The 244,901-nt window shown below is 37.8% G+C and overlaps 1 protein-coding gene across 7 annotated transcripts; it reads right to left on the bottom strand.

Moving 5' to 3' along the window:
• Positions 1-19,530: 19,530 nt before the first annotated feature.
• Positions 19,531-197,854, bottom strand: ZMYM4 (zinc finger MYM-type containing 4; the record flags this gene model as incomplete). 7 transcript variants are annotated; one of them, XM_079696801.1, is made up of 31 exons in its annotated part: positions 19,531-19,750; positions 20,619-20,748; positions 30,172-30,420; positions 31,898-32,009; positions 34,825-34,976; positions 37,197-37,292; positions 37,474-37,642; positions 49,626-49,720; positions 50,382-50,561; positions 50,964-51,017; positions 53,902-54,073; positions 54,781-54,899; positions 57,374-57,518; positions 58,898-58,935; positions 59,268-59,408; positions 59,965-60,115; positions 60,902-61,074; positions 61,874-62,024; positions 62,198-62,473; positions 62,904-63,019; positions 63,504-63,654; positions 67,191-67,403; positions 67,515-67,689; positions 71,528-71,783; positions 72,016-72,092; positions 73,235-73,296; positions 78,953-79,123; positions 79,472-79,533; positions 81,234-81,758; positions 120,813-120,858; positions 197,807-197,854. In XM_079696801.1, 31 exons carry the CDS (start codon positions 197,852-197,854, stop codon positions 19,543-19,545), a joined length of 4,713 nt encoding a protein of 1,570 aa, XP_079552927.1. In that variant the 3' UTR covers positions 19,531-19,542. The 7 variants fall into 7 exon arrangements, with proteins under 7 accessions (XP_079552927.1, XP_079552928.1, XP_079552929.1 ...); XM_079696802.1 differs by lacking the exon at positions 73,235-73,296 and adding an exon at positions 74,654-74,713 and having other exon boundaries at positions 72,016-72,100; positions 197,816-197,854; XM_079696803.1 differs by lacking the exon at positions 73,235-73,296 and adding an exon at positions 74,654-74,704 and having other exon boundaries at positions 72,016-72,100; positions 197,816-197,854.
• Between the last annotated feature and the right edge of the window lie 47,047 nt (positions 197,855-244,901).

The raw sequence follows: 244,901 nt of genomic DNA, 5'->3' as shown, positions 1-244,901 counted from the left end.
AACCTAGCTAAACACTCCTCCACCCTCAAAGGCCTCCATCTTTCATTTTCTAGAATGGCCAGAGGGAAGGCCAATAGAGGGCATCCTTGCTTTTTTTTTTTTTTTTTGCGGTACGTGAGCCTCTCACTGTTGTGGCCTCTCCCGTTGCAGAGCACAGGCTCTGGATGCGCAGGCTCAGCAGCCATGGCTCACGGGCCCAGCCGCTCCGCGGCACGTGGGATCCTCCCAGACCGGGGCACGAACCCGTGTCCCCTGCATCGGCAGGTGGACTCCCAACCACTGCGCCACCAGGGAAGCCCATCCTTGCATTTCTTGAAGCCCACAGGTACTATGTGTGGAGAGAAGACTTAGTCACCAGGAAGCAACACTCAAAGAAAACCCCTCGGGCTGAAAGGCTGCAGCACTGGCCTGCCTTCTGAGGGAGCAAAGGTGGGGGAGACTCTGAATCTTGTTCTTCCAGCTTCCCTTTGGCCTATCTGATCAGTGAAAGGAGCCGGCACAGGTGGTCACACACACTGAGAGTTGTTCTCTGAAAACAAACAGGTATGGAAAGAAGGTGCGTGTAGTCAGGAGCCATGAGCCCCTGGGAAGGAGGGTTTGAGGAGCATGGATCAGGCCCTTGACTCCTTTGTGGAATTTGTGTTGAGGTTTAAAGGCCCCTATTTAGTCTCTGGTCAAACCCAGGCCACCAGGCTTCCCTGGTGGTGCAGTGGTTAAGAATCTGCCTGCCAATGCCGGGGACACGGGTTCGAGCCCCAATCCGGGAAGATCCCACATGCCGCGGAACAACTAAGCCCGTGAGCCACAACTACTGAAGCCTGTGCACCTAGAGCCCGTGAGCCACAACAAGAGAAGCCACCGCAATGAGAAGCCTGCGCGCCGCAACGAAGAGTAGCCCCCGCTCACCACAACTAGAGAAAGCCCACACGTAGCAACGAAGACCCAACGCAGCCAAAATAAATAAATAAATTTAAAAACCCAAAAAACCCAGGCCACCATTATGACCCCTTTCACCTACGTAACCCTCCAGTTTGTGGTTGGTGCTGGTGGTACCTACTTAATATCCAGGATTTCCAGTGCCAGGGCTGGGGCTGTCCACTCTCGTGCCTCCCCACAAAGGCCCAGGTGGGGTGTGTGCCTTTGTGTCCAAGTGCTGCCGAACAGGTAAACTCCCCCACCCCAGGGGCCTGAGTTGCTGGGGTTTGACATTGGAGGGTATTGATCAGGCTTTTTTGGTCACAAGGAAGAAAACTGAAGTTACCTTTCATGGGAAGGCCAGCCTTCTGTCCAGTTCTCAGTGCAGATACAAAACGCTGGCTGGCAGGTTATTGCCGTACCCTAGTCTCACCTTCTGAGCTACGCTCTAGGTCCCGGTCCCCACTTCTAACTAATCACGTTCTTGTGTATCGACATCAGTGGTTCTCACACTGGCTGCACATTAGAATCACCTGTGCAACTTTTAAAACATACTGATGCCTGGAACCCACACCCCATAGGTTACTGTGATTTAACTGATCTTTTATTAATTCCTCAGAATATTTGTGCACCCATACCATACCCTTGACAAGGGGGAAAACGGCCCTTAGCAGCTCAGTTCCAAAAGACTTGCAAACCAGCTGGATTTGGAGACAAAGAGGGTAAGTACCCAGACACCCAGTTCCTCTTAACCACCTCAGGGAGAAGCCCTTGAAGTTGGGTGTGGCCGAGATCAGCTGCTTGCCAAACCAGAGTCCTTTTCTGGTACACAACACACTTCATCTCCAGCCTTCTGCACAATATGGGCAGAAGAGAGGTGTTCCATCTTCAGCCCTGACCCATTAGAAACTTCTGTGTCACGCCCCCCTCCACCTGCTGGCCAGATGCAGAGGAGCACTCAGGGGACTCTGAGGCCATGGGAGAGACATGCATGGTGGAGGGAGCCCAGTTCCTAAACCACCATCTAGAAGAGAGCTGCTCTACCAGAATGGCCGTTGGATTGTGATGAGACAAATGAACTTTATTGTACTAGCCAATGCATTTTTTTAAAAAAGTAGGGGGCTTCCCTGGCGGTCCAGTGGTTAAGACTCTGCACTCCCAACGCAAGGGGCGTGGGTTCGATCCCTGGTCAGGGAACTAAGATCCCACATGACGTGCGGCGCGGCCAAAAAACAAAAAAACTAATGGCTGGTGTTAAGATTGTGGGCCCAGGCTCTCCTTTAAAGGACAGGCCTCCCTGGGCCCAAGTAAGCTAGCAGGGTTGACAAAGATGCCTCCGCCCAGGGCTCTGTGACAGCCACGTGGGCTGCAGGAGGGGCAGCTGGAGAACTAAGGCATCCCACAGTCTTGGCCATACAGTTCTAGGCCACATGCCCTTTGTTTTCTGAAGAGCAGACAGTAATAACTCAGATCCTCCCTTAGGATAAGGGCATACATGCTTAGGGATCCTCAGGGGTCTGATTACCTGTAGCGTGTGGTTTGGGAATTTGAGGGCTTGGAGAGGAATAATCAGCAGCAATCTGAAACTTAAACTAGATCTGTGTGTGTGGGAACTTCCAATCTGTTGACAGGTGATATCTCAATTGTTACTATATCTTGTAGCCCAGAAAACTGAAGATTTTCAAACAAACACCCATTTCTATGATTAAAAATAATAATAATAATAATAAAATTAGAAAAGCTTAAAGGAAGAGCCAGGACAAATCCAGTGCAAAAAGTGTTTAATTCAAACTTTGTGCTGTGAACGACTACAGCATTTTAGTATTCAACTGGAAATATGGCTACGTGGAGGAAAGTAATTGTTGTAATCTGCAGGTAACCACACACACCCTGAGTCTCTGAAGGAGTCCAGTGCCCTTAAGAAAAACAATGTCCGTATACACTTGGAGTCAGACCTCGGCTCCCAGTTTGAACTGTAGAGCCCAAAATGGGGAATTGAATCATGGGAATATCTGAGTCACATGCTTTTTCTTGGCATTTATTAGTTGGCTAAATAAATTGAAGCAGATAAAGTGCCATCCCCTTAGAGCAGTTTAAGCTTTCCCCCAGGCAATGCCCTCCACCCTTCAAGTAGACTAGATTCAAGTAGGCTGCCTCCTAGCAGCCTAGAATCTCTCTCCTCTAAAACCCGGGGCTACATCTGGGGCTACAGTGACTCATGTGCCTGTACACTCTATACAGCACTCAACCTCCTGCCTCCTACTTGCTTACAAGTTCATGAGGCTGTGGAGCCACCTTGTGTTTTATAACACTCTTCTGATTCTGATGGGTTACATGGAGACAAAACATGTCTCAAACACCTGTGCCTCAGACGAGGGCTCCTGTCATGCTGCCCATAATCTGCACATGCTCATCAGTGATTGATGCCAACAACAGGCAGCTCTGGAGAAAGCACAGACACCACTCTATCCCTACCTTTGCTCAAAAATCCCAAGCTATCTCTATCAAAAGCATGAAGTGCTTTTAAACATGGTACTCTTTGGATCTATTAAATGCCATATTGTTTTTTTGTTTTGTTTATTTATTTATTTATTTTTGGCTGTGTTGGGTCTTTGTTGCCGCCTGCAGGCTTTCTTTAGTTGCGGTGAGCAGGGACTACTCTTCGTTGCAGTGCATGGGCTTCTCATTGCAGTGGCTTCTCTTGTTGTGGAGCACGGGCTTTAGGCACGTGGGCTGCAGTAGTTGTGACATGTGGGCTCAGTAGTTGTGGCTCGCGGGTTCTAGAGCACAGGCTCAGTAGTTGTGGCACACGGGCTTAGTTGGTCCGTGGCATGTGGGATCTTCCCGGACTGGGGCTCAAACCCGTGTCCCCTGCATTGGCAGGTGGATTCTTAACCACTGAGCCACCAGGGAAGCCTCAAAATGCCATATTCTTGTTTGGAAAAGCAGTGTCAACTTCAGCATTCCAAAAGTGCCCATGTCATCTTACGGTGGCTGGCATGCACTTGAAAGCATGCCCAGGATGAACACAGAGCCTAGCACAGGCTGACCAAGCCAGGGATGCAGAAGACATGGCTTCTCAAAACACGCCAGCTGAAGAGGGAAGAGGATCTGGTCACCGCTGAGCTGACACTCCAAGGGAACCTGGCCGAATAAGCTCCCAAGTAATGCTACTTGAGGGGGAGAATAAAAAGACGGAATTAAAACACTAAACAATGAATGCCATTTAAGATAGAGGTAGGGTGGTAATTGAAATGAAAGTAATCTAAGGTCCTTTCATAGAAGGACAGTAAAAATGCTGATTAGAGTTGAAGTCAGGTGTTCATGTTATAAATATTGAGTAAGCCACTAAAAATTCAGAACTAGAATATCTAAACCAGAAGAGGAAAGAAAAAATTAAAATACTTCAGTCAGCCAAACGGAAAGCAGGAATAGAGGTAAAACTGCAGCATTAAAAATTTGATCACTTAATAGGCAGAAGTTGTCAGATTGGATATTAAAACCACCACCACTACCACCTCCAAACAGAAGTTAACAGATGGGATATACCTGTAAAACTATATTCACAAGAGACACCTAAAATATAGCATACAGAGATTGAAAATAAAAGGACAGCAAAGATATACTGGGGGTTTTGGTTCCTATTAAGACAATGAAGTAGCATAGGCTACTGGCTCCCTTCCTCAAAAATTAACCCTAGGAAAACAATACACCTTAGGAAATAGCATAAATCTGAGGAGCCACCACCAAAAACCAAGCCGACAAGAAATCTCCCCCAAACCTGTTAAGAACCCCTAGGACACTGAAGGTCATCAGAAACTGTAAGGGCAGGTAGGACATCAGTGTGTTGTTTACTCTTGCTGAACATGAGACACACAGCCAAGTCTCTGGTGTCAGAGGGACACTACCGAGTCAGCCCAAAAGCTCTGCTGGGGTGAAAAGAGGGGGTGGGCTAGGCAGCTGCTCTTGGGATTAAAACCTTTCCCCCCTCCAAAGCCCCGGGGCTGGTAGATGACAATTAGGAATTGCTGCTTCTTCCTAAGGCTCTGAAAGTAAATCTTTGAGCAGTTACTGGTAGAGTGGCTGACAGTGACTGTGAGGTACCCAGAGGCCATTACCTTCACCTTCTTAATTGAAAGGGACAGCATAGAGCGTGGCCTTGACCTTTCACCAATAAATGCTACCAGACAGAAGAGCTAATGCTCTGGAGGGACATGAGCTCACAGGCCAAAATAACCAGAATACAACCCCTGGTCCCCAAAGACAGCAAACTAAACATATACTCGCTAACCAAGAATTGAAAATAAAGCAAAATAAAAATACAGGAAAATATTAGCAATATGAAGCAGGAACAAGAACCAAGTGAAAATATTAAGTATGAAAAATATAATGGATGGGATAGAGGGACAGATACAGGTCAAAACCAATTAGTTGGAGCATCATCTCAAGGTCTTTACCAAAACGAAGCAGGAAATGGTCAGAAGACACACACACACACACACACACACACACACACACACACACACAGCAGTCCAGCAGTAGAGTAGAAGTGCCAACATCTGACTAAATGGGAGTCCGAAAAGACGAGAAAAAAGGAAATATTTGAAGAAATAATGAGAATAGGTTGATCAGAATTAAAGAAAGATGAAGGAACTCATGGATGATTAAGGAAAACATACAACCAGAAACACTGCAGTAAGAGATTTAAGACCACCTAAGAAAATGAAAAATTCTGAAAGCTCCCAGGGAGAAATAGCAGATCAATTACAAAGGAGCAAGAATCAGATTGACATCAGGTTTCCTAACAGTATCCTTAGAAGAAAGAAGACGAATCACGTTTTCAAAATGCTGAAGGAAAAGAATTTTGAACTCAAAGTTCATATCAAAACAAACCCATTTAAACATGAAAGTAGAATAAAAAATATTCTCAGGGATACAAAGCTTCAGAATTTTTTCACAATAGATCCACCTAAAATATACTTAGAAGTGGTTAAATATGAAAAATAAATTTAGACATGGGAAGACATATAGGAAGTAAGGGTGAGCAAATAAATACTTTGGCAAAGTTTGTACAGATGGTCCCCAACTTACGATGGTTTAAGATTTTTCAACTTCATGATGGTGTGAAAGTGATACAGATTCAGTAGAAACCATCTTTTGAATTTTAATCGTTTCCTGAGCTAGCAGTATGTGGAAGGACACCTTCTCGTGATGCTGGGCAGTGGCAGTGGCCACAGCTCCCAGTCAGCCACACAATCACAAGGGTAAAAAACCGACACAACTATTTTGTATCCATACAACCCATCTGTTTTTCACTTTCAGTACAATATTCAATAAATTACATGAGATATTCAACACTTTATTATAGAATAGGCTTTGTGTAAGATGGTATTGCCCAATTAATGTTAATGCAGGCTAATTTAAGTGTTCTGGGCACCTTTAAGGTAGGCTAGTCTAAGCTATGATGTTCAGGTTACGTGTGTTAAATGCATTTTAAAAAATTAATTTATTGGCTGCGTTGGGTCCTCATTGCTGCAAGCGGGCTTTCTCTAGTTGAGGTGAGGGGGGGCTACTCTTTGTTGCGGTGCGTGGGCTTCTCATTGTGGTGGCTTCTCTTGTTGTGGAGCACGGGCTCTAGGCACATAGGCTTCAGTTGTAGCACACAGGCTCAGTAGTTGTGGCTCGCAGGCTCTAGAGTGCAGGCTCAGTAGTTGTGGTGCACAGGCTTAGTTGCTCCGTGGCATGTGGGATCTTCCCAGACCAGGGCTCGAACCCGTGTCCCCTGCATTGGCAGGCGGATTCCTAACCACTGCGCAACCAGGGAAGTCCCATTAAACGCATTTTTAACTTACAGTATTTTCAACTTATGATGGGTTTATTGGGACATAACACCATCGTAAGTTGAGGAAGATCTGTAGTCTGAAACAGCTAGAAGGAAAGGAGAGGAAGTGGGGAGGAGAGAAGAGGAAGGGGGAAGAGAAGAGAGGAAGGGGAAGGAAAGGAAAACGATGAAGTATATTAACAATCCAGAGCCAAAATTCTAAAAAATATCAACATGGTAGGGTTGGGAAGACCAAAATCTTACTAGGAAGAAGATTTAGATGACAGTTAAAGAAACCAATAGGGGTAAACAAGCATGTTTAGTATTAACATCAATAAAAAAGTAGAATGTATTACTTTTAAACAGGTAGAAGAAAATTTTCCATTGCTACTCAGTGGAAAGCAAGGGGGAAAAAAGTACACTAAGTAGAAATTGTGAAATAACAGCAGAAATATGGTTTAACAGCAGTGGTTAAAATGAATGTAAACATCTTAAACTTAACTAAGACAGACTCACCCCTTCTTTTCCATCTTCACTTGCCCGCCCTGAATGGACATTAGTGTTTGAGGAAGTAAATGCATGTAAAGGGAGTAACTGGTGGGCCTGGAGCCCACGGAAGCCCACTGGTGAAGGGGAAGGGGGGGGTGCACAGTGAAGCAGACCAGCAACAGGGCAAGTGAGACAGTGGGTGACTGGAATAGGAGACTGATTATGTTGTGCAAATACATTAACTGATTGAGAAAATAAATATATATATTGAGGATAATGGGAGACAGATTTCTCAGTGTTTAAGAACGGATTTATGAACATGGAAAGGGAGAAGGCTTTCTCCCGAGGTATTGAACTCAAATTGGAAGAAATGGTATGAACTCACAGGTTCATATATATGACAGACAGATAGATGATAGATAGATTGATAGATAGATGATAGATAGGCAGATAGATGGTAGAGTTGTATATAGTTATATAAACGTGTACATATTTGCTTATGGACTGAGTCTATCCACTGACAGGGCATAGGAACAATTTTATCTTAGTAGCAACAAGCATAATATTGCTCAGGCATTAGGGCTTCATGGCTGAGTCTAAGACTGGGGAAGGGAAAGTACAAAATAATGCTGGAACATCTGGTTTTGAGTAACTAAATGCTGAAAAAATAATGGGGACATGTCAGAAGGATGAAGAAGCTAGCCAGAAGGGGCTTCCATTAATTAAATCTAGGGCAATTTGAGTATCAAAATAAATGGGTATTGAATTATAACCTAATAAATGAAATAGGAATCTATGACTCTATACTGATATACATAAATGTATAAAAAATTTAAAAGACCCAATATGAATTCTTTTTGAAAAAAACAGCAATTTAGGGCAAAAATGTTGGAAAAAAAAGAATAAATGGGAAAGAAAAAAGAGGAAAAACAGTAATCAGAGATGGAAAAGAGAAGACTGACAAAACCAAATGATGGTTCTTTAAAAGGATTTTTAAGATAGATAAGATGGGGGGCTTCTCTGGTGGCGCAGTGGTTGAGAGTCTGCCTGCCGATGCAGGGGACACAGGTTCGTGCCCCGGTCCGGGAGGATCCCACATGACGCGGAGCGGCTGGGCCTGTGAGCCATGGCTGCTGAGCCTGAGTGTCTGGAGCCTGTGCTCCGCAGTGGGAGAGGCCACAACAGTGACAGGCCTGCGTACCGCAAAAAAAAAAAAAAAAAAAAAGATAAGACTGATCAAAAAGCAATAACACACAAGGGAATCCCCATAAAGTTATCAGCTGATTTCTCAGCAGAAACTCTGCAGGCTAGAAGGGAGTGGCACGATATATTTAAAGTGATGAAATGGAAAAACCTACAACCAAGAATACTCTACCCAGCAAGGCTTGCATTCAGATTCGATGGAGAAATCAGAAGCTGTATAGACAAGCAAAAGCTAAGAGAATTCAGCACAACCAAACCAGCTTTACAACAAATGCTAAAGGAACTTCTCTAGGCAGGAAAGAGACCAGCAACTTAAAACAGCCTTCTATATATATAGACTGCTATATCAAAACCTCATGGGAACAGCAAACCAAAAATCTACAAGAGATACACACACACAAAAGAAAAAGCAACCCAAACACAACAACACCAAAGATGATAGTCATTCAAATCACAAAGGAAACAAAAGAGGAAGGGAAGAAAAAAGACCTACAAAAACAAATTGAAAACAAGAAAATGTCAATGGGAACATACATATTGATAATTACCTTAAATGTAAATGGATTAAATGCTCCAACCAAAAGACACAGACTGGCTGAATAGATACAAAAACAAGACCCACATATATGCTGTCTACAAGAGACCCACATATAGACTGAAAGTGAGGGAATGGAAAAAGGTATTCCATGCAAATGGAAACCAAAAGAAAGCTGGAGTAGCAATACTCAGACAAAATAGATTAAAATACTGTTACAAGAGACAAGGAAGGACACGACATAATGATCAAGGGATCAATCCAAGAAGATATAACAATTGTAAATATATATGCACCCAACAAAGGAGCACCTCAATATATAAGCCAAACAAACACTAACAGCCACAAGAGGGGAAATTGACAGTAACACAATAATAGTGGGGGACTTTAACACCCCACTTATACCAGTGGACAGATCATATGGACAAAATCAGGAAACACAGGCCTTAAATGACACATTAGACCGATGGACTTAATTAATATTTACAGAACATTCGATCTGAGAGCAGAAGAATACACTTTCTTCTCAAATGCACATTGGAACATTCTCCAGGATACATCACATATGGGGCCACAAATCAAGCCTTGGTAAATTTAAGAAAATTGAAATCATATCAAGCATCTTTTCCAACCACAATGCTATGAGATTAGAAACAAATTACAGGGGAAAAAAACCTGTAAAAAACACAAACACATGGAGACTAAACAATATGTTATTAAACAACCAATGGATCATCGAAGAAATCAAAGAGGAAATAAAAAAATACCAAGAGACAAATGACAATGAAAACACGATCAAAAACCTGTGGGGGGACTTCCCTGGGGGGTCCAGTGGCTTAACACTCTGCGCTCCCAACTCAGGGGGCCTGGGTTCGATCCCTGCTCAGGGAACTAGATCCTGAATGCTGCAACTAAAGATCTCACATGCCACAACTGAAACATCCCGCATGCCACAACTTAAAAAAAAGAAAAAGGAAAAAAAAAGATCCTGCATGCAGCAACAAACATCCCGCACACAGCGACGAAGACCCTGCGTGCTACAACTAAGATCCAGCACAGCCAAATAAATATTAAAAAAAAAAAAAAGTATGGGACGCAGCAAAAGCAGTTCTAAGAGGGAAGTTTATAGCAATACAATCTTCAAGAAACAAGAAAAGTCTCAAGCAACCTAACCTTACACCTAAAGCAATTAGAGAAAGAAGAAAAAAAAGCCTCAAAGTTAGTAGAAGGAAAGAAATCATAAAGATCAGAGCAGAAATAAATAGAGATGAAGATAACAATAGAAAAGATCGATGAAACGAAAAGCTAGTTCTTTAAAAAGATAAACAAAATTGATAAACTTTTAGCCAGAATCATCAAGAAAAAAGAGAGAGGGCTCAAATCAATAAAATCAGAACTGAAAAAGGAGAAGTTATAACTGACACCACAGAAATATAAAGGATGATAAGAGACTACTATAAGCAACTATATACCAATATAATGGACAACCTAGAAGAAATGGACAAATTCTTAGAAAGGTACAATCTTCCAAGACTGAACCAGGAAGAAATAGAAAATATGAACAGACCCATAACGAGTATTGAAATTGAAACTGTAATTTAAAAAACTTCCAACAAACCAAAGTCCAGGAGCAGATGGCTTCGCAGGCGAATTCTATCAAACATTTAGAGAAGCGTTAACACCCATCCTTCTCAAACTCTTCAAAAAATTGCAGAGGAAGAAACACTCCCAAGCTCATTCTATGAGGCCACCATCACCTGGATACCAAAACCAGACAGACACCACAAAAAAGAAAGTTACAGGCCAATATAACTGATGAACATAAATGCAAAAATACTCAACAAAATACAAGCAACACAAATCCAACAACACATTAAAAGATCATACACCCTGTGATCAAGTGGGATTTATCCCAGGAATGCAAGGATTCTTCAATATATGCAAATCAAACAACTTGATACACCATGTTAACAAATTAAAAAATAAAAACCATATGATCATCTCAAGAGATGCAGAAAAAGCTTTTGACAAAATTCAACACTGATTTATGAAAAAATTCTCCAGAAACTGGGCATAGAGGGAACCTACCTCAACATAATAAAGGCCATATATGACAAACCATTCTCAATGGTGAAAAACTGAAAGCATTTCCTCTAAGATCAGGAACAAGACAAAGATGTCCCACTCAGCACTCTTATTCAACATAGTTTTGGAAGTCCTAGCCATGGCAATCAGAGAAGAAAAAGAAATATAAGGAATCCAAATTGGTAAAGAAGAAGTAAAACTGTCAATGTTTGCAGATGACATGATACTGTACATAGAAAATCCTAAAGATGCCACCAGAAAACTACTGGAGCTCACAATGAATTTGGTAAAGCTGCAGGATACAAAATTAATGCACAGAAATCTCCTGCATTCCTATATACTAACAACAAAAGATCAGAAAGAGAAATTAAGGAAACAATCCTATTTACCATCGCAACAAAAAGATTAAAATACCTAGGAATAAACCTACCTCAGGAGGCAAAACACCTATACTCAGAAAACTCTAAAATGCTGATGAAATCAAAGATGACACAAACAGATGGAGCAATATACCATTTTCTTGGATTGGAAGAAACAATATTATCAAAATGACTATAATACACAAAGCAATCTACAGATTCAATGCAATTGCTATCAAATTACCAACAGCATTTTTCATAGAATTAGAACAAAAACCTTTACAATTTATATGGAAACATAGAAGACCCCAAATAGCCAAAGCAATTTTGAGAAACAGAGCTGGAGGAATCAGGCTCCCTGACTTCAGACTATACTACAAAGCTACAGTAATCAAAATAGTATGAAACTGGCACAAAATCAGAAATATAGATCAGTGGAACAGGATAGAAAGTCCAGAGATAAACCCACATAGCTATGGTCAACTAATCCATGACAAAGGAGGCAAGGATATACCACTGTTCAGTAAGTGGTGCTGGGAAAACTGGACAGCTACATGTAAAAGAATGAAATTAGAATACTCCCTAACACCATACACTGAAATAAACACAAAATGGGTCAAAGACCTAAATGTAAGGCCGGACACTATAAAACTCTTAGAGGGGGCTTCCCTGGTGGCGCAGTGGTTGAGAGTCCGCCTGCCGATGCAGGGGACACAGGTTCGTGCCCCGGTCCGGGAGGATCCCACATGACGCAGAGCGGCTGGGCCTGTGAGCCATGGCCGCTGAGCCTCCGCGTCCGGAGCCTGTGCTCTGCAACGGGAGAGGCCACAACAGTGAGAGGCCTGCGTACCGCAAAAAAGAAAAAAAAAAAAAAAAACCTCTTAGAGGAAAACATAGGCAGAACACTCTCTGACAAAGCAAGATCTTTTCTGATCCACCTCCTAGAGTAATGAAAATAAAAACAAAAATAAACAAATGGGGCCTAATGAAACGTAAAAGCTTTTGCACAGGAAAGGAAACCATAAACAAGACAAAAAGACAACCCACAGAATGGGAAAAAACATTTGCCATAAAGGTACTGACAAGGGATTAATCTCCAAAATATACAAAGAGCTCATGCAGCTCAATAACAAAAAGACAAACAACCCAATCAAAAAATGGGCAGAAGATCTAAATAGACATTTCTCCAAAGAAGACATACAGATGGTTAAAAAGCAAAGGAAAAGATGCTCAACATCACTAATTATTAGAGAAATGCAAATCAAAACTACAGTGAGGTATCACCTCACACTGGTCAGAGTGGGCATCATAAAATAATCTACAAACAATAAATGCTGGAGAGGGTGTGAAGAAAAGGGAACCCTTTTACACTGTTGGTGGGAATGTAAATTGGTACAGCCACTATGGAGGTTCCTTAAAAAACTAAAAATAGAGCTAACATATGATCCAGCAATCCCACTCCTGGGCATATACCTAGAGAAAACTGTAATTTGAAAAATACATGCACCCCAGTGTTCACTGCAGCACTATTTACAATAGCCAGGACATGAAAGCAACCTAGATGTCCACCGACAGATGAATGGATAAAGAAGATGTGGTACATATATATGATGGAATATTACTCAGCCATAAAAAAGAATGAAATAATGCCATCTGCAGCAACATGGATGGACCTGGAGATTGTTATACTGAGTGAAATAAGTCAGACAAAGACAAATACCATATGATATCGCTTATCTACGAAATCTTTAAAAATGGTACAAATGAACTTCTTTACAAAACAGAAAGAGAGCCACAGATGTAGAAACAATCTTATGGTTACCGGGGGGGAAGGGGGGGAGGGATAAATTGGGAGATTGGGATGGACATATACACACTGCTGTATATAAAATAGATAATAAGGACCTACCGTATAGCACAGGGAACTCTACTCAGTACTCTGTGATGACCTATATGGGAAAGAATCTAAAACAGAGTGGATATATGTATATGTTTAACTGATTCACTTTGCTGTACAGCAGAAACTAACAGAACATTGTAAATCAACTACACTCCAATAAAAATTTAAAAAGAAGAAAAAAGAAAAAAGACTGATCAGGAAAAAGAAAATGCAAACAAAACAGAAGAACAAAAAATACAGAATGGAATAAGGAATTATGAACCATATGCTAATAAACCTGAACATACAGATGAAACTGAGAAAATTACAGAGAAACATAAAAAATCCAAATTCACATCAAAAACTTAAATAAACCAATGAGCATTACATAAACCAAAATGGCAAAGACATGCCCTTAGAGCAATTTTGAAAAATAAACTGAATTAAAAGTTTTATAGTTTGACTACACTTTCAGGAATATAAGTTTTATATAAATTGTTCCACAAAATGGAAAAAGAATAAAATTTGCTTACTTCTTTTTCTAACAATGATTCCAAAATCAGATGAGAATTCAAGGGAAGAAAATTTTTCACTTTTGATTATAGATGTAAAAACAAAACAAAAACTAAGTAAGGTATTAGCAAGCCAAATCTAACAGTATATATATATATATATATATATATATATAACAAAGGTGTATCCAAGGGATGCAAGAACCATTCAATATACTTCACAACATTAACAAAGACAGAAAAGTAAGATGACTATATATAAAAATCCAAAAAAAAAAAGAGCATTTGGTAAGTTTAACACATTTATAATTTAAAGAAAAACTGATGGCAAACTAGGAAGGTAATATCCTTAACTTGATAAAAATGATATATCTAATCCAATAGTATATATATATATATATATATATATATATATATATATATATATATATATATATATATATATATTTAAAAATCACGATTAATTAGTATTTCATCAAGGAATGCAGGGATGGTTCAATATTGGAAAAATCCATCAAGGTATTCTGGCAAATGAATAAGGATAAAAATTATATGGACACACACACAAAAAAGACCACTTAATAACATTAATCATTTATTTCATGAGAGGAAAGGGGAAATTTCTTAGTAAAAACTATCAACCTTCTTTAACTCAATGTTTAAAATTGCTCTACAGAATGGATATACACAGTTCTACACTTATTCTTGCAATATGTAAGGGTTTTTATGTCCCTACATCACCACCACCACTTGGCATTATCCATTCTTCTAATTTTGGCCAGTCTTAAGGATGTAAAGTGACAGCTCTTTTATAAAATCCCATGATCATATATTTGTTACCCTTTTGGGCTCCTCATCTATGAACTATCATTCTTTGTTCAGTTTTCTTTACAATTCAGCAGTTTTTTGTATATTCGAGGTATAAATCCTTTGGTGGTTTTACACAAGCATCTTCTCTGAGCTTGTCATCTGTCATCCTTTATTGACAGATATGATTAATCACTAAATACTTTATAGCTTGCATAGCTACTGTGAATAGTATCTTTTCCTTTTAATTACATTATCTAATTGGCTATTGCTCTTGTGGGAAAATGCCTGAAGTTTTTATAAACTTATTTTATAGTTAGCAGCCTTAAGCTTATTTTTAATGGTATGTTGTTTCTTTTGGCTTAATTTTTATTTTTGGCCTTGTGGCATGGCTTGTGGGCTCTTAAGTTCCCTGATCAGGGATCGAACCTGGGCCCACAGCAGTGAAAGCATGGAGTCCTAACCACTGGACTGCCAGGGAATTCTCTCTCTTGGTTTTTTACAGATGTTCCTGAACATCTGAAAATAATGACTTAAATACAATGAGTTTTACTTCTCACTTGCCAATATTGATAAGCTGTTTCTTTTTCTTTCCTTATAGTCTGGATCAGAACTTCCAGTTCTATATTAAGCAGTAGCATGATACTGGGCATAGTAGGTCTATTAGTTAGGATACTGGTTTGGCTACTTTAGTAGAGGCCAAATAACAATGGCTTCAGTAAGATGGAAGGTTTCTTTCTTTTTTATGTGAAGGTCTGAGGTAGTAGGCAGTTCAGGAGGTAAGTGGCTACTCCATGAGATTAATGTGCTTAAGATACGTTGCCCTTCCCCACATAGACAAAACTGGTTTGCCATGACCACTGACTATGTTTACATTCTGGTGCATGGAAAAGAGGAAATTAGAAGAGGAGGGTGGGCTCTTTCCTTTTAAGGATGTGGCCTGGTTGTTATTTATTTCTGCTTCCATCCCACTGGTCAAAACCTAGTCACTTGTTTACACCTAGCTGCAAGATACCCTGGAAAATGCAGTCTCTTACCAGGAAGCTACGGGGGTTCTGTAATGAGGAAGAATGAAGATGTATACTGTACAGCTGTCTTCTTCCTATGTGATGGTATATAACCATTACCAGTAAAAGAAATTTCACAGATTAAGAGTTTCTCCAATTAAAAAAAAAAGATAGGGCTTCCTTGGTGGCACAGTGGTTGAGAGTCCGCCTGCTGATGCAGGGGACACGGGTTCGTGCCCTGGTCCGGGAAGATCCCACATGCCGCAGAGCGGCTGGGCCCGTGAGCCATGGCCACTGAGCCTGCACGTCCGGAGCCTGTGCTCCGCAACAGGAGAGGCCACAACAGTGAGAGGTCCGCGTACCGCAAAAAAAAAAAACAAACAAAAAAAAACTATATCACATGCTCTTCTTGTATCCATTATAGATATACCATGTATTACTTCTTACCTTCTTCAATGCAGTGAAGTGTATCAATGGATTTTTGTAATGTTGATTACAATTCATATGCATATAAGCACGAGTGAAGAACTTATGATTTAGTGTATATAGTATTTAGTTTTTCTAAATATTTGATTCAAAAATATAGAACTGATGATGTCAGGTATTATGTTTTGCAAAATCTGAAGCACTGAACTTAGTGAAAATTCAGGCTGTAGTGGGGGAATTATCCCTTATTTAAAATTTTACTATATGCCTAGAATTTTCATATAAGTAAAAAATAGCTGACATTTGAAAACCTACCATGTGCCAGGGACAAGTTATAGATAGTTATTATTATTCTCACTTCATGAGAAAACTGAAGCACAGAGACGTTAGGTAACTTACCTAAAGCTATACAAACAGTAAGTAGAAAGACTAGGCTCTGAAGCTTCCAATCTTCCCACTCTGTAACAATGCCTCTCAATGATTAGTTTTTCAATGATGATAATAAATTACGATGATGACAGACAAGAGGAGTTGGGGATATTATTGCTTAATTCTTTCCTAAAATTTCAACTCAGAACCATAAGGAACTTCTCTATTTGCATGGTAAATTAAAATTTGAAATTACTAGAAAAACTGGGATTCATTTACAGAATTTCATTTTACTTAAAACTTTTTGGGAAAGTCCTACTATACAAAATTAGGAATGCCACAGGGCAGGTAGATAGAAACAATCTGTGGAATTTGAAGGTATATTTGCACAATACCAATATAGCTCTAGAGTCTAAGGAAAATGCCACTTAGTCTCACATTCCCAAATTAAATATGTATTTATACTTAAGAATGGATATATTCTTTATTTTAATTTCATGATTTCAAAATGATTCAAGTTGAATGAGGCAAGCTTTGTGAATCTCAAAAAAAAAAAGTCTGCCTGAAATGAAATATATACATGATACTTGATACTTCTAGCTTTCAGGGCTTTGAATATAGTTAACAGATTAAAAATCAGAACAAGTCTTTGACGGGAAAAAAAATTTGAAACGATTTTGCAGTGACCAGTATGTTTTCTGGACTGAGTAAAAATCAAACAATTTTCTGAAAAGTGCTCTCTTTCTTTGTAATATGCCATCTGTTGGGTCATACCAATAGGGTCAAACAGGAAAAAATATTTAAAATTCTTTCAAGACGTAACAAAAAGGAATAATTCACCCATCAAATACAAATATACTGTTTTATTCTAAGGGAATATTTCTGTGGTTTCTGCAAGGTGAAAACCAAGTGTTTAAAAAACAAAAAAGAACAGAATAGATAATTTAATGTTTTCTCTTGTTTGATATTTTTTCTCCCCTGGGGGTGGAAAATGTAATTTAACATAATTTTAATAAAATTTAAAAAAGCAAATAACCAGACACACATATCAATGGCTATGCTTATGAGGAATGACCAATAATTAATATTTTCTTTTACGAATTAATTCAGGATCTGGACAACTCTGTGGACTAACATGCAATTGACATCCTGGTACAGCCATTTACCTGGATATTGGCTGTTCTCAATTAAAAGATACAGATTTTTTTTTCTCTCTAGTGTTTTATAATAGTTTATCTACTATGCCATATATTTGTTTTTCTACAGAAGGGGAAATATTAGTGTTTATATAAACCATAAAATTTGTATACCGGGGACTATTACACCTGATGTTTCTGGATAGTTTATTGGCAGACTTATCAGACAATCCAACTGTTTTTCCTCCATATCAAACAAGGTCTGGAAGTAAGAAGTTTTCCAGTCAGAAATGACAAACACAGATGGAATTAATCATACAGAACTGGGGCAGATTTACTTCTTTCACATAGTTCTTGGTAACAAAAACAAAATTTGTTACAGGCAGAGGGACAGAACCATAAGTACACAATGTCAAAAGGCCTACTTTTAAATTTTTATTGTAGTTAAAGAGTTTATTTATTGAAAAAAAAACCAAAAAACAAAAACAACCTGTCACCCCCATCTGAAAAATGGGACATATTGTAAAGTCTTTCAAGGTTAAAGTTTCTAAGAGGCTTTTTAGACTTCTCTCATTTCTATTAAAGGGTCAAATTAACCTCAGCTAATGAAATTCTGTGATTGGCCAATATCATAAACACTTTGATTCAAAATTTTGTGGGGAAGAAACAGAATGGAGATGAAGAAGAAGGATCCATATGCCAAACACACCCAGGACTTGCAATCCTCATAGAACTACTAAAACAGCTAGAGTCTGGAATAATGCTATAAGAAGACCTGCTTGTGGATATGAAAGACAGTCAGTGTCTTTGTATCCTAACCCCAAAATCCTATTTTCAAGTTTCTTAGGGCAACAAGCTCATCTTCCAAATGCTTTATATAGGAATATACTAGGACCTCTTCTACCATAATTCTGATAGCTAAGTAACACTGTGTCTTTGTGGAATCACCCACAGGCTTGCCAGAGTAAGGAGAGAGACTCTTCTTTTTGAAATGACAAGGGCCTCCAGAAACTGGTGCAAAAAACAAAATGATAGGAATTATCTGGGAAACAGGAAGATAAAACAATGGGAGAAAAGCTGCCATTTGGGGATAAAATGAAAACAAAAGGAAAACCCCCATTTTTGTGTACCACAGCTCATGCTGTGAGACAGCAGCAATAAAGGCTGACACCCAGAGAAGTGGGCATTTTAGTGGGTTTTCTACAAACATTTCAAGACACTTGGGGTCTAATGGGCTCCACAGATCTTCTGTGTGCATAATCATTTTGCAGAGTTTCAGCCCCTTGAACTTAATTTACCCACATCCAGACCCACAGCTGAGAAGGCTAGACCCAGAAAGTGAAAGGGACACATTACTGCATGAACAGCAGTGAAGGCCTTTCCCCCTGATTTGAGGGACCCCACGGCAAAAGCACCAGAGGCTTCTATCCTTCACAGAATTGGCTTGGCAGTGAAAATCAAAATCAAGACCACTTCACTCTCTACCTTTTAAAAAAAGTTGAGTATGTTTATTGGGTCTTCAAGTCTGGGTCCCACAGTCCTCATCTGATGCCACTCTTAGCTCTGTACTGATTTCTCCCCTGACTTTTACATAGGGCTTGCCCAAGTAGCCTACTGCAGCCAAGGTTTCACTCCAAAGCTACCTCTCTAAGGTCTAAGGTTACTATGGTAGAGTTTTATACAACAGTTTTCCTTAAAAATATTCCACAATTTGTTATTCCCAAACAAAATAAGATTATGCACCACTCAGAGAAATTGGTTAGTCATTCTGAAGATGTCTAAGAACTATATCACTGCCAAAGAACAACATTTCTTAGTTCATATTCTTTCCTTCAATTTTCATTTGTACATCCACACTGTGGTTCACGAGTCGTCTGTTTTCCATTATCTTATAATCAAGTCAAGAGGACTTGGACTTATAGATCGTTTTCCAAAGCTGGATGCATTCACAGTTTGGTGCATACCAACGTGTATGAAAATAGGAACCCCCACTTCCACTTTAATCTGATAATTCAACATCAGAGTCTTCTGATTTGGCTTTGGCAAGTTCTTCGTGTACCTCCCTCACCATGAGAATACGTGTTAACATGGTGTCCAGGGTCCCAGGGTCTATTGGAAACGTGGAGTACCACATGGGGCTATTTGGAACACAGGAGCGCTCAGGTTGAAGGTAAAACACATCATTCCTCTGCTTCACACTTTCAGAACTATCCACAGGAAAAAAAAAGAAAAAGAAAGAAAATTGGGATCAGAGAGTACAGGAAATATGTAACTACTCTTTAAATGTAACAGCTCTCAACTTTTCCATACTGTGACTAATAAACAATGCACCCACAGAGATAAATACGTTTATAGGCATTTATGCTCCAGGAGCAACCTGTAACTGTATTTTTTCTCCCACACTCAAGAATCACACTGGATTGAAAGTGAGTATAATGTTAATACATGACAAAGTGTAAAATCTTTCAAACTTTAGTACTTAAAACATTACCAGGAGTAACAAATAATTCAACTCACATGTGACACTATGGCTGAGAACCACATATCCTCAGTGCCCAATATCCTGGAATGAATCCCAAGAGCACTCAATACACATTAGCAAAGAACAAACCCAGTGATTATATTTCTTTGAGAAAAAAATGCTTTAGCGTGGATCTTACAACTCTTTAAAGTCATAAAGTTTCTGCAAGGAAAACACCACTCAAAAAATTTCAATTCTTTAAAAATAAATTGTTTTCCTATTTATAGAGGTAGTACTACAACTTTTCCCCTTCTTTTCTATATAAATAAATAAATTCACAGCAGTTTAGATATCACATAAAGTTGAGTGACAGTTGTAAAGATCAAACAATGGCAGTGATTCTTGCTGTACAAGAGATTTTTGGGAAAAAAATTTACCGAGGTAAAGCAATTTGTTTCTTGGTTCAAAATCCAGGCAGATATGAGAATGGGGAAAAAATAAAACTATAAGTAAATCCTTGTTTAGAGTTACAGACCAACTACATTTCTGAAATCTATAGTATTTTAACTATTTTTTGCAGTGTGTTATATCTAGTTCAGAGGAAAATCACTTACCATTTGGACAGGTAAAACTCATAAAGTCGGACTGGGCATCTTAGTGGGTTGTCAGTATTTTCTGCCATCTCCACACCCACTGGAACCTCATCATCTTCGCTTCGTTTCCTCTTGCCAACAGTTAGTTTATCTTGAGACAGGAAATTATAATCAAAGTATTAGAAAAGTCTTTCTTCAAGTCTTAAGACACCCAATGAATGAGCTTTGCTTCTAGTCACTCACTCCCTCTCCCTTCCTTTCACTTACTCACTGGTTCAACATTTATTGAGGACCTATGGAGGCACCAGATTAGTGCTGGGTTAATCAAACAAAGTCCCTGTCCTGTAAAATTTATGTTTCCCTTCTCACCAAAGTGGAGGCAGCATGACAAAAAGCATTGATGCTTGAGAGTACGTCTCAATTCTGAGCCTGACTTTAAGAGATTTTATTAGGCACAGGGTTGTTAAGCCACAGCAAAATAAAGAGAAAAAAGGGTTCCATATGTTCTTCTATAGTAGAGATCAAGACAGAAGTTGATCTCTTTCTGTGAAAATATTTCTCCTGTGGGGCACCCATGTCCACTGGGCATTTGTTTAAGTTTCTTTCATTTGCATAGTATTATGAGAAATGAAATCTTTGTTGGGAAAAGAAATTCTCAGTAAGTTGACCATTTGATAAGGAAAGAGCAAACCCTTTTTCACCAACAGAATTTTGCAGAGGCCAAGGGTTATCAGAAAGAAGCCAGGGTGAGACTTCCCTGGCAGTCCAGTTGTTAAGACTCTGCGCGTTCCAATGCAGGTGGTGCGGGTTTGATCCCTGGTTGAGGAGCTAAGATCCCACGTGCCTTGCAGCAAAAACCCCACCAAAACAAAACAGAAGCAATATTGTAACAAATTCAATAAAGACTTTAAAAATGGTCCACATCAAAAAAAAAATCTTAAAAAAAATAAAAAGGGGGGTTTGTGCCCCAGTCTGGGAAGATTCCACATGCCGCAGAGCGGCTGGGCCCGTGAGCCATGGCCACTGAGCCTGCGCGTCTGGAGCCTGTGCTCCACAACGGGAGAGGCCACAACAGTGAGAGGCTCGGGTACTGAAAAAAAAAAAAAAAAAAGAAAGAAGCCAGGGTGAAGACATGGAAGGTAGGCTGTTTCTTTCCCACTTTCTCCATTCAATTTTCAAGAGAGCATTAGGTGGATCTGAAAACCTGAGGAAAAAGGCTTTCTTCTTTTTTTCTTATAGATACTTTTAACAACTGATCCAGAACCTTCCCCAGCTTCCTGTATTAGTTATGACTTAAACAAAAGTCATCCAGTTTTCCATTTAGAGACTACCTAAATAATTTGCTAGCTGCTCATTCAGAAAAAGAAGCTAAATTTATTACCAATCTGGTAAAGCACCTAATCAGAAAACAGGGAAATGTTGCCTCCTTGCCTCTGTCTCCCTGAATTAACATCAATTAAGAGCATAAAGTGGGCTATATATGAACACAATAAAGGAAAGAGGACATGGACACATGGTGAAAAAGCAAGATAATCTTAGTATTTTCTAAAGTAAAGGAGCAACTGAGAAAAAAGTTAACACAATGATGAACATCACAATTATTCTTTATAGATTTTAGTTTCAGTAATTTAAAATTCTCACATTGAAAACATATACTCCACTCTTTTCCCAAGGAAGTAACAGCTTGATTTGGGGAATTTTAGAACTTACAATTTTCTTCAAAATTAATAAATGTAATTTCTACTTCCATAATAACAACATTAATTTTTTAAACATTAAAAACAAACTGTTACTTAATAGGCTGTTTCTGGAATGCAAGACCATAAACCTTCTAATAAAAAAGTCACTGCTGATATTATTCTACTGTGTATGAAGGCAATATACTCTAGGTCAGGTTTAAGTTCCTTCATATTTTGACGTTAACTAAGATGGAGCACTCTGGTCAAAAAAAAAAAAGTTTTAGAAACAGTAGATTTAAAAGTTAAGCAAGTTCCTTTTAACTAGAAATTGACCTATCTGTTGCCTCTAAATCAGTGATTCCCAACCTTGGCTTTATATTTAAATTCCCTGCCACATTTTAAAATGCAGATTATCTGGGCTATAGACCAATTAAATCAGAATTTCTAATTTAAAAGCCAATAAAACAGGACTTCCCTGTCGGTCCAATGGTTAAGACTCTGTGCTTCCACTGCAGGGGGCACAGGTTTGATCCCTGGTCTGGGAACTAAGATCCTACAAGCCACGCAGCACAGCAAGAAAAAAAAAACCCAATAGAAGTGATTCCTCTAATTTTGAGTTGAGCCTTTAACCTGGCCCTGACAATAAAGAAAAGCATTTAAATGTTAAATGCTTCACTAGACACTCTTCCATGTCTAGAATTTGCAATTACCCTTCTGTAATGTGTCTATTTAATATTAATAAGACTTCAAATAGCAATCTTACAAGAGGGGGACAAGATGGCAGAGTAGGAAGATCCTGGGCTCATCTCCTTCCATGAACACAACAAAATTACAACTACACATAGAGGAACTATCCCTGAGAAAGACCTGAAGACTGGCAGAAAAGATTTTCCACAACTAAGGATGAAAAGAAAATCCTCATTAAGATGGGTAGGAGGGGTGGAGATGGTATCTGGCCAGGATCCATACCTCTGGCGCAGGGATCCACAAGCAGGGAGGAGATCACAACTGTAGAGGTCCTTCTGAGGAGCAAAGGGTCCAAACCCCACTGAGCTCCCCAGCCTCGGGGGAACCATCACCAGAAAGACAAACCCCCATAACAACTGGCTTTGAAAACCAGTGGGACTTATGTCCAGAGGGCTGTAAGAAACAAACTCCACTCTAAAGGGCACATGCAAAAACGCTCTTGCTCCAAGTCCCATTGCAGAGGCAGTGGTTTGAAAAATACCTGGGTCATACGTAAAGGAGATTCATTGACTGATTTTATGGTGTGTGTAGGAGAGTCAGGGATCTTTTGTAATTTTCTCTGGTTATGTAGCCACTGGGCAACACCAGGATTTTTTGTTCACCTTCTACACCTAGCTGGTACAGTGCTGGTGGGCACCATTTATGACTCTCCACATCTCACCCCAGGTCCACCTGTAGATCCACCCCAGTTGGCACTCCTCCAAAGCAACTCCCTACGCTATCATACTCAGCAGATGGCTTCAGCAAGCACTAGAGCCCAAAGCATCCCACCATTCTGCCACTCCCAGCAGGCTCCCTCAGCTGGTACTGGGAGCCCCTCCAAAAGCAGCTCCCACCCTAGGAGATGGCCCCGCACACCAGAGTACCTGCAAGTCACAGCTGGGCATTATAGCCAGCTGTGTCAGGGGCCAGCCCTGCACACTAGCACACCCGCAGCCATCATGGCCCAGCCACAACAGCGGGGTGCATGCAGCCTTGTGCTACTGGACCTCATAGGATACCTTTTACATAAAGCCATGCTTTTAAAAATGGGAGATGTAGCTGATCTATCTAGTACATAGAAACAAACACAGAGAGCTAGGAAAACTGAGGAGACAAAGGAATTGTTCCAAAGGAAAGAACAAGACAAAAACCTCAAAAAAAAAAAAAAAAAAAAAAGAACTAAACAAAACAAAGATAGACAATCTACCAGATAAAGAGTTCAAAATAATGGTCATAAAGATATTAACCGAATTCAGGAGAAGAATGGAAGACCACTGTGAGACCTTCAACGAAGAGATAAAGAAAATAAAAAAGAACCAATCAGAGATAAAGAATACAATGACTGAAATGAAAAAGTCCACTAGAGGGAATCAACAGCAGATTAGATGAAGCAGAAGAATGCATCAGTGACCTGGAAGAAAGAGTGGTAGAAATCACCCCACTGGAACAGCAAAAGGAAAAAAAAACTGAGCATAGCTTACCTCTGGGGACAACATCAAGCATACTAACATTTGCATTACAAGGACTCCAGAAGGAGGAGAGAAAAAGAAACAGAAAACTTATTTGAAGAAAAAAATGACTGAAAACTTGACTAACCTGGAGAAGTCATCCAATTTCAGGAAACAGAGAGTCCCAAACAAGATGAACCCAAAGAAACCCACACCAAGACACATTATAATTAAAATGTCAAAAGTTAAAGATAGAGAATATTTAAAGCAGCAAGAGAAAAACAATTAGTTACATATAGGGGAGCCTGCATAAGACCATCAGCTGGCTTTTCAGCAGAAACTTTACAGGCCAGAAGGGAATGGCATGAGATGTTCAAAATGCTGAAAGGAAAAAATTTACAACCAAGACTACTCTATCTGTCAAGATTATCATTCAGAATTAAAGGAGAAATAAAGTTTCCCAGAGAAGCAGAAACTAAAAGAGTTTATCATTACTAAACTGACCTTACAATAAACGTTCAAGGGACTTCTTTAAACATAAGAAAAGGCCATAACTAGAAATATGAAAATTATGGAAGAAAAAAAATCTCAATGTAAAGGCAAACATATAGTAAAGGTAGTGAATCAACCACCTATGTACCTAGTATGAAGATTAAAAAAGTAGTAAGATCATATAATCTATAATTATTAAAGAATATACAAAATTTTTAAAAAGTAAAGTATGTCAAAAACATAAAAGGTGAGGGGGGAGTAAAAATGTAGTACTTTTAGAATGCACTCAAACTTAAGCAACCATCAACTTAAAATAGACTGCTGTATACATAAGTTGTTATATAACAGCCTTATGATAACAACAAACCAAAACCCAATAATAGATATACACACGAGGGCTTCCCTGGTGGCGCAGTGGTTGAGAATCTGCCTGCCGATGCAGGGGACACGGGTTCGTGCCCCAGTCCGGGAGGATCCCACATGCCACGGAGCAGCTGGGCCCGTGAGCCATGGCCACTGAGCCTGCGCGTCTGGAGCCTGTGCTCCACAACGGGAGAGGACACAACAGTGAGAGGCCCGCGTACCGCAAAAAAAAAAAAGATATACACACGAGAAAGAAAAAAGAATACAAACATAACATTAAAAAGCCATCAAATCGCAAGGGAATAGAGCAAGAGAAAAAGAAACAGACAAGAACAATACAACCAACCAGAAAACAATGAACAAAATGGTAATAAGTACATACCTATCAGTAATTACTTTACATGTAAATAGACTAAATGCTGCAATCTAAAGACACAGGGTGGCTGACTGGATACCAAAGTAAGATCCATATATATGCTGCTGCCTACCAGAGACTCACTTCAGATCTAAAGAAAACACACAGACTAAAAGCAAGGGGATAGAAAAAGATATTCCATGCAAATGGAAACGAAAAGACAGCTGGGGTGGCAATACTCATATGAGACGAAACAGGCTTTAAAACAAAGAGTCAAAGAAGGACACTGCATAATGATAAAGGGATCAGTCCAACAATAAGAAGAAACACTTGTATATATGTATGCATCCTACACAGGAGCACCTAAATATATAAAGCAAATATTAAGAGACATAAAAGGAGAAAGTGACAGTAACACACTAACAGTAGGGGACTTTAACACTCCACTTACATCAATGAACAGATCATCCAAACACAAAATAAATAAGGAAACATTGGCCTTAAATGACACATTTGACCAGATGGACTTAATAAATAGTACATTCCACCCCAAAATAGCATAACATTCTTTTCAAGCACACATGGAACATTCTCCAGGATAGACCACATGTTAGGCTACAAATCTCAATAAGTTTAAGAAAACTGAAATCATATTAAGCACCTTTCCTAACCACAACTGTACCAGACTAGAAATCAACTAAAAGAAAACCACTGGCAAAAACAAATATGTGGAGTCTAAATAACACGCTACTAAACAACCAATGGATCACTGAAGAAATCAAAGAGGAAATCAAAACATACTTTGAGACAAAATCTGTGGGATGCAGCAAAAACAGTTCTAAGAGAGAAATTAATAGCAATATAGGTCTACCTTAGGAAACAAGAAAAATCTCAAATAATCTAACCTTACACCTAAAGGAACTAGAAAAAGAACAACCAAAACCCGAAATTAGCAGAAGGAAGGAAATGATAAAGATCAAAATGAAAATAAATGAAACAGAGACTAAAAAAAAAAAAGAAAAGGGCCTGTCCTTTGAAGAGATAAACAAAATTGACAAACCTTTAGCCAGATTCATCAAGAAAAAAAAAGAGAGGGCCCAAATAAATAAAATGAAAAATGAAACAGAAGTTAGAATTGACACCACAGAAATACAACAGATCATAAGAGATTACTATGAACAACTATACGCCAACAGATTGGACAACCGAGAGGAAATGGATAAATTCCTAGAAACATACTATCTTTCAAGACTAAATCAGGCAAGAAATAGAAAACATGAACAGACCAATTACCAATAATGAAACTGAATCAGTAATCATAAAACTCCCAACAAACAAAAGTCTGGAACCAGATGGCTTTACAGATGAATTCTACCAAACATTTAAAGAAGAGGTAATACCTATCTGTCTCAAGCTATTCCAAAACATAGAAGAGAAAGGAACTCTTCCAAACTCATTCTACAAGGCCAGCATGATACCAAAACCAGACAAAGACACCAAAGAAATAAAATTACAGGCCAATATCACTGATAAACACAAATGCAAAAATCCTCAACAAGATATCAGCAAACTGAATTCAACAATACATTAAAAGGATCGTATACCATGAGCAAGTGGGATTTATCCCAGGGATGCAAGGATAGATCAATATTCACAAATCAACATGATATACCACATTAAGAAAATGAAGGATACAAAGCACAAGATCATCTCAATAGATGCAGAAAAAGCTTTTGAAAAAATTCAACATCCATTTCTGATAAAAACTCTCAACAAAGTGGCTACAGAGGGAATATACCGCAACATAATAAATGTCATGTATGACAAACTCACAGCTAACATCATACTCAATGGTGAAAAGCTGAAACTATTTCCTCTAAGATTGGGAATAAGACAAGGATGTCCACTCTTGCCACTTTCATTCAACATAGTATTAGAAGTCCTAGCCATGGCAATCAGATAAGAAGAGGAAATTTTAAAAATCCAAACTGGAAAGGATGAAGTAAAACCACCACCATCTGCAGATGACATGATACTGTATACAGAATATTCTAAAGACACTACCAAAAAACTATCAGAATAAATAAATTCAGTAAATACATTTTACAGGATACAAAATATGCAGAAATCTCTTGCATTTCTATACACTCATGATGATCTATCAGAAAGAGAAATTAAGAAAATAATTCCATTTACAATTGCATCAAAAATAATAAAATACCTAGGAATAAATTTAACCAAAGAGGTGAAAGACCTGTACTCTAAAAACTGTAAAGGGCTTCCCTGGTGGCGCAGTGGTTGAGAGTCCGCCTGCCGATGCAGGGGACGCGGGTTCGTGCCCCGATCCCGGAAGATCCCACATGCCGCGGAGCGGCTGGGCCCGCGAGCCATGGCCGTGGAGCCTGTGTGTCCGGAGCCTGTGCTCCGCAATGGGAGAGGCCACGGCAGTGAGAGGCCCGCGTACAGCAAAAAAAAAACAAAAAAAAAACTGTAAGACACTGATGAAAGAAATCAAAGACAACACAAATAAATGGAAAGATACACCATGCTCATGGATTGAAAGAATTAATAGTGTTAAAATGTCCATCCTAAAATAACTTACAGATTCAATGCAATGCTATCAAAATACCAGTGGCATTTTTCACAAAAATAGAGCAGATACTCCTAAAATTTATATGGAATCACAGAAGACCCCAAATAGCCAAAGCTATCTTGAGTAAGAAGAACAAAGCTGGAGGTTCACACTCCCTGACTTCAAACTACAGTTGACCCTTAAACAACACAAGTTTGAACAATGTGGATCCACTTATACATGGATTTTTTTCAATAATTAGATACTACAGTACTATACAATCATGGCTGTTTGAATCTGCAGATGTGAAACTGTGGATAAGGAGGGCTGACTGTAAAATTATATGCGGATTTTGGACTGTGAGTAGGGTTGGTGGCCCAACCTACGTATTGTTTAAGGGTCAACTGCATACCACAAAGCCATAGTAATCAAAACAGTATGACAGTGGCACAAAAACAAACACACAGATCAATGGAACAGAATAGCTTGCCCAGACATAAACCCATGCTTATATGGCCAATTAACATATGACAAAGGAAGCAAGAACATACAATGGGGAAAGGACAGACTCTTCAATAAATGGAGTTGAGAAAACTGGACAGCTACATGGAAAAGAATGAAACTGGACCACTTTTTTCACATCATATACAAAATTAAACTCAAAACGGATTAAAGACTTAAACGTTAAGAACTGAAACCATAAAAGTCCTAGAAGAAAACACAGGCAGGAAACTTTGACATCAGTTTTAATAATATTTGTTTGGATCTGTCTCCTCAGGTAAAGACAACCAAAGCAAAAAAAAACCAAATGGGACCATATCAAACTAAAAAGATTTTGCATAGCAAAGGAAACCCTTAACAAAATGAAAAGGCAACCTACTGAATGGGAGAGGATATTTGCAAATTATATATCTGGAAAGGGGTTAATATCCAAAATGTATAAAGAACTCAGAGAACTCAATATCCAAAAAACAAACAAACAAAAGATGCAATTAAAAAATGGGCAGAGGATCTGAATAGCCATTCCCAAAAGGAACATACAGATTGCCAACAGACACACGGAAAGATGCTCCATATCACTAATCATCAGGGAAATACAAGTCAAAACCACAATGAGACAATGCCTCACACTTGTCAGAATGACTGCAATGAAAGGGACAAGAGACATCAAGTGTTGGCGAGGATGTGTAAAAAGGGGAACACTCATGTACTGTTGGTGGGAATGTAAACTGGTGCAGCCACTGTAAAAAACAGTATGGAGCTTCCTCAAAAATTAAACATAGAACTACCATATGATCCAGCAATTCCGCTTCTTGGTATTTTTTACCCAAAGAAAACAAAAACACTAATTTAAAAAGATATGTATGCACCCCTATGTCCACTGCAGCATTATTGATAATAGCCAAAATATGGAAGTATCCATCAAAAGAATGGATTAATTCACTCAGCTATAAAAAAGAATGAAATCTTGCCATTTGTGACAACATAGAGGGTGTTATGCTAAGTGAAATAAGTCAGTGAGAAAAAGAAAAATACTGTATGATTTCACCTATATGTAGAATATAAAGAATAAAACAAATGAACAAACAAAACAGAAACAGACTCACAGCTACAGAGAATAAATTGGTGGTTGCCAGAGGGAAGAGGGGTGGGGGATGGGCAAAACAGGTGAAGGGGATTAAGAGGAACAAACTTCCAGTTATAAGATAAGGCACAAGGAGGTAACATACAGCATAAGGAATATGGCCAATAATACTGGAATAACTTTGTACGGAGACAGATAGTTACTAGACTTATCATGGTGATCATTTCATAATGTATTTAAATGTCAAGTCTCTATGTTGCACACCTGGAACTAACATAATATTGTACATCAACTATACTTCAATTAAAAAAAAGAATGAAAGAAAGAAATCTTAAAAACTGCACCACACACCTGGTTCTGTCTCCTGCTTTTGTGAAGGTGGGAAGAACCTCAGATATGTCATCTTGGTACTGTACTTCAGAGTCCTGGTCCGTCTCATCACATGGGCAAAGGAAAGCTTCAAGTGCTCAGTAACATTCTTTAGTTGAAAGTATTTGGTATTGAAGAAAAGGAGGGTGTTCAAGAGGACGATTGGTGAGTAAGCGCCCAGTTGTTTGCACTCCCACAAATGCTCTTCTTCAATGCGAGAGAACATGTAACCTAAACAGAAGAAAGGGGAAAAAGAAACAGTACTAAGCTCCTGCTAAATGGGACTAAGTAATTTCTCTAATCCTCAGACAGGAAGATACTAAGGAAAAGACTGTTCCTCTCTTCCTCCCTCTTCCTCATACAGAAAAATAGAAAAAGCACTGTAAAGAAAAGGGCAGATGATTCCACTGAAGCAGACATTGTGAGCACTCCCCTGAAACAGTTTTAATCTATTGTTATTTTAGACCAGGGGTTGGTAAACTTTTTCTGTGAAGAGCCAGATGGTAAACATATTATAAGCACTGTGGGCCATGAGGGATTTGAAAACAACTTTGTTGTTGTAAAAGATAAGGAAGTGTAGACAATACATAAACAAATAGGTGTGGCTATTTGTAAAATTTATTTATAGAAACAAATTTGAATTTCATTCAATTTTCACATGCCACAAAATATTTTTCATTCGTTTCCCAACTATTTAGAAATGTAAAAAATATTTTTAGCTCATGTACTATACAGAAACAGGCAGCAGGCCTGATCTGGCCCATGAACTGCAGTTTGCAGACTCCTGTTTGAGATCATTCTATTTACTGTTAACTGGTTCAGTTTTATTTGTCTAATATCTTTAGAGGGCAGATAGCTCCCTCTCTCCCTTCTATCTCTTCTTATTTTAAATTTATATTAAGAACAATTCCTTCACGATAACTTATCTGGATTTTTCTTGAAAAGCAGAGGTCAGAAAAATTAAAATAAGTATACTTTTAAATGCACCTTCCTCATGATACCCCTTAAACACAGGTCTTTCCTAACGTTCTCTCCCCAATCCTCTTTGTTGCTGCTTCTGCATTCTATTCCTGGAAGACTATCCATGAACACAGATTTATTACTTGCAAATCTATGTCTCTAGCCCCCTCTTTGAATGCTAAATGCATCATGCCACCACATTGCTCATAATGCTTCAAAGGTGCCCTGTAGCCCAACAGAAAGGGCACACATTTCTGGGCATCACATTCAACCTCTCCATTCATAGCCAAGGAGCATGAGACCAGGAGTGAATTAGGGACTTGTCCAAAGACATATGGTCACAGACAATTCAAGGATGAAGACTTAACTCTCTTTAACAACCAGTTCAGGGTACTTTTTATAAACTACTGAAAAAGGTCCACTGCTAACAGAGTCTAAAAGTAGCATATGTGCCAGCTACTGATACCATGTACAACTTTACCAAAACTACCAGATCAAAAATGGTTTCTAAAAAGTAAATGTAACCTTCAGTTGTTTCTTATATTCAATAGTTAGTATCTATTCATGTACTGTATGGAAGGTATAGTTTTACTAAAATAATTGATAATAAACCAAAGACTTTCTCCTCAAAAGTCCAAATATGTTATAAATGAAGACAAATATAAAATGAACAATTTATAAAAAGAATCACAAAACAAGCAATTTAAGAAGGCGTATCATGAAAAGAATCAAAATATAATCATCCTACCATTAGGAAGTATTGTAGGTTCCCATATTTTCAAGAGTTTGGTAAGTTCAATCATAAATCTGGAATAGGGCTCAGTAAAAATGTTATCTATTCTACCATTTTCAAACAGGTACTACAAGAGAAAAAAATGGAAACATATACGTTGATACAAAAAAACCCACAAGTTTTTAAAAATAATATTTTTAGGAATATAGTTTACCCTTAGTTTTTGTCCTTATAATACTGTGAACCATTTTAAGGATACAGTTAAAACACCAGAATTTAAGCTAAAGATCCTTTTCACATGAATTAACATTATCTTGGGCACTGAGCTTGTAAACTAAAGTTTTCTATTTCCTTTTAAAAACATGAATGGTATAAAATATTTATAATAAGTTAAGTACCTTTTAGTTAGTTAATAAAACTGATATACTAAAAATTGGTCCTAATTCAAATTTCTCAAATCATTTTTCTAATTCTCAGTGTCTGAGGTGTGCTCTTAGCAGTTTCTGTTTGTTTTTTAGCCTAGTTATAAGATGACTTCCTGCAAATAATATAGTTATCTAGTGTCAGATAACCTGAGGCTATCCAAAATTTAAAACTATTTATTTGGAAGCTTCTAACCACAGCTCTCAACTAACTCTCTGCCTCACAATCCAGCCTTCAAAAAGTTCAAGTCTAATTATACGACTTAAAAGTATGCTAATTATAACCATCAAGAATCATATCACATGGCCTTCCCTGGTGGCACAGTGGTTAAGAATCCACCTGCCAATGCAGGGGACATGGGTTCAAGCCCTGGTCCGGGAAGATCCCACATGCTGCGGAGCAACTAAGCCCGTGTGCCGCAACTACTGAGCCTGTGAGTCACAACTACTGAGTCCATGTGCCTAAAGCCTGTGCTCCGCAACGAGAAGCCACCACAATGAGAAGCCCATGCACCGCAATGAAGACTAGTCCCCACTCACCACAACTAGAGAAAGCCCGCACACAGCAACAAAAAAAAGACCCAATGCAACCCCCCCCCCAAAAAAAAGAATCACATCACAGAATGGGAAACACGCAACAGCTTGAGTAAATTACTGTTAAATATTTTGACGGTGCAGGTCAGGTCAGATTCAACCACTTCAGAGAAATACAATGAACAGAACAAGAGAATAACACAAAGTAGCATAATTATATGCTAAAAATCTTTCAGTGTTTTTTTTTTGTGTGTGTGTGGTACACGGGTCTCTCACGGTTGTGGCCTCTCCCGTTGCGGAGCACAGGCTCCGGACGTGCAGGCTCAGTGGCCATGGCTCACGGGCCCAGCCGCTCCGTGGCATGTGGGATCTTCCCAGACCGGGGCATGAACCCGTGTCCCCTGCATCGGCAGGCGGACTCTCAACCACTGTGCCACCAGGGAAGCCCCTAGTGTTTTTAAGATCGGGTATTTTAAACTTATTTATCTATGGCTATCTTGGTTTCCTGCTTTTTGATCTATGTATGACTTGTAGTAAATTTTTATTTCCACTTAAATTTATTCCGGCTAATAAAAATTACACACCATTTCAACATGCATTTTTATAGGCCTCTTCAAAGGCAATTTATGATCGTATTGCCAGATTACAGTTTTGTTGTTGAAAAGTATTCTTCATTTTCTTCTTTATTTTAATAAAGTTATTTTCACAACTTAAAAATATTATATCCTCATTATGGAAAGAGTTTAAAATACAGAAAAGGTGGAAGAAAGATACACTCAAACTCACTACACAAACGCAACTACTGTTAACAGTCAGGAGTTATTTCAATCTTAAAAAAAATTTCCTTTATGAATACACAGAATTGAGTTTTGTACATTTACTCAAATATGAGTACCTATAAAATACATGGGTTTAAAAAAAATCACTTCCCCCTTAGATCAGAAACAAGATAAAAATGCCACTTCTACTGAACATTGTACAGGAAAATCCTAGCCAGAGTAATCAGGCGAGAAAGAGAAATAAAAAGTACTGAAATAGGAAAGGAAGAAGGAAAACCATCTCTATATGCAGTGACATAAACCTATATATAGAAAATTCTAAAGAGTCTATAAAAAAAACTAGTTATTAGAGCTAGTAAATGAACTTAGTAAAGCTGCAGAGTAATAAGCAACACAAAATCAGTTGTAATAAACTATCCAAAGAGAAAATTAAGAAAATTCCATTTACGACAGCATCAGATAGAATAAAATACTTAAGAATAAATTTAACAAAAGAGGTATGTGATTTACACACTTAAAACTACATAAAACTGCTGAAATTAAAGAACACCTAGGAAAAACATCTTGTACTCATGGATCTAAAGACAAAATTGTTCAAACAGCAATATTCCCCAAAGCAATCTATAGATTCAATACAATCCTATCAAAATCCCAATGGTTTAGTTTTTATTTTTTGAAGAAATGGAAAAGTTGATCCTAAAATTGATATGAAATTGCAAGGAACCTCGATAGCCAAAAGAATCTTGAGGAATCACATTTCCCAATTTCAAAACTTACTACAAACCTACAGTAATCAAAATAGTGAGTACTGCCATAAGAATAGCCATAAACCAATGTATTAAAAACTGAGAGTCCAAAATAAACACATGCATATTTAGTCAAACGATTTTTGACAAGGATGTCTCCTGTTACCTATGTCAAATCACCTATGTCACTTCTTTTGTGAACTGCTATTTATGCCTTTTTTGTGCATTTACCAATAAAATGCACCAACCTCAATTTCTCTTATTCTAACAGTCTCAGTTTAACTTATAAAAGGCTTATATGACCAAGACTTTTAAATCAGGGTCAGTAGTTCATTAAGAAGAGAGTATACGAGCAATATCAAACAAACAATATACACTATAATTTTTCACCTTAATTCACAAGTTCTATCAGAATTATTAAAAATGCAATAGATTTCGTAACAATTAACTGAATTTCATACCTGCTGAATTCCAAGGCACAAGTATAAGATACTGTCTGGATCATACTTTTCACCATTTGGTCTCCGCACTTCTTGAATAAACTGGCATAAGCCTAAACTCAACTCAGCAAAAGTGCAGGACAGAATATCTTCCTTCAGCTTGATAGAGCGGACTGTGGAAAGGTAGAAAACATCTGAAATACTAACTTATAGAAAAATAATAACATTACTCAATTCACTGAATAAACACTGATTACACTGCCCCAGGTATTGTGGTGTACACTGGTGAATACATGGATTAAAGACAGATCCTGATCTCAAGGCTTTTTTAGGTAAAGAAATAAAGACAATGAAGTATATATGACGTAATAGGGTGCTATGACAGGGGTTTTATCTAAATAAAATTCTATGAAAAAAATAAGGGCCATCTAATAGACAGGGAAGGGTCATGTTAGATTCTGGGGGATGTGAAAGGCGGAGAAGAATTAAACAAGTGGATAAAGAATTCCAATTTGAGGATATAAAAAGATTTCCCGAAGTATACTCCACAAAATACTAATCATGTGAGAGCTCAAGAAAACTGGGTTTCTAAGATCTGATAAATTTGGAAAACAGCAGTATGTTATACCTGCCTCTAAAGAATTCACAATGTTTTTTTAACATATTAAAGGCTCTGGAGATATCTGCAAAAAAGAATGCTGTTTAACTTTCTTTAAAGTCATATTTATTTGAATAAGGAACACTTCAAATAACATATAACTTCATGCCCTTGAAAATGCCAGAAAATATAGTATGTGCTCAGCCACAAAAGTGAAAAGGTTCAGGGGACTCAGGTGAACAGCAGAAAAGAAAAGAGGGCAGATGGGGGCAGATCATGGTAAGCCTCATATATTACATTAAGAGTTTGAAGACAACTAAGAACTGAATTAGTTTTAGGCAGGAGAGTTATCTAATTTGACTTGTAGAGATCTTACTTCAACAGACTGGTCCACACTGTGGGATGAGTTGAAACACTCTTTCTAGTTATTGCTTTTCTGCATTTAGAAAACACTGCATGTCTCCAAAGATACACTTGAGCTCCCCTGAGTTGGTTTTGCAAATTGAAATAGGTGATTCATGAGGGCAAGGACCATGTCTTATCTTTTCACCTGAGTGCCTACAACCATGCCTGATACATAACAGGTATATTCAGTAAGTATTTTTTTGGATGAATGAGTAGCTGAAATGAGTAGGCATCCCCTGTGGCTATTGCATTTAGGCTTGGTGGTCTAATACAATATTACTTCTCCATTTTCACTACCCCTCCTTTTTTCTTTCTTTTTTAAATTTTTATTTTTTTAAATTGAAGTACAGTTGACTTACATATCCACTGTTTCGTTTGTTTATTTTTTGGCCACGCTGTGCAGCATGCAGGATCTTAGTTCCCCAATAGGGGACTGAACCTGTGCCCCCTGCTTTGGGAGAACGGAGTCTTAACTACTGGACCACCAAGGAAGTCCCTACCCTTCCTTCTTTCTTAAAAATGTTGTGGCTCAAACTGGAAGGTGAAAGGCATAGTAAACCCCCATAACAGGAGTATATTTATATCACTTTGGAGCAGAGAGATTATACTTGATCTGTGGGAACTCAATGAGTCAGTCACAGACCACAGCAGCAACTAACTGCTCCAATAATGAGGGTAGACTGAGGCAAAGCCAAGAGTGCATGCAATCACCCAGGTATTAGAGAGAAGGTATAGCTGGAAAGGGACAAAAAAATCTAGTTACAAGGACATACTCATTCATTCCTGCCCCATCTCATCCCACAAAGATTGTATAAGTATCTTATATACAACACAGATAATAAAAAGGCAAAATACAAACTGAAAACAAAGTTTAGAATAGAACAACCAGGGAAAAAAGAAAGCTAATGATTAGGGTTCTAAAATTATACAGTGTTGCTCTGTTTGAACTGTTTATTGGGTTCCAAAGTTCTTGGCACCAAAAATGAAACCTGCAAACATGGTCAATCATATACAGCTCCTTGATAGGAAAAATTCCTACAGTAACAGCAAGGCTTTTCCAGGTATTCTTCTTAACAACAACAACAACAACAAAGTGTTACACTGGGTTCCACACTGGTTATTCTACAAATATAGGGCTCAAGAAGACAGATTTGAGTTACTTGCATAGTGTTAGAAAAAGAAACAAAATTCCTTATATTTGCATAAGAAACTCATGATCAGAAGATACAACCTTACCTTTATAACAAGCTCTTTAAAATTGGGAGTAGATATTAATTTCTCTTTTTAAACATAAACTTCAAATTTTAAATAATTTTAAATATTCCATTTACAAATTTAAAATCAACAATAATATTACAAGCAATTCAGATCACAAGGAGAGAAGTTTTACCTCTACAGCCTGGCTCTGAAGATTCTTGAGAGAGTGCATGGTCTTGAGCACTTCCTAAAGGGTCAGAACACGGGCTAGATGAGGCATGTTCAACTCCTGACAAAGAAAGAAAAATTAATGAGAATAAATAAAGATGGGGAAAAAAATTAAGTAAAGCCAAAATCAAAGTTTTATGGGATTTCTGACCTACTATTTATCCCTTTTGAGTAGAGTTATAACTTTATCTGTATTCCTCCCACCCCCTAAATCGAGACACAAATTCATGCCATGTATTTACCACATTTCAGATCCCCCTGCTCTTCCTTGGCATTTTTCCACTGAACCCAGTTCTTCCAGGCATTTACCCCATACATGTATTTCAGCGTCATCCCAGACACTGAGCACCCTTGAAAGGCTCCTTGAATAAGACTCCTGGGCTCCACAGACACTATAGACTTCTTCCGTCCCTGTAAGAATTCCAAAAATTTACAGAATATAAAATTTAGTTTCAGAGCTTTAACAATCGGGATTCTCAAAGACAGAATGGGCATAAATTTACAGAAAATGCAATTTAGTATTAGATCCCAAAGATTCAGAGTTCTTAGAGCTAGAAAGAGCTTTAGAAGTCATCTAATCCAATCCATATGAGAAAAGAAAAAAAGAGAAAATGGAAGTGTAGAAGGTAATATTTTAATAATCACTAACATTTGAATATTTACTATGTTCTGGATGCTGGACCCACCCAATGAGGTATGAATAATAGTTATTACCACTCAGGTCTATTTAATGGAACGTACGAATAGATGGCTCTAAAAGAAGCCTTAATAAATTCTCTAACTACAATGGAATTCAGCCAGAAATCGGTAATGAAATAATGTTAGAAAAATCCTTAAAACTTAGAAATTAAAAAACACATGTTAAGAAACCACAAATACAATTAGAGAATATTTTGAACTTAAGTAAAAATGAAAACAAAACGTATCAAACTTTATGTAATAGTGCTAAAGCAGTGCTTATAAGGGCATTTACAGTATTAAAATGCTTCTATGAGAAGTGAAGGAAGTCTAAAATCAATAATCTAGCCTCTCTGTTAAGAAACTAGAAGAAAGGCTTCATTAAAACCCAAAGTAAGGAAATAATCAAAATAAGAGCAAAAATCAAAATAAATAAATAAATAAAGGAAAAATCAATAAAATGAAGAGCTGGTACTTTTAGAAGGTTAAAAAAACCTGATAATTCTCTAGCTAGAATGATCAGGGATAAAAGAAAAAAGACACAAATTATCAACACCTGACCCCACACATATAAAAAGAATAATAAGAGAAAACTGTGAACATCATTATGACAATAAACTAGACAGCTTAGATAAATTGAACAAATTTCTTGAAAGACACAAACTAACAAAGCTTGCTCTAGAAGAAATAGATAACCTAAGTAGCTAGAGAAATTCAATTCATATTTTAAAACTTTCCCATAAGAAATAATCCAGACCCAGATGGCTTCACTGTTGAAGTCTACCCAAGAATTAAAGTAATTATATAAACTGTATTTCAGAAAATAGAAGAGGAGGAACACTAACTCACTTACGTTACTATTATCCTGACAGCAAGACCAGATAAAGTCATCACTAGAAAACAGATCAATAGCTCTTTTAAACTGAGACACTTAAAACCTTAACAAATATTAGCAAACTGAATCCAGCAACATATAGAAGAATAAAAACATCAAAAGAAAGTAGTGCTCATCCCATAAATGAAAGGTTAGTTTATAATTTAAAAAATTAATGTATTTCACCACTTTAAAAGACTCAGAAAAGAAAAACCAGATGATCATCTCAAGAGATCACCTGACAAAGTTCAAAACACAATCAAAAACACTCTGAGCAATTAGAAATAGAAGAGAACTTCCTGAACTTGTAGAGGTCATCTATGAGAAACATATAGGTAACATCATACTCAATATTGTAAGGCTGAATACTTCCCTAAAATTGGGAAGAGGCATGAAGGTCTGCACTCATTACTTATATTAAACATTGTACTAAAGATCCTTGTTAATGCAAAAAATCAAAAAAAGAAAAAAAGTGCACTAAGATTGTAAAGGAAAAAGTGAAACTGCCTTCACTTACAGATAATATGATTGTGTAGGCAGAAAATCCTAAGGATTTCAGTTGAGCAAAATCACCATATATAAAATCAAGATACAAAACCATCTCTATTTCTATGTCAATGAAGAACACTAGAAAAGGAAATTTTAAAATAATGCTATTCACAACAGGATCAAAAATATATTAAAATACTTATTAGATAAATCTGACAAAGTATAAGACTTGTAAAATGAAAAATACAAAACACTGTTGGGAGAAATTAAGATAACCTGAATAAAGGTGAAAGATACCATCTTTATGGATTGGATGGCTCAAAGTTGCTAGGATGTCAATTCTCTGCAAATTGATCCATGGATTAAGAACAGCCCCAATCAAAATTTCAGCAGACTTTTTTGTAAAAATTGACAAGCTGATTCTAAAATGTATATGGAAATTCAAACAAAACCTTTGAAAAAGATGAACAAAGATGGAAGACCTACACTCCTATTTCAAGACTCACTGTAAAGCTACATTAATCAAGCCAGTTGGTACTGGTATAAAAATAGACATGTATATCAATGGAACAGAATAGTTTCAGAAACAGACCAAGACATATATGGTCAGTTGACTTTAACAAAAGTGCCAATGTAACCGAAGGGGAAAAGACAGCATTTACAAAAGTGGTACTGGAACAACTGTATATCCATCCATACACACAAAAAAATGAAATGTGACGCCTTAACTTATACGTAAAAATTATCTCAAAATGGATCACAGAAAACATAAAAGAAAATTATAAAACTAGGAGAAAATGTAAGAGAAAATCTTAATTACCATAGTGAAGTTAAGCAAACATTTTTAGATGGGATAATAAAAAGCACAAATTATAAAAGAATAAAAACTGATAAAGTGGACTTCTCAAAAGTAAAAAGTTCTGTCCTGGTGTGGGTGACCAAGATGGCAGAGTAGGAGGACCCTGAGCTCCCCACCTCCCATGGGCACACCAAAATTATTACTATGTACAGAGCAACTTTCCATAAAAATGACCTGAAGACTAGCAGAAAAGATCTTCTACAACTAAAGATATAAAGGAACTACAAGATGGGTAGAAAGGGGCAAAGACATGGTTATAATCAAGACCCACACCACCAGGTTAAGTGACACACAAATGGGAAGATAATCACAATTGCAGATGTTCTCCCCAAGAAGTGAGAGGTCTGAGCCCCATATAGGGCTCCCCAGTCCAGGGCTCCTGCACTGGGAAGATAAACCTCCAGAACACTTGGTTTTGAAGGCCAGCGGGGCTTGTTTTCAGGAGAGCCAGAGGGCTGTAGGAAACAAGAAACTCCCACTCTCAAAGGGTACACACAAAATCTCACATGATCTGAGACCCAGGGCAAAAGCAGTAATTTGAAAGGAGCCTGGGTCAGACCCACCTGATTTTAGAGAGCCTCCCAGAGAGTCAAGAGGAAACTGGGACTCACCCTGGGGACATAGATGCTGGCGGTAGCCATTTTGGGGAGCTCACTCTACAATGAGAACACTGCTGCTAGCAAGCACCATTTTGGACTCCTCCCACTAAGTTAAATGAGAACTGGAACCAGCCTGCCCACCAGCCAGTTGCCACCAATCCTGGGACGCTTCAGGCCAAGAAGCTAGCCAGGTGGGGACACAGCCCCAAACACCAGCAAGTTTGCTGCCTTAGGCTCCCATGAGCCCCCAGCCACCCTGAACAAGGCTCTGCCCACCAGTGGGTAGGCACTAGTCCCAGGACCTCCTGGGCCCTGGCCTTTCCCACCAGCAGGCTGACACCAACTCTAGGATCATCAGGGCCCCACAGCCAGAGATCCTCAGGAGCAGGCTCTTCCCACCAGTGGACCAACACTAGCCCCACGATACCATGGGACCCAGACCAATATATCCACAAGCCAATACCAGCTTCAGGAACCAGGTCCCCCAGCCAGAGACCCTGGGACCCAGCTCTGCGCACCAATGGAACAGAACTAGTCCCAGGATACAGCCTCACCCACCAGTGGTTGGCACCAGCCCTGGGATCCCATGAGCCCTGGCCCTGCCCACTAGAGAGCAGACACTAGCCCCTGGGTATACCACAGCCCTATAGCCACCTGTGTCAGGACCCAGCCTGTAACCCAGTGGGTCAAAACCAGGCCGAGAACACCCACCCTCCACCCAGTCCCACCCACCAGCAGGACAGCACTAGCCTGGGAACTCCTCAGGGCTCTGCAGCCAGCTGCCTCATGACCTGGCCCTGCCCACCAGTGGGCCAGCACCAGGACCAGAACTCCCCGGGCTGCAGCCAACCACACCAGAGCCAGAGGCCTCTGCATTAGGCAGGGCCTGGCAATCAACCAGTCTGGGACTTTCTGGTCCCAGCATGCCCACAGTAGTCAGCCATGCTGACCACACTCACCAGCACGCCCACAGTAGTCAGCTTGTCATAACGGCCCATGCAGTGCATATACAGGGCACCCCTAGAGCATACAGCTCTGGTGACTAGAGGGGAGTCTGCTGCCCAGCCCCATAGAATGTCTCTTACATAAGGTCACTTATCTAAGATTGGTAAATGGAACCAACCTATGAAATACATAGAAATAAAAACAAAGAACTAGGCAAGATAAAGCAACAGAGGAATATGTTCCAAAGGGAAGCATTCTACCCAATAAGACTGCAAGGTAATGACTGTAAAGATGCTCAGAGAACTCAGGAGAAGAATGAACACAGTGAGACGTTAGAAGTTTCTAACAAAGAGTTAGAAAATACAATGAACAAGCAAACAGAGCCAAAAAATACAATAATTGAAATAAAAGGAATTAACAGTAGGTTAGCTGATACAGAGGAACAGATCAGCAAACTGGAAGACAGTGTAGTCAAAATCACTCAAACTGAAGAGAAAAAAGAAAAAGAATTTTAAAAAATGAGGACAGTTCAAGAGAACTCTGAGACAACTTCAAGTGTACTAACATTTGCATTGTAGAGGTCCTGGAGGAAGGGAGCACGGACGGAGCAGAGGACGTATTTGAAGACATAATAGCTGAAAACGACCCTAATCTGGGAAAGGAACCAGACATCCAAGTCCAAGAAGTACAGAAAGTCCCAAACAGACTCAATCCAAAGACTTCCGCTCAAAGACACATTATAATTAAAATAGCAAACATTAAGGATAAAGAGAGAATTTAAAAGCATCAAAAGAAAAGCAACTAGTTACGTTAAAGGAAAATCCCATAAGACTATCAGCTGACTTTTCAGCAGAAATTCTGCAGACCAGAAGGGACTGGCACCATATATGTAAAGTGATGAAAGGGAAAAAACCTACAACGAAGAATACTATACCAGCAAGCCTTTCATTCAGATTTGATAGAGAGATTAAGAGTTTTTTACAGACAAGCAAAGTTAAAATAATTCAGTACAACAAAACCAGGTTTATAAGAAATGTTAAAGGGAATTCTCTAAGCAGAAAAGAAAAAGTAACAACTAGAAAAATGAAAATTAAAAAAGGAAAAATTTCACTGGTAAAGACAAACATACAGTAAAGACAGTAGATCAGTACTATCTACTACAAAGATAAAGACAAAAGTAGTAAAATTATCTATATCCATAATAAGTAGTAATGAATACACAAACCAAAAAACGTAAAATATGATGTCAGAAACATTAAATGTGGGGAGAGTAAAAATTCAGGGTTGGTAAAATGTATTCAAAATTAAGAGATCAGCACTTAAAATAATCATGTATAAACATAAATAGACTGGTATACATAAACCTCATGGTAACAACAAACCAAAAATCAGTAATAGATATACACACAAAAAAGAGAAAGGAACCCCAAAATAACACTAAAGATAGTCATCAAATCACAGGCGATGAGAGCAAAACAATGAGGAACAAAAAAGAGCTACAAAAACAACCACAAAGCAATTAACAAAATGGCAATAAGTACATACCTATCAATAATTACTTTACATGTAAATGGACTAAATGCTCCAATAAAAAGACACAGGGTGGGGGCTTCTCTGGTGGCGCAGTGGTTGAGAGGCCGCCTGCCGATGCAGGGGACACGGGTTCGTGCCCCGGTTCGGGAAGATCCCACATGCCGCAGAGCAGCTGGTCCCATGAGCCATGGCCGCTGGGCCTGCGCGTCCGGAGCCTGTGCTCCGCAACGGGAGAGGCCACAACAGTGAGAGGCCCACGTACCACAAAACAAACAAACAAACAAACAAAAAGACACAGGGTGGCTAAATGGATACAAAAACAAGACCCATAGTGCTGCCTAAAAGAGACTCACATCAAATCTAAAGGCACACAAAGACTGAATGTGAGAGGATAGGAAAGGTGCACCTAAATACATAAAGCAAACATTGACAGATATAAAGGGAGAAATGGACAGTAACACAACAAGAGTACGGGACTTTAAAACCTCGCTTACATCAATGGACAGAGATAAATAAAGAAAATAAGTAAGGAAACACTGGCCATAAATGACACATTACAAGAGATGGATTTAATAGCTATATACAGAATAAACACACACACATGTTTGTGTGTGTGTGTGTGTGTGTATATATATATATATATATATATATATATGTAATATTTCACCCCAAAGCAGCAGAATACACATTCTTTTCAAGTTCACATGGAACATTCTCTATATCACTTGCTAGGCCACAAAACAAGTCTCAGTAAATTTAAGAAAAGTAAAATCATATCAAGCATCTTTTCCAACCACAATGCTATGAGACTAGAAACCAAATACACGAAAAAACTGTAAAAAAAACCACACAGCACAGAAGACTAAACAATATGTTACTAAACAACCAATGGGTCACCAAAGAAATTAAAGAGGAAATCAAGATATACCTGGAGACCAATGAAAATGAAGACAATTATCCAAAATCTATGGGATACAGCAAAAGCAGTTCTAAGAGGTAAGTTTATAGTGACAAGCCTACTTAAGGAAACAAGAAAAATCTCAAATAAACAACCTAACCTTATACCCTAAGGGAAATAGAAAAAGAAAACCGAAAGTTGGTAAAGGAAAGAAATCATAAAGATCAGAGCAAAAATAAATTAGAGACTAAAAAGCAACAGAAAAGATCAATGAAACCAAGAGCTGATCTTTTTAAAAGATAAGCAAAGTGGATAAACCTTCAGCCGGACTCATCAAGGAAAAAGGAAAGGTACAAATAAATTTTTTTTAAAAATGAGAAGAGAGAAGTTACAACAAACAACACAGAAATGTAAAGGATCCTAAGAGATTACTATGAACAATTATACACCAAAAGAACCACCTAGAAGAAATGGACAAATTTTAGAAATGTACACTCTCCTAAGACTGACTCAGAAATACATAGAAAATATGAACAGACCAATTACTAGTAATGAAATTGAATCAGTAATCATAAAACTCCCAACAAACAAAAGTCTAGGACCAGATAGCTTCACAGATGAAGTTGACCAAACATTTAGAGAAGAGTTAATACCTATCCTTCTCAAACTATTACAAAAAATAGCAGAGAAAGCAACACTTACGAATTCATTCTACAAGGCCAGTATCACTCTGATACCAAAAGCAGATGACTATAAAAGAAGACAATTACAGGCCAATATCATTGATGAACATACATACAAAAATCCTCAACAAAATATCAGCATACCAAATTCAACAATACATTACAAGGATCACACACCATGAGCAAGTGGGATTTATCCCAGGGATGCAAAGAATAATTTGGTATTTGCAAACCAATGTGATACATCACATTAACAAACTGAAGAATAAAAGTCATATGATCATCTCAATAGATGCAAAAAAAGCCTTTGACAAAATTCAACATTCATTTATGATAAAAATTCTCCACAAAATGGCTACAGTGGGAACATACCCCAATGTAATAAAGGCCATATATGACAGACCCACAGCTAACATCATATCGAATGATGAAAAACTGAAACAATTTCCTCTAAGATCAGGAATAAGACAAGGATGCCCATTCTGCCACTTTTATTCAACATGGTATTGGAAGTCCCAGCCACAGCAATCAGAGAAGAAAAAGAAATAAAAGGAATCCAAATTGGAAAGGAAGAAAACTGTCACTGTTTGCAGATAACACCATACTATACATAGGAAATCCTAAAGACACCACCAAAAAGTTATGAGAACTCACCAATAAATTCAGTTAAGTTGCATGATATGAAATATACAAAATCTGTTGCATTTCTATACACTAACAACAAACTGTCAGAGAAATTTTAAAAACAATCCTGTTTACAATCACATTAAAAAGAATAAAATACCTAGGAATAAATCTAACAAAGGAGGTAAAAGACCCGACTCAGAAAACTATAAGACACTGATGAAGGAAACTGAAGATTAAACAAACAAATGGAAAAATATACCATTCTCGTGAATTAGAAGAATATTGTCAAAATAACCATACTATCCAAGGCAAACTACAGATTCAATGCAATAAAATCAAAACACCAATGGCATTTTTCACAGAACTAGAACAAATCATTCTAAAATTCATTAGGAAACATAAAACACCCAGAATAGCCAAAACAACCTTGAGAAAGGAGGACAAAGCTAGAGGTATCATACTCCCTGATTTCAAACTATGCTAAAAACTACAGTAATCAAAACAGTATGGTAGTGGCACAAAAACATACACACAGATCAATGGAACAGAATAGATAGCCCAGACAAACCTATGCTTATATGGTCAATTAATCTATGACAAAAGAGGCAAGACTATATTGTACAATGAAGAAAAGACTGACTCTTCAGTAAACAGCATTGGGAAAAGTGGACAGCTACATGGAAAAGAATGAAACTGGACCACTTTTTCATACCATATACAAAATTAAACTGAAAATGGATTAAAGACAAATGTAAGACCTGAAACCATGAAAGTCCTCGAGGAAAACACAGGCAGGAAACTTTGACATCGGTTTTAGTAATATTTTTTGGGTCTGTCCCCTCATGTAAAGACAACCAAAGCAAAAATAAACAAATGGGACCACATCAAACTAAAAAGATTTTGCATAGCAAAAGAAACCCTCAACAAAATGTAAAGGCAACCTACTGAATGGGACAGGATATTTCCAAATTATATATCTGGAAACAGGTTAATATCTAAAATGTATAAATAACTCAATATCCAACAAACAAACAAACACACAAAAAATGGAATTAAAAAATGGGCAGAGGATCTGAAGAGCCATTTTCCCAAAAGGGACATACAGATTGCCAACAGACACACAGAAAGATGCTCCACATCACTAATCACCAGGGAAATGCAAGTCAAAACCACAGTGAAATATCACCGCACACCTGTCAGAATGACTACAATGAAAGGGACAAGAGATATCAAGTGTTGGCAACGATGTGTAAAAAGGGGAACACTCATGCACTGTTGGTGGGAATGTAAATTGGTGCAGCCATTGTGGAAAACAGTATGGCGCTTCCTCAAAAATTAAACATAGAACTACCATTTGATCCAGCAATTCCACTTCTGGGTACTTTTTACCCAAAGAAAACAAAAACACTAATTCAAAAAGATATATATGCACCCCTAAGTCCACTGCAGCATTACTGACAACAGCCAAGATATGGAAACAACCTAAGTGTCCTAGATGAATGAATAAAGATGATGTGGTACACACACACACACACACACACACACAGAGTTACATACAATGGAATTATTACTCAACCACAAAAAAGAATGAAATCTTGCCAATTGTGACAGCAGGGATGGACCTAGAGGGTATTACGGTAAGTGAAACAAATCAGACAGAGAAAGACAAATACTATATGATTTCACTTATATCTGGAATCTAAAAAACAAATGAACAAACATAATAAAACAGAAACAGAATTATAGATACAGAGAATAAACAAGTGGTTCTCACAGGGGAGGGGGTTGGGGGATGAGAGACATAGGTGAGGGAGATTAAGAGGTACAAACTTCCAGTCACGAAGTAAATGAGTCATGGTTATGTTATGAAATGTACAGTGTGGGGAATACAATCACACAATTATAATTATGTAATATTTTTGTATGTTGACATATTGTAACTAGACTTATCCTAGTGAACATTTTGAAATATGTAGAAATGTTGAATCAGTATGTGGTGCTCCAAGAACTAACAAGGTATTGTTGGTCAATTATATTTCAGAAACAAACAAACAAATTCTTAGAAAAAGAGATCAGATTTGTGGCTACCAGAAGCAGGGAGTAGGGGGAGGGAGACTGGATGAAGGTAGTCAAAAGGCGTAAATTTCCAGTTTAAGTAAGTACTGGGGTATAACGTGCAACACGATATATATAATGAACACTGCTCTGTGCTATATATGCAAGTTGTGAAGAGAGTAAATCCTAAGAGTTCTCATAGTAAGAAAAAAATTATTTTAGTTTAATTTTTTATCTATATGAGATGATGAATGTTTACGATCTTACTGTGGTATTCATTTCATGATGTATGTAAGTCAAATCATTATGCTCTACACCTTAAACTTAGTCCTGTTATGTCAATTATATCTCAATAAAACTGGAAGAAAATAAATAAATGAACCATGCAAATAGGGAAATAGTTGTTTTTCACTATTAAGAAAATAAAAATGAAGTCACAGAATAGGAGGAAAAGTCATATTTGACCAAAGAATTATATCCATAATAAAAAACACAACTCAATAAGATGACAACTAACCCAATTAAAAAAAAAAATGTGCAGGGCTTCCCTGGTGGCGCAGTGGTTGAGAGTCCGCCTGCCGATGCAGGGGACACGGGTTCGTGCCCCGGTCCAGGAAGATCCCACATGCCGCGGAGCAGCTGGGCCCATAAGCCATGGCCGCTGAGCCTGCGTGTCTGGAGCCTGTGCTCCGCAACGGGAGAGGCCACAACATTGAGAGGCCCGCGTACCGCAAAAAGAAAAAAGTGCAATAGTTCTGAATACACACTTCATCAAAGATACACAAAGAGCAGATATACATTTGAAAAGATGCCCATATATTAGTCATAAGGAAAATACAAATTAAAGCCATAAATTAATACCACTACACATTTACTAGAATGGCTAAAATTACAAATTGACAATACCAAGTGTTTTAAGTCATGGAGCAGATAGAACTCACAGACTGCTGGTGGGAATTCAAAATAGTACATCAACTTTGGAACACATTTTGGCAGCTTTCTTACAAAGTTAAAAATACACATAAGACCTAGCAATTCCACCACTGGATATTTTTCCCAAAATGAAAACATACATTCTTCACAAAGAGATTTATACTAGAATGTTCACAGCAGCTTTATTTAAAATGCTCAAAACTGGAAATAACCCAAATTTCCACCAGCTTTTAAACAATTATATGAACTGTGGTTTATCCATGAAATGCAATGCTCAGAAATAAAAAGGAATGAACTAGTAATTCATTAAACAATATGGATGAATCTCAAAAACATTATGCTAATTGAAGGAATCCAAACACAGAAGAATACAAATTATATGATTCCATTTATATGAAATTTTAGAAAAGGCAAAGCAGTACGATTTTGCATCAATCTGCAAAGCAGATCAGTGGTTGTCAGGAGCTGGAGATGAAGACTGACTGGCAACGGTAACAAGGCAACTTTTTGGAACAAGAAAAGTGTTACGACTGTGGTGGTAGTTACATACTGAATACATTTATCAAAGCCCATCAAACTGTACACTTAAAATTTATGATTTTTTTTAATTTATGAAGTTTTAAATGTTAACTGTAACTCAATAGAGCTAATTTTAAAAAGGTTATTATTCTTTTAATTTTAGTATTGGAAAGCCCTGTCAACATGAAAAACATTCTTTGTGAACTTCACTATTATAGCTATACTACAAAAAATAGTGAACCGCATTATTATGTTTAAAAAGCTAAATTTAGAGACTTTAAAAAAGAGAATATAGGGCTTCCCTGGTGGCGCAGTGGTTGAGAGTCCGCCTGCCGATGCAGGGGACGCGGGTTCATGCCCCGGTCTGGGAAGATCCCACATGCCGCGGAGCAGCTGGGCCCATGAGCCATGGCCGCTGAGCCTGTGCATCCGGAGCCTGTGCTCCGCAACGGGAGAGGCCACAACAGTGAGAGGCCCGCAAAAGAAAAAAATAATAAAAGAGGAAAGTGTGTAACAATGATTATAAAAAACAAACAGAAAAATCCTTTGATTATAGAAACAAAATAAAAAGTCCCTCCTGAAGAAATATAAAATAAAAGATATGGTTTTTGACTTCAAAAAAACAAAAACAAAAGGACAAAAATACAAGCTTGGAAAACAACAAAGAAAAGAAAATGCTAGAAAAATTAAGCTACTGCTTACTCTTCGTCTGGGCTGGGGGAAGCCATCTCTGTGTCGTCTTCTTGTTCGGGAACGTGCCTGGATTCCCTGTCCTTTATTCAGTGGGTCAAAGGATTCTATGATAACCAAGAGAAAGCATAATGTGAGATAAATCACTCACAGACTTAAATAAACACTTAGGGTGAAGGAGGAAATATCAGGTAATCATCACTATATTCATTATTTTGTTTATGATAAAATATGGACTTTACTTATATACATAAGAAAACAAGGAGATACAGCATGTATAAAAACTTTATTATCTCGCAAAAAAAAAAAAAAAAAGGGGGCTTCCCTGGTGGCGCAGTGGTTGAGAGTCCGCCTGCCAATGCAGGGGACACGGGTTCGTGCGCCGGTCCGGGAAGATCCCACATGCTGCGGAGTGGCTGGGCCCGTGAGCCATGACCGCTGAGCCTGCGCGTCCGGAGCCTGTGCTCCACAACGGGAGAGGCCACAACAGTGAGAAGCCCATGTACCGCAAAATAAAAAAAAAAAAAACTTTATTAACAATCAAGAAAACCCCCTATATGATTACTGTGGGAAACTTAAAAACAACAACAACAACAACAAATTAACCCCTTATAAAGAACAATATGGTATGAATTAATACCTTCAAAGGCAGGGACCATGTGTGCCCTAGATAGTTATCATACATTATAACTGCTTCATTATGCCAATTCAGAGTTGTACCAATCTTCTAATAAAGGACTTTCAACAGACAGGTTACACTGCACAAACCTGATGGAAAATCTGCTTCCAGATCCTGTTCAGTTTCCCCTTTTGAGAACTGCTTCACTTCTAAATCAGCCTCTTGCACAGTATTTGACTTTAAGGCATAATGATTTAATTCTTCCTCCCAGCTATGTGGAGTAGATACTGCCTCTGATTCAAGATCACCACTGTAAGTACTTCCTTGGTCTGAAATATGCAGAAAAACAAACAAGCTCTCAAAATGAGATAAGACGCTTGACATACTCAGAAACCTCTCTGAAACCCTAAATACCAAAAGTCAGGTATGGTTGCTGGACAATTCCACAGGTACACTCAAGAATGAAGTAACTGTTCACCAATATCACAGAACTAGATTTATATTCTTGATACACACTTTAGAGCATTATTTCAATTAGTCCTTAAAATCAATATCTGAGGTAGTTTTTATTAGCCTCTTTACAAATTAGCACAAAATCATAGATGTCTGATGCCCCCTACAAACAGCTAAAATTGCAAATATTACATCCAAGGATGCTAATACTTTATGGGTTTGTATCACTAACAGAGGATAATATTTCTAAGATTCAAAATACATTTACAATTACAAACCTTTTTCAAATATCTTGGTGTCTAGAAAGAGCTCCTGTTCAGAAGTTTGGGATCCTAAAGAAAAAGAAAAGCACATAATAAGTCAATTTATATGTATACAAAAAACAAACTGCATTTCAAATGAAATGAATGCACTAGGGAGGTTCTACGTAAATAGCCTTTATATGCAGAAAAGAATGATTCATTAATAAGAGTCAGGCATTAGTGATAAATACAGTTAAATTACAATTGATAACAGTGGTTACACTTCTAGATAGCAAGCAGTATGAAAGAAGTCATGGCAAGAGAGACCTTTATTTTGGACTCTGTGCTATCTGAAATTCTTTTTTTTTTTTTTTAACCACAACACACACACACACTATTGATTTACTCACAGGTTGACAAATCTGTTTTAAATTGCTTTTTCCTTCCCTAAATAAAATATGCTTTACCATGCAGTGGAAAGCCGACAGACTTAGAATATAAATACATGAGCAATCAGAACATGGAACTAAACAGAACAATGTTCTATCAATTATAAACTACTTTAATTTTTTTTTTTTTTTAAGTTTTTGGGCCACACCATGCAGCATGTGGGATCTTGGTTCCCCGACCAGGAATTGAACGAGTGCCCTCTGCAGTGGAAGTGTGGAATCTTAACCACTGGACCTCCAGGGAAGTCCCTATAAACTACTTTAAAAGTAAAGAGTTTAGGGAATTCCCTGGCATCCAGTGGTTAGGACCTAGAGCTTTCACTGCTGGGGTCCAGGTTCAAACCCTGGTCAGGGAACTAAGATCCCACAAGCTGCACAATGTGGCCAAGAAAAAACAAAAGAAAAAAAACAGGAAGAAGAAAAAAAGTAAAGAGTTTAAAGATTTAAGTATTAAAAAGATTTTTTTAAAAACCAAGGAAAATTGTCTCTTTTCCCTGAAATCAAAGATAAATGAGCCAGATCCTTTCAGTTGGAATTAATTTCTCCCCCCTTTATATTTCTAACCCATTTGATTTTACTTACAACACTATGATGATTAAAACTATCTGTCTTGAAGCTCAGTCTTTAAAGTTTTTCTGTTTGACTCAACTGTAGGCAAAGGCAAAGTCACAATATTTGTACAGAGGAAACATTTGATAAATGCTGACTATTAATGTGAATGGAGAAGCCAACTTAAAATGAGGTTTCTCATCAGGAACTGCTGTAACTTGCAAAATAAGTATCGGAAATTAGAAGATCAAGCATAGGTGCAATACTCTTTTTTTAAAATAAATTTATTTATTTATTTATGGCTGCGCTGGGTCTTTGTTGCTGTACGTGGGCTTTCTCCAGTTGCGGCCAGCGGGAGCTACTCTTTGTTGCAGTGTGCAGGATTCTTGCTGCAGTGGCATCTCTTGCTGCAGAGCGTGGGCTTCAGTAGTTGTGGCTTGCAGGTTCTAGAGCGTAGACTCAGTAGTTGTGGTGCATGGGTTTAGTTGCTCTGCGGCATGTGGGATTTTCGTGGACCAGGGCTCGAACCCATGTCCCCTGCATTGGCAGGCGGATTCTTAACCACTGTGCCACCACGGAAGCCCAAGGGCAATATTCTAAGACTTTAAAATCCACATATAAATGGGTCAGAATTGAGATTATACACCAAAGAGCAAAATGAGACCAGAAACTTTGGGATAATAACAAAAAGCTTTGTACCCATCTCTCAGAGTATATCTGATTTAAAAACGTACTGGCAACACAACAGAAAAGTTGACAGTAGTTTTTTTAAATGCTGTAGTGTTCAGAAAACCAGCTAGAATGTATTACGCAAAATCAGAACCCAATGGCTAGCTTTATAAAAACCATCACCGAGAAAAAAAATTGTCAGGAAAGAGTAATTTCTTGGTTCATCAATTATATATGAAAAGGCCACTGTGGGCTTCCCTGGTGGCACAGTGGTTAAGAATCCGCCTGCCAATGGAGGGGACATGAGTTCGAGCCCTGGTCAGGGAAGATCCCACATGCTGCAAAGCAACTAAGCCCATGCACCACAACTACTGAGCCTGTGTTCTAGAACCCACAAGCCACAACTACTGAAGCCTGTGCACCTAGAGCCTGTGCTCCACAACAAGAGAAGCCACCGCAGTGAGAAGCCCACACACCGCAATGAAGAGCAGCTCTTGCTCACCACGACTAGGGAAAGCCCGCGTGCAGCAATGAAGACCCAATGCAGCCAAAAATAAAATAAATAAATTTAAAAAAAAATAGGCCATTGCAAAAATTCACCTATACATTTCAACTACCTTTAACACCATTTCCTTCATCTCTTCTTGTATCTCTTCTTATATCCAAAAATCGAGGTGGTGCTAATTAAGGCTGGAAACCTTTCTGGAATTTATACTACTGAGTTCTGTTTAAAATCCTTTCTTTGGAGTCAAACCTGGATTCAACTTCTGATTCCATTATTTCCTGATTTCATAACCATGGCAAGCCTATTTTCCAAAAGAGGAATCTAAAGTAAACAGTACCTCACTCATAGGGTTGTTGTGAAGATTAAATGAGGTGATGCACACAGTGCATTTAGGACAATGCCTAGAGTACGGCAAGCACATAAATGTTAACTACTGTTCATTATTCTACACTCATAAAATGGGATTTATCTATAGGTTATTTTGAACCAAATGGTTTTCCACCCTAAAATTCTTTTTACCTTCTACCAACATGCTGATTATTTTACAACAGTAATTTTTATCTGGGGACCATGGCTTTGACTGCAGGGGATAAAACCAGAACATGATCATGAAACATGGATTTATAGGTTATTTTTCTGGGATCATTAAGAACTAGAACCCGTACCAAAACTCAGTTTCTTTCATAAACAGGATAGAGCTCCAGAGTTATCAACAAGTTTAACAAGCCCATAGACTTCATATTTAAAAACAAATAAAATTTATAGGTGTGTTTTTCTTTTTTTACTTTAAAATTATACCAACCTCCCTGAGATAGAGTCTTCTCCTTCTCTTCATCTTCTGCAATCATTTCTGCCATCTCAAGGAGATCAGCTTCAAAAGGATGTGAGGGAAGTTTTTCCTTAATGTCTTCAATACTCTCGGTGACTTTATCTTCATTATCCGTTGAGGACGGAATAAGCATAGGGACAGGCATCTGAAAGACCAAGGACAGACTGAAGAGTTTCTTGGTTGACCATCAAACTATTATTTGTGAGATCATTTAAATATAAAAATTATTAATAAACAAATTCAAGATATTTCTATTGCTAATGATTAAAATAGTCTTGCTAGTTTGTTTTTATAAGACTGCAGCCATTTAAATAGAAATTCAGTAAGTGCTTTTCTGGATACTTAACAAAATGTGTCTCTGAATCATCTAAAAGAATAATTAAGTAATGAATTGTCGTTTTGTTTTTTACTATATTTCTTGCTTAATATTTTCACACAAGTGTTTCTCTTAAGAATTCAGTATTGAGAAAATATATATTTCCAATAAAAAATGAATACATATTTCTTTAACGAAAAGTCAATCCTGTAAATCACAGTATTCCTCTTTTCATTCTTGCTACAATCTAGGATTCTAACATTCACACACTGTTTCTGATCTTTTTCTATGTTAGTGGTCTTTTGTGTTTAAAATGTTTTTAAAAAGCTAAATCATAACCTCCTCTGACAAGGCAGGGTACAAATAGAAGCAGTCCTTTATATATTCCATATTTAAGTAATATAACAGTATGATTAATAGCCAACCAGAGTCAGGTATATTTTACCAACAAGTAAAAGGTTTTTTTATGGAGCTGTCAAATCTTAATTGAGAAAAATGCGTACTAAATTAGCCTTAATCTCTAAATGATTACTCACTGGAACTGGAATTCCAAATGGGACTGGGGCATACTGAGTATAAAGATGAAGAGGTATAGGTACGAACACTGGTACTGGAACTGGCACCACAATAACTTGGGGCTGAGTTGGAGTGTCTTCTAATGGAAGAAAAAAAAACAAAAAACAAAGAGGGTTAGAAACGACATTTTAATTAAAAAAAAATTTTTAGGCATATGAAGACTTATAATTCAAAAGAAGTGTAATTTTAATTAAAAAAATTTTTTTAAAGCATGTGGACATTTACAGTTCAAAAGAAGTATCTATGAGAGACTTCCCTGGTGGCACAGTGGATAAGACTCTGTGCTCCCAATGCAGGGGGCCCAGGTTTGATCCCCGGTCAGGAAACTAGATCCCACATGCATGTTGCAACTAAGACCTGATGCAACCAAATAAATAAAATTAAATTAAAAAAAGAATTATCTATGATACTAGGAATTCACAGAAAGGAGAAATAGCAAGGCTTGAGTATAACAGCACTAAAAAAAGTGGGCAACACAATAATTATCAATGATACGAGGATAAGATGAGTGAAGGATATAATTTGGATGGATGAATGGAACAGTTATCTTCGAAGAAAGGTATAGAAAACTTAACATGAATAAGTAGTGTATGTTAAAGAGGAGACTGAATAGGTAGAAGGGCCAATTTGTGAGGCTATAATACACATTTAAAATCATTAGACAGTGGGAAACTACTACAGATTGGTTAGCACAAAGTAATGTGATAAAAATGGCTTTAAACAGATTAATTTGGCTGCCATCTTCACATGGAATAGAAAGTATACAACGTGGGAGGCAACTACAATATATAGAGCTAAGATGATGAGGGCCTGAACTAGGGTGGTTATGATACCTGCAGGAAAAAAAATAAGTATACACAGCAGAGGTTCTAAGATATTAAAAAAAAAAGGAAACAGAACTTTGGGAACTAACTTAAACATGAGTAGGGAAAAAGTAGGAAGGATGGAAGTAGAAGTCATTCAATTATTTAACAAGTATCTACAGAGTCTTTTCTGTAGGCCAGAAAAATATGTTAGATAACTGTAAAATCATTAATGTAAGAGAAAGGTAATGCTAGTAAAAAGAAGTGAAAAGCTGACAATTTGACTAGGGTTAGAAGTGGGAAATAATATGGGATCAATTTTACCATGGTGCAGTGGACATAAAAAAAAGGTATCTGATTAGAGATGTCTGATAACCAAGCTACATAATGCTAAATTTTCACTATTTTGGAACTGACATGTACACATGGCTATATTTAAAACAGATAACGAGGACCTACTGTAAAAAAATGATAAATTAAAAAAAAAATTTTAATAAATTTTTTATAAAGTCACTGTTGATACCATAAAAATACAGGACTAAGTCATCTATAGCCTTGCTATTCAACATGATCCCTGGATCAGCAGCACTGACATTACCCGGGAACTTAAAAGATGCAAAACCTCAGCACCACTAAATCAGAATCCACTTAGTAACATTCCCAAATAATTCACATGCATATTAATGTTTGAGAAGTACTGGCCTAGAGGATAACCTTCCAGATCTAAGAATCTAGGATTCCTTTCCACTTTAAAAATTCTGGGATTTTCAGATGGCAGCATGCCAGAGACCCATTCTCTAGGGAAACAAGCAAAGCTGGTGAAAACCTAAAAAATAACCATTTAAATTCTTTGGAAATTGTCCTAAAGGCATACAGCAAATGGAGAAATATTTATTCAAGAAAATCTACTAAATACAGTAAGAACAGTAGGCATCTATGACTTTTGATCTACTACCTGCTCCACATCCCTGCCTCAGCCAGCTAAATATGATAGAAACTCGACTCTGGAATGGGTGGGACCAGAAAGAATGGGCTCCTCTTCCTCAGCTCCCATCAAGGGTTACTGTATCTCACCAGGAGGGACAGGCCACCATCATTTCTTATCCCATCAAACTCCAGGTTAAAGAGGTTAATTTCCTAGTGAGTACAGCTACCACCCACAAAAAGAAAACCTACTATAGGAATAGCAGGCCAAGAAAACTAGGGTCTGAACTACCTTCACCCTAGATCACTTGTAGGGCAGAGATTCCATGCTAGGAGAGGCAAGCTGAGAAGATCAGAAGCTCTCACCATGCCCATCATTCAGAAAAGTAGTAGCTCAAAGAGGGTACAGGCAGTTCATAAGAAAAGAAAGCCCTAAAGCTCTCCCCAAAGGAACTGACGTTATTTGAAATAGAGTGTGGAAAAGTTCAAACCTAAGGGTGCTCTGGAAAACAATAGTTCCTCTTAACTAAGACCCTGTTTATTAATTCCAAAGTCTATGCTTACCCCATAATACTACACTATCATGAATAAGGAAATTAAATGAAGCATTCAGAGTATGGTATTACCAACTACCTTCTCTTTGCCATAACTTGTTAAGTTGATGAAAATACCTAACCCACAGGGATATCGTGAGAACTCAATTGGGCAGCGAATATAAGCAAACAAACACAACACCTATGAAATAGAAGGCACTTAATTAATGTAACCAGATCCCAGATTACTTTCCCCTAGGAAAAATTAAATGAAGAAAGCACAAGGAACACACCTGTCTGGCATTCTTTGTTTTGGGTATGTGGTTTGCAAGAAGTGGCCTTGGTCTGCGTGATGGGTTTGCACAATAAAGCTTTATTCTTCAAAAGTCTTGGAGGCTGGGAAGGTGGCAGTTTGAGGGCATCTGTTTGTGTACTTGCCTAGTAAAAAAATAAGTCAGAAACCAAAAGCTTATCATTAATTACAAGAAACATTATAAATATTATATTTCAAAATATAATTTCAAAAGAAATACTATATTGGAATTAGTTGGAAGACACAGAATATAAATATTCAACTAAATATGTAAGGAATATAATATTCCTGAAATATCAATAGCAATAAAGGAATATTTTGATAACTATATATTGACCCTGTTCTGTTTACCAAGAAAAATGCTGTTTGTATTGTGACATACTATTGATCAATAACAATGGTGGTTGAGCTTAAAATGAGAACTGTTGTTTCTTGACTGAGTTAAGTCTTAAAAGAACTAGTTTCAGGCTTCCCTGGTGGTGCAGTGGTTGGGAGTCCGCCTGCCAATGCAGGGGACACGGGTTCGTGCCCCGGTCCGGGAAGATCCCACATGCCGTGGAGCGGCTGGGCCCGTGAGCCATGGCCGCTGAGCCTGCGCGTCCGGAGCCTGTGCTCCGCAACGGGCGAGGACACAACAGTGAGAGGCCCGCGTACCGCAAAAAAAAAAAAAAAAAAATTAGTTTCAAGATAACTAGAAGTAATAGGATCACTTATGATCATTTAAGTAACCTGAAAAAAGATGACATGAAAATTATCCCAGAGACCAGGAAACGCTTTAAAAATGCCACTGTTCTAGTCATAAGTTTTTCTCATTATTTATTTTTTTCTTTTTTTTAAGAGAAAAAGCACAAAAATATTGAGTTTAAAAAAAAAAAAGAATGCTTATTTACAGTGTAATCTGCACTGAGTGGGAAATAAACTATATTTTATAAGTACTTTATTTACAATCTGACTATGTTACAAAATGCCCCCCAAACCTTTTATGCCTGAATTCTGTACAATTTACTTTAATTCTGTACAATTAAAAAATAACAAAAACAAAAACCTTCAGTAACTATTATATAGTTACTATTGTAGAGATACCAAGCATTCAAAGAAATTAAAGTACATAAAAGTACATAAAAGACCTAACTAAATAATCAGAAAATCCTATTCCTGAACTCATGAAATTTGTTTTGTTTTTTTTTTCTTTGCAGTACGCTGGCCTCTCACTGTTGTGGCCTCTCCCGTTGCGGAGCACAGGCTCCAGACGCGCAGGCCCAGTGGCCATGGTTCACGGGCCCAGCTGCTCCACAGCATGTGGGATCTTCCCGGACCGGGGCACGAACCTGCGTCCTCTGCACAGGCAGGCGGACTCTCAACCACTGCGCCACCAGGGAAGCCCCGTGAAATTTGTTTTATATAACAAACAAAAAATAAAGGAGGGCAAATCAGCTTAGACATAGTCATACTGCATAAAAAGGGAAAAGACAGTGGTAATACCAATAAAAATAATAAAACTTACATCCCCAATGATTTTCGCTGTTACTGTTGGAACTGCACCTGATATAAATAAAAACATATAATGTAGGATCTTATTATTTAAACATTAGTATTAAAAGCTGATGTTTGGAAAATAAACACAAAGTTTCATAATAAAAACATGTATTATCTTACTTTAATTCAGGGGAAGAGTAACACCTAAAGTCTAATATGAGAAAAAGAGATCTGGAAACTACAAAAACACTGTTTAATGCCATAGCAGCACATAGTGAGCCACCATTCCTAATATGAATGTGACAAACACATGAAAATGAACACTGACAAAAAAAGGTAGAGAAGCCCTATATTCAACCTCAAAAAGGCTAGATAAATGCTTTCAAATCAAGTCATACCTTGTAAGACACTGTTAGAATTCACTGTGGGCTGAGCAGCAGGAGCACTTGCTAATGATACTACATTAGCTATAACTGGAGTTGAATCTTTTCTTTGAGATGGGGGCCCTGCTGAAGCAGCTGGCACCATGGAAATACTTGCTGATTAAAATAAACAAAAATAAGAAAATCTCATGTAATTTATATGCACATACACAAAACCAACATTTCAAGGAGGTTAAACAATGCTTTTAGGTTAGAGTAAATTCTGTTGGAGCCAAGTGTCACTTCAGGATTAACTGGATTTTTTTGTTTTTTAATTAGTGAACCTTGAAGTATTCCATGTACTTTCTCTTGCGTAACTATGCATGTGGTATATTTAAAAGGCTATGTGATTTAGATTCTATGTTCTTTCTCTCAAATCCTTTTCTAAGAAAGTCAAGATGTATACCTTCAATTATAAAACATTAACTGCTATTCTTTCCCGTAAAGTTCTTACAGAGTTTATTTGACTCAACATGCTCAGGGAAAACTAAAAGAACTCGTTTTTACAGGGCATTAATCTAAGGTGTTAAACAGAAAGAGATCTAAATGTTAATGTCATTTGAATAGAATGAAATTTACGTTTCATGAAATTATTGACAACTATTTAAAGTTCTCAACTTGTAGAACAGCAGTCAGTCCCTGGCACTGACCAAAGACTAAAGTTTAATTTTACCTGCATTATTTTGTGAAGGTGGGTCACACATACTTTGCTGATTACAGAACATCAAGATACAAAGCAGGTTACAGAAATGTTTCATTTCTCCCCGCCATTTCAAGGACTCACTGAGCTTACCCTGTCGCTTACAACCATCACATTTGGCCATCTGAAAAAGAAACAGAAAATAGTAAAGAAGTAAAAAACAAACTGTCTATGGTCTGATGGAATAAAAGCAGGCCACAGGTAACAAGTGAGGAAATTTACTTAGAATTTAGATCACAAAAATGAAGGTTAACTATCCTGGGGAGAGGGGCAATATAGAGGTAGGGGACTAAGAGGTACAAACAATTATGTATAAAATAAATTATAAGGATATATTGTACAACACAGGGAATACAGTCTATATTTTATAATAACTATAAATGAAGTATAACCTTTAAAAAATGTGAATCACTATATTGTACACCTATTAACTTATATAATATCATACCTCAACTATAATTCAGTTTTTTTAAAAATGAAGGTTAACGATCCTAAATTTGGAAATAATTACTTATCTATCAACTATTTTATACAACATTAAAAAAGGTCACATTATAGAGACGCCAATAAATAGTAATTTTAAAATAAGTGAAATGGAAATAGACCGATCTTCCTTAAAGACATCAGAACACAATTCATTTTAGTTAATAAATGAATAAAATTATAATTTTAAATATTTTAATGTTTTAAGACTGATATGTCTTCTACAAGGAAATTAAAAACAAAAGTAATGTAACTTCAGTGACATTAAAGTCTTTTTTAAATCTTATATTAATACTAGAGGAGAACAGGATACATTTAATACTTAAAAGTTTTAAATCATTAATTGCCCTTCACACTATTTGAAAGAAAAAAAGAAGGGAAAAATATGCCCTGACTTGAAAAACCCAGGAATGTTAATTATATTTACCTGATAGAACAGAACTGTATATTTGGACATGCACTCTTCACAACAAAACTCTTCTACTTTCCCCCCTAAATTATTCTGTACCAATTTGGGAGATGTCTGTAAACAATAACTGCACATTTTACAGTGATTTCCCCAGCGTTTTGCCAAGTCATGTTTATAAAGCAATTTGCAACCTAAAAAAATCAGAGAAGATAAAATTAACATTAGGGAGAAATAATAAGTATCTACATCTTTAATTTAAATGTCCTACGACAAAGTCTGCACATTTGGGTTCTCACCAATTAGTAGATCAAGAGATCAATTTAGAGGATTAATACTATCATTTTCTTTTTTTAAACAAAGTAAGACAGCAGAGCAAATATTACAGTGCATCATATATGGTAAAAGTCAGTTTTGTTTCATGAAACTTTTGTTTTATTGGGTATGTGAACATACACTGGGTCACAATGTAAAATGTATGTCCTGTTTGTGTCGTGGTCAAAAGGTTTGAAAGCCACTAGTCTAGGAGGCTAATCCTGCATGGTTTTAGAGTAAAACAAAACATTCTAACCTTATAGTCATCTAAATAAGGAAGACACTGATTCACATATTCAGATCATTTATATTCAGAAACGTAATGGATGTTTAAAACAATAAAAGTATTATCTTAGGATGCTACCAAAATTTAAGCAGTTCCCTTTAGAAATAAATACAAGAACTAAAGGATCCCTATCAACCTAATAACTAACATTAAATGTTTTTCACATCACCACCATTTTTTGCTATACACATTGAGGAGATTTTTCTTCATTTTAACATCTATATAATATGAAGAATTAGATCAGAAAAGAGCGAACCAAGTATAAACAAAACAAAAGGGTTTTGGTGTTATACACAAAGGATAAAATAAACTTACATAGTGACAGCTTAAATCATCAACTACTTTTGAAACAATGAACATGCTCAGTAGGTAAGATAATCTTCTATCTTTACCTTCACTACAGAATGACTTGTCAGCACCTGAGAATCGCACAGTCTCCTTTACAATTTTCTCAATTTTACAATATTCACACATTGCCATTACATTATTTATTTTCTTATATTCATCAGAACAATTTTTGCCACAGAACTGAAACATTTTACCCTGCAAAGAAATAATCATTAAGTACTAATTAAACATTTGGTTTATCTTGTGGAAATCTTTATCCCTCTTATTTTCAAAACAAATAGTGTAATTCTGAAAGGTGAATAGCCAGAAATAAGTTTACAGATAGACCAGTTTATACTCAAACCCTCTATCATGCTCCTATACTCTACCTTATAATCAAGAAGTTCTGGTTTTGTGGCAAAGAGACGGTTACAGTGCTGACACTTGAGTTTTACAACACTTCGTGCAAACCCAACATGTTGGGATTGGGCAGCAAGACGCTGGAGACCAGCTGCAGCAGAGCTACTGATGGAGGTGGGAGAAACAGCAGAGGTGTTACTGCCTCCTGCTGACACTGTTGAACCTGTAGGGATGCTTACAATTACTTGGCCCTGAGACAAGGGCACCACTGAAGAATTCATTCCTGCTGGTTTGTTGAACAAATTCTGAAAGAAGAAACAAACAAAAAGATCAATCTACTCATTTGTTCAAACAAGAAGGTACTGAATACCTACCTATGTCAAGCACAGTTCTAGGCACTTAACATACATTTGTGAAAAGGCAAACATCCCTGCCTTTGAGCAGCTTATAGCTGAATGGGGGGAGTGATATTTATATTAAAAAATGAAATAATTTAATAATATTCTTTAAAAATAATATCCTCCCAATAGATAATCTAGGTAATAATAGTACCATTTAATTTCACAGAAGGCAATTAAATAACATGCCTCCAAAAATAGGATGGACCAAAGAACCCAAGTTTAACAAGACTGAGATAGAAATTTAGGCAATCCAGGCACTTAGCAACCACCTAATAAGTTTACTTTACTATCACAGGCCACTAACTGGAGAAAAGGAAGAGCCCTGAAGCCATACCTGGAAAGCTACCACACAACTGTAGCTGCAGAAGTTGCGAATACTTCCATCTGACATGGCTAGGTGATACTGAGGGATTGCTGAGGTTTTACAACTGTTACACTGAACTTGTACACCTTTGCAAATCAAAATAAAAGCTAATGAGTAATACATACAAATGTACACAAATGTATGAGAAAATAAGTATTATACAATACATGAAAATTCAAGGGCCAAGTCAAGTTGCAGGAACTGAAATTAAACTTAGTTACCTCACATATAGACAAAAACTAACAATGTTAAAAATATTTCTGTTTATTTAAAGTTGTCACAGTCTACACCCTGAAACTAAAAAATAAATGAATCTTGAAATAAATCAGGTGTAGATAAAGAAAATACATTTTAAAAGCCATAAATTCTTCTGGTAAGAAAGAATGCACAAATAGGCAAGCAACTAAGCAATAAAGATAATAGGTGATATTTTACAACACAGATCTGAAGTATTTTAAATTTGTGTTAAAAATCAACTAAATTTGGACAAAAATCTGTGTTATAACAACAAAGTAATAACCATAATTTATTCAACTATTATATTTATAAAGTTTATGAAACCAATATTACCTGCAGATGTAACCATTTTAACTCTGTAAGCAGATAAGCAATTAACAGAACAGAAAAGCTCTGTCTTTCCCAAGCTATTGGTATTTTCAATCATTTCTGCTGAGGATCTCAATGATTTGCAAAGCGCACATGGTGTAATTTTGGCTGATTTCTATTAAGAGAATAAAATAACATTCATTTTTACCAAGTTACAAGTAAAAGCATAATTCTTTGAAATGTTTATACTTAACACTGTTGAAATATTTTAAATTAGTGGCTTCCAAACTTTTATGATTACAATCCTCAGTAAGAAATAAATTTTACAAAGTGACCCAGTAACACATACTTCTGAGGTTTTGTGTTTGTGTATTAAATATGTATGTATATAAAACTGGAAGGTTTTATAAAACAATATATATCATGATAACATGTGATGCACTTTGATATTTTTCCACTCTACTTCATTAAAAAATATGTTGGGCATAACCTAGCAATTAATTTTGGGATCTATTAATTTGTTATAACTATAATTTTAAACACACTATTTTAGCCTTCCCCCAAGATAAGGGTACGGGGTTAAGTACAAAATACTATGTATAAAATAAATAAGCTGCAAGAATATATTGTACAAAACCTCCAAACAAACAAACAAAAAAACCCACTATTTAAAAAATTACACGACAGGGAATTCATGCTCTTACACTATTCAAAGAATTGGAAGAACTTCCCACAAAAGGTGCTATATATAGCAATGAAATGTGAATCCAAGGAAATTAATAAACTTACTAGAAAATTCACACTCAAATATTCTACCACTAATAATAACAAAGCACAGGGACTTCCCTGATGGTCCAGTAGTTAAGACTCCGCGTTTCCACTTCAGGGGGCGTGGGTTCGATCCCTGGTCAGGGAACTAAGATCCCGCATGCCGCGTGGTGCAGCCAAAACAAATAATAACAACAACAACAACAAAGCACACTCTAAGCAATAAAGTGGGAGGAAACTTTGCATATCCCAAATGTCCAAATATAAGCAACGAAAGTCTGTTATCTTAAATTTCCACTCAGTGATTTAGTAGCAAATAATGCTAAATACTATTAACATGTCATACATTCAGGATAACTTATAAGGTATATCCAGCACCCATTAAGAGGATTTCAAGACCTCTATGTCCTCTTCAAGGATAATTCTGTTAGACTTACTATTAAAATAAATACATATTCAAGTGAGCATATTCCTACATTCTGGAATCTCTTCTGTATCTCCAACCCTATTTCTCCTTTCCTCCTCCATTAGGACTGCAAACACAAACTTCATTTATAAGAATTAGGTCAAGGGTTATCTCTGAAACTATCAAGTAGAACTGACCTTGCTTCCACTGTGCCCCTCTACATCCCATAACACTTCTATCATAACATCTCTACACACTTGTATCTCCCCCAAGGGACATGTAACACCTCAAAACAGGAATCACATCTAATGTTTGTTGAATACATTTTATATAAGGAAGAAAAGAAAAGTATTAGAAATGACCATCTACAATGTTCCAGGTTCTATGCTAGGTGCTTTCTCATTCTTACTTCATATAATCCTAAAAACATCCCAGTGACATTGCTAGTATATACCCATTTACAGATAAGAAAATGGACTCAGGGAGTTTAACTGCTTTCCCCAAGGTTAAATTCTATTTGAATAGAAAGTCTGGGAATCAAACCAAGATCTGCTTTACTTCTAAATCCATGTTCTTTCTCTAAACCACAGTACACACTAATATGTGAAAATTTTAATAGGTATTGGTTAAATTAAAAGTAATAAATTTAAAATTAAGATATTTCAAAATACTTCTCTTATGGAATGTATACCATCTTTCAATGGACTGAATCACAGTAACTTTTAGAACGTGATACAATATCAGGAAAACTGTCCTTTGTACAAGAATAAAGCTAATGAAGATACTGGGTTTTTTTCCCCCTTTGAGAACAAAAACAAGGTGTTTCTAAGGAAGAAATAAATAGTAACCAACACTAATCCTTTTTAATGTGCTTGTATATTAACAAGAAATAAATTGAAACACTAGAATGTTTAAAATTACAAAATCATTGCAAAGTTTTAAGAACATTTAAGAGAAATTTCCAAAGCAACATTATTAAATTCACCAATTTTGGCAAACTGTATAAAAATTTACTATTCTAAGAAAAAGAATGATCAGCAAATGCAGTGAAACAGGAAAACATTGTAAAACTGAAAATGTAAAAAGTTCTTACTATTCCTTTGGGTTTACCAATTTTAAAATTGAACTTTTGATCAAAATTTACTAACAAAATATAAATCTAGTATAAATAAAACTGCCAACGTTGCTAATTATTGGAGAAATGCAAATCAAAACCACAATGAGGTACCACCTCACGCCAGTCAGAATGGCCATCATTAAAAAGTCTACAAATAACAAATGCCAGAGAGGGTATGGAGAAAAGGGAACCCTCCTACACTGTTGGTAGGAATGTAAATTGGTGCAACCACTGTGGAAAACAGTATGGAGGTTCCTCAGAAAACTAAAAGTAGAATTACCACATGATACAGCAATCCCACTCCTGGGCACATATCCAAACAAAACTTTAATTCAAAAAGATACATGCACACCTATGTTCACAGCAGCACTATTAACAATAGCCAAGACATGGAAACAACCTAAATGTCCATCAACAGATGAATGGATAAAGAAGATGTGGTACATATATACAATGGAATACTACTCAGCCATAAAAAAGAACAAAATAATACCATTTGCAGCAACATGGATGCCACTAGAGATTATCACACTAAGTGAAGTAAGTCAAAAAGAGAAAGACAAATACCATATGATATCACTTATATGTGGAATCTAAAATCTGACACAAATGAACCTATCTATGAATGAGAAACAGAATGAGGGACATAGAGAATAAATTGGTGATTGCCAAGGGGGATGGGAGTGGGAGAGGGATGGATTGAGAGTTTGGGATTAGCAGAAGCAAAGATTAGAAGGTATACACCAAAATGATGGGACTGGGTAACTCTAGGAGATGCCTAATTTTTTCTTCTTTGTGCTTTTCTGCATTTTCAAAATCTTGTTCAAAAACATTAATCATATTTTAAATAAAATAATCCATACCCTAAAAACATGTATCGATATTTCAAATGCATTAAGAGAAATACAGTCTGCCCTCCGTATCCCTGGGTCCCACATCTGCAGATTTAACCAAATGCAGATCGAAAATATTCCAGGAAAAAAATTCCAGAAAACTCCAAAAAGGAAAAGAATTTGCTGCACACTGGCAACTATTTACATGGCATTTACATTGTATTAGGTATTATAAATAATCCAGAGATGATTTAAAGTATGCAGGAGAATGTGTGTAGGTTATATACAATTACTACACCATTTTATATAAGGGACTTGAGAACTCTCAGATTTTGGTATCCTCAGGGTTCCTGGAACCAATTCCCCATGGATACTGAGGTACAACTGTATATAGTACTTATAAAACTGTATAACAAGAGTTTTTAACACACGTGCATTCGACAAATACTATTTACATGTAAAAAATATTAATTAAGCTAATAACAAGAACTTAATATTTTTGTGACATTTTCATAAATAACTTCTACCAAAAAAATTCAATTCTTCTGAAATGAACAAAGACGTCAGGATTAAATATGGTCATATACCTGCTTATAGGCTGTGACACACGTGGAACTACAAAACTTCTTAGCCTGTCCCTCTATCTGTAGCATGTGGCATTGTCCAGAGCCACTGTAGCAGTAACCCCCACAGTTTTCACAACAGTTCATGGTGAGGTTGTTAGCAGAGCGAAACTTAGAAAAGCAGGCATCACTGCAAAGTTTATGTACCACATTCTGGTAATTAACTTCATGTCGAATCTAGGAATTATAAAGTAATAACTTAGAAACAACAAGCAAAGACCATCAAAAGCTGTCCTTTAAGCACAAATATCAGACTCCTTCCCCCACTAAAGTAAAAAGATAACTTACAACAGCATTCTTCTGACACATGCTGCATTTGGTTGAAATGCTATTCGTATTTATGGTAACAACAGGTTTTCTTTTCAGTTCATATGTTGACAAACATGACTGACTACAAAAATCTTTACTAGTGGTGGTATTTTCAAACTGGGCACTGATCACATCCTTTGGATTTAAAATGTCTCTAAAAATGACAACAAAGATAAAATAAGCCATAGTGTAATTCATTTTTTTCCTTTTTGTCAACTAAAAATATCAAATAAAACAAAGGCAATTAAAAGCATATGGAAAGGGCATTGGTATTTAAATCCGAAAACCTGGGTTTTCTTGAATAAAGTGATAAATCACTTTGATCCTCAACCTCTGTTGTATGAAATGAAACTAATACATGGCTTAGTTCATAGAACTGTTGTGAGGATCAGTACACTATGTTTCAAGATTAAAAAGATATACATCAAACATTTATCATTCACTATCTCTAGTAGGTAGGATTATAGAAGATTTTCATTTTCTTCCTTAGGCTCTCCTATTATGTTCAAAAATACTCTTTAACATTACACTTGAAAATTTTTAAAGCCACTATCTTTTAAAAGTAGGAATACATTTCAAACTACACAGTGCATATTCTAGCATGATTATATAAAACTGAACATTTCCAGATCTAAATAACTCATTTGTAAGCATTAGCAGTAAAAGACAATGAAGATTAAAACCCTAAGGTTTAAGACTCCCTACCACTCCACCCCTTATCCCACTCCCAAATTACTCTTCCTACATAGTAGTTTATCGCTTAAGTACAAACCATTTTAAAAACCAATTTTAAAAACACCTTGATGAAATTCTGTAAACAATGTCTCTCTCCCATGAGTATACACTCACATAATATTTAGTAAATAAACTGTTATATTCACTCTTACATTTTAAACAGATTATGCTAATATAGTACTTTTTAGAAAAGATTTACAAATATCTCCGCTTCAAAAAAAGATAATAGTAAATATAATGGGACTCATCACAAGGAGCACCTGATATTGTACTATGCTGTAATACACAACATCACATCTCATCTTCAATACTTAGTAGCTTGAGAGTGCTCTATTATCTGCATTTTTTTTTTCTGGCCTTTCCAGCTACTTTTTATTGGGTTTTAATCTATTTCATTTATAAGGGTATTTAATGAGCAGTTACCTTGAGCCAGGGACTAGCCCAGCCCTATGTCAAGATATGGTACAAGCCCTCAAGGAGCTCACAGTATACTGGGACAAACAGACAAATGATATATAAAATACCATAAAAGAAGCATTCTTAATATAAAAAAGCGAAATAATTTTGAAAAACGTATTTATATACATAAAATGTACTACAGAAATAGAAATGAAGAAACAATTATTTCAGACAAGATGTGACATGAAAAGCTACCAAAAAGGTGATATTTTAGCTGGACCTTAAATAGATGCTTTCTAGAAGGCTAAGGAGATAAAAGTTGGAGAACAGCGTGGATCAAGGCAATAGAATCATAAAAGTAGCTACTTCTCACTACTCTCAGTATGCTTAACATCCAACTGCATTACATTTTATTGTAACAGATTACATCTTACCAGAATCAGAAGGAGCAATCTCATTTCAGATAGTAAAAATTCAGATGGTACAGACAATCCTGAAATAGTTACCTCTCTTACTGCCATTATATCAAGAAAACTGATCTTTCTAACAGTATTAACAAAAGTACCCTCCAAGTTACCTCTTTTAAAGTGTAGGATTTGAAACTGATTTTTTTTTAAACAAACTGTTAGGTCCCTATTACTAATGAAATCTAAAAATTAAATGATGATTAGCCAAAACATATTCAGAGTTTAGGTTAAATTCAAGATGCTAAGAGATTTGGTTAATAAAAGATTAACAAAAATAAAATTGTTACTCCAAACAGCTACGGAGTTTCTTTCAACCTAAGTGCTGCTGCTATATTTCTAGTGGTCTACAAAAACAGCAGTAGTTATCAGGAAGGAAATCTTTTCTATCTCCACCTATTCAAATTACAGTAAAAATCCTTCTTACAGGGACTGACACAAATTAAACCTGTTTGACTACATGGACTATCTAGAGTGGAAAATGCATGTGCCAGAACTACCCAGCTATGTAACACTGAGCAAATCATTTAACTTCTTTGAATCTAATTTCCTTATATTTAAGGCACAATCCAAATCAATAATTTTATAATCAGATAAACCAGACTATCCCAAACTGTTGTAATGACTGTGTAAATAGGAGAGAAAAAAGGGAAGGAAAGGAAAAGTGGTGAAAAGGAGATGAAAGAGTAGTACAGAAAATGAAATGGAATACAAAGAAAAACAAGACTGATAAATCGTTGAGAACTGAGCAACAAGAGAAAAAGGTATTCTGTAAGAAGAGAAGGGGTGAAAATTAAGAAAGACAGAAAATGAAAAAGAAAAGTTGAGGTGATAGGCAGGCAAGGAGTACCTGAAAGAAGAACAGAAAGGGGCGAATGGAAAAGAACAAGGGATAAAAAAAAAAGATAACAGAATAAGTGAATGAAGAGGTAGAACAGTTAAAAGTCAAAGAACAACAGGTTAAAATTTATGGATAAGACCAAACATTACAAAAGAAGAAAATTTAATCTGAAAAATAATTAAATTACATAAGATCAGACAGAGCTAAGATATGACATGCAGGTAAAAATGATCATCTCCAGATAAAGCGAGGTAAACACCAGAGACCAAAGAGATATATTATAGTAAATTTAGATGAGAAGAACAACATGTATGCACAAGAATTAAAAAACACAGAAAGAGAGCACACATTTTAAAACTTCCATGAGTTTCCTATGGTCATTTTTAATTCACTGTTAAATCTTTGCACTAAGTACCTATGACTATTATTATGAAAGGAGAAATACTGCTGAAATTTTAGAAAGCGTTGATTGCTTAAGAAAGAATTAAATAAAGAAACATAAAAGGAAGTTATTACGTGAAATTATTTCATAGCAAAACAGGAAAAGAAAAAACCTTATAAAATTATAATTTTCTAGTTGATTTGATCTTAGAAATGATGAATATACTGGAATATAGAAATTAGGTTTTATCTATAAGCACTCTTTTTTAAAGCATGTTTCATAATTCAAACAGAAGTCTATTTTTACTGAATTAAACTTGAAACATAAAGGAATGCAAATATAACTTCTAGAACATCTAACCATACTCAAATTTCTTTTAGAAGTTTCTTTCTATACTTTTTCCAACTGACCAGAAGAGGGAGCATCTTTTCCCTTTCTAGACAGAGAAAGGGCAGCATCCATGTGAGGTACTCTAAGTACAAATATTGAAACTAATAAATCATGGTTTGAGTAGCTTAATAATAGAAGCCAAAATATTTCAGAACAAGAGCATTATTCATCTTTTTCTGATTTATTTAAACAGCATCTAATGACCACGTTGCAAAATTAGCCTAAATTAGTTCATATTCCTCAAATATATCAGGATGATTTTATTAGGATCTAAGGTCATAATTTTTTGTTGTTAAACACTGAAATACAACCTCTGAGATACCTGAGATTCTGAGAAAATAAAAATACATACACTGGAATCCAATTAAAGTTAAGATGAAAAGTATTAAATGAATTCCAACTACCTAATAGAAAACATTACATAAACATCAAATATTTGTTGCATTTAAGCATCTATTGCCTACAGTTACAAGATAAAATATTGTGGTCACGTAATACCCCTAAATGGTATAGTTTTTGTTTTCTCAAGCATCTCAACTAACAAGGATAGTAAAGTACATTTCAAAAGCACCTCTTATTATATAAAAGGCACATTACTTAAAGTTAAAAGAAAGCTGAGCACCTAGCGTCCAGAAAGACTAAAAGCAGCAACATGTTCGTAGTAAACAATGTGATATTTCTCAAAAAACACAGAAAGGTAGAAAATTAAACAATACATAAATAAGAACAAAGTATCTTGAAAGAAAGAAAGCAAAGACGATAATTTAGAATTCTGCTATACTTTGAGCAACTTGAACAAGTTTTCTTAGTGGGAGGAGGCGGTGGGCGGGCAGGTGGAACTGTATATCCAGTGAGGCACAGTGTAGAGCAGAATAGCTGAGTAGACCCTTTCCTCTGATAAGCAGTTTGCCCCTTCTGGAGGATTTTTTTACAACCAGAACAGGAAACTCGAACAGCTGTGGCTGGAACTGAAGGAAGCATTTTATTCATGCCAGATGATGCCAGTGAAGGCTGAAAGCCAGTAGTCAACTGTGGAGCTTTAAAAAAAAAAAAAATTAAAAAAAAAAAGTTTTACTTTTTACCATGAATTTTAAGTAGGCATCCTTTCTTTCTCTTCTAGAGCTAGTCTTGAAACCCAACACTAATTATGCAATACACAATTAAAGCCATTCTAAACTGCCTAGTTTACTAATATAAGTAGATACTTCCTCTCACTCATACTGGTCAGAATAAATAAACATGATTCATTCATTCAGTTCTGCTTCTTACCAAGAGGACTGCCACTGACTGAAAACACAGCACTAATTTTCAGTTCCCCTTCTTGAGTTTTTTGCTGTTGGCCATGACTATACTCCTTTTAAAAAGAAAAATAAATAAATATGTAAAGAAAAATAAATACAATGTATCTAAAGAAATCCAGATATTCAAGACATTTTACTATGGCTATATAGGGGTGGAAAATGTTTACTACATTAACATTAATAAGAAATAATAGCAAGCAAACTATAATTACAATAAGGGTATAACATGTTTATACACGTTGAGAGTTGAGGTAAAAAATGACAGTAGCTATCTAGCCTATAGCACTACCAGATATTCACAAATTTTTTTTTAATTCTTAATATTATTACAGTATTTTAAGTTGCTGTTTATCTATTATAAAAGTAATACACACTTACTATACAAAATTTAGACAAGTAGAAATGAGAAAAAAATTCTAATCATATTTCCATTACCCCAAAACAACCACTGTTACTCTTTTGTTATATTTCTTTCCAGTCTTTTCCCCTGCCGTATGTGTTTCTTCACACAGTTGTAATTATACTGAATACAGCATTCTTATAAAATGATTTTTTGGTCACTTAAGTCAACTGAACATTTGCATATTATCAAATATTACTCCAAAATAAATCCTAGTGGCTAAATATCAGTGTTTCTAAGGTTGGAGTCCAAGAATCCCTGAGGTCTGTAAAGGCAGATCAGGCAGTCTGAGAATTCTAAAAAAAATATTTTAAAAGTCTGGGTTTTTATTTCAATAATTTTTTTAGTGAATGTAAGTATACTTTTAGTCATGAATAACCACATATAACTGAGTTATACAACAAGTTTTTAGTGCTGTTGTTAGCTTTTACAATTAGATTATTGCATTGTGAAACCCCTAAGTGGTAGATTTAACTTTTTATTTTAATTCACTGTTTATCACACTGAAACTTGCAAAACCCTGAAAGAAGTCTTATTCTTGGGATTCTCAGGCAACTCCAACATACCCCCTTTTTTTGTGATAAGAGGTGTCTGTACATTACTGGAATTCGAGAAAATACTGATATATATTATTTAATAGACATATCAGATTACATAAGGATGAGACTGGGGTGAGGTGAGGCACTTGCCTCAGGCACAAATTAAGGCACCAAAAATCTCAGTAATATTTTTTAAAATGCCATAATCCATGATAAACAAAATACCAGAACTTTAAATAAGTAAAGACAGGATCAGTATTGCTAATTTTTCCCTTGGCCTCAGTCTCCAATTTGATAGCCCTGTATGGCACTGAAATTACATAACCACAACCCAGTGTTGGTTCACTTGTTTCCACACATTGGCTTTAATCGGTAATGCCATGATGAACATCTCTGTGGATACTCATACACTCATATTTAGGATTATCTCCTAAGGAAAGAATCTTAAAGTGGAATTACTAGGTAAATACGTACATAGTAAAGGTTCTTGATGCACAATGACAGATTGTTTTTTAAAACCTTAATTTTATTTATTCTAGCAATTTGTGATAAAAGCCACTTAAAAGTCTCTTCCCATTCTTGTTTTAATTTCCAATTTTTTAAATATCCATTTACAAAAAAAGCATTATAAGGTAACAAGATTAACCTCCGATAGCATCTGTTATCAGCATTTCCTCAATATGTACTATGAGATAAATTTTACATACTGAAGTTTCCATTTTATGCCAAAAAATTGACGGTTTTTACCTTTGCGATTCCTTCTATTTCTTACAAAGTTCTACTTCCACAATAAAATACTAAGAAAGTTTTCATTGTTTATAATACAGTCCTTTAATCCAGAGGTCAGCAAACTTTATCTGCAAAGGGCCAGATACTAAATATTTTTGACTTTCCAGGCCATGCTATCACAACTACTCAACTCTGCCCTGGTAGAGCAAAAGTACCCATAGATAATATGTAAATGAATGAATGTGGCAATGATCCAATAAAACTATAAAAACAGTATGCAGAAAAACAAAAAGGGCAGGATGGATTTGGCCCACTGCTGAAAGATAATTTGCCAACTCCTGCTTTAATCCATCTGTGATTTATTGATATTTAGTTTGATATATAATGAGCATTTTTCTTTTTCTTTCTTTGAATAGCTGATGAATTCCTTCCACTCACCATTAACGTATCAACTTCCTCTAAAAACATCTCTTTTATGGCAATCTATTCTGCATCACTATCAGGCTGACTACTCTTATGATATCACACTATCCTAATGAAAATAACGGTGAGATGTTTAATCATTTAATAGTTCGCCACATCTCTAATTCTTAGAACATACATGTAACATAATGTGTGTGTGCATGCCTATTTATTTTTCTTCAAAACATAAGAAACCATTGATAGTTTCATAATTGTATCAAAACTGTATCTTAATTTAGGAATAACTAATATCTTATATTAAAAAAAAAGTCTCTGCATTCATTCAAGTTGTTTTATCTGATACAAGCACTTTTTAGTTGTTTTGCTGTAGGAAACAGTATATCTTTTCATCATATTGTCTAACTGGGAAACAAGTGATTTATAGAAATATTGCTCTGTTTTATATAACTAAAATTCAACTAGCTACTCCACTAAACTTTCATGAATTCTATTAATTTTCTAATAAAGAGCCTTACCAGTAAATGATGATAATTTTGTCTCCCCTTTTCCATTATTTCTTCTAATTTCTTTAACATGTATTGGGTCGAAAATCCAACAAGAGTTAAATAATAATGCTGACATCAGTAATTTGTGTTCATTTAGTTATTATTAACAGAAGGTTTCCATCATTTTACTTTTAAATTCAATGACTGTTATTGATCAGAAGTAGATATTTCCTTACCTGATCAAGAGAGTATCTATTATAAGAAATGCATAGTGAATTACATGAAATGTCTTTCGGCATCTGTCTATCTATCTATATATCTAGTCTTATTTGACCTGTTGATGAAGTTACATATATTAAGAGATTTTCTAATATTGATTCATCATAACATTCCTACATTATATAGTATATGAAAGCATATTACAAGTAAAAATTTTTTTTAAATCTCAGAAAACTCCAGAAAAAAAAATCAGTATTCATGGGCATACTTTCATGGTCTTCAGTCAGCTCTCTTTCTCACTGTCTGTGACAGTTATTTCAAACTTCTAATACATTCCTTAAGCCTCAAGTACATATTACTTATATTAATATAGTAAAGTAAAAATATATCTTAAGTACTCTGCTTGTACATCCCACAGTGCCTTCAAGGCATAATCATGTTTAGGTTAGTATCCTCCCAACAATGATTAATTTTACAAATATTTAATAAAAAATCAATGACTAATAACTTGAGAAGTGAAAATCTGATGACCCAAAAGCTTTCAGAAACAGAAAAACAGGTGTCAAAACAAAACCCAAAAATCCTCTACCAATATCTTTACCTTCCCTTTATTTACCATAAAGTATGTATCAGTATCCCAAGACAGTATTTTAGAAATGAAGAACCCAGTTTCTATAACCAAGTTAACCTGACATGGCTAAAGAAACAAGCCCCAACATTTAATTACTGCATTCCATTTTCCAAGACTATATGATTCACTATTGTGACAATTAATTGCTTTCCCATTCTAATCCATTTACTTCAATGAGAGATTACAGATTAGCTCTCCTTTTATTATGAGCAAAAAGAAAAGAAAAAAAAAATCATGATTTTAGTGTGATATTTACTGAATTTCCAGCTTTCAGAAACTATAGAAAAGGAGAGAAGAAAAAATGACGTCTGGCTCTTTAAAGTTTTTATTTTAAAAACTTCTCTAGTCATTTTTTTAAACAACTTTTATTTATAGAAAGTTTGGTAGACTATAATAATAAGGCCTTGTGAAGGCCCCTGATTGGCTCCTTCCTGGCCATATGGCCTTGAGTAACTAACTTATTAACCTCTATGAATCTCAGTTCCCTCACCTAAAAATAGAGTTAATATCATCTACTCTGGCCCTCTTATATTGGAGGATGAAACAACATAGTACACATAAAAGTATCTGTAAGTATTATATACAGAATATAATATAGTAACAGGCAATAGGATTTGAATGAAGAAATGTAACCGGGAGGACAAATGATGCTATGCCAGTAACAGAGGCAGGAGGATGACAACTGGCAAACCCAGAAAATTATAACTGAAGACATAATCAAGAACAATTGGGAAGAAGTAAATATATATATAAACATACATTTCAGTATCTTAGTGATTTATATGGGAAAGTAAAAAAATTAAGACCAAAGTGAACTGTGTAAAAAGGAGAATAAGGAAGTGAGTTGAAAGCAGAGCTACAAGTTAAGCAAAGAGAAAAGCCAAGGGAGGTTTTGACAAGGTGCCGGACGCTAAAGCTATGATCTTATTACACCAAGAGAAAAGTTATTACAAGTAACTGATGGTCAAAAGTAAAGACTGACCACAGCTGTTAAATCTATCAGTATTTTATGAGCATTAGGTTAATAGTACTGTTTCAGAGTCTAAGAGAATAATTTGTTGGAACTCCTTTTTCCAGTCTATGGGAAATGAGTAAGAATGATAAAGCATTAGGCAGTGTTGAACAAGGAATATAGATTTCCAGTGGTCACTGAGGAGAAATACCTAAAAGAACAGGACAGTGAAGGAGGAGGTGGGAGAAGGGGAGAGGAAATCGGAGTGGGGGAGAGGAAGTAGGAGGGAAAGGGAGAGGAGGGGGAGAGAGAAGGTAAGGAAGGGATGGAGAAGAAAGAACCATGTATCCATAGTTTAACATGAGGTCAGGGACTTCTAGAAGAGTTATCAAAGGTATGATCCCACAGGATTGGTGTAGCTGATAACAGAAAGGACTTCTCAGAGAACACCTAGCTTTACCCACTCACATGCTGGAACTGCCTTATTGTGGGGTCCGGGCAAAGAATGCTTCTGGACCTTATGCCTAGGACTTACACAGATTCCTGCTTGGTTTTTAAGAGTCCAGTCAATCAGGTGGTGAGCCCTTAGGGAAGTTCTTCCCCAAAATCATGATGAAACTTCATATACGGCATTTTATAACACATTATTACACTTTGAATAGCGATAAAAATGTAGGTGTTTCTGTGTCCTGACTGTTCCATCCTGTTGGTATTCTCCAGTCACTGGAATCTCTGATTGTTTTCAAGACAGTAATATTGGGTTGGCCAGAAGGTTCATTCAGGTTTTTCCGTAAGACATTACAGAAAAACCTGAACGAACCTTCTGGCCAACCCAATACAAATAACCTTTCCTGATGCCCTCTTCCCACAATGTATTTGGTCTTTGTTATAACTGCCTTTTCAGCTCAAGGAAAGTGTCACTGGGTCATGTACAGGGAGAAAGTGATGTCTCTGGTACCCTGCCAGCATTATGATTTCTTATGGATTTCCCATGTCCAGATTGGGGTACTTAAAAGACAGAAGATCTGCCCTGTATAGACATGGTAGTAGTCTTCTGAAGCATACACTGTCATATGAACCTCCCCTAGGTGTCAGGACACTTCCTTATCTCTAATTCAGATATCCACGACCTCCATTTTGCCTGCTTTTATTAACATGCTTTCATTATTCAGATATTTTCATATTCCTTCTCTACCACCATCTTTGTAGCTACCACACTCACACCCATCCAACTCTACAGCTTTATCATCACTACCCTATACAGCTACCCTCCACTGGGCACCATGGCATTCTCATTTAATTGAAGCATCAATCTGACTCATATAAATCACCTACATCTATAAATCACCTATTCTTCCATTTCCTTACTCTAAAAGAGTGGTTCTCAATAGCAGAGGATTTTGTCCCCCAGGGGACATTTGGCAATATCTGGAGACATGGTACTACTGGTATCTAGTAGGTAGAGGTCAAGGATGCTTCTAAACATCCTACAGTGCACAGGACAGCTCCTCACAACAAAGAATTATCTGGCCCCAAATGTCAATAGTGCCAAGAAACCCTGCTAAGAGACATCTGAGTGAAAATAACTTCTTCCACAGAAGTCTCACATTCTCAACCCCCCTAATATAAAAGAAAGATATGGAAAGGTAAGCTTTCTCCACATCAAATGTCATTTCAAAAAAATAGCTAATTCATGCTATCTTTACTTCTCAGCCTCATACCAGCTGTATAAAACACAGAACACCCTCAAACAACTGCTCTATTGCATATTCATCCCTTGGTCCTTTTCCTACGTTCCAAAATGATTACAGCATCTTTATTCCGTTCCAACCACTGCAATGTCATTAATTGCATGGATAACTTCACTGACTTCAGCATTCACACTTACAGAATCTTTATGACTTTTACCTCCAGAGCAACCTTGAAATAACAGAGCTCTATCCTTACCCTTACTACTCAGATCTCAAAACTGGAATCCTATATCACCCATCAAAGCATCAAAACCTCCTTTATCTTCTACCCACTGATCTAATGAACTGGCTCCTCAATCAATTAATTTTTCCCAAGATTAATTAATCCCATTAATCCCTCCTGAAAAACACTTAAATCCATACATAGCCTATACTTCATTAGCAGCAACTGCAAAAGGCTTACTACCTTATATAAACTCAATCACACCATAAACTCATAAACCACCATAAACTTTCAGCCATGTCTGCTGTATCAATCTCAAATCCTTGAAGACTCACTTTCGCTAATCCTGCACTGAAACTGTAAAATTCACAGAACAGTGGTATTAAGGAATGATGTGGATTAAAAGCCTTAACTACTACTTGGACAAAGTTTCCTATAACTCTGGTTGATTCCTTAGTATTATTCTTATAAGATAATTCAATTGCCTCAACCTTCATTAAGAGTCTCACCCCATCAACAAAACACTTCACTTCTTAATCAAGAACTTCCTTTCTTGAATGAATAATTCATGTGTGGAACAAAAAGAAGGGGGAAAAAAAGGTGAAATGTTTACTTGAGCATTGTCAGGTTCATCTTTAATTTTGTCTAGTAGTCCCTGCTGTGGTGCCATTGCTTTGTCATACTCATCATCCAAAGGTTCTTCTTTAATTCTAATATTTGATGCAAAGGAATTCCCCAGTTCCGAACCAATGGATTCTTTATTGGCAAATGGATAGCTGGAATCCTAAAACACAATATAAAGGATTAATAAATATTCAGATTTTAAAATTATTCCTCTTCAGGTTTAACACCCAAAGAAAAGCTCACTGGAAATGAAGAACTCTACGGACATTCATTAGAGTCCCTATGCTTACAAGTAAATGTGATATATGTCTAAATATCAAATACAAATAAAGAATCTAAGAGCAGAGGCTTCTGAGAACATCTCCAAAGATGTCCTTACGAAAATAATAAAGGAAATTAAAAAAACTAAAATCAGCGCTCTACCTAACACATATAGTTACAGTTTAGAAAATCACATAAAGAAAACTTGCCACAGTTACAGCAATCTACATACACACTGAAAACTTACCCTAAAGTTTGTTTCTGGGGTTTGTGGTAAATGGGTATGTAATGTTTCTTCAACTTGATTAGCTATTGAAAGAAAAACAAAACAAAACAAAACAAACACATGTATATGAATAACAAATCTTACAAAGAGTGACCTAAAAAGCTATCATTTGATAATCAGCTCTCTTTTCCAACGAAGCTGCTCATTAGAGTGAAATGGGTACCAAAAAATACCTAAAAGATAGTTTCACTCAAAACAAACAATCTGGCCCCATCTAACTTTTAGCCTTGCCTCATGCTCTTTCCTTGTTCAAACCTAAATAAAGTGGTTACTTTATTCATTATGTTCTGAAAATTACTTATGTTTGTTCTTCCCCATTTCTGCTTATATTATTCCAAGTCCCCTCTATCCTAATATTTACACAGTCTTCCAGACTCAGCTCAGTTCAAAATTCACCTCTTCTCTATAAAACCTGCCCTTGTCCACTGAGTTAAAAATCATCTCTCTCCTAAGAATACCTGAAACAGTTTCAGTTATTTGATAGAAATTTTATTATACTGCCTTATAACAAACTCTTCTACTACTGTCTATAATTATAAATTGTTTTATGCTTTTCAACTGTTCGTTGACACTTCTGCTACTTGACTTGTCTTGTCCCTTCTGCTATTAGACACTATGTTCCTTGAAGATAAGTACCCTTATAATTTATCCCTCATAGGGATACTGAAAATACATATTGAATAATATATACTGAAAAATACAGTATACCCTTGTACAGTCTTGTACATAATGGATACTTAAATTAATTGTTATTTTTAACAATACTGATTTGTTCTTTCAATCATAGTTTTCCTAGCACTGTCAAAAGAAATATAAGGATTGGTATATTCTACCAAGCTTTCTTTCACACCTATTGAAAACTTATTGAAATATTACTATTTTCACTACACCAGGTTAGGCCCCAAGAACACAAAGATGACTAAGATACAATCTGGCCCTCAATAAACTCCTACACTAGCACGTAAGGCAAAACAAATAGAGCTATAATACCGTGTGATAAGTACTATAAATAATGAGGCATAAACAAAGTGCTATGGAAATATAGATAAGGAAACAAACATTCTTGATGTAGAGAGGTTAGGGATGACCATAGGGTAGAAGAGGTTTATGAGTTAGGTGTTGTTGGATAAGAAGCACTTTTACAGGCATATATACAAAGAGAGAAAATGGCATTCAGGCAAATGGAGTAGCAGGAGGAAAGAGAGGCACAGAAATAAGAAAATGTATATATTCAAGAATGGAACTGAAGCTAAGTATAGGGTACGCTGGGCAAAGAGGCTCAAGAGGAGTCTCAAGAAACTTCTAAAACATAAAATAGAAATGTTATCAAAAAGAAAAACCCTCCCTAATTTGAACTAATTGGTGGGACAGCAGTTTGAATTAGTGCTTACAGCACAAAGAAGTTAAATCCAACTTCAGGTTCCAATGTTCAACCAAAGAAAATGAACAGGTGATTCGAGTATCTTGCCTTCTCATCAAAATATTGCAACCAGGGGAGGGAGAAATGAGGTTTAGAGCTATTTTTCAACCATTTATACCATTACCAATAGTTACTGGGAGAAATTCAGTCACTCTGCAAAGAACAAGGATAAAAGAAAAATGACAAGCTTACAATGAATTTAACTGTTCATACTTTGCTTAGCATCAGAAGTAATAAAAGCTGTATTATTATCAGTACGTTGTTATTTATTGTGTTTTATGGCTCTATTCCAACAATTATTACCTGCTTTATCAAAAAAACTGCTTTTCAACCTTGAATCCAACTCTTTATGGGGTTTATCCAACCGTTTTTCACGTTCAAGATAAGTTAGGTCTCTATTTTTCTCCTTTCCAGAAAAAGTCTCTTTGCTGTTTTCTCTTACTAGACTAAAATCTTTCCGTATTGATTTAAAGACAGAAACCTGATCAAATTGTTTAGGAAAGTCTTTTTTTAATTTATTTTGAATCTGTATTTCATTTTCATTGTCTGATTCATGCTGTGTGACTCTTCTCTCTACTTCCAAGCTATCATCAGTATGAATTGAAGAAACAAGATTGTCCTTTGAACTAAAATCCTGTTCATCCTCATTGTCACTACCAACGACTGGAATTCCTGCAAGATCCCCAGAGTTCAAAAAATAATCATCTTCATCCAGCAATGAATTTTCAGATCCTGTTTGATTCGGCATTCCATAAGACATGCTGTCAAGGGTAGGAGTTAAGTTGTGGTCTATATCTTCAGACATTTCTGTATCCATGATACCACCACCTTAAAAAGTAAAATACTGTTTAGACAAATGATAGTGCTAAAGATGACCATATTTATAAGGTCTGTCTGGCATTTAACCAAATATATATTTTTTCTTTTCAAACAAAATATAGATAATAATACTGTGGTATTCCATTAGCACTTTGATATAGGTGTGACAGATAAAATATCCCTATCTGACAGATAAGGAAATAGGGACGTAAAACTTGAGAAACTATTTCAGGTTAGAAAGAAAGTCAATGAAATATAGAAAAAAAGAGCACCAACTTCAGAATTAGACATATCTGTGTTGGAATCATAGCATGATTAACTGAAAATCTATGTGATCCTGAGAAGTAAACTCTCAGGCTTCTTTATCTGTAAAACAGTGTAATACTCACCTTGGAGGTTAATTTGTGGTGAGGTTTAATGACAGTATGTAAAAAGGGCCTAATAACACAGTGACTGACACATAGAAGGGAATATAAAAGTGATCATTATAGTTATCATAGAGACTACTCTGGGGAGCTGAGATCAGAACCCAGATCTCTGACCTCAGAGTCCTAATTTCTCTGCACTAACTGTAATAAACACTTACAGCACTTAATGTTTATAATGGTAAATATTTAAACATAAAAATAAAATTTATCCAAGCCAGAATATATATTAAAAACTGTTTAGTGTTCAAAACTACATGCTAAAAGTCTCTTCCATTCCAAAATAAAACAAACAAAAAAACCCCAGCCCTGTATTTCTTTTTCCTGACCTAATTCACCTTTCTTTCACAAAGTCCTAGGGAAAAAGTTTACATTGGTTTGTTTCTACTTCATCTCCCAATCATTAATCCTTTGAACTTAATGCAATCTGGTTCCCAACTCGCATCGGAACTTCTCTCATTAATATCATCAATGATTTCCTCATGGTCAAGTCCAATTATTTTTTCAATCCTTATGTGGCATATCCCTCCTAGATAAAATACCTTTGGTTTTTTTGTATTGTTCCCTAATTTTATAATTGTCCTATTAATTTATTTGATACGTCTCTTCCTCTGTTTTATGTGCTCAATATTCCAATTCTCGTCTCATTTTATACACTCAGACTCTTTTATTCACCACTATAGCCTTGACTTTTGCTGTTGACTTCCTAAGCGTTTTAGCTTAGACCTTTCTTCCAAACTTCAGATATCTATATTCAATTAGCTTCTATAGGTTCCCTAGGGACCTTTAACTTAGCACTTCTAAAACCAAATTCATCATGTTCCCGTTCCAAGCATACTTTCTTGTTTTCCCGTCATTTAATTAACAGCATCACCAAGTCAGCAATTTGCTCAAGATAAAAAAGAGAATCACTCCAATTCTCCTTCCCCTTGGACAAATTCTGCAAACTGTATTAATTAATATCTCTCTCAAATCCATCTCCTCCATTTGGTACCATTCCAACACTCCACATCTCTTCCTGTTGACAGTGTACTAACTCAATCCACATGATATCTAGGAGGCAACCATATTCTTACAAATCCTGCCCTGAAACCATATTTAATTGGTCCATGAGCAGACAAACGAGAACTAGTAAAAACACAGAGTGAAGCAAAGACTAAAAATATTAGTGGCACCGACAGCCTTGCTTTTATTTGTTCCTGAAGCCGAGATGAACCCTTTGTGTGGCTGAATCTTCAAATCATTCCCTGGGTTCCATGATCCAGGAAAAATTCCTCTTTTTGTTCAAGCTGATTTGATTTGAGTTGGATTACTTATAATCAAGTCCTAACTGATACAGGGTCCAAACAAAAGCTTTCTTCAAGTTGCTCTCCTCCATAAAGACATCAGAATTATCTTTCTACACCATTAATCATTCTACATTATACCTTCACTTGAAATCCTTCAATAACATCCCACAGCCTAAAGTACTCACTCATTCATTCAGCACATATTTATTAGGAAATCACTCCGTGATAAGTACTATGCTAGATGAAAAAGATAGCTATGATTCCCTCTCCTCAGCGAACCAGAAAAACAGACAAATGGGGGAAATAATAAAATTAGAAAATCATCATTTTCACTTAACTAAGTAATTAATTCAAACAAAGATGCTAAAATCTTAGGAATTTCTACAACTTACTTTCACATAGTATATATATTACAGAGAGAAAAGCAGGGAGGGATGAGAGAACATGCACAAAACTACAGATATTCACTATACTGTTCCTTCAATTGTTCTATTTGAAAGTTTTCATAATAATAGAAGGTTAGGGAGAAAATATAAATATAGAAGCAGGGTGTTATAACACACACATACATATAGTGTGATAAATTTGCCAGACTGTAAGCAACTAAAGGTCACGGTTAGAACCTCTTCTTTACAACAGTTTATCCTTACTACCTGACCACACAGCATATGCTCAGTAACTGTTTCATGCATGAAATATGCACTTTGTGTGATCAACAGTTTAATCTAAGTTCTATAGTATATAAGAAGTCAACCAAAAAGTAATATTGAAAGCAACTTCCAAAATCTCTATGTTTTAATTCAGGATATGGTACTAGGAAAAAAGGTAACCACCTGAAAAAACTGGATCCCTAACTCATACCAAAATAACTTCCAGATGTATTTAAGATTTAGACATAGAAAATAAAACACTAGTATTAAAAAAACCATGGAAGAATTATTTTTAGGGGAAAAACCTCTCTAAGAATGACAAAACCTAGAATAAAAGACTGATTTACTGAATAAAAGAATAAAAGACCAAATGTGACTGTAAAAAAATTCCTAAAGAAAACATAATCCAAACCAAAAGATTAAAGACAAAGTTGTTGAAAACATTTTACTGCACTTTATATCATGAAAGGTCATTTCCCTAATGGATAAAGAATAAGACTCATAGTTCAATAAAGATACCTACAACCAAATACATTTGTAAAAGCAAAGGATCTGAACAAACATTTCACAGGAAAGGAAACACTAAGGTTGAACTTTGCTCATAAGTGAAATGCTAATTAATAATGCAATTAGATAACATGTTCATACAGCAGGCTGATAAAGACAAAAGGTTTTGATAACAGCCTGGCAGCTATGCTATTGGCCAAAGCTGCCAGACTATGACCTGAGGCCAGAAAAGTATACAAAGAAGAGTGTGGCATAGACCATATATGAGCTGAAAAGCCTAAAATATTAATATTTACTATGTGGCCCTTAACAGAAAAAAAGTCTGCCAATCCCTGTAGTAGAATACTATTAGAGGAAGTATAAAATGGTACAGTTGTAAAAAGAGCAACCAGGCAATATTAATGATACTTTAAATACACATACCTCTTGATCCAGCAATTCAACTTCTAAGAATTTATCCTACAGATATTTCTCAAAAGATCTATGAAAAAGAACATGTATAAGCAGCAAAGACTGGAAACAGCCTATCTGTTCTACAGTGAGGCTCAATTAATTACAGTACATATCTATAATGGAATATCATATAGCTGTTAAAAAGAATGAGGCGACTTTATACAAGTTCTCAGGGTCAATCAGTAAAAATATCTGAGTGAGGAAGAATATACATATATATGTTATCCTACCGCTGCTGTATGTTTTATAATTTATGTGTATGTACAACTGTTTATAAATTAAAATACCTTCCACTGATTTTCTGTGACACCAGAATCAGGTGGCTATAAGACAGAAACACTAACTCTTCAAAGCATATCCTTCTGTATCTTGAGTTTTGAAGCACATGCATCTACTGTCTATTGAAAAAAATTTTTTTATCCTTATTTGAGAATGCACTCAAGCTTTTTCAGAGATGGCAATTTCTAATAAAGCATCTAATTTGAATTTGCAATTTTGCTAGTTATCACACAATAAATCTGTAAGCTGCATAAAATCTTATGAGATTAAATTATGTTAGTTATATTAATATATATAATTAACTGGAACAGACTTATACTCATTCTTGTGGCCCAAATAAAAGAAACAGCTTCTATTTCTCAGAGCCTACATCTACAGAAAAAATTCAACACTAAAATTATATTTGGGGGTCACAGAAGATAATGAAACACTTGAAAACAAATTTCTCACAGAAGATTCCTAGATAGTTTTTAGACACTGTGAACAGGCTTGGTATGTTTGAGGGAAAGCAAGGAATATAGGGCTAGAATTGAACAGGCATGAGGAAGAGTGCTTAAAAATGACAAAAGAGAAAAAGCCAGAGGATAGATATATTAGGAATCTGCAAACCACAAAAAAGATCCCAAAGAGGAATTCCATGACTTACGTTTTACAAGGAACACCCCAGCTTCTGCAGGAGTATTTTAAGACTGTTAAATGTTACAGGGAGTGAAGAAGGGAAGGAAGAACACCACATAGGAGGCTAATGCAATAATCCAAGGGAAAACTGGTGGCTAAGACCAGGATAGTAATGGTGGATGTGAGAAAGAGTAGTCAGATTTGGGTATAATTTGAAAGTAGAGGCATTTCTTGGTATATGAGAAGCTGAATATAAAAAGTCAAAAAGAGCACAACAGGGTGCCATTTCTTGAGATGTAAACACTAAGGGAGTAACAGACTGAGAGGGGTAGAATGAATAGTTTGGTTTGGACCCATTGATTTTGAGAACCTTATTAAACCTTCAAATGGAGATATCAAGAAGGCAATTGGATGTATTAAAGAGTTAAAGAGGAGACTCTTGCCAAGAAATGACATATAAATTTGGGAGTCATCAATGAAGTTCATGGGACTAGTTAAGATCACCTAGTGACTGTACTTACTACTGATGGAAGAGAGCTGAGAGTCCTGAGATATTTCAACTTTTAGAAATCTGTAGAAAGGAAGGAATCAGAGAAAGAGGCTAAAATGGAACAGCCAATGAGGTAAGAGGAAAATTAGGTGGGTGATGTTATAGAAGCAAAGTGAAGAAAATATTTCAATAAGAAAGAAGTGGCCAACCATAATGAATGTTGTTGAGATAACACATAAAATGAAGACTGAAGATTGATTATTAATATTGGGAAAGATGAAACAAACTTCTTCCTTGACAAGAGCTATATCAGTGAAAAAATGGGTACACAAAAGCTGGAGTGGGGTGATCCCATAAAGAGACTGAGAGGAGAGAACTGGGGAAACTTAAGTACAAACAACTCTTTAGAGGAGTTTTGATCTAAATTAAAGAAAATGAGCAGAAACTGGACTAAAATCTGGAGTGAAGTTTTTCTGACTTTGTATATTACAGCTTACAGTATACTCATGGGAATGATCCAATAAAGAAGCAATAACTATGGGAATAGAATCTGAAAAAGAGTGGATATATGTGTATGTATAACTGACTCACTTTGCTGTACAGCAGAAACTAACACAACACTGTAAATCAGCTGTTCTCCAATAAAAAAATTAATTTAAAAAAAGAGGGAATAACTAGTAAGTTCAGAGGGAAAATCTTTGTGCTACAGGGCATGTGATCAGTACATAATTTCCCTTTGTGAAAGAATGAAAGGAGCACATGGGTTAAATGCAGGTAGGTTGTTAGATTTTGTAGAAGGAGAATGAAAGTTATTTTAAGCAATTTAAGTACAATATTTGTGTCTGATAATGAAAATAAATTTCATGATGTCAAATCAACTTTTACTCCTTGTCCTCCTTTTGCTCAGTCCTTGCTTTAGTGGCATATTGATATTTATATACTATACCGAAGAATCATTTCATTTTAAGGTACAACCACCAACAAGGAACCCACATAGATGAACATTATGAAAGGGCTGTTAGTTACTTTCATTGCCAATATATTACTCAATTACCTCCATACATGTTTGTTTTAATCAAAGGATAATTTTCAGAACTAAACTAATATCAATTATAATTTTAAGTTCAGAAGTTATGGTTCTTTAACAATTCTCTGACACTGTTTTTCTCTCTTATATAAAGAAACAAAGGATCAAAAGAAAAAAACCCCACAAACTCCAAAGAATGCAAAACAAATAATAAGCATAAAAATGAGGTAATCTTGGTTCACCTTAAATAAAAACTTAAATCTGCATTTTGTTTCTAAGAGATGATTTATTTTCAATAAAATACAATCTCCTAAATAATAAAAGCCTCTTTAAACTATAAGATCAGGAATGCAGTCACCAGTTAGAAGTCCAATAAAGTCAGGAATCTTAAAAATGAAATGTACATGCCTTAAACATTTATTTTTACTTGGAGTATATAAAAAAGCACATTGGCCAATCATTGACCAATAAAGTCAGGAATCTTAAAAATGAAACTTACATGCCTTAAACATTTATTTTTACTTGGAATATATAAAAAAGCACCTTGGCCAATCAATGATGATCAATCAAGACTTTGGAAATGGGTATGCTAATTTGAGTTCTTTCTTGAACAAATCACAGCCATAATGCAATCTTCATGATTGCAACTTTGGTTTCTTTAAAATGGCATGAAGGACTTCCCTGGTGGTCCAGTGGTTAAAGAATCCGCCTTACAATGCAGGGGACACAGGTCTGATCCCTGGTCAGGGAACAAAGATCCCACCTGCCCATGGGGCAACTAAGCCCTCACACCACAACTACTGTGCTCACGCGCCTCAACTAGAGATAGCCTGCATGCCACAAACTACAGAGCCCACACGGTCTGGAACCCACACGCCACAAATACAGAGCCCACACACCCTGGATCCCACATGCCACAACTAGAGAAGAGAAAACCTTCATGCCACAACTAGAGAGAAGTCCACGTGCTGCAATGTGCCACAACTAAGACCCCATGTAGCCAAAGATAAGTTAAATAAATAAATAAATATTTTTTAAAAATGGAATGAGAAAATAAAGACACTTGCCCCTCCACCTTTTTACTGACTTTACCTACTAAGTCTTTCTAAAGCATTAAAATTATTCACAGAAACAGCAATTTACTTTTCAGAGGAAATTTTATTAGTGTCAAAATGGTACAATAAAAATTATTTAATTACAATGACAAGTACTACTTGAATAAACAGGTTTGGGAACAACTGACTCTTGGTAAGCATGCAATCCATCAAGAGCTGAATCAAGCTGTCCTTGGCTGAAACTACTAGATGTTCCTCAATAGCCACTCTAGCTTCTTCCCTTAATGACAGATCCTCATTCTCAATGAGGCACAATTTACAGTAACAAGAAGAATGGTAATTCTTAATTATGATTTTAAGCTGAAAAAGAATCTTAGCTACTAAAAGGCCAATAACCAACAGAAAACTTTTCATGAAAATGGGACAATAAGTGAAACACAACAATCCAGTGTTCTTTCAAATTCCAAGTATCAACCCATTAGTGAGTCAGGGCCATGATTTGTTTTTTTTTAATAGGCTAGAATAGAAAACAAAGAACATAATTCAGAGTGACAACAAGTAATGCTACAAAACACCTGTACACACACACACACACAAGTAGGTCTCAATGTAATATATATTTCTAACAGTGTTTCAAAATTTTAAAAAAACAGTGGTAATGGATGTTAACTAAATGTATTATGATAATCATTTTGCAATATATACATAGAGCAAATCATTGTGTTGTATACCTAAAACTAATACAATGTTATATGTCAATTTTATCTCAATTTTTAAAAATGTCTTAAACAAAACAAAAACAAGCATCCCTAAGATAATTTTGCTTCTGATGCACAACAATGCTTGAGGATCACTGAACTAAACAATGCCTCTCAACAATTACTGGATAACAGAATCTCTTGGTGAGCTTGGAAATGGATTCCTGAGCTTCACTTCTAAAGATTCTGGTTCAGCAGGTCAAGGGTGGCAGCCAAGGATCTGACTTCTAACATACTCTCAGGTGATGCTAATACTGCTGATGCCCTACCACACTTTGAGTAACAGGCTCTAGTTTTTTATGAACCAGGCATAAATAAACTGCAGGTAATAAATCACTGTACTCAGAGGCTGAACAGCGATCTTCAGATTCATCAAGTCCAATCTCTTATCAGATGGCTGAATTTATTCCACAAAACCCCAAGTGGTCAACCATCCCTTTGAATGTTATACCTACAAAGATGAACCACTGAATGCTCTACCACACCAGAGATGAACCATTTATGATAGTTCACAAACAACCCATGTTAAGTACTAATGAAGATGAATTAGTTTTATCAGGGAGTCATAACTAAAGATTACAGCTCTCAGGGGCTTCCCTGGTGGCGCAGTGGTTGAGAGTCCACCTGCCGATGCAGGGGACACAGGTTCATGCCCCGGTCCAGGAAGATCCCACATGCCGCGGAGCGGCTAGGCCCGTGAGCCATGGCCGCTGGGCCTGGGTGTCCGGAGCCTGTGCTCCGCAACAGGAGAGGCCACAACAGTGAGAGGCCCACGTACCACACAAAAAAAAAAAGATTACAGCTCTCTTTTCTTGTTTTCATTTAAATACGTCTTGTTACTGTGGCATACTATTAAGGTATGCCACTGTTCATTCTATACATTCAATGAGGAGAGATGAGACTCATAAGTGAGATTCACAGAACTTACTTTCACTAATTTTTGCTTTTATTTGTTCCAACAGTGGGGAAAAAACAGTTTGAAACCGGTGGAATACTTAGAACAACTTGATTTTATAACTTACTAAAAGGTGATTAACAAATGTGAACACTTGAAACACCTCTAATAGAAATCAGTTACGTTTTACTAATTTCAATAATCCACTTGTACACTATTAAAGCTAAAATATAATTTAACACACATTACAAAAAAAAACACATTAACTATTTCTTTTTTTTTTTTTTTTTTTTTTTTTTTTTTTGCAGTACGCGGGCCTCTGACCGTTGTGGCCTCTCCCGTTGCGGAGCACAGGCTCCGGATGCGCAGGCTCAACGGTCATGGCTCACGGGCCCAGCCGCTCCGCAGCATGTGGGATCTTCCCGGGCCGGGGCACGAACCCGTGTCTCCTGCATCGGCAGGTGGACTCTCAACCACTGTGCCACCAGGGAAGCCCCACATTAACTATTTCTTCATCACTATGAGGACAACTGAAATAAATACAACAGACTTTACTCATTGACATTTACAGTGCTCTGAAAGCAATGATCAAGAAGATCAGAGATATCTATAAATGGATATATTGTGCATGTACCTAAAAATTGTCCAGGGTCTATTAAAACTGAAGTATATCACTACAACAGAATATTGTACATTTTAATGGAATAAAATGTTTATATGTTTTTATAACATTTCAGAAAACATGTTTCTTCTATAAGTAGAAAACAATGACATTTTAACAAAACAAAAGCAAAAGTAATTTATGCTAATAGTTGCAGAAGCACAATGCCACAGAGGTATGGAGAGACAGTTCCAAATGCGTCCCAAACCACAGTTCTACAACATTCCTGCTATTCCTGCTAATTCTAAAACTTCTCTAATATATTTACAGATAAACAAGGATCTGTTCCAGTCCTGAACCTAATTTTTTATCCCTTTTAACCGGGAAAAAATGCAACATTAAAATAATCATTTTTAAGGGCTTTAAAACTGTAGAAACGGGGCTTCCCTGGTGGCGCAGTGGTTGAGAGTCCGCCTGCCAATGCAGGGGACACGGGTTCGTGCCCCGGTCCGGGAAGATCCCACATGCCGCGGAGCGGCTGGGCCCGTGAGCCATGGCCGCTGAGCATGCGCATCCGGAGCCTGTGCTCTGCAACGGGAGAGGCCACAGCAGTGAGAGGCCCGCGTACCACAAAAAAAAAAAAAAACAAAACTGGAGAAACATAGTAACTTGCACTTTTCCCCCTCAATGGCATTAGTAAACTTATAACAATTCCACACTGTTACTCTCATGAACTCATTAAACACAAGATACACCAATTCTACTGGCACGTATTACCTGCGACAATGGTCAACAGAGATTTAAACAAAGAAAGAAAAAGTCCTACTTGAACAATCTTATAGTAGCGGTTGGTAAACTACAACCCTTGACCAAGGGATGGCCCCTGAACTAAAAATAGTTACTACATTTTTGAGAGAGTAGAAGAAAGAAGACAAAAGAGAGGGGAGGGAGAGGGAGGAAGAGGAGGAAGAGAAGAATACACAGGACACCATGTTTTCTGACTACACCCAACAGAGCTTAAATGTTTACTATTTGGCCTTTTTCAGAAAAGATTTCCTGAGCCCTGCCTACAGGAATATTGCTGAGTGTAGTTCACACAGTATAACTGCATCATGCCAGAAAAACATACGAAGCTAAATAGGCATAGGAAAGTCCTTAGGGCAATTATCTCCAGAACTATTTGTGAGCTATATCCAAAATGATTTAGAACAGTGCTTCCCTGGTGGCTCAGTGGTTAAGAATCCGCCTGCCAAGGCAGGGAACACAGGTTCGAGCCCTGGTCCGAGAAGATCCTACATGCCGTGGAGCAACTAAGCCCGTGTACCACAATTACTGAGCCTGTGCTCTAGAGACTGCGAGCCACAACTACTGAACCCGAGTGACACAACTACCGAAGCCCGCATGCCTAGAGCCCAAGCTCCACAAGGAGAAGCCGCTGCATGAGAAGCCCGTGCATTGCAACAAAGAGTAGACCCCACTCGCCGCAACTAGAGAAAAGCCCGCACGCAGCAACAAACACCCAACGCAGACAAAAATAAAACAAAAAAATAAAATTAAAATTTTTTTTTTAATGATTTAGAACAAAGAAATTGTAAATTAGGCACTAGCTACAATTCACTGTCATAAAACTCTACTTCCAGCTGTGGCACAGTACTGATAGAAGAATAATTCTCCTGCTGTGAATAAAAAGCTTAACAGGGCCTGCCTGGTGGCGCGGTGGTTGAGAGTCCGCCTGCCGATGCAGGGGATACGGGTTCGTGTCCCGGTCTGGGAGGATCCCATATGCCGCGGAGCGGCTGGGCCCGTGAGCCATGGCTGCTGAGCCTGCGCATCCGGAGCCTGTGCTCCGCAACGGGAGAGGCCACAACAGTGAGAGGCCCGCATACCACAAAAAAAAAAAAAAAAAAAAAAAAGCTTAACAAAATATATAAAACAAATGTATTCAAAGTATGGACAACAATCAACAAAAGACTGTGATCTCTGAGAAAACGAACTAACAAGGTGACTGTCCTAGGCTTTCTGCCTGGGAACATATAGCAAGTTCCAGTATAGAGAGGGAAAACTCAAGTAGAGAACACCAGTCTCAATAAACTGGGGAGACAACAGACTGAGAAAGCTAAAGGAGCTGGTATTTGCAGGACAGATTACCAAAGAAAAGACAAAGACCCACAGAAAGAGGACTAGAAATTATCTGCCTGAAAGTAAACCACACATGAGACAGTGGGGAAGGTTATGCTTGTGTGATGTAAGGCAACATATGGGAACTCTGTACATTCTGCTCAATTCTTCTGTGAACTTAAAAAATGTTCTAAAAATTAAAGTCTATTTTTACAAAAGAAAAACAGACCTGGTCAAACAACTGGGAGAATCAATGGAGACCTCTGAAAAGTCACATATTAAAAGTAGGGCTGGGGGACTTCCCTGGTGGTCCAGTGGTTAAGACTCCACACTCCCGATGCAGGGGGCCAGGGCTCAGTCCCTGATCAGGGAACTAGATCCCGCATGATGCAACTAAAAGATCCTGCATGCTGCAAATATAACACCCCACAGGCGTCAACGAAGATCCTGTGTGCTACAACTAAGACCCGGTGCAGCCAAAAATATAAATAAATAAATATTTTTTGAAAATGAAATAAAAGTAGGGCTAAACTAATTCTAAAGTAAAGCCAATCCTAGAGCTGCCCTAAAAAGCTTTAAAAACGAGTCTCAAATCCTATGATGCTACGAGAAAACTACTAGAGCTAGTCAATGAATTTGGTAAACTAGCAGGATACAAAATTAATGCACAGAAATCTCTGGCATTCCTATACACTAATGATGAAAAAGCTGAAAGAAAAATTAAGGAAACACTCCCATTTACCACTGCAACAAAAAGAATATAAAATACCTAGGAATAAACCTACCTAAGGAGACAAAAGACCTGTATGCAGAAAACTATAAGACACTAATGAAAGAAATTAAAGATGATACAAACACATGGAGAGATATACCATGTTCCTGGATTAGAAGAATCAAATTGTGAAAATGACTATACTACCCAAAGCAATCTACAGATTCACTGCAATCCCTATCAAACTACCAACGGCATTTTTCACAGAACTAGAACAAAAAATTTCACAATTTGTATGGAAACACAAAAGACCCCAAATAGCCAAAGCAATCTTGAGAAAGAAGAACAGGGTTGGAGGAATCAGGTTCCTGGACTTCAGACTATACTACAAAGCTACAGTAATCAAGACAGTACGGTACTGGCAAAAAAAAAACCAGAAACATAGATCAATGGAACAGGATAGAAAGCCCAGAGATAACCCCATGCACATATGGTCACCTTATTTTTGATAAAGGAGGCAAGAATGTACAATGCAGAAAAGACAGCCTCTTCAATAAGTGGTGCTGGGGAAACTGGACAGCTACATGTAAAAGAATGAAATTAGAACACTCCCTAACACCATACACAAAAGTAAACTCAACATGGATTAAAGACCTAAATGTAAGGACAGACACTATAAAATGCTTAGAGGAAAACATAGGCAGAACACTCTATGACATAAATCACAGCAAGATCCTTTTTGACACACTTCCTAGAAAAATGGAAATAAAAACAAAAATAAATAAATGGGACCTAACAAAACTTAAAAGCTTTTGAACAGTAAAGGAAACTATGAACAAGATGAAAACAATGGAAAAAACCCTAAGAATGGAAGAAAATATCTGCAAATGAAGCAACTGACAAAGGATTAATCTCCAAAATTTACAAGCAGCACAATATCAAAAAGACAAACAACCCAATCCAAAAATGGGCAGAAAACCTAAATAGACATTTCTCCAAAGAAGATATACAGATTGCCAACAAACACATGAAAGGATGCTCAACATCACTAATCACTACAGAAATACAAATCAAAACTACAATGAGGGATCACCTCACACCGGTCAGAATGGCCATCAATAAAAACTCTACAAACAATAAATGATGGAGAGGGTGTGGAGAAAAGGGATACCTCTTGCACCGTTGGTGGGAATGTAAATTGATATAGCCACTAAGGAAAACAGTATGAAGGTTCCTTTAAAGACTAAAAATAGAAATACCATACGGCCCAGCAATCCCATTACTGGGCATATACCTTAAGAAAACCATAATTCAAAAAGAGTCATGTACCACAATGTTCATTGCACCTCTATTTACAATAGCCAGGACATGGAAGCAACCTAAGTGTCCACTGACAGATGAATGGATAAAGAAGATGTGGCACATATATACAATGGAATAATACTCAGCCATAAGAAGAAACGAAATTGAGTTATTTGTAGTGAGGTGGATGGACCTAGAGTCTCTCATACAGAGTGAAGTAAGTCAGAAAGAGAAGAATAAATACTGTATGCTAACACATATATATGGAATCTAAAAAAAAAATGGTTCTGATGAACATGGGGCAGGACAGGAATAAAGATGCACACGTAGAGAATGGACTTGAGGACATGGGAGGGAGGGGAAGCTGGGATGAAGTGAGAGAGTAGCACTGACATATATAAACTACCAGATGTAAAATAGATAGCTAGTGGGAAGCAGCTGCATACCAGAGGGAGGTCAGCTCGCTGCTTTGTGACCACCTAGAGGGATGGGATAGGGAGGGTGGGATGGAGGCACAAGAGGCAGGGTATATGGGGATATATGTATACATATAGCTGATTCACTTTGTTATACAGCAGAAACTAACACAACATTGTAAAGCAATTATACTCCAATAAAGATGTTAAAAAAAAAAAAGTCTCAGAAAGATCAAGCTGATCCAAAACAAACTAACTGCATGTCAGAATGAAAATCAACTCTCCTAAAGGAAAGAGAATATAGAATATAAAATATAATCTGACACTCAGCAATGTAACAGTGTAACCCAGCATCCAATCAAACATTATCGCACATTTGAAAAAGCAAGACATGAGAGCCATAACCAGAAGACAATTCAGCCAATGGAAATGGGGCCGGAAATAATACAAATGATGGAATTAGAATTACCACAAAGGACTTGAAAAGTTATAAAAAAGTATAAAGATTTAATGGAAAACATGAACTTGATGAGAATAAAATTAGAAACCGTATTTTTTAAAAAGAAACTTCTAAACTGAAAAATACAGCTGAAAAGAAAAATCAACTAAATGGGTTAACTGCACATTAGACCATGTAGGAGAAAATAACAGTGAAACAGGAAGAGAGGGCAGTAAAAAATTATACAGAAAGAAGCATAGAGTTTAAGGTTGAAAAATAAGTGTCAGACATGTGATACAATATTAAGCAGGCTAACATATTTAATTGGAGTTGCAGAGATCGGTATTTGAAGAAATAAATACTTTCTAAAGCAGTTGAACCTAAAAGTGCCAGGAAAAAAATCTTGTCAACCTAGAATTCTATAAGAGAAAATAATCTTCAAAAAGGAAGATGAAATAAAAATATTTTTGGATGAAAGCTGAAAGAATATGTTACCAACAGACCTGCATGACAAGAAATGTTAAAGTTCTTTAGCTAGAAGGAAAAAGACACCTGATGGAAACCTGAATCTCAACAAGAGAATGAACACTGGAAACTGACAGAATTAAAAGCAAAAACAGATAACCCCATAGTAATATATGAATGGTTCAACATTTCTCTGCCAGTAATTGAACAGTCAGAAAATCAAGAAAAATAGACAAGACCTGAAAAGATGCTATCAATTAAACCTAAATGACATTATAAAATGTTCACTCCAAAATGGCAGAACACATATTCCTTTCCAATACACGTGGAACTATCACCAACACTGATCACATGATAAATGATGGAAATACTGCATGGTAAAATTATCAAACAATGGACCTCATACAGAATATCTACTTTGATCAAAATGTATTCAATAACAAAAGCACATGTGGAAAACCCCCAAATATTTAGAAATACTTCTTTGAAAAAAAGCCATAGGTCAAAGAAGAAATCACAAGGAAAATTAGAAAATATGAACTGAATGGCAATGAAAACACAACTTACCAAAATTTGAGAAGTGCAGTAAAAGAAGTCCTCAGAGGGAAACTTACGGATTTATACACTTGTATCAAGAAAAATTCTAAAATCTATGACCTAAACGTCTGGCTTCAGAAGCAAGAAAAAGATCAAATTAAGTACAAAGTAGAAGGAAAACTAACGATAAAAGAAAAGTCTATGTAATAGAAAATAAACAGTGAAGAAAAACTAAGGAAACCAAGAGCAAGATCTTTGAAAAGAACAAAAATGATAAACTCCTAGACAAACCAACCATAAAGAGAGAGAAGTACAAAAGGCAAACAAGTACATGAAAAAGATGTTCAACATGGGCTTCCCTGGCAGCGCAGTGGTTGAGAGTCCGCCTGCCAAAGCAGGGGACACGGGTTCGTGCCCCGGTCTGGGAAGATCCCACATGCCGCGGAGCGGCTGGGCCTGTGAGCCATGGCCACTGAGCCTGTGCGTCCGGAGGCTGTGCTCCGCAACGGGAGAGGCCACAGCAGTGAGGCCTGCGTACCAGAAAAGAAAAAAAAAAAAAAAAAAGATGTTCAACATCACTAACCATTTGGGAAATATAAATGAAAATTACAATGAGATATCACCTCACACCCAGTAGGCTGATTACCATCAAAAGGACAAAAATAACCACACTGGTGAGGATGTGGACAAATTGGAACCCTTGTGCACTAGTGGTGTGGATGCAAAATGGTACAGCTGTTATGGAAAACAGTATGGCAGTTCCTCAAAAAGTTGAAAATAGAATTACCATATAATCTGAAAAGAATTAAAAGCAGGGTCTGTAAGAGATATTTATATTTGTACACCATGCTCATTGCAGCATTATTCACAATAGCTTAAAGATGGAAATAATCCAAGTGTCTGTCCACTGATGAATAAACTGATAAAATGTGATATATCCATACAATGGAATATTACTCAGCCTTAAAAAAGGAAAGAAATTCTGACATATGCTTCAACATAGATATACCTCAAGGACATTATGCTAAATGAAATAAGCCAGTCCCATAAAGACAAACACTATGACTCCACTTATATGAGGTACCCAGAGTAGTCAAATTCATACAGACAGACAGTAAAAAGGTGGTTGACACAGCTGCAAGGAGAAACAGGGAGCTGTCTAGTTCAGTTTGGGGGACTTCCCTGGTGATCCAGTGGCTAAGAATACGCGCTCCCAATACAGGGGGCATGGGTTCAATCCCTGGTGAGGGAACTGGATCCCACACAATGCAACGAAGATCCTGCATGCCGTAACTAAGACTGGGCACAGCGAAACAAATAAATAAATGATTTTTTAAAAAAGAAAAGAATTTCAGTCATGCAAGATGAAAAGTTATGGAGGTTGGCTGCACAACAATATGAGTGTAATTAACACTATTGAACTGGACACTTAAAAATGATAAAATGGTAAATTTTAGTTTCTGTGTATTTTACCCTTAAAATATTTTAATGCAAAAATACAAAGAGAGTTGAGGGGGGAGGCAAGGAGACAAAGAGAAGATGACACAAATTACCAATCTCAGGAATAAAAGAGCACTAAAGATTTCATTAGAGAGTAAAAATAAATTAAGAAAAAATTATAAACAACTTTGTATCTCCATATATATGTGTGTGTGTGTGTATGTGTGTCTCTCTCTCTATATATATACATACATATATATACATATGTGTATATATATATACACACACATACATACATACATATAGATTTGCCACACTGTGAAGCTTGCAGGATCTTAGTTCACCAACCAGGGATCAAACCTGGGCCCCCGGCACTGGAAGTACAGAGTCCTAACTACTGGACCCCAGGGAATTACCTACAAACAACTTTACAGAAACAAATTTTAAAACTATGAACTTTATGAGAGTAAATTTAAAATTTATTAACAATTTTATAGAAATGAATTTACAACTTAGAGCTACAATAGCCAGTGCAGTAAGCCAACAGCCACCTGTGACAATTTAAATAAAATTAAAACTGCAGCTCTGCACTCATCACATCTCAAGTACTCAACTGCCACAGGTAGTCAGTGGCTACTGTACTTTAAGAGTGTACATATAAAACATTTCAATTGTCACAGAAAGTTCTACCAGACTGTGCTGTCTTATGAGAAAATGTCTTGAAAGGTGCAAGTTACACACAATAAATAGAAAATATGAACAACATCAAGCCCAGGTGACGTAAACGAAGTAAAATATTTAAGGAAGAATAATACCCATCTTGAATGAACTCTTTCAGCAAATATAAGGGAAAGGAACACTTCCTAACTAATTGTATGAAGCCATTATCACCCTGGAATCAAACCAGAGAAAGACGTGACAACAAAAGAAAACTATATACCAATATCCTTCATAAACATAGGTACATAAAAATCAGCATACTTAAAATATTAGCAAATTGAGATTTAAAAGATATGAAACAAATAATAGATCATGACAAAGTAGGATTTATCCCATGAATGCAAGGTGGGTTTAAGATTCAAAAATCAACTCACCACATTAACACAATAAAGAAAAACATGATCATTTCAGCAGATGAAAATGAACCATTTGACAAAATATTCATTCACTGAAAAAAATCGTTCAGCAAATATAGAGAAGATCCTCGGCCTGAGAAAAGGCATCTACAAAGATAATAATTATCAACTGGAAACTTAAAAAATTTTTTTAAATCATTATAATAGAATAAAAAATAGGAATATTACATTTCAAGTTAGTAAGGAAAGAATGGATTATTATTCACTAACTTTGAAAAGAAAAATTGGCTAGTCCTATGGGGGAAAATTGTCCCTCAATTCATCCACACACACACAAAATCCAGACAAAATATTGAAAACACAAAAAATAAGAAGGCCAAATTTCTTTTTTTTTTAATAAATGTATTTATTTTATTTATTTATTTCTGGCTGCATTTGGTCTTCGTTGCTATGAGAGGGCTTTTCTCTAGTTGTGGAGAACGGGGGCTACTCTTCGTTGCAGTGCGCAGGTTTCTCATTGAGGTGGTTTCTCTTGTTGCAGAGCATGGGCTCCAGGCGTGGGGTCTTCAGCAGATGAGGCTCGCAGGCTCTAGAGTGCAGGCTCATTAGTTGTAGCACACAGGCCTAGTTGCTCCACGGCATGTGAGATCTTCCTGGACCAGGGCTCAAACCTGTGGCCCCTGAATTGACAGGTGGATCTTTAACCACTGTGCCACAAGGCAAGCCCTAAATTTCCCATTATTTTTATTTATTTATTTATTTTAACATCTTTATTGGAGTATAACTGCTTTACAATGGTGTGTTAGTTTCTGCTTTGGAAGAAAGTGAATCAGCTATACATATACATATATCCCCATATCTCCTGCCTCCTGCGTCTCCCTCCCACCCCTCTAGGTGGTCACGAAGCACCGAGCTGATCTCCTTGTGCTATGCGGCTGCTTCCCACTAGCTATTTTACATTTTGTAGTGTATATATGTCCATGCCACTATCTCACTTCGTCCCAGCTTATCCCTCCCCCTCCCTGTGTCATTTTTTTTTTACATTCCATATATATGTATTAGCATACAGTATTTGTTTTTCTCTTTCTGACTTACTTCACTCTGCATGACAGACTCTAGGTCCATCCACCTCACTACAAATAACTCAATTTCATTTCTTTTTATGGCTGAGTAATATTCCATTGCATATATGTGCCACATCTTCTTTATCCATTCGTCTGTCAATGGACACTTAGGTTGCTTACATGTCCTGGCTATTGTAAATAGAGCTGCAATGAACGTTATGGTACATGACTCTTTTTGAATTATGGTTTTCTCAGGGTATATGCCCAGTAGTGGGATTCCTGAGTCATATGGTAGTTCTATTTTTAGTTTTTTAAGGAACCTCCATACTGTTTTCCTTAGTGGCTGTATCAATTTACATTCCCACCAACAGTGCAAGAGGTATCCCTTTTCTCCACACCCTCTCCAGCATTTATTGTTTGTAGAGTTTTTGTTGATGGCCATTCTGACCGGTGTGAGGTGATCCCTCATTTTAGTTTTGATTTGCATTTCTCTAATGATTAGTGATGTTGAGCATCCTTTCATGTGTTTGTCGGCAATCTGTATACCTTCTTTGGAAAATGTCTCTTTAGGTCTTCTGCCCATTTTTGGATTGGGTTTTTTTTTGTTGTTATTGAGGTTCATAAGCTGCTTGTATATTTTGGAGATTAATCCTTTGTCAGTTGCTTCATTTGCAAATATTTTCTCCCATTCTGAGGGTTGTCTTTTGGTCTTGTTTATGGTTTCCTTTGCTGTGCAAAAGCTTTTAAGTTTCATTAGGTCCCATTTGTTTATTTTTGGTTTTATTTCCATTTCTCTAGGAGGTGGGTCAAAAAGGATCTTGCTGTGATTTATTTCACAGAGTGCTCTGCCTATGTTTTCCTCTAAGCATTTTATAGTGTCTGGCCTTACATTCAGGTCTTTAATCCATGTTAAGTTTATTTTTGTGTATGGTGTTAAGGAGTGTTCTAATTTCATTCTTTTACATGTAGCTGTCCAGTTTTCCCAGCACTACTTATTGAAAAGGCTGTCTTTTCTCCATTGTATATTCTTGCCTCCTTTATCAAAAATAAGCTGACCGCGTGTGTGTGGGTTTATCTCTTGGCTTTCTATCCTGTTCCATTGATCTATATTTCTGTTTTTGTGCCAGAACCAAACTGTCTTGATTACTGTAGCTTTGTAGTATAGTCTGAAGTCAGGGAGCTTGATTCCTCCACCTCTGTTTTTCTTTCTCAAGATTGCTTTGGCTATTCAGAGTCCTTTGTGGAAGTGGAAGGACCATATGGAAATAAAAATTATGAAATTTTTTCTTCTAGTTCTGTGAAAAATACCATAGGTAGTTTGATAGGGGTTACACTGAATCTGTAGTTTGCTCTGGGTAGTATCATCATTTTCACAATGTTGATTCTTCCAATACAAGAACATGATGTATCTCTCCCTCTGTTTGTGTCATCTTTGATTTCTTTCATAAGTGTCTTATAGTTTTCTGCATACAGGTCTTTTGTCTCCTTCGGTAGGTTTATTCCTAGGTATTTTATTCTTTTTGTTGCAATGGTAAATGGGACTGTTTCCTTAATTTTTCTTTCAGCTTTTTCATCATTAGTGTATAGGAATGCCAGAGATTTTTGTGCACTAATTTTGTATCCTGCTACTTTACCAAATTCATTGATTAGCTCTAGTAGTTTTCTGGTAGCATCTTTAGGGTTCCCTATGTATAGTATCATGTCACCTGCAAACAGTGACAGCTTTACTTCTTTTCCGATTTGGATTCCTTTTATTTCTTTTTCTTCTCTGACTGCTGTGGCTAAAACTTCCAAAACTATATTGAATAACATTGGTGAGAGTAGGCAACCTTGTCTTGTTCCTGATCTTAGTGGAAATGGTTTCAGTTTTTCACCATTGAGAACGATGTTGGCTGTGGGTTTGTCATATATGGCCTTTATTATGTTGCAGTAAGTTCCCTCTATGCCTGCTTTCTGGAGAGTTTTTATAAATGGGTGTTGAATTTTTTCAAGAGCTTTTTCTTCATCTATTGAGATTAGCATATGGTTTTTCTCCTTCAGTTTGTTAATATGGTGTATCACATTTATTGATTTGCGTATATTGAAGAACCCTTGCATTCCTGGGATAAACCCCACTTTACCATGGTGTATGATCCCCTTTTAATGTGCTGTTGGATTCTGTTTGCTAGTATTTTGTTGAGGATTTTTGCATCTATGTTCATCAGTGATATTGGCCTGTAGTTTTCTTTCTTTGTGACATTTTTGTCTCATTTTGGTATCAGAGTGATGGTGGCCTCATAGAATAAGTTTGGGAGTGTTCCTCCCTCTGCTATATTTTGGAAGAATCTGAGAAGGACAGGTGTTAACTATTCTCTAAATGTTTGATAGAATTTGCCTGTGAAGCCATCTCATCCTGGGCTTCTGTTTGTTGGAAGATTTTTAATCACAGTCTCAATTTCAGTGCCTGTGATTGGTCTGTTTATATTTTCTAGTTCTTCCTGGTTCAGTCTTGGAAGGTTGTGCTTTTCTAAGAATTTGTCCATTTCTTCCAGATTGTCCATTTTATTGGCATATAGGGGCTTGTAGTAATCTCTCATGATACTTTGGATTTCTGCAGTGTCAGCTGTTACTTTCCTTTTTCATTTTTAATTTTACTGATTTGAGTCGTTTCCCTTTTTTTCTTAATGAGTCTGGCTAATGGTTTATCAATTTTGTTTATCATCTCAAAGAACCAGCTTTTAGTTTTACTGATCTTTCCTATTGTTTCCTTCATTTTTCATTTATTTCTGATCTGATCTTTATAATTTCTTTCCTTCTGCTAACTTTGGGATTTTTTTGTTCTTCTTTCTCTAACTGCTTCAGGTGTAAGGTTAGGTTGTTTATTTGAGATGTTTCTTGTTTCTTGAGGTAGGATTGTATTGCTATAAACTTCCCTCTTAGAACTGCTTTTGCTGCATCCCATAGGTTTTGGGTCATTGTGTTTTCATTGTCATTTGTTCCTAGGTATTTTTTGATTTCCTCTTTGATTTCTTCAGTGATCTCTTGGTTATTAAGTAGTGTATTCTTCAGCCTCCATTTGTTTCTATGTTTTACAGATTTTTTCCTGTAATTGATATCTAGTCTTATAGTGTTGTATTTGGAAAAGGTAATTGATATGATTTCAGTTTTCTTAAATTTACCAAGGCTTCATTTGTGACCCAAGATATGATCTATCCTGGAGAATGTTCCATGAGCACTTGAGAAGAAAGTGTATTCTGTTGTTTTTAGATTGAATGTCCTGTAAATATCAATTAAGTCCATCTTGTTTAATGTATCATGTAAAGCTTGTGTTTCCTTATTTATTTTCAGTTTGGATCATCTATCCACTGGTGAAAGTGCTATGTTAAAGTCCCCTACTATGATTGTGTTACTGTTGATTTCCCCCTTCAAGGCTGTTAGTATTTGCCTTATGTATTGAGGTGCTCCTATGTTGGCTGCATAAATATTTACAATTGTTATATCTTCTTCTTGGATTGATCCCTTTATCATTATGTAGTGTCCTTCTTTGTCTCTTGTAACAGTCTTTAAAGTCAATTTTGTATGATATGAGAATTGCTACTCAAGCTTTCTTTTGATTTCCATTTGCATGGAATATCTTTTTCCATCCCCTCATTTTCAGTCTGTATGTGCCCCTAGGTCTGAAGTGGGCCTCTTGTAGACAGCATATATATGGGTCTTGGTTTTGTATCCATTCAGCCAGTCATTGTCTTTTGGTTGGAGCATTTAATCCATTTACATTTAAGGTAATTATCGATATGTATGTTTCTACTACGATTTTCTTAATTGTTTTGGGTTTGTTATGCTAAGTCTTTTCCTTCTCTTGTGTTTCCTGCCTAGAAAAGTTCCTTTAGCATTTGTTGTAAAGCTGGTTTGGTGGTGCTGAATTCTCTTAGGTTTTGCTTGTCTGTAAAAGGTTTTAATTTCTCCATTGAATCTGAACGAGATCCTTGCTGGGTAGAGAAATCTTGGTTCTAGGTTTTTCCCTATCATCACTTTAAATATGTCCTGCCACTCCCTTCTGGCTTGCAGAGTTTCTGCTGAAAGATTAGCTGTTAACCTTATAGGGATTCCCTTGTATGTTATTTGTTGTTTTTCCCTTGCTGCTTTTAATATGTTTTCTTTGTATTTAATTTTTGATAGTTTGATTAATGTCTGTCTTGGCATGTTTCTCCTTGGATTTATCCTGTATAGGACGACTCTGTGCGCTTCCTGGAGTTGATTATTTCCTTTCCTATATTAGGGAAGTTTTCAACTATAATCTCTTCAAATATTTTCTCAGTCCCTTTATTTTTCTCTTCTTCTGGGACCCCTATAATTCGAATGTTGGTGTGTTTAATGTTGTCCCAGAGGTCTCTGAGATTGCCCTCAATTCTTTTCATTCTTTTTCCTTTATTCTGCTCGGCTGTAGTTATTTCCACTATTTTATCTTCCAGGTCACTTATCCGTTGTTCTGCCTCAGTTATTCTGCTATTGATTCCTTCTAGAGAATTTTTAATTTCATTTATTGTGTTGTTCATCATTGTTCGTTTGCTCTTTAGTTCTTCTAGGTCCTTGTTAAACGTTTCTTGTATTTTCTAAATTCTATTTCCAAGATTCTGGATCATCTTTACTATCATTACTCTGAATTCTTTTTCACGTAGACTGCCTATTTCCTCTTCATTTGTTTGGTCTGGTGGGTTTTTACCTTGCTCCTTCATCTGCTGTGTGTATCTCTGACTTCTTATTTTGCTTAACTTACTGTGTTTGGGGTCCCCTTTTCACAGGCTGCAGGTCTGTAGTTCCTATTGTTTTTGTGTCTGCCCCCAGTGGCTAAGGTTGGTTCAGTGGGTTGTGTAGGTTTCCTGGTGGAGGGGACGAGTGCCCATGTTGTGGTGGATAGCTGAATCTTGTCTTTCTGGTGGGCAGGACCACGTCCAGCGGTGTGTATTGGGGTGTCTGTGACCTTATTATGATTTCAGGCAGCCTCTCTGTTAATGGGTAGGGTTGTGTTCCTGTCTTGCTAGTTGTTTGGCATAGGGTGTCCAGCACTCTAGTTTGCTGGTCACTGAGTGGAGCTGGGTCTTAGCATTGAGATGGAGATCTCTAGGAGAGCTTTCGCCATTTGATATTACATGGAGCCAGGAGGTCTCTGGTAGACCAATGTCCTGAACTCGTCTCTCCCACCTCAGACGCACAGGCCTGACACCTGGCTGGAGTACCAAGACCCTGTCAGCGACACGGCTGCTAGTGTTCGAGGGTCTCCTGCAGAGGCGGGGGGTGGCTGTGGCCCACTACGGGGACAAGGATACTGGCAGCAGAGGCTCTGGGAAGTACTCCTTGGCATGAGCCCTCCTGGAATCTGCCATTAGCCCCACCAAAGAGTCTCTAGGCCCTAAGTTTCTTAAATATGTGTAAAATCTATGGACTGAGAACTACAAAAGGTTATTTAGAAATTTAATAATTTAGAAATTATTTACAGATTTAAAGAACTAAATAAATTCAAAAATATGCCATGCTCATGGATATATTTAAGATGTCAATTCTCCTCCAAATTAATCTACAGATTTAATGCAATTCCAATAGAACTCCTAATGGCTTATCTGTATATTGATACATTTACATGTTGATTCTATGTATAAATGCAAAGGACTTGAATAGACAAAGCAATTTTTTTTAAGAACAGAGTTGAATGCCTTGTAGTAACTTGTTTTATAAGTCTGTAACTATTTCAAAGTTAAAGTTAAAATAAAAATGATTTCAGCTGTAAAAAGGAACGAAATGGGATCATTTGTAGACACGTGGATGGACCTGGAGACTGTCATACAGAGTGAAGTAAGTCAGAAAGAAAACGATATTGTATATTAACACATATATGTGGAATCTAGAGCAATGGTACAGATGAACCTGTTTGCAAGGCAGAAATAGAGACACAGACGGAGAGGACAAACGTATGGACATGAAGGGGGGAAAGGAGGGTGGAATGAATTGAAAGACTGGGATTAACATACAATACTAATATGTATAAAATAGATAAATAATGAGAACCTGCTGTATAGCACAAGGAACTCCACTTCACTGTACAGTAGAAACTAATACGACATTGTAAAACAAATATACCCCAATTTTTTTTTTTTTTTGCGGTACGCGGGCCTCTCACTGTTGTGGCCTCTCCCATTGCGGAGCACAGGCTCCAGATGCTCAGGCTCAGCGGCCATGGCTCACGGGCCCAGCCGCTCCGCGGCATGTGGGATCTTCCCAGACCGGGGCATGAACCCATGTCCCCTGCATCGGCAGGCGGACTCTCAACCACTGCACCACCAGGGAAGCCCCCAATTTTTTTTAATTTAAAAATAAATAAATAAAAATGATTTCAAAATACAGTATATTTTTATCTGTAAATTATACTTCAGCAAATTTATTTTTTAAAATTTCATTTACAATAGCACAAGAAATTTTAAATGTACAGGGATAACAAAATATGCATAAGGCCTGTACTTGAAAACTACAAAACACTGCTGAAAGGAAAGAAGAGCTAAATAAATTGAAAGACATATCATATATATGAATTGGAAAACACTAGTATTTAGATAGAAGTTCTCCCCAAACTCATCTATAGATCCAACACAATCCCAATCACAAACCCAGGAAGATTTTTTATAGAAAATGACAAGGTGCTTCTAAGAAATTCCATGAAAATGCAAAAGATCTGGAATAGCAAAAACAACTTTGAAAAAAATTACTTAGAATATCTGATTTAATATAAAAATAAAGTAATTAAGACAGTGAGGTACTGACTTAAGGAAAGGCATACAGATCCTTGGATCAAACTGAGTCCCAAAATAAATTCAAACATACAGATCAACTGATTTTCAACAAAAATACCAAGGTAAATCAATCAGAAAGAACAATCTTTTCAATAAATATTGCTGATACAACTAGATATCCATATGCAAAAATTATTTATTTTGACTCTTAAATAACACTATACAGAAAAACTAACTTGAAATGGATAATAAACCTAGTCATAAAAGCTAAGGCTAGGGACTTCCCTGGTGGTCCAGTGGTAAAGAATCCGCTTTCCAATGCAGGGGATGCGGATTTGATCCTTGGTGAGGGAACTAAGATCCCACATGCCACGGGGCAACTAAGCCCATGTGCCGCAACTACTTAGCTCCCACACCTCAATGAGAGAGCCCGCGTACTGCTAACTACAGAGCCCATGCACCCTGGAGGCTGAGCACCACAACTAGAGAGAGAAAACCCGCACACCACAACAAACAGCCCCCACTGCAACGAAAGATCTCGCATGCCTCAATGAAGACCCCGCGTGCTGCAACTAAGACCTGAAAAAAAAAGAAAGAAAAAGGAAAGAAAAAAAAAAAAAAGAAAGAAAATAAATGAATTTTAAAATAGCAAAGAAAATAAACAAAATAACTAAAAGATAAGGCTAAAACTATTAAGTTTCTAGGAATAAACACATGAACATATTCTTGATCTTGCAATAGGTCTTCTACTCAGAATACAGCCCACAAAAATATAATAATTAAAAAACAGAACTTCATCAAAATTAAAACTTGTGCTTTTCAAAGGACACCACTGAGATAATGAAAAGGTCAGCCACAGAATACATGGATGGATGGATGAATGAATGAGTGGGTAGATGGACAGATATGGAAAGAGCCATATAGATACAGATGGATGGAGATAGAGTTATCCATATCTATTTCTAATGATCTATAAAACAGAAGATTTGTATCCAGAATATGTAAAAAACCCTTACAACTTAATAATAGAAAAGAAAAACTGACAAATTTTTTAAAGGGGCAAAGATCTGAACAGACACTTTACAAAAGAACATTTTAAGAATGCCCAATATGGGCTTCCCTGGAGGCGCAGTTGTTAAGAATCTGCCTGCCAATGGAGGGGACGCAGGTTCAAGCCCCGGCCTGGGAAGATTCCACCTGCCACGTAGCAACTAAGCCCGTGCACCACAACTACTGAGACTGAGCTCTACAGCCCACAAGCCACAACTACTGAAGCCTGCCTGCCTAGAGCCCATATTCTGCAACAAGAGAAGTCACGACAATGAGAAGACCGCACACCGCAACAAAGAGTAGCCCCTGCTCACCGCAACTAGAGAAAGCCCGCACACGGCAACGAAGACCCGACACAGCCAAAAATAAATAAATTTATATATAAAAAAAAGAATGGCCAATACACACACTGAAAAGATATTCAAAATCATTAGTCAGCAGGGAAATGCAAATTAAAACCACAATGAGTTGCTACTATCGTTCCCATTTTTTAAAAAAAAACTGTAATTCAAAAGACAAAGACCACTTAAATGAAATGAACAAATTACTTGAAAAACACAATTTACCAAATCTCACACAAGATTAAATATAAAATATAAATAATCCTGTATCTATCTGAAAACTTGAATTCATAATTTACAAACTCACACCAAGAAATCTCCAAGCCAAGATGGTTTTATTGGTGAATCCTGTAAAACATTTCATAAAGCTATAACTCCAATCGTATACAAAGTCTGTTAGAAAAATCCTTAATGAAATATTAGCAAATTGATCCCAGTAATTTTTAAATACTAATACTCTTCACCCATTCCTCAATGTAAAATGGGAATAATAATTTTTAAAAATGTAATAAAGCCTTAGCAAATGTGACAGAAACCTACAATAATTATCCCTAAATGATAAAATATGAGAACTACTTAACTGGACTCAAAAATTAGTCAAAAGTGACAACAACTACCTTGATTATCACTTACAATAAAATCCTATGAGGTCTGGCAAAAACATTAAATACATAATTTGAGTAGTCATTGGGATAAAGAAATAAAATATTTTTAGTTGATACGGTTTTATGACTGGAAAACTAGACTCAAATTTTAAAAGACTATTAGATTTAATAAGGAAATTAAGTAAAATAATAGACTGTTCTTGTAATAAGAATGTAGAAATGAAAAAAAAAACTCCATTTGCAAAGTTCAAATGATACGAGAAAAGCACAATACATATTACTTGTAAGCAACTATAAAATTTAAGTAAATGGCATAAACCAAAATCTGTATAAGATATAGTCTGCTCCTGAATAGAAAAATATAGTAAACTACTGATTCTTCCTAAAAAGTAACATATAAAGGTATGCATTTTCAATTAGAATTCCAACAGACTATTTTTGGATCTTCAATACAATCACATTAAAATTCAGTGGATGAACAGCCTAAAGAAAAGCTTTAAAATAACAGAAATTAAAACTAAGACATTGGCTTGACATAGCAGATAAATGTCTATACCTCAATGCCAAAAAATATTTCTTATAATAATATATACTAATAAAATCAATGACAGTATAGAATTAAATATTAATATTTACTGTAAAAATTAACATGTAAATATATAAATATAGAATTTAACAGAAATACAGAAAAAGATTCCCTTATATATAGAACCTAAATATACCTCATAGCGCCAATTCAATTCACTGATAAAAATATTAACTACTAAGAGGAAAAGATAAATTTTTTAACATGTCAACACAATCAGCTACTCATCTGAAGAAAGTGGACCCCAATCTTATCCTAAATCCAAAAATAAATATCAAACTAAGACTTAAATGCTAAAATATAATATAACATCTTCTAAGATAATCCTTTATAGATTATAAAATTTTATTGAAAAGCATTAAAGATTTAAATAAATGAAAAGACACACAAAGTTCATAGACAGAATGACTCACTATCATAAACATGCCAATTCTCTCTCAGTTCATCTATAGACTCAAAGACAATCCCATCAAAATTTTGCGCTTATTTGATTTTGTTTTGTTAGCGACTTGGCAAGATACTTCTAAAATGAACAGTAGCAAGAACAGGTGAAACATTCCTGAAGAAAAATTTTCAAGGATGTTGTCAACCATCAGGTTATCAAGACTTATTATAAAAACTAAATTAATTAAAAGAACATGGCACAGAAATAAACAAAACTTCCACTGGAGAAGGTGGAGAAAAAGCCCATAGGTATACACTACAGAGTAGCTTTTCAGGTAACTATGTAAAGGAAATAGTATTTCATAAATGGTGGTGAGACAATTTGTTAGTATTATGGAAAGAAATAAAATTAGTTCCCTAAGTCAAACCATAAAACAGTTAATTCTATGATAAAGTAAAACCAATGAACATTTTAGGAAATAATATGAAAGATCTTTCTGACCTCAACCTAGAAAAGGTTTACCTAAATAAAATTTAAAAAAAAAAGAAAATCAAACCATAAAGGAAAAGACTGATACATTTATTATCATTCAAATAAATTAAAATTAATTTCTGCTTATGCAAAGACTTAAAGATAAGTCATGAGTTAGGAAAATTTATTTTCAATATCTATAACTGACAAGTTTATTCTTCAGGATATTTAGAGAACTACAATGCAGTTAAGAAAAGACCAACAACCCAATAGCAAGTGGGCAACAGATTTTGCAAAAGAGGAATCAGAAATGGCCAAAAAAACATGAAAAAATGTTCAACTAAATTATTAATCAGGAAAATGTAAATTTTTAAAAATGAATTCCATGTTATACCTGCTATAATTACAAAGTTTAAAAGTCTGATAATCTCAAGTGTTGGCCAAATGCATAGTGACCAAAACTCTAAACAATGGTAGAATTATAAATGGATGAAACTAGTGAAAAAAATGAGTTTTGCATTTCTAGTAAGTTGAGAATGTACACATCCAATGCCTGAGCAATCACCTTCCATATACACCCTAGAGCAGGGGTAGGTAAATTGTGTCTGCATGCTAAATCCAGAAGCCACCTGTGTTGTATTTGTATAACCCATGAGCTAAGAACGGTTTTCACATTTTTAAGTGGTTAAAAAAAAAAATCAAAAGAAAGATATTTCTTGACACATGAAAATTACACTAAATTCAAAATTCAGTGCCAATAAACTTTAATTGGAAACAAACACTCTAATCCCTTCTTGTATTGTCTATGACTGCTTTCATGCTAAAAAGTCAGAGCTGAATGCTGTAACAGAGAAAGCATACCTATAAAGCCTAAAATATTTACTATCTGGTCTTTTAAAGAAAAAGTTTGACAATTCCTATCCTAAAGAAATATATTCTAAACTTGTTTTTCACAGACTCACCACAAGAAATAGATTTCACATTGAACTCCATACATGGTACTTTCTTGTATGAATCAGAAAACATGCAAGGATGTTCACAGAGGAAAGATTTGTAATGGAAAAACTAGCAACATCAATTAGTATTGGATTGGCCAAAAGGTTCATTCATCTTTTTCTGTAGGATGGCTCTAGCAGCATTTAGCTGTCTTTAAACTTCATTCAAAACAATTTTGTGACAGCTGTATTGTGACAGCTGTCTTATCAGCAAGTACTTAAAAAAAAAAAAATCAAAATTGGTGAACTTTTGTGTAGCCATTTTAATATTGAAGATGGAAGCAAGAAAGCAACATTTTCGGCATATTATGCTTTATTATTTCAAGAAAGGTAAAAACGCAAGAAAGCAACTTTTTCGGCATATTATGCTTTATTATTTCAAGAAAGGTAAAAACGCAACTGAAATGCAAAAAAAAAAATTTGTGCAGTATATGGAGAAGGTGCTGTGACTGACTGAACATGTCAAAAGTGGTTTGCAAAGTTTCGTGCTGAAGATTCGTTGCTGGACAATGCTCCACAGTCAAGTAGACCAGTTGAAGTTGACAGTGATCAAATCGAGACATTAAGTGAGAACAGTCAAAGCTGTACCACATGGGAGATAGCCAACATACTCAAAATATACAAATCAAGCGTTGAAAATCATTTACACCAGCTTGGTTATGTTAATCGCTTTGATGTTTGGGTTCCACGTAAATCAAGCGAAAAAAACCTTCTTGACTGTATTTCCACGTGCGATTCTCTAAACGTAAGGAAAACATTCGTTTTTAAAACAAATTGTGACAGGCGATGAAAAATGAATAGTGTACAATAATATGGAATGGAAGAGACTGTGGGGCAAGCGAAATGAACCACCACCAACCACACCAAATTCCGGTCTTCATCCAAAGAAGGTGATGTTGTGTATATGGTGGGACTGGAAGGGAGTCCTCTATTATGAGCTCCTTCTGGAAAACCAAACGATTAATTCCAACAAGTACTGTTCCCAATTAGACCAACTGAAAGCAGCATTCGACTAAAAACATCCAGAATTAGTCAACAGAAAATGCATAATCTTCCATCAGGATACTACAAGACTGCATCTTTCTTTGATGACCAGGCAAAAACTATTACAGCTTGGCCGGGAAGTTGTGATTCATCTGCCATATTCGCCAGACATTGCACCTTCGAATTTCCATTTATTTCAGTCTTTTCAAAATTCTCTTAATGGAAAAAATTTCAATTCCCTGGAAGACTGTTAAAAGGCACTTGGAACAGTTCTTTGCTCAAAAAGATAAAAAGTCTTGCAAAGATGGAATTATGCAGTTGCCTGAAAAATGGTAGAAGTGGAACAAAAGGGTGAATATGTTGCTCAATAAAGTTCTTGGTGAAAATGAAAAATGTGCCTTTTATTTTTACTTAAAAACCAAAGGAACACGCTTCCCTGGTGGCGCAGTGGTTGAGAGTCCGCCTGCTGATGCAGGGGACGCGGGTTCGTGCCCCGGTCCAGGAAGATCCCACATGCCACGGAGTGGCTGGGCCCGTGAGCCATGGCTGCTGAGCCTGCGTGTCCGGAGCCTGTGCTCTGCAACGGGAGAGGCCACAACAGTGAGAGGCCCGCGTACCGCAAAAAAAAAAGAAAAAAAAAAACCCAAAGGAACTTTTTGGCCAACCCAATATATATATGCTAAAATGGATTTTGAAATTTTGATATATTTTAAACATAAGACCTAAAAGTATAAAACTCCTAAAAGAAAACAGGGGAAAACCTTCATGACACTGGATTAGGCAATGATTTCTTGGATATGACACCAAAAACACAGGCAACAAAAGCAAAAATAAACAAATGGGACTACTACATCAAATTTTTAAAACTTCTGGATATCAAAAGAAACCACCAACAGTGTGAAAAGGTAACACATGGAATGGAAGCAAGTACTTGCAAATCATACATCTGACGGGGGTAATATCCAGAATATATAAAGAACTCTTACAAATCAACAATAAGAAAAAAAACAAATAACCCAATTCAAAACTGGCAAAAGGACTTGGAAAAAGACATTTCTCCAAGAAGACAAATGGCCAACAAGCATATCGAAAGATGCTCAACATTACTAATCATTAGAGAAATACTAATCAAAACTACAATGAGGTATCACCTCACACCCATTAGGATGGTTACGATCAAAAACACAGAAAGTGACAAGTGTTGACAAGGATGTGGAGAAACTGGAATCCCTGTGTTAGTGCAAATGTAAAACGGTGCCACCGCTCCTGAAAACAGTATGGCAAGTCCTCAAAACAAAATGAAAACAGAATTACCATATGAACAAGCAATCCCATTTCTGGGTATATATCCAAGACAAATGAAAGCAGAATCATGAAGGGATATTTGCTCGCCGTGTTCAGTGCAGCATCATTCACAAAAACCAAGAGGCAGAAGCAATCCAAATGCCCATCAACAGGTGAATGGATAAACAAAATGTGGTACTACCCATACAGCGGAATATTATTCAGCCTTAGAAAGGAAGGACATCCCAATACATGTTACAACATGTATAAATCTTAAGAGGGGAGGGAAATTTTTGTTCAATGGATATAGATATTTCAGTTTTGCAAGATAAAATACTTCTACAGATTTGTTGCATAAAAACGTGAATGTACTTAATATTATGGAACTATACACTTAAAAATGTTTAAGATGGTGAATTTTTACATTATGTGTTTTTTTTTACCACAATTTAAAATGAAGAAATGAAAATTATGGGCTTCCCTGGTGGTGCAGTGGTTGAGAATCTGCCTGCTAATGCAGGGGACACGGGTTTGAACCCTGGTCTGGGAGGATCCCACATGCTGCGGAGCAACTAGGCCCATGAGTCACAACTACTGAGCCTGAGCATCTGGAGCCTGTGCTCCGCAACGAGAGGCCGTGATAGTGAGAGGCCTGCACACTGCGATGAAGAGTGGCCCCCGCTTGCCACAACTAGAGAAAGCCCTCGCACAGAAATGAAGACCCAACACAGCAAAAATTAATTAATTAATTAATAAACTCCTACCCCAACGTCTTCTTTAAAAATATATATATATAAAATGTTTATATAATGAACTACTATACATCAGTGATGAATGAATGAGAGCTAAATGATCAGTACAGACAAATCTCAAGAATATACAATAAGGGACCTCCCTGGTGGCGCAGTGGTTAAGAATCCTCCTGCCAGGCATCCCTGTTGGTGCAGTGGTTAAGAATCCGCCTGCCAATGCAGGGGATGTGGGTTCGAGCCCTGGTCCGGGAAGATCCCACATGGCTCAGAGCAGCTAAACCCGTGCGCCACAACTACTGAGCCCGTGTGCCACAACTACTGAAGCCTAGATGCCTAGAGCCCATGCTCTGCAACAAGAGAAGCCACTGCAATGAGAAGCCCGCGCACCATAACGAAGAGCAGCCCCCACTCGCTACAACTAGAGAAAAACCGCACACAGCAATGAAGACCCAATGCAGCCAAAAATAAATTAATTTTAAGAAAAAGAATATACAATGATAAAACAAAGTGGTAACATATACAGTATGATTTAAAAATAATACAGAGTTCATAAATAAGCAAAACTAAACAATATATTGATCAACAATGAAAATGTGGTTAAAAACTATAAAGAAAAGCAAGGAAAAATGGCAATAAATACATACTTATCAATAATTACTGTAAATGTCACTGGACTAAAAGCTCCAATAAAAAGCACAGAGTGACTGGTTGGATAATAAAACAAGAACGTAAAATATGCTGCCTACAAGAGACCCTCTTTAGGGCAAAAGACATGAATGGATTGAAAGTGAGGGGATGGAAAAAGATATTTCATGCAAATGGAAATGACGAGAAAGTGGGGACAGCAACACTCATATCAGATAAATAGACTTTAACACAAAGGGTATAAAAAAAGGCAAAGGGGCTTCCCTGGTGGCGCAGTGGTTGAGAGTCCGCCTGCCGATGCAGGGGACACGGGTTCGTGCCCCGGTCTGGGAGGATCCCACATGCTGCGGAGCGGCTGGGCCCATGAGCCATGGCTGCTGGGCCTGCGCGTCCGGAGCCTGTGCTCCGCAACGGGAGAGGCCATAGCAGTGAGAAGCCCACGTAATGCAAAAAAAAAAAAAAAAAAAAGGCAAAGAAGGACACTATATAATGATAAAAGGATCAATACAAGAAGAGGATATTACACTCATTAAGATAAATGCACCTAATATAGGAGCACCCAAACACAAAATACTAACAGACAGAAGAGGAGAAACTGACGGGAACACAATAATAGCAGATTTTAGAACCCCACTGACATCAACGGACAGATTTTCCAGACAGAAAACTAATAAGGCAACACAGACTCTAAATGACACAATAGAACAGTTAGACTGAATTGATATCTATAGGACACTATAGCCAAAACAACCAGAACACACATTCTTTTCGAGAGTGCGTGAAACACTCTCTAGGATAGACCACAGTCTGTGGCCCAAAACAAGCCTCAACAAATTTAAAAGGACAGAAATTATTTCAAGCATCTTCTCTGACCACAAAGGCATGAAACTAGAAATCAACCACAGAGAGAAAAACAAGAAAAAAAACGATTACATGGAGACTAAACAACATGCTACTAAAAAACTAATGGGTCAACAATGAAATCAAAGAGGAAATTAAAAAATACCTCGAGATAAATGACAATGAAAACAAAACCATATAAAATCTATGGGATGCAACAAAAGCAGATCTAAGAGGGAAGTTCACAGAGATACAGGCCTTCCTCAAAAAAGAAGAAAAATCTCAAATAAGCAACCTAACCTACCACCTACAATAATTAGAAAAAGAAGAACAAACAAAACTTAATGTCAGAAGAAGGAAGGAAATAATAAAAATCAGAGAGGAAATAGAGATTTTTTTAAAAATCAATAAAACCAAGAGCTGATTTTCTGAAAGGATAAAACAAAATTGACAAATCACTGGCCAGGATCACTAGGAAGAAAAGAGAGAAAAGCCAAATAAACAAAATAAGAAATGAAAGAGGAGAAATAAAAACCAATACAGCAGAAACTCAAAAAATCCTAAGGAATTAGTATGAACAGTTATATGCCAATAAAATATACAACCTAGAAGAAATAGACAAGTTCCTAGAAACATACAGCCTGCCAAAACTGAATCAAGAAGAAACAGATAATTTGAACAGACCAATCACTAGAAGTGAAACAGAATTTATAATAAAAAACAAACAAACAAACAAACGAAACCTTCCCTGCAAACAAAATCCAGGACTGTAAGGCTTCACTGGGTAATTCTACCAAACATACATAGAAGAACTCATACCTATACTTCTACAACTCTTCCAAAGGATTGAAGAGGAGGGTCATGATTGAAGAGGAGGGTCAATGACTCCCGCAGTCATTCTATGAAGCCACCTACACCCTAACACCAAAACCAGACAAAGAAAATACAAGAAGAGAAAATTACAGGCCAATATCTTTGATGAAAACAGGTGCAAAAATCCTCAACAAAATATTAGCAAATGGAATCCAACAACACATAAGAAGGATTATACAACATGATCAACTTGGATTTATTCCAGGGTCACCAGGATAGTTCAACATATGCAAAGCAATCAATGTGATACATCACATCAACAAAAGACAAAAACCAACAGATGCAGAAAAAGCAGTTGATAAAATTCAACATCCATTCATGATAAAAACTCTCACCAAAATGGGTATAGAGGGAACATATCTCAACATAATAAAAGCCATTTATGACAAACCCACAGTCAATACAGCACTCAGTGGTGAAAACCTGAAAGCCTTCCTGCTAAATTCTGGAACAACACAAGGATGCCCAATCTCACCACTTCTATTCAAACATAATATTGGAAGTCCTAGCCACAGAAATCAGACAAGAAAAAGAAAACGTATCCAAATTGGAAGGCAAGAGGTAAAATTGTCATTGTACACAGATGACACAATACTCTATATAGAAAACCCTAAAGACTCCACACAAAAACTATTAGAACTAATAAATGCATTCAGCAAGGTAAAAGGACACAAGCTTAATGTAAAGATATCTGTTGCATTTCTTTACGCTAACAATGAAATCTCAAAAAGAAAGTTTAAAAAAAAATCCCATTTAAAATCGCATCAGGTGACATGATACTGTACATAGAGAATCTTAAAAATGCTACCAAAAAACTAATAGAGCTAATCGATGAATTTCGTAAAGTAGCAGGATACAAAATTAATGCACAGAAATCTCTTTTACCAATTATTCCTTTATTTTTACCAAATAACAATTATAATTCAAAACCTGTGATTCCAGTGAACTAGGGGGCAATTCAGAAATTAACACAACTTTGTAAATCAACTATACTTCAATAAAAAAATGTTTTTTAATCTTTTTTTTTAATATTTATTTTATTTATTTGGCTGCACCAGGTCTTAGTTGCGGCATGCGAAATCTTTGTGGCCACGTGCAGGATCTTTTTTAGTTGCGGCATGTGGGATCTTGAGCTGCGCATGTGAACTCTTAGTTTCGGCATGCGGGATCTAGTTCCCTGACCAGGGATGGAACCCGGACCCCTGCATTGGGAGCGCGGAGTCTAATCACTGGACCACCAGGGAAGTCCCTCTCTATTCTATCTGAACTTCTTTCAAACTTCACATAAACTGGCAATGGTTAAGGGAACATGAATTAGGGTAATGCACCGTGTATCAGTCACTTCCACTATCACCATGTTATCTTGAATAATCCACAGCACAAATCCTCCAAATGATGAACTAGAAGTTGGACAACCCTACTCTCTCTTTTGATTTGCATAAAATATTGAAGGCTTTTTTCTTTTAAATCCCTTTCATTGAAAACACTACATATTTGGAAAGTCAATTCAGCTTTTTCATGTTTAAACCAAATTTCCCAAAGTCCTCACTGATGGAGTTACATTCTATCAGTTTATGTGTCCCAACAATTAGCAGACACTATAGTCTGCTGAAAGTTTCAGAAGGATTGTGCCATAGAAGGGCTGAACTTGATCTATAAAACCAAATACGTGAAGCCACACGTCCTGGTGGTCTTGGGCAATGAACATATGGTAAATCTGGTATTACACAAAACATTTTGATGCACTTGCCTGAGAAACAGTGAATCTTCTTTTTTCTGGACATCGACATCAAGACAAAATGGTAGGCCTCAAATGACCATCTTTGGAATCAAGCACTTCCTGAATATCATCTATGTAGCAGTCTGCCCTTATCTCTCCTGAATAGGTGTCTGTGTTCCTGAATTCCCTTCACAGAGGGAGACCAGTCTCCTCTTCCAAGCTAGTCACTTCTCTGCCTTCAACAGCCCCTTAATTATAAACTACCAAAAAGGGGGCGATAAAGGTAATCTTTACCATACCATTTGCACTTAACATTTGGCATAAAATCCCCTGCTTGTAAACCTCCAGCCTAAAAATGTTTGCAGGGATGAAGCAAAAAAAGCACCAGGCACCAGAAACATAAACCCCAAATGTTGTGTGTACAGACCCATTGTATAGCAGCTTGGTTACTGCCTTAAGATTTCTGCTACCACTTTAAGATTGTTGTTACTGCAACATCTTTAACAAATAAAGCATCAGATTAAAACCATCATTAGAAAGCTATTTGATTAATTTCTATTACTAGTATACAGACTTGAGCAAAGGCATATCCAGAAGCAGGAAATCAAAAATTATTTGCTAAAAGTGAGACATAATGGCTGAGGGATACCTTCTAACAGCCCCATGTTTTACTTTTTGATCCCTGTTCCCCCTGACCACAGATGACTGGTTCAAAGATAAACATCGGATGCAAGCTGGCCCAATCATAATCTTCTTCCTAGGAACTTAAAATCTAAAATGGATAAAAAGGAAGACTAAAAGTCATTGGAGCATAACTGCTTTCTGGCAGTACTAGAGAGAGCAGGCCCACAATCACATTTCACTGAGTTCCCTGGGGAAAACTTGTTCTTTACCTCCTCCCTAAACTCTGTGAAATACCCCAATATACTTCTAAAGTTTTTTTCTGGATAAGCGAGCAAGAGTCTATTTTTCTTGCTTACATGCAACAGAAAGGATATTCAATAACTAAGCCCAATGAGGATCAGGAGAGCTAGTTACTTCTCAACATGTAGTCTGAAAACTGTTATCACTCAAAAAATATAAACAAACTAATTCCAAAGAGAAAGAAGGTACTCACAGATCCTTCTGGTGAAAGTAAACAAAAAACAAAAGAAATGAACATTCTCCTTGATTCAGGAATTCTAGATGATAAAATTTATCCTTCATAAATAACTGCATGAACATTCTTTGATGATTCATCAATTCTACTGTTAGATTCACTAAACTTATTGTGGTAATCATTTCACGATGTATGTAAGTCAAAACATTATGTCAATTATATGTCAATAAAACAGAAGAAAAAGTCTATCCTTAGAATTTATCCTACAAAAACACTTCGGCAAGTAGACAAAGATGTGTATAGAAATGCATACTTAATATTGTCTGTAATAGTAAAAAGTTGAAAATAATATACACACATGTAAAAGAGCAATCTGATTAACTTATAGTACAGCCATACAATAAAATACTGAGTACCCACTAGAAAGGATGCAATAGGTCCATATCCACTGACATAGAATATATCTAGGCCGTTGTATGAAAAAAGCAAGAACAACATTCATAGGATACATAAATCCCCACCCATCACATAGAGATATACATTTACATTCATAGAAAAAAGTCTGGAAAGATATATATTACATGTTTAAAACTGATTCTCCTTGGAGAATGGTAAAGGCTTTTATTTTCTGCTTTATTCATTTTTGTATTATAAAATAGAATGTATTACTTTTATAATCTAAGAAACAAAGTTTCTTTTAAGAAAACCATATAACAATGGAAAAAATATGAAGAGAAAATTAAGAGACCCTGTAAACAAAGTAGAAACCTTTACTGAGTGATAAGTTCAATATGATCCACACATACGCAAAGCATGGCTATATTTCAACATTAATAACTATGAGAATAAAATATTTAAAGAAAAGAGTAAGATTCTTACAATTCAGATTAACTTTATTAAAATACTAACAGGGTGTGATAAGATCTAAACTTAAATCAAATTGGACCATCACATTAATTAGCCCTAACTAATCACTGTTATAGATTAATGTTTTCTCTAGACACATTTATTATCTATCTAAAGACATGATTGGTTTCTTTCTAGAACGGTACTTACAGTTCTCTACAATTTCATCAAAAACTGCACCAGTTTTCTGCTCAAACTGAAAAAGCAAAAGAAGAAAAAGTAACATTATTATCATATCCTTCATTCATACCCTTTAGTGTCCCTCCTTGCTCTCCTTAGAGCTGTAATCTTCAACCCAAAGTATATGAATTCACAACAACATAAACAAAAACACCACCAAACAGAGTAAAGTAAAATTCAGAATGAATAAAAGGGTTCTCAGGCCAAAGCCTGCAACCCAAAAATGAAGACATAAATACATGCCCTCACTATAAAAAAGCTACTTATTTTATTTTTTTAAGTTTTTTTAAAAAACTGAGGTATAGTTGTTTTACAATGTTTCAGGTGTACAAAAAAGTGATTCAAAAAAGCTACTTATTTTTCAAAAATCACTTTTCTATCACAAAATACAGAGGATCATATACTTTTGTAATAATAATAATAAAAAACACAGCCAACACTTACTGAGAACTAACAACACTTATTATTAAGAACTATGTATAAAACTTCTAATCAAAACTGAACAGAACAGGGCTTCCCTGGTGGTGCATTGGTTAAGAATCTGCCTGCCAATGCAGGGGACACGGGTTCGAGCCCTGGTCCGGGAAGATGCAACATGCTGCGGAGCAACTAAGCCTGTGTGCCACAACTACTGAGCCTGTGCGCTAGAGCCTGCAAGCCACAACTACTGAGCCCATGCGCCACAACTACTGAGCCTACACTCTAGAGCCTGTGCTCTGCAACAAGAGAAGCCATTGCAATGAGAAGCTCACACACCCAATGAAGAGTAGCCCCCACTTGAGGCAACTAAAGAAAGCCCATGTGCAGCAATGAAGACCCAACGCAACCAAAATTAATTAATTAAAAAAAAAACTGAACAGAATAACCAGCATCAATAGGTTTTGCTCTTAGGATAAAGCCAGAAATCTGCTGCTCTTTAATATTTATTTATTTATTTTTTGGCTGCGTCGGGTCTTAGTTGCAGCACGCGGGATCTTTCATTGTGGCACTCGGGCTCTTCATTGCGGTGAGCCGGCTTAATTGCCCTGTGGAATGTGGGATCTTAGTTTCCTGACCAGGGATCAAAGCAGTGTCCCCTGCATTGCAAGATAGATCCTTAACCACTGGACCACCAGGGAAGTCCCTCTGCTTCTCTTTAAATGAAAGTAAGCCATATTACAGGAATGGTTCCTTTTTGAGTATGTTAGGGCCCAAGACAGAAGCAGAGCCAACTCTGACGTAATTTCAGGCCTTTAAAACAGACATAGGGGGTAAAAAGTAAAACAGCGGCAACTCCACCCAGAAGCTAATAAAGACACTACTAGCATGTTTCACTCCTAGTCTTTACAGGTCTCCTCACTTTGACAAGTTTGAGCATTCCAACCTCCTGCTTCTCTACCTACTACTCATCAATGAGGCAAAAACAGAAGCAAGTCAGCTTTGTGATAAACCTTGCCTACTAAGCTACAGAGTGAATCTCCCCAGTCAAGGGAAAAACTTCAGGGATAAAGAACTACCTAGCTACCTATGTAACGACAGATGAAGCACAACACAACAGCTAGCGAACACTCATAAGTGTGAACAGACAAACAACGAGGATCCCAGGTTTCTGAAAGAAATTAACTATGGGAAAGAGAAGGCCCAAGGTGAATAAACAGAATAACCACTCCAGAAGGAAACAATTTACAGAAAACAAACTTCTAAAAAATATTTTAAGTGATATCTGAGATATCTGAGAGGCTACTGATACAAAAAACTAAACATGAGAAAATATTTAAATGGGCCATGAAAAGGAGACATGAGAAAATATTTGGAAACAAGAAAATGGCAGCAAAAATAAAAATCTTACCGGACAAGCTAACGACAGAGTTATCAATCAGTTTCCAAAAAAAAAGTCAAAGAGTTGGAAGATATTTTATATGAAAACATGGAAGGTTAAACGATTAGGTGTAACAGAAATCTCAAAGGCAAATCCAAAGAAGAGAACAAGAGACAGGTGAAATAACAGAAGAACATTTCCCTGAACTAAATAAATGAATATTTGAGATTGAATGGGTCCACCAAATAACAAAGAGAAAGCGAAAAAAAAAGATACATCCTGGTGAAATTTCAGAGTTTCCAAAAGCAAACAAAAAGAGAAAATAAAAAATTATAGTGCAGGTGATTCATTAAACACATTTAACATAACTGAATTTAATGATATGAACACTGAAAAGGAAAGCAAAGAAAAGAAATAGTAAAGGTCATTCTACCTACCACTCCACTCAATGAGCTATGTTCTAGAATAAAAGGGAAATGGGAGATGTGACTCTGCAAGCCAAAGAATGAAAGCATTTGTCTGCACTGAAAGGGATCCGAGGGTGGTAGGATGAATCGGAAGATTGGGATCGACATATATACACTATTGATACTACATATAAAATAGATAACTAATGAGAACCTACTGTACAGCTCAGGGAATTCTACTCAGTCCTCTGTGGTGACCTAAATGGGAAGGAAATCCAAAAAAGAGGGGATATATCTATATGTATAGCTGATTCATTTTGCTGTACAGTAGAAACTAACACAACATTGTAAAGCAACTATACTCCAATAAAAATTTTAAAAATAAATTAAAATACGTAAGAAAAAAAAAGAAAGAAGGGGATCCGAGTATTTGAAGATAATGCACTTTTTGTACAATACTGCCTTTCCTTTTTCTGGTGATGAAAATGTTCTAACGTTGACGTGGCTGCACAACTGTGAAAATACAGCTACTGAATTATGCGCTTTAAATGGGTGAACTGCATGACATATGAATTACATCTCTATTAAGCTGTTTTAAAAACACATTGAGAAAAATACTGCTATGAAGTTTAGGTATTAAAAACCAAAAGGCGGACTTCCCTGGTGGCGCAGTGGTTGAGAGTCCGCCTGCCGATGCAGGGGACACGGGTTCGTGCCCCGGTCTGGGAAGATCCCACATGCCACGGAGCGGCTGGGCCCGTGAGCCATGGCCGCTGAGCCTGCGCGTCCGGAGCCTGCGCTCCGCAAAAGGAGAGGCCACAACAGTGAGAGGCCCGCGTACTGCAAAAAAAAAAAAAAAAAAAAAAAAAAAACCAAAAGGCACTACTGAAACAAGATTAACAGGGAGATGTTATGTGGGCATATATCCGTATTTTTTAAAGAGTAATTTTTAAAATATACATTCAAATGTGTTAAATAAATAATATGTTTAATACAATGAAGTCCCTCAAGTACAATTTCCTGTGTGATGAGGTTACCTCATTTTAGTGCTAACCTCTTTATGTATTTGAACTTCTTGATAAGGCAGAGCATCAATTAAGAGAGAGTCTATCTTTGACTCATTTTGATTTTGTTGTTGTTGTTTTCTTCTTTAAAAATCTTTTTTATTTTATATTGGAGTATAGTTGATTTACAATGTTGTGTTAGTTTCAGGTATACAGCAAAGTGACTCAGTTATACATATACACATATCTATTCTTTTTCAAATTCTTTTCCCATATAGGTTACTACAGAGTATTGAGTAGAGCTCCCTGTGCTATATAATAGGTCCTTGTTGATTATTTTATATATAGTAGTATGTATGTTAATCCCAACCTCCTAATTTATCCCTCCCACCCACCTTTCCCCTTTGGTAACCTTAAATTTGTTTTTGAAGTCTGTGAGTCTCTTTCTGTTTTGCAAATAAGTTCATTTGTTTCATTTTTTGTTTCCACATATAAGTGATATCATATGATATTTATCTTTGACTTACTTCACTTAGTAAGATAATCTCTAGGTCCATCCATGTTGCTGCAAATGGTATTATTTCATTCTTTTTTAAAATGGCTGAGTTATATTCCATTGTATATATGTACATCTTCTTTATCCATTCATCTGTTGATGGTCATTTAGGTTGCTTCCATGTCTTGGCTATTGTAGATAGTACTGCAGTGAACATTGGGGTGCATGTATCTTTTCAAATTATGGTTTTTTTCCAGATAAATGCCCAGTAGTGGGACTGCTGGATCATATGATAGCTCTATTTTTAGGTTTTTAAGGAACCTCCATACTGTTCTCCATAGTGGCTGTACCATTTACATTCCCACCAACAGTGTAGCAGGGTTCCCTTTTCTCCACACCCTCTCCAGAATTTATTATTTGTAGACTTTTTGAGGATGGCCATTCTGACTGGTGTGAGGTGATACCGCAATGTAGCTTTGATTTACATTTCTCTAATAATTAGTGACGTTGAGCATCTTTTCATGTGCCTGTTGGCCATGTATATGTCTTCTTTGGAGAAATGTCTATTGAGATCTTCTGCCCATTTTTTGATTGGGTTGTGTGGTTTTTTTTGAGTTTTTATTTGTTCTAATTCAAACCTGCTGGTGACTACTCACTTAACATTGCACAAGCACGTAACACTAACATCACTCTCAATTATGGACTCCATCAGGACTCCAGAACACCTGCTTGGCCTATAATCTCACCAATGGGGTGACAACAAATGTACAAGTAATAAGACTTAGCTTTGTTACAATATAGTGATTTCGCTAAATGTGTTTGGGTGCTTCTTGTCCAGCCTGTATATTTATAAATAAGAAATTAGATACAAATAGTAATTTAGCTTTGAAATTAATGTACTACTCATCGCTCAAGTTTCATGAAAGATTTAATTGGACTTAAAAGCCAAGCTGACTTTGGGACTTCCCTGGTGGCACAGTGGATGAGACTCCGAGCTCCCAACGCAGGGAACTAGATCCCACATGCATGCCGCAACTGAGTTCACGTGCCACAACTGAGGAGTCCACGTGCCGCAACTAAGGAGCCCTGGAGCCACAACTGAGGAACCCATTTGCCACAACTAAGACTTGGTGCAACCAAATAAATAAATAAATAAATTTTTTTAAATCCATAATAAATATTTCATATGGGCAAGGATTTTCTCAATACTATAAAACCTAAAATTAAAATTTTTAAAATAAATGAATATAGATATTAATTTAAGACAAAAAATTACTGGTTCATTTTTAGTTATCAAAATAGTCTCATAGGTTCTACCTATTCAAAACATATAACTAGGTCTTCCCTGGTGGCGCAGTGGTTGAGAGTCCGCCTGCCGATGCAGGGTACACGGGTTCGTGCCCCGGTCCGGGAAGATCCCACATGCCGCGGAGCGGCTGGGCCCATGAGCCATGGCCGCTGAGCCTGCGCGTCCGGAGCCTGTGCTCCGCAACGGGAGAGGCCACAACAGTGAGAGGCCCGCGTACCACAAAAAAAAAACAAAAAAACAAAAAAATATATAACTGTTCATATTTAAATTTCTAAAATAAATAACTTTAAGAGGTTTTTACTTTCAAATTTCCTTATCCACAAAATATAGATATAGTGATACTTACACTTCCCAGGATTGTTAGGATGATTAAATGAAAAGCATTTAGCATGGTACTTAGCAAATTGTAAATATACAGTAAATGTGAGCAATATGATTACACTAATAAAAGATATCTTCCCTTGTTTTAAAAATTAGGGTTCACTACAACATTTCACTTGTAAAAATGTGTCCACTGCTTAAAACAAAAGGAAAGCACTGGGCAAATGTTTCAGCCCTCTGTATTTCAAAAATTAAGCACTGGAGATATACTATATTTTTACTTACAAAACAGAACACTCAAGTTCCCTAACCCTGGAGGAATTAAAAATCCCAGTATACTGTGAATTGATAAACACCACCCACAGCCACCTGCAGAAAAAAATTTAAACATTTAAAAAATCACAGTTAGAGGGAATCCCCTGGTTGCCAGTGGTTAGGACTCTGCGCTTCCACTGCAGGGGGCCCGGGTTCCATCTCTGGTCAGGGAACTAATTCCACATGCCACGTGGCGTGGCCAAAAAAAAAAAATCACAGAAATTTATTGGGACTTCCCTGGTGGTCCAGTGGTAAAGAGTCCACCTTCCAATGCAGGGGACAGAGGTTCAATCCCTGGTCGGGGAACTAAGATCCCACATGCCATGGGGCAACTAAGCCCACATGCCACAACTACTGAGCCCACGTGCCTCAACTAGAGAGCCCACATGCTGCAAACTACAGAGCCCACGTGCCACAACTAGAGAGAGAAAACTCACACACCACAACTAGACAGAAGCACACGCACTGCAATGAAGATCCCATGTGCCGCAACTAAGACTCGATGCAGCCAAGAATAAAATAATTTTTTAAAAAAAAGAAACTTATTGGATCCTAAACCAATAATTTTTATTTAAAAACAAGTTAATTTGGGCTTCCCTGGTGGCGCAGTGGTTGAGAGTCCACCGGCCGATGCAGGGGACACAGGTTCGTGCCCCGGTCCGGGAAGATCCCACATGCCATGGAACGGCTAGGCCCGTGAGCCATGGCCACTGAGCCTGCGCGTCCGGAGCCTGTGCTCCACAACGGGAGAGGCCACAACAGTGAGAGGCCCGTGTACCGGGAAAAAAAAAAAAAAAAAAAGTTAATTTTCTCTTTGATCCTCCATACAACTTCACAAATTCCCTGGACATAATTGCTAGAATGCCTAATACCATAAACACTTTTCTCAAACTGTTTTTAATATTTGTAACAATTTGAGAGTTTATATGATAAACTTATTCAATGAAAACTAAACAACAGACCAATAGCTGTAAAATAGTTCAGGGAGTTGAAGGTGGATTTTTCAATGATTAAGCAGATACTGAAAACTATCAAACGTGCTTCAGCATCTTCTTCTCTAAAACCTACTCTTTTCACCTTTTTTTCATTTTAGTAGGAGCCCCAACACCCTGGAAGTCAAACAAGAACTCTCAAAACTTTTCCTCCATTCTCTTCAACTGATCAGTAGTAAGAACTATCATTTATATTTCTAACACATCTTAGGGTTTTAGATAAACCACTACTCTCCATGATGAGCTAACCTATACAGGAGGTCAGGAAAGACAAAGAAACACTGTTCTGTAATTTAAGATCTGAAGGATGACTAAGAATTAAAACAGGTTAAAAGATGGGAGAAAAGGTTCAAGAAAAGAACAGCAAATGTAAAGGTTCTTAGCAGGAGAAAAAATAGAGAATTCAAAAATCAGAAAGACTAGGTGGATAAGAATTCTGGGAGTAAAGCAGGTCAGCACTGTAAAATAAAGCTGATGACAAATCATGGGCCTAACACTGGACATTCTTCACAGACAGGGTGACCACATATTCCAGTTAGCCAAAAGCATCTCAGCTTAAGCCTATCATCCCCATGTAATTGTTAATGTGCTCCCTTTCACTCTCAAAAGTGTCTCAGTTTGGGACTTCCTTGGCAGTACAGTGGTTAAGACTCCCCGCTTCCAATGCAGGGGGCGCAGGTTTTGATCCCTGGTCAGGGAACAAGGATCCTGCATGCCACAGGGTGCAGCCAAAAAAAAAAAGCAAAGAAAAAAAAGTCTCAGTTTGGTCACCCTAAGTATTAGTCATGTTTAGACACTGGACTTTATCCTAAGAAAAAAGACTGAAGGAGATGGCAAGAAGGAAGATGCGTGTTCTGAAAATTACTCTATGGAGTAAGGTTATTTCTTACTCCTACCCAAAGTTCTCATCATACCATTCTCATATTGTTTTCTTTCTACTGGGAATGACTTCTATCTGATAAAATTCCAATGCTACTGCTGGGTTTTTTGGGTTTTTTTTTTCTGCCGTGCCGCGCAGCTTGCAGGATCTTAGTTACCCACGCAGCTTGCAGGATTAGTTACCCAACCAGGGATTGAATCGGAGCCACTAGCAGTGGAAGCGTGGAGTTCTAACCACTGGACCACCAGGGAATTCTCTCCAATGCTTTAAAATACAGCTCTTCAATAAGGCCTTTTCTGATAACCCATTTAGAATTCTTGACTCCTTCTCTGTAGCACTTGATTCATATTTCATTTACAGTCACTTGTGGCACAGTTAACTTATGTATGTGTCAGTATCACTTTCTAGATAAATCTTTTTTATCGTGGGATACCTACAGGCCCTAGCACATTGTGTTGTATAATCTCTCAATATCTTTTATATAAAGTGAATATCATAACTTTGCATTTCTCAGTATTTGTTATGCAAAACCTTCAAGGGGCTCTAAGGAAAAAAGAGTTCTGTGATCAGATATTTTTTCCAAATATATTATAGAACTTTTCCACCATTTGGCATGAAGTTTTATTCATCATCCTCAATTTGGTAGGAAAAAGATGTTATCTCATTTAAATTTGCATTTTGCTGTTTTATTTACATTTAATTGCTTTCATTTTCATTTTTGAAATTTTGAAGAATCTTTTCATATAGTTATTAACCATTTGTGATTATCATTTCTATCAACTGCCTGATTACAGAATTTTTTAGATTACCTGATGCAATGGTTCACAAACCATAATGATTAGTGGTCAATACTTAGCAAGAACCTTACCTTGTGCCTGGTCTTTTTCAAGCACTTTACATGACAATTCAATTTAACCTCCTCAAAATCTCATCAAGTAAGTACAGTTAACACCTCTACTTTGTAGGTGAAGAAATGGAGGTACTGAGAGTTTAAAAGTACACACACATAGAGCTGTGAAAAAGGCTCCCCAGAAAAAAGCCCAAACTTCTGACCCTCCACAATCTGGCCCTACTTCCTCTACTGCTTCATCTTTTCCTGCCTTCATATACCCATTACATCCCCATCCCCAAAGCAAATGCTCTAGCTAATGACCTACAGCTCACCCAATCGATCACGTAGTTTCATCTCTCTAGACCATTGTGCAGTGTTTAAGCTTCTCCAGTCTTAAAATCAATAGCTAATGCCTACTCAGCCTTCATGCCTAAACTAAAGTTACAACTCTTTAACGATGCCATAATCTCACATAATCCACAAACATCCAACATCCTGAACAAGGTAGAATTCACAACTCTTTCCCAGCTCTACACCTACAGATGCGTCTATGACAGCAACTATAAAAACTTTACTCCCAAGTTGGGGATTCTATAAGAAATCAAGTACTCATCCACATCTCTGAAGCTGTATCATGAAATATGCCATTGACAGGGGTTATATAAACCTGGAGTTGTAACCCCATTTTGGAGACTATCTAAAAAAGGAACAATAAACACTGTCTACACAAAAGCCTTTAAAGTTATATAAAAAGTAAAAATAATCTAGCTACTTTCAACAGAACCTAAATGAAATCAAGACTCATAAAGAATTAGAGATTCCACATTTCTCAAAGCAGGGAATCACTTCTCGGCCTTTCGGCTAAGATCAAGTGTAGTATCTGTTCTTACCAGTTCAAAGCAGGAAGAAAGTTAAAGTATATTCTAGTCTAGAGAGATCTGTGTCTGGTTCCATACTGCTGTAAGCCTAGCACCTACAACAACAATGCCTAACATACAGAAGATCAATAAATGTTTGCTGAACAAAAGAATTACTTTTACTAGTTAATAAGTATTTAAAACTCATTTTATATTAAAAACTTAAACATCCTAAGTTTACTTTAAAATTTGCAAGTATCTCAAAAATTAAGCAGGAGCATCAAATAGTTTTGTTTTTGTTTTTTTTAAATTTATTTATTTGTGTTTATTTATTTTTGGCTGTGTTGGGTCTTCATTTCTGTGCGAGGGCTTTCTCTAGTTGTGGCAAGCTGGGGCCACTCTTCATCGCAGTGTGCGGGCCTCTCACTGTAGTGGCCTCTCTTGTTGCGGAGCACAGGCTCCAGACGCACAGGCTCAGTAGTTGTGGCTCACGGGCCCAGTTGCCCCGTGGCATGTGGGATCTTCTCAGACCAGGGCTCGAACCTGTGTCCCCTTCATTGGCAGGCAGATTCTCAACCACTGCGCCACCAGGGAAGCCCCCATCAAATAGTTTTTATGCTTGCAACAGACCACTCCAAATTAAATGTCCAATCCTCTTCCCTCATCCCCACAACTGTAATGCTAGTCTTTTTTCCCTATTGCTACTCCAATTCAAACATCCTTTACTGAAAGCTTCAAATTTATTCCTATTGATAACCTTTATAATCATTTTATCAACTTGGAAAATATAACAAATTCCTTATGGGAAAAACATACTTTTATACAGGAAGTGCTCACTTTGCACTGTAGTGCAAGACCATAAAAATGACTTTGCAATCTGAAATCAAGCAAAGCAATCTGAATAATTAAAGGGAAAAAATTACATTGTTCTGTTTAAGACTCTTTTACCGTCAGCTAAAATGTATAGAGAAATGAAGAATACTGTGTAATATTTACTATTTTATAATTTAAAACATAAGAAACATTGAGAATCAGTATTTTGTTTCTTTGTAAAAACCTTACCAAGAGGGCTTCCCTGGTGGCGCAGTGGTTAAGAATCCGCCTGCCAGAGGAGGGGACACGGGTTTGAGTCCTGGTCCAGGAAGATCCCACATGCCACGGAGCGACTAAGCCCGTGCGCCACAACTACTGAGCCTGCGCTCTAGAGCCCGCAAGCCACAACTACTGAGCCCACGTGCCACAACTACTGAAGCCCGTGCACCTAGAGCCCGTGCTCCCACGCACTGCAACAAAGAATAGCCCCCGCATGATGCAACTAGAGAGAACCCACGTGCAGCAACGAAGACCCAACACAGCCAAACATAAATAAATAAAATAAATAAATTTTGAAAAAAAAAAAAAAACCTTACCAAGGAAGTAAGACAGTGTTTACCTCCTTCTTTTCCTCATATAACTTATGATACAGAATAAGTATCTCTCCCAAGCCTTGGCAAAATGTCATAAATCTTTCCAAGTTTGGCTGGACATGCAACATTTTATCCTTTGCCCTTTCAATCTTGTCATATACTTCCAAGAGTTCCTTTAACGTGATATTTTTGCCAGTCACTTCCTCTGAGACATCTTCATCCTTTCTGTCACAATCACTTTTCTTCATTTATGTTCATAAATTTCCCTTTACTAAGTTCCTCAGACTTTATATCTATATTCCACACCTTATGACCACTTCATGATCCTATGTCTTCCATCATATAAATTACTGACGAGATTGCCTTCCAAAACAGGCCTATCCCACATTAAATAGTTGATGATTATTTGTTCAACTAATCTTTGGAATCTGGGAGTAAAATTCACAGCAGCATCCCTATCTGCTCTAGCAGCTTTAATCCATGCTGATTCTGAAATGAAACCAGCCTTTACTGGTAATGAAAATTTCTTCAGTCTCCTTGTAATTAGTTTTCCTTCAATGCAGCTTGGCATGAATGCTAGCCAAATTGATTGAGATCTGTTTCTATTACAATTTAAACTATATGATGTTGAAGCAATTTTACCTTATTTTTTATATTCATCTCATGTTTTCAATACAGTTCATACCAAACTCTCATACAGGAAAAGTACTTGTCCTATCTTCACTACCTGCCACTATTCTCAAATCTTCTATAACATCCAATTTTTCAGATCTAGTATTATCACCTTTCATTTCTTTGATGAACTTCCATCTTTGCTGGTCAACTCTCTCCTTTGTCCAGTTTTGTAAAATGTCACATGAATTTATCATTGGAAAACAAGGAGGTAACACATCTGTACACTTTGCTATCTGTACAAAAAATGAATAACAGACGCACAGTGACCAACCTCCAACAGACTTTGGGAGAAGTAATGTGACTGGTCACCAATTATGATGGGCATCTATCTATTGATGTATGTAGTGATCTGTGAACTGAAGAGCGAGCATCAAAGTTTATACACTACACAATCATGTACAGTTAACATACCATGGTAAATGACAGTTGAACTGTGTTGTTAGGTGACCGGTGTTTTTTAACTAAACTATACCAACAGAAATTCGAGCATATCAGAAGCCTGCAAAGTGAAGACTGACTGTACAGAGAAAACAAAATGTAAGTATGTAGTTAGATGTGGAAAATATTTGCTGTCAAATATGTAATAGGTCTCAAGAAAGACTGTTAGCATCAGTAGAGTTTCTAGATGCTACTCTGCTTCTAATTCACTAACAGACCTTAAGCTAGAGACTTAAAACTCTTCCGTGGCTCAAATTCTTCAACCCATATAAATGAATGAAGTTGGTCTACAATATCCTAAAAGTTCTCTCCAAACTCTCAAACTTGATGCTCACAATTCACTTCAAGCTAGGCATAAACTAAAAACTCAAATTGGTGTAACTGAGACTGAAACCTTGATGAAGACACTAGAAAAGTAGACTTCACTCTCTCTCCTTAGGTTCTTTTTTCCCAATTAAATGACTTAAGATATTGACAAGTCTTCCCTTAAAATGGAATCAAATCTGCACTCCTTTCACATTTTTATTCATTCTAAAATTTATGTAAAGTAAAATGTAATAATTATTTCCACAAAAATTACTTTGACATGAACTAAAACTTAAATAGGCTTGATTTCTCCAACAAAACAATACTGACTCACTACCAACTTACTATAAGTATACTTAGTGTTTGTAATTAGTATCCCGTGTGCTGTCAGCACACCTTATTAGTAGTGTTTTTTAAGTGCTATGTAGAAAACCAAAGTTACAATTAGAAGCAACTTAAGTGGACTTTCCTGGTGGCGCAGTGGTTAAGAACCCGCCTGCCAATGCAGGGGACACAGGTTCGAGCCCTGGTCCGGGAAGAACCCACATGCCATGGAGCAACTAAGCCCATGTGCCACAACTACTGAGCCTGCGCTCTAGAGCCCACAACCCACAACTACTAAGCCCGCATGCCACAACTACTGAAGCCCGCATGCCTAGAGCCTGTGCTCCGCAACAAGAGAAGCCACTGCAATGAGAAGCCCGCGCACCACAACGAAGAGTAGCCTCAAATTGCCGCAACTAGAGAAAGCCCACACGCAGCAACGAAGACCCAACGCAGCCAAAAATTAATTAATTTTTAAAACAAAAGAAACAACTGAAGTAAGTTGGATTTTACAAATTCATAATTCTATGAAATGAAGCAACTGAATTAATTTCAAATTCAGAATTATACTGAACTCAGACAATAGAAATGTATTACTAAAGATTCACAGAATGTATTATTTCACTGCTTAATTTTAACATGCATATTTTAATGGAAAAAGTATTTGTTCAAATAGCTACAAAAACCTAATAAATAAAATGGACAATATTTATCACCAAATATAGACAGAGTACAGATTCTCAGTCATCGCTGAGAAAAAAACTTCAAATAAAAATCAGACTCAACTGTGAAAAGCTATCATCCTAAAATAACTTCTTTTATGACTTTTTTCACAACAGCTAAGGAGAAAATTAAGCTATCCAGATTTTAAAAGGAAAAAGAAAAGTCATTTTTGAATAGGTGGACAATGTCTCCCTTTCAATCTGAATATGTATTGATAGAATGCTACATTTACCCTGAAACATAAACTAAGGAAGAAGGAAAATATGTGCTCCCATGATTCTTTATAATATGTTTGAAACTGTTTAGCTATATTTTTGTCATCAAATTTTCTACTCCAAAATGATGTATAAATTTGGTTCCTCATTTGGAAGCTCAGGAACATTTATTATAAAATTCATGGGACTTCCCTAGCAGTCCAGTGGTTAAGACTCCAAGTTTCCAATGCAGAGGGCGAGGGTCCAATCCCTGGTCGGGGAACTAAGATCCCACATGTCAGATGGCCAAAACAAAATAAAACAAAACAAATAATATTCACTGTTATTAAGATCCCACAGGCCACACAGTGAGGCCAGAAAAAAACGAAAGCAAAAAACAAAAAACAAAAACATAATAAAATTCGTGATATCCCTCAAGGAAAATATCTTCACTGCTTCCTAACATCTACAACAAATACAAACTTGTAAATTATAAAACTTACAACAAATAAAAGTTTTCTTCAATTATTTAAGGTAAAAATAAAAACCTCGGATCCCTGATATCAATCAAGGTGCAAACTGCCACAACCCAAAAAAGTAAAAATCAATCCGAAGAAATCTCCTAAATCATATATTGACAAAACATTGAAAAGTTAACTGATATCTAGCTTCAAAGTATCTGTGGAATGAAAAAACAAAGGCAAACAAAGATTACTCAGCCTACAAATATCTGCCACCATCTAAGAAACCTTTGAAAAAGAAAACCCCAGAAGCAGTGGTTCTCTACATGTGGTTCATTAGACCATAAGGGTCCCAGAATACTTTCAGAAGTCCCCCAAAGTCAAAACTATTTTCACAGTAATACTAAGACATTCCTTGTATTTTTACCGTGTTCACATTTGCACTAATGGTACAAAATCAATTCTGGGTACAACTACTGGCCCCTTAGGCAGTAGCACCAAACTGTACTGGTCGTTGAGTGTATTCATCACTGCCCAATAATGGATGTCATGAATATATATTAGAAAGAAAATATGATTTAAATATTTAAAATTTCTTAAGAGAGAATATCTCGTAGAATTAACCAGACATGATCAAGCACTTCTATTTAACGAATAACTTAAAAGCAAGCCCAGTCAGTTCAAGTTTAATTGAAATTAAAATATTAATTCCTTTAGTGATAACCCACTTTTTCTATCACAAAAGACATTTACAAAATCTAAGTTTTCTGTGTTTTTTACAAAGCCACAATTAACGTATGGTAATAAGATTGTGTGTAATTATACTTTAGTGTAACATTTAATATATTAAACAAGATAATATAGGGAGAGCCCAGAAGGATCAAACTTAAGTTGTCACTAAAAAAAAATATTTTTAGTTAAAAAGTAATTTTTAACTAAATTTTCATAGTTTTTAGTTCTCACACCTAATTTACTGTGTCATATTATGTTAATCCCAGATAATCTGACAGACCAGTAAAAAAGAAACCAATAAAAATGTCTAACAAGATTGAAAATTTAGCATTTCTGGATCATTCACCTTATAAAGAAACGAGAGTTGGGACTTCCCTGGTGGTGCAGTGGTTTAGAATCCACCTGCCAATGCAGGGGACACGGGTTCGATCCCTGGTCCGGGAAGATCCCATATGTCACAGAGCAACTAAGCCCATGCACCACAACTACTGAGCCTGCACTCTAGAGCTCGCGAGCCACAACTACTGAGGCCGTGTGCCACAACTACTGAAGCCCGCGCGCCTAGAACCCATGCTCCACAACAAAAGAAGCCACTGCAATGAGAAGCCCGTGCACTGCAACGAAGAGTAGCCCCCGCTCGCTGCAACTACAGAAAGCCCATGCGCAGCAACAAAGAACCAACGCAGCCAAAAATAAATAAATAAAGATTTAAAAAAAAAAAAAAAGAGTTGTCTTTTTTTTTTTTTTTTTTTTGTGATATGCGGGCCTTTCACTGTTGTGGCCTCTCTCATTGCGGAGCACAGGCTCTGGACGCGCAGGCTCAGTGGCCATGGCTCACGGGCCCAGCAGCTCCGCGGCATGTGGGATCTTCCCGGATTGGGGCACGAACCCGTGTCCCCTGCATCAGCAGGCAGACTCTCAACCACTGTGCCACCAGGGAAGCCCTATTTGTCATTTTAAATGAACTTTTTGTTAAATGCATACAGGCATACCTTGTTTTATTACGCCTCATTTTATTGCACTTTACACATTGAGTTTTTTACAAATTGAAGATTTGTGGCAATCCTGCATCAAGTAAGCCTATCAGCACCTTTTTTCCAAAAGCTTCTCACTTTCTGTCTCTGTGTCACGTTTTGGTAAGTCTCACAATATTTCAATTTTTTCATTATTATTATATTTTTACGGTGATCTGTGATCAGTGACCTTTGATAGTAACACCATAATCTTTTCAGGGTGTCACGAACTACAGCTATATAAGACAATGAATTTAACTGATAAGTGTGTGCGTTCTGACTGCTCCACTAACCAGCCATCTCCCCCTCTCTCTCCCTCTCCTCAGGCCTCCCTGTTCCCTGAGACACAACAATATTGAAATTAGGCCAGTTAATAACCCAACAATCGCTTCTAAGTGTTCAAGTAAAAGGAAGAGCTGCACACCTCTTGTTTTAAATCAAAAACTAGAAATGATTAAGCTTAGTGAGGAAGACATGTCAAATGCCGACAGGACAAAAGCTAGGCTTCTTGCACCAAACAGTTGGCCAAGATGTGAATGCAAAGGAGAAATAATTGTAGGAAATAAAAAGTGCTACTCCAGTGAACACATGAATGATACGAATGCAGAAGAGCCTTATTACTGATACAGAGAAAGTTTTAGTGGTCTGGAGAGAAGATCAAAGCAGCCACAACACTCCCTTGAGCCAAAGCCTAATCCAGAGCAAGGCTCTAACTCTATCTTCAGTTCTATGAAGGCTGAGAGAGGTGAGAAAGCCACAGAAAAAAGACTGAAGCTGGCAGAGGTTAGTTCATGGGGTTTAAGGAAAGAAGCCATCTCCATAACATCAAAGTACAAGGTGAAGCAGCAAGTATTGATGTAGAAGCTGCAGAAAGTTATCCAGAAGATCTAAGATAATTAATGAAGGTGGTTACACTAAACAGCAGATTTTCAAGGTAGATGAAACAGTCTTCTACTGAAATAAGATGCTATCTAGGACTTTCATAGAGAAGTCAATGCCTGGCTTCAAAGTTTCAAAGGACAGGCTGACTCTCGTGTAGAGGCTAATGTAGCTGGTGACTTGAAGTTGAAGCCAAAGCTCACTTACCGTTCTGAAAATCCAAGGGCCCTTAAGAATTATGCTAAATCTACTCTGCCTGTGCTCTACAAATACAACAACAAAGCCTAGACAACAGCACATCTGTTGAAAAGATGGTTTACTGAGTATTTTAAGCCCACTGTCGAGACCTACTGCTCAGGAAAAAAAATTCCTTTCAAAATATTACTTCTTACTGACAATGCACCTGGTCACTCAAGAGCTCCAATGGAGATTAATGTTGTTTCGTGTCTGCTAACACAACATTCATTCTGCAGCCCATGGATCAAGAGGTCACTGTGGCTTTCAAGTCTTATTACTTAAGAAATACATTTCATAAGGCTATAGCTGCAACAGACAGTGATTTCCTCTGCTGGATCTGGGCAAAGCCAACTGGAAGCCTTCTGGCAAGGATTCACCATTCCAGATGTCATTAAGAACATTCATGGTTCATGGAAAGAGGTCAAAATATCAACATTAACAGGAGTTTGGAGGAAGTTGATTTCAACCTTCATGGATGACTTTGAAGGGTTTAAGACTTTGGTGGAAGAAGTAATTGCAGATGTGGTAGAAACAGCAAGAGAAACAGAATTAGAATTGGACCCTGACAATGTGACTGAATTTCTGCAATCTCATGATGAATTATAACCAACAAGGAGTTACTCCTTAGGGATGAGCAAAAAAGTGGTTTCTTGAGAAGAAATCTACTCCTGGTGAAGATGCTGTGAAGACTGTTAAAATAACAACAAAGGACTTAGAACATCATATAAATTTAGTTGATAAAGTAGTGACGGGGTTTGAGAGGAATGACTCCAATATTGAAATTTTACTGTGGGTAAAATGCTATCAAACAGCATTACATGCTAGAGAGAAATCGTTTGTGAAAGGAAGGGTCAATTCATGCAGCAAACTTAATTGTCTTATTTTAAGAACTTGCCACAGTTGCCACAATCTTCAGCAATCACCACCCTATTCAGTCAGCAGCCATCAACATCAAGGCAGGAGGCCCTTCCACCAGAAAGAATATGATTTGCTGAATGCTCAGATAATGGTTAGCATTTTTAAGCAATAAAGTATTTTAAAATTAAGGTATACATATTGTTTTTTTTGATACAATGCTATTGCACACAGTAGACTATAATACAGTATAAATATAACTTTCATATGCACTAGGAAACCAAAAATTCATGTGAGTTGCTTTATTGATATATTCGATTTATTACAGTGATCTGGAACTGAACACACAATATCTCTGAGGTATGTCTATGTGTGCTCTCTCTTTCCAAAAGTGAGGAAAAGACGATCTATATAAAATTTCCTGGCTAGAGAAACTGGATGAACTCAATCATTTGTCTGTAAAACTCTTAGCTAATGAAATTCTATAAATGCTGTTTTAGAATTATTTAAAGATTAGCTGCTCTCTTTTTGAAAGGACATACACCTGAAACATACCTCTTTAAACCAAGAATATATAATAACTATATGTATGCATAAATTACATAAGAATTGATATATATAATCTCAATTATAAGCACTTACGTAACATTCAAAATTTTAAATAATCATGTATCACTGTGATAAACAAAAAATAAAATTGTAAGCCCAGAGAAGTTATACTATATACACAATTAAAATATATACGCTTTGAATATAACTTTTTAAAATAAATTTATTTATTTATTTATTTGTTTGTTTGTTTGTTTATTTTTGGCTGCGTTGGGTCTTCGTTGCTGTGCGTGGGCTTTCTCTAGTTGCAGCGAGTGGGGGCTACTCTTCGTTGCAGTGCGCAGGCTTCTCATTGCGGTAGCTTCTCTGGCTTGTCCTGTGGAGCGTGGGCTCTAGGTGTGCGGCCTTCGGTAGTTGTGGCACACAGGCTCAGCAGTTGTGGCTCACGGGCCCTAGAGCACGCAGGCTCAGTAGTTGTGGCTTGCGGGCTCTACAACACAGGCTCGGTAGTTGGGGTGCACGGGCTTAGCTGCTCTGAGGCATGTGGGATCTTCCCAGACCAGGGCTCCAACACATGTCCCCTGCATTGGTAGGCAGATTCTTAACCAGTGCGCCACCACAGAAGTCCCTTGATCCACTTTCCATGTCAACTTAGCTTTTGGAGTAGCTTTAATCGTCCATATGCAATCAACTGCTTGGCCAGGTTTTGTATTTTTCCTCTTGTTCTACCTGACTAGAATGTACTATTCCGTCAGCTTCTGACAGCTCAAACTGGCAATCTCCTAGGTAGGTAAAGTCTGGATCCGGAATAAACGAATATTTTGCTGGAAATCCCAGTCCTTCAAGTTCTTCATCAGAACTGAACTTAATCCACATGAATCTCCCTGGTGATCTAATTAATGGAAGGCTTTTCACACCACAGTAACGATCTACAAGTGGAGAGAAACCAAACAGCCCATCTTGAACTTCCAAGTGATCAAACTGACTTTCAAATGATGGTTCTGTATAATAATGTTCATCAAAGGTCAACTCTGTTTTTTGACATGGAGCAGCTTCCAAAATGTAGATACATTCTTTCTTTGGTGGATATGAGTCAGGATAATTTGGTGAAGCAAAATGACTTCCATTGCTGGTTCGAACCCAAATCCCAACACTGGGTTGCAGGAATGTGCTTGATTCCAATATTTTGTCCACCTTGGGTCTTTTGGCCACAGCAACCCCTTGCACTACAAGTACTGTTATTAACAACACTTTGAGGACCGAGCAGAGCTGCTCCAGGGTCATGTTCCCGAGCTGCCCGGCGCTTCACGAGGAGCCGAGGCGGCGGCAGTGGAAGCGCGGAGCTCACAGCTCAGCGTGGCAGCAGCCCCACTCTGCCCCCATAGCCCGCCACCAGGTTGCTCCCTGCGGGGTAGGCCTCAGGTCTGGCACCTGCCATACCCAAGCCTCTCGGCAGGCTCTCGTGCTGCCCCAGTCCCATGGCGGGCGCCACCTCATGCTCCACAGCGCTCCATCCCATCGACCGCCTTAGACCCAGGGAGAGCAGACGCGAGGGACCAGACCTAGGCAGGCCAGTCTGCCTGCGGCCATAGCGCAGACCCCGCTGAAGTGGCCTAATATAATTTTTTAGAAACAAAATGGCAACAACTGATAATACAATAAAGGTCTTTATCTTAGCCAACACACACACACACACACACACACACACACACACACCCTTTCCAAATATCCTAACTTCCAGAACTGTCCCTGGGAACAAAATAACAGATAAAAGCTTATTTTTAAAAACATGCAGGACAGACATTTTTGCCACATAATTTTCAACTATGAAAAATTACTAAAAATTCCCTATGCAGGGAAACGATTAAGTTATTTATTAATACACATTATACTATGGAATTCTATGCAGACTTTACAAAGAATAAGGTAGAAAGTTCTGGAGATGGATGGAGATGGTGTTTGCCTAATATTCTGAACATACTTATTGCCACTGAACTTAAAAATGATTAAAATGGCAAATGTTATGTATATTTTAACAACATAGATACACACACACAAATAAGGTAGATCTGAATATACTACTACGATGGGACACATACACTGAGCGAAAACAGAAAGATTTAAAACTGTGAAACAACTTAAGGACAGAAGAACTAACAGAAAGACCAATGTCTCAATAAGGAAACAGAAGATATGATGAAAGAATAGATTAAAGTTTTAAAACTGAAAAATCAGAAAACCAAAATAAGAACTCACCGAGTGGTTACCAGGGGCTGGGGGGAGGGGCAAGGGGGTAACGGGATAGTCATTATTTAATGGGTAAAGAGTTTCAGTTTGGGATCATGGAATAGTTCTGAAGATGGATAGGGTTTACACATCAATGTGAAAGTTATTAACGCCAATTAATTCAACACTTAAAAATGGGTGAAATAGTAAATTTTGTTATGTATACTTTACCACAATAAAAAAATGCATAATGAATAAAACAAACCCTCATTCATGGGCTCATTAGCAAAACAGAGATGGAGAGGAAAGAGTCATGAAAATAGATCAACAGAATCACCTAATCTTAAAAAAAAAAAAGAAAAAAAGACTGGGGGGATAAAAAAGAATGGTGCCTCAGAAATCTGTGAGCCATATCAAAATACAACATTCATGTAAATCAGAATCCCAGAAGGAAAGAAAACCTGGAGTGCAGAAAAAATACTTGAAGAAATAATGGCTGAAAACTTCACAAGCTTGAAAAAACACATATATATCTGCAGATTTAAGATAAGCAAACCCCAAACAGGATAAATCTAAAGATATTCACATTAAGACACTTATAATTAAACTGCTGAAAACTAAAAAAAAAAAAAATCTCAAAAACAGGCAGAGAAAAACACCATTTTACTTATCACTGCATATTTCTCATCAGAAATCTTGGATGCTAAAAAAAAATGGAAACTATTTTTAAAGTGCTGGGAAAAAAGAACTGTTAACTCATAAATCTATATACAATGAATATACCTTTTGGAATAAAGGTGACATAAGGATATTCTTTGATGAGGAAAACTAAAAGCATTCACTATCAGTGGACCTGCTCTAAAAGAATTGTTAAGAAAGTTTCTTGACCCAAGTGAAATGATATCAAAAAAATTCAGAATATCAGGAATGAAGAAAGAGCAACAGAAACTAGTACCTATCTGAATAACTATAAACACAGACCAATCTTCTACCCTTGAGTTCTTTTAACATATATTTGACATTTGAATATAAAAATTATAACATTATACAATAGAAATTTGGTATGTATATGAAATATGACAACAACAATATAAAAGGGAAGGATAAAACAACCTATATGGTGGTATCTAAATTTCACTTGAAGTGATGAAACATTGATTCTAAGAAGCCAGTCTCAAAATGTTAACATTCTGTTTCAGTTCACCTTTCACAAGTCTCCAAAAGACAAAATTATACTGACAGAAAACAAAACAGTGGTTGCCAGTGGTTAAGCAGGAACAGATAATAGGACTATAAAAAAAATATCACACTAAAGTAGTGACAGGATTGTTAGGAATCTTGTTTGTAGTGCTGGTTACAGGAATCTATGTCTGTGTTCAAAATTCATACAACTATACACCAAATCCAAAAAAAGAAATTCTAGCATTTGTTCATTTCTAAAATAAAATACACATACACATGTAAGATAAGCTTATACATAGTCATAAATAAATATACTGAGTAGTGAAATTACAAAAGATTTTTATTTTTATATCTTTAAAATCTTTCAAACTGTCTAAAATGACTAAATGCTTTTGTAATAAAATAAAATGATTCAAAAATAACCAAAATGTACTTAAACTATGAATATGCCACTTAAGTACAGTTCACAAATAGCATTACTTGAAAAACGAAAAATTAGAACGTAACGTGGGACTTCACTGGTGGCACAGTGGTTAAAAATCTGCCTGCCAATGCAGGGGACATGGGTTCAATCCCTGGTCCAGGAAGATCCCACATGCCGCAGAGCAACTAAGCCCATGTGCTGCAACTACTGAAGCCGGCGCAGTCTAGGGACCACGTGCCACAGCTACTGAGCCCATGTGCTGCAACAACTGAAGCCTGCAAGCATAGAGCCTGTGCTCTGCAACAAGAGAAGTCACTGCAATGAGAAGCCCACACACCATGATGAAGAGTAGCCCCTGCTTGCCACAACTAGAGAAAGCCTGTGTGAAGCAACGAAGACCCAATGCAGCCAAATAAATAAATAAATACCTATCCCACACACACAAAAAAATAACACAACGTATTCTGAGATCTCAAAGTGTAAAGCTTAATAATAACAGCCAACAGCTGCTATCTAACCCCCACCCCATTCTCTCACAATGAATTGCCCTCTCTCAAAATTTACAACAAATAATCCCAAGGACTCTAAAGAGTCATATTAAACTGTACAGCCACATGCAAAAGAATGAAACTGGACCACTATCTTACACCATACACAAAAAGTAACCCCAAATCGTTAAAGACATGAACGTAAGAACTGAAACCATAAAGTTCCTAGGAAAACATACACAGTAAGCTCCTTGACATCAATTTTGCAGATGATTTTTTGGATTTAACACCAAAAATCAAAGGCAAAGAAAGAAAAAAAAAAAAGGTGGGTTTACATCAAACTAAAAACCTTCTGCACACCAAAGGAAACCATCGACCAAATGAAAGGGCAACATACAGAACAGGAGAAAATATTTGCAGATCATACATCTGATGAGATTAATATCCAAAGTATACCAAAAACTCATACAACCCAATAGGAAAAGAGAAAACACTCCAATTAAAAATGGGGCAGGGCTTCCCTGGTGGCGCAGTGGTTGGGAGTCCGCCTGTCGATGCAGGGGACGCGGGTTCGTGCTCCGGTCTGGGAGGATCCCACGTGCCGTGGAGCGGCTGGGCCCGTGAGCCATGGCCGCTGGGCCTGCGCGTCTGGAGCCTGTGCTCCGCAACGGGAGAGGCCACAACAGTGAGAGGCCCGTGTAACGCAAAAAAAAAAAAAAAAAAAAAATGGGGCAGAGGATCTAAACAAATATTTTTCCAAAGACATACTGATGATGAACAGGTAAAGAAAAATGAGCTAAAAATCATTAATCATCAGGGAAATACAACTCAAAACCACAAACCTGTTATGATAGCTATTAATAAAAAGACAAGAAATAACTTCTTGTGAGGATGTTGAGAAAAGGGAACCCTTACGTACTGTTGGTGACAACGTAAACTGGTGCAGGTACTATGTAAAACAGTATGCAGATTGCTCAAGAAATTAAAAATAGGTCTTCCCTCATGGCACAGTGGTTAAGAATCCGCCTGCCAATGCAGGGGACACAGATTTGAGCCCTGGTCCAGGAAGACCCCACATGCCACGGAGCAACCAAGCCCGTGCGCCACAACTACCGAGCCTGCTCCCTAGAGCCCGCACGCCACAACTACAGAAGCCTGCGAGCCTAGAGCCCATGCTTCTCAACGAGAAGCCACCGCAATGAGAAGCCCCCGCACCGCAACAAAGAGTAGCCCCCACTCACTGCAACTAGAGAAAGCCCGGGCGCAGCAACTAAGACCCAATGAAGCCAAAAATAAATACATAAAATAAATTTATTTTAAAAAAGAAATTAAAAACAGAATTGCCATATGATTGAGCAATTCCACTTCTGAGAATTTACCAAAGAAAATGAAAACTCTAACTTGAAAAGATATATGCACCCCCATATTCACTGCAGCATTATTTACAATAGCCAAGACATGGAAGCAACCTAAGTGCACATCAATAGGTAAACAGATTAAAAAAAAGTGGCACAGATACACAATGGATATTATTCAGCCATAGAAAAGGGGGAAGTCTTGCCATGGGCAGCAACATGAATATACCTTGAAAGCATTATACTAAGTAAAATAAGACAGACAGACAACTACTGCATGATCTCACTTACACGTAGAATCAAAAAAAAAAAAGAGAGAAACAAACAAAGCTTATAGATACAGAGAACACATTGATGGTTGCCAGAGGTTGGGGGGAAAGGGGTAGGCAAAATCGGGGAAAGGGGTCAAAAGGTACAAACTTCCACTAGTAAAACAAATAAGTCGTAAGGATATTATGTACAGCATGATGACTACAGTTAATAATGCTGTACTACATACTTAAAAGTTACTAAAGAGCAGATCTTCAAAGATCTCATCAAAGAAAAAAACTTCTAACACTATGGTAATGCGTGTGACCTGCTGTGGTGATCATTTCACAATATATACAAATCATTACAATCATTTCAGACAAGGAGCTGGAATAACCTACATAAATGATAATCACCCATCAGCAGACAAGCGGATTAAACTTTTACTGAGCTCTGCCCAACAGAGCAATAACCAGATCTACACACCACCAGTTCCTCCCATCAGGAAGCTTGCACAAGCCTCTTAGGTAGCCTCATCCACCAGAGGGCAGACAGCATAAGCAAGAAAAACTACAATCCTGTAGACTGTGGAACGAAAACCACATTCACAGAAAGATAGACAAAATGAAAAGGCAAAGGACTATGTACCAGATGAAGGAACAAGATAAAAACCCAGAAAAACAGCTAAATGAAGTGGAGATACGCAACCTTCCTGAAAGAGAACTCAGAATAATGATAGTGAAGACAACCAAGGACCTTGGAAAAGGAATGGAGGCAAAGATCAAGAAGATGCAAGAAATGTTTAACAAAAACCTAGAAGAATTAAAGGACAAACAGAGATGCACAATACAATAACTGAAACGAAAAATACACTAAAAGGTATCAACAGCAGAATAACTGATTCAGAATAACGGATAAGTGACCTGGAAGACAGAATAATGGAATTCACTGCCATGGAACAGAATAAAGAAAAAAGAATCAAAACAAATTAAAGACAGCCTAAGAAACTTCTGGAACAATATTAAGCACGACAACATTCACGTTGTAGGAGCCCCAGAAGAAGAGACAGAGAAAATTCCAAGAAAAAATGTGAAGAGATTATAGTCGAAAACTTCCCAAACATGGGAAAGGAAACAGCCACCCAATTCCAGGAAGCACAGAGAGTCCCAAGCAGGAAAAACCCAAGGAGAAACATGCCGAGACACATAGCAATCAAACTGACAAAATTAACGACAGGGCTTCCCTGGTGGCGCAGTGGTTAAGAATCCACCCACCAATGCTGGGGACACAGGTTCGAGCCATGGTCCAGGAATATCCCACATGCCACAGAGCAACTAAGAACATGCACCACAACTACTCAGCCTGCACTCTAGAGTCTGCAAGCTACAACCACTGAGCAGACGTGCAACAACTACTGAAGCCTGCACACCTGAAGCCAGAGCTCCACAATGAGAGAAGCCAGCACAATGAGAAGCCCGCATAACACAACAAAGAGTAGTCCCTGCTCACCGCAACTAGAAAAAGCCCACGTGCAGCAATGCAGACGCAATGCAGCCATAAATAAATAAATAAATTTTAAAAAAATTAAAGAAAAAGAAAAATTATTCAAAGCAACAAAGGAAAAAACAACAAATAACATACAAGTGAACTCCCATAAGGTTAACAGCTGATTTCTCAGTAGAAACTCTACAGGCCAGAAGGAAGTGACATGATATATTTAAAGTCATGAAAGGGAAAAACCTACAACCAAGATTACTCTACCCAACAAGGTTCTCATTCAGCTTCTACGGAGAAATCAAAGGCTTTACAGAGAAATAAAAGCTAAGAGAATTAGGCACAACCAAACTAGCTCTACAACAAATGCTAAAGGAACTTCTCTAAGTGGGAAACACAACAGAAGAAAAGGACCTACAAAAACAAACCCAAAACAATTAAGAAAACAGTAATAGGAACATACATATCAATAATTACCCTAAATATGAATAGATTAAGTGCTACAACCAAAAGACACAGGCTCACTGAATGGATACAAATACAAGACCCATATATATGCTGTCTGCAAGAGACCCACTTCAGACCTAGGTACACATACAGACTGAAAATGAGGGAATGGAAAAAGATAACCCATGCAAATGGAAATTGAAAGAAAGCTGGAGTAACAAAACTCATATCCAATAAAATAGACTTTAAAATAAAGAATGTTACAAGAGACAAGGAAGGACACTACATAATGATCAAAGGATCAATCCAAGAACAAGATATAACTATTATAAATACATATGCACCCAACATAGAAGCACTTCAATACATAAGGGAAACGCAAACAACTATAAAACAGGAAATCGACAGCAACACAATACTGGGAGACTTTAACACCTCAATTACACCAATGGACATTTCATCCAAGCAGAAAATTAAGAAAGAAAAACAAGCTTTTTTAAAAAGAAATATTTATTTTTGGCTGTGTTGGGTCTTTGTTGCTACACATGGGCTTTATTCGTGGTAAGTGGGGGCTACACTTCATTGTGGTGCGCAAGCTTCTCATTATGGTGGCTCCTCTTGTTGTGGAGCATGAGCTCTAGGCACACGGGCTCAGTAGTTGTGGCATGGGCTATAGAGCACAGGCACAGTAGTTGTGGCTCACAGGCTTAGTTGCTCCACAGCAGGTGGGATCTTCCCAGGCGAGGGCTCAAACCCATGTCCCCTGCATTGGCAGGTGGATTCTTGACCACTGCGCCACCAGGGAAGCCCAAAACACAAGCCTTAAATGACACAATACCAGATAGATTTAATTGATATTCATAGGACTTTCCAACCGATAACAGCAGATTACACTTTCTTCTCAAATGCACATAGAACAATCTCCAGGATATATCACATCTTGGGTCACAAATCAAGCCTTGGTAAATTTTAGAAAACTGAAATCATATCAAGAATTGTCTGCGGGCACAACGCTATGACATTAGAAATAAACTAGAGGAAAAATAACATAAGAAACACAAACACGTGGAGGCTAAACAATATGTTACTAAATAACCAACAGATCACTGAAGAAATCAAAGAGAAAATCATACAATACCTAGAGACAAGTGAAAATGAAAACACGATGATCCAAAACCTATGGGATGCAGCAAAAGCAGATCTAAGAGGCAAGTTCATAGCAATACAATCTTAGCTCAAGAAACAAGAAAAACCTCAAACAATCTAAACTTACACCTAAAGGAGGTAGAGAAAGAAGAACAAAGAAAACCCAAAGTTAGGAGAAGGAAGGAAATCATTAAGATCAGAGCACACGTAAATGAAATAGAAACAAAGAAAACAGCAAAGACCAATAAAACTAAAACCTGGTTCTTTGAGAAGATAAACAAAATTGATAAACCTTTAGCCACACTCACCAAGAGGAAGAGGGAGAGAACTCAAATCAATAAAATTAGAAATGAAAAAGGAGAGGTTACAACGGACACTGCAGAAATACAAAGCATCATAAGAGACTACTACAAGCAACTCTATGCCAATAAAGTGGACAACCTGGAAGAAATGGACAAATTCTTAGAAAGGTATAACCTTCCAAGACTGAACCAGGAAGAAATAGAAAATATGAACAGACCAATCACAAGTATGAAGTTTAAACTGTGAGTAAAAATCTTCCAACAAACAACAGTCCAGGCCCAGATGGCTTCACAGATGAATTCTATCAAACATTTAGAGAAGAGCTAACACCCATCCTTCTCAAACTCTTCCAAAAAATTGCAGAGGAAGGAACATCCCAAACCCACTCTACGAGGCTTCCATCACCCTGATACCAAAACAAGACATACTACAAAAACAGAAAATTACAGACAACAACACTGATGAATATAGATGCAAAAATCCTCAACAAAATACTAGCAAACAGAATCCAACAACACATTAAAAGGATCATATGCCATGTTCAAGTGGGATTTATCCCAGGGATGCAAGGATTCTTCAATATACGCAAATCAATCAATGTGAGACATCATATTAACAAACTGAAGAATAAAAACCATATGATCATCTCAATAGATGCAGAAAAAGCTTTTGACCAAATTCAACACACATTTATGATAAACTCTATCCAGAAAGTGGCCGAGGGAACCTACCTCAACATAATAAAGGCCATATATGACAAACCCACAGCACACATCATTCTCAATGGTGAAAAACTGAAAGCATCTCCTCTAAGATCAGGAACAAGACAAGGGTGTCCACTCTCGCCACTATTATTCAGTTTTGCAAGTCCTAGCCACTACAGTCAGAGAAGAAAAAGAAATGAAAGGAATCCAAATTGGAAAAGAAGAAATAAAACTGTAACTGTTTGCAGATGACATAATACTATACATAGAGAATCCTAAAGATGCCACCAGAAAAATACTACAGCTAATCAATGAATGTGGTAAAGTAGCAGGATACAAAATTAATGCACAGCAATCTCTTGCATTCATATACACTAACAATGAAAGAATAGAAAGAGAAATTAAGGAAACAATCCCATTCACCACTGCAACAAAAACAATAAAATACCTACGAATAAACCAACCTACAGAGGTGAAAGACCTGTACTCGGAAAACTATAAGACACTGATGAAAGAAACCAAAAATGACACAAAGAGTGAGATAAATCATGTTCTTGGAAGAATCAATATGGTGAAAATGACTATACTACTCAAAGCAATCTACAGATTCAATGCAATCCCTATCAAACTACCAACGGCGTTTTTCACAGAACTAGAACAAAAAATTTCACAATTTGTATGGAAACACAAAGGACCCTGAATAGCCAAAGCAATCTTGAGAAAGAAACGGAGCTGGAGGAATCGGGCTCCCAGACTTCAGACTATACTAGAAAGCTACAGTAATCGAGATAATATGGTACTGGCAAAAAAACAGAAATACAGATCAATGGAACAGGATAGAAAGCCCAGAGATAAACCCACACACACATGGTCACCTTATTTTTTTTTTTTTTTTTTTTTTTTTGCGGTACGCGGGCCTCTCACTGTTGTGGCCTCTCCCGTTGCGGAGCACAGGCTCCGGATGCGCAGGCTCAGCGGCCATGGCTCACGGGCCCAGCCGCTCCGCGGCATATGGGATCCTCCCGGCCCGGGGCACGAACCCGTATCCCCTGCATCGGCAGGCGGACTCTCAACCACTGCGCCACCAGGGAGGCCCGGTCACCTTATTTTTGATAAAGGAAGCAAGAGTATACAATGGAGAAAAGACAGCCTCTTCAATGAATGGTGCTGGGAAAACTGGACAGCTACATGCAAAAGAATGAAATTAGACCACTCCCTAATACCATACACAAAAATAAACTCAATATGGATTAAGGGGCTTCCCTGGTGGCACAGTGGTTGAGAGTCTGCCTGCTAATGCAGGGGACACGGGTTCGAGCCCTGGTATGGGAAGATCCCACATGCCGCGGAGCAACTGGGCCCGTGAGCCACAACTACTGAGCCTGCGCATCTGGAGCCTGTGCTCCGCAACAAGAGAGGCCGCAATAGTGAGAGGCCCGCGCACCGCAATGACGAGTGGCCCCCGCTTGCCACAACTAGAGAAAGCCCTCACACAGAAATGAAGACCCAACACAGACAAGAATAAATAAATAAATTTAAAGGAAAATTTCCTCATAATTAAAAAAAAAAAGTTTTTAATATGGATTAAGGACCTAAATGTAAGACCAAACATCATAAAGCTCTTAGAGGAAAACATAGAAATCACACGCTTAAACATGAATCACATAAGATCTTTTTTGAGCCACCTCCTAGAGTAATGGAAATAAAAACAAAAATAAACAAATGGGACCTAATGAAACTTAAAAGATTTTGCACAGCAAAGGAAACCATAAACAAGATGAAAAGACAATCCTCAGAATGGGAGAAAATATTTGCAAATGCATCAGCAGACAAAGGATTAATCTCCAAAATATATAAACAGCTCATGCAGCTCAATATTAAAAAAACAAACAACCCAATTAAAAAATGGGCAGAAGATCTAAATAGACATTTCTCCGAAGAAGAGATAGAGATGGCCAAGAGGCACATGAAAAGCTGCTCAACATCACTAATTATGCAAATCAAAACTACAGTGAGGTATCATCACACACCAGTTAGAATGGGCATCATCAGAAAATCTACAAACAACAAATGCTGGAGGGGGTGTGGAAAAAAGGGAACCCTCTTGCACAGTTGGTGGGAATATAAATTGATAAAGCCACTATGAAGAACAGTATGGAGGTTCCTTAAAAAACTAAAAACAGAATTACCATATGACCCAGCAATCCCACTACTGGGCATATACCCAGAGAAAACCATAATTCAAAAGAGACATGCACCCCAATGTTCACTGCAGCACTATTTACAATAGCCAGGTAATGGAAGCAACCTAAATGCCCATTGACAGACAAATGGATAAAGCAGCAGTGGTACATATAATACAATGGAATATTACTCAGTCATAAAAAGGAACGAAATTGGGTCATTTGTAGAGCTGTGGATGGACCTAGAGACTGTCATACAGAGTGAAGTAAGTCAGAAAAAGAAAAATAAATATCGTACATTAACGCATATATGTGGAATCTACAAAAATGGTACAGATAAACCAGTCTGCAAGGCAGAAATAGAGACACAGATGTAGAGAACAAACATATGGACACCAAGGGTTGGTGGGGGAGTTGGGGAGGGTGAACTGGGAGATTGGGATTGACATATATACACTAATCTCTATAAAATAGGTAACTAATAAGAATCTGCTGTATATAAAAATAAAATAAAATTCAAACAAACAAAACAAAACAAACTTATCCTTTCCTTATATGATAAGCCTAAGACAGTACCTGGTACAATTTCAATAATGAATATGTTTATTGATTGAATAATGAAAAGATAAAGCTACTCTTATAACCTATTGAAAATATACACTTTCAATCTGCATCAAAGAAATAAGCTAAATTTCCAAAAGTACACCCAAAGAATAAAGCTTACTGAACTAACCAATAAAAAAAGAGAGAAAAAAAAAAATATATATATATATATATTTTTTTTTTTTGGCTGCACCCCACAGCTTCTGGGATCTTAGTTCCCCAACCAGGGACTGAACCCAGGCACGGCAGTGAAAGCACCGAGTCCTAACCACTGGACAGCCAGTGAATTACCAAATAAAGTAATTTTTAAAGATGTTAACTGAAAAGATATATGTTGTAATTTCTAGGGCAACTTCTAAAAGGAAAAATGACACAAAAACGAACTCCTAAACACTCAAAATGGAACAATGAGAGAGACGCAACACAACTACAAGGGAGGAATGAAGAATAAATGAATAAATAAAAAACACAGATTTCAAGATAGAAAACTTAAACCTAACTATAAAAATAACTACATTACCTCTAAAAGGAATAAATGCAACAATTAAGAAGTGACACACAAGACAAGAGTAAGACGCAACTACATGGTATTACAAAAAACACATTTTAAACATGAAGACACAGATATGCCGAAAGTAAAAGGAGACAGGGAAACACATGCCATTCAGATACTAAGCACAACAAACCTGATTTAACTACACTAATGTCAGATAAAGTAGACTTGAATAAAAAGAGTATTACAAAAACAGTCATTTAATATAAGATCATCAACAAGGTATAGTTCTAAAAGTGTTGGCAACTAATTAACACAACTTAAAAATACATGAAGCAGGGACTTCCCTAGGGGTGCAGTGGTTAAGAATCCGCTTGCCAGTGCAGAGGATATGGGTTCAAACCATGGTCAGGGAAGATCCCACATGCCGCGGAGCAACTAAGCTCGTGCACCACAACTACTGAGCCTGCGCCCTAGAGCCCGCGAGCCACAACTACTGAGCCTGCGCTCTAGTGCCCATGGGCCACAACTACTGAAGCCCGCATGCCTAGAGCCTGTGTTCTGCAATGAGAAGCCACCGCACAACAACAAAGGGTAGCCCCTGCTCGCCACAAGTAAAGAAAGCCCGCGCACAGTAACGAAGACCCAACACAGCCAAAAATAAATTAATTTTTAAAAAATACATGAAGCAGGGGCTTCCCTGGTGGCGCAGTGGTTGAGAGTCCGCCTGCCGATGCAGGGGACACGGGTTCGTGCCCCGGTCTGGGAGGATCCCACATGCCGCGGAGCAGCTGGGCCCGTGAGCCATGGCCGCTGGGCCTGCGCGCCCGGAGCCTGCGCTCCGCAATGGGAGAGGCCACAACAGTGAGAGGCCCGTGTACCGCAAAAAAAAAAAATACATGAAGCAAAAAATAGAACTTAAGTGATAAAATCTCCAACTATGATTGTAGATTTTACGTATCAGTAGTTTTAGAACAAGGAGACCAAAAAAAAAAAAAGACACAAAAAGTGTTAATGACTCCATCAAAAAACTAGACCGAATTGATACTTATGAAACACCAAGGAACTGTACTATATACTCCTTTTTTTTTTTTTTTTGCGATACGCGGGCTTCTCACTGTTGTGGCCTCTCGCTTTGCGGAGCACAGGCTCCGGACGCGCAGGCTCAGCGGCCATGGTTCACGGGCCCAGCCGCTCCACGGCATATGGGATCTTCCCGGACTGGGGCACGAACCCCTGTCGCTTGCATCGGCAATCGGATTCTCAACCACTGCGCCACCAGGGAAGCCCTACATACTCCTTTTTTAAGTGTACCTAGAACAAGCACCAAGATATACACATGCTGTACCATAAAAAAAAAAAGAAGCATCAATAAAAATAAAAGACAGTACATTTATTGACTTCCAGTATATTAGATATAGCTAACAAATAATAACACCAACATTTATACACTAAATATGTTTATAATAATGCAAGTGTCCGATTTTTTTAAATCACAGAGGAAATAATATAATATTTAGAGCTAAATGATAATGAAAACAAAACTAAGTTTTGGAACTTATTTAAAGCAGTACTTAGAGATGTTTAGTTTTAAATTCCTTTGTATTTTTCAAAAGGGTGTCAAATCAAGCAGCTAGGAATAGAAAACAAAATAAACCCAAAGGCAGTGAAAAGGAAATAAAGATATGAACAAAAATCAATTAAACAGAAAATGAAAAACCAAAAAAAAAATCAGTGAAATCGAAATTTCTCTTTCAAAATATTAATATAATTGAAAAACACCTAGCTAGGCTGATCAAAGAAAAAATAAAGAAGACACAAATTGACAATAAATATCAAAGAAGAGACACAACTACACATAGTCTGTAAAACAGTCATTAAAACAATAAGGGAATTTTATGGCAATAAACTGAATTACTTAAGATGAAATGGAAAAACTTCTCAAGACATGCAAGTCACCAAAAATAAAACAAGAAAAACTAGAAATTCCTGTACCTGCTCTAAAACTCAAATGAATAAGTGAAGTTCTCATAAAGAAAATTCCAGGCCCAAATGAATTTACTGACAAAAATATCAAACATTTGGGGACTTCCCTGGTGGTCCAATGGTTATGACCCTGCACTCCCAATGCAGGTTCAATCCCTGGTCAGGGAACTAGGTCCCACATGCCGCAGCTATGAGTTCACATGACACAACTAAAGCTCCTGCATGGTGCAACTAAGACCCAGAGCAGCCTAAATAATTTTCTTTTTAATCAAAGATTTAAGAAAGATATAACAGTAATCTCACCCAAGCTTATTCAAAAATTAGGAGGAAGGCATAGTCCCAAATGCAATTTATAAGGCCTACATTACTCTGATACCCAAACCAGACAAAGACAGTACAAGAAAATAAAACTGCTAATCAATATTCCACATGAACAAAATACCAAAATTCTCATCAAAATATTACAAAACTAACCAGCAACATATAAAAAGTATTATCCATCATTATCATACAGAGATTACAACAGGAATGCAAGGTTAGTTTAACATTTAAAAACCAAATGAACAGACTCAAATAGAAGAAACTATATAATCTCTGCAACACATTCAGAAAAAGCATTTCACAAAGTTTAACTCCATTATATAAAAAAAAAACCACCCTCAGCAAACAAATAATAGAAGCGACTTCCTAGGAGCTGCCTTCAAAATGGCGGAGGAAGGGCTTCCCTGGTGGTGCAGTGGTTGAGAGTCCGCCTGCAGATGCAGGGGACATGGGTTCGTGCCCCAGTCCGGGAAGATCCAACATGCCGCGGAGCAGCTAAGCCCGTGAGCCATGGCCGCTGAGCCTGCGCGTCCGGAGCCTGTGCTCCGTGACTGGAGAGGCCACAACAGTGAAAGGCCCACATACCGTGCAAAAAAAGAAAAAAAAAAAAAATGGCGGAGCAATAAGAAGTGGAGATCACCTTCCTCCCCACAAACACATCAAAACTACATCTACACGTGGAACAACTCCTACGGAACACCTACTGAACACTGGCAGAAGACTTCAGACTTCCCAAAAGGCAAGAAACTCCCAAGTAGCTGGGTAAGGCAAAAGAAAAAAGGAAAAACAGAGACAAAAGAATAGGGATGGGACCTGCCCCTCTGGGAGGGAGCTGTGAAGGAGGAAAAGTTTCCACACACTAGGAAGCCCCTTCCTGGGCAGAGCCGGAGGTGGGGGAAGCTTCGGAGCCACAGAGGAGAGCGCAGCAACACGGGTGCAGTGGGAAAGAGGAGAGATACCCACACAGAGGATCGGTACCAACCAGCACTCACCAGCCAGAGAGGCTTCCCTGCTCACCCACCAAGACAGGTGAGAGCTGGGAGCTGAGGCTCAGGCTTCGGAGGTCAGATTCCAGGGAGAGGACTGGGGATGGCTGCGTGAACACAGCCTGAAAGGGGCTAGTGTGCCACAGCTAGCCCGGAGGGAGTCCAGGAAAAAGTCTGGACCTGCCTAAGAGGCAAAAGACCATTGTTTTGGGGTGCACGAGGAGAAGGGATTCAGAGCACTGCTTAAACGAGCTCCAGAGACAGGTGCAAGCCGCGGCTATCAGCACAGATCCCAGAGACAGGCATGAAACGCTAAAGCTGCTCCTGCAGCCACCAAGAAGCCTGTGTGCAAGCACAGGTCACTATCCACACCTCCCCTCCCGGGAGCCTGTGCAGTCCACCACTGCCAGTGTCCCGTGAACCAGGGACAACTTCCCCAGGAGAACACATGGCATGACTCAGGCTGTTGCAACGTCATGCCGGCATCTTGTCACCTCAGGTTTGCCCCGCATTCTGTACCCCTCCCTACCCCTGGTATGAGTGAGCTAGAGCCCCCTAATCATCCGCTCCTTTAACCCCCTCCTGTCTAGGTGAAGAACAGACACCAGAGAGCAACCTACACACAGAGGCAGGGTGAAATCCAAACCTGAACCCCAGGAGCTGTGCGAACAAAGAAGAGAAAGGGCAATTTCTCCCAGAAGCCTCAGGAGCAGCGGATTAAATCTCCACAATCAACTTGATGTACCCTGCATATGTGGAATACCTGAAGAGACAACAAATCATCCCAAAACTGAGGCGCTGGACTTTGGGAGCAACTGTATACTTGCGGTCTGCTTTCTACATCTAATTTGTTTCTGGTTTTATGTTTGGTTTAGTTTAATATTTAGAGCTTATTATCATTTGTAGTTTATTTATTTGCTTGCTCTCTTTTTTTTTTAATGTATCTTTTCCTTGTTCTCTTTTTGTGAGTATGTATGTGTATGCTTGTGTGATTTTGTCTGTATAGCTTTACTATTACCATTTGCCCTAGGGTTCTATTTTTCTTGGGGGGGGTATAGTTTTTAGCACTCACTATCATTGATGGATTTGTTTTTTGGTTTCGTTGTTCTCTTCTTCCTTTCTATTACTTATTTTTTACTTGTAATAATTTTTTTATTTTATTAACTTTATTTTTTAACTTTGTTTTTTTTTTTTTCCTTTTTTTCTCTCTTTTCTTCTGAGCCATGTAGCTGACAGGATCTTCGTGCTCTGGCCAGGTGTCAGGCCTGACCCTCTGAGGTGGAAGGGCCGAGTTCAGGACATTGGTCCACCAGAGACCTCCAGCCCCATGTAATACTAAACGGCGAAAGCTCTCCCAGAGATCTCCATCTCAACACTAAGACCCAGCTCCACTCAACGATCAGCAAGCTACAGCACTGGACACCCTATGCCAAACAACTAGCAAGACAGGAACACAGCCCCACCCATTAGCAGAAAGGCTGCCTAAAATAATAATAAGTTCACAGACACCCAAAACACATCACTGTACATGGTCCTGTCCACGAGAAAGACAAGGTTCAGCCTCATCCACCAGAACACAAGCACCAGTCCCCTCCACCAGGAAGCCTACACAACTCACTGAACCAACCTTACCCACTGGGAGCAGACTCCGAAAACGGGAATGACGAACCTGCAGCCTACGAAAAGGAGACGCCAAACACACTAAGTTAAGCAAAATGAGAAGACAGAAAGATACGCAGCAGATGAAGGAGCAAGGTAAAAACCCACCTGACCAAACAAATGAGGAAATAAGCAGTCTACCTGAAAGAAAATTCAGAGTAATGATAGTAAAGAGGATCCAAAATCTTCGAAATAGAATGGAAAAAATACAAGAAATGTTTAACAAGGACTTACAAGTACTAAGGAGCAAACAAAAAATGATGAACAACACAATACATGAAATTAAAAATCCTACAGAAGGAATCAATAGCAGAATAACTGAGGCAGAAGAATGGATAAATGACCTGGAAGATAAAACAGTGGAAATAACTACCGCAGATCAGAAGTAAGAAAAAAGAATGAAAAGAATTGAGGACAATCTCATAAACTTCTGGGACAACATTAAATGCACCAATATTCGAATTATAGGGGTCCCAGAAGAAAAAGAGAAAAGAAAAAGGGACTGAGAAAATATGTGAAGAGATTATAGTTGAAAACTTCCCTAATATGGGAAGGGAAATAGTCAAGTCCAGGAAGCATACAGAGTTCCGTACAAGATAAATCCAAGGAGAAACATACCAAGACACATATTAATCAAACTATCAAAAATTAAATACAAAGAAAAAATATTAAAAGCAGCAAAGGAAAAGCAACAACATACAAGGTAATCCCCATAAGGTTAACAGCTGATCTTTAGCAGAAACTCTGCAAACCAGGAGTGTCAAGACATATTTAAAGTGATGAAAGGGAAAAACCTACAACCAAGATTACTCTACCCAGCAAAGATGTCATTCAGATTGGATGGAGAAATTAAAACCTTTACAGACAAGCAAAAGCTAAGAGAATTCAACACCACTAAACCAGCTTTACAACAAATGTTTAGAAACTCCTCTATGCAGGAGACACAAGAGAAAGGAAAGACTTATAACAAAAAACCCAGAACAATTAAGAAAATGTTAATAGGAACATACATATCGATAATTACCTTAAATGTAAATGGATTAAATGCTCCAACCAACAGACACAGATTGGCTGAATGGATACAAAAACAAGACCCATATATATGCTGCCTACAAGAGACCCACTTCAGACCTAGGGACACATACAGACTGAAAGTGAGGGGATGGGAAAGGATATTCCATGCAAATGGAAACAAAAGAAAGCTGGAGTAGCAATTCTCATATCAGACAAAACAGACTTTAAAATAAAGAATATTACAAGAGACAAAGAAGGACACTACATAATGATAAAGGGATCAATCCAAGCAGAAAAAGATATAGCAACTGTAAATACTTAGACACCCAACACAGGAGCACCTCAATACATAAGGCAAATGCTAACAGCCATAAGAGGGGAAATAGACAGTAACACAATCATAGTAGGGGACTTTAACACCCCACTTACACCAATGGACAGATCATCCAAAATGAAAATAAATAAGGAAACATAAGCTTTAAATGATACATTAAACAAAACGGATTTAACTGATATTTATAGAACATTCCATCCAAATACAACAGAATACACTTTCTTCTCAAGTGCTCATGGAACATTCTCCAAGATAGATCATATCTTGGGCCACAAATCAAGCCTTGGTATATTTAAGAAAACTGAAATCATATCAAATATCTTTTCCAAATACAACACTATAAGACTAGATATCAATTACAGGATAAAATCTGTAAAAAATACAAACACATGGAGGCTAAACAATACACTACTAAATAACCAAGAGATCACTGAAGAAATCAAAGAGGAAATCAAAAAAAACCTAGAAACAAATGACAATTAAAACACGATGACCCAAAACCTATGGGATGCAGCAAAAGCAGTTTTAAGAGGAAAGTTTATAACAATACAATCCTACCTCAAGAAACAAGAAACATCTCAAATAAACCTAACCTTACATCTAAAGCAATTAGAGAAAGAACAAAAACATGCCAAAGTTAGCAGAAGGAAATAAATCATAAAGATCACATCAGAAATAAATGAAAAAGAAATGTAGGAAACAATAGCAAAGATCAATAAAACTAAAAGATGGTTTTTTGAGAAGTTAAGAAAAATTGATAAACCATTAGCCAGACTCATCAAGAAAAAAATGGGAGACGACTCAAATCAATAGAATTAGAAATGAAAAAGGAGAAGTAACAACTGACACTGCAGAAATACAAAGCATCATGAGAGATTACTACAAGCAACTATATGCCAATAAAATAGACAACCTGGAAGAAATGGACAAATTCTTAAAAAGCACAGCCTTCCAAGACTGAACCAGGAAGAAATAGAAAATATAAACTGAACAATCACAAGCACTGAAATTGAAACTGTGATTAAAAATCTTCCAACAAACAAAAGCCCAGGTCCAGATGGCTTCACAGGCTAGTTCTATAAAACATTTAAAGAAGAGCTACCACTATCCTTCTCAAAGTCTTCCAAAATATTGCAGAGGGAGAAAAACTCCCAAACTCATTCTACGAGGCCAGCATCACCCTAGTACCAAAACAAGACAAAGATATCACAAAAAAAGAAAACTACAGACCAATATCACTGATGAACATAGATGTAAAAATCCTCAGCGAAATACTAGCAAACAGAATCCAACAGCACATTAAAAGGATCATACACCAAGATCAAGTGGGGTTTATCCCAGGAATGCAAGGATTCTTCAATATATGCAAATCAATCTATGTTATATACCATATTAACAAACTGAAGAAAAACCATATGATTTTAATAAATGCAGCAAAAGATACTGACAAAATTCAATATCCATTAATGATAAGAACCCTCCAGAAAGTATGCATAGAGGGAACTTACTTCAACATAATAAAGGCCATATATGACAAACCCACAGCCAACATCGTTCTCAGTGGTGAAAAACTGAAACCATTTCCTCTAAGATCAGGAACAAGACAAGGTTGCCCACTCTCACCACTATTATTCAACATAATTTTGCAAGTTTTGGCCACATCAATCAGAGAAAAAAAGAAATAAAAGGAATCCAAATCGGAAAAGAAGTAAAACTGTCAGTGTTTGCAGATGACATGATACTATATATAGAAAATCCTAAAGATGCTACAAGAAAACTACTAGAACTAATCAATGATTTTGGTAAAGTAGCAGGATACAAAATTAATGCACAGAAACCTCTTGTACTCCTATACACTAATGATGAAAAATCTGAAAGACAAATTAAGGAAACAGTCCCATTTACTACTGTAACAAAAGGAATAAAATACCTAGGAATAAACCTACCTAAGAAGACGAAAGACCTGTATGCAGAAAACTATAAGACACTGATGAAACAAATTAAAGATGATAACAAACAGATGGAGAGACATACCATGTTCTTAGACTGGAAGAATCAACAATGTGAAAATGACTCTACTACCCAAGGCAATCTACAGATTCAATGCAATCCCTGTCAAACTACCAATGGCATTTTTCACAGAACTAGAACAAAAAATTTCACAATTTGTATAGAAACATAAAAAGCAATCTTGAGAAAGAAAAATGGAGCTGGAGGATTCAGGCTCCCTGACTTCAAATTATACTACAAGACAGTATGGTACTGGCACAAAAACAGATACAGAGATCAATGGAACAGGATAAAAAGCCCAGAGATAAACCCACGCATATATGGTCACCTTATATTTGACAAAGAAGGCAAGAATATACAATGGAGAAAAGACAGCCTCTTCAATAAGTGGTGCTGGGAAAACTGGACACTTACATGTAAAAGAATGAAATTAGAACACTCCCTAACACCATACACAAAAATAAACTCAACATGGATTAAAGACCTAAATGTAAGGCCAGACACTATCAAACTCTTAGAGGAAAACCTAGGCAGAACACTCTGTGACAGAAATCACAGCAAGATCTTTTTTGACCCACCTCCTAGAGAAATGGAAATAAAAACAAAAATAAACAAATGGGACCTAATGAAACTGAAAAGCTTTTTGCACAACAAAGGAAACCATAAACAAGACCAAAAGACAACCCTCAGAATGGGAGAAAATATTTGCAAATGAAGCAACTGACAAAGAATTAACCTCCAAAATTAGAAGCAGCTCACGCAGCTCAATATCAGAAAAAAAAACAACTCAATCCAAAAATGGGCAGAAGAGCTAAACAGACATTTCTCCAAAGAAGATACACAGATTGTCAACAAATACATGAAATGATGCTCAACATCACTAATCATTAAAGAAATGCAAATCAAAACTACAATGAGGTATCACCTCACACCAGTCAGAATGGCCATCATCAAAAAATCTACAAACAATAAATGCTGGAGAGGGTGTGGAGAAAAGAGAACCCTCTTGCACTGTTGGTGGGAATGTAAATTGATACAGCCACTATGGAGAACAGTATGGAGGTTCCTTAAAAAACTAAAAATAGAACTACCATAGGACCCAGCAATCCCACTACTGGACATATACCCTGAAAAAACCATAATTCAAAAAGAGTTATGTACTACAATGTTCACTGCAGCTCTATTTACAATAGCCGGGACATGGAAGCAACCTAAATGTCCATCGACAGACGAATGGGTAAAGAAGATATGGCACATATATACAATAGAATATTACTCAGCCATGAAAGAAATGAAATTGAGTTATTTGTAGTGAGGTGGATGGACCTAGAGACTGTCCCACAGAGTGAAAGAAGTCAGAAAGAGAAAAGCAAATACTGTATACTATCACATATATATGGAACCTACAAAAAGAAAAAAAAAAAGGTTCTGAAGAACCTAGGGGCAGGACAGGAATAAAGTCGCAGACATAGAGAATAGACTTGAGGACACGGGAAGGGGAAGGGGAAGCTGGGACAAAGTGAGAGAGTGGCATACATATATACACTACCAAATGTAAAATAGAGAGCTAGTGGGAAGCAGCACAGGGAGATCATCGCAGTGCTTTGTGTCCACCTGGAGGGGTGGGGTAGGGAGGGTGGGAGGGAGACGCAAAAGGGAGGAAATATGGGGATATATGTATATGTATATCTGATTCACTTTGTTATACAGCAGAAACTAACACACCATTGTAAAGCAATTATACTCCGATAAAGATGTTAAAAAAAAGAAAAGGGACTTGTAAACCTGAGAGACAAAATCTATGAAAATCCTACAACTAACATAATATGTGTGGGAATATCTAAATGTCCATTCTCACCACCTCCATTCAGATTGTACTGAAAGATCTAGCCAGCATGATATTGCAAGGAAAACAAAGAAGAGGCAAAGTAAACAGTACAGAAAAATTAAAACCATCTTTTTTGGTAGGGGGTGGGGGCTGGCAGCCAAAGCACCAAGTCCTAACCAGTGGACCTCCACAGCATTCCCCCAAACCATCTTTATTCAGACAATATAATCATGTCCATGGTCAATCCTAAGAAACCACCAAAATCCTTCTACAATTAATGAATTTAGCAAGATCCCAAGTTAAAAAGATAAAAATACAAAGATCTAATCTTATTTTTGTATACCAGCAACAAATACCTGAAAAATGAAATGTTAAAAACTTGTATGAATTGATGTTAACTAGACTTATTGTGGTGTCATTTTTCAATATATATAAGTAACAAATCATTGTGCTGTACATCTGAAAACAATTTAATGTGTCATTTATATCTCAATTTTTTAAATGTAAACATTGAGAAGATGGAAGACTAAGAAAGCACCAAGATTCTATCTCCCCAGCTAGACAACAACTACACAGGTAGAGTCTGTCTGATAAATTATTTTGGAACTCTAGAGGCTACAGAAAGCTTGCAACTTCCAGGGGGAGGACTTGGAAGGAAAATTTTCATCAATTTCTTTTTTAGCAGATTAACAGCTACCCATCCTCCACCTCCAACTACATGGCAGGCAGCTGTACACACCTTCTTGTGGGAGCAGCTTGTGAGAGCCAAGGTGGGCAAAAATGACCGTATCCGAAAATATTAAGAATCTGTGGTCTGATTCCACATTGCAGCTTCTTGTCACAGATATAAAGACAAAGAGGCAGGTGGCCATTTTTGTTGCACCTACCCCACTGTACAACTCTCTCCACGTAACAGCCAGTGCCCTTCCCCTCCTCTTCTTTTTTCTTTTTCCCCTTTGAAGGCCTATGACATTAAAGACTATGACATTGGGGCTTCCCTGGTGGCAAAGTGGTTAAAAATCCGCCTGCCAATGCAGGAGACACAGGTTCGAGCCCTGGTCCAGGAAGATCCCACAAGCTGCGGATCAATCAAGCCCATGCGCCACAACTACTGAGCCTGCACTATAGAGCCTTTGAGCCACAGCTACTGAAGCCCGCGAGCCTAGAGCCCATGCTCCGCAACGAGAAGCCCATGCCCCACAACGAAGAGTGGCCCCCGCTCGCTGCAACTAGAGAAAGCCTGCGCACAGCAACGAAGACCCAACACAGCGAAAAATAAATAAATTAATTAGTTAATTGATTTTAAAAAAGACTATGACGTTCAAAACCAACTGCATATACAAAAGAAATTAGAAAGGTACAATGCATGGGTTTCCCTGGTGGCGCAGTGGTTAAGAATCCGCCTGCCAATACAGGGGACATGGATTTGAGCCCTGGTCCGGGAAGATCCCGCATGCCGCAGAGCAACTAAGCCCGTGTGCCACAACTACTGAGCCTGCGCTCTAGAGGCCACGAACTACAACTACTGAAGCCTGCACTCTAGAGCCCGTGCTCCACAACAAGAGAAGCCACCACAGTGAGAAGCCCACGTACCACAACGAAGAGTAGCCCCCACTCACTGCAACTAGAAAAACCCACGCACAGCAACCAAGACCCAACACAAATAAATAAATTAAATAAACTTATAAAAAAAAACAAGAAAGCCACAATGTATGTCCAGGGTAAGGCACGGACTGAGAAAAGACCTGAGAAGAACTTAAGTTTACACCTCAGGCTGATCCTAAGCCCAAAGGCAGACTACAACATCAGAAAACAAAACCAACACCGAAAACAAAAACCAGATAATTCTGGGGAAGGAGGAGAATGCGATTTCCAGAGTTACCATACTATTAGATTCACAAGTCCAGTTTTCCACTAAAACAAAACAAAAACAAATAACAGGAAAGTATGACCCATACAAAGGAAAACTGTAAACTAACAGCACCTGTGCCTGGAAAACACCTGATGGTGGATCTACTAAGGAAAGACAGTAAAACAACTGTCTTAAGGATGCTCGAGGGACTTCTCTGGAGGTCCAGTGGTTAAGACACCACACTCCCAATGCCGGGGGCATGGGTTTGATCCCTGGTCAGGGAGCTAACATCCCATACGTAGCACGGCGCAGCCACAAAAACAAAAAAGATGCTCAAAAAACTAAAGGACGATATGGAAAAAGTCAACAAAACGATATATAAACAAAATAGAAACATCAGTAAAGAGATGCAAAGCCTATAAAGAAACTGAAAAGAAATTATGGAGACAAAAAGTTCAATATCTAAAATGAAAAATTCACTAGAGGGATTCACAGACAGCTTTAAGCAGGCAGAAGAAAGATTAATCAAATTGGAGACAAAACAATGGAAATTATCTAGTCTGAAGAAGAAAAAGAAAAATGACAGAAAAGAAATGAACAGAGAGTAAGGTATCTGTGGGACATAAACCAGTGGACCAACATATACCTTGTGGGAGTCCCAGAAGGAGAAGAGAGAGAAAAGGGGCAGACAGAGTATTTGAAAAATTAATACTTGAAAACTTCTCCAAATGTGATGTAAGACATGAACATAAACTTCCAAGAAGCTCTACAAACACCATAAAGATAAACTCAAAGAGATCCACATAAAGATACTTTGGACAGTCAAAAACAAAAAGAAAATCTTGAAAGCAGCAAGACACAAGTGACTCACCACATATGAAGTATCCTCAATAAGTATATAAGCAGATTTCTCATCAGAAACATTGGAAGCCAGAAGCAAGCAAGGTAATATATTCAAAATGTTAAAAGAAAAAGCAGGGACTTCCCTCGTGGTCCAGTGGCTAAGACTCCACACTCCCAATGCTGGAGGCCCAGGTTCAATCCCTGGTCAGGGAACTAGATCCCACATGCCACAACTAAGAGTTCACATGCTGCAACTAAGATCCCACACGCCACAACAAAGAGCCCGCATGCTGCAACTAAGACCCGGAGCAGCCAAATAAATAAATGTTTTTAAAGAAAAAAGAAAGAAAAAGCAGACAACCCACAATATTATATTTGGTAAAACTCTCCTTCAAGGAGAAATTAAGACATTACCAGATACATAAAACCTGAGGAAGTTTATACTGCTGAAGGAAGTTGGGTAGAATGAAATGAAAAGACAACGAAAAGTAATTCAGAGCCATACGAAAAAAAAAAAATCTTCATAAAGGTAAATACATGGGCAATTATAAAAGCTAGTATTATTATAACTTTGGTTTATAACTCCAAAGTTAATTTTCTACATAATTTAAGAGACGGATGCAATTTTTTAAATTCTTACTTTATGTTTTTAGGCACACGATGTATCAAGATGTTATTCTGCGACATCAGTAACCAAAAAGAATGAAGCTGAAGCTATAAAGAAACACAGTTTTTCTATATTACTGAAGTTAAGCTGGTATAAATTCAAATTAGTGTGTGATAACTTTATGATGTTAAATGTAATCCCCATGGTAACCACAAAGAAAATAGCTCTAAAATATAAACAAAATGCAACGAGAAAGAAATTTAAACATGTCACTACAAAATAAAATCAACTAAACACAAAAGAAAACTAATTCAGAGAATGAGAAATAAAAAAGCTACAAGGCATGTAGAAAAAATTAGCAAAATGACAAGTCCCTCCTTATCATCAATTACTCAATGTAACATCTTAAATTCTTCAATAAAAACAGAGATTGGCAGAATTGATAAAAACACATCACCTAACTATATGTTGTCCTCAAGAGACTCATTTTATTTTTTATTTTTTTCTTTTTTGAATGCCTTCTTTTATTTTTTTTAACATCTTTATTGGAGTATAATTGCTTTACAACGTTGCGTTACTTTCTACTGTATACCAAAGTGAATCAGCTGTATGTATACATGTATCCCTATATCCCCTCCCTCCTGTGTCTCCCTCCCACCCTCCCTATCCCACCCTTCCAGGTGGTCACAAAGCACCGAGCTGATCTCCCTGTGCTATGCAGCTGCTTCCCACTAGCTATCTATTTTACATTTGGTAGTGTATATACGTCAGTGCTACTCTCTCACTTTGTCCCAGCTTACCCTTCCCCCTCCCAAGAGACTCATTTTAGATCCAAAGGAACAAATAGGTTGAAAGTAGATAAACGGCAAAAGATATTCCATGAAAACAGTAATTAAAACAGAACAAAGGGTGGCTATACTAACACTGGACAAACTATACTTCAAATCAGAAAGGTGCAAGAAATAAAGAAAACTATCATATATATATTAATAAAAGGTCTAATAAAGCAAAAAGATATAACAATTATAAACATTTATACACCTAATGATAGACCACTAAAATACATGAAGCAAAAACTGACAGAACTGAAGGGAGAAACAGACAATTCTACAATAACAGAGACTTCAATATCCCACTGTCAATAATGGATATAACAACCAGACAAGAGATAAATAAGGGAATAGAGAATTTAAACAATAAACGAAATAGACTCAACAGACATATACAACACACTCTACCCAACAACAACAGCACATACATTCTTTTCAAGTGCATGTGGGATATTTTCTAGAATAGACCATATGTTAGGCTACAGTTAAGTCTCAAAAGATTTTAAAATATAGATATCATACAAACTATCTTCTCCAACCACAACAGGATGAAGTCAAAAATCAGTATCAAAAGTAGAATTAGAAAATTCACAAATTTGTGAAAATCAATACACTCTTAAGCAACCAAAGGACCAAGAAGAAATCAAGAAAAATTAGAAAATACTTACAGACAAATGAAAACAAAACACAACATATGAAAACTTATGGGATGTAACAAAAGCAGTGCTAAGGGGTAAACACAGCGATAAACACTTAACCTTATAAAATAAGTAAGATATATCAACAACATAGCTTTCCAGCTTAAGGAACTAAAAACAAAGAACTAACTAAACAAGCAAGCAGGAGGATGGAAATAATAAAGATTAGAGGAGAAATTTTTAAAATAGAGACTGGAAAAGCGCCAGAGAAAAAAATGAAACCAAAAGCTGATACTATGAAAAGATAAACAAAATTGAAAACCTTTAGCTACACGGAGTAGGAGGAAAAGAGAGAAGATGTGAATTATTAAAATCAAACATGAAAGTGGAGATATAACTACTGTAGATTCTACAGAAATAAAAAGGACTCTTATACAGTACTATGAAAAATTTTAAGCGAACAAATTGGATAACTTAGATTAAATGGACAATTTCCTAGAAACACAAATCCTACCAAGACTAAATTATGAAGAAATAGAAAATCTGAATGGACCTATAACTAGTAAGGAGATTGAATCAGTAATAAAAAATCTCCTGAAAAAGAAAACTCCTGGACCTGATGGATTCACTGGTAAATTGCACGAAATAATTAAAGAAAAACTAATATCAATCCTTCTCAAGGTTTTTCCCAAACAAATGAAGCAGAAGGAACATTTCTATGAGGCCGAGATTACCCTAATACCAAAGCCAAAGATACTACAAGAAAACTAAAGACCAACATCCCTTAGAACACTGAAGAAAAAACCCTTAACAAAATACTAGCAAACAAATTCAGCAGCATATTAAAAGAATTATATACCATGACTAAGTAGAATTTATTCCTAGATTGCAAAGATGGTTCAACATATGAAAATGGATCAACAAAATATAACACAACAACAGAATGAAAAAAAATTACCTAATCATCTCAATTGATGGCAGAAAAAAAATTTTTTTGAAAAAATATAATACCATTTCATGATAAAAACACTCAATAAACTAAGAATAAAAGGACACTATCTTGGGACTTCCCTGGTGGTCCAGTGGCTAAGATTCCACACTCCCAATACAGGGGACCCGGGTTCAATCCCTGGTCAAGGATCTAGATCCCACATTCTACAACTAAGAGTTCACATGCTGCAACTAAAAGATCCCTCAGGCCACAACGAAGGTCCCGTACATGGCAACAAAGATCCCACGTGCCACAACTCAGCGCCGGCGCGGCCAAATAAATATTTCTAAAAATTGTTTTTAAAAAAGTGCACTATCTCAACATAATAAAGGCCACACATAAAAACCCACAGCAAACATCACACCAAATGGTGAAATATTGAAAGCTTTTCCTCTACTAACAGGAATAAGGCGAGGATACCCACACTTACCACTTACTTACAACATAGTAATGGAAGTCCTAGATAGCAAGAAAAAGAAATCAAAGGCATCCAAATTGGAAAGGAAGAAATAAAAATTTTTCAGATGATGATTCAGATGCTATGTTAAATGTGGGAAACCTTACAGATTATACACACACAAATTATTTTTAGAACTAATAAATGAATTCAGCAAAGTAGCACAAGATACAAAGCCAATACACAAATATCAGTAGTCAGTTGCATTTCTATACACTAATAATGAATAACTTGAAAAGGAAATTACAAAAATGATTCTATTTACAATATCATCAGAAAGAAAACCATACCCAGAAATTCATTTAACCAAGGAAGTGAAAAAATTATACAATGAAAACTATAAAACATTTCTTAAAGAAAGTAAATAAGACAAATAAATGGAAATACATGGTGTGTTCACGGGCTGGAAAACTTAATATTGTTAAAATATCAATAGTACCCAAAGCAATCAGATTCAATGCAATCCCTATCAAAATCCCAGTGACTTTTTTTTGCAGAACTAGAATAAGCCATCCCAAAATTCATATGGAATCTCAAGGGACCCCAAATAACCAGAACAGTCCTGAAAGAAAGGACAAGGCTGGAGGACTCACACTTCCTGATTTTAAAACGTACTACAAAGCTACAGTAATCAAAACAGTGTGGTACTGGCATAAGACAGACATACAGACCGATTGAACAAGGAGCTCAGAAAAAAACCCTCACATATGTGGTCAAATAATTTCGACAAGGCTGTGCCAATATCATTCAATGGGGAAAGGACAATCTTTTCAACAAATGATTGGAAAATTGGATCTCCACATGCAAAGGAATGAAGTTGGACCCTTAAGTTGGACCCTTATCTCATACCACATGTAAAAGTTACCTCAAAAGAGATCAAAAACCTAAAAGTAAGACCTAAAACATACAATTATTAGAAGAAAACATACAGCAAAAGCTTCATGACACTGCATTTGACAATGACTTCTTGGATATGACACCAAATGCACGGGCAACAGAAGAATAAACAAATTAGACTTCATGAGAGTTTTAAAATTTTGTGCATCAAAAGACAGTATCAACAGAGTAAAAAGACAACTCACAGGGCTTCCCTGGTGGCGTAGTGGTTGAGAATCTGCCTGTTAATCTGCCTGCTAAGGGGACATGGGTTCGAGCCCTGGTCTAGGAGGATCCCACATGTCGCGGAGCAACTGGGCCCGTGAGCCACAATTACTGAGCCTGCGCGTCTGGAGCTTGTGCTCTGCAACAAGAGAGGCCGCGACAGTGAGAGGCCCACGCACCGCAATGAAGAGTGGCCCCTGCTTGCCACAACTAGAGAAAGCCCTCGCACAGAAACAAAGACCCAACACAGCAAAAATAAATAAAATAAATTAATAAACTCCTACTCCCAACACCTTAAAAAAAAAAGAAGACAACTCAAAGAATGGGTTAAAATACAGCTGACCCTTGAACAACACAGATTTGATCTGTATGGGTCTACTTACACATGAATTTTTTCAACAGTACATGCTACAGTACTACACGTATATGGAGAAACCACAGATACAGAGGGACAACTATGAATTACATATGGATGTTCAACTGCATGGAGGGTTGATGCCCCAACGCCCATGTTGTTCAAGGGTCAACTGTATTTACAAATCTTCTGGTAAGGGATTAACATCGAGAATATATATAAAACTCCTAAAACCCAACAAAAAAACCACCCCAATTCAATAAGGGGCAAAGGGGACTTCCCTGGAAGTCGAGTGGTTAAGACTCCGTGCTTCCACTGCAGGAGCCATGGGTTGAATCCCTGGTTGGGGAACTAAGATCCCACATAATGTGTGGCACCACCAAAAAATAAAATTTGATTAAAAAGGGGGGGGGGAGGGACTTGAACACACATTTCTCCCAAGAAGATATATAAATGGCCAATAAGCATAAGAAAAGATGATCAACGTCTCTATTATTTGGGAAACGAAAATGAAAACTACAATGAGGGGACTTCCCTGGTGGTGCAGTGGTTAGGAATCCACCTGCCAATGCACAGAACATGGGTTTGAGCCCTGGTCCGGGAAGACCCCAGATGCCGTGGAGCAACTAAGCCCATGCACCACAACTACTGAGCCTATGCTCTAGAGCCCAGGCTCTAGAATCCCTGGTCAGGGAACTAAGAATTCGCAAGCAGTGTGGCGCAGCCAAAAAAAAAAAAAAAAAAGTGTTATCAAGTGTTACAGTCTCTAAATACCATTTCTGAACAAAAGGAACCAGGACTCCTGGGAGTAATGGCTGATTTCAGATCCACAGCAGAGAATATACAGATGACGCTGCTTCATCTGGCACCAGAAAGCAAGTATAATACCAAAGACTACTGAAGTCATGACAAAACGACTAAAGAGCTAATTGAGTAGGCTTTTACTGACCAAAGACATTCAACAGACTGACATACAATGCAATGAGTAATACATAAATCCATTTTTAATGACTGAACAGGATAGCTCCCTCATCCCCCCACCCCGAAAAAACAACCTTCAACAGTCATTTGTGGAGGCTGTGGAGGCATCAACTCATTCTTAAAAATGATAAATACAAGAATAAAGTATTTATCTTGTCTTTTCTGTATTAACAATATTTCAAGGTAATAAGGAAACAAGGAAGCTAATTGACAATAAAAAATTTTTCTCTATAAAATAATCACAGCTAACAGATACCAGAAAAATAAAAGAATTAGGAAACCATCATTTTATAACCCCTAATGAAATAGTGAATCAAGAACTAATCAATGAACAATAAAACTATTAGGTCATGGACTTCCCTGGTGGGCCAATGGTTAACAATCGCCTTCCAGGGACTTCCCTGGTGCAGCAGTGGTTAAGAATCCACCTGCCAATGCAGGGGACATGGGTTCAATCCCTGGTCCGGGAAGATCCCACACACTGCATAACAACTAAGCCCGTGCACCATAACTACTGAGCCTGCGCTCTAGAGCCCGTGAGCCACAACTACTGAGCCCATGCACCACAACTACTGAAGCCTGCATGCCTAGAGCCTATGCTCCGCAACAAGAGAAGCCACTGTACAACAAGAGAAGCCACTGTAATGAGAAACCTGCACATCACAACAAAGAGTAGCCCCTGCTTGCCTCAACTAGAGAAAGCCCGCGTGCAGCAACGAAGACCCAGTGCAGCCAAAAATAAATAAATAAATAAATTTTTATTAAAAGAGAGAAAATTTTAAAGTGTTTCTTTAAAAATTAAAAAAAAAGATCCACCTTCCAATGCAGGAGACGGGGGTTTGATCCCTGCTCGGGGAACTAAGAACCTACATGCCGTGAGGCAATTAAGCCCTCTTGCCACAACTACTGAGCTCACGCACTCTGGAGCCATGCACAACACCTAGAGAGAAGCCTGCACACCGCAACAAAGAGCCTGCGTGCCACAAAAGATCCCTCATTCTGCAATGAAGATCCTGCATGCCGCAACTAAGACCCAAGGCAGCCAAAAATAAAATTAAAAAAACAAAAAACAACCATTAGGTCAAAACTGAAGGGGAATTTCTTAATATATGGATTAGGCTGACATCACCTGAACTAGGATAAACAACACTAAAAGTGACGTGTTTCCAGTAGGGGTGCCGTAGGAAGAATACAGCACCACCTAAGAAGAACTCTATGGGAAAAAAAAAAAATTTTTGAACCTGAATCCAATCATACTTCTAACAGCTTACAGGGAACATAAGGATGGAGGAACATGTTCAATGACACCAGGATATAACCAGCAAAACCCAGAATGTAGGAAATGCTGCAAACCGAATCAAACAGTGTCTTCTAAAAATAAATGGCACTTTTTTTTTAAATGGGGGAGATTTACTGATGAAAAGAGGCTGAAGAGGGGGCTTCCCTGGTGGCGCAGTGGTTGAGAGTCCGCCTGCTGATGCAGGGGACACGGGTTCGTGCCCCGGTCTGGGAAGATCCCACATGCCACGGAGCAGCTGGGCCCGTGAGCCATGGCTACTGAGCCTGTGCATCCAGAGCCTGTGCTCCGCAGCGGGAGAGGCCACAACAGTGAGAGGCCCATGTACCGCAAAAAAACAAAAACAAACAAACAAAAAAAAAGAGGCTGAAGAGACATAGCAACCCAAAGACCTTGTTTTAGAAATACACGAATCTCATTTAAGCTTCTAACTTTTTGAAATAAACAGTTTCAACAACTGAACAGAGTATTAGGTGATATTAAGGAATTACTGCTGATTTTATTAAGTGTGATAATATTATTTAGGATTATGATTTGTAAAAAAAAAAAAAAGATTCATCTTTTAGAAATACATACTTTACGTATTCATAGGTGAAAAGAAATATATTCAGGATTTGCTTTAAAATTTTATAGGCAAAGAAATGTGGGAGGAATCGATGAAACAAGAGGCAGAAAATTGATGACTCTTAAAAAAGATGAATAATGAATACATGAGCATTAGTTGAACGGTTCGTTTATATTTGAAAATTTTCATAACAAAGGTGAAAAAAAAGTAGTAATCAAGTAGAAACCTCTTAAACACAGTTGTATTCCTCACACTAAACAAGCAGCTTTTTTCCAAATAAAACTTCTTACAACAACCCTAAAAATAATTATTTCAGGGCCTTTCTGTATTCTTTCCTTCCAACAAATGGCAACGAAATGAATAAAGCAAATCTTTTGTTAATAGACACAGGACCCTTTTTTACTTTTCATTATGGTCAAATACTCTTCCAATTAAAATGAAATTATTTTCCATATATAAAAATTACAGTTAAAAAAGTACTTCTCTAATACATATATTAAGGCATCAAATGTGAAGAAAAACTGAAGGTCAGTAAACACGCATATTTTCTATAACTATCTTTAGAGAAGCATTTCAACTTTGACATAAATTCATGAAAACTCATATGAAGATCATATAAAAAAAGCAAAGAAGTTACTAAGATATACTGGAATTTGAGAACTTCCAAAAACATCAGTCAATTTCAGGAGAAAAAAGGGGCTGAATAAAAGAATAATTGGAGCAAACATTTCCTTCTAAAATAATTCAAGTGTCACATAGAATGGAATGTAAGAAAAGAAAAGAGTAATGTTCACTCCCAGTTCCTGGCAATGATGACTTCTAAGGCTTCCATGACATTACCCTTGGTTCTTACTCTTTCCCCTTTGCTTTTAGAAATCACCACCTGGTGTATTTCATGTGCACTAACCTACTGAAAACTACTAAGACTTAGAGTGTCTTTATTTCCATTTTACCCATAAAGAAACACAAACCATGTTACTGGTAAGGACCAGAGCCAAATTCTACTGCCAGTGGTTCCTATTCTGCAATCTTCCACTTTCTCCCTCAATTCTATTTCAAAAGGTCTAGGATAGATAGAAACTGAATGGGGACTTCCCTGGTGGCGCAGTGGTTAAGAATCCACCTGCCAATGCAGGGCATATGGGTTTGATCCCTGGTCTGGGAAGATCCCACATGCCTTGGAGGAACTAAGCCTGTGCACCACAACTACTGAGCCTGTGCTCTAGAGCCCGTGAGCCACAACTACTGAGCCCGCATGCCACAACTACTGAAGCCCAAGCGCCTAGAGCCCATGCTCCACAACAAGAAAAGCCACCGCAATGAGCAGGGCGCACACGACAATGAAGAAGAGCCCCCATTAGCCGCAACTACAGAAAGCCCGCACGCAGCAACAAAGACCCAGCGCAGTCAACATAAATAAATAAATAAATAGAGTTGTTATTTTAAAAAAGAAAGAAGATATACTGTGTTCTTCGGTAGAAATAATCAATATTGTTAAAATAACCATACTACCCAAGGCAATCTACAGATTCAGTGCAATCCCTATCAAATTACCAATGGTATCTTTCACAGAACTACAACAAATAATTTTAAAATTCGTATGGAAACACAAAAGACCCCAAATAGCCAAAACAACCTTGAGAAGGAAAAAGGGAGCTGAAAGAATCACGCTCCCTGACTTTAGACTATACTACAAAGCTACAGCAATCAAACAGATTTTTAAAAAAAGACACACAGATCAATGGAACAGGATAAAGAGCCCAGAAATATACCCATGTACTTATGGTCAATTAATCTAAGACAAAGGAAATAAGAATGTACAGTGGAAAAAGACTGTCTCTTCAGTAAGTGGCACTGGGAAAACTGGACAGCTACATGTAAAACAATGAAATTGGAACATTCTCTAACACCATACACAAAAATAAACTCAAAATGGACTGAAGACCTAAGTGTTAGACCAGATACTAAACTCCTAGAGGAAAGCATAGGCAGAACACTCTTTTCACATAAATTGCAGCAATAATTTTTTTGGAACCATCTCCTAGAATAATGGAAACAAAAACTAAAATAAATAAATGGAACCTAATTAAACTTAAAAGCTTTTGCAGAGCAAAGGAAACCACAAACAAAATGAAAAGAAAACCTATGGAATAGGTGAAAATATTTGCAAATGATGCAACTGACAAGGGATTAATTTCCAAAATTTACAAACAGCTCAGACTGCTCAATACCAAAAAAACAAACAAAAAAAAAATTGAAAAATGGGCAGGGACTTACCAGGTGGTTCAGTGGTTAAGAACCCAGCTTCCAATGCAGGGGACATGGATTCAATCCCTGCTCAGGGAATTAACATCCCACATGCCGTGGGGTAACTAAGCCTACATGTCACAACTACTGAGCCTGCACACTCTGGAGCCCACGCCCCAAAACTAGAGAGAAGCCCGCACACCACAACGAAAGATCCCACATGCTGAAACTAAGATCCCGCATGCTGCAACTAAGATCCAATGCAGCCAAATAAATAAAAAACAACAACAAAAAATAATGGGCAAAAAACCTAAATAGACATTTCTTCAAAGAAGACATACAGATGGCCAACAGGCACATGAAAAGATGCTCCACATCACTAAGAAAAATGCAAATCTAAACTACAATGAGATATCACCTCACACCAGTCAGAACAGCCATCATCAATAAGCATACAAATGATAATTGCTAGAGAGGGTGTGAAGAAAAGGGAACCCTGCTACACTGCTCGTGGGAATATAAACTGGTGTAGCCACTATGGAGAACAGTCTGGGGATTCCTTAATAAACTAAAAATAGTGTTGCCATATGATCCAGCAATCCCACTCCTGGGCATATATCTGGAAAAGATGAAAACTCTAACTCAAAAAGATTCATGCACTGCAATGTTCACAGTGGCACTATATACAATAGAGAAGACATGGAAATAAGCTAAATGTCCATCAACAGATGAATGCATAAAGAAAATGTATATATATATATATATATATACACACACACACACACACACACACACACACACAGAGGAATATTACTCAGCCATAAAAAATGAATGAAATAATGCCATTTGCAGCAAAAGGGATGGACCTGGAATTTATCATACTAAGTGAAGCAAGTTGGAAAAGAAAACAAATATATCACTTATAGGTGGAATCTAAAAAAAATGATACAAATGAACTTATTTACAAAACAGAAATAGACTCACAGACATAGAAAACAAGCTTACAGTTACCAAAAGGCAAAAGGGAGGAGGGATAAATTAGGAATTTGGGAATAACAGATACACACTGCTCTGTATACAATAAACAACAAGGACTTACTGTATGGCACAGGGGAACTACATTCAATATCTTGTAATAACCTACAATGGAAAAGAATCTGAAAAAAATAGATAAATATACATATAACTGAATCCCTTTGCTGTACACCTGAAACTAACACAACACTGTAAATCAACTATACTTCAATAAAAATTTACTTGTTTTGGAAAAAAATAAGAAAAAGAAATACACCATGATATGTTTTCTCCTGGGTCCTTTGATGTGATCTGTGTGCTGATTCCCACAAAATTAAATTTGTGTCTGTGCGTACATTCATCAATCTCAATTTCTGCTCTTTGAAAAACACTTTAAGAAAATGAAATTGAGCCATAGACTAGGAAAAAATATTTGCAAAACACATACCTAAGATTTGTATCCAAAATACATAAATAACTCTCAAAATGCAATGTAAGGAAACATTATATGACCCAGCAGTCCCACACCTAATTATTTACCTAAAATGAAAATGTATGTGTATACAAAAGCCTATAAGCAAGAAATTCAGTTGTTTTCTGTTAAAAAGAAAATGTTATTGTTCCTTATATCTCAGTGTCTCCTACTGAAGATTCACATCTGAAATTACTTTTAGAATCACTGCTAGAAAATACTGTTTTTTAAAGTGAATCCAGTAATGTTTGCTCCGTTTAATAATGGCACACACTTATGTAATCATATTCTCTGATCAATCACAACATTAGAATTATCTGTATTTTCCTACTGCAGTCCTTTTTTAAGTCTGTTTCTACTCTTTTTTAAATTAATTCTTATTGGGGTATAGTTGCTTTACAATGTTGTGTTAGTTTCTACTGTACAGAAAAATGAATCAGCTATACATATACACAGATCCCCTCGTTTTTCCATTTCCTCCCCATGTAGGTCTCCACAGTGCATTACACAGAGTTCCCTGTGCTATACAGTATGTTCTCATTAGTTGTCTATTTTATACATAGTATCAACAGTGTATATGTGTCAATCCCACCCTCCTAATTGCTCCCACCTCCCCTGTCCTTATTTCTTTTAATCTTTTTTTCATATATCTTTTTATGAACTGCCCCAAATTCATTGTGGAAAGGGTTAAGTTTGAACAAATATAAAGAAATTATACCCAGGGACTTCCCTGGCGGTCCAGTGGTTAAGACTCCGGGCTTCCACTGTAGAGGGCACAGGTTCAACGCCTGGTTGGGGAACTAAGATTCCACATGCTGCACGCAGTGTGGCCAAAAAAAAATTATACCCAACATAATAAACTTATGAAGTTTTTTTTTCCCATTTGTATACTTTGCTTTAAAATTTTTGAAACAGCAAATTGTTAAAGGTATGTTCTTACTGTATTAAGTACATTCTTACTATAATATAGTATTTTTTAAAAACCTATAGGCAAATATTATGACTTTATTCATAAACACCAAAAACTATAAACAATACAATTGTCTTTCAACTGGCAAGTGGATAAACAAATTGTGTTACATCCATAAAATAGAATGTTAGTCACCAATAAAAAGCAACTGCTGATGCATGCAACAATACGGATGAATCTCAAATACATTATGCTAAGTGAAAGAAGCAAAACTCATATGGCTGCATACTGTATTATGTCATTTATACAACTTTCTGAAAACACAAAATTACAGAAAAGAAAACAGATTGGGGCTAGAGGTAGGGGACAGGCTGGCTGTAAAGGAACATGAAGGAATTTGGGGGTTGATGGAATTGTTCTACATCTTGACTATGTTGGTAGTTATTGAAATATATGTATTTGTCAAAACTTATTGAATTGTACAATAAGAAGCGTAAATTTTACTCTATATAAATATTACCTCAATAAACCTTACATATATTTTCACATGCCTTCAATCAATAATTTCACTTCTACAGTTACAGACAAAAATTACACATAATACTGTTTGCTTTAGCCTTTTTCAGTAACAACTTCAATGAGATGTAGTTCACATGCCATATAATTCACCCATTTAAAGTGCACAATTCAATCAGTGTTAGTATCTTCAGCTATACAACCATGACCACAATCAATTTTAGAATATTTTCATTACCCCAGAAAGAAATCTCAAACCCTTTGTCTATCACTCCTTTATCCCAGCATTTTCCCCTAGTTTAGCCTCATTTTTAATAGGAAATAATTTTAAACAACCTAAGAACTGGAGAATATTCCTATATTATGGTTTATCTGTAGGAAAGAATATTACAATGCCATTAAAATTATGTTAACAAGTATATTTTTAATAACAGAAGCAGTGCTTAGGACAAAAATTTAGGTTAAAAAAATTCAGGACACAAAATTATATAAGCAGTAGTTATGCCTGAATAAAATATTATGATTTTTAAAAAGGCACGAAGGTTAAGAAAAATGGCCTGTCAATCAATGTGGCTGTATTATCAGAATTTATATAAGAGAATGGAATGAGAAGTAGTTGGAACAATTTGGACAGGTCTTTAGGATATATGGTAAAAATATCTAGAGAACTGGTACTCAACCAGGGGCAATTTTGCCCCTCAGGAGACATCTCGCTGTGCCTGGAGATATTTTTAGTTCTCTCAAATGGGGAATGAGGGCTACTGGCATGTAGTTGATAGAGAGCAGGTATGCTGCTAAACATCCACAATGCACAGAACAATTCACCCTGCCCCAAACAAACAATTACGTGGTCCAAAATGTCAATGGTATTGAGATTGAGAAACTCTAACCTATACTTTATAATGAAGTTGTTATATAAAGTAATAATAGTTTCCTCCTTCATCCCCATTACTATGTATATTCTTTTCCAGTTTTCCCACCTCAGTTTATGGTGCCACCAACTATCTAGTTTAACAAGGTGAAAACCTAGGGGTCAGCAGTCTTCTTTATTTTCCTACATTCATCCATCAACAAGTCCTACTGACTCCATCTCCAAAATGTATCACAACCAATTCTCACCATCTCCACCTACCCCAAACAATGGTTACCTTCACACAAGGATTACACCCAAAGAGCCTCCTAACTGACCCTGCTGCCCACCTTGCTCCCTGAAGTTCATCCTGCACACAGGAGTTAAAGGAACCTTTTTAAGAGCTCATATTTGAATACCACAAACTGCTTCTCAGAGAAATATCTAACATTGTTTCTTCCCACCTCAATCACTCACTATCATATTATCCTGTGCTCTCTTATGTTCTTCACTACCTAAAATTACTTTATCAATTTCTTGTTTATTTTCTATCTTGCCCCCCCCATTAGCACGAATCTTGACTTTCTTTTTCTTTTCTTCATTATTATTTCTCTAGCACCTAAAACCATGTGTGAAATGTGTCTTAAATATTTGTTGAATGAACCAATCTCTCTTACACTAATGTTGATCTATTTGCTCCACTGGAGCCAAAGACTAACATGACACTACATCTCCGAAGAAAGGAGACTGAATCTCCTGAAGTGCACTGCTATTCTTAATGTTAGTCAGCCAAAAAAACAAGAAATTATAGTTCAGGATGTTAGCTCCTTAGAAAGAGGAGGGAAAGAGTTCTTTCCCCCAGATCTCAAACTGCTTCCAAGTTCCCAAGAAAAGATATCCTCGGCTCACTAGACAAGCTGAAGGCTTAGTAGATAAATGTTGCCCATTTCTCCTAGATCAGCCATATATAAGAGCCAGTTGTATTTGTTTTCTAATTTCCTCCTACTATGCTAAACTTTTAATAGCCTTGTGTAAAAGTCATAGCCTGATCTCAGCTGTGTTGGGTGGAACTAAGCAAAGATTCTGTCTCCACATTTGGGCTGCAGAGCCCAAGCAGAACCCCTACCAAAGCTAACATGATAGTAGCAGAGATAACCAAAAAGAAATTCTCCCATGAAGGAAAAGTAAATTTCTAGGATGAGAATAAGAGCTGTGAGGCAACCTGCCGCTTGCCACACGGAGAGAATCCAAAGAGTACCTATCTTGGAGAATTAGAATAGTAGTGAGGGAGCCAATGTGTTACCTTATAGATGAACAGATTTTCAGTTCTGAAGATAAATCAGTCTCCAACGTATAAAATGAATGGGGTAAAGGAAACAGTAGAGAACGGAAAGGGAAAACGAGTCATAAAGGCAAGGAAAGTAAAAAGACAAAGCACGTAAAACAAGTACCAGAACTAGGGTGGTGGCAGGAGAAATAAAGTTTTAAAAATCATGGGACTTGGGACTTCCAAGACTTTCAACAAGATTGAAAACTTAGTATTTCTGGATCAATCACCTTATAAAAAAACGAGAGTTGGGACTTCCCTGGTGGCACAGTGGTTTAGAATCCACCTGCCAATGCAGGGGACACGGGTTCGATGCCTGGTCCGGGAAGATCCCACATGCCATGGAGCAACTAAGCCCCTGCGCCACAACTACTGAAGCTGTGCGCCACAACTACTGAAGCCTGCGTGCCTAGAGCCCGTGCTCTGCAACAAGAGAAGCCACCACAACGAGAAGGCTGCACACCACAACGAAGAGTAGACCCCGCTTGCCGCAACTAGAGAAAGCCCGCACGTAGCAACAAGGACCCAACACAGCCAAAAAAATAAATTAATTAAAAAAAAAAAAATCATGGGACTTCCCTGGTGGTCCAGTGGTTAAGAATTTGCCTTCCAATGCAGGGAACGCGGGTTTGATCCCTGCTCGGGGAACTAAGATCCCACATGCCACAGGGCCACTAAGCCCGCACGCCACAACAAAAGATCCCACGTGCTGCAACTAAGACCCGAAGCAACCAAAATAAATTTTAAAAAATAAATTTAATTTTTATTATTTTATTAATTTAATTAAAATCATATCAGATAATCTCAACAAGACTTACCAATTAAAACTGGATTAATGGACTTCCCCAGTGGTGCAGTGATTAATCTGCCTGCCAATGCAAGGGACAGGGGTTTGAGCCCTGGTCCAGGTCCCACATGCCGCAGAGCAACTAAGCCTGAGCACCACAGCTACTGAGCCTGCACTCTAGAACCCGCGAGCCACAACTACTGAAGCCCGCACGCCTAGAGCCCATGCTCCGCAACAAGAGAAGCCACCACCATGAGATGCCCGCACACCGCAACAAAGAGTAGCCCCGCTCACTGCAACTAGAGAAAGCTAGCACGCAGCAATGAAGATGCGACACAGCCATAAATAAATAAACAAAATCAAAAGCAAAAACTGGATTAATAAGAGAAAAGGAAGAAGCAAGATAACTCAGAGTTTCTAACTTGGGTGAGATAACACAGGAAGAAAAACAGGCTATGGAGGAACAGAGCACCGTTTGGGAGAGTAAGTCCTTGTCAAGGATAGAGAGAGTTCTTCCATTTTCGGCATAGTGACTTAGCAATATTTGTAAGATATCAAAACACAAGTCAAAGCTCACACTTGGAAACACTGATTTTGAGTTTTAGAGACAACAGAGAAGCAAAGAACAAAGGAAATCACATAATGTATTTAATGGGTAGTGGTTAAAATCACTGTAGAAGGGATTACCCAAGAAAAATGCAGGCTGAGGGAACAAGTCCTACTGGGCAAACAAAGAGTCAAAATGACTGAAAAGAAGCAATTCAAGAGAAGAACCATGCGAATGCCTTCTTATAAATAAGGGAGAAGTTTCAAGGAAGGAGTGGGCAATAGGGTCAGATGTCTAACAAAGATCAAAAAAGGAGGGGCTTCCCTGGTGGCACAGTGGTTAAGAATCTGCCTGCCAATGCAGGAGACAAGGGTTCAAGCCCTAGTCCGGGAAGATCCCACATGCCGCAGAGCAACTAAGCCCATGTGCCACAACTACTGAGCCCACCCACCACAACTACTGAAGCTCGCCCGCCTAGAGCCCATGCTCCAGAAGAAGAGAAGCCACTGCGATGAGAAGCCCACGCACCGCAAGGAAGAGTAGCCCCCGCTCGCCACAACTAGAGAAAGTCTACGCGCAGCAACAAAGACTCAACGCAACCAAAAATAAGATAAAAAAATAAATTAATTTTTAAAAAAAGGAACGTTCTAAAGAAGCATCAATTAGATTTGGTGACTATTAGATCATTTCAGTGACCTTAAAGAGAATTTCCGGGGGGTGGGATGAATTGGGAGATTGGGATTGATATATATATACTACCGATACTCTGTATAAAATGGATAACTAATGAGAATCTACTGTATAGCACAGGGAACTCTACTAAATGTTCTGCGGTGACCTAAATGGGAAGGAAATCCAAAAACGAGGGGATATATGTATACATATAGCTGATTCACTCTGCTGTACAGTAGAAACTAACACAACACTGTAAAGCAACTGTATACTCCAATAAAAATTTTTTTAAAAATAAGAGAATTTCAGTGGTGAAACAGAAGGAAAAGCAGATGTGGTTGAGCAGTGAATGGGAAATATACAGCTGATACCATCTCAAAAAAACTCCAAAGTCAAAAGACTTGCCTGAGTTCAAACTGTAGTCTATAACTACCATTTCCCACTGAAAGGAAGTTCTTGGAGTTAATTCCAAATCTGAAATGGTAATGTAGAGGATGAGCCTAGAAACATCTTTTTGGCTAAAAAGGGAAGACTCTTTCAAGGACTACTGGAGTTAAGTCAAAAGGATACAGGTGCCTAAGTATTTTATTCTTTTTGATGCTAATATAAATGAAATCATTTTCTTGATTTCCTTTCAGGATTGTTCATTACTAGTGTATAGAAATACAACTGATTTTTTGTGTTGATTTTTTTACCCTGAACTTTTTTGAATTTCTCACAGGGTTTGATTTCGGTGGGGGGTAGATTTTTAGAGGTTTCTACATACATGATCATGTCCTCTGTAAATACAGTTTTACTTCTTTCTTTCCAATTTAAATGTCTTTTATTTCTTTCTTGCCTAACTGCTCAGGCTAAAACTTCATATACATTGAGTAGAAATGCCAAAATAGGGCATCCTTGTCTTATTCCTATTCTGAGGGGAAGAAGTTTCAGTCTTTCATCATCAAATATGATGTTAGCTACGATTTTTCACATATGGCCTTTATCATGTTGAGAAAGTTCCCTTCTATTCCTAGTTTCTTGAGTGCTTTTATAAAAGGTGTTGAGGTTTTTTTCAAATGCTTTTTTTTCCTATATCGACAAATACGATCATGTGTTTCTTTCCTTCATTCTATCAATGTGGTGTATTACGCTCACTGATACTTCGACAAATTTAACCAAGGAGGTGTAAGACTTACACACTGCGAGACTTGTACAAAACACTGCTGAAAGAAATTAAAGAAGACCTAAATAAATTGGAAGACATCCCATTTATTGGGACATTTAATAGTGTTGGGATGAAAAATACTACCCAAGAGATTAAAAGATTCAATGCAATCCCTATCAAAATTCAAATGGCACTTTTCGCAGAAACAGAAAAAAATCCTAAATTTCATACGGAATTTTAAAAGACCCCAAGTAACCAAAACAATCTTGAAAAAAAAAAACCAAAAAACAAAGTTGGAGGACTTACACTTTCCAATTCAAACTTCCTACAAAGCTACAGTAATCAAAACAGTGTAAACAAGGGACTTCCCTGGCAGTCCAGTGGTTAAGACTCCGTGCTCTTGGGACTTCCGTGGTGGCACAGTGGTTAAGAATCTGCCTTCCAATGCAGGGGATATGGGGTCAATCCCCGGTCTGGGAGGATCCCACATGCTGTGGAACAACTAAGCCCGTGCGCCACAAGTACTGAGCCTGCACTCTACAGCCCACAGCCACAGCTACTAAACCCCACGCAACTAGAGTCCATGCTCCGCAACAAGAGAAGCCACCACAATGAGTAGCACGTGGACGACAACAAAGAACATCCCCCGCTCGTCACAACTAGAGAAAGCACGCGTGCAGCAACCAAGACCCAATGCATCCAAAAATAAATTAATTAATTAATTAATAAAATTTATTTTAAAAAAAGATTCTGCTCTCACTGCCAAGGGCCCAGCTTCAATCCCTGGTCAGAAAACTAAAATCCCCAAGCTGCTAGGCCAAAACAAAAAACAAAAAACAAAAACCCACAATGAGGGATAAATTAGGAATTTGGGATTAACAGATACATACTACCATATATTAAATAGATAAACAACAAGGACCTGCTGTAGAGCACAGGGAACTATATTCAATATCTTGTGATCACCTATAATGGAAAAGAATCCGAGAAAGATTATATATATGTATAACTGAATCACTCTACTGTACACCTGAACATTGTAAGTCAACTATACTTGAAAAAAAATCAAAACCACAATGAATGTAACATACAACATGATAAATATAATTAATACTACTGTATATTACACATGAAAGTTGTTAACAGAGTAAGTCCTAAGAGTTCTCATCACAAGAAAAAAAATTTTTTTCTATTTCTTTAAGTTTGTATCTATACGAGATGATGGATGCTCACTAAATTTACTGTGATGATCATTTCATGATGTATGTAAGTCAGATCATTATGCTGTACACCTTAAACTTATACAGTCCTGTACATCAATTATATCTCAATAAAACTGGGGGGAAAAAACCCGCAATGAGATGCCACTTCACACACACTAGGATAGCTATTACCAAAAGAAAAGAACAAGCGTTGGAGAGGATGTAGAGAAATCAGAACCCCCATGCGCTGCTAGTAAGAATGGAAATTGGTGCAGCCTCTGTGGAAAGCAGTCTGGTGATTCCTCAAAAAGACAGACATAGAATTTCTATATGACCCAGCAAATCCATTTCTTGGTACATACTCAAGACAACTGAAAGCAGGAACTCAGATACTTGTATGGCAATGGTTACAGCAACGTAAAGGTAGAAACAACCCAAGCGTCAATCAACAGAGGAACAGATAAACAAAACGTGTTACATACATACAATGGACTATTATTAGGCCATTAAAACAATGAAGTTCTGATACATGCTTCAACATGGATAAATCTTGAAAACGTTATGCTAAGTGAACTAAGACACCAAAGGTCAAATATTTATTTCACTTATATGAAATACCTAGAATAGGCAAATTCTGATTAGAATAGGCAGAAAACTCATCAAGGGCTGGAGGGAAAGACAATGGAGAGTTATGCCTTAATGTACATACAAAGTTTCTGTTTGGGATGAAACAGTGGTGATAGTTACACAACACTGTTAATGTACTTAATGCCACTGAATTATAAACTTTAAATGATTAAAATGATAAATTTTATGTTATGTATATTTTAAGACATAAGAAAATTTTAAGGTAATTGTTTAAATATAAAATAATAACAATTTTTTTAAAGGATTCAGGTACTAACCTTAAAGACCCTGTTGTAGGCTGAACTGTGGCCCCCAAAAGATATGTCCACCCAGAATCTAAGAATGTGATCTTTTTGAAATAAACTTCTTTGCAGATGTAATTAATATAAAGATCTTGAGATGAAATCACCCTGGATTAGGGTGGGCCTTAAATTCAATGAAGATCATCCTTAGACAGAAAAGAAGAAACAGAAAGAGGAGGCCATGTGAAGGTGGAGGCAGAAACTGGAGTAATGCTGCCACAAAAATCAAAGAACACCTGGGTCCACCAGAGGTTGGAAGAGACAAAGGATTCTTCCTGAGTCTTCAGAGACAGCATGGCCCTGCTGACACCGTGATTTTGGACTTCTGGCCTCCAGAACCATGCAAAATAAATTTCTGTTCTTTTAAGCCACCAAGTTTCTGGTGATTTGGTATGCCAAATCTAAGAAAATAATACAGATTTTGGTATATAGAGGTGGCGTGCTGCTGTAATAAATACCTAAAAATATGGAAGTAACTTTGGAATTGGGAAATGGGTAGAAGGTGGATGAATTTTGAGAAGCATGATAGAAAAAGTCTAGATTGCCTTGAAGAGATGGTTGGTACAAATATAGACATATCTGTATTCACCAATTCTAATGAAGGTTCAGAAAGAAGTGAGAAGCAAAAAAGAGAAAGCTACTATTACTTTAGAGAATACATATACTATGAACAGAATGTTGGAAAAAAATGTTAAGGGTGCTTCTGGTGAGATCTCAGAGGGAAATGAATATGTTACTGAGAACTAGATGGTGATGCTTGTTAGAAAGGAGCAGAAAACTCAGCTGAATTGTGTTCTACTGTTAGGTAGAAGGCAGAACTTGGAAGCAGTGAACTTGGAGATTTCTAAGCAAAGTGTTGAGGTGAGCCTGGATACTCCTTGCTGCTTATAGGAAAAAGGGAAAGGAAAGAGGTAAACTGAAGAAGGAACCATTAAGCAAAAAGGAAACAACTCTTAATGATTTGAGCCTATCCAGATTGCAAAGGATGCTAAAATTAGGAAATCCATTATAAGAAAAGTGTGCTCTAGGGAGAGGGTGAAGGGTGTAGCTGGGCAACCACTTACTGAAGATATTAAGTGTGTGACTCATGGATCCAATTAATCATCTCAACTTAAGTCAGGAATAGAGATGGGGTTAGCCTGGAAAGATCCTTGAAGAACTATCTTTTCTAACTGTGTGGATACCCTTAATATATAGAGGAGACTCACAGGTTTTTGAGCATTATTAAACCAGAAAAAACACGGCCAGACTGTTCTGAAAGGAACAGAGACTAGACAAAGTGTGGGGAAAAAAAACTGACTTCTGGAATTCTATGGGCAGGAAAGAGCTAATAAAATTACTCAGCTGCAAACACGTGCTACTCTTCAAGAAAACGAAAAATGACTCCAAAGACAGAGCCACAGACACAAAGGTAGAGGCTAGAGAAGCAGGCCCAAAACAGGGGTCTACAGTGCCTTCATGGACCCAAAGGGCAGATGATCAAGTCACAGAGAATTATTCTCAGGTCTTGAGAATTATTCTCTTCTCCTTGTGGGTTCTGAGCTTGATTAGGACTAGTGATCCCTTTATTCCTTCCATTTTCTTCCTTTTAGAAAAGCTATGTCCATGCATGCTTGTCCCACAACTGTATTTTGGAAGTAGAAAATTTGTTTTCTGGTTTCACAGGTCCACAAATAAAGAGAAATTTTACTCCAGATGGATCATACCCAGAGTCACACCTATACCTAATTTAGATGGTTGAGATACTGAGATTTGGGACTTTCTGAGGTGATGATATTAGATGAGTTGGGCTTAAAAATTCACATTGTAATGATTTGAGACTTTCAGGGTGTTGAGATGAGGTGAATGTATTTTGCATACAGAATGGACATGAAGTTTGGGGACAAAAGGGTGGACTGTAGTGGGTTGAATTGTAGCCCCTAAAAGACATGTCCACACAGAACCTCAGAATGTGTGCAGAATGGGTTTTGCAGATGTAATTAAGGTAAGGATCTTGAGATGAGAGCATCCTGAATTAGGATGGACCCTAAATCCAATGAAGAGTACCCTTAGAAGACATAGAAAGAAGGCAGCAGTGTGAAGATGGAGGCAGAAACTGGAGTTATACTGTCACAAATCAAGGAACACAAATCAATCCACAAGAAGCTGGAAGAGGCAAGGAAGGATTCTTTCCTAGAGCCTTCAGAGAGAACACTGCCTTGCCAACACCTTATTTTCAGATAGCCAGCCTCCAGAACTGTGAGATAACAAATTTCTGTTGTTTTAAGCCAAGTTGGTAGTAATTTGTTATGGCAGCCTTTGGAAACTAATACAGACACCCGTTGATCAAAAATATGACAAATTTAAACATCAAAAAGGATACTAACCACAATAAATTTAAATATATAAACTATATTAAAATTCATGAGTTCACAGTGGTATCCCCTCCCAAACCTCAACTTTGGGATTTGCTAAGGTATCAATTCATTCTTCTGAAAATTGGTAAATAAAGGGGAAAAAATAAGCATTTATTCTGCTTCTCTTGCATAAATGATTTTACAGGGTAACCAAATAATTGATAAAGGAACTCTTTATGAAAGAATTCCAAGGAAATAAAAGGAATCCAAATCGGAAAAGAAGAAGTAAAACTGTCACTGTTTGCAGATGACATGCTACTATACATAGAGAATCCTAAAGATGCTACCAGAAAACTACTAGAGCTAATCAATGAATCTGGTAAAGTAGCAGGATACAAAATTAATGCACAGAAATCTCTGGCATTCCTGTACACTAATGATGAAAAATCTGAAAGTGAAATCAAGAAAACACTCCCATTTACCATTGCAACAAAAACAATAAAATATCTAGGAATAAACCTACCTAAGGAGACAAAAGACCTATATGCAGAAAATTATAAGACACTGATGAAAGAAATTAAAGATGATACAAATAGATGGAGAGATATACCATGTTCCTGGATTGGTAGAATCAACATTGTGAAAATGACTCTACTACCCAAAGCAATCTACAGATTCAATGCAATCCCTATCAAACTACCACTGGCATTTTTCACAGAACTAGAACAAAACATTTCACAATTTGTATGGAAACACAAAAGACCCCGAATAGCCAAAGCAATCTTGAGAACGAAAAACAGAGCTGGAGGAATCAGGCTCCCTGACTTCAGACTATACTACAAAGCTACAGTAATCAAGACAGTATGGTACTGGCACAAAAACAGAAAGATCAATACAACAGGATAGAAAGCCCAGAATTAAACCCACACACATATGGTCACCTTATCTTTGATAAAGGAGGCAAGAATGTACAGTGGAGAAAAGACAGGCTCTTCAATAAGTGGTGCTGGGAAAACTGGACACGTATATCTAAAAGTATGAGATTAGATCACTCCCTAACACCATACACAAAAATAAGCTCAAAATGGATTAAAGACCTAAATGTAAGGCCAGAAACTATCAAACTCTTAGAGGAAATCATAGGCAGAACACTCTATGACATAAATCACAGCAAGATCCTTTTTGACCCACCTCCTAGAGAAATGGAAATAAAAACAAAAATAAACAAATGGGACCTAATGAAACTTCAAAGCTTTTGCACAGTAAAGGAAACCATAAACAAGACCAAAAGACAACCCTCAGAATGGGAGAAAATATTTGCAAATGAAGCAACTGACAAAGGATTAATCTCCAAAATTTATAAGCAGCTCATGCAGCTCAATAGCAAAAAAACAAACAACCCAATCCAAAAATGGGCAGAAGACCTAAATAGACATTTCTCCAAAGAAGATATACAGACTGCCAACAAACACATGAAAGAATGCTCAACATCATTAATCATTAGAGAAATGCAAATCAAAACTACAATGAGATATCATCTCACACCAGTCAGAATGGCCATCATCAAAAAATCTAGAAACAATAAATGCTGGAGAGGGTGTGGAGAAAAGGGAACACTCTTGCACTGCTGGTGGGAATGTGAATTGGTACAGCCACTATGGAGAACGGTATGGAGGTTCCTTAAAAAACTACAAATAGAACTACCATATGACCCAGCAATCCCACTACTGGGCATATACCCTGAGAAAACCATAATTCAAAAAGAGACATGTACCAAAATGTTCATTGCAGCTCTATTTACAATAGCCAGGAGATGGAAACAACCAAAGTGTCCATCATCCGATGAATGGATAAAGAAGATGTGGCACATATATACAATGAAATATTACTCAGCCATAAAAAGAAATGAAATTGAGCTATTTGTAATGAGGTGGATAGACCTAGAGTCTGTCATACAGAGTGAAGTAAGTCAGAAAGAGAAAGACAAATACCATATGCTAACACATATATATGGAATTTAAGAAGAAAAAAAATGTCATGAAGAACCTAGGAGTAAAACAGGAATAAAGACACAGATCTACTTGAGAATGGACTTGAGGATATGGGGAGGGGGAAGGGTAAGCTGTGACAAAGCGAGAGAGAGGCATGGACATATATACACTACCAAACGTAAGGTAGATAGCTAGTGGGAAGCAGCCGCATAGCACAGGGAGATCAGCTAGGTGCTTTGTGACCACCTAGAGGGGTGGGATAGGGAGGGTGGGAGGGAGGGAGATGCAAAAGGGAAGGGATATGGGAACAGATGTATATGTATAACTGATTCACTTTGTTATAAAGCAGAAACTAATAAAAAAAAGAATTCCAGTGAATAAATATAGGAGAAATGATAGAAAATCACTCTTCTAATGAAAGAGTGGATCTAGGCAACAATCATCAATGGCTGATAAATCCATTAGGTGAAAAGTTAAGAACTATGTTGGATTCTGCTGACAGAACCTAAACTGATCAATTTTAGTATCATTAAGTGTGACAACCACCAGAAACTTAAGAGACATATAAACCAATGAAATGGTAAATCTCATTTGGATAGTGATTTAAACAAATCAATTTTAAAAGGCATTTAAAGAATCAAAGAAATCTGAACTGGATTAAGGAACTCTCAATTTTGTTAGGTATAACAGTATTGTGGTTGTATTTTTCTTTTAATTCTTATCTGTTAGAAATACATACAGAAGTACTTATAGATTAAATGATGTGATACCTGAGACTTCTTTGAAGTTATTGCATAGAAAGGAAGGAAAGAAGGGAGGGAGCAAGGAAAGAAAGGAAAGAAAGAAAGAAAAAGAAAGGAAGGAAGAAGTTAGATGAGACAGGAATGGCAAAATATTGATAACTGTTTAGTTGCCTCCTGGAATGATGCAATTAAGAATTTGCTGCATCACCTAATGGAGTGACTATACGTCCTGATTAGTCCAGGACAGTCCCAGTTCATGGCTATTGTCCCACTGTAATTATTAAATAGCACACCCTTTCATTCTTAAAATTGTCTGATGGGAAATAAATTATACAATCACTCTATTTATGTATTTTTCTTTCCAAAGAAACTGAACCTAAATCTCATAAAGCTCTACCAATTCAAGTTCTCAACCTTGGCTGCAGACTGAAATCACTTGGGAAATTTTTTAAAATACTGATGCCTAGAATCCACCCTATGAATTCTGATTTAATTGACCTAGGAATCAGGATATTTAAGAGCTCGCCACGTAATTCTAATGTTTCAGCCAAAGTGGAGAACCACTGCTCTATATCTAACTATTTTGTGGAAAATATGAAGGGTAATTGAACAAGTTAGACACCATGAGAATTCGATCAGCCAAAACCAGAATGTGGTAAATTCTCCTGGACAAATGAGCTAGTTTTTTAAACAAATAAATAGCATGAGATAAAGTGCAGGGGCTATAGGGGACAGGGGAGGGGGGGGATGGTTAAAGTTAACAGAAACTTAAGAGACATAATAAACCAAAGGAAATGGTAAATCTCATTTGGATAGCGACTTAAACCAATTGTAAAAAGACATTTAAAGAATCAGAGAAATCTGAACTGGATTAAGAAACTCTTAATTTTGTTAGGTATGATAGTATTGTGGTTGTATTTTTTTTAAATTATCTGTTAGAAATGCATACAGAAGTATTTATAGATTAAGTGATGTGATACCTGAGATTTCTTTGAAGTTATTTCATCAAAGAAAGAAAGAGAAAAAGAGAAAGGAAGGAAAAAGTTGGATGAGACAGGAATGGCAAAATGTTGATAACTGTTTAGTTGTCAAAACTGGGTATAAAAAAAAAAAACTAGGTATTAAGAACATGGGGTTTATTGTACCCATCTATATTTTATATTCTATATTGATATGGAATTATGAAACAAAGTTTTTTAATTTTGCCTATAAATGTGTAGTATGCATGTGAGTGTATATATATAAATTTGTAAGACATTTTGGGAAATGTAAAGAAAGATGAACACATGTGATCTTTGACCTCAAAGATTAGTGGGTAGCCTATATGTTGGACAAAAAAGGTTTGTTCAGGTACTGTCTTTGGTCAAAGGCAGGAAGGCAGCTAACTCAAGATTCTGGGAGGCCAGAACGATAAGAATGAAATTAAAATAACATTATAAGTATTCCCTAAGCATAAGAAAGTGAGTGTGGGTATATTATTGCTAAATACCAGAGGATGAACATAACCGGACTTTGAAAAGCCCATGCTCTTACTATTGGGTTAAGCCATATGAAAAGGCATTTCTGTATGGCAAATATTAGGAATTTTGTATGGTAGAGCCCAATACTATGTTAAAATGCTTTCTTTTTCTTTCTTTTGCTAAAATAATTACATACTGTTAACTCATAGTGAAATAATCAGAATATTTAAGGGAAATGTCAGTCTTTTTTAAAAAGTAGTAGTAGTTAGTCTTCTTTAAAAGTTGGTCTCCTAATACAGAGCTCAAAAATATCTTCTAAATATCCAGAGAACTTGCAATTGTACATTTATCTATTTATATTCTCTTTAGTATATAATAAAATCATTCTATTTTCAAAGGAAGCATAAGCTTTATCTTTAAAATGAATCATAGCTTTAAAATATTTGGTGTATATTTCTTAAAAGTAAACATGTGAGTTGCATGTTTTAAGGTTATCTCAAGATATATTTCATAGGCAGAAAGTTAATCTGATGCTTCCTGAGAAGTAATTTACATCGATTTGATTTAAATATAATTCAATGTTTTTTGTTTTGTTTCTTCCTGTTTTTTTTTGGGGGGGGGGGCTGCACCACGCAGCATGCAGGATCTTAGTTCCCCAACCAGGGATTGAAGCCTGCACCCTCTGCAGAGGAAGTGAGGAGTCTTAACCACTGGACCACCAGGGAAGTCTCTAATTCAATATTATTTTAACAACCAAAAATTCCAAATAATGAACTCTGAACCTATACTATTATTTATACATATTACTATATATCATATATATTAATAACTAATGTATGTGTATTAATTACTGCATGTTATTATAATGAATTCTAACCTATACTATTTATCAAACAGTACAATTTTTCAAATGGTACTTGATCCTGGTTTAGCCTATTATATCATGACCTTGAGCTCTCTCTGTGCTGCACTATTATATCATGACCTTGAGCTCTCTCTGTGCTGCAGTTTCCTCATTTATAAAATGGGACAGTAACAGTAACTACTATTTATGGAATTAATGAGGATTAAAAAACATACTACATATAAAATATTTAGAATGACTGGAAATTAAAATGTTTATAAATACCAGGTATTATCATTATTTACAGAAGCCTCTGCTAGTTACAAGATGGGCACTGTGAAAACAATTCAGGATCACTGTCAACACTAGAATGGTCTCTTCGAAATGCTCTCTATATGAAGAGCCAATGCATCCTTAAAGTAGATAATTTACACTGTGTACATATGATCTGCAAATATTTTTAATGATACATACCACCATGTTTTTAAGCAATACATTTAGCCAAAAGACAAAAGATAAAAAGTTCATTAAGGAATTAAGAGGGATAAACCTTTTGCAATTATTTTATTATAAAATATTAAAATAACAGAAATCCAAAATAAAACTTCTCCATAATTCCATCAGTAGTAAAATCAATGTTTTCATTTGTTCATGTTATTTTCTATTCCTGTCTACATGCACGTTCAATTTTTACATACTTACAATAACAAAATAGATTACATTTTCACTTAATATTATACCCTGAGTATTTTTCCATTTTGCAAAATTCTCCCCCTTAGTCTCCCTTTCCTTTCTCATCCCCACCTGCTGAAGGTAATCAATGGTAACAGCCTAACGTGTGTCCTCCACAAGTTTCTCCAAGCTCATACATATACAAGTATAGATACATATGTGAGGAAGAAAGATCACTTTGTTTTTACAAAAATGGAAGCATACTACTTATACATATGCTTTCTCTTTCTATTAAGCATGCCAAACACATACACCTCAAATTTGATATACAGAAAAGTTTAAGTATGAAAATGGACACAACTTACTACCAAGTAATAACACATACATTTACAAAAGTTATTATTATTTTGTATGTAACCTTTGAAAAGATAAAGGGATTTCACAAAAAAATATGGCCACCAGATTTAGTTAGATCTCATGCTTCTAATAGTTTATTATAATAACCATGCATAAAATAACCCCTCTACTTACAAGCCTACGTAATGAATTTTATAACTTGTTTCAGAAAATAAAAATTTTACAGTCTTTAAAAAAACTCATAGGGACTTCCCTGGTGGTCCAGTGGCTAAGCCTCCGTGCTCACAATGCAGGGGGCCCGGGTTCGATCTCTGGTCAGGGGACTAGATCCCACATGCTGCAACTAAGAGTTTGCATGCCACAACTAAAAATCCCACGTGCCGCAACAAAGATCTTACACACAGCAACAAAGATTCCGAGTGCTGCAACTAAGACCCAGCACAGCCAGATAAATAAATAAATATTATCTTAAAAAAAAAAAAAAAAAAAAAAAACTCATAAATAATATCTCAAAAGTATCCTGACTTTAAAGTAAGAGAGTGGGAGTGTGTATGTATAATACTGGCTTTCAGGGACTTCCCTGGCGGTCCAGTGGTTAAGACTTCGCCTTCCAATGCAGGGGGTGTGGGTTTGATCCCTGGTCAGGGAGCTAAGATCCCACATACCTCACAGCCAAAAAACCAAAACAACATAAAACAGAAGCAATATTGTAACAAAATTCAATAAAGACTTTAAAAATGGTCCACATCAAAAAAAAAAACACCTCAGTGTCTTTAAAAAAATATATATATATATACTGGCCTTCATTTGAACTTGGTTCTTTCTAAGGCAGAGATGATAGATGGATGTAGTGCTCACCCACCCACATATTCAGCTTCCCCATGTTCACAAATTGAGAGACTGGCATTCAGATACAATCTGAATACAATCAAATCAATCTTACCTAATTAATACCTATTGTCCTAAGTGCCCACAAACATAAGACACCAGGCAGACCTACAAAGAGTTTAAGGTTGTTAACTCAATGGTTTTAAAACACACTCTCCCATCTAACCGTAATCCAGAAGGATCACAAGATCCTTAAGTCTGGATTCACAGAAGAGAATTTAGGGTGTAAAGGGTGATATGAAAGATAACTGAAGGTCCCAGAATTAAAAACCAGATAACTTGGTACCCAAGCCATAGAGCCTCTAATGCAACAGGTAAACTTTTCTTACCAAAAATCAATTTTTGAGTTCCTATTATGTGAAGGTCATAGGTGTTGGAGATGCAAAAAGCATATAATGGCCCTACCCTTATCGAGTTCACAATATAGCAGAAGAGCCAGAATATATAATTCTAAATGATCATAAATACCATATACCACAGCACAATGCCTAGCATATAGTTCATGAACTAGCACAGGTACTCAACAATTTTTTGTGACTTATGATGATAAAAGTCAAAGGCAGTAAGCATCATAAATACAATACCATGTCATCAATGAAATTCCAGATTAAATAATCTAAACTTATTAGTTTGTTTAACTACCTCAAGGCAAACTATTTTATAAGATACTGTACTTTTGTACACAGTCCCCACTAATCTGCTTGGAGTACACATATGGAATCCACGTGGAGTTTAAGCACAGGCACAGACAAAAAATGAAGGAAAAAGAGCACATGCACCATGTGTACCATTTAAGACAACTCTACTGAACATTCTAACCAAACTATCAAAACCAAAATGGATTATGGAGCCTAAAAGACACTGACTGTAACCTTCCTCCACAATGAAACTGGTAAAATAATGGGGAAAACCTGTACGAGTGCTCTGTATATTACATACTGTTAAAAAATAGGGGCTTCCCTGGTGGCGCAGTGGTTGAGAGTCCGCCTGCGGATGCAGGGGACGCGGGTTCGTGCCCTGGTCCGGGAAGATCCCACATGCCGCGGAGCGGCTGGGCCCGTGAGCCATGGCCGCTGAGCCTGCGCGTCCGGAGCCTGTGCTCCGCAACGGGAGAGGCCACAACAGTGAGAGGCCCGCGTACCGCAAAAAAAAAAAAATAATAATAATAATAATAAAATTTTAGACTGCTACCAGTGTGGCATCTTTTAAGTGTATTAGAAGAGAAAGAAGTATTTAATATCTAGTTGAATTTGTTACCAAAGCACATAGATGTTTTCTAAAACGTTCTATCTTATACTGTGAATGACAACAGCATTAGTAGTAACTGGATTCAGAGACCTCCTTGAATAAACATTACACATCTAAAATAATTTATTCTTTATATTTTAATTGGTGGACCACATGCCATAGCCTTCACTCAAGCATAATGAGGATCCAGTTTAAAACTGGCTCACAGCATGAAGAACAATTTAAAATTTCAAAACACGTGCATTCCATAACCAATATTTATAATAAGTGAACTATTTGGACATACTATCACACAGCTTAATTTGTCCTATGTATGAGGAAGATCTAATTATTGCATGAGGGAGATCTAAAATTTTATAAACCTAAGACTATCAACAATAAATTTTAATTGCTCAATACTACAGTGAAATGCATTAAAATAAGAACTGATGAATAAAGAGATAAATGTGGATAAATACGTGATAAAACAAGTATAGTAAAATGTTAATGGTAGAATCTAGATGGTGGATACTATGGACACTCCCTGTAAATTTTTTCAGCTATGTAGTTGAAAATATTTTCCTAATAAATTGTGGAAAAAATACTGCTTGACACTTCCCTCGTTATTTACCATTTAAGCTTTCAAGGAGAGAAACATAGATTTTAAAAACTCCTATGTGGCATCCAAAACAAGCACCGTAGTTGGGACAAACATGGATTCAAATCCCAGCTCAACCTCTTAACTAGCTATCTGATATTAACTATTTAACCCCTCTATGTCTACATTTCCTCATCTGCAAAATGGGTTTTACATAGTAAATGTGAGGTTTAATTCTTCCTATAAAGCACAGTGCCAGGCACATGGTAAGCACTCAAAATGTTAGTTGTATTATCTATATGAGATTGCTAACTTTATGATAAATCGAAAGGGCATTCTCAATGAAGATTACGCAGTAATTTTTTAGGCAGTTGGCTTAACACTAACTTCATTTTGATACCGTTCACAAAAAGGAAGATTCCTGGTAGTAAACTTACTGCTTAACACGCTAAGCGGGAGGGCGGCAGGGGGTAAAAGAAAAAATCTAAAAATACTGCTCAATCGACATTACTGTGTTATTCTCCATCTGAAAAAAAAATCACTCAGAATTTAATAAGAAAAGTTTCAAGACAAACTTTAAAAGGCACTCAACAACTATGTGGAATTGGCTTCGCCTCTGCAGGTTGTTTGGGTACATCCTTGATATGACAAAACTTGTCACACTCTTCCACGTTCTTAAATGTTGGTAAAGGGGCTAGACTAGAAAATGACATTCACAGTTGCCAAAATCTTTCTCATACATCAGGGCATGCCAACGACCCCACTTCTACTCAGGTAAGAGCACTACCTCCACCTTGGTCTTGATAACGGTGGGGGGGGGAGGGGAAAGGAGGCAGGAAAATGAATTCGCGATGGTATCACCGAAGACCCCTCCACCACTCATTCCCGCCGCCACCACCCCCACCTGACCTCTCTCCTGTTAAACTTCCAGACTCTGGTTCACCAAAGATGCACTTAAGTATCTGACACCTTCCCTCCCCTGGCCCAAATAACCCACCCCCAGTGTTGGAAAAATAAAAAAACACAAACAGCCCCCGCCCCTCCCCCTCCCAACCAGCAGCAAATCTTTGTCCCACCTGCCGAAGGACCACTCTAAGCGCGCTCCAGACCCAAGGTTGCCTCAGTCCTGCCCGCAACCTTTCCCCAACCGGGCCTCGGCGACCCCTCCACGAGCCTACGCATGGCCCATTCCCGGCCCCGGCCCCGGGACGCGGCCCCCGCCCCGCCCCCCGCCGCCCGCCGCCCGCCGCCCGCCGCCCGAGTTCTGCCTCACCTCACCTACCCTCTTTCGGGGGCTGGACTCCACCTCTCTCTCCGCCATGTTGAGCCCCGCTCGGAACCACTGCGGCTCCCAGCACTGTGGCGGCGGAACCTCTCGGGCCCCCGGCCCCCGCCCACACTGCAGGCACGGCCGCCTCGCGGCAGCTTCCCGGGACCTGGCCGAGCCTGGCGCTTAGAGTGGGGAGGGGGCGGATGCCGCGCGCCGGGTCGGAGATCTTGAGATCCCACGGGTGCACGCGTAGGCGGTAGGGCCTGCCTGGGAAAGGGGGGGGCCGGGACTCGGGGGGTTAATGGCCTCCAAGGGGCCCCGTGAGTAGGATTATTTTCTCTCAGAGAAATTCCTCCGCCTGCGGTTTCTTAAAGGGATCACCAAACCAGCCCCTTGCGCGCGCCCTTGATGCGCAGGCGCACCTTAAGCCCCGCCTTCCTTTCCCACCAAGCCCCCGGTCCCGAGCGTGCGCGTTGAGTGGCCCAGGGTAGGCCAAATCCTGCAAGTCTTTTTGCAGCCAGCAGCTGCTCCCACTACTCAACTATGGCCGCTCCCTTAAAGGGACCATGACGCAGTGATGAAGGAGGAATGAAAGAAATTAGTAAAAGGGCTATCTGGAGTATTGGGTGAAATGTCAGTGAGGGGTCCAGATCACCATCTTACACCTGACTGCAGAGATACCATTGTAAGGAGAAGATGGTGGTGAGCTGAAGTTCACAGTGGACCTCTGAATGTGAAGAATCCCAAGCAATGAGGGAACAAGCCAGTCATCTCAAGAAGATCCAGCTTACCTGCCTTTAGACAGCCCAATCTGAAGCACAGGACATAGAATATTAAGGGCCAACTTTGATAGCCTGATGTCAAAGCCAAATCCTTTGGTGATTTTGAAGACTGAACAAACAACTGGAGATAATTTCCCCGGTAGTAATTTGTCCTTTGAATATCTAAATCGAGAAGGATCTCAGGAACCATCTACTGTGAAGTTCCCAATGGTAAAATTGCAGCCTGGTCAGGGGAAGTAATTTGCCCCAAAGCATGTAGAGGTTGGTGTGAAATTAGAATCAAGACTTGAGTCACAACCCTCCAGGGTTTTCAATGCATCAAGCTGTCTTCTAAAGAAGAAATAAATTCATTTTAATCTAGAAGGTTAAAAATGAAAGTTCATGATATTTCAAGAATACCGTAATTATCCCCTGAAGATGTGTGATGGTTTGCAAATATTGTGTGTCCTCCTTCACCTCCACCGAAGGAACTTTGAGAATCTGACTCAAAGCATGAGCATCTTATTCTCTAAGCAGAAAATTGGGAAGGAGATTTGTGTCTATCTTGCCCTGAAACCAGAGCTGAAGATGGCTGAAGAAAATGAGGGCTTGATCCATTCCTCTTCATCCATTCCAGTGCCCCACCCTCAGATGCAGAAAAATTGCCCTAATGGAGGTATAATGATAGCTTAGGGGCAATCATATAGGAAAGAAATACAAAGAATTTGCTTCCTGAAAGGCATTCCCCATGATGAGAGATATTCAAATGCAAATGAGCAACTCATAAAATTACAGAATAATGAGATATAACTTTTGTGTGTCACTTTAACTTTTATATGTTACTTGGTAGATATTTTGAAACTAAGAAGTTTCCTAATCCATCACATTTTGCTGAAAACTCTCTGTGAGATTGCTAGAAGTTTCCATGCTGGTCTTTGCTTACTCTTGTTCACTGTTAATTTCACTTTTGGGTAGGAAAGAGGAGAGAAAGCCATAAATAAATAAATAAATAAGTGTTATCTTAGCCAGAATTTAAAAGACGCGTCAGACCCTTCAGTTCCATGTTAAGAACAAGAAGGAATTAAAAAGAGAAGCCAAGAAAAGATAGTTCCAGGGAATTTGGGTACATAAAAGGTCTAGTCATTTCCTTCTAATAAAATCTGGCGGCTTAAAACGGAGTTGCTAAATTTGAAGTGGAAATGGAGAAGCCATACGCCTGTTCACCCAGCTTCCCCCTTGCACTCATTGTTCTCCTTCTTTCATGCCCCCACTGTTAGAGAAATGTTCTGTTTCTCAGAATACAGTTTAAAGCCATTGATTTCCTCCACATTTTAAAGACGGAGCCACTGAGGCCCAGAGATAAGATGTGACTTGCTTGAGATCACACAAAGAATTAGGAACAGGGCTTCCCTGGTGGCGCAGTGGTTGAGAGTCCGCCTGCCGATGCAGGGGACACGGGTTCGTGCCCCGGTCCGGGAAGATCTCACATGCCGTGGAGTGGCTGGGCCCGTGAGCCATGGCCGCTGAGCCTGTGCATCCGGAGCCTGTGCTCCACAATGGCAGAGGCCACAACAGTGAAAAGGCCCGTGTACCGCAAAAAAAAAAAAAAAAAAAAAAAAAGAATTAGGAACAACATCAGGACTGGAAAAGACAGCCTAGGGCTGTCTCCTGTATCAGACTATTTCTAGAGGTATTGGGAGTGTGTTGGGTCTTGAACAGTAGGCAGGATTTATGCATTCCAGATAATATACAAGCATACCATGAATGTTCAGAGCAATCATCCATGTGGGGAGAAGGAGAGAAGAAAAAACCACCACTTAGTGAGCACTGCGAGCGAGGTTAAGTGGTTTTTTTAAGTGACAGTCCAATATCATTCAGCAGAGAACCCAAGTCAGAATTCAAAGCCTTTTTCTTTCTGGCTTAGGCAAATATATCATAAACAGAAGGTTGCAGATTGGTGGTTTTGCAGACATTTTTCTCACAGTCATGTATTTGGTTTGCACCATGTACAGTTTAGTCAGGTTACTTGCTCTGTGTCTCAGTTTCCTCATCTGTAAAATAGGTTTTTGGATAATTAGTTAATACCGCTAAGTCTCTTAGAACATTTTTGGTTCATAACAGCAAAAGAGCATATTATTTTATATATTTTTATAATTTTTAAATTAAGATATTGATTATATGCCAACATTTAAAAAGGGATATTTCACATACTAATCCAATTTTCTGACTTCTCTTTAAAAAATGTAGAATATAATGGTGTAATATTTTGTGAATATCAAACTGATTCATTTTAATTTTCTTCTTTATATTATGTTCCATTATAGACTATTGTCTGAAGTGTAGCTCTGAGACTTATTTCCCTAATCAGGAGAGACTAGAATAGGCTTAGTGGAGAGAAAAAGAACTTGCTAAATTTCCTTAATTCTGCTTAACCTATGAAGTTCACATCATAAGAATCTCATATTCTCCCACATTCCAGAGGAGATACTCCTTCCATCTAGGACAGCTCTGCCATGAACCTGTGACATAGGGAAGTAAAAGAAAAGCCTGACTCTTAATTAAAAGGTAGAGGGAAGAAGGAAGAGAGAGATAAGAGAGGCAACGATTGAGAGACACATGCCTCTGTCTTCCCACAAAATTCCACATACAAAATTAGATACAGGGTTTTGGAAGGAGCTCTGCAAGTGAGGGGCCCTTAGCTCCAGTGTGATATGGAATGTATCCAGAAGTTCCCAAACACCCTGTGGAGGAATAGGGAAGGTAGCCAAGAGAACTGGCTGGCAAGAATAGGGGGAGGTAGCTTTGAAGATCGGGCTGGGAACAAAAAGTAGAAATAGGGCTTCCCTGGTGGCGCAGTGGTTGGGAGTCCGCCTGCCGATGCAGGGGACGCGGGTTCGTGCCCTGGACCGGGAGGATCCCACATGCCGCGGAGCGGCTGGGCCCGTGAGCCATGGCAGCTGAGCCTGCGCGTCCGGAGCCTGTGCTCCGCAGCGGGAGAGGCCACAACAGTGAGAGGCCCACGTACCGCAAAAAAAAAAAAAAAAAAAAAAAGTAGAAATAGCCGGATCTCAGGAAGAACTGTGGTTTGCCCCCATGTTCTCAGCAAGCTTAGTGAGGCCAAGCTACAAGATATACTGCTCGCGATGAACATGGTTGTTGAGCATCCAGAGAAGTCAGAGAATAGTACAAGGACACAAAATGGATCCAAGGTCTCAGGCTTCCTCAGCAATATAACGCTTCCTACACGCCGACAACGCTATTTCAGGGACATGTGCAGAAGTAGAGAGAAGTTGTAGGAAATACTTGGTGTTTCTTCCCAAAAGAGGTTATTACCTAAAGTAATTTCATCCATCAGATTCAAATATGTCTTAAACAAAATTACACACTTAGATATATTAGATAAATTCTGAGAATGTTAAGAAGAAAGTAAAACAGGGTGCTGGGATAAAAAGTGACTAGAGTAGGACTACTTTAGTTATTTAGTTTCTGAACAACTTCTAAACCTTGGTTGTGGGAACATGAACAAGTACAATAGAAGGGGAGTTGGGCACCCTTCTTGTGGACTGCCACTTGTAGAGGGACACCTTCCTTCTTTCCCTGCTACCTGGTGGGACAGTTTCAAGAATTCCACAATTATAAGGCCTGTAGAAGATCTTAATTTTCCTCCTCTCTATCCCCTGCCCTCACTGGAATACGAGGAGGAGCAGTAATGTCTTGCTGTCTGTCTCTGGCTGCTCCCTTGGGTTTCTTGATGCCATAGGAACCTGTCTTCCCAGATAGAAATGACCTACCCTGTATAGACTCTTACGTGCCCTTGCTGGGAACTGGGACATAGTCAATTGATTCAAGGTTCATAAGAGAACAGATTTTTACATTATACAAAATAGGGGTTCTCTGTCAGCCACTGAGTGACCTTGGGCCAGTCACCTTGCCTTTATGGGCCTCAATGTTATAATGTAAGGTGATTAGATTAGTTCAGGTAGGGTCTCACTGGCAGCTCCAATTACTTGGTAATGACAGCTGGGGGCATTATGCAGAAAACATCTGTTGGGCCACATTTAGGTTCAGTAATTGATTAGTGATGTCTGCCACAGATGAGATGGGGTGGAGGGGAGCTACATTGCCCATCACATATGCCATCCCTAAGTTAAATGCTCTACTAATTATTCCTAATTCTAGATTTCTTTGATTCTATAAACTCATGTGACTGCTGTTGAGATAAAGCAATTTAATCTCACTGTTTTAAGTATTTGCCGTTGTGTCAGTGGGAATGGAGAGAAGGAATGGAAAAAAAGTTGATCCTCCAATTTGACACTGCCCTTTGCATAATGAAGACTTAGAAATCTGGTCTATAGCTTTTCTTTGAAACAAAGTCTTTTAATTAGCTGAAGAAGAAAAACAAAACCTGGAGAAGAAGGATTCTTTTGTTAAAGGATAACCCCTGTTTTTCTTGTCCTAAAATGGAGAAAATACTGCTTATCTCCTTTTCACATACCAGGCCATTGTGCAGAAAATTCTGACTTAAAGAATGACCTTCAAATATTATTTTTTTTTAAATTAAATTAAAAAACAATTTAAAGATTCTCATTCTGAAATGAGGACAATGGAAAAACTAAAATTAAGCAAGTAATAAAATATATTTCTGTTCCTTTTTGAAAGAATAAAAAATAATAGTAAAAAGGACCATGGAAACTTTTCAGCTTCAAGGACTTATGTGCCTGAGGAGAGCGGTTCAGAGGACTGAATACATAAATATAAATATAATTAACATCTATCTACCAAAAATGTTAGGAAAAAGGGTGACTATTCAGCTTAAATGGTAGTTAATATGTATGTTGTGCATGAATTAATTTTCAAAAATTTAGAATATGAGAGTATAATTCACATACAAAACTATTCAGACTACAATTTAATCTTGCTTTGGTGGTTTGAAGACATTCCAAGATTTTGCAGTGCTGCTGGGTCATCAAGTCAAACATACTAGCTCTCTAACAGAAGGTATGGGGGGCTGGGCTGACTCATTCCTGACTTACATCTTGACATACACTGGAGAAATAAGGGACATTTTGTTTGTCATTTTTCAAAAAAGTAGCATTCAGGAAATAGAGGAAAAATTGTTACTGATTTGAAGTTATTTGGATTCCTTATGACAAGTTTACTGTACCTTTTGTTAACAGAATGTCCCCATTTTCAATTCAATTTTTTCAGAAGTGTCCTTTATACAAATCTCCTATCACAGATATTTAGAAGGGTATAACACCTAAACAATGAGTGCACATTGTATTGTCTTCATGTGAACAAGATATTTTCCCCATTTCCCTTCACAAAAAGTGACCCAGTAAGGCATGAATGTACTCCAGGTGTGTGAGAGAGGCTCAGAGACTGGAGGAGAGTCAGCATTACAGGGCCTGGAAGATGGGAAATTTTCCTGGTGGAATTTCATCCACCACATAATTCATTGGCTGCCTCTATTGATATCTTCAGTCCAGACCTTTCTCTGAGCTCTAGAACCTCATATCCACTGCATGATGATTTAACATAATTTAGTTATTTGTAAGCCTGGCACATGCCAGAAATTAGGCACGTTATTAGGCACAGTATCTTATAAATAAGATAATGACTGATGTGGACATATAATTAGACAATTAAACTGGGTGGTAAGAGAGAAGTGAGTCCAGTATGGTAGGGAGCACAGAGGAAGCGTACCCAGGCTTTGTAGGCTCCAGTTATTACAAGTATGTTTCAACTTGAGCTCATTAACTTTGTCCGCACACAAACTTATACTTTAGGAAACTAAAAGCAGGGCTTCCCTGGTGGCGCAGTGGTTGAGAGTCTGCCTGCCCATGCAGGGGACACGGGTTCGTGCCCCAGTCCGGGAAGATCTCGCATGCCGCGGAGTGGCTAGGCCCATAAACCATGGCCGCTGAGCCTGCGCGTCCGGAGCCTGTGCTCCACAACGGGAGAGGCCACAACAGTGAGAGGCCCGCATACCAGAAAAAAAAAAAAAGAAAGAAACTAAAAACAGATGAAATGCAAACTATGGGGACCTGACATGACTTGTGAGAACCTAAAAATCCCTTCAAGGCAACACTATACTATATGGGGAATTGTGGGCCAAGAGAGTTCTTCTTAAGATGGGAATCATTAAAGCATATTAAAAATAGTAAAGCATCACCAAACATATTAGAAAGGTCAAATGGACAACACAACATCAAAGACCTCTGCCTCCAAGATGGCACAAGCTATGGAGACAAGGCTGAAAGAGCGGATAAAGGCCAGGAAGTGGATGATGAGGTGGGTCAAAAAGAGGAAATCATTCATCATGGGGTCAAGCCATCTTTAGAAGCCAGTGCTCCATCCAACATTTAATCTTTGGGAAATGCATTCTGTAGAGTTGTCATAGTTATTGGTTTCTTTCTGTGAAAGAAGGTAAATATCACTGTAGTGCTGCTTGTATAAACCTTGTTCTTCAGGTCATAGCAGAGGGGGTAAAATTCAGGACTAACAAGGATATATTAAAGGTGAGCATATTTAACGCTGATGAGTTAGATATTTTGAAATTTCAGAAAGAAAAGATCAATGACATAGCCTGGCAAGTGGCAATAATTGTTGTAGGCTAGCTGAATAATCATGAGATATTTTTATTTTCTACCATAACAATAATGATAATAACATTGCTTTCAATAATATGAAAATTATTTTTCAAAAGGAAAGTTCCAAAGGCTTATATTTTTTAAATATTTTTATTTATTTATTTGGCTGCACCGGGTCCTAGTTGTGGCACGTGCAATCTTCATTGCGGCATGCAGAATCTTCCATTGCAGCACGTGGGATCTTTTAGTTGAGGCATGTGGGCTCATAGTTGTGGCATGTGGACTCTTTGTTGCAGCACGCAGACTTCTTAGTTGCGGCATGCAGACTCTTATCTGTGGCTTGCATTCAGGATCTGGTTCCCCAACCAGGGATCGAACCCAGGTCCCCTGCATTAGGAGCGTGGAGTCTTACCCACTGGACCACTAGGGAAGTCCAACTCAATGGGGTTTTTTTTTGTTTTGTTTTTTTAAATTATGGAACACTTCACAAATTTGCGTGTCATCCTTGCGCAGGGGCCATGTTAATCTTCTCTGTATCGTTCCAATTTTAGTATATGTACTGCCAAAGCGAGCACTCAATGGGTTTTATAAATTGTGGTAAAACACACATAATATAAAATTTACCACTTTACCATTTTAAGTGTACAAATGGTATTAAGTACATTCACATTGCTCTGCAACCATCACAACCGTCCAATTCAGGAATTCTTTTCATCTTGCATAACTGAAACTCTGTACCTAGTAAACAATAACACCCAATTGCTTGATGAATTTTTAAAACATCAAACCAGCTCTCAGGTCAATAAATAAAATACTACCAGCCTCCTTAAAGCCCTTCTAACTCTCTCCTTTTAGTAACTAAACTCACACACAAGGGGGTGATTTTTAGCTGGGTTGCTTCTAACTATGACAAGTAGATAAAATAATGGTATCTTACTGTTAACTTAAATCCTTTGAATTATTTAAGGAGGCTGAACTCTTTAAAATATGACTTTGACCATTTGCATTTCTTCTTTAGAAATTGGTATTACATTATCTTATTTAATCCTCAAAAACATAGTGAGAGAAAAATAAATGAAGCCAAGACTTGTTTCTTTGAAAAGATCAACAAAAGTGACAAAACTTTAGCTAGATTGACTAAGAAAAAAGAGAGATGACTCAAATAACTAAAATGAGAAATGATAGTGGGGACATTACTACTGACACCACAGAAATAAAAAATATCATAACAGAGTACTATGAACAATTATATGCCAACAAATTGGATAACCAGATGAAATGGATAAATTCCCAAACACACATAACTTACCAGGACAAAATAATGAAGAAAAAAATCTGAACCAGTAAGGAGATTGAATCAGTAATAATAAGAAAACCCTCAACAAAGAAAAGCCCAGGACCATATGTCACCACTGGTGAATTCCACCAAACATTTACAGAATTAACAACAATCCTGCTCAATCTCTTCCAAAAAGTTGAAGGGAGAGAATACTTCCTAATGCATTCTATTAGGTCAGCATTACCCTAATGACTAAGCCAGACAAAGAGACTACGAGAAAACAAAACTATAGACCAATATCCCTCATGAAAACTAAAGCAAAAATCTTCAACAAAATACTAGCAAACTAAATTTAACGACATACTAAAAGGATTATACACATGACCGTATAGGATTTAGTCCTAGAATGCAAGGATGGTTCAATGTATGAACATCAATCAATGAACATCAATCAATCAGCACCACATTAAAAGAATAAAGAAAATAAACCACATGATCATCTCAAGCGATGCAGAAAAAGCATTTGACTAAATATAATAAGCTTTTATGATAAAAAACATTCAACAAACAAGGAAGAGAAGGACAGTATCTCAATATAATAAAGACCACATATGAAAACCCACAACAAACAGCATACTCAGTGGTGAAAGACTAAAAGCTTTTTCTCTAAGACCAGAAACAAGACAAGGATGCCCCTTTACCACTTATATACAATAGAGTAGTGGAAATCCTAGTCGGAGCAATTAGATAAGAAAAAGAAATTAAAGGCATCCAAATTGGAAAGGAATAAGTAAAATTTTCATAGATGATTTTACAGACACATGATCTTAAATGTGGAAAACTCTATAGATTACAAACACACATACATACACACAAACTGTTAGAACTAATAAATGAATTCAGCAAAGTAACAGGATACAAAGTTAACACAAAAATCAGTTACATTTCTATACACTAACATTGAATAATCTGAAAAGGAAATTACAAAAACAATTCTATTCACAATAGCATTAAAAAGAATACAATACCTAGAAATTAATTTAACCAAAGAGGTGAAAGACTTGTACAATGAAAACTACAAAACATTTCCAAAAGAAATTAAAGAAAACATGAATAAATGAAATCATATCCCATGTTCATGGATTAGAAGACTTATTAATGTCAAAATGTCACTACTATCCAAAGAGGTCTACAGATTCAATGCAATCCCTATCAAAATCCCAATGACCTTTAGGCAGAGCTAAAATAATCCACCCTAAAATTCATCTCAAATCTCAGGGAACCTGGAATAGCAAAAACAGTCCTGAAAGAGAAGAACAAAGCTGAAGGACTCAGACTTCCTGATTTTATTATTTTTTTATAAATTTCATGTTTTTAATTTATTTATTTATTTATTTTTGGCTGCATTGGGTCTTCATTGCTGCACGCGGGCTTTCTCTAGTTGGGGTGATGGGGCTACTCTTCATTGCAGTGCGTGGCCTTTTCATTGCAGTGGCTTCTAGTTGTTGTGGAGCATGGGCTCTAGGTGCGCAGGCTTCAGTAGTTGTGGCACATGGGCTTAGCTGCTCCACAGCACATGGGATCTTCTTGGACCAGGCTCAAACCCGTGTCCCCTGCATTGGCAGATGGATTCTTAACCACTGCACCACCAGGGAAGTCCCATACTTCCTGATTATAAAATTACAAAGCTACAATGGTGACCTAAATGGGAAGGAAATCCAAAAAAGAGGGGATATATGTATATGTATAGCTGATTCATTTTGCTGAACAGTAGAAACTAACACAACGTTGTAGAGCAACTATACTCCAATAAAAATTAATTAAAAATAAATAAATAGGGCTTCCCTGGTGGCGCAGTGGTTGGGAGTCCGCCTGCCGATGCAGGGGATGCGGGTTCGTGCCCCGGTCTGGGAGGATCCCACATGCCGCGGAGCGGCTGGGTCCGTGCGCCATGGCCGCTGAGCCTGCGCGTCCAGGAGCCTGTGCTCCGCAATGGGAGAGGCCACAGCGGTGAGAAGCCCGCGTAACGCAAAAAAATAAATAAATAAATAAATAAATAAATAAATAAATAAATAAAATTACAAAGCTACAGTAATTAAAATACTGTGGTACTGATATAAAGACAGACATGTAGACCATTGCAGTAGAATAGGGAGCTCAGAAAAAAACTCTCCTATAAATGGTCAAATGATTTTGACAAGAGTGGGCCGAGACCATTCAACAGGAAAAGGATAGTCTTTTCAACAAATGGTGCTGGGAAAACTTGATAGCCACATGCAAAAGAAAGAAGTTTAAACCCCTACCTTACACTGTATTAAAAATTAACTTGAAGTGGATCAGAGACCTAAACATAAGAGCTAAAACTCTAAAACCCTTAGAAGAAAACAAAGGGGAAAAACTTCATGACATTAGACTTGGCAACCATTTTTTGGACATGACACCAAAAGCACAGGCAGCAAAAGAAAAAAAATAGATAAGTTGGGCTTCATCAAAGTTCAAAACTTTTATTATGCATCAAAGGATACTATCAACAGAGTGAAAAGGCAACCCACAGAATGGGATAAAATATTTGCATATCATTTGGTATCCAGAATACATAAAGAACTCCTGGTCTTCCCTGATGGCACAGTGGTTAAGAATCCGCCTGCCAATGCAGGGGACATGGGTTTGAACCCTAGCCCGGGAAGATCCCATATGCCGTGGAGCAACTAAGCCCAAACGCCACAACTACTGAGCCTGCACTCTAGAGCCCATGAGCCACAACTATTGAAGCCCACGTGCCTAGAGCCCATGCTCTCTTGCCCATGAAGCGAGAGACACCACCGCAATGAGAAGCCCGCACACCGCAACGAAGAGTATCCCCCACTCGCTGCAACTAGAGAAAGCCTGTGTGCAGAAACAAAGACCCAACGCAGCCAAAAATAAATAAATAAAAAAATTTAAAAAAACTCCTACAGTTCAACAACAACAACACAAAACAATTTTAAATATTAGTAAATGTGGGAGTTCACTGGTGGCATAGTGATTAGGATTCCAGGCTTTCACTGCTGAAGCCCAGGTTCAGTCCTTGGTTGGGGAACTGAGATCCAGCAAGCCACATGGTGTGGCAAAAAAAAAAAAAAAAAAAAAAAGGTAAAGGATTTGAATTTCTCCAAAGAAGATGTACAAATGGCCAATAAGCATAAGGAAAGGTGCTCAACCATATATACACTACTATGTATAAAATAGATAACTAATGAGAACCTACTGTATAGCACAGGGAACTCTACTCAGTGCTCTGTGGTGACCTAAATGGGAAGGAAATCTAAAAATGAGGGGATATATGTATATGTATAACTGATTCATTTTGCTGTACTGCAGAAACTAACACAACATTGTAAAGCAACTATACTCCAATAAAAATTAATTTTAAAAAAAGAAAAGGATTGGGAAATGCAATCAAAACCACAATAAGATACCACTGCATACACATTAGGATGACTATTATAAAGAAATAAAACAGAAAATAACAAGTGCTGATGAGGATGTAGAGAAATTGGAACCCATGTACATTGCTGGTAGGAATGTAAATGGTACAGCCACTGTGGAAAAGGGTATTGCAGTTCCTCAAAAAATTAAACATAGAATTATTATATGATCCAACATATCTACTTCTGGATATATACCCCAAAGAAATGAAAGCAGGGATTTGAACAGATATTTGTATACCCATGTCCATTGCTGCATTATTCATAGTAACCAAAAGGTAGAAGCAACCCAAGTGTCTATCAACAGATGAATGGGTAAACAAAATGTGGTATATCCATATAATAGAATATTATTCAGCTGTTAAAAGGACAGAAGGGCTTCCCTGGTGGCACAGTGGTTAAGAATCCGCCTGCCAGTGTAGGGGACACCGGTTGATCCCTGGTCCGGGAAGATCCCACATGCCACGGAGCAACTAAGCCTGTGCACCACAACTACCGAGCCGGTGCTCTAGAGCCCGCAAGCCACAACTACTGAGCCTGCACACCACAACTTCTGAAGCCCGCGCGCCTAGAGTCCGTGTTCTGCAACAAGAGAGGCCTCTGCTCACCACAACTAGAGAAAGCCCGCATGTAGCAACGAAGACCCAACACAGCCAAAAATAAATAAATAAAATAAATGAATTTATTTTTTAAAAAATGGACAGAAATTTTAACATACAGTACATGGATGAACCTTGAAGAATTATGTTATGTGAAAAAAGCCATTCACAAAAGGACAAATATTGTACAATTCTACTTGTGTGAAGTATCTAGAGTAGCCCAAATCATAGAAACAGAAAGTAGAAAGGAGACTGACAGGGGTTGGGGGAAGAGGAGAATGGAGATTTAGTGTTTAATGGGTACAAAGTTTCAGCTGGGGAAGATGAGAATGTTCTGCAGATGGATGATGGTAATGGTTTCACAGTGATATAAATGTACTAAATGCTAGAAAACTGTACACTTTAAAAGGGTTAAAATGGGGACTTCCCTGGTGGTCCAGTGGGTAAGACTCCACACTCCCAATGCAGGGGGCTTGGGTTCGATCTCTGGTCAGAGAACCAGATCCCACATGCATGCCGCAACGAAGATCCTGCGTGCCATGACTAAGACCCGGAGCAGCCAAAATAAATAAATAAATAATTTAAAAATGAAGAAGAAGAAATTGGGACTGGGATATGGTTATTAAAAAAGTGGTTAAGGGCTTCCCTGGTGGCGCAGTGGTTGAGAGTCCGCCTGCCGATGCAGGGGACACGGGTTCGTGCCCCGGTCTGGGAAGATCCCACGTGCCGCGGAGCGGCTGGGCCCGTGAGCCATGGCCGCTGAGCCTGCACGTCCGGAGCCTGTGCTCCGCAACGGGAGAGGCCACAACAGTGAGAGGCCCGCGTACCGCAAAAAAAAAAAAAAAAGTGGTTAAAATGGTAAATTTATGTTATATACACTTGACCATAATAAAAAAAATGAAGTGAACAAATTTCCTATTTTATAGATTAAAAAAATAAAGTCTATCAAGATTAAGTGACTTTACACAGCTAGGAATTGGAAATGGTATTCACATACAAGCCTTTTTAACACCAAAGCTTATGTTCTTACTATTACTACATCAGTGTTTATTTAAGGTAAAATTTTGATACAGTGAAATGCATAGATCTAAAGTGTACAATTTAATGAATTTTGATAAATTAACATACCCTTGTAACCAGCACCCCAATCAAGATAAAGCACATTTCCATGAACCCAGAGAATGCCCTTATGCCCCCTTCCACTCAACCTCCATTCTCTACGTCTGCATCTTTATTCCTGTCCTGTAGCTAGGTTCATCAGTACCATTTTTTTTTAGATTCCATATATATATGTTAGCATATGGTATTTGTTTTTCTCTTTCTGACTTACTTCACTCTGTATGACAGACTCTAGGTCCATAGGTCCATCCACCTCAGTACAAATAACTCAGTTTTGTTTCTTTTTGTGGCTGAGTAATATTCCATTGTATATATGTGCCACATCTTTTTTATCCATTCATCTGTCGATAGACATTTAGGTTGCTTCCATGTCCTGGCTATTGGAAATAGTGCTGCAATGAACATTGTGGTACATGTCTCTTTTTGAATTATGGTTTTCTCAGGGTATATGCCCAATAGTGGGATTGCTGAGTCATATGGTAGTTCTGTATTTAGTTTTATAAGGAACCTCAATACTGTTCTCCATAGCGGCTGTATCAATTTACTTTCCCACCAACAGAGCAGGAGGGTTCCCTTTTCACTACCCCCTCTCCAGCATTTTTTTTAATCTTAAAGTGAGACAATCCTTTTATTTCTCCAGCATTTATTGTTTCTAGATTTTTTTGATGATGGCCATTCCGCCTGGTGTTAGATGATAACTCATTGTAGTTTTGATTTTCATTTCTCTAATAATTAGTGATGTTGAGCATCTTTTCATGTGCCTCTTGGCCATCTGTATGTCTTCTTTGATGAAATTTCTATTTAGGTCTTCTACCCATTTTTTTTTTTTTTTTTTTTTTTTTTTTTGCGGTACGCGGGCCTCTCACTGTTGTGGCCTCTCCCGTTGCGGAGCACAGGCTCCGGATGCGCAGGCTCAGCGGCCATGGCTCACGGGCCCAGCCGCTCCGCGGCATATGGGATCCTCCCGGACCAGGGCACGAACCCGTATCCCCTGCATCGGCAGGCAGACTCTCAACCACTGCGCCACCAGGGAGGCCCTACCCATTTTTTAATTGGGTTGTTTGTTATTCTTTCTCTTACTGATGGACATTTGGATTGTTTCCTGTTGTTGGCTCTTATGAATAAATCTACTCTAAACATTTTTTCACAACTCTTTGTATGGATATATTTTCATTTCTTTTCTCATGAAAAGAAACTTGTTTCCATTACAGGGGCAATAGCAAACTTGATACAAACACCTGAAAATTTGCTTTTGTAATTTTAATTCTTCTCTAACCTTGTTACTACCATGGGAACAAACACAGGCTAGCCTGCTGAAAGATGAGAGACCATGTGGAGTGAAGCCAAGTCATCCCACCTGAGGCCTCTCTAGACTAGCCAACCCCCAGGCAATTTAACAGGTGTTATGGATTCATGAACAACTCCAAGTGAGACTGGCCTAGCCCAGCCCTGGTCAGAAGAGCTGCCCGGGTGACCCTTAGAGTCATGACAAATAATAAATGGTAGTTCCTTTAAGCTGCTGAGTTTTGGGATGGTTTGTTATACAGAATTATTGTGGCGATAGATAATTTATACACATCTGTACCAGTTTTCTACCACTGCATAACGAATCATTAGGAACTTAGTGGATTAAAATAATACATTTATTATCTCAGTTTCTATGGGTCAGAAATCTGGGCTTGGGTAAGCTAGGTCCTCTGCTCTGTTCTTATCAAGCTGAAATCAATATGTCAGCCAGGACTCTGATGTCATCTGAGGCTCAGGGTCCTCTTCCAAGCTTGCTGCTTGTTGGCTGAATTCAATTTCTTCTAGTTGTAGGATTGAGGCCCTCAGCTCTTAGAGACCAACCACCATGTCCTGCTACATAGACCTCTCTACAACATAGCAACTTGCCTCTTTAAAGCCAACGGATGAGCAGCTCTGGTGCTTCAAATCTTTCTGACTTCTCTTTCTGAGCTCTAGGCCCCTTTACAAAGAGCCTAGTTGATTAGGTCAGGCCCACCCAGGATAATCTCCCTTTTGATTACGTTAAAGTCAACTGATTAGAAACCTTATTACATCTCCAAAATCCCTTCACTTTTGCTATATAAAATAACCTAATGACAAAATTATATCCCATCATATTTTCAGGTCCCACCCATCCTTAAGGGTAGGGATTTTATAGAATGTGTACGCAAAGGGATGGAAATTTTGGGAGCCAATTTGGAACCCAAGATATGCAAACAATTTTTAAAGATAAAGAAATATATCACTTAAGCAATGAAAATAGGTTTATATAATATTATATACTGTAGGACTTCCCTGGTGGCACAATGCTTAAGAATACACCTGCCAATGCAGGGGACACATGTTCAAGCCCTGGTCCGGGAATATCCCACATGACACAAGCCTGTGGGCCACAACCACTAAGCCTGAGTGCCACAACTACTGAAGCCCCCTTGCCTAGAGCCAGTGCTCCACAACAAGAGAAGCCACTGCAATGAGAAGCCCGCACACCGCAATGAAGAGTAGCTCCTGCTCGCCGCAACTAGAGAGAAAGCCCATGTGCGGCAACAAAGACCCAACTCAGCCAATAAATAAATAAATAAATAAATGCTATAATGGTGTATATTATAATCTATAATACATAATAACGTATATTAATTATATTGCATATAAATTATATATATTATATTGTATAATCTATTATGCAATAGATTATACACTATATATACAATTATATAATGGTATATATATTATAATTATAATATGATTTATAACATATATAATTATTTTCACTTAAAAATCATAGTTATATGTTATACCATATTATATATATAATGATACACAATTATAATGTAATATATAATTGTAAATGTATACCATTATATGGTATATTACATGATATACATAACATACTATAATATATAACATATAATTACAATATAATATATACCATTGCCTAATATAATATTATATGAAGTGTACCATGTAATATACCATATTAATCTTCAAATAAACAGATATTTGAAAGTTAGTATCTTTTGTCCATAAAATATAATTCAATTAATTTTTAAACTTATCAAAGGAAGAAGAGAAGACTTGACCGTGAGAGGTGGTTGGTGGAGGAGTGGTACAAGGAAGTTATTCTTTAGAAGATGTGCTCTTTCGTTGCCCATTTTCACCAATTTTTCAATCTTTTAGGAGCTCATGGTTTTTTGTTTTTTATTTTATTTGGCTGTGTTGGGTCTTTCTTGCTGCACGCGGGCTTTCTCTAGTTGCAGTGAGCGGGGGCTACTCTTCGTTGCGGTGCGTGGGCTTCTTATTGCGGTGGCTTCTTTTGTTGTGCAGCACAGGCTCTAGGCGCGCGGGCTTCAGTAGTTGCAGCACATGGGCTCAGTAGTTGTGGCTTGTGGGCTCTAGAGCACAGGCTCAGTAGTTGTGGTGCACGGCATGTGGGATCTTCCCAGACCAGGGCTCAAACCCGTGTCCCCTGCACTGGCAGGCAGATTCTTAACCACTGTGCCACCAGGGAAGTCCCTAGGAGCTCATGGTTTTCTTGCACTTAAACTACACTTAAAAATAAATTTATAACAAGCAAAACTACCTCTAGAGCAAAATAAAGGCTAAATCCAAAAGTGCTTTGAAAAATGGAAATGACATAAACACATCTGACTGATCATAGAAGATGCTTCATTTTTCTCACTTGGCGTACATATGCAAAACAGAACAAAACATTTGTGTTCATCTAAATCTAGAGCACAATTCAAATTTGTTCATATGATATTCTCTAAATCTGTTGTGCCAAATGAAGTGGTGAGTGTATCTTTACCTAAAACCATAGTATTGAAATATTATATGATAAAAAGAGAGGATACTGCTTTTTAAGTGAAAAAAAATTGTAGCACTGGGAAAAATGAGTCATTGACTGAAAAGTGGAATAATTTTTTAAGAGCCATTGTGGCAAAAACTCGTTATCTGAACGATCTTTATGTGAAGTAAATCTATATTCCTCCCCCCTTAACTCCAGATGTAAAGTTCTTAGTGTCAATTTACTGAACTGATAGTTCCCATATCTAATCAATACAACAGTTGAGCTGCCATATACTAATCTAAATCTCATTACTAGATACTGAGGATGAAAGTGAGGTTTAGAAAGTTGAAGTAACTTGTTCAAGGTCATACAGGTTGGAATTAGCAGACTTGGGTTTTGAATCCATGTCTGTTCAAGTCCACAGCCTGTTCTCTTAGCCTCTTCTGCCAGTCTAAAGCTTGGCATTTGGTATATGGGAAGAAAAACATTTCTGGAATGTAAGAACAGCTTACATTCAAGGCCACCTCTCCCACTTAATAGATGTTCAGCCTTAGACAAGTTTCTTAACATTGAAGAGGCTACTTTGTCCCTATCAAACAGGGAGAGTAATTCCTACCTTGTACAATTATTTTATTTGTTGGTTTGAATTCAAGAGATGATGTTTGTGAAAAATATATTTAGTAAATTATATGTGCATCCTCCATAAATGATAGAAGCATCTGGGCCTGAAACTCATGATTTCTCATCCCCTCTCTACCACCCCCATAAACCTGCTCCTTATTTTTTGTTTCTTTCAAGGTTATGGCAACCATCAGTCACTCTGTCTGGAAAACTAAATCATCTTTAATGCCTCTTTGTCTTTGCTTTCAGCCCCATCACCACCCATACCTTCAAAATCAAACCAGCTGTCAGAACCAATCAATTCCACTTTTACGATGTCTGTCTTCTCTCCACCTCTCCATTTCATTGCATCAGCCATAGGTAAGACCCTCGCCAACTGTCACTGGAACTATCTTCTCTTTCTTAATTATTTAAGTAAAATTTTGAATAATAATACATATATATCTGATGGGAAATGTTATTTTTGTTTTTTTGTTTGTTTGTTTTGTTTTTTTTGGGGGGGAAATGTTTTAAGATATAAAAGGTTATATAGTGAAAAGTAAATCTCCCTTCCACTATTGTCTCCCAGCCATCTATCTCCACTTAAGAGGCAGCCACTGTTACAAGTTTCTTGTATATCTTTCCAGAAGCTACAAATCTGCCACACACACAGATATTTTTCGCACGTGATAGCACGCTATGCCCATTGCTCTCAACCTTTTTTTTTTTACTAACAATATATTTTGGAGATAGTTCTATATTTGTACCCATAAAACTGATTCATTCTTTTCAATGGCTTCATACTATGCCATTGTATGGATAGCTTAACTTATTTAACCATTCTCTACAGATGTTTAGAGTCTTTCCATATATAAGTATGCAATGTGTGTGTGTGTGTAATTTTGAACAAATGTGCATATATTTGTAGCATAAATTCTTTTTTTTAAATCAGTTAATTTATTTATTTTTGTCTGTGTTGGGTCTTCCTTGTTGCAGTCGGGCTTTCTCTAGTTGCTGTGAGCAGGGGCTACTCTTAGTTGCGGTGCACGGGCTTCTCATTACGGTGGCCTCTCTTGTTGCAGAGCATGGGCTCTAGGCGCTAGGGCTTCAGTAGTTGTGACACGCAGGCTCAGTAGTTGTGGCTCACAGGCTTATTTGCTCTGCGGCATGTGGGATCTTCCTGGACCGGGACACAAACCCGTGTCCCCTGCATCGGCAGGCGGACTCTCAACCACTGCGCCACCAGGGAAGCCCTACCAGGCGGATTCTTAACCACTGTGCCACCAGGGAAGCCCCATAAATTCTTAAAAGTATAAATTTCTGGGTCAACATACAGGGATACTTAAATATTGATAGATATTAATGTTTTGTGAAGATCTGTTCATCCACCGGCTGTGTATAAAAGTGACTGTTTCTCTGCACCTTCACCTACTAAATCTATCACCAGACTTCTTGAGCACTGCCAATCAGTTAGATGAAAAAATGGCATCTTCCTGTAGTTCTGAGTGTTCTTAAAGTTTCTACTGGGTTGAAACCTTTTCCCTGTACTCTTTGTTACTTTGCATTCAGATTGTAGGATGTTCATCACAACTATTTTAATAGCTTCCTCACTGACCTCCCTATCTCCAATTTTTAACCTTTTCAGACTTTCCAGATAACATCTTGAGAATTACATTCTTAAAAAGTCCTAATCATGTTGCACTCAGCCCCTAAATCACCAGTTCTGAAGTTCTTTGTTTCAGGACCCCTTTACACTCTTAAAAATTGCTGAGCTTTTGTTTATGTATATTTACCATATTTGAAATTAAAACTGAGAAAGTTTTAAAATATATTTTAGTTTCCTTAAAATGATAGCAATAAACCAACTGTGTGTTAATATAAGTGACATATTTTATGAAAAATAACTATATTTTCCAAAATAAAAAAACTAGAGAGAAAAGTGTAAAAAAAACTAGAGAGAAGAATGCTTTACATTTTTGCAAACCTCGTTCATGTCTGGCTTAATAGAAACAGTTGGATACTCATATCTTCTGCATTCAATCTATTGCAATATGCTATTTCGGTTGAAGTCTATGAAGAAAATCTGGCCTCACACAGATATATTATTGGAAAAGGGAAAGTATTTTAAAAGCCTTTTGGGATGTGGATATTCTTCTTTGGTATTACATACACATAGTAGTTTATGAAAGGTTAGTTTCTGTGTGGAATCTGAAGCCATATCAATGAATTCTGTATTCTGTTACATTAAAATTCATTGGTCTATCTTATACCTTGAATAGACGCTCCACCCAAGAATAATTTTATAACACCATGCATAGGTCATGTGGAAAATATTGATTCATTACGTTATGCTAATCTTCCAAATGCTGACACATTTCATTATAAAATATCAAAAATCTCATTCATTAATGTCACCATAAATCTTATCATAAAAGTCTTCAAGTATTGCAAACCTGTCAAGGTTATGATAGTAGATACAAGTTTTCCAAAATTATAATTTCACATGAAAACTTGAAAGAAATACTGTCAGTTCTTTTCCTTGAGGTAATAGTCTCATTTCGTTCCATTTTGAGGACATGTCTGCCAATTACACAAGTCTGTATTACCATCATTCGTCAATCATTCTTTCAAGTAAAAATGGTGTTACATGAAAAAAGCCAGATCTGCCCCCAACTCAAACAATCTCACAAGAGCTTTTCCTTGAAATAAACCTCATACTTTGATACGTAGCTCAATTACTTTATGCTTTCATCACATTTTGCCACAAAGAATATTAAAAAGATATATCCTCAAGAGTCGAAATCTAATAAAATTAAAATTAATCATTTTTACTGCTTCATCAAGAACACTTGTTTTACTGGGATTATGTGACAGTAAAGAGTATAGATTCAGGGACTTCCCTGGTGATCCAGTGGCTAAGACTTCATGCTCTCAATGCAGGGGGCCCAGGTTGGATCCCTGGTGAGGGAACTAGATCCCACATGCCACAACTAAAAGATCCCGCACGACGCAACTAAAAGATCCCACATGCTGCAACGAAGATCCCGCATGCAGCAACTAAGACCTGGCCAGCCAAATAAATAAATAATAAAAAAAAACCACAACAAGAATACAGATTCAAAAAAAAAAAAAAGAATACGGATTCAGTTTGGGGCCACTGTGCTATGCTGACCCACTTTTGATTTGCAACACAAATGCAAATGTCAACACAGTTAAAAATGCAAATAACAATGTAAAATGGTACATCCACTATGGAAAACAGTATGACGGTTCCTCGAAAAGTTAAAAATAAAATTATTGTATGATCTATCAACCCCACTTCTGGATACATATCCAAAAGAATTGAAAGCAGGACCTCAAAGAGATACTTGCGCACTGATGCTCGTAGCAACATTATTCACAATAGCTAAGAGGTGGAAGCAACCCCAATGTCCATCAATGAATGAATGGATAAACAAAATGTGGTATACACACAGTGAAATATTATTCAGCATTAAAAAGGAAAGAAATTCTGACACATGCTACAACATGGATGAACTGTGAAGAATTATGCTAAGTGGAACCTCCCTGGTGGTCCAGTGGGTAAGACTCCATGCTCCCAATGCAGGGGGCCTGGGTTTGATCCCTGGTCAGGGAGCTAGAGAGATCCCAAATGCATGCCACAACTAAGAGTCCATATGCCACAACTAAGAAGTCCTCACACTGCAAGTAAAGATCCTGCATGCCACAACTAAGACCCAGTGCAATATAAATAAATAAATAAATAAATAAACAAATAAGAGACCAGGATGGGGGCTTTAAAAAAAAAAAAAGATGGAACTTCCCTGGTGGTGCAGTGGTTAAGAATCCACCTGCCAATGCAGGGGACATAGGTTCGAGCCCTGAACCGGGAAGATCGCACATGCCGCAGAGCAACTAAGCCCATGCACCACAACTACTGAGCCTGCGCACCACAACTACTGAGCCTGCACTCTAGATCCCGTGAGCCACAACTACTGAGCCCGCATGCCACAACTACTGAAGCCCGCATGCCTAGATCCTGTGCTCCACAACAAGAGAAGCCACTGCAATGAAAAGCCCGCGCACCACAACGAAGAGTAACCCCTGCTCGCTACAGCTAGAGAAAGCCCGCACGCAACAACAAAGACCCAATGCAGCCAAAAATAAATAAAATTAATTAATTAAAAAAAAAGAATTATGCTAAGTGAAATAGGCCAGTCACAAAAAGACAAATACTGTATACTTCCACTTTTATGAGGTATCTATAGTAGTCCAATCCACAGAAACAGAAAGTAGAAGGGTGATTACCAGGGGCTAGCGGAAATGGGAAATAGGGAGTTATTGTTTAATGGGTGTAGAGTTTCAGTTCTGAAAGATGAAAAAGTTCTGGAGGTGGATGATGGTGATGGTGGCACAACAATATGAATATATTTAACACTATTGAACTGTACACTTAAAAATGGTTTAAGATGATAGATTTTTATGGCATGTGCTTTTTACCACCATTTTTTTTTTTTTGGCTGCACCACGTGGCATGCATGATCTTACTTCCCGACCAGGGATCGAACCCGTGTCCCCTGCAGTGGAAGCACAGAGTCTTAACCACTACCACCATTTTTAAAGGCAAAATATTTATTATTATTAAAACAGTTTTAACCTCATGGACACTCTGAAAAGGTCTCAGGGACTCGCATGGACCACATCTTGAGAACTGTTGCTATAAATCACCTGTGGGCTCCCGATTACCTTCAGAATGAAGTCCACACTCCACAACATGGCCTTCAGGACAATTCGTGATCTGGCCTCATTTCCTTTCTCTGCGTCTACTTCTCTGTGCTTCAACCACACAGACAGTTGCTATTCCCCAAACACAAAATGTACTTTCACACTTCTCTGGCTTTGCTCAAGCAACATTCTAGGGACTACCTTCTGTTTTTAAAATTTTAATTAATTAATTTGCGGGGGGGCTGCGTTGGATCTTCGTTGCTGCGCGCGGGCTTTCTCTAGTCACAACGAGCGGGGGCTACTCTTTGCTGAGGTGCACGGGTTTCTCATTGTGGTGGCTTCTCTTGTTGTGGCGTGCGGGCTCTAGCTTCAGTAGTTGTGGCACGCGGGCTCAGTAGTTGTGGCGCACAGGCTTAGTTGCTCCACGGCATGTGGGATCTTCCCGGACCAGGGCTTGCACCCGTGTCCCCTGCATTGGCAGGCGGATTCTTAACCACTGAGCCACCAGGGAAGTCCCCTACCTTGTTATTTTTATTTAAAATCCTACTCATCCTTTAGAGTCCAGCCTGAATACCTGTCCCCACCAAGTCAGTAAAAATTGCCCTTCCTGTGTGCTCTCTGGATATTTTGCTTGTATCTTTACCGTCTTATTTATTTCCTTTGTTTTATATTATAGTCATTTGTATATCTGTCTTGCCAGTAGATCGTAGAACTTCCAGAGTAAAAGCCTGTTTCCCTCACAGCATATTCAGCTAAGCGCCTTCTTGGGTGAACTTGGGCAAATTAGCTGCCATCCTAACTTCGGTTTCCTCATTTGTAAAGAGGGAATAATGACGTCCATCTTGCAAGTTCCTGGGAAAATTCAATAAGGTCATGTCTATGGATACCTAGCCTAGTGCCAGGTACATTGTAGGCCCTCAATAAATGAGAAGACCTTTGCCTCCCTCAGTATGTGTTGAATGAACAGATGAATCAACAGATTTGATAGGAAGCATTGTAAAATTCACAACAAGGGGATTTAGAGAAACGTTTGTGATCTTGATATTGGTTATTAATAAATAATACTAGGATTGTGAAGGCCTAACATTTGCTGTTAGAACATTTGGAGCAAATTCTTTGTTTCAAGGGAAAACTAGTCTTCTCTCCATGGTCCTCTGACTTTCCTCATGCAGATTTGGTCTCATGATTCTTTTTAGGCTTCCCTGGAGAACCCTGGGCACTCAAAATTTGGTAGAATGATGTTTTCAGCTGTTGCTGCAAGTCACACAAAATCTATGAGATATTCAAAATTAAATGAGATATTTTAAATATTCAAAATGAATAATTGTCTCATTGAAGGAATATGTGAGAATGCAAGATTCTAAGATTCCTTCAAGTTCCAAAGTATTTAAAACTCAAAAATTTAAGTGGAAGACAACATATCCTTGGATCCCCTCAAATTCAGTGGTTTTAAGAATTAGGAAGAAATGACATATACATATTCAAGAACCAAAGAAATGCAAAATTCAATCAATTAATTAATATGAGTAGAAGGTGAGAAGAAAGAAAAATTAGGAAATGTGTATATTTAACATGGGCTTGTTATCATACTCCACTTGAAGTTAATGAGTATTGATTTAACAATTTTAAGGAGGGTTCAGTATTTCTGTGGTCATTCATAACTTCAGTAAATGTCTCCCTTTCTGGTCTGCACTGTTTCTATTTTTTTTGGCCGTGCAGCATGCGGGATCCTATTACCCTGACCAGGGACTGAACCTGCGTCCCCTGAAGTAGAACCACAGAGTCTTAACCATTGGATCGCCAGGGAAGTCCCCTGCATCTTCTAAGACTGGGAAGTTTTAGAATTTAATACAGAAAAGTGTAAGAGAATCAAACTATGTTATTACTGTTTGTGTGTTAAGAAAGAATATATGCACAATTGATATTTTATATACCTTTATGTTAAGAGAAATTGCCTCTAGATTGAAAGAGCCTACCAAATGAATGAAAAGAGGCTCACTTTAAGGCACACATTCTTGAAATCTCAGGTTACATGGACTTCCCTGAAGATCCAGTGGTTAAGACTCCATGCTCCCAATGCAGGGGGCATGGGTTCGATCCCTGGTTGGGGAACTAAGATCCCACATGGCGCATGGAGCAGCCTTTAAAAAAAAGAAAAAAAAATAGTTGTATGAGCATATGATTAGGAGACATGAAAGTAGATATCAGAAAAAAATATAGGTAACACGGTTGAGAGTCTGGGGAGTGGAATTAGTGGGTGGGCACTGGTAGGCAAAAGATGACTAGGTTTCATAAGCCAGCTCATACTGATATTTTAATTACATGTACATTAAAATCTTTATATTAATTTTTTTAAATTATAAATGATGCTGCAATATATATATCGTTATACTCACTTCTGATTATGCCCTTACTATCAATTCTAAGAAATAAAATTTCAAAGTTGGGGGCATGCATATGTTCATGGTTTTTGTTTTCTGGGGTTTTTTTGTTTTTTGTTTTTTGGCTGCATTGGGTCTTCCTTGCTGTGCGCGGGCTTTGTCTAGTTGAGGCGAGCAGGGGCTATTCTTCGTTGCAGTGTGCGGGCTTCTCACTGCGGTGGCTTCTTTTGTTGTGGAGCACGGGCTCTAGCCGCTCGGGCTTCAGTAGTTGTGGCGCTTGGACTTAGTTGCTCCACAGCATGTGGGATCTTCCTGGACCAGGGATCAAATCCATGTCCCCTGCATTAGCAGGCGAATTCTTTTTCTTTGTAATCAATTTTTAAAAATTAGTTAATTAATGTATTTATTTTTGGCTGTGTTGGGTCTTCATTGCTGCACACAGGCTTTACTCTAGTTGCGGTGAGCGAGGGTTACTCTTTGTTGCAGTGTGTGGACTTATTGCGTTGGCTTCTCTTGTTGCAGAACAGAGGCTCTAGGCGTGCGGGCTTCAGTAGTGGCGCACGGGGGTTTGTTGCTCTGCGGCATGTGGGATCTTCCCAGAACCAGGGATCGAACCCGTGTCCTCTGCATTGACAGGTGGATTCTTAACTACTGGCAGGTGGATTCTTAACCACTGTGCCACCTGGGAAGTTCCTGCTCAAGGTTTTTGATACTAGCTGCCAAATAACTCTCTAGCAGGGCTAGGCTGATTTGCCTTCCCATAAACAGAGGGCTAGCCTGGCCCATCACCTCCACACCAGGTTGTCAGCAGCTTCAAATCCAATTTAACAGGTTATTCTTATTTGCCTCCAGGGTCATTCCTGTGCCTTCTATTAGAAGCCAAGATTTTGAGCTGGGAAGTTTATTTGGTGAAAGAGAAGCCTGGACCAGCAATTCTGTTCTGGCTCTGCTACTGCCTGACTACATGGTTTTGAACACATTTCTTCCTTTCTCTGACCTCAGTTTTAGCATCTGTAAAATGAGGTGCTTGGACCAGTACTCCTCAAAATTTTTCCACTAAGGCCCTTGCTTTGAACATCATGTTTTTATCTACTGAACAAACTGCATTTATTAAGAAATTATTTATTCTCTTTCCTGGTGTGTATTACTCAGAGAAGGGGTGACAGTCAATGAGAATTTCTGAATAGCAGGGTAGAGGTACCTCTTGCAGCCTAAGTTAATTAGTAAATTCAAGCCAAAAGAATTTTATTACCCAGCTTGCACAGCCTAGCTGAAGCAAATATATAAACTATGTTGGAATCCTCACAGACCCCCTTTGCCATTTTCAGATTCCTCAGGGTGCATGGGGTGGGCTAACTCTCTGAGATCCAATAATTCATTTTTCCCTCCCTATACCCCCACCATCATCAGACTTTACTCTCTGAAGATTGCTCCCCCAGCTAAATCAGTTTTAACAACTGGCCTTGTGCATATTTGCTGGAGCTAGCCTACAAGCAAAGGCCACTGGAGCAAAAATTAGCACTTTGCCCTATAAAGAAAGAAGGAAGGAAATAAGATTTATTGTAAAGTTAATGAAGCTTAAGTTTCAGGACCCCTCACTTGCAGGGGACCCCATGAGAGGTGGGAGTTGCTGGGAGTTGTAGTCTGGGAGTTGAGGAGAGGAAGTAGTTTGCAATCAAGAAGCATCTCTGGAAAATTGCCTAAAGATCTCAGAAAAGAGTATCTGAAACTTACTCTTCAATAATTTGATTTCTTTTCTCATTCTAAAGAAATATTCACGTTCATACTTACTATTGTATTCATGATTTTGTATTCTTTTTCTTGGAAAGGGCCTTCAGAACTGTAGAAGCTCAGGCCCTACAAAACCTGGATCCACTGCATATATAAAAACACATCCCTCCCAAGCTAGATAATAGCTAGTGATCTGGCTTCTTCACGGGAAGCAGAAGAGAAATGGTTCTCTTGTTTCCTTATCTTTGACCAGCAAATCCAGGCAGGTAGGCTCCAATACCATAACATGGAGCACACGGGTAAACAGAGACTCCTATATAGTCCCAGATTATTCCAGCTACCTCACTGGGGACACTGAGAGTCTGTGTGAGTGACTGACCATTCAAATAATTTCTCAATTTCTTCTTGACCTTTGCTTTCAAATCTCCCTCCCCCCTGTTGTTTTTCCTTCCCTTCTAATACATTTCAAAAGCAATATGTTGGCTTTCCTATGCGTGGCACATTTGAAGGCATGCAATAAATAATTGTTAAATGAATAATTTAGAAGAACAAATCCTAGCCTTTCTGGTTCTCAGTCTCTGACAAGAGTGCAAACAAACCATAAAATTACAAAAATATGAGCAGGCACAGGAAGTAGGAGTGCTTATTCACTGAACCAGTGATTTGCAAACTGAGTGTGCTTTTGAGAGTCTTATTTGAAATGCAGATTCCAGGGCTGTGTCCCTGGAGGTTGGAATCAGTAGTTTGGGAAGGGATTCAGGAGGCCACATTTTGATTAATGGCCCCTGGTGATTCTGATGTAGGCCACTTCTCTCTCTTTTTTTTTTAATGTTTAAGACAGTGCCTGCAGTTTTATTTATTCATTTATTTATTTATTTGGCTGTGCCGGGTCTTAGCTGTGGCGTGTGCATGGGCTCCATAGTTTGCAGCACGGGGGCTTAGTTGCCCTGCTGGCATGTGGGATCTTAGTTCCCCCACCAGGAAAAGAAGCTGTGTCCCCTGCATTGGAAGGTGGATTCTTAACCACTGGACCACCAGGGAAGTCCCTGGGTCCCTTCTTGAGAAACACCACGAAAGAGACTGGGTCTGGCTGGGTATAGAATTTAATTATCTCTTGCAACCACTCCCTATGTTGCCAATTCTGCTCCAAGATCTACCTGGAGGTAGTTCCAGGGAAGATTTGGCCCCTTGGGATTGTGGTAATCCTTAATTTCTTTTCTTCAGGCAAATATTCACAGCTGCTATAGTGATAACAATGCAGATTTGGAAACTCAGACAGATCTGGGTTCCAATTGCGACATCTCTCTGAGCCTCAATTTATCCATAAAATAGGGATACTATTGCTACTCATAATTAATGTGAGGATTAAATACACTGACTTACGTGAAAGTGTTGTATGCAATGCCTAGTATGGACTAGTTTTTCAGTAAAAGTTTGTTTTTACCTCATTTTTTTAACCTGAATACCATCAAGGATCAAGTTTCTCCTGAGAACTGAGATACCTGAAATTCTCCCATTTAGATATTTACCTCTTAGGCTTCAACCTTTAGTCTCTGTTGAAATGTAAATGACCCTGAAATTAGTAACTAGATGCCCCACTGTTATTTATGACTTAGTCAAAAGTGGTTCATGAATTGTTTTGAGAAAGCAAAGGCAGGAGAACCGCTTGGGAGTGCCATAAAGGGAAAGGAAGGAGGGGAGAGGATGAGGGAGAGGGGACGAGTGTAGGAAAAAACTGAAGGTACCTGAAAACAAACTTTTCCAACATTATAGTCTTACAGGGGGCCAGGGAGCCTGCAGAGGACAATAGTTTTCAGCTAATACTCCTGGTTGTCATGTGAGGAAATGTTCAAGGAGTGCTAGACACTAGGGGATTTTACCTCATCTGTTGGTGAAAAGGATGTTCTTAGTGAAAAGGTGCAAAAATTTTAACAGCTTTGCTAAGGGAAAGTTTTTCTTTGAGAAAATATCTTGATAATCCTCTTAAAGTAGAAGGTGAAACCCTAGGGGAATGATGTGGCTGGATAAACCACTTCAAGCAAATTGGGGACTTTGGTTTTGCCCCTGAGAGGGAGAGGAAAGAAGAATGGGATGGGACAGAGAAATGTGGAAACGGCATGAGGTTGGAGACTATGTAGAGTGAAAATGGTTGGAAAAAAAAAAAAAAGGCTGGTATGAGTTCCTTAGCAGTGGGGTAGCCAAATAACATTAGAAAAAGGAATGCCTCGTGTTCACACTGCAATTTTTGGTGGCAAAGTAATGAAGGCAATGATGAATAGCTACTAAAGTGTTGGATTTTCCCATATCCATCTTTTTTTTAATATATAAATTTGTTTATTTATTTTTGGCTGTGTTGGGTCTTCGTTGCTGCACGCGGGCTCTCTCTAGCTGCAGTGAGCGGCAGCTACTCTTCGTTGCGGTGCGCGGGCTTCTCATTGTGGTGGCTTCTCTTGTTGAGGAGCACGGGCTCTAGACGCATAGGCTTCAGTAGTGTGGCACGTGGGCTCAGTAGTTGTGGCTTGCGGGCTCTAGAGCGCAGGCTCAGTAGTTGTAGCTCGCGGGCTCTAGAGCGCAGGCTCAGTAGTTGTGGCACACGGGCTTAGTTGCTCCGCGGCGTGTGGGATCTCCCCGGAGCAGGGCTTGAACCCGTGTCCCCTGTATTGGCAGGTGGATTCTTAACCACTGCACCACCAGGGAAGCCCTCCCATATCACCCTTAGGATGCTTGCACTCCAACTTTGGCAGAGACTGCTGATGGTCTCCCCAAAATCCAGCCTTCCCTTCTTTAATCTTTATAGAAGCTTTAGCTGAACATAGAGCTGCGTACTATGAGACTACAGTTCCCAGCTTCCATTGCAGCTAGGTATGGCCATGTGACTAGGTTCTGGCCAATGGAATATGAGCAGAATGAATGAAATGTGCAACTTCCAGGTGTGTCTTTAAAAACAAAGAGTATATTGTCCCTTTTCTACTGAATGTGATGCAATGGCAGGCTCTACAGCACCCACCTTAGCCATGCAACAACCAAAACTTCCATTGTAGCCACAGCAGCTACTTGTTAAATAGAGCTATTAGATACAAGAAACCTGGGTCTTTTATCAACCTTGTGAAGCAAGTTGCCTTATCAGCTCTGGCCTGTGCTGTCCATACCTTTTTGATAGAAAGAAATTAATTTCTATCATGTTTTAATATTTTCTCTTTGTATAGCAACCAAACTTACCTCCTTAACTAATGTACAAAAATGCATTATGTTTATTCCTGGCAAAACTTTTAAAAGCGCATTTATTTTTTCATTATAAAAATCACATACCGGGCTTCCCTGGTGGTGGAGTGGTTGAGAGTCCGCCTGCCGATGCAGGGGACACGGGTTTGTGCCCCGGTCTGGGAAGAGCCCACATGCCGTGGAGCAGCTGGGCCCGTGAGCCATGGCCGCTGAGCCTGTGCGTCCGGAGCCTGTGCTCCGCAACGGGAGAGGCCACAACAGTGAGAGGCCCATGTACCGCAAAAAAATAAAAAAATAAAAAAATAACATACCAACAAGTGAAATAAGTACGTTTGATATGATGAGAATGGCACTCTATTTCCGTGGTCTTCCTCCCCTAAACCTATAACTCCAGTCCAATTGGGAGAAAAACATCATACAAATCTTACAAAACAACTGACTATCCCCTGAACTATCAAGGTCATCAAAAACAAGGAAAGGCTGAGAAACTGTCACAACCAAGAGCAGCCTGAGGAGACATAATGACTAAAACTGTTGTCAGCCCTCCACATGCATGGGTTCCACATCCACAGATTCAACCAACTGTGGATCAAATATATTTTTGAAAAATTCCAGAAAGTTCCATAAAACAAAACTTGAATTTGCTGTGCACTGGCAACTGTTTATATAACATTTACTTTGTATTAGGTATTATGAGTAACCTAGAGATGATTTAAAGTATACAGGAGGATGAGTGTAGGTTACACACAAATACTATGCTATTTTATATAAGGGACTTCAGCATTTTCGGATTTTGGTATCTGCGGGAGTCCTGGAAACAAGGGACAACTGTATGTGGTATCCTGGATAGGATCCTGGAACAGGGAAACGACATTAGGTAAAAACTAATGTCCTTTTAGTACGGAGTTAAAGTATAAATGATCCTTTAAGTAAAGCATGAATAACACTTCACTTAAAGAAAGTATGGACTTTAATTCATTATAATGATCAATATTGGTTTGTTAATTGTGACAAAATATGTTAATAATAGGGCAAATTGAGTGTGGTGTATAAGAGAACTCTCTCTTCTATATTTGCAACTTCTCTGTAATCTAAATCTACTCTAAAATAAAAAGTTTATTGAAAAAGTAATAAAAAAATAACATGCCTCAAAATGCAGTTTTACAACGGGAGAGGGCACAGCAGTGAGAGGCCCGCGTACCGCAAAAAAAAAAAAAAAAAATGCAGTTAAAAAAAAAATAACATGCAGCATTTCAGAAAATTTGGAGTACAAATTGAAATTTAAAAAATCTTCCCAAATCCCTTGGTGGTCCAGTGGTTAGGACTCCGTGCTGTCACTGCGGAGGGCCTGGGTTCAATACTTGGTCGGGGAATTAAAATCCCACAAGCCATGCGTGGCACGGCCAAAAAACAAAAAGCAAAAACATCATTCCAAACAACAACTAGGTACTACTGTATAGCACAGGGAACTATATTCAGTATCCTCTGAGGAACCATAATGAAAAAGAATATAAAAAAGAATGTATATATATGTATAATGGAATCACTTTGCTGTACAGCAGAAATTAACACAAAATTGTAAATCAACTGTACTTTAATTTAAAAATTACCCCCCAAATTTTGCTGTATCTGTCTGTGTGTTTTTATTTTCTTTTTTTGTTTGTTTTTTTTTGCAGTACGCGGGCCTCTCACTGTTGTGGCCTCTCCCACTGCGGAGCACAGGCTCTGGATGCGCAGGCTCAGCGGCCATGGCTCACGGGCCTAGCTGCTCCGTGGCATGTGGGATCTTCGCGGACCAGGGCACGAACCCGTGTCCCCTGAATCGGCAGGCGGACTCTCAACCACTGCGCCACCAAGGAAGCCCTGTCTGTGTGTTTTGAATGAAAACTACCATACCGTGTACACAATTTTCTGTCTTGATTATTTTACTTAACATTTATCATTGAGCATTTTTTTTGAATGGTTTAGCAAACTGTGGTACATTTATGTATTTATTTTTAAAGTTATTTATTTATTTATGGCTGCGTTGGGTCTGTTGCTGGGCGCGGACTTTCTCTAGTTGCAGCGAGTGGGGGCTACTCTTCATTGTGCTTGGGCTTCTCACTGTGGTGGCTTCTCTTGTTGTGGAGCACGGGCTGTAGGCACCCGGGCTTCAGTAGTTGTGGCTCGGGGCTCTAGAGCACAGGCTCAGCAGTTGTGGTGCATAGGCTTAGTTGCTCCACGGCATGTCGGATCTTCCTGGACCAGGGCTTGAATCTTTGTCCCCTGCATTGGCAGGAGGATTTTTAACCACTGAGCCACCAGGGATGTCCCCATTAAGCATTTTTTTTTTAAGTATTTATTTATTTATTTAGGCTGCACCAGGTCTTAGTTGCGGTACATGGGATCTTTTAGTTGCGGCATGTGGGATCTAATTCCCTGACCAGGGATCGAACCTACGTCCCCTGCACTGAGAGCACAGTCTTAGCCACTAAACCACCAGGGAAGTCCCATCATTAAGCATTTTGATGCACATTCATTTTCTAGCCCTTCAAGAGGACTAGAAGCAATGACACTACAATAACATTGAATACCCTTGGAACAAGGAACACTTAGACAAATGACTGATTACAGGGCTGGGACAGAATGAGCCTGCAAATATTTTGTTGTGCCAGAAAGTAAGTAGTGCTCAGAGAATGATGGGACATGTCAAAAGTACACATGAGGGCTTCCCTGGTGGCGCAGTGGTTGGGAGTCCGCCTGCCGATGCAGGGGACACGGGTTCGTGCCCTGGTCCAGGAGGATCCCACATTCCGCGGAGTGGCTGGGCCCGTGGGCCATGGCCACTGAGCCTGCGCATCCGGAGCCTGTGCTCTGTAACGGGAGAGGCCACAACAGTGAGAGACCCGCGTACCAAAAAAAAAAAAAAAAGTACACATGAGCCAGCTTGAAGAGGCTACCACTGGTCAAATCTAGGACAATTTGAAAGTCAACACTCATTGATTAGTCAGCCATTAGTGACTGTAATGACAAATAACCCAGTGGATAAAGTAAGAAAGCAGTTTTAACAGTTTACTCTATTTCCCCATACCCTTGACAATACTGGATATTAGCACTATTTTACGTTTTGCCAATCAAAGGATATAAAGTAGTAGCTCACTATTATTATAGGTTTTGAAATCACTACTTACTAACGAGGAATATTTACTGACCATATGTTTATTTCTTCAGGGAATTTTTTTTTTTTTTTTTTTTTTTTTTGCGGTACTTGGGCCTCTCACTGTTGTGGCCTCTCCCGTTGCGGAGCACAGGCTATGGACGCGCAGCTCCACGGCCATGGCTCACGGGCCCAGCCGCTCCACGGCATGTGGGATCTTCCCAGACCAGGGCACGAACCCGTGTCCCCTGCATCGGCAAGCGGACTCTCTACTGCTGCGCCACCAGGGAAGCCCTTCAGGGAATTTTTGATTCATATTCTTTGCCAATATTTCAACTGGATTATCTGTGTTTTTCTTTTTGATTTTTAGAAACTCTTATATGTTATGAATATTAAGCCTTTGTCTGCTACATACGTTGCAAAATTTTTCTCCCAGTCTTTCGCCTAATTTTAAAATTTTGCTGTAGTATTTTTCAAGGGTAACTGTAACATAATGGTTGAGAGCATGGACCCTGGATCTAGGCTGCATGAGTTCTAGTCCAGGGCTCCACAATATTAGCTGGTCTTGGGCAAAGTATTTAATCTTGTTGTGCCTCAGTTTCCTTATAGTAAAAGGGAAATGATAATAGTGCCTGCATCATAAGATTATTAGGATGCTTAAATGAGTTAAGAGATGTAAAGTGCTTAGAACAGAAACTGTCACATATAAAGTGACAAATAATTGCTGGTTATTATACTCCAGGTGGAAAGATTTGTGTGTGTGTGTGTGTGTAGTCAGTCATGGCTTCTTGATTTTCCCTCTTGTGTAGGAGGGTTTTATGTACCCCAAGAATTTAAAAATAAATGTCTTCCAATATTTCCTCGTAGTATTTTAATAGCTTGTTTTCTATGTCAAAATCTATAACAATATGCCAGGCATTGTGTTGGTTGCTAGGGATACAAGGCTAAGCAAGACTGAAGGTCTGTTCCTTGCCCTCCTGGATCTTACAATGTAGTGGAGTAATGGACAAAAACCAAGAAACCAATTAATAAAATGATAAATTAGATAAGCATCATGAAACAAAAACATTATTAACTTTTCTACATACTTATAATCTCTTGCCTCCTCCCCAGAAAGGTCTCTTCTCCTTGTAATGTAGTTTATACTTAGCATGAATAAAGCAAATAGATAAACAACAAGGACCTACTGTATAGCACAGGGAACTCTATTCAGTATCCTGTGATAAACCATAATGGAAAAGAATATGAAAAAGAATATATATATATATATATATATATCAATGATTCACTGTGCTTTACAGCAGAAATTAACACAACATTGTAAGTCAACTATACTTCAATAAAATTAAAAAAATTTTTTTTAAGCAAATAGAAAGAAAAGGGGGGAGAAGGAAATAAGTCTAACCCAGCAGCTTTCGGTAGAGTTCATCCCTTTTCCTCCATCTTTTTTGTCCTATATATTACCTCCACTGTTCTATGTTGTAGTGGAGTTTCCTTGTAACCTTTAAAAAAATTTTTTTCATCAAGATGTAATTGACATATAACATTATATTAATTTCATGTGTACATAATGATTTGATTTTTGTATATATTGTAAAATGATCACCACAATAAGTCTAGTTAATATGCATCACCACTCTTAGTTAGAATTTTTTTTCTGGTGACAACTTTTACTTTGTAAACTTTCTTCTTTTTTTCTTTTGGCCGCACAGTGCGGCTAGCCACTGCAGTGAAAGTGCCGAGTCCTAATCACTGGACTGCCAGGGAACTCCCCCTACCTTGTAACCTTTCAACAGTGCCTTTGCCACTGTCCCCTGAACAAGCTCTTAGGAGCTTGAAGGCTTTGGTGCAGAGCCAAGAAGAAATTACAAATATTGAAGGATAAGGGCTAAAGAAAGGCGTGGACTGGCTCCAAAGGGACATCAGTGACCTTTCAAAGCACAAGAAGCTGAATTTCAAGGCATTGAAATCCATCTTTTGTTTCTATGATTATGGATTCTGCTCACCCTTCTAACTCACAGATCAGTCCTTGGTCTCCGGTTTGAGGGCTGCTCTCCCTCCATTCAACTTTGCAAACAATCTCATTTCCATGAATTGAAATCTCTTCATACCTAGAAATTGAGCCACTACAGTTTCATCAAAGCAGAAGTTCTGACCAGATGGGTTCATTCCTCTTCTTTCAAGGATGGGAGGTACTTTATTCTTTTAAGAACAAGCATTCAGGTGGCCAAGTAGGAGAATGGTATAAGGTTTGAATGAATGGGAATGGTGGTTTGTCACAATGTATCAGGGTGGCTGAGCTATTAAAGATCTAGGCTGGGCTTCCCTCGTGGCGCAGTGGTTAAGAATCCGCCTGCCAATTCAGGGGACATGGGTTCAAGCCCTGGTCTGAGAAAATCCCACATGCTGCGGGGCAGCTAAGCCCGCGAGCCACAACTACTGAGCCTGCATGCCACAACTACTGAAGCCTGCACACCTACAGCCCGTGCTCCGCAACAAGAGAAGCCACTGCAATGAGAAGCCTGCACACTGCAATGAAGAGTAGCCCCACTCGCCGCAATTAGAGAAAGCCTGCGTGCAACAACGAAGACCCAGCGCAGTCAAAAATAAATAAATTAAATAAATAAATTTTAAAAAAATCTAGGCTATAACTTCCAGTTGTCATCTATATAATGGAGTTCAAATCTACATTCTAGTAAAATCATAGAATACGTGTTTACAGCAGGTCTCATGTGCTATTCTGTGTGTTTTAAATACTCACTTAATCCTCCTAATTCTAAAAGTAAGTACTATTATTATCATCCCCATATTACAAGTAAGGAAACATCCCTCAAGGCCCAGAGAGGTTAAGAGACTTGACAAAGTCATATAACTAGAAACTGGCAGACCCAGTATTTAAACAGACAGTCTGGTTCTAGAATTCTATATACTGCTTAAAAGCTAAGCTTACCTCCCAGGAGTGAGTCTTTTCTGTCCTGAAACATTTTTGGTTTTGTCGTCGTTTTTCTTTTATTAAAAAGGAACTGATTTCCTTTAAATGACATATAAAAAAGACATCTAGGGTACACCATTCCTTGAGAATTTTGAGAGGATGAGAAACAAGGGATAGATCAATTTTCTTATGGAGTTGGATAAAGCATCCCAAGAAAAGGTGCTAATGTTTCAGAATTAAGAGTTTTGAGCTTTTTCAAAATTATGGTTTCAGACTTGTGAGGCTGAGGTAATTTTCTGAAAAAATTTTTAACCCGGGAAAGGCAATGGGGTTGAAGAGGCCATTCTCCCCTGAGTGGGCCACAGTGGGAAAGAGAAAGGAGGCCGTGGACAGTGGTGGATGAGTGCCAAAATGATAACTCACAGGGGTTGGGGGCGGGTGATAGATTTAATCCAGTTTTGTGAATACGCTGTTCAGAATTTTAGCCCATTGTCTCCTGGTGTCATCTCTTGCGTGACTGCCTCGTTTCCTCCCAAATAACTGGAGCCAACTGTAGAAAACAGAAGAAGCAGGCTGTTTGTGCGGTGGATCACCTGGCTGCTTCGGAAGCATCAGATTCTCACGCCCCGGGAGGGCTCTGAAGAGGCAGCCGGCACGGCACTTGGTTCATGGTCTAAATTCAGCAGCAGTGAAAAGGCAGTGGGGGAGGGGTGGCAGGTGGGTAATGCAGGACTTGGGGAGGAGCTACTGAGCAACCCCGGGATCTGGCTTCCATCGGCATTCCTAGGAAAGTCTCTCCATTTGCCCCTTTGGTTTACCTCTTTTCCCCTCAGCTTTTATCCGCTGTCCAATCGGATTTCTGTTTATCTAAAGTCAACCCCCCCTGTCAGACTCAGTCCCTGTTGTCAGCCATCCACCAGGCCAGATGAATCCTGAGTCGTATTTCCAGCCTTGGTCTGGTTGGGGTGATTCACAAAGAAGCCCCAGGGGAGGAGGAGGATGCACTTAGCAGGGTCTATTACTCTCTGTGAAGAGGGCTGAGAAGAAACGCTGCAGCCTCAAGTGCGGGGTGGAGCTCCTGCCCCAGGCTTTCCCTCTTGTGAGTAGTGTTCCTTGAATTAACCCCAAGGAGAATGTCTTTTCATCCATTATGGTAGAATATCAGAGAAGACTTAATTAAGCTCAGTAATAACACATTAGATTTTCCCTTCAGCTAACACAGCCATTGTTTGGCCAAAGACATCATGTACTTAACATTTATCTCATATCTTCTTACTCCAAGAGAATTTTGCAAATGAAGGAGACTCAGAGTCCAGGAGATTTGCATTTTCTTTCTTTCATTTATTGGTGTAAGCTCCTAGAGGGGGAAGGAAACTCATTTACTGAGCACCTAAAATTGGCTAGATCTGGGGGCTATATTCTTTCTTACACTGTTTTGTTTAATCTATTTAACCCTTACAACAATGTTAGGAGGGGGTTATAGGTCTCCCATGTTTTTGGGCGAGCAAACGGAAACACTGAGTGAAGTAACTTGCTACGGACACACAGCTTTAATGCCAAGGTTGGGATTCAAATCCAGATCTATGAAAATTCCACAATGCATACTTTTTTCAACATACTTTGCTTTATTTAACAGTCATGAAACATTCATTAAGCATCTAAGATATGATTTCACAGGCTGAATTCACAGATGAAAGATGCAGTCCCTGACTTCAAAGAACTCACAGCCTTGTGGAGGAAATCTGCAAGTCAGCAGACAATAGAAATGCATGTAGAGTGATTAAGTACAATGACAGACTAAGAACAAAGTGTTTAGGAACAAAAAAGGAGCAAGTGACAGGTCCTGCCTGAGGAAGTCCAGGGAAGATGACCTTCAATTAACCAATGTCCATTGCATTCCAGGTCATGGGGAGCATGGGGGTGCACAGGAATAACAGCCAAAATTTTGTGGTGGGCACAGCACTACATATGCATTATCTATCTCATTTCATCCTTACAGCCTTGATCTTGAGTTGAACTTTGAAAGATGGCAAAAGGAAATGGAGGCACACAGCCTCTTCCTGCCCTCGTCCGCCCATGGTACTACCTCTAGGCTGTTAGGAGAAGATAAAGAGAAACTTGAATAGTGAGACTTAACCTGGAGCAAAGGCCTCATTCTGGGCCTGAGGGCAGGCAGATGAGACAAAGGCTCTTTTGCTGCTCATGCTGCAGTCCTAGCGACTAGCAAGGGAGGGCCAGTGCCCAAAGTAGCTTTCACTACAGTGTCAAAAGTCCAGGAAGCCTATCCCCTTTGTGGTCTGAAGGATATTAAAATTCACTCCAGCTTGCCCCAGATACACCCCTGCCGTGCCTAGACTGCCTGCCAAAAACCAACCAGCCTTGATGATCTTGCCTGCTTTGCCCTACCCTTCTAGATTGTTCCCTTGTGTTCTCTCAGGAAATGTCACTCAAGCTGTGCTTCCATTGTGTCCTTTACTCAATGAAGTACTCAAAGCAGAGAGGTTATTTTCAAAACTGTCCCCGTCCAACCAGAGTCACCACATAAGAGCCCTAGTTGAGTTCCCAGAACTTGGATGTCACATTGATAATAATAACTAAATTCAATTGAGAACTTACCAGAAGCCAGACTCTATTTTAGGAGTATGACCCACTTCACTTAATCCTTAAGCCAACACCAGGTGGCATTATTACCCTTATCATTTTACAAATGAAGAAACTGAAGCTCAGAGAGGTTCAGAAACTTGCCCAAGGACAAATGACCTGAGATGGAGATGGAATGGGAACCTGGAACCTGTTTCATTCCATAGCTGACCTATGCTGCTTTCAGTGTCTGAGATGAAACTAGGAAATGTCAACACATAATGCATGAGGCATCTACAGCCAACCTTCAACATGGTCTGTGAATCTATAGTCGAGGAGACTTAGAAACACTCAAGCCCATGAAAGAAATTTAATTGATTAATACCAACATAGTATTATTCAGACAGGTAAGGTGATACTTCAATATACCAGGGTCCCTTTTAAGGAGATACTTTAAAATTTGGGGGCTGCCTGGGGGTGCAGTGGTTAAGAATCCGCCTGCCAATGCAGGGGACACAGGTTCAGGCCCTGGTCTGGGAAGATCCCACATGCCGCGGAGCAACTAAGCCCATGCGCCACAACTACTGAGCCTGTGCTCTAGAGCCTGTGAGCCACAACTACTGAGCCCTTGCCCCACAACTACTGAAGTCTGTGCGCCTAGAGCCCGTGCTCTACAACAAGAGGAGCCACTGCAATGAGAAGCCCACGCGCTGCAACTTAGAGTAGCTCCTGCTGGCCGCAACTAGAGAAAGCCCATGCACAGCAACGAAGACCCAACACAGCCATAAATAAATAAATAAATAAATAAATAAATAAATAAATGTAAAATTTGTCCTTTTGTAGTATATAATAAAAAAAAGTGACTTGAAGTTAAACAATTTATTTTAGATTAACAGACAATTAAAGGTAGCATTATACAGTTGTTTTTATAACTCCTCAGTAACACTCATAAAGTATTTTTACATTTTCTCACTTAGTAATGCATATTGTTTAATTCACTTTAATCATGTAAGGGGACTTCCCTGGTGACAGTGGTTAAGAATCCGCCTGCCAATGCAGGGGATAGGGTTCGATCCCTGGTCCGGGAAGATCCCACATGCTGGGGAGCAACTAAGCCTGTGTGCTGCAACTACTGAGCCTGCACTCTAGAGCCCGTGAGCCACAACTACTGAGGCTGCGTGCTGCAACTACTGAAGCCTGAATGCCTAGAGCCTGTGCTCCAAAACAAACAAGAGAAGCCACCACAATGAGAAGCCCGTGCACCACAACGAAGAGTAGCCCCCGCTTGCCGCAACTAGGGAAAACCCACGTGCAGCACGTAGCCAAAAATAAAATAAAAATTAAATTAATCATGTAAGAAAAATATTATTTGTCCACCAACATGTTTGTTTGTTTGTTTTTTGCTGAGAGGCATGCGGGATCTTAGTTCTCTGACTATGGATCAAACCCATGCCCCCTGCAGTGGAAGCACGGAGTCCTAACCAATGCACTGCCAGGGAAGTCCCTCCACCAACACATTTACAACATTTTAAATGTTATTAATGGTAAATACACACGGTTAAATGTATTTTAACCGTGTGTATTTAAGGTGTGTTGAAATTTAAATGGAAATATAATCGTATGTCAAAAAGGACATCTGTAACTTGGTGCTTGGGATTCTTACGGTTTACTTGTTTATGAATTTTTGTATCTTATATTTCTAAAAAAATCAACTATTTATATTGTGTTTCTAATTAGTCATCTTAAGAGAAAATATTACGTTTCTAAGAGATAAAGAGTGACCTTTTTGGGCTATTATTTGTAAGCACCTTTCAAATAACATTTATGAATATAGGTAGTATTTATTCCCCCATAAATGAATAACAAGCCCAATTGGATATAGTTGTCCCTATGGACAGGATACCATAGTGTTTAAGGGTATGGAGATAGACTGCCTAGGTATAAATCTTGATTCCACCACTTAATAAATGTGTGACTCTAAATAAGTAATCTCTCAGTACTTCAATTTCCTCATCTTTAAAAAAGCAGTGAAATAAGAAAAAAAAATTACAGGCATACCTGTGAGATATTGTGGGCTTGGTTCCAGACCATTGCAATAAACCCAATACTGCAATAAAGCAAGTCACATGACTTTTTGGTTTCCCAATGCATATAAAAGTTATATTCACACTAGTCTGTAGTCTATTAAGTGTGCAATAGTATTATGTCTAAAAAACTGTACATAACTTAATTAAAAATTCTAAAAACGCTAACCATCATCTGACAAGGCAGTGTTGCCACAAACCTTCAATTTGTAAAAAGCATAATAAAAAGAAGCACAATAAAACAAAGTATGCCTTATAAGGTTGTGAAAATTAAATGCGTTAATGCATGTAAAGCCCATATGCATATAAAGTCCATTTTAGAAAATCCAGAAATTACAGAAAAATAGAGACAAAACCAGAAATCACCCAATCTCAGTAACTTGATGGGCAGTGGCTAATCCTAGTGGTGCTTCTGTACAAATTAGAAAAGTTGGCCCTTCCTCAAGATACTTGACTGCCATTAGCCAGGAGATTATCTAAATGGGGGCACTGTTTAATAATTACGCTGGGACATCAGGCATAAACCAAGTGTCCTGAGCAAAACAGGACATTTGGTTACCTTGTCTGTGGATGAAAATGTAGGATGTTTTCAATTTGAGGCTATTACTGATTGTGTTGAGATGAACAAATTTGTACATAAAGCTTTTTCTGTATTTAGAATTTAGGCTAGATTCCAGCACCTAGCAGGCACACAGAGGGTATCTGTTGAATAAAAATGAATGAATGAAAGGGGGGAAAGGACTGGAGGGATAGGCAGACTGAGATGGAAGGAATAGAAAGGAGAGGATGAATTTGCTAAATAGTATGCTACATTATTTTCCAAAAGGGTTATATCAGTAGTAGCTGTTTCAATTTGTGTTAACATATTTTTTTAATTTTAAAATTTTATTTATTTATTTATTTAATTTTGGCTGCGCTGCACAGCTTGTGGGATCTTAGTTCCCTGACTAGGATTGAACCCAGGCCATTGGCAGTGAAAGCACAGAGTCCTGACCACTGGACCACTAGGGAAGTCCCCAATTTGTGTTAACTTAGATGAAAAATGGCATCTCATTATTATTTGCATTTCTGTAATTATCAGTGAAGATGACTATTTTCCATATGTTTGTTCATTTATTTTGGCTGTTTTTATTGTGATTTTATAAAATTATATAAATTCTTTATAAAGATATTAACCACTTATAATTTTTCTTTGCAATTATTTTTTCAGTTTAACTTTTAATTTTTGTCTTTTTTTTTCACATGGTGATTTCCAACCTTCATGCAGGGAAATTTATTGATATTTTGTTTTGTAATTTATTTTTATCATACTAAATCTTAGAAATTTCTCTTCCTGACAAAGATCTGATATTCACTTCTATTTTTTTCTCACTATTTCTTTCAGGATTTGATTTTAAAATATATTTACCTCTTTAATGCATCTATCTGGAATTAGTTTGGTAATTTTTTTTTGTAAACTAGTTATTTTAATATCATTTGTTGACTATTCATTTCTCATTGATTTCTGATGTCCCCTTATGATAATAATTCATATATATGGGATCTGTCTCTATGCTATCTTCCTCCATTTGGTAATTCTTTAAATTCTAACTTTTTTTTGATGTTTAAAATCAATCCAGGAAAAGAATATGAAAAAGAATATATGTATATATATAACTGAATCACTTTGCTGTACACCATAAAGTAACACAACATTGTAAATCGACTATACTTCAATTAAAAAAGAAATCAATCCTAGTGGTCAATTTAGCTTCAGTCAGAGTGATAACTGCCTTCAAAACTATAGTACCTGTGTGGAGAAAGCCTGGAAGGACACTTAGTTCACTGTGGGGGTGAGAGGTGATCAAGATCAGGTAGAACATCATAATCACTTGAAGAAAAAAAAAAAAATCACTTGAAGCCAAGACTCCCTACCCTCCCCCCATAAACAGATAGAGAAATAAATAAATAAATGTTCTACAAAACACAGCATGTTTTCCCTTAACAAAGGAAAGCCATAACAGAGTGAGACACTTCAGTTAATCCAATGTTTGTTATTGAGAGAGGTGATCTAGATTCTGATTAGATCTGCTGGAAGATTTACCCAGGTATTGAGACCAAGCCTTCCGATAGGTTATTTGCTTGGAGGCTCAATAACAATAGAGTGACGGAGTGTGTGCAGCTAGCAGCTTTCCAAGGAGATGGAGGAAGGGGCATGGCCACTGAGACACCTAGTGTTGAGGATCTTTACTGCATCGTTAGAGTTTGCCAGCTGGGCCCATCTAGGAACCCCTTATTACCGGGGAGGGTGGGTTTGGGGAGCTTAGGTGCCCTCTTTTCTGCTCCAAAATAACTTGAGACCTCTATTGTTTACGTGAAGCTACAGAGATAAGTGCTGATAGATCCGGAAACTGAATAGCCTCTGCAAAGTTGGATCTATGAAGCTAAATTAACACAAATTAAGCTGACCAACAAGGTAACTCAGGTCCTGGGATAGAGTTGAAGACATAAATTTAGCCAATTCAATTAATATTCATTAGGGAGCAGCAATGTGTTTCATCAAGCATATTATCTCCATCCCCTACCTTCTATGCCTCATAAAAAGTCAAACCAGAAGATAATTATACTTTCTATTTATTGAAGCTATAGTTTGAATTGTAAGTTCACCCATATTCAGAATATTACAGCCTGAAGATTGTTTTACATGCCATTCAGCATAATTTTCCACACATTTGAACTATGGAGTTATGTTTAATATCTGAAATTAGTCATTTATGACTAGGGGCATTCTTCAATGGTTCAGAAAAGGGAGATTAATGGATTTGTTAATTCACTCATTTATTCATTCATTCAAAAATATATTGAGTATCCACCACCAGGTTGCAGGGATTTGGTGGTTAAGAGAATCTCAGTCATTGCCCTCATGAGCTTACAGACTAGAGGGTAAAATTTAGAAACTCTGTACAATACAGTGGGATGAGTGTTATGAGAGTACAAGTACAGGGTGCCAATCAAACGAAGCAACTTTGGGCTTCCCTGGTGGCGCAGTGGTTGAGAGTCTGCCTGCCGATGCAGGGGACACGGGTTCGTGCCCCGGTCCAGGAAGATCCCACATGCTGCGGAGCGGCTGGGCCTGTGAGCCATGGCCGCTGAGCCTGTGCAGCTGGATCCTGTGCTCCACAACAGGAGAGGCCACAACAGTGAGAGGCCCGCGTACTGCAAAAAAAAAAAAAAAAATGAAGCAACTTTGTCTTTCTTTGGGGTCACAGATGGCCTTCAGAGAAGGGTAGGTATAAGTCAAGTCCTAAAAGATGGATAGGAGCTAACCAAAAAGTGGTAAGAAGGTAGCTAGGGAAAGATTATTTCAGGTGAGAGCAAGTTAAAAGAACTAAAAGGCAGCCAGTGTGACTGCGACAAAGAATGCAAGAGGGAGAGATGACTGGAGAGAAATGTGATGGCCAGGAAATGGAGGTTCACCTTAGGAATTTAAGAGTTTGTATTTTTCTCCTATGGGCAATATGAAGACAACAAAGGGTTTTAAAGAGAAGAGTAAGAAGCATCAGGTTTGCTTTTTAAAAAGATTTTTTTTTTTTAAATGTTGAGCCTTCTTTTTAAATTTATTTATTTTTATTTTTGGCTGTGTTGGGTCTTCGTTTCTGTGCGAGGGCTTTCTCTAGTTGTGGCAAGTGGGGGCTACTCTTCATCGCGGTGCGCGGGCCTCTCACTGTCGTGGCCTCTTGTTGCGGAGCACAGGCTCCAGACGCGCAGACTCAGTAGTTGTGGCTCACGGGACTAGCCGCCCCGGCAGCATGTGGGATCTTCCCAGACCAGGGCTCAAACCCGTGTCCCCTGCATTGGCAGGCAGATTCTCAACCACCGCGCCACCAGGGAAGCCCTAAAAGATAATTTTGATTGCTGCCTGGAAAATAGAAAGAAAGAGGGCAATTGTGACACCATTTTTTTTTTTTTTTGGTACGCGGACCTCTCACTGTTGTGGCCTCTCCCGTTGCGGAGCACAGGCTCCGGACGCGCAGGCTCAGCGGCCATGGCTCACAGGCCCAGCCGCTCCACGGCATGTGGGATCTTCCCGGACTGGGGCAGGAACCCGTGTCCGCTGCATCGGTAGGTGGACTCTCAACCACTGCGCCACCAGGGAAGCCCCACACTAAACTTTTAACAATAGGGTGTGAGTGAGTGAATGAGGATTGGATTTTACACTAGAAACATATTCATTACTTGAATCTTTTATAGTTAACGTGTGTAATGTGCTACTCATGTAATTTTTTAAAATTAATAACTAAGCATGTAATTGAACCTAAGAGTCAACATCCAGAATAAAAGAGGAAAAGGTATAGCAGAATGGCTAAGGGCCTGAAATTTAGTCAGAGAGATCTGGATTCAAATCCCAGCTCTATCATTAGCTGTGTAATTTCCAGCTATTCCATTATGTGAAATGGAATTTCCACTTCCAGAGGTGACTGGTATAACCTGAATACTTCTTCACCCAATAAAATAATAAAGATTTTTTATAAGAATTATCCTCCTGCTCCAAATTTAAAAAAAATTCAAAAGTCAGTGAGTGTTGAATTTTATCAAATGCTTTTTCCTCATCCAAATGCTTTTTCTTATTTGATTTATTGATGGGATGTATTAGCTTAATACTTTTCCTCTAATATATTAATAACTTTCCTAATATTAAGATAGTCCAGGACTTCCCTGGTGGTGCAGTGGTTAAGAATCTGCCTGCCAATGGAGGGGACACGGGTTCAAGCCCTGGTCCAGGAAGTTCCCACATGCCACGGAGAAACTAAGCCTGTGCACCACAGCTACTGAGCGTGCGCTCTAGAGCCCGCGTGCCACAACTACTGAAGCCCGCCTGCCACAACTACTGAAGCCCGCATGCCTAGAGACCGTGCTCTGCGAGAACAGAAGCCACTGCAACAAGAAACCCGTGCAACGCAACGAAGAGTAGCCCCTGCTCCCTGCAACTAGAGAAAGCCCATGCACAGCAATGAAGACCCAACACAGCCAAAAATAAATAAGTAAAATTTTTTAAAAAGAATAAAATACAGTACAAATCAACATATCTATGAAACAAAAACAGACTCACAGATATAGAGAACAGACTTGTGGTTGCCAAGGTGGGGTGGGTAGGGGAGGGAAGGAATGGGAGTTTGGGATTAGCAGAGGCAAAGTATTATATATAGGATGGATAAACAACAAGGTCCTATTGTATAGCACAGGGAACTATATTCAATATTCTGTGACAAACCACAAAAGAATATGAAAAGAATATGAAAAAGAATATATTATATATATGTATATAACTGAGTCACTTTGTTGTACAGCGGAAATTAATACAACATTGTAAATCAACTATACTTCAATAAGCTTTATAAAAAAAATAAAAGTCATTACAAACCTTGTCTCTTGGAGAAGAATACACTATCCAGACTTTTATTACTGAACTCAATTTGTCTTCTGGGCTATAACATTCAAGAGCCTCTGATTTTTTTCATAACAATAGCTAGTATTTATTGAGCACTTAGCAAGTATACTAAACACTTCACATAATCCTCACAATTTCCCTAAAACACTTCACATAATCCTCACAACTTCCCTAAGGAGTGTGGGAGAAAAGTGAAGGACCTTGGGACAAGGCCCTGGAGATGAAACCAGAGCCTGAAAACTGTTACATTTTCATTCATTCATTCAGCATATTTATTAAGCATCACTGTCCTCATTTCTGTTAGGTACCAAAGGTACAGCCTTAAAGAACTCTGACAGAGGGACTTCCCTGGTGCCGCAGTGGTTAAGACTCCGAGCTCCCAATGTAAGGGGCCAGGATTCGATCCCTGGTCAGGGAACTAGATCCCACATGCATGCTGCAACTAAGAGTTTGCATGCCACAACTAAGGAGGCCGCCTGCCGCAACTAAGACCCAGTGCAACCAAATACATAAATTAATTTAAAAAAACCCAAAAACGTTGACAGAATCCCAGTCTAACAGAGAAGACAGATAATAAACAAGTGAAGAAATAAAGAAGATAAATACTACAAATTGTGAAGAGAGCTCTCATATACATTACATCACATATAGGATGGTGTAACAGAGGC

The sequence above is a fragment of the Hyperoodon ampullatus genome, assembly GCF_949752795.1.
Source record: "Hyperoodon ampullatus genome assembly, chromosome: 2".
Taxonomy (NCBI): Eukaryota; Metazoa; Chordata; class Mammalia; order Artiodactyla; family Ziphiidae; genus Hyperoodon; species Hyperoodon ampullatus.
Note: the sequence above shows the minus strand (reverse complement) of the source record. Positions and strands in the feature narration are given on the sequence as shown.